Below are 242,126 nucleotides of genomic sequence, written 5' to 3'. Positions count from 1 at the left end.
CACGCTTTAACATGATTTTTACGCAACGTCCGCTTTGCTTATATGCGCATACGTGGTCGTGTTAGTCACATTTGGTGCGCTTAATCGTTTTGAACGCCAACCGGCTTGAGTTCGCGGGCACGCAAGGTTGCGTGCGATAACGTGATTACGAAATTTTTAAGATTCAGCGCAGTCCTTTTGATAAAATTTCAGTCTCGATCATGAAAACGCCTCAGGAGAGCAACTCTCTGCCTTTTGTGGTTACTTACTAGCCTTCTTTAGATAGACTAGCTTTGTTTGCCACATTTGTTCGTGTTCCTCGTTGGCGGTCGCCCGGTTGATTTGTGATACAGAGGCACCGATGAAAAGCGTGCGTGCTCTCCCGAAACCGTGTTACGCGGTGCGTTCGTCGTCGAGCGACCGCATCATAGGTAATTGAGACGTATGTGCTAATTCGCGTGAGCTTTAAAGTGTGCGAAGCTTAAGATGCGGCGGTGGAGCACTCGCAAAGAAAACGTGCGGTCGCCCGCCCGTTCCCTGGCTGGTTTAGTCGTCGTTCGTGCTTAGTCGTTTGCTCGTTCGTTCGCACGCTCGTTTAGTCGTTTGCTCGCTCGTTTAGTTCGCGCGCTCATATAGTCGTTCGCTTGCTCGTCTATGCCACTATTAGTTTCTACAGTCACTATGCCTAATTCAGACGCGCTTGCTGTAGGACTCTTAGGCTGGTGCGTTTATTTACGCAATGAGACAATAAATGGTGCACACAGACTTGTGACTGCAAAGGCAAATCTGTAATGCATCTATGTGAAAATAAGCTGTTGACTTGCAACTCGAATGCCGTTTCATATCATTTTAACCTATGGATAAAACATCGTTTCACTTGCCACAATTTCGGCCGCGTCATGGCGGGGGGATTCTTTGCGCGATCATGACTTCACTAATAAAGTCATGTCTCGCAAATGTTACTTCGAAGGGAGTACAACCGTCCTGAATGCATGCACCTCAGTGCAACTCGGTTCGCGACAAGTACGTCACTTAGTAAACGGACGAACCAACGCACGATGAAGTGTTATTCGTGATAAGTCATTAACCTGAAAAAATTACTGAAGGCCACAGTGGTCTTGTTTGAGATTGAGTCAAGCATTGTTATCGCGCTCCCGCTTCGCACACGAATGCTAAAAAACTCATTTTATTTTCTTGGCTACGCACAGTCCCGACTCGACGATCGGCCGCGGTATTTCTGTCGGCGTTGAGACACGAGAAACATAATAGCACCATCGCCCACCTCTGAGGCTTTGCGCGCGCTTAGATTGGCAAGCACGCACGTTGGCGGCATTGTAGCTTGTAATACACTTTCGAACCTCCAGAGCAGTGATCTCCGTCAGCCTTTGTACGTCATAGCTGATACGCGCCGCGAATTCACATGGTAAGGGCGGCGCGGATTCTTTAGTCTGAGGGCTTGCTGGAAGCCAAGAGGTTGTCATTCGATGGTAAACGTGTTATTTACAACCATTCGCAACAAGATCTTGCGACACGCCCTTGACAAATGTTGCGTACCTAACTGTAGGGCATGCGATACATTCGCAGTCGTCAACGCACAGCGTTAACACTCCTTCAGATACTTTTTTTAAGAAATAGTTATCAAAAAATGAAACAAAAGCTGCCGTTACCGAATTTGTATAAGCATCCCACTAGAAATTCTATGCTGTACACGAAGTTACGCGGAGCTGGAAAGCCAACGTGAACGCCTAAAGAGCACTGCCTTGCTATGCGTGCATTCACTCTGCGAAAGGTCGTCTGCTGCGCTCGAGCAACGTAGGCGGCGCCATGGTCGAGGAGGAAGCGTGAAAGAGAGGAGAAACGAGGAGGAGTGAACGCGGAGGAGGAGAGTGGCACTACTTTACGAAGTTTCAGGGGCTTTAACCCCGCCGCGACAGTCGCGCCATCTCTCGCACCGCGCCTGTACCACCCGACCGCCGCGGGCGCCAGGCCACGCGAACCGTGCGGGAAAAACAGCATATCAGGGGATGCGCTATGCGGGAAAAACATCAGGGAACGCGCGAGAGTCGCGCATCCCCACATCCCCCCAACCTTAAATCACTTCTTATTCCGGCGAAACATTTCACACAGTCTAACATCAACACGTGCTTCGCGAACAATGTGGTACATGCAACAGTGGCCGCGCCGGGGAAATGTCCACACGCTGTCCATAACATGCGAGCCGACTGTCCTTGGGTTACACCGCTGGCGTCCGCCGGTCACCGCAGCAGCTTTGCGACTCGACGGCACGATCCCAGGCCAGGACTCCGGAGACGACGCAGTAGTCGGTACGAGCAAGCGTCGCTCGCGCCGACGCGCCCAGCTGGCAAGAGCCGCCGTAGCTGTCGGTGACCGCTGGCTCCTTTGTCCGCCGCCGAGGGTCGTGAGCTGGATGCAGGAGGCCGCCGAAGTCGCTGCGCCGAACTGGCCACAGCATCACCATCGCCCGGGGTGGCTCGATCGTAGTCCGGGGCAGCAGCGCAGACGATGTGCAGGTGACGGCAAACCAGGGGTGACTCCAATCACGCTGCGTACACTCAAAACACTCGGCAAACACTAAAGTAGTGCAAGGGAGAGGAATTCTGCATGCGCATCGCCCACGTGGTACGATGTTCAACTCGGCTAGTAAAAGATCGGGCAGCTACTCAGATGCCAAGTTCACGTGAACGAAGCTCGCTTTCTTGAGTCGAACGAGTAATTTCAATTCGTGCGAGGCTAAATAGAATGAGGGGAGCAAATTGCAACGCCTCAACGCCACGGTCCACCAGGTTGTGTCCCTCCACGTGCGACAGGCAGCTTCGTAAAGCCTTAGGCCTAAAGCGTCGCTACTCTGACAACAACCGGCATCCAAAAACAACACCCAAAATGGGCGCAAAACAGGCAGCCGCGAGGAGACGTCAGCTCTGTGAGGTGGTCCTACTCCGCTCGGTGCACACAGCATCCGAGTTGACGGCGCCCACCGTCCCAGACTGTGTCGGAGCGCCCGGTGCCAGGCCGCAATACCAGTCAGCCCGTCGTGGCACCCGTGGCCCGCGGCCACCCGGCTCCCAGAGCCGCGACTTCATCCGAGTCAAAGAGATAGAAGAAGCTATTTACATAAGAAATTCGGACCACCCACGAGGCTTCCGTACTCACTCGCTTCAGGCTTGCCACTGCTCCGCGGGCGCTCAGCCTCGCTCTCCCAGGATGCAGACCACGTGGCTCTCGTACTGACGAATGTCATTAAAAAAAAAACACTTGCGAAAAGGCTTAGCATGTTGACAAGTCCAAACACACTACAGCCACCGTCGCCTCTCTCAAGAAAGCACGCCGCCGACGCTAGCGATCAAAATCCACGCTAGGCCTACGCTTCGGTTCAAACAAAGCTCTCGAACGAAGCAAAACTGTTTAACTCTATCGTCCGATGCCCCAAGAGGCCCCACGTTGGGCGCCAGGTGTGGGAGATACGGGGGTTCTCTTCCGTACTCTTGGGACAAAGGAACGACAGTACACAGTAGTGCAAACAGTCACAAGGGCATTTATTGCACCTTTCATAGATCCATGCCTGCTAGCCGAGTGGCTATCCACAAAACATGCCGATGGGCGCGCGACAAATCTAGAAGTCCGACTCACCGCGAGCGAGCGAATATGTTCGCCCCATGCTGGATCCCAACGCCTGGTCGTTCGCGTGTACAGTCACGCCAACGGTGTCCAAGGCGGCCACGCGAGACGGTCTCGCAGAAGCATGGTCCGCGCGGCACGTCCGTCGCGCTCGCTTCCCGAACCCAAGGAGACCCAGCGCCTTCCCTTTCGGCGCCCGAGTAACCCCGCCTAAAGCCCCTCAATCTCCCAAAGTAGCGCCATTTACTTCCCTCCTCCTCCGCTCGGCGCGGCCTCGACGGTGGCGCCGCCGGTAGTGGGCCTGCCGTAGCAGACGACGGCTAACACGCTACGGGAGGAAATCCGCAGAAAAGTTCGTTCGAGCCCTGCGGAGCAGTTTTTTCAATCGAGATCTTTCTTCGTCAGTCGGTAACTGGCCTTTAGAATTTCGTGTTGGAATTGCGGAAGAAATAGAGAAAAGGACCATTATTCAAGGCGTATTTAAGGCGTAAAGCGCGCGACGTTGAGAGTTCGTGTTGCTGAAACACGACGCAAGCATGCGGTGTACTCAAACACGCGCGTAATTAGTAAAGTTTCAGGTGTTGACAGCGTGAAAGTATGTGTACGTGGTTTCGTAGGTTCATTTATGTACCTGCAGGATACTTTTGTTCGGCCGGCACGTGAGAGATTGCTGACCGCTCACAGCCGGAATGGCTGTGTGCGGTCAGCAATGCCTGGCAACAGGGCCGTTTTTTTTTCATTGCGGGGTGCTTTGGTAATCGTGACGATATATTTTTTTTTTTACAAGTACTGCTCCAGGAGGGCACATGTAATGGCTAACGGAGGCCTCTGAAGAGCACGTGACATTACAATAATGCAGGCATCGCAGGGAGTGTTCGCATACAAAATTGGCTGTCCGCGATCTTATTCCCCCTTGGCATGCACAGGCTTCGGCGAGCCCCATCCAGCCCTGGTTCTAGCTTTGAAGTTCCCGTTGCCGCTTTGGTGCCCTGGAGGCGCCGTCAATAATGCGAAATAATGACAAGGTGTTACAACTAGTAAATAAAATTTATTGAAGAAATACAATCGCGCCAAGGCGCCAACTTCTAAAGCAGCGCTAGCGCGCCCGCGCGAGTATTATGAAACGCCAACGAGGAATTTACCGGCCCACGTACGACTCTACGATCAACGTGCACGTTAAACATCCCCAGGCGAGCTAGATAAGGTTATCCGGAGCCATCCACTACGACCTCCATCCTAGCTTTAGTCACTTCTTAACGTTAAAAACGTTAATCACCACAAACAAAATCAATGCATGCGGGCGTACATTCGAAGCTAAAAGGCTGCATCGTAAGTCATATTGAGCCTTGCAAAAGCGTCCAGAATGTGCCAACTTCTGGTGGAGCTCAAAACACACCCTGAATAAAGTCGCTTTTATGTCACAGGCCAGCTGCAGATGCGTGCATTTCACCGCAAGACGAAACTACATGAAACAAAGAGAGCACATTCGAAAAAAGAAAGAAGTCATAGAACGCGCTGAAAACCACGCAGAGCATGAACATACACTTTTTCGAAGCGGAAGGCGTGAACTAGGCTCGAAATAAGAGGTTGTGAGTAGCCGTGGCCCTTACTTCACTAAGCCGTGCGTTCTTTGCCACTTCCTCGAAGTCAGCCCGCCCGATCCTGCGAATCCACACTTCTTTTTGCGTTGCGCCGCCGGACGGTAAAGCAAAAAGCTTTTTGCCCTCGCTGTGTCTGTTGCGGCAACCGAAGGCGTGCAGCATGGCATCGCAATTAAGTTCTCGGTCCTAAACATTCTTTTACGCAAACGCACTCCGTCAGTCCGCCTGCCGTACTTTCGTTGCGCAGGCCCAACAATGGAGGTCGGTGCGCGCTGGAAAGAAAAAAATGTACAAAAGCGCGGCGCCTGCTCCGCGCTGGAAAGAAAAAATATACAAAAGCGCGGCGCCTGCTTCCACGTGACACAGATTGGCCAATGGGGGAGCGGAGGAGGCTGGGGCGACAGGAAGCGTGGAGGAGGAGGCGCCAGGGTGAGCGGGTTGGCGGAAAGATCTAAGAATGGCGCTACTTTTGAAAAATTGAGGGGTTTTAACCCCGCCGCGACAGTCGCGCCATCTCTCGCACCGCGCCTGTACCACCCGACCGCCGCGGGCGCCAGGCCACGCGAACCGTGCGGGAAAAACAGCATATCAGGGGATGCGCTATGCGGGAAAAACATCAGGGAACGCGCGAGAGTCGCGCATCCCCACATCTCGAAGGTGCGGTTTAATGCGGCTTTGCTTCTGCACGCTCTGCTAAAGTTGTCCGCTTGTTTATTTTTCAGAAATAGCTGAAATCTGCCATACCATACGTTGAACATAAATTTATCCACTTTGTCTAGTAGTAGTGTTTCCTAGACATCTGATGCCGCCTTCTCCCCCCATGTATGTGAGTTGCGAGCGAAGAGTGCCAAGGCTTATGTCGGTTCTTCACATCGTCTACCTCCTCTCCCACAACTCCCTACCGTTCTATATACAGTTAAAACTCGATCTAATGAAACCCAATTTCACGAAGGTCCCGATATAACGAAGAAATTTCCATTCTCCGGCAGGTACCCATAGGGTTCAATATTGTCATCAACCTGAATTAGTGAAACTAACTTGGCCACCAAACCCTATTTAACGAAGTTATTCCTGAAATAAATTAGTAAACAACGGTGTATACTTTCTAATTTTGACATAGACGAGTTTTTCTTCGAATATGAGCTCTAACGCGATCGCGTTAAGAAATCTAGGGACCTATACTCATTGCCCTAGCTTTATTTTGACGAGGCTGCACGCTGCAGACTTGAGCTTCGAAGACTTTCGTTGCGCCGATGCTGACGCTGATAAAGACACAACGGAGGCCTTAGATGACGAAGGTATCATTTAGTCAAAACATGTGGACGATGCAGAAGACCCCGAAGCTCCTGTCAGCTGATGGGCGCCGTCGATTTCTTGAGGCGGTTTGTTGGGACCCACAAGGGAACCGAGGATGCATTGCAAGTGCATGTGAGCTATGAGAAATGTGTACGCCCACTGCTGGTGAAGCTCATACAGGCGAAGATCGGAACTTTTTTTTCACTGCAAAATACTAAATTCGCAATTGTCTCCAAATCATGTGGCTGTGTTGTTTTGTTTGTTTCGGTTTCATGCACGCAATTCGGGCCGTCCCCTTGCGGACTTTTCACAAGCTCGGGCATGGGCTAGAGGCAAACACAATGCCGCAGTAGCTTTTGAGTGTCGCTATGTTACAATTTTAGATTTCGAAGGGCCGAACAATTCCTTTCTTCCTGATACTTCCTGATTTAATGAAATTATCCGAGCGTGGTACCACCATCACTTCATTAAATCGAGTTTTAACTACTTCCCCTCTGGACGGTTGCATGTTATTAGAAAGGCAAGCATTGCTGCAATGCTTTTGCCGAGGGGTAATGAATAATTAAAGCTGTCAAGAGGCTAATGTGGCAATGCCAAGGCAGCTCCAAAGGGCATTGTACACGTTCGACGCAGTGCAAAGGTGCACACGAGCTTCTGGCGTCGTCTTTTCTCTGCTGTGCTCCTGTCATGTACACAGACGCTTTGAACCACCCCGGACGCGGTGTGCCAGACAGCAGCAGCAGCAGTGGAAAAGTCGAATGAAGAGGAAAAGAAGGCTTCGTTTGAAAAATAAAGGGGGGAGGGGGGCTGCTTATGTCTGCTAGACAAGTAAGTCGCATTTTCGGAATGCGTTTCTTCCGCGCAGTGTGGTCGACGATTCGTTCAAATACCAGATTTGAGAAGTTCTTCGAGGACACGAAGCCCTGGTGGGGAGCAACAATGCCCCAAAGCGTTATGCACACGCTCGTCCCATCTTTATCTCTGGGTGGAATTTTTAGCTGATTCTCCCTCAGCAGTATTTTCGCATGAATGGATGCTATTTGTTCACCGGGCACTTCGTCAGTCCGACGCGACCGCAGGTGTCCAACAGTGGCCGTCCCGATGACTGGTGCACGCTGCCTGAATGGTCCGTGGCTGGCCGAGAGTGGTGCGTCCCCCGGGAGCTCCTCAGCGGGCGGGCTTATGCAAGCTTAACCGGTGGCTCGGGGCTGAATCGCAGCCCGCGATCAACTTCCTTTTATAGTCGCGCGCCGCGTCTGTCTGTTACTAGCGCCAAAGCAGGCATTCACATACCCATAGAGTTCCTTGTACAAGGTCCCTCCTTCTCCTTACAAACTGACTCCTCCCGTTCAGGTCTCGTCTTCCTATTGGCCAGGAGCAATCGTCTGTTCTGTGAGGTCGATTTTTCTTTCGCCCCGTCGACGCCGAGCGCGAGAACGAAGGGGGTAGGGCGACTCCTAGCGCGGGCGAAGTTACGCATCCTCCGTCGCCTCTGAGTCATCTTTTTCTACTTCTTTCTGGAAAGTTCAGCGGCCAGTCTGACCTACTTTTTCCGTCGAGCGTGCTCGAGGGTGCGCAGCCACTAAGCAGGAATGGGCCCTGGAGACAGGCCTTTGTGTCCAGCCGCGGGCTGCCAGAGCCAGCCAGAGCGTCTTCATTTTTCTCGGGTTGCTCCGCCCACCGCGCTACGCACTTCCGCCGGGCGTTCGTTTTGCTCGCGTGGGACGGTTCTGGCTACCCGCGGGCTGCCAGAACCTGCCAGGACGATTTTGGTTTGGCTGCTCTCTGGAAGTTCTCTGGCTAGCAGACGACTAAAAGAGGCGATGGGCGCTCTCCGCCATCTTTGTGGGGACTTCACGAATTTCAACGCGGGCGCTTGAGGACTTAAATTTACCTCGCTCTGCCAACTGTCTACGGTCATCTTCGGATTACATTACTTCCAGCGTTATCGTTTTTAGGTGCTTACGCTCCGTTCCGCATTGCGGAGCGGTGTATACGAGCAGTGGTGAATCGTTTTGAAGTTTTCGTGTGTGTATGTGCGTGTGTCCCCTGAAGGCTTCTTCGCGGCCACGGAGTAAGACATATAGGAGGTGAAACTCCCGTCAGCGCGAGCGAGCGCGGGCGACCAGATAAAGTCACAACTGTTGCATGCGCCGACGCTACCCTATGCAGTGGCGGCACCATGCGGCGCGTCGTAGAAGCCGCAGCGGAAAAAAAAAAAAAACAGCAGCGCCCGACAGGCGGCTCGGCGGCTCCGGCAGCTCCGGCGCTCACTCCGGCGGCGCCCGCTCAAAGCAGACGACAAGCAGACGACACGGGTGTTTGCTTCAGCGGGCACGCCGTAATCGAACTGCGTAGGTGCGCGCACTCAAGAAAACTGTTTTGTTGTGTGTCCATCAAAAAAAGCAACACGTGTGGCAAACTTCCGCTAATCTTCCTCTTATCGCCAAGCAGCTAGGGCAACTAGTTTTCGCGAGTCTTAAAAAAAATAAAAGGAACGGAAACACATGCACGGCGGCATCCTTCCTAAGCGCACCCCTGTGAGCACTAGAGCGAGAAACAAGCGGTCGCCCTTTGAGCGATTAGGAACGAGATAGCCATCAGTTTCGCAAGCGCAAAAAGCCGAAAACCGCCCGCCACGGAGCAAGATAGCCCTTTCTACAACCAGAAGCTACGTATCATCTTATAGCTGTCATGGAAAACGCTTTTTATTTTTTACTGTGCTCAAATGGCTGAAGCGTAGCAGCAGTTGCTCTTCGGGCTACAAGCGGTAAACAAGCGCGCGAGAGTGCCCTCAGTAGAAGTCAGGCGCGCGCGGCCGAACGGGAGCAACACGCTCGACCGGTTGCCCTGGCAACCGAAACGGCGGTAATTTCTTCCCATGCCGCCAGGTGCCGCCAGCATGAAAATATATCCGCGGGCTTGTGACCTTTTCTGGTCGCCGCAAACAGCGGAGTTTCCACTCCTATATTTCTTGCTCCGTGTTCGCGGCGGTGATCAGCGCGCTGCGCTTCCATGCGTGCATGTTATCTGCATCGTGTTCCACCCAAGTTACAGACGCTCATTCACACATTGCGGTACATTTTGGGTTCGTCTTTCTCTGGTGGCCTTCCTTTTCACATATCTGGCTTATGTATATATCTCCTTTTTCTGCACTTAGCGAAGGCCTTGCAACTAGCCCGTGTTCGCTCCGTCTCTCCGTCGTATGCTTAGGTGGTAGCTCGAAACCGATATGTGTTCGACTCCAGGCCGTTGATCTAAGAATGCACTGATTGCACTCGGTACATTAGACACACGTATGTACAGGCGCCGACAAAAGTGGTATACTCCACGCAGTCCACGCAGCGGGAGCCGGAGCAGCGGCACACTAGAGTCACTGTTTGTCGTAGCTCCGGCTCCCGCTGCGTGGACTGCGTGGAGTATACCACTTTTGTCGGCGCCTGTACATTGGCTTATTGCTCTCATGATCGCGACCAATGTGTGAAACGTTTCGCTGGTCACAGGCGGCGTGCATTTTCATGCGCCAGCCGCGTCCTCAGCTCCTTAGGGTCAAAATGAGAAGCGCAATCAGCCACAACAAACTTACTGAAATCGAAGCCCAAGCAGGTCGGCACGAAATTTTATGCGTATGAGACGTGCCCGATAACCTGCTTTTTCATGTCTTGTGATGACTCAACGCCAACTCATCAATGTTGCCGGTGGGCAACGTGATCGCTGCGAGCAGGGATCAATCACTTACGCGCGATTTCGCGTCTTGTCATCCGCCGCGTGGGAGGCCATCTCTTGCGCTGCGCAAGGTGAAGTTGCCTCAGTGCGCGTCCTGCGCCGAGTCGCGCGAAAGTGATCGTATCCCTGAATGCAACATTGCAATGCCAGCTTGAATGCAATGCATTTTCAAGCTGGCAACGCATAAATGGGCCGATTACGCTGAGCGCGCACCGGCCTCGCCGGGCGCTGCCGTGCTGGTAGCATGTTTACATTTGGCCAGCTGTCCCGGCGTTCGATTTTTCAAACTTCGGGCAGGTTCGGGTTGTCTTGGGATCCCAGCCCACGTGACTCCCTATCAGAACCGGAACTAGCTGGCTGCCATCTGGCTGCCAGCGGGCTGCCAGAACTCCGAAAATCGAAGAGGCCCAGTGAACATTCCATGCCCCACGGCACGCGGACAAAAGCACGTGTGACGTCTTCTTTCCTTTCCTGCCTAGACTCTGCCATCAGACTCATCATCATCTGCTATCGGACTCATCCTCCCCCGCCCAAATTACCATCACGGTAAAGAAAAGTCGAATGGGAGGCACTGTTGGGTACTGCAGCACATCCTTTTTATGAGAAGGACAACGGCGGAACTATTTGAGAGGTGGAGGGTGGCGTGGTGGTGTCGAGGGGCAAGGGAGATTTAGGTCCTCATCCCACATTACATGTTTTAGGTGTTTCCCCCCTGCCCCTCCTCTCCAGACAGCACTGGACAAACGGACTGACAGGAAACCACGAAAACTCTTCCAAGCAAACGCACCTCGCTTCGCAAGAAACAGGGCCCCGCCGGGGTGGCGGGGGATTCCTGTTTTTGCAGCTCGACAAGCTCTCCCCAAATGATCAGGCTAAACGCATGCTGTTACCTTAGGCAGGGGGCCCCGTCTGCTCGTTCTAGTTTTCTCGCTTCATACATGTCGCTCGAAGTTCTGTTGCCCATGGTTCCATATACCAAGCAGGTTAGAATAAATGGGCTCCCTTCTACTGCCCGAGGTGAGGGCCCTGGGCTGCAGCCCCCTTAGCCCCATCCTTAATCCAGCGCTGCTGAAATGTAGGGGTGGACCAACTTTAAATTTGGCAATGGGCGAAATAAAATTTGGCGGTGGACCAACCTAAATTTGGGGGTGGGCCATCTTGAAGTTCGGGAGTGGGCCAACATTAAATTTGGGATTGGCCCAACTTGAAATTTAGGGATGGATGGATGGAAAACTTTATTTGGTCCTGCAAGTAGTGATAATTAACCACTAAGCGGGCCGCTCCCACGTCGGGACCGGAAGGCCAAGCCTCGCGGCCACGTCGTGAGCCTGCTGGACAGCCCAGAATTGTTCATCCAGGTCCGGGCTGCGAAGTGCAGCCTCCCACCTGGACGCATCCTTGATCGCTGAGTCTTCAATTCTTTCGCAAGACCAGCGCATGTGTTCGAGCGTGGCTATAAGGCACCACAATCTTGGCAATAAGGCTCTGTATACGTCTCCGGATAAAACATGTTCAGTCTCTGTGGGCAAGGATAAGTACCAGTCTGTAGTAAGCGTAATGTAAGTGCCTGAGCCTTGTTTAGTTTAGGATGCGGCAAACCGTAAACCCTGCGATTAAGAAGGTAATACTTCGTGATTTCATTGTATGTGGAAGGGGAGTCTCTGTTCTCGGGGATTACCGCCACGCCGTGGCGCGGGGCAGAGCGGAGGGTAAGATCTCGCGCTGCCTCATGAGCGGACTCATTGAGATGCAGAGGTGCTCTCTCAATCATCCCAAGGTGAGCAGGGAACCAACATAAGTAGTGTTGAGAAATCTCACATGTCTGCATAATTTTGAAGGCAACCTTAGCCACCGAGCCCTTCTCAAAGGCCCTAACGGCCGACTTTGAATCGCTATATACAAAATGCCTGCGCCTGTCAACCAGGGCGAGCGCAATAGCCGCTTGCTCTGCGACCTCTGGCCTATCAGTCCGAACGGTAGCAGCATTAACGACACTGCCCTCATTGTCCATGACAACTATGGTAAACACCTTCCTCTCCTCGTTAAAGGAAGCATCGACGAAGCCAACCTTGTGATTCTCATCACGAATGAGTCTCAGCAGGTAAGCCCCCCTGGCCTTTCTTCTACCCACATTTCGCTCCGGATGCATGTTCCTGGGAACAGGCTTGACGTGATACCGATTACGGACCTTCAAGGGAATGCCGACATGAAGCTGCGAAATCATCTCCTGAGGAACACCTAACTCTCCCAGAATCTGCCGACCCGCGCTAGTCGTAGAGAGACGCACCATCTGCGTCCTCTCCTGAGCCTCGGCTATCTCATCCAAAGTATTATGAATTCCCAGCTGGAGAAGTCGGTCGGTGCTGGTGCACATTGGCACTCCCAACACTTTCTTCGTGATCTTCCTTATCTGCGTGTCAAGCTTCTCCTTCTCCGATGGTTTCCATTTGTGCATGGCCGCCACATAAAGTGACACAATACAAATGCGTGCATAAGTCTAATCAGACTATCCTCCTTGAGCCCCGTATGCCTGTTGGTCACCCTCTTCACTAGGCGTACCGCATTTTCTGTCTTGGCAATGATCTTCTGGATCGTCAGCATGTTGGCGCCGTTCGACTCAATCATCATCCCCAGAACCCTGATCTTATCTACCCTAGGTATGACATCGCCATTTCTTGTACGAAGCTGAATGCTCAGCTGGTCCACGGGGATCCATCCCCTTGGCTTGGGTCCCCTTCTAGTGGGACTGTACAGAAACAGCTCCGACTTGGAGGGGCAGCACCTTAACCCCGTCGGGTCCAAATAATTCTCAATTACATCTGCCTCCTGCAGAACACTTTCAACATAGCCCTCACTACCACCGGGACACCACATGGTCACGTCATCTGCATACATGGTGTGCTTAATCCCCTTAATCTCCAAGAGCTTCTTGGTCAATCCGACCATGGCCAGATTGAACAATGTGGGCGAGATGACGGCCCCCTGAGGAGTGCCCCTGTCTCCAAGATTTAATGTCTTTGACTCCAGCTCCGCAACCCTCAAGGTAGCCTTCCTGCCTGACAGGAAGGACCTGACATAGTCATGAAAGCGCGCGCCGAGGCCAAGATCCGAAATGGACTTAAGAATATAAGAGTGCCGAACGTTGTCAAAAGCCTTCTCCAGGTCCAGCCCTAGGATGGCCTTAACGCCCCTTCCATCTCCATCAATGACCTGATGATTGATGAGCTTCACTGCGTCTTGAGCCCGGCCCGAAAACCAATCGTAGTGTGGGGGTAGACCTGGTTCTCCTCAAGGCACCTTGTAAGCCGATTAAGCACCGCATGCTCGGCTACCTCGCCCATACATGAAGTGAGAGAAATAGGCCTTAAGTTATCAATGCTCGGGACTTTGCCAGTCTTTGGAATCAGCACCGTGAGAGCTGTCTTCCACTGCTCCAGAACCATCCTGTCTCTCCACATAGCGTTAACCTCCCCGGTAAGGTACTTGATTGACCTATCGTCCAGATTCTTCAAAAGCTTGTTCGAAATCCCGTCCGGTCCGGGAGCCGACTTGCTGTTAAGGTTATGCAAAACCGTGCGTATCTCTCCCACAGAAAAGTCCTCATCTAGGGAAAAGTTGTCCTCTCCCGTGTAGGCCTGCTCCGTCAGAAGAGCATCCGGGTCCGCAACAGGAAGGTATTTGTTGGCCAGCTTTTCAACCAGCTCTTCCTCCGAGGCAGACCCCACTGCTTCGTGTACAGCTCTAGCAAGGACGTGCCCCTGACTAACTCTCGTATTGGAGTCGCTCAGCAAATGCTTAAGCAAGCCCCGCGACCTCCCGTTGCGCACCTGCTCGTCCACCGAGTTGGATACCTCATCCCACTGTTGCCTAGACAAAAGCTTACAGTGCTCCTCAATCAGCTTATTCAGCTCGGAAATCTTTTTACGCAGCCTGCGATTAAGCCGCTGCCCCTTCCACCTAACCAGCATAGACCGCTTGGCTTCAATCAGATGGGCCAGCCTGCTATCAACACTATCCACCTCCAAATCCGTAGTGATCTCCTTCGTAGCCTCCTTTACATCCTCCCTCACCTGGGTGACCCAGTCCTCCAGGGACGGCCTGTACAGGCCTTCGAATTCCTTCCCCCTTTCTCCTCTCGGATCATCCGAAACTTATCCCAGTCTATAAACGTTAACGCCCTAGGGCGCCTACCCTCCACCTCAATAACGACTTGGTTAATATAATGCTCACTACCTAGGTCTTCGGCAAGATTGCACCAACTAGGCTTGGCCGCGTTCTTTACAAAGCGGAGGTCAGGGTTAGTATCCCTACACGTCGACGTCCCTATACGTGTCGGAAAGGCAGGGTCAGTGACCAGCGTAAGGTCAAACTCTGCAGCGTTCTGCCAAAGGTCTCTCCCTTTAACTGTGCCATGCTTGTAACCCCACACGTGATACGGAGCATTAAAATCCCTAGCCACGATCAGCGGATGGTCCCCGGCAAGCTTAGAAGCCTTCTGCAGAAGCAGCTTGAACCTCTGCACCCTGTCCCTCGGGACTATACACGTTCAGAATAAACACGTTTTTCTTGTTCACCCGGTTAGGAATCATCTCAATCATGACATATTCCAGGGAACTGAAAAGTATCTTAAGATCATGGACCACCTGCGTCCGTTTGCTATCCAACAGAATGCAGGTCCCCCGAGCTTTGGATCCGCCGAAGACGGTTCGGTAGCCCGTCAGAGAAACTTCTTCCGTCATTGTCTCCTGCAGTAGAATAGCCTGCGGCCTACCCTTACACGCGCGAATATACTGCTGTAGAGGCGCCCGTTTACGAGCATACCCCCGACAGTTCCATTGCCACACACAAAAAGCCTCATTTTGTCGCGTCATGTTGAAGCAGTTGCTGCGAGCCATCTTGCTGAACCTGAGACTTCCCTGTAGAGGAACCAGGCGACTGATATCCCGACCTAAGAAGGGGAGAAGCACTCAGACTGGATTTGTTTTCGAACACCTCTATTCTACATTGCAGCTCCTTGGACCTCCCATCGATCGAGCCGAGCGACTCTGTGAGACGCGTATTCAGCTGCGCCAGACCATCGTTACCTGCTTAACACTCCACAACACTCCACAGCATCTCCTTTACCTCAGATCTCAGCTTCCTCGACGCGGGCTCCGCCTCATGAGTCATCGCCTTTCTCTTTGAGGGGCGCGACCCACTAGCCTCACCTACATCAGCAAAATCCATGCTCTCTATGGGCTCAGGCATTGCCCTCTCGGCCGGTGCAGGGCCTGTCGCACCCTTAAGGGCCGAGATCTCCGCCCTAAGCAACCTCACCATTTCTCGCAACTCTGCGTTTTCCTGTTCTAGCCTCTTGAATCTCGCCTCATTCTTGCTATGCTCTGGCCTTACCAAACTAGGCATCTCCGTTCGAGCACTTGTGCGCTCCGCCCAGGTAGTACCACTGGCCGCTCCACTGGGGCCCTTGCCTTGTAGACCCTGCAACACACCACTCTTGCGCACACCCTGTCCCGCAGTTTCATTGGGGCCACGCGCAGTCTCAGTTCCCAACTGTCCGTCCAGTCCGAAGCGCACCTTAGACGTCGATCTGCTCCCAGACCGGCCACCGGAGCGGCTGCGAGATGCTCTACCTGGTCTCCTTGATCTTCATTTTGAACGTCGACGCCCACGATCTTGTCCTTTCCCAGTCTCCAGCGTCTTCCCCAACGTCGGGAACTGGCTTTCGTCGTACCTGAAGCCTCCCTTCTCTTCATCCTCCGCCTTGATATCCGCCATAGCCCGCTCAAAACGACGGCGCCGGACCACATATGGGGTACGGTACCGCTGCTGGCACTCCTTGGCAGCCCTGATATGCTCTCCCCCACACAGTTCACACTTGGGCGTACACCGGTGGGCCTCACCGGGATTGGTTGAACCGCAGCCCCTGCAAACCACTTCTTCCGGCGAGGGGCAGACGTCAGCGCGATGCCCCAGCTTTCCACAAGCATAACAAACATCAATCTGCTTGCGGTAAAGCGTGCACCTAACCAGCGCGTTACCATAACGAACGTAGTTGGGCACCTTGTATCCATCGAAGGCTATTATGACCGTACCCGACTCCTTGATGCGTTTTGCCGCCAGGGCCAGGGGATTACGCGGGTTAACAATCTTGCGACTTAGCGCTTCAGGTCCCTCGCTGAGAGGAACATTTCTTATGATTCCCTTGCACGTTTCATGCGGCGCCGCACGATATGCCGCAGCTTCATGCGTGTGCCCAGCAATGCATAAATCCTTGATCCTCACGTACTTCGCAGCATTTTCTTCTTCCGGCGTGCTAACCACCACAATATTCTGCTGATAATTGGGGCAGATCGTGTCCGCTTCTCGCTTTACCTCGTCTATGCAAGCAGCAGCCGTGATTGCATCAGCCACCGTGGCCGCACCAATTTTAGCAATATTCAGATCTCCCCTAATTCTGACGATAATCTTGATATCATTTTTCGGCAGCGGAGGCGTTTTACCGCGAAGGATGATACCCTTCTTGACGCTAACAGGCGAGTTTGGACTCACTTTGCCGTTCTTGGGTCACGGCCCGCCGTTAGGGCTAACAGCGTTGCCGCCGTATGATGGCCTTGGCTTGGTTGTAGAATTCCTCTGGGTGTTAATTTTCCAGCCAGCATCCTCCGAAACATCTTCCGGAGCAATATCTCCGCCTTCCACAGCGTATTCCATCATGACAAAAGCGTCAGGCGGCCGGTGAGCCGGCGCGGCCCACGAGGGTTCGGCTATAAGGGTTAACACCTCCGGCGGCGTAGTCTAGACGAGAAAGGCCGTAAAATCAAGTACAGTCCACTCACTGAAGAAAGTCCTATATCCCGGTGTAGCGTGTAACTTCGCGGATCCGTTTAGCACAGAATTAGGCACCAAAGAGAGAAAAATCCGGTCAGAACTGCCCATAAAGCGGGAGCCGACGCGGACACGTCTCACTACTTGTAGTGGGGCAATATTAAGAGCATCCTAAAAAATTTAAGGATGACCCAACCAAAATTTAGAGGTGGGCTAACTTGCATTTGGGGACGAGCCAAATAAAAATGGGGGATATGCTTGCGCATGCTTAGACAACTCCAGTGAAGTTTCTGCATAATTTTTATTCTTCCGGCTTGCTCATCAGCATTTTTGCTGCACAATTTGCACGTTGCATAAAAATTGGACTGCCCTCAGTATGCTGAATATTCTGCTGGGACCCCATAAACTCGCACGTCGTCTACTGTTATTCAGTCGGAAATGCAGCCCTACAGGTTCTGCTCTCCGGTTCGCACCTTTCGTGATTCTTAGGATCCGTTGCATGTGTTACGCAAAGGACGAGTCACTAAGACGAGCAACTATGTACAGGTTACATTTACAACAGTGGTTGCAGCGCTGACCGGTTAAATCCACAGCGCGAGCCCAGTTCGTTCTTCCTCCTGTTTACTCGAGTGATGTCGCCCACGCGCCTTCGTTCAAACAATAAAAAAATTGGAGGACGCTTAAGCTTCGCCTTCAAGAGTGGAACGCGATAGCGTTATCGCACCCCGTTCGCACCGCCCACTCATTCGCTCGGCATGCTCTTGAGTCACACAAAAACGAAACGTGCGCCTGAGCAAGCGGAACGAACCAATGAACTCGGTGTCTCGGAGGGAGAAACGATCTACGCGAGCCAAACGTCGTGATCGACACGGACAGCCGGGCCGCGACGCGCCATGAAGGCGGACGCGATCATCGGGCTGACGCCTCGATCGGATCGTCTTCTATCTCGCTTGGGAGCACCACGCAGACGCATGACTCCTCGCCAGCAGCACGGCACACATCGCAGGGGACGCTTTCCCACCAGACGCGCTACGGCGCAGCGATCACGTCAGAGGCGTACCGCATCGGACGCTGCACCTAGGAATCGCGCTGTGAGCGGAAAGAGGAGCCGCGTCGCCTAAACACGAGGGTTCGAATGACGCACGCTGGAAGTTGGAAGGGGAAAGAGCGAGAAAACTTATTAAACGCAAGGGTATTGGGGCATCCTCGCACCGGTCCCCGCACGGCCCCAATGCGCTCAAACGAGACGAAGGGGAGAAGCGGGCGAGTGGCGCGCCACGTGTCGGGGCATCGCCGTACATTGCAAGGAGGGGGTCTTCTGTGTTTGCCGCAAGATGGCTCTGTGTGTGCGCCAAGCGCAGAAGAAATGTAGCGGAAACGTACTTCGCTACTCGTTTAACTGCGACTTCTGTAATTTACATGCTCATAATTACCGATATATACCGCAGTATAACTTTCTATGGCACGTTTCTAAGGCAACACCGCATTCACTAGAGGCGCTTTTGTCCCGCTTTGAACCATCGAAATCATGGCTTCACCATCGAACTCATACTTCAGTTCCGAAGCGCCGTGCGACTAACAGATCGGAATCAAGCACGGACAACGAGACGACCAGTACCACAAGAAAAGCACGTCGCCGCAAAACATCGAAACACTCAGGAAAGTGCAGACGATCACGGTCCAGAAGGCCTGGTGGGGGTTCGGAGGGAGCCTCACCGTGGCCCTCTAGGACCGATCACATCGATCATTAGGTCCAAATAGTTGGTAGTCACCATGTCCCTGTCCCAGCAACTTCTATTCGCAACATTGAACGCACGAAGCCTTAGGTCTTTGCAGAAACAGGCGCAGCTTCGCCGGCTTTTGTCTAGGAAGCGCCTCGACTTCGTCGCCGTGCAGGAGACGAAGATTGAGAGTGATGGCGAGACAGAAAGGGCTTTGCGACCTTTTCTGTCTGAGTATAATGTTTGCGTTTCACACGCTCTTGGTTTATCCGCGGGCTGTTTCCTGTTTCTGAAAAAGAGCCTACTTTATTCAGCATTTAGTTACCGTGTCGACACTGAAGGTCGATATATATGTTGTGATTTTGTGTTGCAGGGTGTGTCATGGCGAATAGTCAACGTCTATGCATTTAATGACGCTAAAAAACGAACTCTTTTATTTGATACTGTGTTTAGTCTATTGGACTGTGAACGCTGCATTGTTTTAATGGGAGATTTCAATTGTGTATGTGATCCGAACGATCGAAGTGGCATTAACACTCAGCGGGACAGGAGTGGTGAAGTTTTGTCTAACATAATAGAATATGCAGGGCTCGTTGATATAGGTGTGTCGGGACAGGGAGCTCGCTCTTATACAAGAATTCAAGGTCATTGCTACGCCCGCCTTGATCGGATTTATGTTTCTTCATCACTCCTCTCTCGAGGACTATCCTGTATTACTATCCCAGCTTCATTCTCTGATCATTGTATGGGTATCGCAAACATTGGTGAAAAATCTGTAACTAATTTCCGACCACGGTGGGCAATCTGGAAGCTTAACTCTGAGCTCCTAAATGATCAGGAATTTATTAATCGCGTGCGCATGGCCCTAACCAATTCTCTTTCTACTGACTTTCCATTATTTGCTGCTTGGGAGCTCATTAAACAAGAGGTTCGTACAGTGGTTATACAAATTGGATCGGTGAAATCATTCTATAGAAAGAATGAGGAAAAAATGCTTCTTAAAGGGAAGCTGAAACGGTTTTCAATTTCCATGAATTGCTGGGATTGGGAAGAACAGACCTAATAATTTACGGTTCCGAAGTTTTTTTCTACGTTTTGTTAATATAAGGGGCGGAAATCGCTTTCTAAATCACCCCCGCGGACACGCCCCCATCGCTTCCCGGAGCGCCGGGTGAGGTGGTTGCCAGAGGAAAGAACCGGCGAGAGTGACGTCATACGCGGGGACCGAGCTGCCGGACCGGCGTCCTCTGGCATGTGCTGGCATGCCTGAGGCCTCTTTCCGTCCTGCGCTTTACTGAACGACGCTACGAGAGATCTGCCGCCGCCGCCGCTCACGTTTGTTTTCTTTTGCGATTTTCGTAAACGCTTCTTTCGTGAAGCTGCGTGAGTGCCTACAGCCAAGGGCGCCCAACATGCCCTCGTTCTGTGCAGCATTCGGCTGCGCGAACACAGGCAGGCGAGACGATGTGGTGTTTCACAGGCTCCCGAAGGAGAAGAAGCTTGTAGCGCAGTGGGTCCGTGCGGTGAGGAGAGATAAGTTCGTGCCGACGAAATCAACTGTGCTGTGCTCGGACCATTTCCGCGATAGCCGGATAGCCTTACCACAAATGCGGAAACGCGTTGTTGCTAGCGTTGCTATACTCCGTTTCATACATCAGGTGCAACGCTGTGGAGGCTTGAGATACTTCTTGCAGTGGCTGCGTTCGCACTTAGAAAAAGTTCAGTGTTTCTTGACCCGATTTTTGAGAAAGCTTTCCATATATAAGCTCAGTTCTGAATGAAAAAAAAAAAGAATTTACCCATAGAAACAATCTGTGTACTAATACGGCTGCTAACACGTTCTTTTAAATCAATTTTCTTTTCGGCATTTTTTAATTGCAGCCCGTCGCGGCAGCTTCACGTGCATGCTCGCGCGAGCAAACGCCGCTGGCACGCTGTGAAGCATAGACGGAAACGCGCGCAGTAATAAATTTTGGTGACCGGACTTCGTGCGTAGCTTCCACAGCGTTCCACCTGAGGTATGAAATGGAGTATAGGCTAGTGACATTCGACGTACGGTTGCAGTTATCGTGTTTACCAAACACGGCTGTGCTAAAACTGCCTAATATCTTTATGTCAACACTAGCATGGAGCACGCACACCGATTCTTGATCGAGCCACAATCGCAAAGTCGTCGTACCATAGTATGAATATTGCACATATAATACCTCTGGCCATCTCTGGATGTGTATGATAAGCAACTTCCATGACTGTACCTCGCAGCACTGCATGTGCGCGCTTTGAAACGTGGCACTTATGTTCGCCATCGTGTATCAACACTCAAAAAACCACGGGACTTTAGACAAGCAGCGGCAAGGTGCTTGACATCGCGGAATTGCACCCGTGTTTACAATCTAATGAGAAGCTAGTGCTTCGGCATTCTTCCAGCAGCAAGTTCTCAGTGACACTTTAGCGCATTTTTTCTCCTGTCATTGGAACGTGCAGCTACATGAAAAAAAAAAGACATACGTACCAGTTAAGATTTCCAACGTGCGAGAAGGTGCACAAATCGCTCTCGCTGTTGGCACACTCAACATCGTCGTTGCCGCCATCGTTTTCCGTATCGGCTGTTGGTTCGAACATGTACGGCGAAAATACAAGCTGTCGTAGACAGCGAGAACGTTCCATAATGCTTACAACTCAGCTATAAAGCCAGAACAGAACAGCGTGCTACGCTCTGAAGCGGCGTCGCAGACCGGCGACTGCCGCGAATGAGGTCACAGCGGCCCCGACCAATCACGGGCAACATGCGGTGTTCGCGCGATGCCCTGAGGCGCTGGTGCGCGTTTTCTTGAAAAAACAGCCGCTTGCGTTTGTTTCCGCCCTTTTTGAACCAGATATTCGTGTCCAGGGGACTCAAAACTGTAGAATGCCGCAGATAAATAATTTTTTTTCGAAAAGTGTTTCAGCTTCCCTTTAAGAGCCTATGTAGCCTTTATGAGATTGAATGCGAAATTCCAGACACTTACATTGTTGACATAGAAAACCTTAAATGTGAGTTACAAAAGTATGACGCACTGCGTTACAGAGGTGCGCGAATTCGATCTCGAAATAGGCGTGCTCTGCAGTCTGAGCAACCAACACGTCAAACTTTACTTGACGAGCGACGTCACGGTATTTCCAAAGTAATTCCGGAAATATACTTCGAAGGTAGTCTTCTAACAAATACTAATGACATAATTTCTCAGTTCGAAACTTTCTACACTATGTTGTTTAGTGCCCCTCCGGACGATTACGATGCAAAAGTTTTAGAGAGTTTTGTATCTCTTGTAAAACCGTTACAGGATGATGACTGTGCAGTCATCAGTGGTAGCCTTACGATCCAAGAAATTGAGCTAGCTATTGATCAGCTGCCTTTGTCGAAAACACCCGGCCCCGATGGCCTTTCAAGTGAATTTTACAAAGCTTTCAAATCAATTATCAGCCCCATATTATTGGATATTTTTATTACAAGTTTATAGGTTGACGCCCTTCCGCAGTCTTTTTGCAAAACCCACACAGTTTTAATTACCAAAAGTTCAGATAAAGAGAAACTGCGTTCTGTTGAAGGCTACCGACCAATCGCATTGTCAAACGTGGATTACAACATTTTTACGAAAGTTTTATCTAATAGATTGCAATTTGCGATGTCAATTCTATTTGGTTCCCATCAGACGTGCGGAATCAGGGGCCGATCAATTCAAACCAACATACATATCGCCCGTACACTTCTTCAGTACTGTTATGGTTCCACTGAGCAGCTTGCAATGCTCCAAGTAGACCTTGCTAAAGCTTTTGATCGTGTCAGTCACTCCTATTTATTTTCTCTTCTGGAGCATGTCAATGTTGGCTCCATTGTGCTTAAAGGCGTTAGGCTTTGCTACACCTGTTGTACTACTCGTTTAGTTATTAATTACCAACTCTCCGAACCCATTTCTATTTGCTCATCAGTAAAACAAGGATGCCCGATGTCCCCACTACTATTCGCCCTTTACCTGAAACCGCTATGCTTAAGCGTAATTCAGTCGAGTCACATCCATGGCTTCAATATACTGGGTAATGAAGTAAAAGTCTTAGCTTATGCAGACGATCTAGCGTTCTTCTGCACGGATAAGTCCAGTGTTGAAAAGGCGGTATCGAGAATAGAAGAATTTGGCAGCGTATCACGAACGCGAATGAACTCCTCAAAAAGTTTAGGTTTATGGTTTGGCTCATGGTGCTATACACCAGAACAGTTTGCAGGCGTTAAGTGGACTGATGTCCCGCCAAAGTATCTTGGCGTGCCGCTAGACGCATGTAAATTAAGCGCACACTATTGGAAAGAACGGGTTTCGGCCTTGCAAAGTTACGCCCAGACATTCGTTCCACAACGACTTTCTATTTTTAGGACAGCCGAAGCCTGCAATAAGTTCTTGGCAACAAAAATTTACTATGTATTGCAAGTTATTCATTGTGCTAGGCTATACATCCAACGCTTCCACCGTATCTTTGCAACCTTCGTACGGTCTTCAACTTTTGAGCCCATGAGGCGAGACAATATTTTTGGCCTGTTAGTGAAGGTGGGCTGGGCTTAGTACATCTTTATGTGCGGCAAATGGTGTCTCGTTTACTCTTTTTTCGCGATACTTCGCATCCTATAATTCGGTCATAGATGCAAGTCGCACTTGTTAATGCGTTACCTGATTTAGTTGTTTATTCAAATTTTTCTTCGCGCTTATGCTTGTGGGGGTTCATGCAAGAAGTTTACTTGGCGGTTCGTTTCCTGACAGTTCGGTTTTCCACTGAATACTTGTATTCTGTGTCGCGCAAAAGGTTGTACAAGGACTTGCTGTCCATGCTATTTCCGCCTCCACTTTACCGATCAATATACATTAAATGGCCAGGCCACGATGTACTAAAGCGAGTTCGCAAAATGTATTTATCCCCTTGCTGCAAAACATTGTTTTATAAAGTTCATAGTGAAACCATACCGGTTAAAACATGGCTACAAAAAAAGGGTATCTTTGTCTCTTCTGTTAACTGTCGCCTTTGTGATATACCAGAGACAATTGAACATTGTTTTATTAGCTGCACCGACGCCATCCTATTTTGGGATGTCCTCCAACGGACTTTAAAGACAGACTTTGAGATTAACGCTCATACTGTGCGATACCTGCTGCCAACCTCTGATAATAGTGCACCTTTCGATATGTTTTTTTGTCATGGGAATGCACAGTTTGCGGAAGACGCGAATGATGGACCGAAACGCCGAAACGGTGGTACCTACAAGGGTACATTTTATCCAAACGACCCTACACCTCAAACATGTTTAGGATGGAGTCGGTGTACAACCGGACTGGTACCCTATATTGGTGAGGTGCTTATCCTTACCACCCTTCTAAAGTGAAACGAACTTTTCTACTCACAGTATGAACGCTGCCTTGTCTGTGTGTGACTTTCATTGTGCCCTCCATTCTCTGACTATGCAGAACTAGTGAATGTCTGGTTGAATGCTACTATAATAAATACCATGAAAAAAGAAAAAAAAAAGAACTCATGGCTGAGTGATAGCGTCTCCGTCTCATACTTCGGATACCCTGGTTCGATTCCCATCCAGCCCATCTTGCAAGTTGTTTTTATTTGTGAATTGCCTTCTGCCATTTTTCGCTCACGGCCGACGCCGACGACACCGGCTCGTGTTTGCGACACGAGCTCCTTAACGCTGTCGCGTTAAAATAAATTGCCAGTGAAGTCTCGTGAGCGGCGTTTAGCAGAGCCAAAGCTGCACGGTATGGGAACGCAGGTGCTTGCGCAAGGTGAATATAATTTGTTTATTTCATTTCATGTACCTCACAGGCTCCAGAAGGAGTATTGCGTGAGGGGGGCGGTCCAGATAACAATTGTGGAGCAAGAACATAGTTTCTGTTACGTAAATATGAACAGAAGGAGAATCAAATAATAAACAAAGAACGCGAAATAATCAAAGATAAAAAGAAAGGAAGGTAAACGAACAGTAGTTAGCTTTTCAGTATACAGTAAAGCAAACAACCTTAGAACAAATGCTTACATAAATAAATAACAATGAAGTTAAAAGTAACAAAACTAAACAGATACTTGATTTTGGCCAAGTACTAGCCAAATATGCAGTGATTTTTTCTATGAAGGTTAATGGGTCGTTAATTTCAGTGATGTTATCAGGAAGACCATTCCACAGTGCAATCGCACGTGGCAAAGCTGAGCAGTTGAATGCATTGGTGTGACCGAAGGTGCATTAGAAACTGATATGATTATGCAGACGTCTAGATGTGCGGGAGGGACGAACGAGTGGTAAAGTAGATGGCCGTACATTATGCATGATTATGTGCAGAAGACAAAGTAATGCTATATTCCTGCGTGATTCCAAAGATGGAAGCGACAACGATAACTTGATGTTAGTTACACTCGAAAATGGGCTATAATCTCTGGCAATGAAACGTGCAGCACGGTTTTGGATCGACTCGAGAAGATGGATTAGATATGCCTGATGAGGTGACCATATAGAAACTGCGAATTCGAGCTGCGGCTGCACTCATGTTTGGTAGGCTATCTTTCTAGTGAGGGAAGGAGCGCTGCGAAGGTCACGTTTTAGATATCCGAAAGTGCGCGATGCTTTAGCCGTTATTTTATCAATGTGGTATGACTATGAAAGGCTAGGGGTTAGAATAATTCCAAGGTACTTGTATGAAGATGTGCGAGCGACGATACTATTGCCTAGTGAGTAACTGAAAATAGAATAGGACTTTTTGCGATTAAATGTCATTAGATTGCATTTGTTAGTATTTATTGTCATTTGCCAATCCAAACACCAGTTAGTGACACAATGAAGGTCCTGTTGAAGAGCAATATGATCAGCGGGGGAGCGGATTTTACGGTAGATAACGCAGTCATCTGCGAATAGTCGAAGACTGGATGTAATTTTAAATGGCAAGTCATTGATGAAAATCAGGAAGAGTAAGGGTCCAAGGACACTTCCCTGAGGTACGCCTGATGTTACGTTACTGAAAGGGGTAGAGTACTGGTCAATGACAGTGGACTGCTTTCGAAAAGACAAAAGGTTTCTTATCCAAGAAATTGTTAGTTCGTCAAGGTTTAAGCATGAGAGTTTAGAAATGAGGCGACAGTGAGCCACGCGATCAAATGCTTTAGAGAAGCCGATGAATATTGAGTCAGTCTGAGCATTGTCGTCCATATTTTGAAAAAGATCCGTAGTGAATTCAATTAGTTGCGTCTCACATGAAAGGCCTTTTCTGAATCCATGCTGATGTTCAAAAAGAGAAGTTATTACATTCTAAGTGATGAACGACATTAGTAAAATGATGTGTTCGAGTAACTTGCAGGGAATGCTAGTTAGTGATATGGGACGGTAATTACTCACATCGCTCTTGTCACCTGGCTTGAAAATGGGTATGATTTTGCCGACTTTCCAATCATTCGGCAGCTCCCCTGTTGACAGTGACCGCTGAAATACATAACTAAGGATTGTACTGCAAGGGACTACTGTATGCTTTTGGATTTTCGTGTTGATGCCATCAAATTCAGAACTAGTAGATAATTTGAGATTGTTAATCAAAGCAGCTATTCCAGCAGCTGTTACGGTAATAGGAGTCATATATTGGTAATCACAGTCTGCCATCTTTGGCATATTGGAATGGTCTTCCTTTGTGAACGTGGAAAGGAAATAGTTGGTAAATACAGATGCGCAGTGCTGTCGCGGTATGGGAAGACCAGTGCTATCCACCAATGCGGGAGTGTCAGTGCTCTTTGAAGGAGATATGGTTTTCCAGAATTTCTTAGGATTATTTTTTATCAGTGACTGAAGGTCATCGGAAAAGAATTTATGCTTTGCACGACGAAGGGAACTACAGTAGGCTTTTTCGCAGGCTTTATGTTTATTCCATGAATCTAACGTGTTGACACTTTCGGCTGCTCTGTATAAACGTTTCTTTTTATTCTTTAGCATATTCAAAGCTTTATTAAACCATGGTTCGCCATGAACCATGGTTTAACCGTGGTTCGTGAGCAACCACACCCTATCTCGTATTGTTGGTCAACGACGGACGCTGCGGGCAATTATGACGCTGCAGGCGTCAGTAGCAGACGACAAAACGCGGACGAAAACACTGTGATGTGTTCGCGTTCATCACTGTCTGAGGCGCCAGTAACTGGAAGAGTTTCTCATGCAGATTATTACAGCGCCAAGCATGGGCGGAAAGTTTAAAATTTTCCGTGGGGGGGGGGGGGGGGGGGGGGCGACCAGCTTTCCGAACCCGCCCCCTCCGTATATATATATATATATATATATATATATATTGTACTGAAGGCACTGGGCAGTGGGCATGGTGCAAGAGAAGAAGACGACGAGGAGTGCTTGCTTCCAGTTACGATATAGCGACGACCTGTTTAGGCCTAGCGCTACAACCTATAACTAGTGCTGCTAGGCGAACACCCCCGTTGCATTTGGTGGAGGTGCTGGGTATCTCTTCAACATCCTGGAACTCCGCAGTCGAACGCTACCACCAGCTGGTGCAATGGATGAACCGGGACCGTCCCAGGCTGCTGCTCCCGTGCCCCCCGCCATCGTCTGTTCTGGCGTCATCCGGCAGCGCGACCCGGCTATATTTAGCGGCACAGACTACCACGACGTGGAAGACTGGCTCGCCGAATATGACCGCGTAAGCTCCTATAACAAGTGGGACGACCGGGCCAAGCTCACAAATGTCATCTTTTACTTGACCGACGTGGCAAACCTATGGTTCCGCAATCATGAAGCCGATTTTACAACCTGGTCGGCTTTCACGACAACTTTGGCAGAGATCTTCGGCCGTCCCGCCGTTCGCCGGCTTCGCGCTGAGCAACGCTTGCGTGGTCGAGTTCAACGCCAGGAGGAGACCTTCACCAGTTACATTGAAGACGTGCTCTCGCTATGCAAGCGCGTCAACTCATCTATGGACGAAGCTGACAAGATCAAGCACGTCATGAAAGGCATCGATGACCATGCCTTCCAGATGCTCGTCGTGAAGAGTCCGCGGACGATTGCCGAGGTCGTACAGCTTTGTCAGCCGTACGACGAGCTGCTCAAGCAGCGTGCATCAACACGCGCTGCTCAGCAGGACACTGCGGATCTATCTCCGTTGGATTTCGGCCGCGACGCTGCCGACACCTCTGCTTTAATGTCGGAGATTAAGCAGTTCATCCGTCAGGAAGTCGCACGCCAACTCTCTCTTGCACCAGCACCATGCCCACTGCCTTCAGTACAATATATATATATATATATATATATATATATATATATATATATATATATATATATATATATATATATATATATATATATATATATATATATATATATATATATATATATATATATATATATATATTGTGCACTTGAGGAAATTTCGTGTGACCTTGAAGTATTGTTTACTGAAGTGACGGCCTTACATGAGAATTTACAGGACCTCATATCATAGTAGGAAACAGTTCAATATCATAGCCTGAGTTCTCTCCTACCACCAAGAATCTGGCGTCTCTCGGTGGTGCAATCTTCCTTCGTGTAATTGTCGTATACACTTCGCTTTCACTAATACTGTTCCGCCTTTCCGGCGAAACTGCAGCCTCTCTGTCTTTTTTTTTTTCTTTTTCTGCGAGTCCGAGTACAAACGCTCCTGCGCATGACTGCTGTTGATTCTGATGTTGAGTGAATGCGGCTTGGCCTCATTTCGCGATCGGTTACTGAGTGAATTATACAGGGTGCGCCAGCTATCATGCACCAACACTTAAATAAAGAACAGTTGCGTTACTCGAAGAAAAGCTAGCGCCTATTGTTTCCAGTACAGTGGAGTAGCCGCCAGTAATTCTTCGTCCCTGAAATTTAATTCGACAATTAAAATTAATTATCTAATTCGAGAAGTACTGTCCTAATTATCAAAGTCTCAATGAGGCATCTGTAGGCACTCCCAGGCACCCCCAAATGACATCTGTGTTTTCAGCGACGTAATAATTGCGTGCAATTTTTTCCCGATCGCTGGCAAACAAACATCACGAAATATGAAAAATACCCCGTGACTGCACTCCCACGCGCATCATAAAGCTTCGCCCTCCAATAAGCTGATTAAAAGCAACTGCATTGCCTATCGTAAACACGAAGAGACAGCGCATCACTTGTGGGGTCTTAAGGGTCTCACACGAGTACCCACCACCGCGGGTTCGAGCTTAGCGAGCCACAGGGCCGCGTCAGCCGTCAGCCTCTAGCGCCGCTGCGCGCGAGCTCAGGCCGCAAGGGGCTACCGAGCGACGCACGCAAACACACAGTGTTGCCCTAAGTTGACGGAAACCGTTTATTGTCTCCAACGGCACCCAACACTGCACGAACGCCCGGTCCCGGGCGGCGGGGCACCAAAGGGGTCCCGCACCAAGGGCGAAAAATACAGTTAGGGGCGCCTGTAGCACGTCGCTGCGAGAGCACAGGCTCAAGCTGGGACGCGCCGCTAGGAAAAGTCCCGGCGGCTATGCTACTTGCTCTCGCGATAACCGATGGGCCAACTCGCGAGAGCTCGGGCAATCTCCTTCGGCTTCGGCCTCCGATGAGTGCGGCTCGGCGTGGTACGACCTCACGCGAGCACTAGGCACGCGTTCTTCGGCTTAGCGTCGGGATAGGAACAACACGAGGTACGCGCTCCCCGCACGGGCAAAGGTCAGTCCTAGTCACAAAGGTGTCGGTGGACGAGAGGAAGCATGTACGTACCGGGCGCTGTCCCAAGGAGAAAGAGAGTCGCTACCGTCACGGCAGTAGCCACCAGGGGCCGCTCCGTGACGTCACTAGCTCCGCCCTCACCGCGAACCACCGCGAGTGGAGCGCCACCGCCGAAACTGGTTCGGAGCGAGGACGACGTGGCTTAAGGATTGCAGAACGTGGGTGAAATGCGCCCGCGCAATGGCGCGTCGAATTCCCCAAATCCCCACATCCTCCTCTCCTTAATTGCCCCCTACCAGTCTGGCGAAGAGGTTGGTAGGGGCTAATGCACCAAAGACAACTGAGCCTTTCATGCACTAGCTAAATGCTACCTCAGCCCAGCGAGCACTATACATACAAAAGAACAACATACAAGGATAACGGAAAAATAATAAAGGATAATACACTCTAATATACAAGAAAATGACGCCGCGAAAGTGGGAAGAAATATTAACAAGAGAGTCTGCTGCTAGCGCAGGACAATGTCCGGGGGTGCGAAGAGAACGCGGCGCGTATAGTTCTGTGGCTAGGGCGGTGGCCGAAGTCGCGGGAATTGCGAGCGTAGGCTTGATTGCAGGCCACGTAACACACGAACGGGCTCACCGTTGTTCCATCGGAGTTGCCGGCGAGACCGATGAGTGCCGCTTTCGTGGTGGTGGTGGTCCCGAACTCCAGGTGGACGGGGCAGGAGACTGCCAGGTCAGCTGGCCACGCCGCCGTATGCAGGATGGATGAGCAGCCACAGCGGCGGCTGCAGGGCTTTCGCACGGCGTCGGCGACTGCAGAGAGCCGAGCTCCTGGCGTGATGTCATAGGGTCCCGTCCACCATCGGTGTCCGCGGCGATCCGATGGAGTTGGTGCGGCTCCTTCAGCTTGTTTCAACGAGCAACGGCCCCCACGCACGCACGCACGAACACACACACGCACGCGCACACTCTCCTCGTGGTACCGCGCATCACTCCTCACCGTCCGCCATGCCGCCCGTCGTCCACAACGCGCCGCGCCGATCCAGGCGCGAAGCTTCCCTCTCTCCCGCACCAACGAGTCAAAGGGACCACTGTCACCCCCCGCGCTGCCCAACACGCCAATTACCGACCCCCCTTCTTGGCAAAAAAGAACGAAAAAAAAAAAAACGAAAATGAGAAGAAAAAAACACACGCAAGAAAACAAGAATGTTCAAGTTAAGTCTATGTACAAGTAACAAAAAATGAGCTATACAGCTGTACACTTAAAAAATTAAAACAATAATTACACTCAGCATGCGTACCCCAAAATAAAAATTCACATTGCTACTACACACTGCTAACAACTGTAGCAGAAAGCTGGGCTGGGGCCAGCTTCATTTCGTGCACTGGCCGCAAAGAAGCTAACCCACTGAGGCTAAGCAATATTACTGAGGGCCTTCGGTGGCGGAAAGAGTCCGCCGTGAGGCGCGATATCACACAGGTGACCGTTTCCTCAGGTTGTACCGGTGCGTGGTCCGAATGCGGTCCTTCGCGCCGGGTGTGCCCTGTTGCTTGCGCGTGGTGCCACTGGGCACCGGCGCGAGCTCGTCGGACCGCGACGCAAAGGCTTTCAGGTCGGCGATATGGGCACGGCTGAGTTTCCCGAACGGGAATCCTTCAGCAAGTACGCGAGCGGAGACCAAACTTTCTCTACTCGGTACGGACCAAGCCACTTAGGAGTGAGCGAGGCTGAGAACCCCTTGCTCGCGTCGCTAAGTGCGTGGTTGCGCTTCAGGACTAAATCACCTACCTTAAATGAAAGATGGCGATGCTTCCGGTCGTACTGAGCCTTCTGCTGGGCCCTGGCCGCAGTCAAACTCTGCCTTGCTCTACAGAGAGCCCGACAAAGCCTGTCCCGAAGTGCTGAAGCGTACGCAGAGCAGTCTGCCGGCGCCTCCTTATCCCCGAGCTGACATTGAATGACACTGGTCACCGAATTTGCCAGCTCCCTTCCAAAATTGAGGAAAGCGGGAGAGAAACCAGTCGAGCGATTCTCGGCGGTTTGGATTGCGAACGCGAGCTCACTCAAGTGGTCTGCCCAATCCTTTTGACTCACGGCAAAGGCCGCCAACATTGGTTTGAGGGTTCTATTGACCATCTCCGTCAAATTGGACTGGGGATGGTAGGGCGACGTGGTGTAGTGATTAATTCCCAGGGAACGGCACGTAGCACCTAAAACCCGAGCCGTGAAATAGGACGCGTTGTCCGTAATTAGTCTTTTCGGAAAGCCGAACCGACCAAAAATACTTCCTGTAGCCTCTCCAGCACCGCTCGCGCGGTCACTTTTCGAAGCGGAAACAACTCCACCCACTTCGAAAAATGATCGACGACTACCATCAGGTGTGTGAACCCCTGCTTACTCCTGGGGAAAGGCCCCATAAGATCGCAGGTGGCCACTTGCCACGGACGCTCACCGTCAATTGGTTTCATCAACCCGGGCGGCTTGCCACCCCTTGATTTCACCGTTTGACAAACATGGCAGGAACGGCAATAGCGAAAAATGTCACGCTTTATGCCAGGCCAGGTCACAGTTTGGCTTAGTTTCGCAAAAACTTTGGAGCCACTCAGATGACCGGCCAAGGGTTCGTCATGAGATCATCGCAACAGTGCGCTTCTCAGACTCTTGGGGATAATCACCTTAAATGGGTCCACAGCCTCGTCATCGGTAGGTATGTATTTCAGCAGGAGCCCGTCGTGATCCAGCAAATATGAATCCGCGGGGGACCCAGCGACACACGCTGGTTCCGCCCCCCTGCGCCCGCCGCACTACAAGCAGCGTATCGGCGCTCCGTCTCCCTGAGACCGTCGCTCACTCCGCGACAAAACGGATGAATTTGCTGGGCCTTCAGTAACTCTTGCCTGCTGAATGCGATTCCAATTCTTCCAAAGGGGAGTCTGGTCTCGTCCCCACTCAGGACTGCAGCCAACGGCGTTGTTGGTTCGCTTTCGAGAAGCTCCCCCGCTCGCTCGTTTTGCCTGGAGAGCGGAATGACAGGTTTGCCCGCTTGCGGACTCGCCTCTCTCTGAGCTCGTTTCGCCCCCGACGCTTGCTGGCGCACAGGCATCGGCAGTGGCTGTAACACCTGGAGGAATGCTCTTGGTGGACAATGGGGCACGAGATAGCGCGTCAGCTACCACGTTGGTGCTCCCCTTTCGATACTGCACTGAAAAGTCATAATGCTGTATCAGGAGAGCCCAGCGTGCCAGCCGGCCCGCAGGCTCACGGAGCTGCATCAGCCAACTGAGCGCACTGTGGTCCGTCTGCACTACGAATTTCGTCCCATCAAGGTAAACATCGAATTTACGTAGTGCAAACACGATAGCGGGGCACTCCTTCTCGGTCACGGAATAGTTTCTCTCTGCCGGAATCAAGGAGCGGCTGGCAAAGGCCAACGGTTGCAACACACCATCGTATTCCTGTAGGAGGACTGCTCCTAAACCCAGATCGCTCGCGTCAGTCTGGACAACGAACGGTCTGGTCAGGTCGGGGAGTCTGAGCTGCGCTGTCTCCGCAATGGCTCTAGACAGTTGGCAAAAGGCCTGCTGCTGCTCAGGTCCCCACTGCCACGCTGCCGACTTACCCAAGAGCTTGCTCAAGGGTGCCTGCACTCGGGCACAGGACGGAATGAATGACCGGTAAAAGTTGGCCATTCCCAAAAAGCGGCGGAGGCCACGTACGTCCTTGGGCGCGGGGAAATCGAGGATTGCCCGAAGTTTCTCCCGGTCCGGCTCAATGGAGCCTCCGCCCCGCGTAAACCCCAGTAACTGATCTCGGATTTGCGCTAGTTGGGCTTTCGCAAGATTCAAAGTCATCCCGGCGGCCCGCACCCTCTCGAGCACATCGGCAACATGGGCCAAGTGTTCTTCGAAGGTTCGTGAATAAATCACGATGTCGTCGAGGTAGCACATGCAGTATGACCACTTTGCTTCCCCGAGGACGCGGTCCATGAGTCTCTGAAAGGTCGCAGGACCATTGCATAGACCAAAGGGCATACGAGTAAACTCAAATAACCCTCTGCGGGACGTGAACGCGGTCTTGCACCGGTCACGCTGATCCATTCGGACCTGTAGGTAACCTTTGGAGGCATCCAGCGTAGTAAAGTACCTCGCACTGCCCAGGGTTCCTACGATGGAGGTAATCGTAGGGAGCGCATAGGCATCCTTACGAGTCACTCCGTTCAGACGGCGGTAGTCTACGCACAGGCAATGACTGCCATCTTTCTTAGGCACCAACACAATTGGAGACGCCCAGGCGCTGTACGAGCGGCGGATAATGTCGGCCGATAGCATCTCGGCCAGCAAGCCATCGATCACCTGCCTCTTGGCCAGGCTGACGGGCCGGGGGTTACACTTCAAAGGAAGCGCGTCTCCAGTCTCGATCGCGTGGCTCGCCAAATCGGTACAGCCAGGTTGATCGGTGAAAAGCTCTTCGTGCTGGCATAACAGTGCCGACAAGCGAGCCTTCTGTGTATCATCCAAATGAACCACAGAGGCGGCGAGAGGATGTGGTGCCCCTTCGTGCCGTGTCGCCCGATCCCTATGGGGACTTTGAGTCGACAAGCGCATAGCGCAGGGGCCTGCCCCCGAATTCTGCGCGCGACGCGGTTCGTGCCGTGCCTCTCGTTCCCAAAGGGGAGTCTTAGCAGGCGAGCGCACAGCTCGAGGGCTTGCCCCCGAACTCAGCGCGCGGCACGTTTCCGACGCCCCATCTGCACAGGCAAGATCGGACGCCGGCGGGCTGATGAACGGCTTTAGCAACGTAAACGGTCCGTCGCGATAGCCGCCATTCGCAATGTCCACAATGATTCCTGTTTTAAGGAGAAAGTGCCTTCCGAGAATCACAGGAACACTGAGCCCGGGGAGATGAACGAAACGCGTGCGTCTCATTCGCTCTCCCCACCTGACAGTCAGCCTTGCGGCGCCCGCCGAATGGGCCACGCCTTTCTCAAGATTGAATGTCGTGCGGCAATCCCGCAAGCGCACTGAGTGCTTCTGCAAGTGGGATAACACCTGTTCACCGAACAAAGAAGCGCTTGCGCCCGTGTCCAGCAGCGCAGGAAATTCGCGGCCGACAATGGTCACCGGAATAAAGGGCGCGTGCGCACCAGCAACACAACCTGCTCGGTACGCCGAGGGGACAAGCAAGGTTTCGGTCACTCGTGCCTTCACGAGCGACCCGCGCTCCCGTTTCCCGACCTCGCAGGAGGCCTGGGCACGGCGCAGTCCCTTGCTATGTGCCCTCGTTGTTGGCAGCGAAAAGAGCGCACTCCGCCGCGGTATACCTTTCCCGACGGAGCGGCCTCAGCTCCCTGCCGGGGTCGACTCGCTGCTTGACCAAAGGGCCTGTTGTCACGAGCGTCCGCCTCTGCGATGCGTTGGGTCGAAGTGCGTCCCTGCGCATGCATTTCGGGCGGTGGTGCAGCACAGGCAGCCCGCCTCCCGTACGTGTAGGGATCTGGAGCGCGCGCGCTAAGCTCCCAAGCACACCCGCTTGTAGCCGCAAAGGCAGCTTGGCCGGGTTGTTGCCGTTGGAGAAGGGGCACAGGCCCTCCCCACGCGCAGCGTGGCTCAAGGGCCTCGCTGGCGGGCGGCGGTGGGCGATAGGCTCGCGCGGCGAGAATGTCGCCTTGAATGCGCTTTGCCTCGGCGGCCAATTCTTCTAAATCTCCGAAGCGGCCGCCGCGCAGGTAGGCCGAAAAGGTCGGATGTGCCTGCCTGATCACCCGCTCGACGCGTTCCTCGTTCGAAGCTTTGGGCTCGGCGACTAAGAAAAGGTCTTGCATCGTGCGTACGTACTCCTGAAGCGACTCGTCAGGAGCTTGTGTACGTAGCTCAAGCTCTCGCCGCATCCTACTCTGGTAGTCAGCGGGTAGGAATTCGCGCAGGAATGCCACGCGGAACTCCTCGAGGGTTGTTGCACGGTATCCGGAAAGCCGTACCACCTAGCCGCCGTGTCAGTAAGTGCTACGGGAACGACGCGTTCTAGCACCTCCTGATCCTCCAGACAATGAGCCATGTGGTAGCGTACCGGGGAGTCACAATAATCCCTGGCACTGAGCAGGTCACCGTATCCGCTGTAAGTCGGGACTGCCAACCGTACAGCGAGGTGCGCGCATTTCGGGATAGCCGAAAGCGCATTAACTGCCCCCGAGAGTGACTGAATCATTTCGGCGGCGTTTTGCAACAGCGTCTGTGCGCCTGCTCCAAAGGGAACCGTTGGCGCGTTAAGGGCGTGATCGAGCAAGGGTGAACAGTCGTCCAGGTCGATTAGCGGCGCGGTTTCCACAGGGATACCGTCCGCGGCGCCGCCAGCCCCAGAGCAAAACAGGCTCCTAGCGGGGTGCGCCTGCAGTCGTTCACAGCCGCCACTTGAGGCAGCTATACGTGAATTGCTTAGGCCGCTTGAAACCAGCGTCGACAAAACAGGTACGCGCTCGAAGGTTGCGCCACTGGGCACTACCGAATGCACTCCAAAGGGAGACGGATGAGCGGAATTCGTGGCTGCAGCGTTGTAATCCCCACAGGGGGCCGTGGCAGGCCACTGGTTTTGGCTGCTCATTTGAGTAGCAGCCAGCGGATAAACGTCGGAGAGGGCTAAGGCCCCGTTTCCGTGTTGCGCCCCGTAAACTCCACAGGGAGCCGATCGAGAGCGCTGCGACATCGCACTGCCTTGTATTCCGAAGGGAGCCGTGGCTGACGAATGTGCTGGTGTGCACTGTTCGGGGAGGGCTCTGGCCCCGTTCCCAAACAACGCTACTGCTCCAATGGGAGCTGGTACGTAGCGCCTCGTGTTGTCGTCCCCACAGGGGGCTGCGACAGGTGAGGGTGCATAAGTTCACTGCTCAAGGGGAGCACTGGCCACGTTATCGAGCAACGCGGCGTCTGCTCGCGGCAACAAAGGGCAAAAGTCACCTAACAAATGACAAAGGTCACTAGGCCTAGCAGACATAACGCGGCGAGTATAATATGCTAAGGCGTACTAACTCGGCTAAGCACAGACAAAGGCTTAATGAGCCTTTGAATCCGTGTTGGGCGCCAGTGTGGGGTCTTCGGTCTCACAGGAGTACCGACCGCCGCGGGTTCGAGCTTAGCGAGCCACAGGGCCGCGTCAGCCGTCAGCCTCTAGCGCCGCTGCGCGCGAGCTCAGGCCACAAGGGGCTACCGAGCGACGCACGCAAACACACAGTGTTGCCCTAAGTTGACGGAAACCGTTTATTGTCTCCAACGGCACCCAACACTGCACGAACGCCCGGTCCCGGGCAGCGGGGAACCCAAGGGGTCCCGCACCAAGGGCGAAAAATACAGTTAGGGGCGCCTGTAGCACGTCGCTGCGAGAGCACAGGCTCAAGCTGGGACGCGCCGCTAGGAAAAGTCCCGGCGGCTGTGCTACTTGCTCTCGCGATAACCGATGGGCCAACTCGCGAGAGCTCGGGCAATCTCCTTCATCTTGGGCCTCCGATGAGTGCGGCTCGGCGTGGTACGACCTCACGCGAGCACTAGGCACCCGTTCTTCGGCTTAGCGTCGGGATCGGATCAACACGAGGTACGCGCTCCCCGCACGGGCAAAGGCGCCGTGCGTGAGCTCAGTCCTAGTCACAAAGGTGTCGGCGGGCGAGAGGAAGCATGCACGTACCGGGCGCTGTCCCAAGGAGAAAGAGAGTCGCTACCGTCACGGAAGTAGCCACCAGGGCTTAGGGGATTTGGGGCTAGTCAAGCTGCTACGAGCAGCTTTTTTCCCTACTTTACCCCCGCAAAGCTGTATTTAGTTTTTTGTGGAAATAAAGCATACAGGGGCCGCTCCGTGACGTCACTAGCTCCGCCCTCACCGCGAACCACCGCGAGTGGAGCGCCATCGCCGAAACTGGTTCGGAGCGAGGACGACGTGGCTTAAGGATTGCAGAACGTGGGTGAAATGCGCCCGCGCAATGGCGCGTCGAATTCCCCAAATCCCCACACACCTTGATAATGGTATGGAAGGAGCACCACCAGGAGGTTTCGTAGCTTCGCAGCTATTCCTTCCGCTCATTTCTACGTCACACTTATTAACCGTAAGCGCTATTCGCGACACGCATGGCGGCTGCACGGCCGACATTATCCGCCATGTTTACTCTCTGATTGGCTGTCGAGAGGTCACGTGCTTTCAAATTTGTGCCGGGAAGCGGAAGTTTTGCAAAATGCAATTTTGCGTTTTCATCAAGATGACGAAACGTGACGTCGAGCTGCAAATTTTATGGACGAATGCATTTTTTGGTCCTTGGCAGCTATATTGCGACGTTAGCACATCAAAAAGAATGTGAGCGGTAGCGTACAGAAGCCTATGCAATGCACCTGCAATTTCGCGAATATGTGGTGGCCACGGAGGAAGGAAACTAAGGAGAGGCCCTACCCCCTCCGCGCGCTAGGAGAAAAGTGTGGCGGAAATGACGTAGTAGGTCCTCATTTTTTTGCTGCTTCTTTATTTTTTTTTGTTGTATGGCCACGCCTTTTGGGCCACAATGGCGGCGTTGTTATGGTTTTGAGCGCTCATACGTGTTGCTCTGGTAGGTTTCGGGCCGTGGCAAAGGCGCTGAGTGGGCGGGTTTGCGTTAGTCACCGTGTCTTGTTGCGCTGTGTTACCTGCACCGTGCTCTGCCAGATGTTGCGCGAGCTCCGCGTGCGACACCACGCGCAGCGCGGCGTGGTTTCGCGAAAGATGTAAACAAGAGAGGAGGGTGGCCCAAAAGGCGGAGCATCGCCATGAGCAACGCCAAATTCCGGCTTCACTTTTGCTTCACAAAGAGTGACGTCAGGGCCTCTCCTTAGTTTCCTTCCTCCGTGGTGGTGGCGATCCAAGATATGCGCCATGCCAGCTTGCTGATTGGCTGAAGGAATATCCCGTGAGGAGCGTCACAGGAGGGGCTGTTTCGTAAACGTCATTTTGACGATGCGTGACGTTGCGTTGGGCCGCCATTGCTGATATTTTCCGCCATAATTTTTGGTGCGACGAGCCGCGCGAATTATGCTAATGAGCGGCCATATGCAATGGCAGCTGAGAGGAATGCGTATCGCCACATTTTCCCCGTCGTTTGTTCATAACGCGTGCTCATAGTATTTGCATCACTCTCGGATGGTGTTGGCATTAGTGTTTGGGGCCATGATTTTTTAAAAGAACGAGTTTATACGAAATAATATTGGTTGAACATACCAAACTTTCGGCAATGTTGTTCCACTTTTCACTGTTGTATTTGTATTGTAATCAAAATTAATGCCTTTTCGCACAATCAAAAGTTATGACAACGTCGTCTTTTTAATCTATAAAAAGAAATGTACACAAGGCGGCGCCTGGAAATTTCCTCCCGCGGTGCGAGTAACCAGCGAAGTGAACAAGAGATGGCGGCGCCGGCGCTTGCGTCGCACTAGTGGATATCTCTGGCGCCCGCAACGCTATCGGTGATATTCGACCGTTCCTCAGCCTGCCGAGTCAGGCTGAGTCACTTGCGTTTCACGAGATAGCCATAGAGAGATAGCAATAATGTGGCCTAGAACGTGCGCGCATCACCACTGGTAGGTGGCGTATGTTGTCTCAAGGAAGAAAACAAGGGTGTTGGCGCCAACATACGATGACTCGTTCCATTTCCCGGGGACACGCCTCCAAGCTATTGAAGCAGACGACGGCTTGTACGCAGCAGACGACGGAAGCGAGAAGCGTTTTCGACGGAATATTCATGTGCTTTGAGCTAGCTGCTTTGTTTTTACTGTGGCGGAAAACTATTTTGCTTTACCGAGAACCTTACGTTCAGCGCCTTCATTTCAGTTTCTTAGGCAAAATGCCAAGTTGGCGTGACGTTACGAAAACAAAATGGGGCCATCAGCGCCATTTTATTCGTGTCGCGTCTACGTCACACATCGAAGGAAATGGCGGAATGTTCAGAATAGCGCCCCGAACGGAGGAAGGAAACTAAGGAGAGGCCCTGACGTCACTCTTTGTGAAGCAAAAGTGAAGCCGGAATTTGGCGTTGCTCATGGCGATGCTCCGCCTTTTGGGCCACCCTCCTCTCTTGTTTACATCTTTCGCGAAACCACGCCGCGCTGCGCGTGGTGTCGCGCGCTCGCGCAACATCTGGCAGAACACGGTGCAGGTAACACAGCGCAACAAGACACGGTGACTAACGCAAACCCGCCCACTCAGCGCCTTTGCCACGGCCCGAAACCTACCAGAGCAACACGTGTGAGCGCTCAAAACCATAACAACGCCGCCATTGCGGCCCAAAAGGCATGGCCATACAACAAAAAATAAAAATAAAAAAGCAGCAAAAAAATGAGAACCTACTACGTCATTTCCGCCACATTTTTCTCCTAGCGCGCGGAGGGGGTAGGGCCTCTCCTTAGTTTCCTTCCTGCGTGGCGCCCCGTCTCAAGACCGACTGATCGCACTGATAACAAAAGCTCCTTGAAAACGCGGCCGAAGCGCCGCTCTGGCCACGCACGCGAAACGTGAAAAGCTATGTAATGGGCATAGCATGTTTCAAAATCCCGGCTTTGCTCGCACCGCATCGACAGAGTGCGCGCGCAGCTATATTTCGCGCCAGAAACTTGCTTCCGACCAAAGCCAAATTATACTGACTACTTTAGTTTTGATGAGAGTGTATACTGTTATGTTTGGGGTCCGGCATGAAATAGATTGTAGCTGGCCCATGCCGTCGTCCAACTTATCCACGCCGAGGAATGTGTTGAAGGGAAGGACTGCTTCTCATCGAGAACGAGGAATATGGGTTTATTTACAGTATTTACGTGAGTCACCGTAGCCGACCCGCCTTCGAGGGGGAGGGTTCACAGACACTTCCGCACAGGTTTCACTGACCACGCCGAGGTGAGTGGGTTCTCGCAGGCTTGCCCCGAGCCTCTTGGTCCCAGTGTTGACCCCGCAGACGATGGCCGCTGTGTCTGACTTCTAAGCCCTGGGAGACGACTGCAAGCTATCTTCTGTTCCACCGCTTCTAAAAGCCGTGACAGCGACGGCTAATCCACTAACAATACTTGGTCCGCCGAGCGCGTTTAGTCATAGCGGAGCCGAGGGGGTGTTGATGCGACACATCGTCGCCCCTACAGTACGATCGCCGTAGCAGGTGGGGAAGGGTTCCACGGTCGCTTCTCGGAAGCGTGCCACCTCCGCAGCTGCAGATGGCTGGGAACATTTTGTAGGTCGGTACCCTTGCAGGTCGTTCGTAATACGTGCTGCAAAAACAGGTTCATGGCATAAAATAAAAGCGAAATAAACAGACTGGGAAGCGACCCACGTGTTGAGAAAGGGCAAAACCGATACGTTCAAGAAAGTCAATAACCACTACTGAATGAGCCGAATTGGCCGTCCTGCTGCAAAAAAAAAAAAAAAAAAAACCATCAGATTTCAGTGTGCCCTTATTACCTGTGAATTCGTAAGCGCCGTTGGACACCAGCTGCTGCCTAGAGGACGTGTTCCAATACGTGTCCTTCTGCAGCTGCGCAGTACTGAATCCGCTTTATCACATATTCAGTGGCTTTCTTGAGGACCGACGCTCTAACTCTACGGCAGACATCCGTTATCCTTGTCTTGAGCTAATCTGACGTCCGCCTTGATCATGTAAGCACGATCTTTCACATAACCCCAAAGAAAGAAATCGAGTGGAGAGAGGTCAGGTGACCTAACCGGCCAATTTACAGGTCCATGCCTTCCAATCTATTGCGCATGAAAAGTCGCATCCAGCCAGTTTCGTGCTCGGCTGCTGCTGCGTGCTGGTGCTCCACCTTGCTGATACCACAGAAGTGGAAGATGTGACAGCGTACCACCACTCCATCAAGGATTTCGTCCATGTGACACTATCCAGCGAGTGTCTGATCGAAGAAGATGGGACAGATTATAGCACCGGCGTAAATTCCGCACCACATATTGAGCGACCACTGGTAGTGGTGTCGATTGCGCTATACCCAGTAATACCCAGTATGCATTGTAGTAGTCAGTTCAATAGTGTGCATTATGCAAGTTTACCTGGGCGTTTCTGTGAAAATTGACTTGATTTGTGCACGTGATGTTGCTCAAAAAGTCCGGTGACTCATCGGCTTTTGTGAGGACCCAATACGAGAAATCTAGACGATTATACAGGTTTACATTCAGGATTACAGGTTTTTCACTCCTTGTATTCTCAAAAACTAGGCATTCAGCCACAGGAATACTTCGAAAGGGACGCAACCAGACCCTCACGACATAAACATACTCATAGCATCAAGCCAATATTTGCCCGCACGAATTTCTTCAAACATTCATTTTTCCCTAAAACAATATCCGACTGGAATTCCTTGCCTCATGACTCACCTCTCCTCTCTTCAACTTCTTGAAAGCCTGTATATAAGTATGTATATGTATGGTTACAAATGATGATTACTTATTAACTGTCCATAGTGTACTTCTTTGTCTATGTACGTCTGTTTGGGGCACGTACTCTCCCAAATTGTATTTGCTTTGTAACCTTGTTTAGTTTTGTTATTATATTTTCTGGATGTAAATAGCAACACCATTTTTGCTGATTCTAAGGCATAGTGCTTACTAACAAATGAATGTACCCTCTCCTGCTTGGACCGATCCGGTCTGCAGTATTTTGTAAATAAATAAAAATGAACATCGTCCAAGCATTGGTGCTGGTTAAGGTGGTAAGGGTGAAAGGCCGTCGTTAAGAATCCTCCAAACTGATGACTTGGAAATTGACACCTGGGCGGCCACGTCCCGCACGCTAGCATGAGGGTTTGAGGCAGTAAATGCCAGAAGATCCGTGCGTAGGCTAGGACTCAAAGATGGAGTCCTGCGCCGCTGTTTCTTGAAGTCGCCAGGTTGTCTCAGGTTTTCATCATTTCTGATGATAGTCGACGCGTTTGGTCTACCGCAACACTTTCATGACTGATATATATTTGCGGCCTTCCTCTTGTTGTTATTTGCAGCTCCCAAGGCGAGACTCATTATTACTTTCTGCTAATTAGAGAAAGGCATGGCGACTGGGACGAAAGAAAACGCACCTTTAAACCTTTGAACTGACGTTGTCAATTCGCTTTAGTAGGGGTAGGTTTTGTGACAAAAAAGAAAACATCCGTGCACTTTATCTACGCTAAGACAACAGCTATCACAGCTTGTTTCCAACTAATACCAAACGTAACGCGTTACTTCGGCCGAGGCGTGGCAGATAAGGCACTAGCTCGATCACGATGTTTCACAGCGAAACTGCATGTGGCTAGCCGATTCGAGCGTCCGTCGCCTGTATGCCGAAAACTCCTCCGGCGCAACCCAATGCCAATGCACGAAAAAAAAAAAAACGAAAGAAAGAAAGGTGCGCGATGGGCTGCGCCAGTATTGACATCGTTGCTATCCGTCACAGCCAAGTGGGTGCGCAGTAGCTTCTCTCGTGCTACCAAATGGGTTGGCCACGCGTCATACGGACTCCTGAAGAGCAGGCAGCTTTCGATCAACAACGCCGCGAGCAGAACCGTGAACGAGCTCGTCTATGCCAACCCGATGCTTCAGCCTGGACACAAGGACATGACTCGTGCAGCCGAGCGATAGCAGCAACTGCGTACCGACGATCGGCAGCTATACCAAGCCGTCATTTCATGAAGCGTCAGGATTAACCCAGTGATAAACACTGGGGCCGCACGTTTCAGCTTCGCTGGTTAACCATCTGTATGGAGTGCGTGGGCGGATATTTTTTTCTTTATTTCCTTCATTTCGTTCTGGCTAACTCAGAAGGAGCCAGTTCGAGGGCGCTGCTTTATGATGCGGGTGGGAGCGCAATCACGTGGTATTCGTCATATTTCGCACGGTTTATTTATCATTCGGAAAAAAATTGTACGCAATTAGTACGTCGCTGAATATACCGCAGTTAGATGTCCGTTGGCTGTGCCTCAACATGCCTCATTGACACTTTGATAATTATATTAGTACGTCTCGAGTTAGATAATTAATTACAGTTACCTACTTAAATCTCAGTAACGAAAATAATACTGGCAGCTACTCCACTGTACTGGAAACAATATGCACTATGTTTTTTACATGTAACACATTGCTTTTTTCTTAATCTTGGTGCATGATAGTTAATTGGAGCACCGTGCATACATTTATGACCTCTGCATGCAAATGACGATGTTTCTATCCCTAATAAATGTTGTAAATTATTAGAAGTGTTTTAATGAGTCGTTAGCTGTGCTTACTGGAAAGAGAAACAATACTAAGACACATATAATTCAAGTGCACTTCATACACCGTTGATAAAAGACTCTGCCTAAGGGGCCACTAAAGTCTACAGGTTTCTTTTTTCAGGGTCAAAAAAGAACGCAAAGCATATTAAAGCGAGGTGAACATACAGCAACATATTAATTCTATAGGCATAAGCTATCCTTACCTTTACAAATGTTTGTTAATTAGCTACCTATTTCTCCTTAAAAATATCATAAACTTTGCCCTGTGTATATTTTTAAATATATTGTGTATGTGCATTGTGTTTACAGTGGAAATTTAGAACAATGTTGAAGTGAGGAAATACGGATGAGGCAGCCGCCACTGGTACTTCTAATGCGCTTGTTCTCCTATCGTCAGAATTTGCTGAAAAAAAGCGAAGTATGAATTAAAATCCGTGCACGTCCCTGCCAACAATGATGCAGTAAGCTATTAGGTACAATAAAATTTTAAGAGACAAGGTCGAGGCAAGTCAAAGGAAACCTCAAATGATGTGGGTGACAAAACTCTCGCAATGACACGTTAGGTTTGTGGGGGGTGCGGCGGTATGCTTCGGCATCGCCGGGGGGGGGGGGGGGGCTTCCCAGTAACGAACGGCATGCGCGTTATCAGCATGACATAGCATTCCCAACAGGAAAGTAGCGGGCGCGGCGTTTTCAAGAAAGGAAACGCAAGCAAGGCAGGTGACGATTATCGTTGTGGGACAAATATACACCCCAAACGGTGCAACCGTTTTAAGAGTGAAGAGTGTAAGAAAAGTTTACACTTTCTGAGTCGTATCTTGCCACACAACAATAAACGCAATCTGTCTTATCCGTATTTCCTTTCTTTAACGCTGTGAGCCCGGTACTTCCCAGTAACGAACGGCATGCGCGTTATCAGCATGACATAGCATTACAAACAGGAAAGTAGTGGGCGCGGCGTTTACAAGAGAGGAAACGCAAGCAAGGCAGATGACGATTATTGTTGTGTGGCAGATATACACCTCATTATATATTGTAACGATGTTAGTAAAACAAGGATATTTATTAAAGGCGAACTTGTGCCCACAAGTAAAAGTAACTGCGGTCGTGAAGAAATCCGCGGCAGTCGCGTTCTCAGACTGGGCTCGAACCGTCTTCCTCTTCTCCTCGCGTGACACCTCGTGCGCGTGGCGCATGCGAGCCGGGTCCAACTGGCTGCCCGTGCCACGAAGATCGCTGCCTGTTGTAACTGAACAACACCACTGTACGGCGTCCACAGTGCCGAATGCAAAGGGCGCGCAACTTGAATGTCACCAAGTTTGTCGTGGCATTATCCCCCTCCTTACCGCATCGGCCCGATGCGTGAGAGGAAGTAGGGGTTCCTGTGGGATCTCACTTTTTTTTTTGTTCATGACCTCTCCTGGTAGGGTTTCATGCGGACAACATGGACAACTTCCGTGGAGTTGCGCCGTCTTGGGCTCTCGTGTCCAGCGGATTTCACGTCGTAAGTGACGTCGCTTATGCGACGAAGTATTTCGTAAGGGCCGAAGTATCGGCACAGAAGCTTTTCAGACAGTCCACGGCGTCGCACTGGGGTCCATACCCACGCCTTGCCACCGGGCTGGTAATGAGCTTCACTACGGCGCTGGTTGTACCGGCTGGAGTCGATGCGTTGTTGGCGGCGTATTCGGTACCTTGCCATATGTCGTGCCTCCTCGGCTCGTTGCAAGAAATCATCTAGGTCAGATGAGTTATGGTTTTCTTCATCTAACGGCAACATAGCATCCAAAGTTGTGGTCACTGCTCGGCCGAATACAAGTTCAAACGGGGTGACTCGTGTTGTTTCCTGAACGGCCGTATTATATGCGAAGGTGATGTATGGCAAAATTTCGTCCCACAGCCTATGTTGAACGTCGACATACATCGAAAGCATGTCGGTCAGTGTTCTGTTGAGGCGTTCAGTTAAACCGTTTGTCTGAGGGTGGTACGCTGTAGTTTTCCGATGATCAGTATGTGTCATTTGCAACAAGCATTTCATTAAGTCCGCAGTAAAGGCCGTTCCACGATCGGTAATAACAACTGTGGGAACGCCATGCCTGAGCACGATATTATGGACAAAGAATTTTGCAACTTCGACAGCCGTTGCATTGTACAGGGAATCAGTTTCTGCGTAACGGGTCAGATAGTCTGTGGCCACAACTATCCACTTTTTGCCTAAAGATGACGTTGGGAAGGGTCCAAGGAGGTCCATACCGACTTGTTGGAATGGGGCTTTTGGTGGCTCTATTGGCTGGAGGAGGCCGGCCGGTTTTACGGATGGAGTCTTGCGCCTTTGACACTCGCGACAAGTCTTGACGTAGTGCTGCACTGATGCTAATAACTTGGGCCAGTAGTATTTCAGACGAATCCTGGCGACTGTACGGCTCACGCCCATGTGTCCAGACATCGGCTCATCGTGACATGCATGCAAAATTTCTTCTCGCATAGATGTGGGTACGACAAGTAAAAACTTTGTCTCGCTGTTCTCGAAGTTTCTCTTGTAGAGTACACTTCCTCGCAGACAGAACGAGGATAGCCCCCTAGAGAAAATACGCGGGAGTTGAACGTCGAGTCCCTCCAGGCGCTGTATAAGTGGAAGCAATTCCGGGTCATCTCGTTGTTGTTGAGCAATTTGTGACGCGTCAACAATACCAAGGAACGGGAAATCCTCTTCTTCTGACACAGTTGTCTCGACGGGTGCGCGTGACAAGCAGTCGGCATCGCTGTGTTTCCTCCCGGATCGGTATACGACAGTAATGTCATACTCTTGAAGCCTAAGGCTCCATCTTGCTAGTCGTCCGGATGAATCCTTGAGATTCGCCAGCCAGCAAAGCGAATGGTGATCGCTGACTGCTCTGAATGGTCTACCATAGAGGTACGGCCGAAATTTACATATTGCCCAAATGACTGCAAGGCACTCTTTCTCGGTTGCGGAGTAGTTTGCCTCTGCTTTCGAGAGCTTGCGGCTGGCATAAGCAATTACTTTCTCCTGGCCGTTATTCCACTGCACCAGTATGGCACCGAGGCCGACGTTACTCGCATCGGTATGAACTTCAGTGTCGGCTGTCTCATCAAAATGGGCAAGGATTGGAGAAGCTTGCAGGCGTTTCCTTAACTCGTCAAAGGCGTCTTGTTGTTCGCTTTTCCACATGAAAGGTTGATCTTTTGTCAGTATTGTAAGGGGCTCAGCAATGTTTGAAAAGTTTTCCACAAATCTTCTGTAGTATGCGCATAAACCCAAGAAACGTCGCACTGACTTTTTGTCTGTGGGTGTCGGGAACCTCGCAACAGCTGCTGTCTTTTCGGGATCTGGCCGAACGCCTTCAGCACTGATGACGTGTCCGAGAAACCGAAGTTCATCGAAGCCGAATTGACATTCTTCCGGCTTAATTGTCAAGTCTGCTGCGCGGATAGCTCCTAGTACTAGTCGCAGGCGCTCTAGATGTTGGTCAAATGTGGTGGAAAATACGACCACATCATCCAAATACACTAAGCATGACTGCCACTTCAATCCTGCAAGCAGAGAGTCCATCATTTGCTGGAACGTTGCGGGCGCGGAACAGAGGCCGAATGGAAGTGCTTTAAATTCGTAGAGGCCATCAGGGGTTACGAATGCTGTCTTTTCACGGTCCCGTTCATCCACCTCTATTTGCCAATATCCACTCTTGAGATCCAGGGAGGAGAAAAACTTTGCACATCGGAGCCGATCTAACGTATCGTCGATACGCGGAAGGGGGTACACATCCCGCTTGGTTACGCTGTTCAGTTTACGGTAGTCGACGCAGAATCGAAGTGTGTTATCTTTTTTCTGAACGAGCACTACCGGAGACGCCCATGGGCTGCGGGAAGGCTGAATAACGTCATCTTAAAGCATCTCCTCTACTTGCTTCTTGATGATCTCCCTTTCTTTTGGTGAAACTCGATACGGGTGTTGGCATACCGGTCTTGCGGCGTCCTCTGTTATGATTCTGTGCTTCGCAACAGACGTGCGCCGTACCTTCGAGGACGTAGAGAAGCAGTCAGAAAAATCCTTTATCAGGGCATATATCTGTTTCTTTTGGGCTTCCGGGAGTCTCGGGTTGACGGTAATTGATCTGTCGACACTGCAGGTTCCTGGCAGGGCAGTTGACGTAGTTAGGCTGCATAATTCGGTCGCTTCACAGAACTCGTGGAAATAGGCAATAGCTGTTCCTTGTGCGATGTGTTGGAATTCATTACCGAAATTTGTAAGTGCGACATTTGCACGGCCATCGCTTAACTGAACAAGGCCCCGAGCCACGCAAATACCTTTGTTGAAAAGGAGCTCTATGTTTCCATCCGCTATGCCTTCGCGGTCGGAAAATCTTTCGTTCTCCACAAGAACCATTATACTGCAGCGTGGCGGCACAGTTACGTCATCGTCAACGACGCGCAGTGCAGCGAGACGTCGCTCCTCCGATTCTTCCACAGGTATAGCTTGTTTTGTCGAGAAAGATACACTGGACCTACGTAGGTTAATTATGGCGCCGTTAGCTTGTAGAAAATCCATTCCCAATATAAGTTCCCGTGAACATTCTGGCAGTACAATAAAGTCAGAAACGTAAGTGAAGCCTTTTATCGTAAGTCTTGCGGTGCATCGGCCAAGGGGCGTAATAAGATGACCGCCTGCCGTGCGTATCTGCGGACCAGTCCACTTCGTCACAACTTTTTTAAGGTGCTTCGCCATCTTGAAGCTGACTACCGAATAATCAGCGCCGGTGTCGACTAAGGCTTTCAGCTCGCATCCGTCTATTATCAACACAAATCTGACGTAATCGTTTCGTTCCTGCACCTGTAGACTGGAATTGTCTCGTCACCGCACTGGAATCGCGTTGGAGGATCTTCGTAACTCTGGTTATCAGCGGCCTCACCTCCACAGGTCACTTGCTTCCGTTTTCCTGGTGTGGGCTTGGTGAACGACGCCTAGGCAATCTTGGAGACGCGCGTGGGCTAGGCGATCGGTAGCGCATGGGCGACGGTGATCGTGGTCGACGTTGACGAGGAGTAACGGGGCTTTGGCGCGTCGACAAGTATTCTTCGATCTACGCTGGCCGTTCACCGTTTCGGGGGCATGGTGCGCTTAAGGGAAAACCCCTTAACCCAACTTGACGGTACGGGCAGAACCTATACAGGTGACCCGCTTCTCCGCAGTGGAAACGCAGAGGCCTGCGCTCGTGGTCACGCCAGACGTCACTTTTCCGGGGCCTTTGTTCCACAAAACGAGGTGCACAGCGTGCTAAAGGCTGATAGGCAGCCGGTGGTTCCAGTAGACGAGGTTCACTGCGTACTGTAGGCGGGTAGGGAACGGTCGTCGCAACTGCTCCACTACTGTGTACCGCGGGTTGCCTGAGTATGTCGGCGTACGTTGGGATGCGCCGCGTCGGCTGTGGCTCACGCTCTGGATCCCGTATGACGTTCCTGAGTTCGTCCCGGACAACACCGATGATAGATAGTGCAGCTGGAGCCTGAGGTATCTGCAACTTGTTGAGCTCTTCCCTGATCACTGACCGGACAAGCTCCCGCAGGGCTTCCAGGTCGTTTGCCAGGCCTCCAGGGAGGACATGGACAGGTGCGCAGCTTGCCTCACGGTTGTATTGCCGAGCCCGCTGTTCCAGCGTCTTTTCGATGGTCGTTGCTTCACATCTGAACTCGGCGACCGTGCGCGGTGGGTTGCGGACGAGAACTGCGAAGAGTTCCTGCTTTACTCCACGCATGAGATGGCGCAGCTTCTTATCTTCACTCATGGTGGGATCAGCACGCTTGAACAGGCGGGACATGTCCTCGATGTACATCGCCACATTCTCGTTTGTGAGCTGGTTCCTGGTTTGAAGTGCGATTTCAGCCTTTTCTTTACGATCCGTGCTGGTGTACGTCGCTAGCAGTTGTCGTCGAAATTCCTCCCAAGAGGTCAAAGAGGGTTCGTGGTTTTCATACCACGTTTTTGCGAAGTCTTCCAAAGCGAAATATACGTTACGGAGCTTCTGTCTCTCACTCCATTCATTAAAGCTCGCCACTCTCTCGAACAGTTCCAACCAATCTTCCACGTCTTCGAACGAGTCACCATGGAATGTTGGCGGCTTGCGAGGTTGGCTTACGACTAGCTGTGCCGGTGTTACCTGGGTAGTCATTGTGGCGTGGTCCGTTGTGGGAGTTTCTCTTGGCAAGAAGAGAAGAGGGCCGAATTCGGGCGAGTCACCTCGAAGACGGCGGCTGGTCCGCTGGTGTACAGGTGTCAGTTCCACGGGATGGACTCGCGGGTTGTCGGGGCTACGCTGACTTTCGTTCGTGGGGCTTCGACTCATACCCCGCACCTCCACCAGAAATGTAACGATGTTAGTAAAACAAGGATATTTATTAAAGGCGAACTTGTGCCCACAAGTAAAAGTAACTGCGGTCGTGAAGAAATCCGCGGCAGTCGCGTTCTCAGACTGGGCTCGAACCGTCTTCCTCTTCTCCTCGCGTGACACCTCGTGCGCGTGGCGCATGCGAGCCGGGTCCAACTGGCTGCCCGTGCCACGAAGATCGCTGCCTGTTGTAACTGAACAACACCACTGTACGGCGTGCACAGTGCCCAATGCAAAGGGCGCGCAACTTGAATGTCACCAAGTTTGTCGTGGCAATATATATATATATATATATATATATATATATATATACCATATTTTTGCGCATAACATATGTCATGGTCTAAACACATTGATTACATATGCAGTAAAGCACTAACAAAATTAGGTTACTTGAGGCGAACGCTAACCCGATCTCCTAAAGACACAAAGTTACTAATGTATAAATATCTAATCCGCCCTGTTCTTGATTATGCATCTGTAGTTTGGAGCCCGCATAAGCAGTTAGAGAATAATAAGCTAGAAGCAATACAGAAAAAAGCCGTGCGATTTATATGTCATCGTTACGATCGCGACTTTTCGCCCTCTTCAACACTTTCTTCCATGAACCTAAACACGCTCTCTTCCCGTCGCCGTGTCGAATCATTAAAATTATTGCATTGCATTGTCAATTCTTTGGTTAGGCTCTCAAATGATAATTACATTAACTTCGCGCCAGGATCATCAACGAGAAGACATCATGACCTAAACTTGATATCCTACTACGCACGTACTAACATGTTCAAATTCAGCTTTTCCCCCAGCTCAATCGAAGACTGGAATTCATTACCTGGGTCCATTCGCTCATGCTCATCCCGAATTTTTGCAACCGCCATCCGAGATGCATAATCGTGCTCACCCATGCCCGGTAGCATTTGTATAACTTCCTGTGTATTTTCCTTTCATCAATGCTCTTTTGTAAAAGTGTTCACTTGTGTATACCGCTGTATACTCCTATGCATTTTCTGTACCTTTTCTCAACCCACTCCTGCTATAGCGCAAATTGCGCTGCAGTATGCATAAATAAAATGAATAAATAAAATAAATAAAAAAGGATGTAAACTTTTTTAGAGTGTATGTCTTGGCTACGACTGCACTCTAAAAACGGTTGTACACTTTGGGGTGTATATTTGCCCCTCAACAATAATAGTCATCTGTCTTGCTCGCATTTCCCTCCTTTAACGCGGCGAACGCGGTACTTCCAAGTCACGAACGGCATGCGCGTTTTCAGCATGACGGAGCATTCTCGGCAGAAAAGTAGTGAGTGCAGCGTTTTCAAGAAAGGAAACGCAAGCAAGACAGATGATTATTGTTTTGTGACAGATATACACCCCAAAGGGTGCAACTGTTTTTACAGTGTATACGCCTTGCGGCAAAAATCCGACCAGATTATTGGCGCATGCGCAGTAGTTTTGAACCTTTTGCAATATATCACCTCTAGCCGTTTAGCACATCACGTTCAAGCATTGCGCTAATCACAGACTCGAATGAAGTAGAAAAGAGAGAGTAAGCGCAAAAGGGAGGAGGACGGCTGTACGAGTTGGAGTCGGGCATGTAAAAAGTGGTAGCTGGCCCATGCCGTCGTCCGACTCAACCATGCTAACGACGTGGTTGAAGGGAGGAACATTTTCTCATTGAGAACTAGGACTACGGAATTTATTTACAATATTTACATGAAGGCTGGAGAACATTACATTTAATCAGTCTAGCAACACTGAAACGAAGCGCACCGATGAGCCGAAAACGGTTGCTTAAAACCCCCTCTTTCCTCCCTGCCATCCAACCTTCGTCCAATCAAGCGTTCGAAGTCGTCGAAGGACCCGCCTTTGAAGGCAAGGGCTCACACACCCACTTCCGGCCTTTTGTTTCACTGACCACACCGAGCAGAGAGGGGCCTCGTAGACAGGGTTTGCCACGCTTGACTCAAGCTGGCGCGTTTTGATTACTGAGATGACCCCGCAGTTAGCAGCTGTGTCTGTCAGACTACTGACGATTACTGGGGGCCGTGACAAAGCGCCTGAAAACACCCTTTTCCACGAGTCCCCTTCCTCCAATTAGATCGTGAAGGCGACACCGAATTAACAATACTCGGTCCGCCAAACGTGGCTAGCCTTGCTGGCGCCGTGGAGCAGTCCGAAGAAGGCGTATTGTTGGCTTCACGAAGCGATTCGTAGCAGCGGGCTGGGAGATATTCGGAGGTCAGTACCCCCGCAGGCCGATCGTAACACCGCTTAACGAACAACGAGCGTCGCTACATTGTGAACTTGTTTCCTCTAGGGATCTTACCACAGCAGGCTCGTTGGCGTCACTCCGCGTAACTGCACTCGCGCTCTCGCGCGTTCGTCGTCGTCGTCTTCCATAGCTGGTTTCGATGCCGCTCATCATGCCAGCGTTCCCATATACTCTCACGCTCGTACACTGCTCGCGCGTTCCTCGCCGTCTTCAACAGCTGCTTCCGATGCCGCTCACCATGCCAGCGTTCTGATACTACCGCTTGCGCTCGTGCATCTGCACGCGCCTTCGTCGTCTTCTTCCACAGCTGGCTCCGATGCCGCTCACCATGCCAGCGTTCCAATACTGTCCCTCGCGTTCGTGCACTGCTCGCGCCTTCGTCGTGCTCTTCTACAGCTGGCTCCGATGCGGCTCATCATGCCAGCGTTCCCATACTGCCCCTCGCGTTCGTGCACTGCTCGCGCCTTCGTCGTCGTCCGCTTACACAGCTGGCTCCGATGGCACTCACCATGCCAGCGTTCCCATACTGCCCCTCGCGTTCGTGCACTGCTCGCGTCTTCGTCGTCGTCCACCTCCACAGCTGGCTCCGATGCCGCTCACCATGCCAGCGTTCCCATATTGCCCCTCGCGTTCGTGCACTGCTAGCGTCTTCGTTGTGCTCTTCCACAGCTGGCTCCGATTCCGGTCACCATGCCAGCGTTCCCATACTGCCCCTCGCGTTCGTGCACTGCTCGCGTCTTCGTCGTGCTCTTCCACAGCTGGCTCCGATGCCGCTCATCATGCCAGCGTTCCCATACTGCCCATCGCGTTCGTGCACTGCTCGCGCATTCGTCGTCGTCCACTTCCACGGCTGGCTCCGATGCCGCTCATCATGCCAGCGTTCCCATACTGCCCCTCGCGCTCGTGCACTGCTCGCGCCTTCGTCGTCGTCCACTTCCAGAGCTTGCTCCGATCTCACTCACCGTGCCAGCGTTCCCATACTGCCCCTCGCCTTCGTGCATTGCTCACGCCTTCGTCGTCGATCGTCCACTTCCACAACTGGCCCCGATGCGGCTCACCATGCCAGTTCCCATGCTGCCCCTCGCGTTCGTGCACTGCTCGCGGCTTCGTCGTCGTCCACTTCCACATGGCTCCGATGCGGCTCACCATGCCAGCGTTCCCATGCTGCCCCTCGCGTTCGTGTAATGCTCGCACCTTCGTCGTCGTCCATTTCTACAGCTGGCTCCAATGCCGCTCAGCATGCCAGCGTTACCATACTGCCCCTCGCGCTCGTGCACTACTCGCGCTTTCGTCGTCGTCCACTTCCACCGCTGGCTCCGATGCCGCTCACCATGACAGCGTTCCCATACTGCCCCTCGCATTCGTGCACTGCTCGCGCCTTCGTCGTCGTCCGCTTCCACGCGTGCGTCTAAATGTCTTACAAAAATCCCTCGCGTGACCTGATCCTAAGTGCCTAGGGAAAGGTTCGTTTAGGGATTTTTGTGAAGGCGCGATAGTGGCGCCGAGCGACGCCGTGGCGTGTTCGTCCTCGGCGTGATCGTTTTCTGGACAACGCGTTGTTCAACTCACGTGATTGTGCTTGCGTTGCTTGTGTGTTGGTTGTAGGTTCTGTGTTACTTGGCGGAAAGCCGTGAGTAGTGGTGGTGCGGCAGTGCCGCTTTGGCCTTGGTGAGCAGTACAGTACAGAATCTGCGTTGTGTGACCCGTGCTTCCTTGATGACGCGGCTGTGGTGACAATTGAAATGCCGAAGTGGCCTATCGCCTCGGCAGCGAAGTTCCGTGAACCGCGATGTGGCGTCGCCGTGTCCGACTTTGCTTAACGGACATCGAGGGATGTGCTGCTCGCTACAAGTCACGTAAATGCGACTGCGTCGACCGCCCACTGTTCAGTGCGGAATGTGTGTTTGGTGTGCTGTGCTTGAAACGGGTGGTGCAGTCGTGCAGCGGGGGTGGTGGAAGAGCAGAGTGGCTTAGGTGCTCCATTAGCGTGTTCACAGACATGTGCTCCCGTTTTGGTCTCATTAGCGGCTGTCGCGGGATTGTGGTGTGCCCCTTGCCTAGTATGAAGCTTACAATGCTAACACACAGCATGTTCACGTTTTTCCATGCTATATGTCATTTGCATGACGACCGAGTGTAAAACGAGGCATATGTCTGTGTTCTTTGCGTTTGTCTGTAGTAAATTACTTTCTTCCGTGTGGTAGACTGATGCATGGTGCGCGTTTATTTCTGTACTGTTGTAAAAACCATTTGTTCATTCACTCGATACAAATGTACTGCTTCTTCGCCGCAGTACATTTTAGTTACGCGGTTAAGCATACTAAAAGTGGGAGGGGGCCGCTATAGCCCAGCATAGTATGTCTACTTAGGCGACCTGAGAGCCGGCAGGTGCGCGAGTGTATAATTAAAGAGCTCTTATTATGTCCAGTATGTCCAGTGACAGTGGCCCCTTTCCACTTTTAGTATGCTTCACCGCAGTACATTGCTTGGGCTTCACCGCGAAACATTGTCGTATTGCGAGAAAGATAATCTTAAAAAAGCCCAATTATGCATGGTTTCTTTTGTGGCTTTTTACAACGCAATACAGGGGTGGAAATAAGCATCGTGCAGTAAAGCATACTAAAAGTGGAAAGGGCACATAGGTTTACACTGTGCTCATTATATTCAATTGTGATGTAATTTGCAAGTGCATCTGTTCTCGTGGTAAGCTTCATTGACAATTCTTCGTACATTACAAATTCATATTGCAAGAAAGCTTACTAAAGCACATTCACCATTATGGAACGCATTATTCACCTTCAATGCAGGAGCACAATGCGGATTCATGCCCATGCTTATGGCACATACTCTTTGAGAATTGATTCGTTGTTCATAAGTGCACTGGTACTTTACTCTAAACTGGAGGGTTGAAGTTGATATGAAAGCACAATTTTTATTAAGGGGACAAGGTGTTGCCAAGACAGTTGCAGCACAGCATCTTTGTTTTTTATTCCGGGCACTTTTTCTACTAGAAGCTTCCATTAAAGTGTTTCGTGCCTCTTTGAGCCAGCACATGGTGTGTATAAAAATCAGACACTGATTAAGCTTGGGAATATCACCTATGCTCTCTGCACTAAGCTGTGCACAGGAGAAGCTCATGCCTATGTATAGTAAAAAAGCATATAGCACGACCACACAAAATAAAAAAGGGGTGGGCTGCAGCAATACTAAGTATTAAATGGTGCTTTATCCTTTCCCTTGAGTTTTCTGTTTTTGTGCTTTTCATTATGGATCCTCCACAGTAACCACGCGAGTGCCGAACTTGAGCTTGTTGCTTTTGAGGTCTCATGGTTGTTACTAACAGAACAATGCAATAAACGAACAAGGTCTCGGAGGCATTCAGTCACCTTGCTTGTCTCATGGTGTCGCTCCATGAGCTCCGTGAGCCTCTAGACCATCTAGAAAGAGAGCTTTGTTGCAATCGCTTCTGAACTATATTGCCACCATACCAACTGTGCTCTCAATGACAACTTTTGTACAGTAGAATGCTTGCATCCAGCAAAGTCTCAGAAGGAAGCATTCAGGATGTGCCATGTGGGCCTTTCGAAGCTGGCAGCATTGCTGAAGGGGCTTTGCCTGTCTGCCCGCTTTATGGATGCACAAGGATGATTTCCTCTCTTAGGAGGATTGTTTCAGAGGTGTTACATGGCAACAGTGTTGGGTGTTTAGTAGCAGAGAAGCCTGTCTTTGCCCACTGTCAATAATCTGTTGCTTCTCCATTGCCCCTGTGAAGTGCCTACTTTTTGGACACAATGTGCTCTCTATGCACGCATGCATTTTAGCTTGTAGATACGTCTATTACCCCTTGCCTCAAGCTGGTACTTGCTGATGTCACCCAAGAAGGCAGTGGGGAGTATGGCGATGCACACTTACAAAACACTGCTGATACCAGTGAAACCAGATTAATGGAGCTGCTGTTTTTGTTTTTTGCCCACTCCATCCTCGTCAGTTACAATGAGCAGTTCTTTGTCCGAACAGAAGGCATAAGTAGTTGGTCGTGCATAGCCTGCGGACTGACTTGACGTGTTATGACAGAGACATGCCTGAGAACCTTAACACAGTGTATGAAATGAAATGAAAGTTTGAAATGAAAGTTTATTTTCCATCTTGTAAGGTACATATTGTACATATATATGTAAGGTACATATTGTACATATTGTACACATATATAGGTACATATATGTAAGGTACATATGGCGGAAGAAAAGCTGTCCATTGGACAGCTTGACAAGTCCACCATCCCTCATTTGGGCAGAGGCAGCACCACATTCTTTCATTCATTCAAAATATACACATGTATACCGTACATACATAACATTGCACATCGTATACATTACTCAAAAAGTCACGAAGATCATCAATGAAAAAATACACATAGAATGGTCATACAAGTATTACAAAGCAATCACATACATTAGCCGGAGCTCATTGAGAGACGAAGGGAAAAGATTGAGATTGAAACGAACCGAATTGCAATACTTTAGGAGTGTGGGTAATGTATACCTCAGACACTGTTTCCCATAGTTTGACCGTGGTGTCGGTACTGCCCAGTCTTCGAAGTGTCTTGTGATATAATTTGGTGCTCTAGTATGCAATTGGTTGTGTTAAATGTGTTTTCTATGTTCTCTAGCGCCGCAATACCTCCCCCCCCCCCCCCCGTATGCCCCCGTTTGTCCCTCTTAATCATTGCCTCGTATTCCACAAAGCAACAGAACAGAAACGAGGTCTTGTTCTATTATTCCATGCAAGATTATTCAGGCGACTCGCCTGCGTTGAGCACTCTAATTTTTTCAAAGTAAAAGCACCGGCCTTCTCGAGGCACACAATGAAGTGCACCAAGAAAGGACCGGCATGATGTTCAGTCCGAACCGTCGCATCGGGTAGATGCACTACTCGTCTGGAACTGAGATCCAACTACGAGCTTTTTAACCGCAGCAGCTGTAGTATACGCTATTGGAGCTGGAATTACCGCGGCTGCTGGCAGCAGACTTGCCCTCCAATTGATCCTCATTAAAGGATTTAGAGTGTACTCATTTCAATTACGGGGACTCAAAAGAGTCCCGTATTGTTATTTTTCGTCACTACTTCCCTGTGCCGGGAGTGGGTAATTTGTGCGCCTGCTGCCTTCCTTGAATGTGGTAGCCGTTTCTCAGGCTCCCTCTCCGGAATCGAACAGTTATTCTCCGTTACCCGTAACAACCATGGTAAGCAAGTAACCCATCATCGAAAGTTGATAAGGCAGACACTTGAAAGAAACGTTGCCGGCTCGTGGCCATGCGATCAGCACAAAGTTATCCAGAGTCACCACACAATACGGGCCGAAACCCGATCGATCTTGGTGTAATAATATCACCCGTCGCCCAAAGGGCTTCAGGCTCACTGCATGTATTAGCTCTAGAATTGCCACAGTTATCCAAGTAGGAAGAAACGATCTAAGGAACCATAACTGATTTAATGAACCATTCGCGGTTTCGCCTTATTTCGGCATGTACTTAGACATGCATGGCTTAATCTTTGAGACAAACATATGATTACTGGCAGGATTAACCAGGTAATGTAAAATATATGTAATATATGTAAATATATGTAAAAACCTTCTGGTGTGTTGATGACTTTCTTCTCTTGTTTCACACTTTGCCCGATGAGCCAGCAACAGGGTCAGCCAGATGTTCAACAAGCTTCCCACTAGTTTTCCCAGCCTCTCCTTTACCAGGGTGCTGCTCATAGATATCTGTTTTCTTGACTTTGCGCTGCACTTCAACCATGGCCACACCTGCTGAACCTATAGTATGCGATCAAAAAAGTGCTGTACATCATGTTGCTCCAAAGTCATGACATGTGCTACAAGGCCTTGAGGAACACCCTCATTTATTTATGTCCTCACCGTACTGTAAGAAGCTTTGCATGATAAGTGCAATGATTAACATCTGCTGGTTTTTCAGTGTTATTCGTGTCCAGCTTGCTGAAAGCTATCCTGAGTGTTTCAAAAGCAAAAGACCGCTGCTGGACAAGAAATGCATAAAACAAGGGTCGCTATAACTACATATGTCATACAAAATGAAGAAGGCCACTGAGTGTGCAGGCGGTTTACTTCATATCCAACAAGCTTGGTTCTTCCTTTGCAAGTGGGTCAGCTCAACTTGCCCCGAAGACACTGCCTGTGACAAACTACATGATAGCTGCTGTGTCCCCTGCAAAGCTGAAGACGTGTACAAGATCCTGACACCCCGCAGCAGCTTCTACACTGGGCAAACAGGTCACTATAAATATGACTGCCTTTACTAACATGCTAATAACATGAAAACGGGCAGAAATTTGGCTATTCATTGGCCCCAACTGCAGGTGCAAGCTACCCTTCCATCAGGTGTGTGTTGTTCACAAGAACTGGAGCTATACAAATCCAGATAAGAACAATGATGTTTGAAAGCAGTGTTTTCAGAGTTGAACAATATTCTGCACAAGCAGTGCTACCTGCAGCGCTGGTGCGTTATAGCTACAATTCATGGCTGCGCCACCATGCAAAGGCACTGTTCGTGAATTATTAACTTCTATTTATTACGTTTATGGCGTCCATATAATGCAAGTACATATCCACATTGTGTGCAATATGGTTAAATGATGTCAACTATGATAGCCATACCTAATCTGAAACGCAACAAAAGAGCAAAAATAGGCAACAAATTGCAATTTAAGAAGACAAAGACAACCAGTGCACAGGATAAGTGACAATCTTCCTTTTATTGAAAAAAAATGTAATTTGCAAGTATGCCACCAGCAGTGGGCAGCAAGCTTTCAAGCTTGGGTGACAGAGGTAAAACTTAGCAAAATGCTACACTCGTACTGAAATGTAAAATGGCCTTGGACACAGAAAAAAAGACATTATAGTGTACAGAATGAAAGGGCAAGACTCCATCCAAGAACACTATGGCACCACATACTTGACATGGTGTAAAAGATGTTTACATGCCCTCCCCATAAACTAATTGAAACAAAAGCAAAAACAAGGAAAACATTCCTGAAAGTGCAATGTGCAGTCTGAAACCAAGAAAAAACAACCCAAGAAAGATTTCGCTAAGTCTTTCAATGATTAAAATTGTCAATCTGTCTCGTCACTTCTTTATGAACCTGCACAACATAACAGGAAAGAAAGCTCAATAGCAGGGCCGCAAAAAGTCACCAAATAAATATACCTTGCTTACCAAGGATACCTCTGGTTTAGTTTTGGTCTGACTTTGCACAGTAATTGTGTATAAGCTTTTCTTGTTTAGAATGGTTTACAGATAAGGAAAAGTGACCATAAGAGCACCAGGTGTATGCATAGTCTACGTACGACAAGCCACTGCTTTCTTACCTTTTTTCTCTACTACTATCCTCGAGTAGTTAAGTGCCTTAATAGCACTGCTAACACCCTTCTGCAAAACACAAAATTAGGCAAATTGTGGCAAAAGAAAATTGCAGTTTCACTCATAATGCGAAACAATGATGCAGTAGCTGGTGAAATATGCACAGGAAGCTTGCTTCATGCAGTGTTTGTTGAAGTGAACACTTGTCAATGCAAGTCAGTAAGCTCCTTTAAAGAAATAAAATAAGTACGAGTCATATTTATTTGTGGGAGTTGTGCCTCCCAGTGTTGAAGTGGAAAGACTCGACTTTTCTTTCTCTTCTTTCATATCCGGACTTGGCCACTGGTTTCCACCAAAACAACCCTTTAGCTTCTTACTGCTGAATTCGTTTCGGTTTTCTCAAATCTATATTTGGCCTACCCATTGCTAGGTCTCGCGCTGTGCTTGAGGAAAACACGACACAACAGCCCCATACAGTAAATCTGAGAAGCCAAGCACTAGAAGAAGATTAATGAAGCTGATGCACCCAATCACTGTCATTACATGTAATAAGAAAATTTAACATAGGACTGCCTTCACAAGTGGGAAAGTGATGAGTAAGAACATGAAGGCGGGGACGCCAGCTCTATATACAGTATGCAGACATTGAGCAGGTGTTAGCTAATCATGGCACCTGTTGGCTTGATTGCGCTCTCCAGGATCAGTATTTACCACGGCTGTACTTTCAGCAGAGTGGCTGAAATATAGAATTGCGGACTGCCAATCTTTTTATCGTATGTTTGAATCCTCGCAGCACAATGAGAACTTTATTTGCAATATTCTAGCAAGAAATTTGAGAATTCCAGTGACAACACCAGTAGTCATTAGAACAACCAGGGGAGTTAGCCCATAGCAGCTATTGCTGTAAAAAAAGAAGACTGGCATATGCACAAGAATTGAGATGGGCACACTACATGCCTTTGTTCTGGTAGTGGTCCACTACTTTGATGCTACAGTTAATCATCTCGAATGAGTTCAAGGAGCAAGAATTTAGCACAGAAAAAATATTACGCTTAACAGCTGTATCTAGTTGTCATTTTGCCTATGCAGCTTTAGATAACCCCGTGCACACTTACCTAAAGCACGAGTGGCATCTTGAAAAAAAAAAAAAAAAAAAAACAGAGCTTTTGATATTGCTTTAGAGAAAATGCATCTGTTTCGGCCTAACCGTATATATACATACTGCACATACCTGCATTCGGTATACCTTATCGCCAACTGTTAAGTCACCTTCTTAGCTCATTAGCGAATCACTATTGCAACCAAGTGTGCTAGTCCGGGTTTTACCTGCATTTACACCTGTGCAGCTGGTAAGAGTCTTTGGCTGTTCACTGTAACTTCATATTTCAAACACTTGGTTGCATAAGAGGCTTTGGCAATACTGGTCACCCTAAGGCCTGGGCAGGCTTCACGAAAGGCCACCAGTACCTCCTCGTTGCAGACTGTGCTCAGCATCCTTCTTGGTTCTACTGTGACTAAAAACCCATATATCTTTCCTCCGAAGCGGCTGGTATTGGCGATGCTTTGATGGAGAAAGAGGCTATTGTCACACATTTCAACCTTAGGCCAGAAACCAATCTGGTACAGGTGGAAATAGTCTTGTGTTTCCCAGATGGTGGTTCAGCCTCACGAGGCACATTCCTTCAGTCAATTTGCACACTGTCAATGTGAGTGAGAGTGATCAAAGGTTCACTATGGTGTCAGGTTTCTCGCCTGGTTTCGGTAGTGGCATCATGACCAAGTCTTTCCACTCTGTGGGGTATCCCAATATTCCAGATTTCATTGATTCCAAGCAATAGTGCTTGCTTCCTCGTTTCGTCAAGATTCCTCAACATCTGCAAAATGACTCCATCTTTGCCACGTGCGCTTTAAGTGTCGACATGCTCGAGAGCAACAACAGGTTCTGCCATTGTAATGCTTTCCATTCCTTCCTTGGCACGTGGTCATTGAGGTGCATACAACTCAGGTGACGGTCAGTCACTGTGAGGTGGTCGGGGAATGCATCTGCAACTTATTCCTCAAGTTTCTCATTTGTGCACTGAAGATCGAGCAGCGTGTTTTCAATAGTATTACAGTATTCGGCTCATACTGTTATAGCCGAGAGTGTGTCACAACTTACCTATACCTATACGTTCAAATAACGCGCAGTGGTCCATCCACTGGTCTCTGGCAAGTTTCTTAGCATGACATCTTGCCCGCTTAGTCTTGTGCAGAAGATTGATCAGGGTTTGTTGCGTGCAGCCACAATTTAAGTATGCAGTATGCAGCTTGGCTTGCTTACCCCAAAGTTGCAGGAGATGCTTGTCAGGGCTGGATGTTTCCCCAGTAAGTTCTAGTTCGCATGCAGCTCTTTGCAGTGTGTAAAGGATGCGTGTTGCTAGCGATTCTTCAACACCTTCACGTTCTGCAGACTCAAGTGCATAACGGAAATGGTCTCAGCCTGAAACCCTGATTTTGTTAATGTGGCACATTTTCACCCCTACATCAAGTATTATATTGGATAATTCTCGCTGCCGCTTGGGACAGAGTCGCACTGACACTCTGGATGAAGGCCCCAGTTGCCCATGTTAGGTATGTGTACTGCCACTCTGGTTTTAATGGCGGGTGTGGCAGTTGGGATAGTTGGTGTCATTTGTTAATTTGAGGTCTGTGGTGTCTGCTTCGTCAAGGTGGCATCCTCTTGGCCGTACGTCTTTGCATCCCCAATGTGGGCGATGTGCATTCAGCTCACCTCGACTGAGTATTCCGTGCTCGGAAACGCGAATTTGAAGATGTAAAAGCCAAGTAAAGTCGCCTCGGCTACGGCGCCTGGTTTTGGGACAGAGGTAGACCAATGCCAAAACGGCTTCCTTTCACTGCCTTAGCCTGCAGCACACCACCACAACTTTCTGATGAGACATATATTTATTCAAGCTGTTCTTTCCTTGCCCTAATTCAATAATAGCCAATTTTAGGAGCTGCAAATCAAGCTGACTTCAGAAGACTGCCGATTGTTTAGCTACTTCTAGTAGCTTATTGCTTGGTTAATTTTCTAGTTGGGCATGACATGCTTCGTGCATAAAAAATGAACTGTTTAAAGAATTCTTGGAAGAATATTAGGACAGGCAACTCTACCTGAGTGATCACTGCTTTTCTCGCAAGATGTGTCAATGAGCTAGGCAGATGCTGTCACGACAGCGCAGTGTTTAGGTTGTATGAGTATGGAAGAAACAAAATTGGAATAGTATAGTTCAAAGCCCTATTTTTACAGCCTCTCGTTATACTGCAACATTAGGGAGCTTTATATTAGTGGATGCAAGCAGCATGCGTAAACAAGAACCCTGTTTGGGTATTTCTGGGACCTATGTGGTTTGCGTAACCAAGCAGCACACGAGTCGCTTGCATCATCTTATCCAATACTATTATTTTCATTGTAAAGCAGCCAATATCGCAGTAAGTCTGATCAACCTGCATTAATATGCTAGAAATTTTTAAGCACTTAGGGTGTGTCGGTTGAGTGTTTAAAGCACTTTACCACACCCTTGGCCACTACTAGACTTGTGCTTTCCAGTATTACTTGCTAATCAACTCTTGAGGTGTTTACATTGTTTTTCTGTGCCGTAAGGTTAGTTTGACAGTCCTAATAAAATTGTTGAAGTGAAGGTCTGGGCTGTTGTATTGGCCATGTCATTCTAAAACTGTTAGGTGTGACACTGTCAAAGCATTTGGTAACTTTAATAAGCTTCACCTCACTACATATATGTATTGCGGTGGGACCATTCAGCACGTGAAAATAAAAATACCGGCAAATAGAGAGTTCAGGAGCACCTGAGAGTATAGTAAAGCGGACGGGGAAGCATCTTCAGGGTAACGGGGACATCAAAGCTGGAACTAGGGCTACCATACATCCTGTCACAGCAATACACTTTGCTTTATCGCATTACACAAATCTGTTGCGGTGAAGTTACTGCAGACGCATATACACATTTATTCGTCCCATCATTGAACAGAACATTGCGTCCCATTGCTAAATCTATATGAGCGCGAAAAACGGGCAGAGATGCACCTGAACATCACAGGGCACAGTATCAAGCTCCACCTCACTGTGTTTATCGCGCCCTTAGTACCAATAATATTAAACATCTACTCTGCATTTTAGTTCGTGTAATTTTGGCCGACCATGTGATGTCACTAAAGCTCCGGTTTGTTCACAGCACTACGCGATAATTGTCGTAAAGGCAACGATAAAAGTAAATCACGTGAAGTCACGGATAGCGCACTTGCGCTCAACACGATTGAAAACATGCGCTGCCCCATTTCAAGGACGCGTGAACAGTTGTGAGCAAACACCACCTTAAACGTTATATTACTTACGTAACTTAAGTCGTGGCGAAGAACACGTACAATACCTACGCCTACGACAGCCGTCAAGTAAAGGTGCATGTGCGATGTGATGACGCTGCTGAAAAGGGCGAACACGGCGACGCAGCTGCACAGTGCCGGTTCGCAAATTGCATTGCCGAGGCGCTACGCCACTTGAATATTTCGATCGTCAGCACCACTGAGTTGCACAAACGTGAGCCTCTAACTATAGACTTAAATCCGAATCTCGTCTTATCCTAACCTAAACTAAGACTGGACTTCTCGGCCGCAGTAGTGCACTGAGATCAAAAGCCGATATGCCACACCACTACTACTGCACGACTTTTCGCCAAGAAATACTGAACCGCTGAACCCACTGCGGAGAGCGATTGGCATCGGCCGGAGATTCAACGCGCCACGGCATCACTTGGCGCCACCATTGCGCCTTCTCAAAAGTCCTTAAATGATCCTGTCCCTTGTCCTAGGCACCTAGGATCAGGTCACGTGAGGGATTTTTGTACTACATGTAGACGCACGCCACTTCTACAGCTGGCTCCGATGCCACTCACCATGCCAGCGTTCCCATACTGCCCCTCAAGTTCGTGCACTGCTCGCTTCTTCGTCGTCTTCTTCCACAGCTGCCTCCGATGCCACTCATCATGCTAGCGTTGCCAAACTGCCTCTCCCTCTGCGAAGGCGCTGGTGGCACTAGCCTACTGCCAGAGAGTGCGGTGATTTCGGTCTCAAATTTTTTGCCTCAGTACATGTCGGAATGAAAACAAGTATAAAGCTGCGCTTAAATTTCGCATCAGGGAGTGTCGTAATCGTCGGTCGTTTTTTTTATTTCGCCTTCCTTGAAATGCAGCCGCCGCGGCTGGCATTTGATCCCGTGTCCTCGTGCTCAGCAGCGAAACGCCATAGCCGTTAAGACACCACGACGGGTCTTGACGTCAGTCAAAAGCTACATTGATGGATCGCGATATTTTACTTGCTAGTAGCAGTCTTACCTTGTGTGGAAGTTTAATGAGCCAGAAAGAGCAGAAAAAATAAATAAATAGAAATACTACCGTCATTGGCTACGTGTTTTGCGCAAAATTCAAGATGTGAGAATTTGACGTTAATTTTCTTCCTTAACAGTCAACATTTTTTCAGTAAGAAGTGTAAACAATTTTCAGTCTTTACTGATTTAGTGATTTTGTTTGGCGTATCTCAAATTGTTTGCTTGCAGACTGAGCTAGCAGATCGATGTCATCTGTTTGAGCCTGATGACAGAACCACTTGTCATACTTATCAGAGACGAGGACAACGTGAATGGCTTTCACAAGTTGTAATGTTTCTTTGTATGCAATGAGAAGTATGCACAAAATGGTGGGTAGTTATGCAGTGACATGATGATGAATATGATGATGATGATGGCAGTTGGTGGTGGTGGGCGCTTCCGAACGATGTGGGTACGGCTTGGGCAGCTTCACTTGAGGTTGTACTTTTTGGTGCTTCTGCTGTACTGCACAATGGATATGACGATCCAGATGAGGGTGATGAGAAAGCTGTAGGCTCCCAACAGGAAATACAGACCATCGTAGGTGCCTATCCGGTCTCGGAAGTAGCCTGCACAGAAAGTAACCAAATACACTCCTTTCTCTTGCACAGATCATTTTTACGTTTCATATCAGTTTTCACATTAGTGTGCGCTTGCTGCAAGCAGTTGTAAAATTCCCCAACATCGCTTTCTTAGTTACATCTGCAGTTCATGTCATTAAATGCATAGTTAAAATACCCGTCGAAAGTTGATGTTCCTAACAATTTCTTTTTTGGGTCTCTTTATTTCCACATGCAGCAGTTTGCCAGACTAAATAGTCATTGTGTTGTTGTGACGCGTATAGCTTTTGCAGGCTCCATACTGCAACAGCACCACTTACAAGAGCGACGAGCAAACATGACCTTCGCTATAGTAACATTTCACCAACATACGTGACCTTATAGTAAAGGTTAGCAGCACATCAAGGAATTGGATAGCGTTATGGATAAATAATTCAAATGTAAAACAGATCACTCGAAAACGCTTTAAAACGTACAGAATGTTATTCACTGCAGATTACTGAGTAAAATATATAAAATGCTTGAAAAGTCATCAGCATATCTAAGCATAAGCACGCGCTCATCAGTTAATTTTGATAAAAGCTTGTTGTCTTTGCTTAAAGGATGGTATAGAGTACTTGTGCGGTAAGTTTGTACAGATGCAGACTACTACTTTTTCTGGTCATAAATATCAAGGAGCGTATACGATACGTACTTTTCTAGCAGCTCTATAAAGAATCCAAAAATTACGCCACATAGAGCCTGGAAGGACGCCTCAACGGATTCCTGAATAAGACCTCTGACTGCTGCCATAACTTCATTTTGTAGAACCGAGTAGTAGATGATCAGGAGAGGACGGTCATTTAGACACTCATTGCAGCAGACAAATTCAGGCTGGTACTTGCAAACAAATATGCAGCCTTAGAACAGAGACATGATGACATAGACCAAATGAATGAAACCGTAACTAGGTTGGCTTCAGAGGCAGCAATTGAAGTGGGAGGCAAGGCACCAAACCAATAAGTAGGCAAGCTCTCCCAAGTAACAAAGGACCTAATAAAGAAACGACAAAAAATGAACGTTTCCAACTCAAGAGATAAGATAGAATTCGCGGAACTGTCAAAGCTGATCAACAAGGCGAAAATAAATTATATTCGACACTACAACGTAAGAAAGACTGAAGAAGCCGTCAAAAATGGACGCAGCCTGAAATTAGTGAGAAAGAAACTTGGCATAGGACAAACCAAGATTTAAAAACATTAATTATGGAGTTTTACGTGCCAAAACCACTTTCTGATTATGAGGCACGCCGTAGTGGAGGACTCCGGAAATTTCGACCACCTGGGGTTCTTTAACGTTCACCTAAATCTAAGTGCACGGGTGTTTTCGCATTTCGCCCCCATCGAAATACGGCCGCCGTGGCCGGGATGTGATCCCGCGGCCTCGTGCTCAGCAGCCTAACACCATAGCCACTGAGCAACCACGGCGGGTCAAACCAAGATGTATGCACTGAAAGATAAGCAGGCTAATATTATCAGCAATCTCGAAGATATGGTAAAGGAAGCGGAAGAATTCTATACTGACCTGTACAATACCCAGAAGAGTCAGGATCCCCTACAAAAATGACTTTAGACTGTCTATAGAAAGTCTATAGACTTTTTATAGACGACCTTGCTTTTCTATAGATTTGGACTTTTGTTGATACAAAGTCTATAGACTGTCTATAGACGGAAGTCGATAAAGTTTCTATTTCTTTTTTGTCTATTCGCAGTCTATAGACAGTCTATAGAAAAAAAGTCGATATGGTCGTTTCTTTTTTGTCTACTTTCCCACAATAGACACCTATAGACGACAGTCGATACAGTCTCTATTTATTTTTGTCTATTGTTTGTCTGTAGACTTTCTATAGACGAAAGTGGATAAGATTTCTATTTCTTTTTGTCTATTTGCATTCTATAGACGGTCTATAGAAAAAAGTCGATAAGGTGTTTGTTTCTTTTTGTCTACTTCCCTCTATAGACTACCTACAGACGAAAGTCGATACTGCCTCTATTTATTTTTCTCTATTATTTGTCTATAGATTTTGTATAGACAAAAGTCGATAATATTTTTATTTCTTTTTGTCTATGCGCAGTCTATAGACAGTCTATAGAAAAAAGTTGATACGGTGTTTGTTTCCTTTTTGTGTACTTCCTCTCTATACACTACATATAAACGAAAGTCTATACAGCCTCTATTTATTTTTCTCTATTATTTGTCTATAGACTTTCTATAGACAAAAGTTGATAAAATTTCTATTAATTTTGTCTATTCGCAGTCCATAGACGGTCTATAGAAAAAAGTCGATAAAGTGTTTGTTTCTTTTTTGTCTACTGCCCCTCTATAGACTACCTATAGACAAAAGTCGATACAGTCTCTATTTATTGTTGTGCATTCTTCGTCTTTAGACTGTCTATAGACGAGAGTCGATACGGTGTATATTTCTTCTTGTCTATTCCCGCTCTACGTAGTTCTTCAAACACCCCCCCCCCACACACACGCGCACACACACACACACACACACACTGCTGCGCGACCGGCCGCTCGAGTCACATTGCGTGCAATCGCGGGCTTCTTCACGCTCGGAAAAACACTTCTATGGAGCACGTGTAGAACAGAAAACTGCATTGTGAGTTTCTAATGTTGCTCTACAATTTTATCATTGAGAATATACATCTAATAAACATAATTGAGAAATCAATTAATACTAATCATCTAATCAGGGGAATGCAAAAAAAATAAGCTGAGTATCGCCAAGCGATGGAAAACAACATTACCCTGGTTCTCTCCAGCTACGTAGCATTTGCATATGTTAAAGTCTGGCTCAAATTGAGTGAAACATCCCGTATACTTCTTTGCAATTCGAATTATTCTCCACGGTTTCCTATATCACCGCCGATGAAGGCCATAGGGTGGGACGTCACCGAAGGTCCTGTTAACTTGTGCGAACAGCCCGTATACCGATTGTGGTAAGGCGTGAGATGAAGTAGAAAACAGCCGATACTGTAAAATTCTTATTGCTTCAGGTTTATATGCCGTTTATCGATTGACAATAGACAAAAATCGTTAATCTGGGCCCAACCCGTGTACGCTGTAACCAAGCGCAGGTACCGGTGGATAATACGGAGCTGCGTTTGATATAAGCCACTGAAGTTGTATACTGCTGAGATTGCTGTAGAGCCTATTTGTAGACTTTAGTATACACATAGTGTATACCTCCGCATTTGTGGACCACATGATATGATCTACGTAGTCGCTCTCGGTAATCCCAAGACATTCTTCACAGTTGTCACAGCATCACTTTTGCGGCAGTAGAATAAGGAAAGCAAAACGCCGATCCACTTATGATAATAGATGTTATGAACGCCAACTTCAGCTACGAGTGGATTCCAAAGAGGTATCAAGCTAACAGCGCAGAGAGTCGTAATGTTTGTAGCTGACAACGCGGACTTAGTGAGTGTGCGATGAACCGATGTCGAGCATGTGGTGTGCGCGTTGTGTGTCGTCCAATTCTCAGATACTTTTCACATTGTCTTCATATCTCGGCTGCATCACTAACATCGGGCGGTTTTTGTTGACTGATATCCTGCCCTATAAACTCATCAAAATTTCTCATTCACTTAAGATATGTGCCAAATTCTCTGTGCCCTCCCAGTATTTCGCCGGCGCTATTCCTGCGCAGCCACGCATATGAGTACCTCAATGCTGTACTGATTGCTTTGACCTATTATCGGAACGGAAAATTAGCACTAACATACATGCGGGCATCACATTTGGTGGTACGCTGGAAGATATGCTACAAATACGCTGTATTACTCATCGTCGCTGGCGATAATGCGTCTGAAGCGTCTGAAGGGCCCTGTAACGGTTTTTACAAACAGCACATTCATCCATCCACACGATAGCCCACAGCGTTTGTAATAAAACCTGCCAGCGCATTTCCTTCGTCCATGAAAAAAGATGAAAAATGGAAAAGAAAAGCAACCCGTTCAGGCGCGGCGCATGGCGCGCAGAGAGAGAGAGAGAGAGAGAGAGAGAGAGAACGAGAAAAAAGAAAAAAAGAAACAGGCGCTCACACTCCTCGGAGCGCGCACGCCCGGCGCGCGGAGCTCTTACGCATGCGCGGCGGTGCGCCGTCTGTCCGCGTCAACGTCAATTTGAATTCTCAACGAGTGCGCCAGTGCGCCAGGCACGTAAACGCTTGTAGCGGTATGCGGTGTCTGCCTGAATGTTGGTGTGTGTGTATGCGTGTCTTCTTTGTGGCACATCAACTACACTGAACGGTAAGCTTTAGCAAAGATGTTGTGCGTCAATAGCTCATGATTATGTGAGCGCATTTCGTAGCGCGAACCGGCTGCATGTAGCGCAGGCGACTCGGGTATAGTGTCGGTTTGTCGTTGACATGATTTGATAACGCACTCTTGTTCTCGCTTCTACTATACGGAATGTTTTACGGCGAGCGATCGCTCGGGCTTATTGATTTTAGCGTTATAGTTTAGGTGCGTAAAAAAGGAAGTACACCATGTTTTAACTTGTTAATGAGCTGCCACTAAGCGGATTGTGTGTGTTGGGCAGCCAGTGTGGTAGATCTCATATCGTGGCGTTCGATCCGGCCGCGATTAATGCTGCGCCGCATGTGTAGTGAAATTCTTGTGACACGCTTTACGTACATATCTCGAAATTGTGTTAGCATGAAGAATTTTCCAACAGACACGTATAGTTGAATAACTGCTAGCGTACTCGGATGAAAGGCCGTGTTTGCGGGGCATGCATCAGCAGTGTGTGCGGTGCCATTTTCGTATAGTTTAAAAGCAGCAGTATTTTTAAGGTTCCTGGCAACCAATCTAAATAATTTTGGGAAGTTACCTCAAGCAAAACACGAGACTTGAAGAAATATCTAGATTCATCCAATCTATTTATATGCAGCCACAAACGCTTTTTGTGGTTGCAGCGGTGGCGTAGAGGTAGAGCATCCACCTCGCGTGCATGAGGACCTGGTTTCGAAACCCGGTGCCGCGCAATTTTCCACCGCACTAAAAGAAAATTCGCGTGTTGATAAAATTACATAAACAGGCCTGGAGTGCGGCCTGATCCCGGTAACCAGAACCGGTAACGCACTCCCTCACCAGAGCAGGATTGGCCCAGTACTTGGCCACAACCTCCTATATGAATACAACAATCAAACCCCGGCCCCTCAGTCCCCAGCAGCTGCGAAGCAATTGACCACGGCGGCGGTCAAACCTGTGACGTAGCAGAGGGTGCTAAAAATCCCTGGATCCGGACAGGCCGCCGTTGGAATCTGAACCTGGCAACGTTTAACACTAGAACGTTATCTAGTGAGGCGAGTCTAGCAGTCCTATTGGAGAAATTAGAGGGCAGTAAATGGGATATAATAGGGCTCAGTGAAGATAGGAGGACAAATGAAGCATATACAGTGCTCAAAAGCGGGCACGTCCTGTGCTACCGTGGCTTAGCGGAGAGACGAGAACTAGGAGTCGGATTCCTGATTAATAAGAATATAGCTTGTAACATACAAGAATTCTATAGCATTAACGAGAGGGTGGCAGGTCTTGTTCTGGTGAAACTTAATAAGAGCTACAAATTGAAGGTCGTAAAGTTCTACGCCTCTACATCTAGTCATGATGACCAGGAAGTCGAACGATTCTATGAAGACGTAGAATCAGTGATGGGTAAAGTCAAAACAAAATACACTATACTGATGGGCGACTTCAATGCCAAGGTAGGCAAGAAGCAGGCTGGAGATAAGTCAGTGGTGGAATATGGCATAGGCACTAGGAATAGCAGGGGAGATTTATTAGTAGACTCTGCAGAACGGAATAATAGGCGGATAATGAATACTTTCTTCCGCAAGCGGGATAGCCGAAAGTGGACGTGGAGGAGCCCGAATGACGAGACTAGAAATGATGCCAGGGCTAACCCTGGCATCATACAAGATGTGGACGTGCTCGGCAAGGTGCGCTGCAGTGACTATAGGATGGTAAGAACTCGAATTAGCCTAGACTTGAGGAGGGAACGGAAGAAACTGGTACATAAGAAGCCGATCAATGAATTAGCGGTAAGAGGGAAAATAGAGGAATTCCGGATCAAGCTAGAGAACAGGTATTCGGCTTTAACTCAGGAAGAGGACCTTAGTGTTGAAACAATGAACGCCAATCTTACGGGCATCATTAAGGAGTGTGCAATAGAATTCGGTGGTAACTCCGTTAGACAGGATACCAGTAAGTTATCGCAGGAGACGAAAGATCTCATCAAGAAACGCCAATGTATGAAAGCCTCTAGCCCTACAGCTAGGATAGAACTGGCAGAACTTTCCAAGTTAATGAAAAAGCGTAAGACAGCTGACAAAAGGAGGTATAAAATGGATAGAATTGAACATGCTCTCAGGAACGGAGGAAGCCTAAAAGCAGTGAAGAAGAAACTAGGAATAGGCAAGAATCAGATGTATGCGTTAAGAGACAAAGCCGGCAATATCATTACTAATATGGATGAGATAGTTCAAGTGGCTGAGAAGTTCTATAGAGATTTATTCAGTACCAGTGGCACCCATGACGTAACGCCTGAAATCTCACAAGTAACGCCTGAAGAAGTAAAGAAAGCCTTGGGAGCTATGCAAATGAGGAAGGCCGCTGGGGAGGATCAGGTAACAGCAGATTTGTTGAAGGATGGCGGGCAGATTGTTCTAGAAAAACTGGCCACCCTGTATACGCAATGCCTCATGGCCTCGAGCGTACCGGAATCTTGGAGGAACGCTAACATAGCCCTAATCCATAAGAAAGGGGACGCCAAAAACTTGAAAAATTATAGACCGATCAGCTTACTGTCCGTTGCCTACAAAGTATTTACTAAGGTAATCGCAAATAGAATCAGGAACACCTTAGACTTCTGTCAACGAAAGGACCAGGCAGGATTCCGTAAAGGCTACTCAACAATGGGCCATATACACGCTATCAATCAGGTGATAGGAAAATGTGCGGAATATAACCAACCGTTATATATAGCTTTCATTGATTACGAGAAAGCGTTTGATTCAGTCGAAACCTCAGCAGTCATGGACGCATTACGCAATCAGGGTGTAGACGAGCCGTACGCAAAAATACTGAAAGATGTCTATAGCGGCTCCACAGCCACCGTAGTCCTCCATAAAGAAAGCAACAAAATTCCAATAAAGAAAGGAGTCAGGCAGGGAGATACGATCTCTCCAATGCTATTCACAACGTGTTTACAGGAGGTATTAAAAGACCTGGGTTGGGAACAATTGGGGATAAGAGTTAATGGAGAATACCTTAGTAACTTGAGATTCGCTTATGATATTGCCTTGCTTAGTAACTCAGGGGACCAATTGCAATGCATGCTCACTGACCTGGAAAGGCAAAGCAGAAGGATGGGTCTAAAAGTTAACCTGCAGAAAACTAAAGTAATGTTTAACAGTCTCGGAAGAGAACAGCAGATTACGATAGGTAGCGAAGCACTAGAAGTGGTATAAGGGAATACAGGTAGTGACCGCGGATCCGGATCACGAGACTGAAATAATCAGAAGAATAAGAATGGGCTGGGGTGCGTTTGGCAGGCATTCTCGGATCATGAACAGCAGGTTGCCATTATCCCTCAAGAGAAAAGTGTATAACAACTGTGTATTACCTGTACTCGCGTACGGGGCAGAAACCTGGAGGCTTACGAAAAAGGTTCCACTTAAATTTAGAACGACGCAACGAGCTATGGAAAAAAGAATAATGGGTGTAACATTAAGGGATAAGAAAAGAGCAGATTGAGTGAGGGAACAAACGCGAGTTAATGACATCTCAGTTGAAATCAAGAAAAAGAAATGGGCATGGGCAGGATATGTAATGAGGAGGGAAGATAACCGATGGTCTTTAAGGGTTACGGACTGGATTCCAAGGGAAGGAAAGCGTAGCAGGGGGCGGCAGAAAGTATGGTGGGCGGATGAGACTAAGAAGTTTGCAGGGACGACATGGCCACAATTAGTACATGACCGGGGTAGTTGGAGAAGTATGGGAGAGGCCTTTGCCCTGCAGTGGGTGTAACCAGGCTGATGATGATGATGATGATGATAACAAACGCTTTTGGAGCATGAAACCTGCGATAAGCTCAGTCACTCGCAGCTTCGCAACTTAGCCGAAAAAATTAGAGAACAATAAATTAGTCGCTTCGGGAAGCATCTTTACACGTTTCGAACTGAAGGCGTTGCGTTTGACGGTAGTTGGAAAACTAGTTTTTTGTCTCTATTATAAACAGTTTAGCAGTAGAAGTTATCTTTCGGGCTATATGAAAAGCGTTAAGCGCCTTTCGATGCTTCGGCGTTATGTAGTTTACGTGCTGTTAATCACTAGGCAGCTGCTGGCGCAGATTCGCATTGTGCCAGTCGTGCATGGTATGAAGCCCTTGTCGTGCGTAATAAGTTTTCCGGTTTTCATTACTGTTGCATCTAGTGCCGTCGTCTTGGACAGACTGTATACTATATGCGCTGTAGAAAAGAAAAAAAGCGCCAGATTATTCATTTGGTGGTCTTTTCATAGTAGATAACGCACAGATTATCGAAATAACTTCGTCGACATTGCATTTGTTCTTCAAGGCCTTGAAGGCCTTGAAGAAGACAAGTCCACTTGTCGAAACGTTGTCTCCTGCTTTCACCTTGTTCACGTTTTACTCATTGCTTATCATACTGTAATATAACGAACCATAATACTGGTACTGATTCATATTGCCATTTAGTCTTTAGTCAGAGGTAAACAAAGTTAACTAGAGGCATAAGTGATCAGAGCAAATGATATAGAAAACTAGTATTGAACCGTAAAGATAACTCATTGAATAGTTTTCAATTACGAACTTGCCCAAGTCCTTCTCAGCTTTATTAAACAAGGGATTCAAGTCAGTTGAATCTAATACTGCATGTCAGGTGACTGACATGTTATTCGTTTCATCTAAATATTATGGACTGGCAGTACTCGGCATGCATTAAACCACAATATTTTTTTTATTGCACTTAAGCTGCGGGCGTCATAGATTGCCAGAAAATTTTCATGAAAACAGCCAGGGAAGGCTTGGAAAATGATCGGGAAATATTAAAATGGCCTCATAGGTATGCTGTCTTGTTATATGTCATACAAAGTTTTCAGATAATCTCTCTGTTAAATATAATTTTAAAACGTTTTACCTCATAAAAAAATGAGGGAAATTGGTTCCATTTATTGAAAAAAAAAAGAAAGTAAAGCATACTGACAAGGCATTTCTTACTCAATTAGTTTTTTTGCGTTAACTAAAATTCCTGAACCTCGAAACCCTACAAAAAAATTTCATCTTTGAAAGCACCTTAAATAATTTACTGTGATACAATTAATTCGAAATATACTATCAGTTCTGTTTCCTAGGAGGTGCATATCTGTCGTGCCATGACACAAAGTGCTCGTGTGGCATTTCGGGTGCTCATGTGGTATACCTAACTTGGAAACCTGTTAGCATGCCCAAGAGGCCTCATTACCTGTAAGAAACTAAGTGACCATATCAACACAATCAATCCATCTGGCTTCTGTTGAAGTTATGGCTAATGACCCATTCATTTAAGAGTATGAGAAAGACATTTAAATGTGTATTAAGCAATATAAATTACAATCTTTGGCATGATACTGTGAATACTCTAGTCACGTCTTCTGCGCACATACCTCTGTACGGGCATACTTAACTACCAGCCAAAAAAATATACAGACAGTCCAACTGGGTAACGTTTCAGCAATAAATATAGAGATCATTTGGAATAAGTACATTAATGCATCATATATGAACTTGTCATAAAAGGGAACATACTGTTGCTGGCACGAGCAGCAGTTGTGACTGTTTGTTTACCATACCATAAAATAAAACATTGTATAAAGGTACTGATTTGTATTGACAAGCAGCCCTTAGTCATAGTTATACCGCATTAAGTATTGACTTAGATGGTGTGAGCAAATATACTAAGCTGCTTAATGAACATACAAAGAATACACACTTGTTATTTTTGCCTCGTATTGCTGCATCTACTTATTTGCAGCATACACCTGCAGCACCTTTGGGACTAATGACACCAAGGTCAAGGCCAGCCTGGCGACCATGCTTGCCAAGGGGAAGTAGTGTAAATATTTAGTCTGTTTCCATAATAGCATAAGACCTGCATTTTAAGGAATTCATCTATTATATCGTGCAATAATAACAGTTAATTCATTGCCGGTCCATTTGTTTTATTTTTTGCACTGCATGATTCAGCACTAAATTCTTTCTGTTTATGCAACTTATATGAAAGCACAGCTGGTTCAGGAGCATTATTAATCTACTAACGTTAATGCATAAGTGCAGATGAAAAGCAACAGGTGCACAAGCATAAATACATTCAAAATTTTTTGTTACTACATGTAAACAAAAATGTAAACTAACTTGTAGATAGCCGATAGCTATGAAGTTATGGCCTTTACACTCTTTGTAGACTTGTCTATAAAATGTCTGTGTCTATAGACTGTCTATAGATTAATGAAAATTCATTTTTGTTGACAAATGCCTGCAGAATGTCATAGAAAAAAGTGTATCGGATTATAAAGTTCTGTTTTTATAGATTGAAGTTTATAGAATGTCTAGACTATCTATAGACATTTGTCTATAGACATTCCATAGACTTCAGTCTACAAAAGTAGAACTGTACATATAGTTCTACTTTTTTAGACTGAAGTGTATAAAATGTCTGTAGATAAATGTCTATAGATAGTCTATAGACATTCTATAGACTTCAGTCTACACAAATAGAACTGTATAACCCTATACAGTTTTGTCGATAAACATTCTGCGGACATTTGTCTAGAAACGTGAATTTTCATTAATCTATAGACAGTCTATAGAAAGTCTATAGACTCAGACTTTTTATCGACTAGTCTATAAAAAGTGTATGGCCAAAAGTCTATAGACTGTCTATAGGCTGGTCTGTAGGAATAGTCTATAGATAGTCTATAGACATTTGTCTATAGACATTCTATAGACTTCAGTCTACAAAAGTTCTAACTAGAAGCCTATACACTTGTCTATAGACATGCTGCAGACAATTGTCTACAAACGAATTTTCATTAATCTATAGCCAGTATATAGACAGTCTATAGACTCAACTTTTTATAGACTAGTCTAAAGAAATGTCTATAGACAGTCCACAGACTTCGTAGACAAATGTCTATAGACTGTCTATATACTTTCTATAAAAAATTTGTAAGGGTACCTCCATTAGAAACAGTTATGGACAGGGTACATAAATTCCTCCTATAAGTAGCGATGAGGTCAGAAAGGCCCTGAAAGACATGAAATGAGGAAGAACGGCAGGAGAAGATGGAATAACAGTCGATTGAATCACAGATGGAGGAGACATAATGCTTGTAAAACTGTCGGCTCTTTATACGAAGTGTTTATCGACTGCAAGGGTACCAGAAAATCGGAAGAATGCAAACATTATACTAATCCACAAAAAAGGGAGACGTTAATGAATATAAAAATTATAGGCCCATTAGCTTACTCGCAGTATTATATAAAATATTTGCCAAAATAATCTCCAATTGAATAAGGGCAACACTGGACTTTAGTAAACCAAGGCAACAGGCTGGCTTCAGGAAGGGATACTCTACAATGGATCACATCCATGTCATTAATCAGGTTATCAAAAATCCGCAGAGTACAATAAGCCTCTCTATATGGCTTTCATAGATTACGAAAAGGCATTTGATTCAGTAGAGATACCAGCAGTCATAGAGGCGTTATGTAATCAAGGAGTACAGAACGCTTACATAAATACTTTGGAAAATATCTACAGAGATTTTACAGCTACCTTATTTCTACACAAGAAAAGCAGGAAGATATCTATAAAGCAAAAGGTCAGACAGGGAGACAATCTCTCCAATGCTGTTCACTGCATGCTTAGAAGTATTCAAGCTATTAAACTGGGAACGCTTAGGAGTAAGGATCGACGGCGAAAATCTCAGCAACATTCGGTTTGCCGATGACATTGTTCAATTCAGCAACAATGCAGAGACGAGTTACAACAAATGATTGAGGACCTTAACAGAGAAAGTGTAAGAGTGGGGTTGAAGATCAATATGCAGAAGACAAAGCTAATGATGAATAGCCGGGCAAGGGACAATGTGTTCAAGATCGCCAGTCAGCCCCTAGAGTCTGTGAAGGAGTACGTTTACCTAGGTCAATTAATCACAGGGAACCCTGATCATGAGAAGGAAATTCATAGAATAATAAAAATTGGTTGGATCCCATACGGCAGACATTGTCAGCTCCTGATAGGAAGTATACCATTATCATTGAAAAGGAAGGTGTACAATCAGTGCATTTTACCAGTGCTGACATATGGGGCAGAGACTTGGAGGCTGACAAAGAAGTTTGAGAACAAGAACCGCGCATAGAGCGATGAAACGAAGATTGCTAGGAATAACATTCAGACAGAAAGAGAACGGGTTGGATCAGAGAGCAAACGGCTATAGACGATATTCTAATTGACATTAAGAGAAAAAATGGAGCTGGGCAGGTCATGTAATGCGCCGGTGAGGTAACCGTTGGACCATTAGTGTTACAGAATGGGTACCAAGAGAAGGGAAATGAAGGCGAGGCCGGCAGAAGACTATAGGCGGAGTGATGACATGAGGAAATTGGCGGGCACTAGTTGGAATCGGTTGGCGCAGGACAGGGAAGGAGAAGCTTGATGTGGGCGAGTTGGTTCAGCATACTTGAAGAAAAGAAACGAGCGCTACAAAGACGCGCACTAAACGAACATGTACGATGGACAGACGCTAACAGCGCTTGTCCGTCGTACGAGAGGGGAAAGATAATTGTTATCATCTTTGCCTCCGCCCCATTTTCAGACTAAACGCCGCACGCAACAGCCGCGTCACATCAGGGAGGAGCTTTGCGCCGATCATAGCTCTCTTGCATGCGTAATATTGCGAACGACAATTAAAATTTGGAATCGGATATCTTGGAGCACAGGCATGCTAGAAGAATTCTTCCAAGTGAAACTGCGTAGGAACACAGCTGCCTCTAACTTTTGAATACAAACATACACACTTACTGCAGTCAATAAAAAGTTAAATATTCAATTTTAGTTAATTGTGCCTGACAGCGATAATTATAATCTCACTATGTGTCCCCCCTGGCCACATAACTTATTCGCACATGTGGTCATCGCGTGCCTCCCAGTGCCTAATTTTATGAAAACCATAAATCTTAATTTTGAACACCCGGTATAGCTAAAAAAGAAGTGAGGGCGGTTGGAATATTACGAAAACTATGCAACCGTTGATCAGGAATGCGAAGAGACTTGCTTTTGATTATTTATAAAACGTATATACACCCCATTTTTGAATTTGGATGTGTGCTATATTTTGGTGTGTCATGTCTGGCATCCAGGGACTGGGCGGCGTAGACGTAACATCGAAAGAACGTTTATCTGCGTTTATTCCTGCTACTTGGCAGGCAGGTTACATACTGATCGCGGTGGGCCCGTGCAAGCGTTCATTCAAAGCCAACGCGGGTTATCACATCAGCGATAGCCGAAGAGTGCGCATGCGCATACAGTACGCGCTAACGACACGTGCATGTGGTTTCGAGCATACAACATGGTGCACAGCTTATAAATTTCGGCCTCTTGTCCTGTTCGAACGGGAGGCTCTTTGGCTCTGCTGTGGATTACCAAAATGTGCTGCTAACAACGCGCTGCACCAGAAGTGCGGTTACCATTTCACTTGTGAAGATTTCGTTTGCTAACTGTTCAGACATTCTTAAATATGCACGAAGCACCAATCAGAAGATTAGAAAGCGTTTTTTTTCCCAGCCGGCGTTATTTTTTTGGAGTTCATTGGCCGAGTTTCCATATACCACACGTAGTCTTGGTACAGAACCTGGTTGAACCTTTGAATGTACGTATGAGTGAGATACCAATTATTGGCGGTGCGCGAAAATCACTAGAAGTAATTTTTAATGATATCTATCCGCGTAATGCTAAATATCTTTCCTGCAGTACTTTAAATGGGTTGTTACGGGATCACTTACCGGGTCTAGCGATAGATACTACCATTGCTACAGATGCATCAGAATGTGAACAAAAGTCGGGCATTGACATTTTCTTCCCTGCTCTGGATTGGTCTTTCTGCCTTAGAATTTCATTTCATGTGAGTATACTTATTTGAATTCCTGGCGCTAATATTATATCTGAGAAAACTAAGTCCATCACTTTCATCAGTAGCCATAATAATGGATTTGTTAGCTTTATGTTCATCACTCATTGCCAATAGTGAATCACATCTTGCATACATCCCATTCTCTTGTGCCACGCTTAATTAAAGTTCACAAGACTTGTTTGGATACCCGGACAGAAGGGATGAATGAAATGGCAAATTGCCTGGCACGAGCGGGCCTCAGTGGCACCATTCTCTCGATGCTTCCTGTATCATATAATACATTACTCTACTGCTAGATTCAGGTCATATGCTATCATGCTTGACCTTTTAAAGCGAGCCAACCAATTCTGTGGAGTATTTACATCACTGTTCCCTTGACGCAGACATTTCTTTCAAACTCAAAAACTGAGGTTCGCTCGATTACGGTGTGGAAAAGCTGTCCCTAAAATTTTATCAACATGGGGCTGGTCTGGCTCTTTCCCCGCTGTGTCCATTCTGTGGTGATGATGGGACACTTGACAATTTGTTTCTAATGTTGTAGACAATTTACTTATGCAAGGGAAAGCATTGTAGAAAGAACATTTAGCAAAACTGGAGTAAATTTTGCGATTCCTAAAGTTTTCTGTGGAAGCCTCCTGTCTTGGGCAATGTCACAAGGATGCTTGCTCAGTCTTGAAGAGATTATAATTCTTTCAAAAAGATTCTTTCCTAGTAAAATTTGTAATTATTAGTTAATTTTTATTCTTTGAATCCTTTCCCAGCGATCTCAGTTGTTTTCTCGGAATTACTGATCACCTTATAATTTCACCAGCATCTTGGCCAATCCCTCACAATGGGAATGAGCCAGCGATAGAGGGCAAACAAGCAAACAAGCAAAACACGTCAGTGGTTGGAATCGGTGGCAGACGGCCCGAAGGTGCACGTTCGCAGGACCAGCCGCGTGGAGGCTTCCCCGACGACCTTCCCTACAACGACGTCCCTCGACGTCAAGGGCAAGGCAGCTGAGGCGCGGAGGAGCGTGCTGGAAAGGCGCATCGAGACTCTGGTGCGCAAGGCCTTCGCTCGGCCGCGATGGCCTGGCGACTCCCTGCAGCATCCATTGTCGATGGCAGCGCAAAGGCCAAGTAGTTCCTGATCATCTTCGGCCTGCTGGTGACACAACGCGGCAGCTCGAGTTTTACTAGTCTGGCGACCAAGTCACCGAACCGCTTTCGGACCTCTCACACAACTACTGTCATCAACTAGGATTCGGTGACTATTTTACAACTCTTGTTGTGTGGTTAGAGTTGCATGAACAGTTGATCCTATAGAACTGGGTTGGACTGAGTGACTGTTAATTATTATAACGCACCGTGCTATCTGTACAGGGCGAAAAGACTGCGCGAAGATAGTGGCTGGACGAAGAAGTGATGGCCAAACACGTCTTTCCCTAGTATTTTTTCTAAGCTTTTAGAGCGTAGTTCTTAACACGGGAACAGCTGTTCCTCTGTTGAGCGCCGGCGTGCGTCGGCGGCGTTATACCTCGTGATCGAGCGAACGAGCGCAGGCGAAAGATGAAAGCGAACGCTGTGCGCAGCTGTAGATGAAAGTAAAGCGCGCGAGCAGGAAAGTGGAGGAGAAGGCTACAGGGAAAGCATGAGGCCGGAAGTGGAGGAGGCGCGGAGGGGAAACGGCCTGCGCATGCGCTGATCTGCCGGCGGCAATGGCATCCGCCGCCGCGTGGGCGATCGGCAGGGTGGCGGGTGGTGGGAAGGGCCAGGTTCGTCCGTGGCTTCAGCTGCTGAGGCCAGTCCACGGTACCAGCGTGTGTGACGTGTGTCACTGCTTCTGCAAGGGCGATGGCGAGTGGCTGCGAGTAACGTATAGTGTAAGTAAGGCTCGACGTGACGCTCCCTTGGGTGTTGTCGCTGCTGACACATTGGTCGCGCGATTTCCCCACGACAAAGGGCCGCTCTCGTCGTTGGTGGAACGAAAGCGCGAGAAGAAAAGCCTAGTGCCACGCAAGACGGGCTGTGCGGCGATGATGACTACGATATGGCGCCAGAGTAGCGCTTCTCACAGCGTTCTCTTCCTATATAACCATGTAGCTATATAATTATAATACAAAATATTGACAGCTGAAATGAAAACACGTACAGAGCTGCGCTCAAATTTCGCATTAGGGAGTATCGTAATCGTCGTTGAATTTTTTCATCCACTTTCTCCAAACCACCCAATGCTTGGCCGATCGCCCGGGGTGGGTATGTGCCATTTGTGCGGAAGAACAACAACAAATACAACAACAACATAATCCTAGGTAGCACTCCACGCAGGCACGCGCCGTTCGGAATCACGGTGCTCGGTCGCTGGCTCTACGAGGTTCTTCGACGGATAACCGCCGTGCGGCACTGCAAACTGTTTCACTGGAGAGGCCCCTTCCTGGTGTCTCGGTGTACCCTCTCGGGGGACGGCTGGATATCGGGCGGTGATACCGGCCAGGCAAACACTGCCTGGTCGACTTCTCTTGCACCTAATGATTACCCAATTGAATTTCTCTTGCGCAGCGGACTGACCAACGTTCCTGTGGCCTTGGTACCGTCCAATGGAGAGTCAATTCTAATGAAAAACTCCTCATTCATTAAGTAAGAACTTCACAGGGCGATACCTCACTACCAACCGATCACCAAAGTGCGACAGTTTGGGCGCGGTGGCATTATCAGCTGTTCGTCAGATCAGGCCTGTATCACTGACCTTCCCGAATGTACAGCGTTTGCCTCACAATCGGTGAGCTCCTTCATTCCTGCTCACTTACTTAGCCAGTGTTAAAGGACTAGTTCGTAGTGTCTACTCGAGCCTTTCCCTTTCAGAGATTTTAGAAATGTTTTCTTTGACAGGAGTCGTATCCGTATTTCTTTGCTCTCGCTTACCTGAGAACAAGAAGATCCCCACAGAATCAGTAATTGTTACTTTCGCCTGAACAACTCGTTCGGCAGAGATCAAAGCGCGGCCACTCATTTACCAGGTGGAATGGCTATATCCTCGCCCACTTCAATGCATTAAATGTTGGCGCTATGGGCATAGCATTAAGGGATGCCGATCTATTGCTTGCTCTCGTAAATGTGGAGAAAACCCCGAATTAAAAGATTGTTCATCACAGGAAAAGTGATGTTGTCACTGCCATGGTTCCCACTCAGCTGACCATACTAAGTGCTCTGCGAAAGTGCAGGGATTACAAATTTTAGAAATAACTGAGCAAGAGAGATGCTCAAGACGGGAAGCCGGTTCTGTCATTGCAAAGCGATCTTGCGGGTATGCCTGTGAGCAAGTCGGCTCGCTCATGTGGTAGACGCATCGCTTTCTGATGTCATAGCTTCGACAGTATAGATGGCAATGAAGAAGGCAATGGAGAATCCATTAGTGAGCCTATCGGAGTCATTGGCACAAATGATTACCACACAAATGACTAAACTCCAGGTGGTTGCGGGCCCAAGCATAGCCTCTAAACTTCCGATGCCTTCAAATGCGAATGATGCAGAAACATCGAATCCAGGCCCTTCTAAAATCCGGTCTAACCAGACCTCCCCTGTGTATCACGCAGAACAGGAATCAGATTGGAGCTCAGACTGCGGCTCGCAAGCATGGAGGTTGACAGCGTTGCCCTTAACGGGACTGACAACCAATTTTCACGGTACCCATTCTTCTTAGTGCAATGGAAAGCTTGTCGATCAGAGTGTTTAGTCATGAAGTCCCAACGCGGAAAACGCCGTGGAACATTTTTTATCAAGAGTTTCTATCTGCAGTGAGGATATAGTCGTTCGCTAAAAGCATGCTGAAAACGGTGATAGGTGAGCGCGATGGCGATTATACGCCGGCATTAGTGGAAGGCAGACGACAAGTGTAGCCGTGCTGTAACAAAGAGTAATTTTGTTTATCAAGTCGATGTGCCTGCGATTCATGTTTTCCAAGTTGTTAAATGATTTGTGCTATAATACCTACGTGTTTTCGTGGATTCCTGTCCAACTGCTTTGGTATTTAACCAGTCAAAACGAAACCAATCGGATCGAAAACGAAACGACGCCTTTACACGTGATACGCAGTTAAGCGTATTGCCGCAGCCATGCGTGCATTTTTTATTACCGAAGCATAGAATAATGCACGAGTGCCTAATAATATACAAACTGCCATTTTAAGCTATAATTATGATGTACTTAATAACAGTCAATTTACGTACAGTAATCGCATAGAATACATCCGAAGTACCAAGATTTCACCGCCAAGTCTCGCCACTTACTGGTTCTTGAGACTTTCTTTGCCAATTTAAAATTATACTTCCCCACTGAAACTGTGAACAGCGTGCTGGATTCTGTCACTATGAATAATGGTCATTTCATTTCCATCAACGTCTCGCAACACATTCAGACCAGTAGTCAGTCCCTTTAAACGCCGCGAATCTCCTGCAGCGCAGGGATCTACAATGACACATAACATGAAGCCTAAAAATCTCTAGAAAGAGACTATTTCTAAAAAAAAGAATATATTTTTTGAAGGATAGCAGTCTAGACAAGGCAGTTTCTGCTGCCGGTCTTAGCGCAACATAAGTAAGCTAAGAATATTACTGTGGAACTGCCGTGCCATTTATTCCACTGCTATTGACTTATATTACCTTTGTAGCCAACACTCACCTGATATCATTGCACTGCAAGAAACCTGGTTATCAGCAGAAAACCCATTCATCTATAAAATTGCCGTACGTTTCGTTTAGACCGTCCCTCTCGTGGTGGCGGCTTAGTTGTCTTTATATCTTCAAAAATCGCGCACCGGGCTAAAATGGCTTACCAGCTTACGACTTCAGAAAGTGAAATTATAGTTATAGACATTTCTATTCCAGGCCGCATCCCACTCACATTAGTTAATGTTTAATTCCCCGGAGGCATTCTGAATACTAATGTTCTAGATACAGTAATTACGTCCAGCGGAAAAGAAATCATCTTTGCCGGAGACTTTAACTCCAGTCATACATCGTGGGGCTTCAAGACCGATTCGAGTTCTAAACGTTTGTGGGATTGGGCTGCTAACAATAATTTATCATGCATTAACGCAAGAACACCGACATTTATTTGTAGTCAGTCACTTTCCACTATATATCTCACTTTCGCTAGTTCTAATTTGTCTATCTCCACATGGTCTGTTATAAACTCGGGCACAAGCAGTGACCATCTTCCTGTGCTTCTGGAGCTTGTATGCCCATTGACTCAAGTTACTACGCATTCAAATACGTTTGTTAATTTCAGCACATTCAAAAATGTCTTACACATGGCTTTATTGAATCAGCAATGAGATAATGAAGAAGAAAAAGCCATAAATTTATTTTCTGTTTTAAGAGATTCCGGAAAAATATATCAATTCGCCGTGCACTCTACAAAAAGCGGGTCTTCTAACACTTGGTGGAACGCAGAGTGCTCAAGCGATTACAAGATAAGAAAAGCAGCGTAGCAAAAACTGCTTCATAACCGGTGTCCTAACATTTGAAGAGACTATAAGTTTGCGGCAGCAACATTTAAAAGAACAGCTGCAAATGCGAAATACAACTTTGATTGTAAGCACTTCAGCTTTCTTTCAAGGGCCACCAACAGAAAAGCACCCTTTCGATTTCTGAGAAATAAAAAGGCTTTTCCGGCACAAATAAACGTCGACTCTGTGGTTCCAACGCCCTGCGAATTGGCCAAATTACTGGAAGGTATTGCTAGAGGTCTAGAATGTCGCTTTAAGTCGATGTTTCCCTATCACACTATGCATGGTGAAGACCTCGAAGAAGTTACAGTTTCGGAGCTGAGAAATGTACTAAGCCAGCTGCCTAATTCAGCGCCCCCCAGGCCCAGATGACATTACTACGGCAATAATAAAAACTTCATTTAAGATATCACACGCATTGCTTACCATGGTAAACCATTCTATTAAAAATTCGTGGATTCCTCCAAAATGGAGACCGGCAATAGTAATCCCAATATTAAAAAAAGCAAGGTGCCGGTTATGTATTAGATAACAGTAGGCCACTATCTCCTACATCTTACCTAGCAAAACTCATCGAAAGAATCTTACACGACCACATAGATAATTGGCTGATAGAGAATGTGGCTTTGAGCCCATGCCAAATTGGCTTCAGACGTGGGTGCTCAATTTGGTGTGCCCATGTCGACCTAGAAAGTTGTATTCATCTAGCTCGATGTCAGAAAAAATACGCAACCTTAGTCACTTTGAATATCACTAAGGCTTATGACAGTGTAGAACATGTAGACCTAATAAACGCGCTTCAGAATGCAGGTCTGCCAAATTATTTTGTCGCATGGGTTTATGAATTTTTAAACGGCAGGGAATTTCACTGCTCTCTACGCGAATTGCCTTCATTAACGTATCAACACTCAAGAGTTGTACCACAAGGATCAGTCCTGTCGCCATCACTGCTTAATGCTTTACTGAGTACTGTACCTTTGCAACAGGATGTGCATGTGTACGTATACGCCGATCACGCATCATATTTTGCTGCATCGGTAGGTTTACATGCTTGTACCAAACTCATACGAACCACCTAGAATTGTGGCTTGATGGCATTAACCTCTCTATTAATGTTCGAATTTTTCCTCAAGGCTTTCCTGTGCAAATTCCGATACTTTATCGATAAGGAAGTATCCCACAGGTGAATTCACATAATATTTGGGTGTAATGTACAACGAAATGCTTAATTGGAGCCCGCATATAGAGCATATTAGTTCAAAGGGAGCACGCGCATTAGGAATGCTGCGCAGACTTAGCAGAAATCGACCAGGGTTGCGTCGGCATGTTTTCATTATGATCTATTGCATGTGTGTTCGCCCGATAATAGAGTTCGGCTGCGTTTTGTTTTCTGGCGGACCTGCATACAAAATTCGACTTCTGGTTCTATTAGAACGAGAGACAAAAAGAAGGAAAGAAAAAGAAAACCACCCAATTACTATTTAAAGGCAAAATCATCAGCAAATAAAAAACGGAAGCAAGCTCAAAGCATGCACAAAAACTTATGATTTCGACGCCGCCACGGAGCCTCGAAGAGCACGTCCATTCGCCACGAACTTGCGCACACTGTTCGCACACTGTCCTGTTTCTCGACGCGCCAGGAAGACGCGCAGCGAACGCCACCTGGCGGGGCTTAGCTCCGTAGCGAGCGGCGCATGAAGCGCACCTTTCGCGCCTAAAGTCCGTTGATAATTTGAAAGTAGCGACACTCTTTGAACTCTGCCGCCGCCGCGCGACCTCCTCGCCTCCTCCTCGCCCCTTGCGCGTTCCCCCGCGGCAACCAGTTTTGCCCCCGTTTTTCTGCACGACGATTGGTCTCCCTGCCGTTGCCCGTGGAAACGCGCGGATCTTGAGTTTTGCTTGTGTTTTTCTTTTTCGTTCGCGCCATTTTCCTCCTGAGCACGGCTGGCTCGGCGCTTTAGCTCGGCGTAGCGAACGTTGTACGCTGTGTTGCCTGCTCTATGTGCTAGCGCTATGCCGGGCTGTTGCGCATATAACTGCAGCAAGAAGCCTGAAGATGGTTATGCCGTTTTTATGATACCACAAGGAAAGCGTGACGGCTTGCGCAGGAAGCAGTGGCTGCATGACATTGGCCGAAAGAACTTTGTTCCGACAAAGAACAGCGTTGTTTGCGAGCTGAGGCGTCTTATAGCTCGTAGCAAAGCATCCCGTAATGCTGCACTTTCGTTTTCATTCTTCGGGCCTGCTCGCCAGCGTTTTTGTTGCGGTTGTTCTCAGTATGCTTAATATTCTGGGTGGCTCCATCACTTCGCACGTCGCTAACTGTTGTTATTCAGTCGGAAGTGCAGCATTATAGATTCTGCTTTGCGCCCTGAAAAAATTAGTGGCAAGTATACCCGTGGTATTGCAGGTGATGAGCGTTAGCTAGTCCACATTGAGCTTTTTTAAAGTTTTAAGGCGAAAGCCCTTAGATCTCTGTTTCAAGGCCGAGGTGTAAACTGGAAATATCACGTGACTCAAAGAAGGCCAGAGGTGACCCAAAGCATGTCCACCCCTGTATAAGAGAATGATTACCCAAGTTAATTGATGAATCATTAGTGATTGACATAAGGTGGATTAGGGAGGATTAAGGTTGATTAGAGTGTATTAAGGAAGATTAAGGTGGATTAAGGTGCATTAAAAAGGATTGAGATGCATGAATAAAGATTTAGGTGGGTGGAGGAGGATTAAGGTGGATTATGGTGGATTAAGGTGAAGGGTTGGTGAAATCGTATTAAGACCGATCAGGGTGGATTAGGGTGCATGAAGAATGACTAGGGAGGATTAAGGTGGATAAAGGGAGATTAAGGTCGACTAATGTGGATTATGGTGAATTAGGGTTGATAAAGGAGGATTAAGACCGATTAGGATGGATTAGGGACCATGTAGCTGGATTAGGTTTGGTAGAGGTGGATTAGGGTGTATTAAGGTAGATTGGGACTATTAAGCAGGACTAAGTTGGATTAAGGTGCATGAGTAAGGATTAAGGTGGATGAAGGCGGACTATGATGGATTAAGGTTGATAAAGGAGGATTAAGACCGTATAGGGTAGGCTAAGGTTCATTAGGGGCGATGTAGGTTGATTAGGCTGGATTAAGGTGGATGAAGGAGCATTAAGGTGGATTAGGGTGGACTAAGGTGAATTAGGGTTCAATGAGTATAAAGACTGATTAGTCTACCATAATACTCCTAATGCACATTAATCCACCGAATCCACATTCATCGACCTGAAGCCTCCTTCATTCACTTTAATGCACCATAATCCACGAAAGTCCTCCTTAATGCACCCAAATCCACTATAATCGTCCTTAATTCACCTTAATCCACCCGAATCCACATTCATCTACCTTAGTCCACCCTAATCCTCCTTCATTCACTTTAATTCACCCTAGCCCACCATAATCCTCCTTATTGCACCTTAATCCTTCTTAATTCACCCTTATCCTTCTTCATGCACTTTAATCCACCCTTCCACCCTAATCCACTATAATCGTCCTTAATGCACCTTCATCCACCCTAATCCACCTTCATCGACCTTAATCCAACCTAGTCCTCCTTTATGAACCTTCATTCACACTATTGCACCTTCATCGACTTTAATCCACCTTAATCCTCCTTAACACACCCGAATTCATCTTAATCCAATCACTAATCAATCATTACATTGCTAATCATTCATCATCTCTTATACGTGGCTGCACATGCTTTGGTTCGCTTCCCGCCTTCCTTCGGTCACGTGATATTTTATGTAGCACACAAAGGGGCCTTGAAACAGAGGTCTAAGGCTTTCGCTTAATAAGCCACACACAAAGAGATGTGTCACAAGCAATACTAGATCAGACGCACGAAGTAAAGCATCTGATCATGTGGCAGAAAAATTGTCTGGAGTATAGAACTCGCCTCGAAGCTCCCTTTATATCGGTATACCCCGTTCATACGGCTTTAAGAAAAAACCAACCTCCTCATAAACGTTGCCTCCAGCCTTATCGATGCTGTTATTAACATTTCTCAAAATTTTCAACCCCACTGGGGCGCGCAACTGACCCAAAATAACACGCCTCCATAGAATCCTGTGGCCCGTCCGCGGGAGCCCAGGAGGAAAAGCGCGCCGTGCGCAGCCGGCGGGCGAGGAGAATCGAGGAGGAAAGCGCTGTGAGGAGGAGAGTGTCGTTACTTTCAAATTACCAAAGGGGCTTTATTCGCGCCCTCTCCGGTGCTGACGTCAGAGCATGTAACGAGCGCGCGCGCGGCTGTTGCGAGCAAGCAAGCGAGCGAGCAGGTAAGCGCCGGGAGAGGAGGAGCGACGTCACATGCGTTCTGCTAGGCAGGTGTTCAGTCAATGCCAGACAACTGCTTTCCATTAAACAGCCGGTTAAATATCGTGCCACCTTCTTGTGCTTGACGTCATCAATAACGTCATTACTTCCGCTTCCTACTTCTGGGTTTCCAGGAATTTCGCCGAAGTCGTGCTCACGTGGCGGGTCTCTAAAGTATACGATTTTGTGCTTTGGTGCGCGGTAATCAGTGATTTCTAATCAACTCTGATTATTCCAGACACTTTAGTAACTCAACTTGTGACTGAACTTATTCTCTGATACCATACATATAATGAAACCCATAAATTTTGCACTGTACCGTTTTTCTTCTATTTTCTTCTGATTTATATTGAATTTCATCCCCTGTCGTCTCAGGAGGCGAACCGGAATCGCTGCGCAAGGAACAGGAGTGTGCACTCGATGCTTGTGCCGCTTGAATTGAAGTAGCGACCACGACACTAGCGCGCCGAGTCCCCCCGCCGAGATTTTGCCTCCACAGGTCTGGTCTCGCTGTATCGCATTTGTGCCCTTTATGCAACGAATTTCTGCAGCAGCTCTTTCTCACATGCCGCATTATTCAACAGAAAAGATATTCACAAGAACCCTTCCAAAAGCTTGGCTTGAATTTGACTCTTCCTGTAATTCTTTCCTTTGGGGCCATAGAGTTTTGGGGCTACCATACTAGGTTACAGCCACAGGAACGTTTGTGAAGCCCTCTGCAACTTTCTGCGCGAGACAAAAAGAATGACATGATATAGTTCTTCTTAATACTTATTATGCTTTCATAATATTTTATCTAATACTTAGATAATTGATCATTCATATCTGTAACAGTAGACACTTCAAATCCCATTTGTAAGATACCTATTTCATTTCACCCTAACTTATTTGACAAAAAAATGATAACAGTTTTTTCACCGCCCGATTCATGGCCGATCCCCCAGCGTGGGTTGCGCCATTTCATTAGGGAGCAAGAACAAGGGTGGCATTGAAAGAACTCGGGGTACGAGGAAGGAATAGGAGATTGGATCTAGAACGCCGGAGAGAAGTGCTGGTCTCGGTGCTCGAGGACGAGGCTGTTTGGTTCCGGATCCAAGCAAACGGACCTCTTCCCACCATAAAGAGAGATCCAGGAATCTCTTCGCCGCTCTTGATTGGCCGGCGGTAGTTGCGGCTCTGGTTTCCTCGAGTTTGCCTGGGGACAACCAGCACCCGTATTTCGGATACGTCGATCCAGGATCCTGCAGTCACGTTGCTGAAGCCGTTCAAGCTGCCGAGACCAGAGCCGACCGAGCGCCCACGGACAGCGACTTGGGGCTCCAGACAAGAACAGTGCGCGTGCATCCGCCGAGGGGCGAGGCCGGGCACCGTATAGCTGCGGAGGTGCGGCCGCCTGCCATCGCCGGCACAATACTGAGCTAAGAGAACTTGTGTAGAACTTTGTAGAGGGTTAATTACTTTAATGTTTACTTTCTCCTTATCGAGCTTTTTTTGAAATGTCGCCCTTTGTGCCGTTCTTCGCTTCATTTGTTTATTTTATTTTTACAACACTTGTATTGTCCTCGCAAAAGGCTTCGCTGTTCTCGCTCAGTGACCAAAACCATAAATCAGGAACTTGACACGTCATGGCTGTAGTGTTGCTTTGTACTGGCGTATGTAATTGGTAAGACTTTGCGGGTTTATGTCAACAATACAGTTCAGTTGTCAGTCCAGCAATCGTCCTGTGTACTTCTTGGTCCTTGCATATGGGTTTCTTCAGCTGGTTTTCATCTTAGTGGACCATGTACCACCTCGCCTAGCACTTAGACTTGTTCTCTTGTGAACATCGCAAAGCGGGCTGGGACCAGCCTAACGCGGAAATCGATTGTCAATAACTAAGATAATGGCCACCCACTCAATATATCAGTGCAGGTTAGAAGCTCTGCATCTACCGCACGGAGTAAGACAGACGTGACTTGGCTATTTTGCAATGCATTTGACGCTGCCAGCTACTGTTCCAGCGATGAGCAGCGCCCAGCATTTTTAGAGAACCGCTGCTCGCCTCTATTTTTCTGGATACTTGCTCACCCCGATTTCTTTCTCTGCTGTTGCTGTCAACGCTGCTCTAAACGAACGGTGCCCGTCGGATTGTGCTGACACCGCCAAACCAGGTAGCGATCGCAATGTAATCGCTTGAAACACGCGTCACAGAAGTGCTCAGCTCGTTATCTGCAGCTGGGAAAATGCGCAATGGGCCCTTTGAGCTGAAGCGTTCCAGAGTTGACAGCAGCGCCAGAACACGCAGCCTAACGACGGGAGGGGGGGGGGGGGGGGGGGCATGAAGCAAAATGACACGTCCGTCACACCTTCGTTCGCTTATCACAAGAGTTTACGAGATAAGAAATGTCTAAGTGCGCATGCTCCGCATGACTGGATATAAACCCTTTTTGTGGCGGTCCCGTGGGCGCCGCTATGTTTGATCACGCGCCCATTGGTTGTCCTAACTGCTTCCGTTGCCTCTGTGTTTACAACGGACGTGCATGACGCCCCGGTGCGGCGAAGTAAACTTCTGTTTCGGTGGATACTGTGGACGGTGACTAGATGACGGACACACAGCTTTGGAGGATATGTAAGCACTTTCTGGTCTCATTACGGCTTGTCCAAACGGTTCGTGCAGCGCGTACGTTCTTGTACTAAAAGCGGCGCTACAAATGTAGCCCAAGATGTCCAAACTTTCCGCTTATGAATTAAATCAGGATCAGCGTGCTTTGCTCTTCGTTCTTTATTTGAAAACTCTGTGAAGCAGCGGACTGTCATGTTTCTGATTCAATAAAGTTCCTCGGTGCGGTCATTATCGAATTGTTTATATTCTGCCTAACCGCTCGTAGGTGTGCTAAGTTGCGATATATTTGTTCTTGCTGCGCACAAGACTTGGAACGCAGATGTTGAGTACTTTGTAGAAACTTGTAGGAAGGACGTATTATCGCTAGTCGCTCACTTATTATGTGGACTGTCACGAAATGTTCAGCTTCGAACATTCGTGTGCTGTCAGTGTAGTCGTCGCCACCCATGCTTCGGCGCGTTGATACAAGTGTGTGCCCATTCAGTTATTCTTGATACGTTGGCGATGGAGTGGGCTTAAACTTGTGTGTGGGTTGGTGTATATGCGTGCGGATAAGGTACGAGAAACTTGCTATGGCCAGGAAGCGGTGCTACTCCCTTTGTGTAACGAGCGGTACTCCCTCTTGCCGACGTGCCAAGATTGATGCAACTTATTTGAAGGTTAGCGACACAACGCTGGCGGGTGAGGGGAAAGCCGTGCATGAAGGCAACACAGGCAGTGCTTATGCAGCAGCGGTCCGCGAACTTGGTCACGCAGATTCATTTCTTAATGTACCAGTCACTATTTTTACAGCCAACTACAGCATACGTCTTCCCATCGTTAAAAGAGGGAAGCGTGAAGGCAGTTTCACTACACGTCAGCCGTCTACGTCACAAAGAGATTGAACCAAAAGCCACGGCTCGTGGTCCCGCGTGCGTAATGAGGTGAATCGAACGAATAATTTGACGACAATTGTTTTGACCTACATTAGCATTTTCAAACGTAGAAACACGGAACAAGACGTTTATGACAATTCCTTTCGGCTTTTCTATATTCAAGGGGTCCTACGTAGCTTTAGCCAACTTTAAAAATATGCAAATGCGACGTTACTGGACAGAACAAAGGTAGTGTTGCTTGCCGTCTCTTAGAGATACTCAGATTATATTTTTCATTCCGTCTAATTACATAATTAGTCTTAATTAATTATTCAGCTTTTCAAATATTTTACGAGGGCGGATCAGAAAGTCTTTGCCTCTACTTTTTTTAGCCAAATTACGCCTGTAAATGCGAAGTGTCTGTTCCCATAGGTGGACCTTTCGTGGAGCGGCCCGGCCTTATCTGCCGGTAGCTCCGCGGCACGGCGGTGCTGTCAATTGTCGAAGGTGGCGGTTGTGCTTCACACGTCCAGTGTGATTCGTTTTCTATGGAGCAAGGGACGAACGCCCATCGAAATCCACAGGGGAGTGCCGCCCACGTATCAGGAGAGGTGTCTCACTTTGAGAAGTGTGAGGGGCGGCGGTGTGAGTTCGCAAAAGGCCGTGGAGACTTGCATGACAACGAGTGTTTAGGGAGTCCGCGTGCGCCACTGACTGACATTTCCCGCGTGGATGCAATAGTGAAAGCGGATCGGTGTGTGCACCTAAAGGACATTTCCCGGGAGCTTGGCATTCCGTATGGGTGTTTACGACATCTTTCACAGGTCCTTAGGGTAACGGAAGGTTTCCTGTTGGTGGGTGCCTAAGCAGTTCGATGATATGATGAGAAAGGCAAGGGAATGAGTGCTTCACTGAATCATCTGCAACGGTATGTCGAGGAGAATTAAAGTTTCCTAGACCGCATCGATACTAGCGATGAAACGTGGATACTGCATATCACTCCGGAATCGAAGCAGCAGAGCATGGTGTGGCACATCCGGGTTCGCCTGTGAAAAAAAAAAATTCAGTTTAGTGCCATCTGTTGGGAAAATGATGTTAACGGTCTTCTCGAATCGCCGAGGACCCCTCCTGTTGGCTTTCATGCCACAAGGCGCAACCACCAATGTCGACAGTTATTGTTCCACACTGTCACGTCTGCTGGCTGCCATCATGCGAAAACACCGAGGGATTCTCGATGTGGACCGCGCGGTTATCTTCCACGACAATTCGAGGCCACATGTGGCAATCAGAACCACCGATGAGCTCTGGTCATTTCACTGGAAGAGCCTGGACCACCCAAAACACAGTCCAGGCCTCGCCTTTAGTGATTTTCAAGTTTTCGGTCCGCTGAAGAAGTTCCTGGCAGGACACTGATTCACGTGCAACGATGAAGCTAAGACAGCGGTCCGATAGCGGTCCCACAGCCAGCCGGGCGAATTCTCCCACAGCGGCATCTCAAATTTAGTGCTGAGCTGGGACAAATGTCTCAACCGGTGTGGAGACTATGTGGAAAACTAGTGTAATGTACGTAGAATAGTACGTATATTTGTAATTAACTGTGTGTACATTATTTTGGCTAATAAAACATAAGGGCAAAGGCCTTCTGATTAGCCCTTGTAATTAAATGAGAAGTGTCAATGAGAAAATTGTAGAGGAACATGAAAAACTCCCGATACAGCTTTCTGGTGCTCAATACGTGCTACATAAAAGTGTTTTTCCGAGCGTAAAAGAAGCCCGCGAGTGCACGCAAGATTGCCGCGCGACTGGCCGCTCGAGGCACGCTGCGCGTATTTGCGAGCTTCTTTCACTCTGGCAAAAACACTTTTATGTAGCACGTATTGAGCAACAGAAAGCTGTATCGGGAGTTTTTCATGTTCCTCTACAATTTTCTCCTTAACACTTTTGATCTAATTACAAACTAGTCAGCATCGACGAGAGCGGCCTTTCGTCGCGGGGAAATCGTGCGACCAGTGTCAGCGGCGACAACACCCAAGGGAGCATCGCATCGAGCCTTACTCGTAGACGCTCGCCACCGCCCTTGCAAGAGCAGCGATAGACGTCACACAGGCGGGTACTGCGTACTGACCTCGGCAGCCGACGCCACGGACAAGCGTGGCCCTCCCCACCACCCGCCACATGGCCGATGTCCACTTAACACCAGTAAGGACCTTCAGACAATTGTTGCCTTTGATGAGCGAGTAACGCAAAGGAGTGAAGCCCAGCTTCAATGAACGATGCCAGTATCCCGAACTATCGTCAGCCCGCGGCAGTCAGTGCGTCACGGGAGCGTGGGACGGTTAAGGCGTCATCAGCCTATTTCATCTCTAAATACCACTGTCTTGTGCGAGCCGACTACATATATGCGCCTTCAAATTTCCTAATCTGATTAATCTCATCGCACCGTCTAAACCTCCGCCACCTTTTGACTGTTTGCGCCTGTTCCTTTACTCGAACAGACCAATAGCGCCAGTTATCTGCTCAACTCCACTTTTCCATCTTAATCTATCTCTCCTCAGTCTTTTAATCTTAATGGGCGTCTGCGATCGCATAGACAAGCTTTACTGGGACAACGCTTTTCAGACAAAGTAAAAATGTGCAGCACACATAAAAAGAAGCAAGCGGACATCGTTTTCACGTTCGCCTCTCCGTAACTTTGCGCCTCTGTGCACTTTGTGCAGAGAGTGCTGCAGGTGCGGGCCACGGAGGACCGTTCCAAGGGTGTTCAGTTGTTTGGCCAAAGGCTCTGTTTTCGGAGGAAGACTTGGTCCACCCGATAAAGGAGGAGGCAGACACACGGGGAGGGACCGCGTCCTGGCAGAGATACAGAATTTTGTAGCGAATTCGTGGTCTCGTGGTAGACCGCTTGCTTCAGCTGCGCGGGCCTTAATTTCTACATCGTGCAGCTGCCAGCTGTTTTCGACCGGCAAATTGGGCGCACGTTTCTACGCGGCTAGCTCGGCGTCGACTTCCGAGTTCGGGGTTGACCATTTTCTGGAAGGACTGTTCGTCTTCAATCCCCCGCCGAACCTTGCGAACACATAGGTTTGGAGCGGAGGACAGCTGCCACTACTAGTGCTACAATTTCAAAAAAACGGCATCCTATTTTTTTTTTCTTCTTACAGTCGCATGAGTTATCGGGTAAGAGTATCAGGTTGAAGTAGAGGTCATGACTATCTGTTATGGATACAAGCAAGATGTTTGGCTAACCTGAATGCCCGAGCACCAAACCGACCTGTGTGTGTATATAAGGGCACGTTTGTGGCAGCTTATGCGCACGTGTCGCACACAGCTAAAATGGACGTCGTACGAGAACAAGTCGACAGAAAGCAGCGCCTTATAGACCGTCGGGAAACTGTAGGGAAGGACTGCCGTTATTTTCCTACACGGTCCATGTCATGCTGAACATCCCGGCTTTTGTCACATCACCAAAACTAAGCAGTATTGGTCTGGGTCACTCCATTGGAGGGACACCACCTGGCAGCTCCGATGGCTCCTCTTCTACTGCATTTTCGACCCCGGTCAATACGGTTTGGCGTTGCGTATAGTGTGTGCCTGTTCACATGGGATGATGTACCGCAGTAGTTACTCGTGCCCCGACTGACATTTTTTTTCTCTCTATCTGGCAAGACAGCACCTGGTAACAGTGAAGCGTGTCTTAACAATGCCCGGGAGCGACACACAGCGATCGACTTACCGATGAAGAAAGGCCGGATAAGGGAAATGATGCCCAGAACCATGCGGTACATGGCGAACGTGGTCGGCATGACCCGCACGCCCAGGTAGTCTGCCAACAGCACCGTGTTGAAGATCCCTCCGCTGCCGACGGCCACGCCTAGCGCCACGGTGACGGCGAAAGTGAGCTCGTAGGCGCGGCACACGGGCAGCGCGAAGAAGGCGGCGCTCCAAACGGCGTACGTGAGCACCATCATGTGGTCCTTGCGCAGCAGCTTGCGGTCGGTGAGCACGCCGCTGAACAGGCGGCCAACCAGGTCGCCCGTCGAGAAGCTAGTCAGCAGCAGCGCGGCGCGGTTCCTGGTCACGCCGCGGCTGATGGCGAAGTCCACGATGGTCACCGGAAACACCACGAACGAGAAGGAGAAGGTGATGCCCGTGAACACTATGACGTAGAAGATGGGCCTCCGCAGGAACGAGAATACGGCCAGCTGACTGCGGAACCAGCGCTCGAGCTTCTCCTCGACATTGCTGCTGCCCGCAGAGCGCTCCACGGGCAGCTTTATCTTCTCGGGCGTGCACTCATTGTCGACGGCGACGAGCCGCAACTTCTTGTGGCGGTCGATACGGCGCATGCGGCTGAACGGCGACTCGAGCAGCATGGAAGCCGGGACGGCGTTCAGCGAAATAGCGCCCAGAAAGAGTAGCGTGGTGCGCAGCCCGTACGTGTTGATGATGCTGAACAGCATCGGGGGGAAGAAGAAGGAGCTGAGCGTGCCGCCGGCGAAGTAGATGCCGTTGCCCGACGCCCGGTGTTGCTTGAAGTACTGGTTGATCACGATCGTGTTGCAGAAGTACATCATGCCTTGCCCAATGCCTGCGCAAAACAGTTGCACCACACGGCTGCAGTACTACTGATGTTACACGTACCAGAAACATGTAACGTCAAGCGCTCGATAGAATACTTACACAGGTACAAAAAAAAAAGGCGAAGCATCGATTGCGCTAGCAAATTAGTGGACAGATATACGAAGTAAAGATAGTAGTTTTATCGGCCGTATAAATTGGTAATAGGCATACTAACCAAATTAACAGGCAAACGTGAGCAGATCTCACTCGATGACCGCGGAAACTCGCCGTCAAAACGCTGGAGTGAATAAGCGCGGCAGCAGCAGCGAGCGAATTGACCTTCGTGCTGCGTCTCGCATCAACGCGAATTAAGCCGCGGAAACATAGTTCGCGGCGGACTCTGTCGCCGTCAGAGATGGCTTTCAAGACACAGCGGCCGCCCGGGTCGCCCGGAGTAGAAGACGCCTACCCACCCACCCCCGGAGCCTTGCGCGCGACGGAAGACGGCGCGCTTTCTCTCCACTTTCCTCCCTTGCATGCGCGAGATTGTGCCACAGCATACGGCGCTCGGTGACGATTTTATCGTCCTTGAACTTTATACGGAACCTCACGGCAACGACAGAAATGCGCCTTGGGTGTCGCTGCGACAAGCTGATTATAGATAACAGGAGCTACGTATATGATCCCTCCAACAATAGGGTCATCCCATCTAAAACACAGCTACCTCACAATGCTTCCGGAAACACGTGTGGGTCCGGAAGCATTTCCCACTTCTTTACACCCACATTGGAAGCATTCTTCCGAAAGGTGATTCACTTTAATACATTGTAGAAACAACTGAATCTAAAATAATTGCGCTAACTGAAACATGGCAAAACTAGTCCGTTGATGATTCTGAAGTGTTCTGCATTTTTTCCGGATTTTGATATTTTTCGGCGAGACTGAGACGGTAGGCGTGGCGGTGGTGTCATGCTGGCGGCCCACCGGAGTCTTAGCTGCTCATTAATCGACATAGCTACGCCAATGGAAGCCTTATTTCTTATTTGCAAAACTTCATATCCACTGTCATACTTGGCGTAGGCTCTCGCCCTCCTGACGCTGAACCTTCCTTCGTTGTTTCGCTACTCGAATTGCTCTTTTCTGTAACGTCCACACATCGTGACGCTTCCATCATTTTATACGGCGATTCTAACTTATAGATATTAACTTAGACTTCAACTTATTATACAACGCGGCAGCGAAAACATTTCAGCGCTTTGCATCGGAAGCTAAGCAACTATTCCTCTCTACGACATTACCTACCATGTTGCGGAATAATCCAAAGCAATTCTGCAAAACAATAAAACCAGGCCACCATAAATCTGTCTCATTATGCGACCATCACAATAACCCTCTTCCTGAAACAGACGTCTCTGATGTACTCAATGACACTTTTTCTTCTGTATTTACCCTCGAACTCAGTGATGAACTGCCCGATTTTCCAGAATTCCAGAGTTTCCAGAATTTATTTACCCTACTATGCCCGGCACTCTATTCAGCCCTTATAGTATCAGCAAACTAACTGGCAATCTTAAGTTGTCATCTTTTGCAGGCATCGATGGCATTAACTCTAAGGTATTAAAGAATACCAAACATCATACAAGCGTCATCCTGTCTCATATTTTTCAACAGTGCTTGCCATTAGAAGTGGTGCCACAAGACTGGAAGGTGGGTAAGATTATCTCAGTTCCAAAGAAACGTACTACTTCATCACTAACAGCTATCTACCCATTTCATTAACGAGTGTGCCCTCAAGATTAATGGAACACGTCATTTATTCCCACATAACCAAGCTTCTAACCTCGGTTGGCTTCTTTCACCCGCAACAGCATGGATTTCAAAAAGGTTTATCCTGTGAGACCCAACTTGTATAATTTATTCATGACATCATTTCAAGCATCGATCACAATATTCCCATAGATGCCCTGTTCGTGGACTTCGAGAACGCCTTTGACAAGGTGCCACACAAACGGCTATTCCTTAAGCTCTCACCTAAATATTAACCCCTCTGTTTTGGACTGGTTGTGGTACTTCCTCACAAACAGAAAACAGTTTGTCTGTACTAATGGGCCTACTTCCTCGTTAGCACCTGTTATATACGGAGTTCCTCAAGACGCCGTCCTCGGACCATTACTTTTTCTTATTTTCATCAATGACCTACCGACTAACATCTCCTCCTGTGTTCGCCTTTTCTCAGACGATTGTGTCATCTACCGTCCTATCCATAGTTCCCATGATAACATTTCCCTTCAAAATGATTTACAAATGGTTGAAAACCTGTGTAAAACTTGGTTAATGTCTCTAAATCTCAAGAAAACTTCGCAGATCTCCTTCCACCACCGAGCTTCCTACGAAGCATATAAGTACGCCGTTTTTGGCTCCGAATTATCTTCAGCCTCATCGTATAAGTACCTGGGCATCCCAGTATCTGATGATCTCAGCTGGTTGCATCATATAGCAAGTATAACAAACGAAGCTAACCGCGTCCTTGGCTATGTCCGGCATAACCTTAAGCTCACCCCTTCTCACGTAAAAGTGCTAACGTACCAAACATTTGTTCGTCCCAAGCTGGAATACGCATGCGCAGTTTAGGACCCGCATCAGATCAGCCTACAAAAAGCTCCCGAGTCCATCCAAAACCACGCTATTAGATTTGTTTTCTCAGATTATTCTTACTATTCTAGCGTTACTGAACTAAAACATGGAGTTAATCTTCGCAGTCTTGAGTCATGCAGACAAATAGCGTGCCTGTCCCTCTACCATGACTTTTGCCACTCGTCTCTTGTTCGCTCGATTATCGTACCTGCTCACCGCCTTTCGCTCCACAGCAGTAATTCTAAAGCTGTATATCCACCACCTGCGCGCACTACTGCGCATCTCAACTCATTTTTCATTCGAACAGCGAACGACTGCAATCATCTGCCCACCGACGCTGCGCGCTGCTCCAATCCTAGCCACTTCATTCATCGAAGACCTGGCACAAATGTAATACCCACCCCTCATGTAAAACCCCACACCAGGGGCATCTGAGAAATAAATAAATAAATAAATAAATAAATAAATAAATAAATAAATAAATAAATAAGTAAAATTGCTATCGCGATAAAAGAATTAAATTATGGGGTTTTACGTGCCAAAACCACGCGTTGATTATGAGGCACGCCGTAGGGGGGTTTCGAAATTATTTGGACCATCTGAGTTCTTTAACGTTCACCTAAATTAAGTACACTGGTGTCTTCGCATTTCGCTCCCATCGAAATGCGGCCGCCATGGCCGAGATTCGATCCCGCGACCTCGTGCTTAGGGAGCAGTGATTTTACATGCAGCGATATGTAGCCGTAACCGAACGAGCGACCAAGTCGCGAAAAGCTACTCATAAATGATAGGACTTACGAAGAGCGTTTGAACTTGTCTCGTATATCCACAAGCACCTGCTGTAATAGATCTAACTACGACCGTTATGGGATTTGCTCAAGGCGTGATGCGATGAGGTTATCGTTCCGTGAGAGCCACAGTTGGACTAAGTTCAGCCGGCTAAAGACAACTCGCTCAGATGATAATCGTACTTCACAAAAATGGCGTCAAGCGAAAAGAATACGCAGGAAGGCTCACAATTTTAGTCGTCTTTAATTTGGCGCCGTTTTAACGTTCCGCACGATGCAACGATCACTCGGCTCGACGCTTCTGCAGCTCGCAGCACTTGCTGTGCACTGCACTAACAATCGCTGGAAATGATAGGCGCCTAGTGAGACGTTCTCGTAAAAACAGCAAGCACTGTAAAGGCGTCACAGGTGCGGCGTATATGTGTGCGAATCGAGCGACGAAAAACGAATTATTTAGGCTCTGATATGTTTCGCACCCTGGAAGACGCGCAGGTGTATTTCTGAGCCATTCGGTATGGACGGGTGCTCGATGAATTCACTGTAGGTGCTTGTGGTATACCGTGCGCTTGAAAGGGCAATTGTTTGTAACGCCAAAGTCCTATGCGCGGCGAAGCTCTCCTTGCGATGGCAGCGTCACTGCCGCCGTTCGTTTAGTTACACTCTGCGCGTTTCCAGCCCTTTGCTGGGCATTCACAACCAGTGGGCACCACTCGGCGTCTCGGGTGCGGCTGCTGTGCGCGTTACACCCCACTGCCCTACGATTTCTTAACGCACGTTTTCTACAGTTAATGCGAAATAATTTAAAAGGGCACGCTCCTATTTCTGCCGGTAATTCGGCATTCTGTAAAAAGAAAGGACAATATAGTGGCAATTGGACATGTCATATTTTTTTTTGTAAGCTTTCTCGAAAGTGTGCCTCTAGACACCGCCAAGTGAGGCCACACTTAGCAGGTAAAATGCTATACATTAAAGTAACGTAAAGTAAACAATATCCTGCACAGGCAAACAATGCTTATAGTCCAGAGTAGTGCTTTTAACATGATCACATAAAGAACTTGTCATATGACGCTGCTGGCGCCATTACCTCTCGCGCCACATCTGCAAAGCTGACACCACGGACGCGGTTCCATGAGCTACTTCCTTGCTTCAGTCCCCGTCTTCATCGGCCCATTCAGCTGCTCCCGGCGCGGACGTTGAGCGCATTCGGCTACGACGAAAACAAAGGCTCGAATGGCGACAGCCGCCGATCAGCTCGCGCTGCACCCGCAGTGGTCCGCGCATAGCCCCTGCCCCCGCCGAGTGGCGCCACCGTTTTACAAACACACGTTGTCCTGTCCGTTCCTTTTACTTGTGCTCGCGTCCGTACTTGCTGGAGCCTCCTATACGTTCACCATGAACCATCTGGTCCAGCAAACCCCACCACTAAACTGCTTTACATGTTCCCTGTAAAGCCCCGTGCAGAGTTTTTCACGCGTCAGGCCGGTGTCAGATCGCCCAATAACCACACGTAGTGGTTAAATAAAAGGGATGATAAAATTGGTAGAGTGGGCACCGGAGAGCCGGCCCTCAACTTCGCTGTGGCGCCTGCTGACGGATGAAAAACTCATCATGTGGTCATGTCTTCAGCATTGCAGCACTAGCAAATGGGAAAGACAGAAAAAAGGAAGAGCATACGGCAGTGCTGTAGAACGAATCCTATCGCAGCTTTCCAACACAATCATTGCAGGGGGAGACTATCCTTCATATCTAGATATATTTGGAAGGACCTGTTATTTAGCAATATATTGGCAGGAATTAAGTTTTTGCTACATTTAGAAAGGTACATGGACCGTCAAAGGTGGAAAGTGTTACTTGCACGACTTTCGCCATTTGCTTTCTTTATTTAGTATTTACATAGAAACGTAGCGTTTCATGTCCTTACAACGGCAGGCTTACGGCATTGCTATTGTTATACAATACCGAAGTTTTGGATTCTTGGACCTACATGTGATTGCAGAGCGTTTCAAGCGAGCAAAACTGATGGCGTTCTACACAAAGCTTCACTGTTGTTGTTGTTGTTGTCCTGAGTGGCTGTGGCACATACCCCAAGTGGGGGATTGGCCATGAATCGGGTGGTTAAATTACATGTATACGGAAACAAGGAAGTTAAGATTTTGAACGTTGGCGCTTAAAAAGTAAACGTTTTGTCTGTGGAGAAAAAAAAAATTGTCAGAAGAAAACCATGTAGAAAAAGAAAAATCTAATCCTCGCGTAATACTGTGCACGAGAATGTTATCTTCTGTTTTGTCTTTTATACTGCACGAAGCTGTTATTTTCTAAATGCCGCCTCTGCAACTATGTAATTAATAGCAAAACAAGAAATGCGACAAATCACTCAACCGGTTATCACAGAAATAGCGCTCTTGCGCAGATCCGGTTATTAGGGACACGACCTACAGCTTGCTCATTTATGCACCGTTTAGTAGCCACAATCAGCGTCGAGTATTTTGAAGCTGGTGTTCTGCGCTGGCATACTATGCCAATAATACAAATCGCACAACTGTGTTCTCTGTTTTCTCGCTAAATACTGGCCAAATGACCGAACTGTATTAATAACATCGTGAGGTGTTGTACTTGCACGCTGGGTGTGTGTCATTTGAGTGACAGGCGAATAATCGGAAGCTAAGCTACCATTTACCGATGCGATAACTCGTAATTTTTATAATGACATATGTATGTTTCTTACCTTTTACGAGAATTATAGCACAAGGTTCTCATCACATCTTCGAAACTATTGTGTGAACAGGCACACTCGGGTATCATTTCTTCGCTTCCCATTTAACTGAAGTTCAGAAGAGAACTCTTGGTTTTCCAAAAAGGTGCCATTATGAAATACGGGAAATCAACCTAGGTATCCTGTTGAAATAATTGTTCGCCCGCAGAATCCCGCATTTCGCTCCACCGATCTGACACGAAGTACGGCGAGTCACTGCGGCTCTGAACTCGCGGTTCTCCTCCGCGCCAACCTTTTCCTCGTCCTGCCATTTCCAAAGGGCTTCTATGCGGGCGCGGGTTTCTGAAAAAACGACTTTCTTATGAGGGCAGCTGAACAATGCCGTAGACAAGAGAAAGCTGAGGAGAAAACTTTCGTCATATTCCAAGTAATCTTTAAAGCTGCACAAGTGGACTGGCGTACAGAGGTGACTGGCCTCCGGTCTGCAAGAGCTTTCAAATCTGCTCCGGATCTTCCCGAGCGACATTCGAATGTGCACGTCACGCGCAAAACTAGAGCGAGAGAGGCAGGCACGTGCTTACGCGCAAGCGAACACAGAGGAGAGCATGTACAAAGAAGAAGAAGTGTGACAAACCTATGATGGTTCCCAGAACGACTGTAATTACCTGGACCCGAAAGACCAGGAAGCAGAGCATGCAGGCGCCGGACACCGTGAGCGATCCGATGATGGACAGCTCTCGCGTGTCCACCACCTTGTACACCACGCTGCACACGATGACTGCGAAGAGCAGAACGGCAGCATGTCACTCGGAGCCGTGTGGCAGAACTTGGCCTACACCGAATGCGTTGGTGTCAACCAGACGTTAACAGTACGTCAACGCTTTCACTGCGCTTTCTATCTTAGCTTGACATCACGCGGAAGCAACAAACGCGTGTGAACCACGCGACAACATCTCTTGCAACGTTGTTCTAAGCTACAGAACCGTGTGCTATCGACAGCAGCGGTGCAAGCAATATTTCTAGTACACTCTATGTTACAAGTACGTCACAACGGCATCTGTGATGCATGTGGGGCGTGAAGACACGCTCACATTGGTGACACCAAGAGCAGCGCAGAGAGTGAACGCAGGGAAGGCATTTCGTTTGCGGAGGCTAGACGGGGGCAAGGGCAGATAGTGTCTATGTTGGCCACGGTGCAAGAATACATATGTGCTTCTTACGCCGTGATGTTGGCGGTGACGCTAGCCTTCTGAAATCATGGGTTCGCAGCACTTGAAATATTTCAATCTCGGCTATTTATGAACAAATTTGAAAAAAAAAAAATTTGCGGTAGAGCGCTCCTTATAGAGGGCACGTAACAACTTCCAGCGTGTAACCAAAGTTTCCTATGAGGCCTGGTGAGGGGCTCTTTAAGGCATCGTATAGTCAACACAGGACGTGCATTTTATGTCGCGTTTGGTGATGTCAGCTTTAGGAAGCAAACACGAAACAACTCGGTAGGAAATGTCCAGATATAAAGTCCATGTTTTTTCCAGGAAAGCTGAGCAGATTTTTGCGATATGCGACGACAGTTTGCATGGTGAGGCGAAACAAACAAACAAACAAACAAACAAACAAACAAACAAACAAACAAACAAACAAACAAACAAACAAACAAACAAACAAACAAAGCTTTGTGTACTTAGATTTAGATTCGCGTTAATCGAAATTGAGCGATCCACGACGGCGTCAGTTGTAACCCCTTGTGCAGTTTCGGGATGTTAAATTCCACAATTTAATTTTAATCACATGTTCGCATGACGAGTACAAAACTTCATGTAGGGAACGTACACCATCTCCTCGCCGTCGTTTACAGTGCATCAGAATAGGTCTAAACGTCACATATATAGTCGCAATAAACATATGCAAACTTATTATTCGTGTCACAAGTACCGTGACGCCGCAATCTAATAGGTACCATGACGTGACTTTCACAACAATTTCTTTTTCGCCAATACCACTTTAGAATTCGCTACCATCTTGACGTAATAGTTCTGCGGAAACCCGCAAGGTGGAGAGCACTAATTAATAAAGGGAAAATGAGACATCCACCCAAACGTGGTTAAGTGCTACAAAGGAAACCCATACGGGTTCTCGAAAGAAAGGCTTCGCAGTTGAAGAAAAATTCGGACCAGGACGAATTTTTCTTCAAATGCGAAGCCTTTCTTTCGAGGAACCCGTCTGTGTTTCCTTTGTAGCACTTAGCTACGTTTGAGTGGATGTCTCATTTTCCCTTCATTAATTACTGCTCTCCACCTTACGGGTTTCCGCAGAACTATTACGTCAAACACTTGCCGCTGCTTCTGAGTTGTTGATAAATTCGACTTCGCCTGCCATCTGCTAGCCGCCTGGTTAGCTCAGATGGTAGAGCGGCTGCCCCGGAAAGGCGGTGGTGATGGACTCGAGTCCCGGACCAGCACGAATTCTTCTTCAACTGCAAAGCTATTCTTTCGAGGAACCCGTGTGGGTTTCCTTTGTAGCACTTAGCTACGTTTGGGTAGATGTTTCATTTTCCTTTTATTCATCATAAAGTACTACCCACCCCTGGATCTTTCCGGTGCAAGTTATGCAAACTGATTTTCGCTGTTTGCAGTTTGAACCATGTTGTTTTTTTAGCATTGCTTGTTTATATTTAGGTTTCGTTGCATTCTACAGATCTTGCATCGCGTGCATCAGGTAGATCTTTCCTAAATCTTAGAATAAGACGGTAGGTCATGCGTGGACGAAAAGAAACGGTCCACTTCTGAGGCAGACGTTTTATTATGAAACCTTCCAGAAGGCGGAAGACGCGCACCTGATATGTACAGCTGAAGAGGGTGAGGGTTATGCACAGTGTTCAGTACATTGACCAATTTCGGAGATTCGAATAACGTTTTGCTATCGTCCGATTACGCGAAAAAAAAGCTAATTCTTTAATAGTAGTTTTAAGGCTTGGCTGTTTTTCGAAAGTTAGAGTCTACGTTTGTAAACACTAGATGTATTTGTTTGAACAAATTGTGCGTTGTTCTTTATGCAGAGTCGTTTTCCGGGCTTTAAAGAAGATATATGCAAAATACATGCAGAATATAAGAGCGCCACATCGTGCTTATTCGTCTGCTGTGAAGCGCTCTGTTGGCCGGACATCCATCGTTCTGAAGTTGCCCCGTGCAGCGAGTGGTGCATGAAAGGAGATTAGACGACGACTGTTATTCGCTTCTTTTTTGCCGAGAATTTCCTTCGTCGAAAGCCGGCTGCGCTTCATTCGAGGCGCTCGCACGTGTACGGTGTTGTTTACGGCCTCGAAACGCGTTGTACTTGCCTTGGTGACTTCTCTTGTATTCAACCGGATACATTTGTCGATTGCTCATGAAACGAATCTCTGGTGGTTTCACACTACCACTCAGGTCGTTATGAAGCTTCGGCGAGCTTGTATCCCCCTCCCCTCTCCCATATCATCTGGCTCTCCGGTAATAAATTTAAGGATGCTCCTTTTTACCAAGTGCATCCCCACAAATGATAATAATTGATTAGTAGCATTCTCGATCAACCGTATCGGGGTACCCTGGATTTTCACCAAGATTGGATTTACCGCGTGTCGCTTGGCTCGAAAAATAATATTGGTAATAAATTCTCCATATTATTTTTCCTGCCGTTGGATTAAGTTGTGATCATCGGTCATCTGCCTTGCAAGACATCGCGTGGCCCTGGAGTGTAGCGTGAAAACAGTCCGCTTGGTTCAAGAAATTCAGGAGAGAACGATAGGCCGGATAGAGGCCTATCGCACACACATTCACACAGTCAGACGCTAACTTGAAACTGCTTATTAATGACAGTCTATACAGGCAAACAAGTACCAAGCATAGATGGCCTAAAGCAAATAATAAGAAAGAAGGAAGAAAAGACGAAAAAAAGAAAGACCGATAAACCGACAATACTGACTGTCCATTCCAGAGAGCGTGTGCCAATCTTTCTTCGCCCCTTTCCTATGTCACTTCCGGCGTGCCACAAGGTAGCGCTCTTGGGCCGCTACTATTCTTAATATACATTAACGATCTTCCTAATAGCTTAGCATCCCGAGTGCGAATATTCACATACGACTGCATTATTTACCGCCCTACAACCGGCCCCGATGACCACCTCATTCTTCAAAACGACCTTCAGCTTATTTTCGATTGGTGTAACACTTGGTTAATGACTCTTAATTAATCTAAATGCAAAGTAATGTCCTTCACTCGTAAACACTCAATCTCCGATTTCCAATATAACGTAAATAATAAGGCAATTTCTACAGCTACTTTCTACAAATACTTAGGCATTAATCTCGCACCAAGCCTTTCCTGGACCCATCACGTTACTACTATATGTGCTAATGCTTCAATATCACTGGGATACTTACGCCGAAACCTAGGAACCTACGTAATTCGCCCTCTAGCATCCGCAAGCTAGCTTATAAGAAGTTTGTTCGCCCCCAGCTCGAATTTGCCTCTCCAATCTGGTCACCGCATCATAACAACCTAATCAGCTTATTAGAATCAGTTCAAAATAGGGCCGCCAGGTTTATCTCACGTAACTACACCTACTATTCCAGCACCTCACAAATAAAACTTGATATTTCACTTCAGCCACTAAGTACTCGACGTGATTTTGCGCTCATACCATTATTTCACAAGTACGTTCATGCGGTTAGGAAATATTCTTTACGGCTTCAAGTCGCACCTTGCACATCTCGCAGATTATATAATCGTCTCAGCTTCACGCACATCTTCGGGAACACTCATGTATTCAATTGGTCGGCGCTTCCTCGTGTCATTCGATTGTGGAACGGTCTTCCTGATTTCAACGTCTCCGAATCTAATCCCGATAAATTCAGCCAGCTCATCAGTTCATATTCCAGCACCTAACTTCAATAAAGTGCATGATTTTTTTCTGTTTTCTAGTTATGTGCTTTCTCGTTTATGAGCTCATTATTTCGCTTATTATTCTTGTATTTTTTTAGCATTGTTTAGTATTGTAGTACAAAATTTTAATACATAAACTTGAATCTTACGGCATCACTGGCCCAGCACTTCAGCTTATTTCTAGCTACCTAAGTAATCGTACTCAAGTTGTTCAGATTGACGGCAAACTCTCATCTGCTAAGAACATATATCGAGGCGTTCCTCAGGGCTCGATCCTTGGCCCGCTGCTGTTTCTGCTATTTATCAACGACTTACCTAATGTTCTAACCACTACGGACTGTATACTATATGCAGACGACACGACTGTTTTTACTTGTGCTAACAATGTCGACGAGCTACAGCAAAATGTTAACGTTGATCTGCATAACATAACTTCATGGTGTCAAAAGAACATGTTGTGCATCAATCCGCTAAAAAACGGTTTTTATGGTTTTTCACTCCTTCCCGACACTAATTTCGAACTCTATATCGGTGCGTCTTGAAAACAACTTAATACCAATATCTGTTAGCACTAAGTTTCTTGGCGTAGTTTTAGACAGGCATCTGAAATTCAGTCTTCATGCGCAGTCACTTGTCCGTAAGATATCGTTTGGAATACGCGCCATAATCAAAACCCGCTCGTATTTTCAGCCACACATTATCCATTCCCTTTATCATGCACACATTCACAGCCATTTATCTTATTGCATATCAGCCTGGGGAAACACATACCCCGCTCACCTCAGCCAACTTCAACGCATGCAGAATCAGGCGATTCGCCTCATGACTTTCGGCCATTTCCTATCCAATGCAACGCCACTTTATTGCAGTTTAAACATTCATCCTCTTCATCAGCTCTTTCAGTTAAAGTTAACAATCGTGATCTATAAGTTATTTCGTAATATTGCACACATAGATGGCTTTGTTATTGAAACATTTGTAAATACTAACACTACTAGGTTCTCTGAACTCGATAATCGTCTTTTGCCTAAAGTGCGCACAAACTATGGTAAGTTCACTACCACATTTGCTGGAATAAAACTATGGAATTCTATTCCACATACCATTAAATCATCCCCCACAGAGCACATATTCAAGAATCAGGTTAAGAAATACTTTATGCAGCAACTCTCTTCATCCTAACCACTGACTTTTGTGATTGTAATCATAATTGACTTAGCTATTATACTACATGTTATATTACTCATATATTTATTGTACTGTACACTTGCATTGCTTGTTCACTACGGAAGTCTGCTTCGCAATTTTTTGTCTTACTAAACAGTTTTGAATTCTTTTTTCGCGCTGTTTCTTATTTAGTCTGTAATGCCACCCTAACCAATGCTTGATCTGTATTGTCTTTTTTTTTATTATTATTATGTATGGGAGTCCCCCTGACAGTTTGTAACTTTGGGACTCCCTGTGTAGTGCTCATTTTGCATACAAGTTTTGTAAATCTGACATCGTTGATGAATAAACTTGAACTTGAACTTGAATTTGTACTGGAGTGGTTACATTTTTTCTTAGATTGTTAATCGGAAGAACTGTATCGTTTGTCTTTCTTCTAATGTGTACATTAGAAGAAAGCCTTCTATAAGATGTGTATACATTTTTCCACTGTCTATTAATAATGTATGTCTATTATGTTTTGTTGTGTGCTCTATATACTCTTTCAATCCTTCTGTAACGGCCCCCTTACCCAATGCCTCATACGATGCCTGTAAGGACAGTTTAAATAAATAAATAAATAAATAAATAAATAAATAAATAAATAAATAAATAAATAAATAAATAAAGCACAGTTGCCTGGGCTTAGTGAAGCTGCCTTAAATCAACTTTTTGTTCAGGTATCCTTTCCATAAATTTGTATTATTTTTTGCAGAAACAGCGGTGATTTCAGTATTTGATCTTGAGTGTGACGTCTGGATGCTCACTAGTAAAGCTGGCCATCGTGTCCATGAGGCTGAAGGACCACGCGGCCTCCTGACGGCTCACGTTGAACACATCCAAGATGGCGACGAACAGGATGCCACTAGAGCGGTTCACCAACGTGAGCCAGAAAAAGTTCCAGGCACACGCCACGCCCACTACCCAGCTGCGGAAGGTGTCCTGGTAAGGATTCGAGGGCGGCTGGCCGCCGCTCTGGGGCTGCTGCTGCTGGCCGGCCGCCGAGCTGGGACCTTTCTTCTCCAGGAGCCCGGTCGTCATGGCTGCCGGGGGGGCACCCTGCGTGTGCCAATCTGCAAAACAGGTGTCGCATAATTAACGGCCGCCGGAATATTCCTTCCAGGTTCGCGGCTAGGAACTACGCTGCAACGACGAATGGCCGCGTTGCTTCGAATTCCTTTGAGGCCAACATCATTACTTGCTATTGCTAAGTATGTGCCGAATTTCATGTGTGTATCAGTGCCCCTTCAAGAGTGCTAAACGCGCCGTCGCGTTACGCGCGAACACATGTGTCTAGAGGCGCAACGTGCAGAATGAAGGCGCTTATTCACGTGAGACTTCTTGTGCTAAAATTGTTCGCAAGTTCAAATGCCAGACAACAGTGATCTAGGATATATGGAAGCTTTCATTGCCCATGACCCCCCCTGGTTAGGCTCGGGTAAACGTATTTTTTTTATTTACCAGATTTTCAATGATTTAGCCATTTGATATGCGCCACTATGTGTGTGCCCGGTCTTTGCTAATCTTCCAAAATGGATTTGCGCCACTGTGACAAAAAGGGGGTAGAAGCATTAAATTTACATGTATGGCCAACGTAACAAAAGGGATACAGAAGTTGAGACATCTGCGGTCCACAAACGTAACCATTCCATCAGATTGCGCGTTAACTTTCTCGCCTTATAGACATCCAGAGAGAATATGGGCGTATAGGGAGGACGTCACGATTACATCACGTTACGTCATCGTGACGCACATTGTAACTTCAATAAAAAAAATTTTCCAGCGGTAAGATCCGAACCACGGCCCCCAGGCGCAATAACCGTATACCTTAGCCACTGGGTCATTTGGCTCCTTCCTTTTTATGTTTGGTATTAATTGTATCAAGTGCAACGCTGTATGCGACAACTTGTAAGTAATCGCCAACACATCACACTCCGACGACTACAAAAGGACCCAGAAAGATTGATATGCATATCTAGCAGCACAGAAAAATGCGAGCGTTTTTTCATCTAAAAGAGCATTAGTTGGCTTCCGTGATTGGCGATGCGGTGGCAGTCTCGTAGACTGCGCAGCAGCATGCGACAGACATGGTAAGAATGTTAGGGGAGCCCTGAAACCTTCTTGGCCGAACAGCATTCGTATGGCAGGAACAACTGTTCCCCACTTCTACTATGGAGCGCTCACGGCAGCACACACACACAAAAAAAACTATGGGGTCACCAAAGCAATTCTTGTGGTCTGTAAATGCGAGAGCATTCCTTGTCGCTATCTCCCTGAGTTACGTCGCTGAGTTTAGTGCTGCTGCGCTGAACGTGCCTCCTGGACGAAGTCTCCCACGACTAGCAGGTGCGGCAGCGTAGAGCCGAAGGCAGATTACGAACGCTGCCGCTTGAGGCAGATGCGGCGCCACGAGTCCCGTTTCAACGAAGTGCACAGCGCGCGTCTCTCCGTCTGCACCGAAGCAGGCCCCCGAGCTGGACGGGTCGTATAGTCCTGGCTTCGCATACATGGCGACGCCGGCAGCAACGTTGTCGGGTCGCTGAGCGGCGCACGCGAACGAGTATCCCGTGCTCTCTCTCTCCTGTCATCCGATCTCATCCATGTCTCCGTCAGGCAAATTAGGTCGCCTCTGTTGATGTTCACATCGCGCGGCACGTCGTTCATGTGTTTCGATAGAGAAGGCAAGTTGAGGCATGCGACGAGGCATGCTGCCCGATTTGCCACGCGCTATGTCGCGGCTCGAGGTGGCGCTTGGTCCAGCATTCCACCAAGCCCATTAACGAGTACGCCCGACAGTAGGAATGAAGGAACAAGAATTTATTTTACATTATTTACACTGGCTCCAGATACGGAAGCCCACTCCATGTAAAGCATATTAAACGTCTGAGTTCGCATCAGGACACGTCAGCCAACACTCTGCACCTCAAGTCTTCACTTTTAATCCCGTTGTCTTCCCTAGATGTCTGGAACAGCGTATCGGATGACTGTATCGCGGCCAATCACAATCGTCGAATCGGTCGCAATATTCCGCCCATGATACCGCATCGTTCCGCCGATGTTGCCCCTTAGCCCCGCATATGGCCTAAGCGCGTAGCAATCTAGGAATCTGAGGTCGCAGCCGTTCCCAGGCAGCATTCGACGTTGGCCCTTTTCATAAATTAGTTCAGGTTGTCAGGTTCAGGTACAGGGGTCTTTTGTTGACCCATCGACAGTCGGACTCAACGCTGCGCCGGCTTCTGGATAGGCGCTGATGAAAGGGGAGGTTGCCTCGTGGTAAACGTCTAAGGAACGCTCATCGCCGCGTTGAGCAGCTTGCACTGCGTCGTGCGCCATACAATGAATTGCCCGCCAGGCAGAACCCAGCCGCGTGCACTGCCGCGAAGATATTCATCATTGTCGCAGCATAGTTGCTAGCGCGAACAAAGCTGACGGAAAGAAACGTTTTGACAGGACAGAGCGCTAGGCTTCGACTGACAAAATTTTATTCGGATAACATGCAAAGAGACCACCAACCGTTCCGTCTGTCACTTCCGTCATTGTGGCACTTCCGTCTATGCGCAGACGCATAGACGGAAGTGCCACAAATGAGATAACCAAAAGCGCAACGAAGCGGGTAAGCGCCCACAACATGCCGTTACAAATCATTGATGACAATGTTCTTCTCAAGGTAAAGTCAACCACAAAAATTTAAGGACCACGGGATCGCACAAAACGTTCAATTTCTGGGCAGCCTGTAAGAGTAGTGAGCAAAACCGAATATCACAATGGTGTTCACATGTACCGGTAGCGGCTGTAAATGCGAATACTAGGCTGCGTCGTGAGGCCGCGCAGATATTCAGATTTTTCTCATATCTCGTGTTCCGTAAAATTATTTGTTTGACTGCACAACACTTCTTTATTGGTGAGTGCCAGAGATGGTACGCTTACGCATTCATGCTTTAATGAAATAAATTAAATTATGGGTTTTTACGTGCTAAAACCACGATTTGATTATCGAGGCACGCCATAGTGGGGGACTCCGAAATAATTTGCACCTCCAGGGGTTCTTTAATGTGCACCTATACCAAAGTACGTGGGTGTTTTATCATTCCGCCCTCATCGAAATACGGCCTCCGTGGCCAGGATTCGATCCGGCGACCTCATGATTAGCAGCACAACACTATAGCTACTAAATGCTTTAATGAAGCGTTTAAAAGATGCTGTGCAACTAAATGCGATGTGTATGATTGTGTTTAACCCGTTTTACGTCTCAAAATGGCAAAGGGCATTCCTTAGGTGCCTGCCACGAGGCACCCCCTCTCCATCAGTGCGCGTCCACACGTCGACGAAGCCCTGTCGCCGACCGCTGACGGGTCGACAAAGGAGCTCCACTCAAGGCGATAATGACCGACGGATTCTTTAGACGCGGTAACCACCGTGAAGGGTCGCTGCAAGCTGACCGCCACTAATTGATGAAAGGGGCCAAGGTCTAGGACTACCGTGGGAACTGCGTCGACTTGAGTTTCCCAGATTGCCGCGTGGTTACCGGTGCTGACATATGGGCAAAGACCTGGAGGCTGACAAAGAAGCTTGAGAACAAGTTAAGGACCGCGCAAAGAGCTATGGAATGAACATTGCTAGGCATGACGTTAAGAGACAGAAAGAGGGCGGTTTGGATCAGGGAGAACACGGGTATAGCCGATATACTAATCGACATTAAGAGAAAAAAATGGAGCTGGGCAGGTCATGTAATGCGCAGGTTAGATAAGCGTTGGACCATTAGGGTTACAGAATGGGTACCAAGAGAAGGGAAGCGCAGTCGAGGACGGCAAAAGACTAGATGGGGCGATGAAATTAGGAAATTCGCGGGCGCTATAGTTGGAATCGGTTGGCGCAGGACAGGGGTAATTGGAGATCACAGGGAGATGCCTTCGTCTTGCAGTGGACATGAAATGGGATGATGATGATGATGATGATGATGATGATGATGATGATGATGACGATGATGTATCGTAGGCGGGGGCGATTGTGCAACATGGAGGCGAAGTACGGTGCAACGTCGGGAGCGGGATTTTGCGAGTGGTTCGACGATTCTGATTGGCCGAGATTGCGCGACTCACAGTGTGATGCATGAAGACGCCTCATTGAAAATTTCCTACTGTCGAAAGGTACCTACCTCTTCAATAAGAAGGAGCCTACCTTCTACAGCACCAGGCACAATACGTTTTCTGTAATAGACTCATTCACTCCCACCGCATTTCTAATGGTGAGTGATCAAAAATCCGTATGAAATTCATCACTATCCGATCGTTTTAAATACGGCAGAACAATTGGGACATAATCCTTACCCGTCTCGGTGGAAGCTAGAGGGTGCATACTGGGAATGATATCGGGAATTTACATACGTATGGCATCGGGGTATACGTTGTGGCGCTCAAGATACCATTCTAGGCGGGTGAGAATCATTCTTTCCATGACCTTCCCAACACAGCTGGATAGCGCAATGGGTCGGTAGGACGCTAGGTCAAGTGGTGACTTTCCAGGCTTCAGGAGTGGTATCAAGCGGCTGGACTTCCACCGCTCAGGAACGACGCCATCATTCCATGACTGGTTATAACATTCCAGCAGTCTGCTTCGGCCATCTTCACCTAGGTGGCATAAAGCAGCGTAGGTGATGCCGTCTGGTCCTGGCGACGATGAGCGCCTGCATGAGGCCAGAGCAGCGTCCAATTCCTCAAGTGAGAAGGACACATTCAATTCTGGGAAGCGTGTCGCAGGAACCTCACCCAGAATTTCACTATTGATGGTGACCACACTGCCCGCAATCTTCACACAGAAATCTTCGGCTATATCGACCTGTGAGCGGCCTTGATGGAGGGCTAGGGCTGAGAATGGGTGTCGTTGCTGTGGAGACGAGCCAAGGCCGTGCACCGTCCTCCATTTAGAAGAGGCCGTTCCTCTATTGACAACGTCATCGACCTAGTCTCGTCTGTACAGCAGGAAAAACACCACAAGCGTATATCGGTTGCACTATTCATCGACGTGAAAAGCGCCTATGATAATGTAACGCATGAAGCCATCCTTGATGCCCTGGAAAATAATGAAATAGGTGGACGCATGTTTCGGTGGATTCGGATCTATCTATTCAAAAGATCCTTCTTTGTGCACAGTGCAGATGGCCGAACTGCTGACCATTACACTTACCGTGGCGTCCCTCAGGGTGGGGTTCTTAGCCCCACTTTGTTCAACCTTGTAATCCTTGGCCTTGCCGACGTTCTACCACATACAGTAAACCTTTCCATATATGCTGACGACATATGCATATGGGCCTCGGCAGTTACACGTCTCCAGGTGCGTGCACGGCTCCAAAAAGCAGTGACCCTAACATCATCGTACCTGCGTGCGCAAGGCCTCAGCATTTCGACCGAGAAGTGCGCCTTAGTCGCCTTTACCCACAAGCCCATGACCTGGTACCCCATTTCTATTGACCACCAACCAAATTCCTACGCAAAAACTCACCGATTCCTAGGCGTTATTATAAACAGAGACCTTTCATGGAGCCCCCACATCACATATTTGAAGAGGCTTACTTCTATCTCCCATATACTAAGGTTTCTTGCCGGTAAAACGTGGGGCACATCCGTGGCATCTATGCTTCAACTATACAGGACGCTCTTCCTAGGATACTTGCGATACAGCACACCAGTGCTGTCCAATGCTAACAAAACTAACATCCATGTCCTACAGAGCATTCAAGGCCAAGCCCTTCGAACATGTCTGGGGCTACCTCGAAATGCTTCAACCGTGGCAACAATTGCCACCGCGAGAGACCACCCAATAAGGACCTATATAGATATCGACGCACTCCGGGTGCATGCTCGCCATATATCCAGAGTCCCTGACCACCATATCGCTCGCTTGCCTGAGAAAAGACCCAGGGCAGCGTTCTCCAGATCAATTGCGGCTAACCGGCACTCTTTGTCTTTGAGGCACTCACCCGCAACAAGAACGCCATCCCCTATGCGGTGCTTGAAGAAGCCTCCTGTGTACCTTGCTGTTCCAGGAATAGTGAAGAAAGCTAGCCTGACCACCGCGGCTCTCAAGCAGATCACATTGGAACTTCTGCATTGTTCATACGCTAACCGAATTCATGTTTACACGGATGGTTCCGTTTCGGAAAATTATACGGGCGCCGTTGTTCTACCATCTCAATCGGTCATCATCAAGTTTAAGACATCACACGTAACGACATCTACAGGCTCTGAACTGGCCGCTCTTCGCGCTGCCGTCGAATACATTGAAAAAGAACCGCCCAACAAATGGGCAATATTTTGTGACTCGAAAGCAGCCCTCCAGAGCTTGCGAAGTTTACGACGTGGAAATTATGAACAGCTGGTGTCACAAATCAACGAAACCTGCCATTGCGCTTCTGAACGAGGACATGATATCATATTTCAGTGGCTGCCGGGACATTGTGGCATCGTTGGTAATCACCTCGCCGATGACGCTGCCCGACGTGCCCAGGCTGGCTCACCGACACTCCTTATACCTTTATCCAGAGTCGACGCTGCAAGAGAGCTTCGCAGTCTCGCTCGTACAATCACGTTAGGTTGCTGGCATACACCACAGAACTCTAAGTGTCGTTTATACAGCCTCGACCCATCACTGAAACTTACATTACCAGCGAACCTTCCACGACGTGACGCAACACTGCTGTGTCGGCTGTGGGTAGGAGTAGCATTCACCAACTCCTACAGCTATCGTATTGGAATGGCGGATTCACCAATGTGCGCTAAGTGCAAGTGTGAAGAGACCATCAGTCACCTTCTGTGCCACTGTTCTCGCTTCGATAATCAACGCGAGACTCTCCAGTGTGCCTTAAATAGACTGGATGACAGGCCATTTACGGAAGCGAAGATCTTGGGAGCCTGGCCTCACAGTTCATTGGCCCAGAAAGCAGTTCGAGCGTTTTTTCGCTACCTGAGGGCAACAGACTTGAGTGCCCGACTATAGACATCCTACACCTAAGTTATCTCTCTCCCTCTTTCACTCCCCATTCCCCTCCCCACGTGTAGGGTAGCAAACTGGACTCAGTCTGGTGAACCTCCCTGCCTTTCCGTCTTTCCTTCTCTCTCTCTCTCTCTACATACGTATCTCGAAATTCTCTTAATAACCTAAGTATGGATAATGCGGTGTTATTTGTTATGCTGTAATAATTGATGTAGCGATAAACTGTATACAGCAAACGCACGGCTCCGCAATCACGAAACGAATCCCTTAGTGGAATGACGCGTGTAACATGCGCGGTAAAATCAAAATAAAGCTTGGGGTCCTTTGCGTCGTTCACCAACGACAGAAAACCTGACAAATTTTAGACAAATGAAATCAAAACGGCCGCGCACGCGACGTCAAGCACGCAGGGAAAGTTGGGAACCAATTCTTACACGGATGAGGTCAAGGTAACTCACTCACTCACTCAAACACTCACAGAGAGAAATATTGTCCCCGAATTTATAACGAGCGTGCTCCGCTACATCCTGCGCTGTTCCTCGGAAGAGATTCACTTTTTAAAACGTACAGTGATGGCATTCCTCAGCGAAGTTGACACATTGCAAATTATATTTACACAGGGCCACTGAGTACTATCACATGCTTGCCGCGCTCTCCTTTACATGGAAGGAAGGGATTGCTATCACCTCATAAATGTCCCTGGTCTCACTGTACGTTCTTCGGCAGGTGTGTGACTATCGCTGAGACCAAGCGATAACCTCCAGCCTTGCATAAATAGGCAGCAATTTAGACTATGTCACGATCAATCGCAGGCACTTTTCTCATCTTGTTTATCTCCCGCCACTGTCAACTTTTAAAGTTGGACGGTTTTGTAACCAGAAAGAACGTGAGAGAAACGTAGACAGCGAATTGGATGCAGAGAATGGAAACAGACAAGACCATGGAGATTGAGAAGAAAGAAATTAGAAGAGAAAATCTGTGCGATAACATAAAGGGCAGTGTCTTGCTATTTGAGGCTCGAGCTTGTTGCCTAAGGACGAAAACAAACCGGAGTAAATATACGCAACAGAATGAGGCATGTGTATGCTTCAGCAAAAATGCGGAGACCACTCAGCACATCCAAGTGGAATGCCAAGGGTTTTCCCCCAGCAAGACCCGAAGGTGACGGACACTTCCAGAAGCGCTTGGATTTAAAGTGGACGAAAGCATCAACCGGTCGGCAGTCGAGATAAACAAGAGAAGCTTAGAGTGTTGGTGGAGAAACAGCAGGGAAGAAATTGATACGACCGGATCCTTTCCAGGCATAGGTAGCGATACAAGGTAGGTAGAGAAGTTCTGAGAAAAAAAAACAGATTATGCAGATCTATACAAAAATGATAGATTGAAAAAAAAAAAGAAACATGTATAGCACACCTGATTAAATTAAAACCTTATTTGTCACTGCTCCCTTTCAAAGGGCGGGCCAACAAATCGTCGTCATCATCGACAGGGCACTCAACTGCGCCCACTCCTCATCGTAAACGAATATGTGGTGGCAGTGCTAATCGCATTAGCGCTGACATATGCGATGGGTTCCACCGGATGTTTTATTAAACGCTCGAGTTCTTGCAGTTTCTTTCTCTGCCTTGATTCAATGTGCGCGAAGTTCTGAACGAAGCCTCGCACTGCGCGCACGCATTCGACGAAGCGCCGCTCACGAGCAGCACGTCCTGCGAGCGCCGCAATATTTGGCGCCCCAATCGGTGTAATGACTCGGGTGTGCACCTCGCGCGGCCATTACGCACTTGTCGGGCAGTCAGAGGAGCCTCATCCAACGCCCATTCCGACTAACGGACGCAACGGTGCGCGCCTCTCCAGGGTCACGTCTCTACAAGTAACGGTGAAACGGAGAGGGGAAAACGCCGCGTCCTTGCGAGCAGTCGTCCTCATTCCTTTTTCTCTCAGCTTTATTCCTTCTCGTTTCGCGGCAGCGAGCGCGATAACAGCTCGCGCAACGTTGGCGGCAGAGGCGCGTGCAGTAAAGCAGGCAAACGAGAAAAGCGTCGAGGGCGGTCTTCGCGTGTCCATTGGCCTTTTCCTGGTGGGCATCTGGCCAGAAGAGAGAAAAAAAAAAGCGACAGGCGTGAAATGACGCGCCGTCGGCGTCCTTCGCGTACGTCGGAAGCCGAAAAAAGGCTACTTTGCCGCGGAAGCCTTATCCGAGGCTCGGGAACAAACTTAAGTTTATCTGCAGCAGTTCGCCGCCCACTGATTGGCCGGTAGAAACGAATCGAGCGGGAGCTCCGCTCCATCGCCTCGCGCCAAGGACGCCGCCGTTGTAGCCGCTGTGTTACCGAATGCGTCAACGCATCGCAGAGCCGACGCTGCCAGGCTAAATCCTAGAAATCGCAGTTTCCACTTCGTCTCGCATGCTGCCATACGACAGACAACCAACGTATTGCATGCACGCAATGATTTCCGCAGAAGGCACACTGCCCCAAAAGTTGGATAAGCATGCCACGGAGTGACTATACACTGTAAACGAAAATAAACCCACCTGGGAGTTTTTAAGAGGTGATGTACCCTAAAACCTCCCCTCCTCAAATATTTACTCCGATGTACGGGAGCAAAACAGCGCCATTCCCTCGTTTCACTCCGCTGGCTAGCTGCGGGAGTATTAAGGCGACATGACGCGATTTTACTCCGCTTAAAAATCTTGTCCTCCCGCGAAACTCCGACAGGGAGTTTTAAAAAACTCCCCTCCGCCGATACAGATTGGTCACGTGGCGCTTCCCATGAGGCTGTGCGCCTCGCCAGCGACCGGGCGCGTTCGGCGGAGCGGGCAGTGCTCATGGCTGACGGTTTGTTTACGTCCGTGAAGTGTCGTTCCGTGACAGTGTTTCGTCAATTTGTTTCCCGTATTTCTTTCAAGAAAGTGTTTTAGGCATGCCTGAAGCTCATTGTATCTCAGCTTCAAGTACATTAGCTGTGATCACTTTGCTGACAACGATGATTGCAAGAGCCACGTTTTCAAGTGCGGAAAAAGGCTTAGGTATACCTCGAAGCGGCTCACTGGCTCGTGATGTCGGCTCACGTTCCGGCTGTGTTTTGGTGCTGCGTCACCCAGTCTTGTGTTCTTCAGTACCTGAAATGTGACTTCTATGTCCTTTTGAGTACATGCCAACGTCCAGTGTAGTGTTTGAAAGGAATGCGTAGCAATGTCAACAGCAGCCACTGTTCGAGCGACGACATCCGTGCTAGTCGCGCATGAATGGCGTAACCCAAGTTCGTTGCGGTGCATGCTGTGTTGCCAGTGAGAAAGACCGGAGTGCAAGCAACGGTTTTTATGTATCTGTGAACGGATATCCTCGCCCGAAGAAAAACGGTAGGACATAAGTATGCGTACTGAAAATAAAGCGTCTTATTGAGCGATGTGAATCGAATTGTTATCGCGCATATACGTTTTGGTCACGTCGTTGCTTCCGATATTGCCTTAACATTACGCTCTATCCGAGACACTGATTTAGACGCATGCCTGCTGGCTCCGAGTATAGGGATTCACTCGACAGATCAGCGATGTAGCTCCTTTTCGCAACCGAGACAGATTGCTTGGACGAAGAGCAAGTAGTCTGGTGTATAAAATGTATGACTGCGCATTTTTCGGTGTTACGTCGGCTGCTGCGGGTCATGCTCACACGTAATAATTTCTTGCTACGCTACCACTATATCGCAAAAATTTAATTTTGCTATGCAGCACGTGCACTTACATTTTTCTTGGTTACTGTAACTAACGCACTACTTTTTGGCCGCGAACGCCGGCAGGGTGCGAAGTCGCTTCAGCACTCACAGAATGGCATGATACTTTTGAAAAATTACGCCATTAACTTTCTTTCTCTCACTATTTTGAATTAACAATATTGTGTTGATTACGGTATTCTGTTAATTTCAGAGAGGCAGATCTCGTATGAACGAGCATGTGAGTCGTAATTCTGAAAACAGCACAGCTGCTCCCTAGGCGGTTTCGAGGCACACAGTATCGTGGCTATATATACTGGCACCGTTGCTTCTTGAGTATCGCGTGTACGTGGGATGTCTTTCAAATTTCTGCATTGGGCGTTTCTGAAATGTTTATGTGTGTCATGATATATGTGCTTTCATTGACTTGTTTCGTCGAATTTGACGCGGTCTCGTGTGCATATTACGAAATTTGACCAGCAGCCTCTGCATGTAAAGATGTTCGCGCAAACTCACGCGTTGCCTCTTTTTATACTCCCGTAAAAAATAAAGAAAAGATAGAAAAAAAACCTCCCATAATTCCACGCAAAAATTCCGCTCGTACGGAGTAAAAATTCTACTCCGATCATATGGAGCATAATAAACTCCGAACCGGGGGGTCGCTAGAGGACAAGCAGTATACTCCCACCTCGGAGTTATTTCCGTTTACAGTGTACGTTCATTAGTCATATCATACGAAGCACAAGTAATTTCTCCTATGTTGTCCTTGGTGTCAGTGTTGGCTTATGATATGACTAATAAATAACTGGCCCCTCGGTTAACCCATTTCCTTCTCGTTTATACGTTCATTAGGTATGCTGTGGTATGGTGCTCACATCTATCGTGCTGAGTTGCCTGCTGTAATGCACGACGAATGTTATGAAACATTATTAAAGCCTTAAGGGTTCGTTAAGAAACCTGGGGACGTATTGTGCGACGATCACTTTCGGTGATAGTATCGACGTCAGGCACCCTGATTGGCCGGTTGAGCAAAATCGGATGAGCTGATTGGCTTGTTGAGCCCTACGTCGCGTGAAGGCGATAGTATCGCCGAAGTGATCGTCTCAGAATACGTCCCCTGGTACCGGTTTTTAGCGACTCGCTTGCAGGGTAAATCTGCCTTGAACGAAACGTATCTTCCCCATCAGGGCAAACAATAACGGCAAGAAAAGACGTGCTTCTAGGCTGGAGGCATTCGAGACGGGCGTGAATACCCAACTTCGGCAGCTGAAAGCAGCACAGGGTGATTAGCATCGCCTGTTGTCGCTTTCGGAGATGCATGCCTGCACCGGGCGATATCCCCGCAAAGTACGACGCTGCATGCGGCTTGGCCGCAGTATTCCTCGCGTTTCTCCCGACAAGAGGTCAGGGACTCGCGGGGCCAATACTCGGCGGCGCCGATCGCTCGCGGAGAAACTTGAAGGGATAATCTGGCAGCACCAAGAAAGCATCGAACTTTCAACCGCATCGCGTTTTAAAAGAAAAATATAACGGTCCCACGCACTGTGGGAATCGGTTTAAGTAAAGCGTTCCTTGGTGTTGCCGAGGTACGCTGTCCTTGCTAAGGGACCATCTGCAAGTAAAGAGCACTGAACGAAGCTGGACACGTTTTCACTGGAAAAGGCCTCGCGCAATGCGAACTTGCGGCATTCGAGCACTGCAGACTCGTCCGACAGAAGCGCCGCAATCTACTACACGGGCTGCACACTGAACAGAACTCGTACCACGGCACGAACCGTTTCTCAAACCGTACGTACCTAATTGTATGCATGCAGCCGTAAACGGTGCATGCAGACTTTAATGCAAGTACGTGTTGTACCTCGAAACTCTAGGTGCGAAGCCCCAGGTACAGTACTCAGCGTTCGAAACACGATAATAGGACCGCATGACGGCTGGCACTTTCAAAGCGGTAGCTTAAAGGCTACCGTTGCGCAGTGAACACGGCGTCAGCGGCGATGAGCGTGAGTTGACCGGAAACGTCTCCGCCAAACACAGCGCGCGCTGCGCTTTCAGACATTAGGTGCAACGCTGTGGAAGCTACGCAGGAAGTTCGGCGACGAAAATGTACCACTCTGCGCGTTCCGTCCATGCCTCGCTGCACGCCAAAGGCGCGAGCGTGCACGTGAGGCTGCCGGGGCGGGCTGCCAATGAAAAACCCGAAAAGAAACGCAATTAAAAACAAATTGATCTAGAACAACGCATTAGATAACCGTATACCACAGTTTGCTTATTTCGAAGTATTAAAACGTTTTTCATTCAATGCTGAGAGTCTTTATAGAACAGTTCCGCACAATCGCGATCAAGAACATCAAACTATTTCTCAGTGGGCACGTAGCCACTGCAAAAAATATTTCTAGCCTCCACAGCGTTGCACCTGATGTCTGAAACGGAGACCCGCGGCAGCGCCGGCTGTGCGGGGGAAAGAAAAAAGAGCCAGAAAGCTCGCCTTCGCGCATAGCGTTCGGCGCAAGCTTCTCCCGTTAAACATTGGCGGCGTAAGCTGCAGTTGCCGGAAAGTGTGAGAAGCAGTCAGGGGCCCTGCAATGGTATTACGTCATACTCTTAAAGGGCGAAGCGTCTCCCAAGTTTTGAAGCGAAAAGCTTCACTACGCTAGTCAACACCGCGCTTCGCGCGAACCGGCGTATGTCGGAATTGGCTCCGTGAGTGTGTTCGGAGTCGGCGCAGGTGGCCACTGCCGCGCGCTATGCGTCGTCGTTTGACGTTCGCCGCAAGCGGGTGTTTATCGCGGAGGCCGACTATATAACCGCTTGCCAGAGAATAGGCGTCAACATGGAAGGAGAAGAGAGTGATACTACCGATACAGAGAGCTGTGTTTATGGCTGTACAGAAATCGCAAGACAATTAATTGATTGATTGAGTAACTTTTATTTTACAGTCCTGCAGAACGCGTATTAGCACGTCGCGGGCCGCTCCCACGTCGGGACCGACAGGCCTAGCCTGCCAGCCGCATCGTGGGCCTGCTGGACAGCCCAACGTTGCTCAGCCAGGAGTGGGTTGCGGAGGGCCGCCTCCCACCTGGCTGAGCTGAGGTCAGGGCTTGCTATAGAGATACATCCCCAGAGCATGTGCGAAAGTGTTGATCTATCCCCGCAAGCAGGGCACGCGTCATCAGTGTAAATCTCCGGATATATCGCATGTAACGTGAACAGGTTGGGATAGGTTTCTGTCTGCAACAGTCTGAATGTCAGTGCCTGAGGCCTAGTGAGCTTGGGGTGAGGAGGAGGGTATTGTCGCCGCGAGAGATAGAAGTGTTTAAGAAGTTCATTATAAGTGGCAGGCACGTCCCTACCATGCGTAACTCTCTCTTCGGCCGTTACAGCGCCAGCGCGGTCAGTCAGTGCGCGCGCGGCAGCGTGGGCCGTCTCATTGAGGTTCGTGGGGACACCCGCCATGTGCCCAACGTGGGCTGGGAACCAAGTAAGCAAGTGATACTTGATTCTATCCGGACCTGCCTTACGAAGCAGCCCAAAAGCCTGTTCTGAGATCACTCCACACTGAAATGCCCTAATGGCCAACCGTGAGTCACTGTAGATGACGTCGCTGCTGTCATCAAGCATCGCCAAGGCAATGGCTACCTGCTCGGCTATCGCCGGATCTCCGGTTCGTACAGATGCACAGTTCGTGAGTCGCTGTTTGGAATCCACCACTACTGCAGAAAAGGTGCACCCCTTCCGATATGCGGCCGCGTCAACAAAGCAGGCTCTACGCCCCTCTGTCTGGATCTGTTTGAGTATGGTTGAAGCTCTTGCTTTCCTTCTACCCTTGTTATATTCAGGGTGTACATTTCTTGGTATCGGCGATACGGAGATCAAATCTCGTATGTCCCGTGGTAGACAATGTGCCAAACAATGATGAATAAAGAAGTTTAATAATCCTGCATAACTTATGGTGTATATCATTGATAAGCAATTTGCATAACTACACAAGGCACATGTATAGCATAACCATAAGCTAACCAAAGTATATCCATAAGTGAGACCGTAAGCATAACCATAGGCTAAATCATAAAGCATAACCATAAGCTAAACCGTAAGCATATCCATAACTTAAACAATAAGCATATCCATAAGTTAAACCGTAAGCATATCCATAGGCTAAATCATAAAACATCATCATCATCATCAGCCTGGTTACGCCCGGTCATGTACTACCCCGGTCATGTACTAATTGTGGCCATGTTGTCCATAACCATAAGCTAAACCATAAGCATCACCAAACCTTTTCGCTTCGAGATATCCAGGCATAACCTTAGCTAAGCCCCAGCCAATTTTTTTTTACCACTGGTGAGCGCTGGCTGATCGCTGGAGGTCCAAATGCGCTCTCCATGCATCGCGAACGCTATCGCCCTCATCCTGTACTGCAATTCTCTGCCGCTGGGAACACCGGTGTTCCCAGCACCCACCGGTGGCGCAAGAAGTGCTGGTCGCGATGCGCTTCGAGTATAGCGTTTGAATCGCTGAGTGCGTCTAGTTCGGTCATTATGACGTTACGTTGGAGTGCAACGAGGTTGCAATTGCAGATGAAGTGTGAAGTAACCTCTCGTGCATTGCACGCAGAGTGTATAGTGGCGATCCTACACGCTTAATTTTACACAGTAACTACTGACTGCACATTTCTTCATCGGTAGTTTTCATCTCGAATGAGATTCATCGGTAGAATGTTTTCGAAAACTAGCCTGAAAAAGAAAAAAGGAATTGAGGAGCCATTCCACTCTGTGAAGGCGGATAACCAGCGAAGCTGCAGCACATCACATAGGGTTAGACAACGGTACATGTATTTATTTTCATCATTTCCTAATGGTAGTGACGATAGCTTTGTTATTACTGCGATATACACTGATTGGTTCGGTTACAGCCTTAGGCAAAATCTTGGCCAAAGATAAATCTATACTCGACCGTTGTTGAGTAGTCGAGTGACTTAGATTGGTGTGGAACTTCAAACCAAGTTCTTCTAGCCCAAACTGAGTGAACTATTTCTTGTCCGGTTTCTTGTCCGTCAGCTCCGCAGTGAATGTTTTTGGTTACTGCACTAATTTATTTGACGCAGACTGAGGGCTGCCTGGTGGCGGTGTCTGGTCAAGGACTATACTGGTAAGGAGCGTGAATAAATGATTGGAGAAATTGCATAGCCTTCTTTTACAGCGAAGTTGTTAAGGGCTAATTCCCCCAGGATTTTGTCCGTGTGTAGAGACAAAACTCCCCATACGTTGGCCGATCCTGAAGATAGTGCAATGCCGAGCCGACCCGCGGCGGAGGTGCAGTTCGCCACTAAGGGGCCAACATACAAAGCTTCGCTGGTCATCCTAATTCGGAGAGTGGAAGGGCACTGATTTTTTTCTTCTTGTGTCTGAAAAGTATTTTGGTGGTGGAATTGTGTTTATGTTCATCCATACGGCAGTTATATAAAAGCCCGTGTGCTATCCAATCGGTCATTGCAAGTTACTCCATAGGAACAGAATGAACGGGAAACAACGTAAGGAATTAGCAGTCTTGGCATTTTAGCAAAGATAAACACAAGAATCGAAGGGGCATGGCGACTGCGTAACTGAAAGGGCGGACGACCACGGAGAACAAAGCTGCTGCCACAGCGAAGCGCGTTGTTCTCTTCCACGCATGTGCAATAATTGGAAAGTGAAATCTCAATGAACGCAATTAAATGCTGAGTGATCCGCCTGTTTAGGTCATAACGGTGAAAGCTTGTCCCACCTATAACACCGGGGAAGTAATAATTGACGGCGGTCCCATCGCTGAACTGCGTAATGCGAGGGGAGAGATACCGCCATGGAGGGCTCCTGAATAGTTTTTATCATCTGCAGTGTTTTGTGGTGCATTAAGTTCTTTATAATATTCACATTACGCCACGATCGCCATGAGACCGTCTCGAATTCGTTCTCAGCAGCGTATACCTCTGAACTACCACGGCGGCTGTGTGCGCCGCGTTGTCGGATTCCCCGAGCTCAGAAGAGCCATCGTTCGGGATGCCATCAGAGCGTGCGTCTTGTTGCGTTCTTTTTGTCAGAAGGGAGGCCGCATCAACTAGTACTGCCTCGGTGGTGTTGCGCTACATCTCTACGAAAATGCACTTGTTCTGTCAGCCGGCTTCCTCCATTTGCGAGAAGGAGGAGGGAGGAGAGGGGCTACACACTTATGAGATGGATACATTTATTTATGCCGCTGTGACTGCTATACTCGGCTATTCACGCGTACGTGGAGCAAGGGTACGAGGAAAGGAAGCACTCTCGGCATTGCGCGCTATATAGGCTCGGTTAATCTTGTTATAGTGTATACGCGAATGTTTGCCTCGGCGCCTTCGACAACGTGCAAGCGCCAACGTTGGACGTACGAGTCCATATAACGAGTCTTTTATGTGAAGGGCGAGGTTACTGGAGTGCGCTCGTAGGCGCAGGCCAGATATTTCTGATTCAGTTTTGCAAGAAACCACACGAGGCGCGGTGCGCGTATAACACAATCCCTGAAATTGACGCTCACTATAGAGAACGCACTCGGCGAACACTGCGCTCATCCACGGCGCCAGATAGGAAGTGAAACTGACGTCGGAGTCATATCCTCTAAAAAACTTTTTATTTGAATTGCCGTCAGTTTGGGCTCCGATGTGTTCTGGTCTGTTGTACAACGTTGCTGTAAATAAATAAATAAATAAATAAATAAATAAATAAAATCCGAGTACACCTAAGCACTTCTTATGAGCTGCAAATGCGAAAGCATTAATGCCCAATTGAACGCCGCTGAGCGGTCCTTCGAGTTACTCCTCGCGGGCAAGCCAGCGCGCTGAGGCGCTCGGACAACGCATCCTATAGACCGTTTCATCGGGCGAGGAGGATAGGGCGCCTTTCCTCCTCTCTGGCTTGGGCGATCCGGCGCGGCGCTGCTTGAAAGTATTGCTGTCGCGTGCTGCGAAACGATTTCGAGATGTTTTAGATCTTACTTTGTGAAATTTACGCCACGTTCGTTCATGTAAGGTGGTCAGGGAAGCCTTTCGGTGCGTCGGTAGCTACTGTAGGCAGAAATATGTCTTGGGGGCGCAAAAATGTGACACGCATTATCAGTCTTTGTGCGTGTATGTGTTGTTTACTATATTGCTTATATCGATTTTGATTCATCAAAGAAAACCGGCGTCTCTGTATTACCAGCATTAAATGATAAATCAGCTCACTGTCTGATCGATTGGCGTAGGGAGTAAAACAAAACATAAGAGCGCATGCTCGTGCACGGCCAACCTAAGGCAACCACGAAACATCTGAGCGGCAGGCGCTATCAAATATTTGTGATACACTGGCATCGTTCTCACGCATTTCAAGTCTAGTATGCTTGAAATTACCATATGTCTACGCTAGCCTTGCTGCATGAGGCCCATGGCGCTGCTCAACACAGCGATCCCTGCGGTTGGTGAGCCAGCACGATACATATATAAGCTGTGTGCTTCGGCATTGCCTTTTTGGCCTGTATACAGCCATAATATATGAGAGGGTTCGCATAAAAAGAATGCGATGGCTATTTTTGAGCGCGAAATTTCCATAATACTTGTGAGTGCGTCGTAGAGAACTGAACGAACACAACCGAAAAAAAATTCGGTTATCATCCTCTTTCTCTAAAAAGCAAGAGAAAACGGGCTAACACCGCACAATGTTTATAAATATATAACCGCTGATGCCGTATGCTTGGACCATGCGCTATATAGAACAAATATATCTGTAATCCAGCACCTGCTACTGCTTAGGACGCTCGTGAAGTTCGTAAACGGTCGCTTTGCTGGGCTAGCTTAATTCAGACTGTAAGGTATGCTGCTATTACTAGCCAAAACTATTTTATTCATGGGTGGAATCCTCATCCATCCAACCAAGTAATCACGCAATGTAACCTGCAGCGAACCGTTTTAACGCTTGTCAAAGTATAACAGCACAGCTCCTATCGTAGCAGAACGGTACCCACGCTGTTACGATCATCGCGTATGTTTCATGGCTCCCAAACCGCAGCTTAGAAATAGAGGATAATACTACAATAAGGTCACATTAGTGATTGGAACATTCAGAAATACACAAATGATCTCCGAGGCTGATTGTAGGCTCAAATATGCGCGCACACATCGCGCTGCGTGTTCCGTCCACCTCAACGCCAGCAGAAATTCCGGCAATGACACCTTAAACCACTTCAGCACGTATCACAGAACCGTTTACCACGTAGAAGACGCACGTCATACTAAACAGACCGCACGACCGCGAAAACAAACGCCAGAACCTACCGCCGAGCGTATACCTGCCATGCAAAAGACCGCTTTCACCCAAGCCAGTATGGCGCTGCTCATAGGCGGCGCCACTGCGTTCACAATATGGCGGCGCCTACGAAAAAACGGTCTATAAGTCGGATACAACTTTAGAAAAAAGGGGAGGCCCCGCTGGCCCCGCCCAGACGACCGAAGCGCGACAGCCGATTGCCTCCGCGACTAAAATAATCCCGCTCAAAAGATCGTGCTTCTGAAACGCGCAATTCTCAGTATAAACAAAGAATTTTGTATTTTGATGACTGGTTTAGTAGAGCTCTCATGTGCTAAATACAGCACATGCCGGATCGCGACAAAAAAAATAACCCCGTGCCTTCCACAACGCTTCCTGTCGTCTGCTCTTTCGCTTCATTGCAAGTGCCAAAAGTAGAAAGTGCAGCTCTACATGGCTTTTGCGCGTGTTTACATGTACACGGCACATTTACTACTCTTTTTCCGAGCTTAAAATGAATCAGTTGCCATTGGACAAGTACTCATATAAAACAATGCATTTATCGCAACCATTACAAACCTGGGGCGTGAATACTCGAGGCAGGAAAGGTACAAAAATGCTTCATTCATCGTATTAAATAAACAATTAGGTGCTTAATAGCATAAAATTTATATTTTTTATTTTTGTGTTTCACTTTTTTTTTTTTGCGTGCCTGAAATTTCGCCAGTTCGCGCAAGGCATTCCGTGCGAGTTTTCCGACATGGAGCCCAACGAGGTGACACCGGAATGCGATTCTTTGTTGCCGAACGAGCCTTGTGTCGCTTCGATGTCCACACCACCAAGGAACCTCGACAAGAACAAGAGTGGCCACATCCTGAATAGCGATTCACGCAATATGATCCTCCACTGATACACGTATTGGCGTAACAGGGAGCCTGAACACAGCGTCAAGGCCACGACCAAGTTTGTCGCCGAGATGCTCGGTGTCACCGAAAACACAGTGTTCAAGGTGAGGAGGGAGGACAAAGCATCGCATATTTCGGGTGGCAAACTGTCGACGCCCTCGCGAAAGCGCCCACGAAATGCGGAGAAAAGAAGACGCAGCACGAAGTATGACAGCTTCACGTTGTGCGCGCTGTTAAGAACGGCCAGCTGCAGTGCAAGTTTGCCAGCCAGTTACGCCAGTGGTGGTAACCTCATCTTGGAATGCCGCCGCCAACCTCTAGCCTCGTCGCCGTTGCGAGTGAAGGAGTTCGACGAAGCAGGCTTTGTGCTGAAACCGCCAACCTCTAGCCTCGTCGCCGTTGCGGGCTCCAGAGTTCTACGAAGCCCCTCTGACGTCGGCTCCGGACCTTTACACCAGTGTGTGTGTGCGGCACGTGTATGTAAGCCCTCATCCTCCTCCAAGTCGACAGCCCTCATCCTCCTCCAAAAGGGCTGGTCTATGGTGACGTCGAACGGTGACGTCGAACGATGACTGGACGAACGTTTCCGTCCGCTTGGAATCAAGGGGGGACCAAGTGCTCATAAGCAGCGTTTGCCGGCTGCTAGTGTATGCTCGTCGTAGTGAGCTGAGTGCTCGTTGTCGTGCTCGAGATGTACTCGTGAGCTGAGTGCTCGTTGTCGTGCTCGAAATGTACTCGTGAGCTGAGTGCTCGTCAGCTGTTTGCACTACGTTAGTCTTGCGGGCTCCATATGGGAGTCACGCTAGACTGTCGATATATGTCTTGTCTAAGATGTAACTAATGTAAATCAATCCTGTTCACCGAGTTCCTCTCTACGACCTTCAACTCCTTCAAATGGTGGCAACGGCGAGATCGTCCGACGACTCCTACATCTGGTTGACAGCGGTGGGATCGTCCGACAACTCTTGCAGCGCTGAGGTCATGTGTGCACGATTTCTTTCGCCGCAACGAGATACCGATGGTCGAGAAGATAACTAACGAGTTCTCGAAGCGTATGGATCTCTCATCACTGAAGTGGTGTACTGTGCGTCGTCTGCTTGTCGAGATCGGATTCAAGCACGAGAAGAGGAGCCGCAATTCGCTGCTTATCAACCGGGACGACATAGCTGAATGGCGGAATCGCTACCTTCGTGACGTGGAACGCTACCGGGCGGAAGGCCGAAAGATCTTTTTCCTGGACGAGACATGGGTGACGGCGGGACACACTCGGTCGATCGTGTGGACAGACACCGTGGTGCAGAAGCGCGGACGCCTATATGCTCGAGCAAATGGCCTGTCGACAGGTTTGAAACAACCTTCTGGGAAAGGCCAGCGCCTGATTGTGACGCACATCGGCAGCGAGGATGGCTTCGTCGACGGGTGCTTAGATATATTCCGAGGCCAAAAAACGGGCGACTACCACGAAGAAATGGACGGCAATCGCTTCGAGGGATGGTTTAATAACGTTCTGCAGAAGTTGCCTGCTGGTAGCTTCATTGTCGTCTCCTCCAGCTGCGCCATGGCAACTGGAGTAGACGTTTCGTGTTGGTAGTTTCGGGTAGACCGAGGGCTGTCTTGTAAGCCCTCCGGATTAGGATGTCTATAGTCGGATACAACTTTAGAAGAAAGGGGAGGCCCCGCTGGCCCCGCCCAGACGACCGAAGCGCGACAGCCGATTGCCTCCGCGACTAAAATAATCCCGCTCAAAAAATCGTGCTTCTGAAACGCGCAATTCTCGGTATAAACAAAGACTTTTGTATTTTGATGACTGGTTTAGTAGAGCTCTGATGTGCTACAGCACATGCCGGATAGCGGCAGAAAAATAACCCCGTGCCTTCCACAACGCTTCCTGTCGTCTGCTCTTTCGCTTCATTGCAAGTGACAAAAGTAGAAAGAGCAGCTCTGCATGGCTCCTGCGTTTGTTTACATGCACACGGCACATTTACTACTCTTTTTCCTAGCTTAAAATGAATAAGTTGCTATTGGACAATGTTGAATATGGGTCGCAAGCCCCAAGGGTAGCGTTGGCCTGGCGGCCTGGGGCACAACTGGAAGCATCTGAAGGTTTTGGCAAAGCACGAGTCGACTGCTAACAGAACAACTTGTTTATTCTAGCATCACAAAAGAGCGGCCGGTCAGGTCGACCGAAGTGGAGAGACGGGAGAGCACGTTACTCGACAGAAGAAATCGGAGCCCCTCTCTTGGCGTCCGGGGGCAGCTGCTCTTATACTCTCGGAGTTGAGGGCAAGAAGGAACGCCTCGATAGAGGCGCACGTGACGGCGCCGCTCGGGCACGTTGGGACGAGTAGGTGACGCATCCGCCGGGCCGGCGCCGGTCAGACCTCGCTTGACAGTTGGGGGAGCTCCTCTCCCCGGCTGCCGCGCTTTGACAAGCGTGGGCACCAACATGCACACACACACACAAGCACACACGAAGACACGTGGCATCGAAACATGCCTGGACGCGCTTGGCGGGGAGGCGTTGCGGCAGCGCTGAACGGGCCAAAATGTCCGCCGCTTTGAACGAAGCCCCGGCGTCCGTTGCATCCGCGCCGGCTATACCGCGCGTCGTAGGCGAAACGTAACAGACCGCCCCGCCGGGAGAAGGAGATCCCGATGGTCAGGGGACTGCATCCGCTGTCCGGAGGGATGTCGCTCGATGATGCTCATAACCGAAGTCGGTCGTCCTTCGGCGTTTCTTGAGCGCAGCGCACAGAGAAGGCCTCGTTCTCACGTTCAGGTTCACACAGGACACTGCAAAGTGACTTCGGGAGAGTTGCCATTTTTGTTTCTCGTTCCCAGCAAGCGTTAGAACTACGCCGAAACTCAACCGCTCAGTCAGCAAGCACGGCACAACCCTCACTAAGTCATGCCAGGCTCTTTCCCCTTTTATACTACTGCCTAGTTCCTTACAGTAGTTTAGCAGCACTCAGAACGCGTCCACAAACTGGAAAATTGCACTAGAAAGCACGTCATCACTTTGAAACACTAAATAAAAGCAATATGTTAAAAATCCTGCCTCAGGAAGAAAGACATCAGTAACAAATAACTTTGAGGCTGATTCCTACCTTAGTGGCCTCGACTCAAGCCATCGGCGTTACCGTTGAGACTCCCCTTTTTGTAACGCACCTCAAAGGAATATTGTTGCAAAGCGAGGCTCCAGCGCAGGAGGCGGCCATTTGTGGAAGAGATGGTCTGCAGCCATTGGAGAGGGCAGTGATCCGTCTCGAAGCATGCGAAGCGGAGACCGCAGCGAGCGACCGTACACCAGCTCAGCTGGCGAAAACCCCGTAGCCGCATGCGGCGCGGTCCTTAATGCAAACATCACCCCAGGCAGACACAGCTCCCAGTCAGTTTGTTGTTCAAAACACAATGCTCTCAACACGCGCTTCATTACGGAGTGGAGCTTCTCAACGGAATTCGATTGTGGGTGGTACACTGAGCTGTGTAACAGCTTTACCCCGCACCTTTCGAGAAAGGCTGTCGTCAAAGCGCTAGTAAACACTGTGCCCTGATCTGACTGGATTTCCGCAGGAAAACCAACTCGCGTAAATATGGACAGTAGTGCATTGACTATCTCAACTGAGCTGAGTTCTTTAACCGGCACTGCTTCAGGGAACTTTGTCGCTGGGCAGATCACAGTCAAAATGTGTCTGTACCCCGTGGTTGTTACCGGCAGAGGTCCCACTGTATCAATAACGAGCCGTCTAAAAGGCTCTGTAATGATAGGTACCAACTTCAACGGCGCCCTCGATTTGTCCCCTGGTTTGCCCACCCGCTGACAGGTGTCACATGTCCTCACAAAGTGATCTGCGTCCCGAAAACACCCTGGCCAATAGTACTCTTGCAAGAGACGGTCCTTAGTTTTCTTAACTCCTAGGTGTCCGGACCACGAACCCCCATGCGACAAGCGCGACAGATCCTGACGGTAGCACTGAGGCACGATCAGCTGATCGAACTCCACTCCCCTGCGGTCTAGACACTTCCGGTCCAGGACCCCACCTCTTTCCACAAAAGGAGCATTTTTCTTGGCGATACTTTCCTTGACATTGCAGCGTATGTGTTCTAGGCTGCCATCCTTTCTTTGCTCGGCTATCAAAGCCGACCGGCTGACTTTTAGCAACCTATTGAGTCCGTCTGACGTAGGCGCGATGAGCAAATCTGCAGATAGCTCTTCTAACTTTCCCGTGTCGGGCATTTCCTCTCCAGTATCTGGTGCCTTCAACGCTACAGGCTTAATTTTGTTCAGTTCAGACGTGCTCAGAATATCAGCTTGCTGCGCCTCTGACCCTTTCTCATTGTTCGACAACGTCGGCCCCGCAACTACCGCCTTTGCAGCGAGCTACCGAACCTTCGATCTGGTTAAGGCCCGAACGCTAGCCTCACCAAACAAAAGCCCCTTCTCGCGCAGGAGGTGATCGGACCTGTTCGAAAATAGGTACGGGTACTGGGGGGGCAGCATAGATGACACTGCGGCCTCCGTCTCAAGCGCTCCGAAAGGTCCTTCAATAAGCACTTTTGCTACGGGCAGACACACGCTATGAGCTTCCACGGCTTGCTTGATCCATGCGCACTCGCCCGTGAACATATCGGGTTCTATGTAAGAGGGGTGAACTACATCCATCGTAGCTGCGGAATCGCGAAGCACTCGGCACTCTTTCCCGTTCACGAGGAGGTCTCGCATGTAAGGCTCGAGAAGCTTCATGTTCTCGTCAGTGCTGCATAATGACAAAAACACGACTTTTGTTTTTGTTTCCGGACACTGCGCCGAAAAGTGACCCGGCTTCTGGCACGTATAACACACGCGCGCTTGCCTCGTCTCGAACCGCTTTCTGCGTTCGGCTTCGGCTGCCGCCGTCTCCTTAGGTTCGGTCGGACTGCTTTCACTCGCATCCGCACTACGTGTGTTCCCCCTTGCTCTCATGGGTGTGAACTTCGGCCTCTCAAACTTGGAGCCAAATTCACCCTTTTGACCGTCTTTAGCTCCGCGAGCCCGACGCGTCACAAACTCCTCGGCTAGCTCAGCGGCTTTAGCCACCGTACTAACGTCTGGCCTATCCAAGACCCAGTACCGCACGTTCTCAGGTAACCGACTATAAAACTGTTCCAGCCCGAAACACTGCAGAACTTTCTCGTGGTCACCAAACGCTTTCTCTTCTTTGAGCCACTCCTGCATGTTTGACATTAGCCTGTAGGCAAACTCTGTATATGACTCACTTCTGCCTTTCTCATTTTCCCGAAACTTCCGACGGAACGCCTCCGCTGACAGCCTGTACTTTTTTTAGCAGACTCGATTTCACTTTGTCGAAATCCTCTGCCTCCTCTCTCTTCAAGCGAGCGACTACGTCGGCCGCCTCGCCGGGTAACAAAGTGAGCAAGCGCTGTGGCCACGTTTCCCGAGAGAACCCCTGCTTCTCGCACGTTCGCTCAAAGTTAACCAGGAACAAACCAATGTCCTCTCCAAGCTTAAACGGCCGCATCAGGTCAGTCATATTGAACAATACTCGTTCTCCTGCACCGTGTGCCTGACTTCCATTACGAGCGCGTTCCATCTCTATCTCGAGACGCTTCATTTCCAAAGCGTGTTGACGGTCGCGCTCTTTTTCTTTCTCTTGTTGCTCTCGCTCTTTCTGTTCTTTACGTTCGCGCTCATCTTTCCCTGTCTGTTCTTTTCGTTCGCGCTCGTCTTTCTCTTTTTGCTCTTTAAGTTCGCGCTCCTGTCTTTTTGCCGTCTCCCTCTCCTCAATGGTCTCAAGGCATTCCGACAGCTCGTCATCTTCAGCTTCTAACTCAAGAATAGCCCTTAGCAGTTCTGGTTTTCTGAGTTTGTCCGAGACATCCAGACCCAACTCTCTTGCAAGCTCCAGCAATTTCGGTTTGCGCAACGACTTCAAATCCATGGCTGCTCTGAATGCTGCTTTCTCTACTGCCTACTATTGTATTGCCGCAAACTAACCCGGCAGCAACGACAACCACAATTACCAGCTCGGTTTCTGACACTAACAAAAGCCTGGCAAAACTCAGAAGAAGAAAGTCCCGCACTCACCAAACCTCGCAGCCAAGAATTCAGCGCAGTCGTTCCGCTGCAGGCAACCAGTCATCACACAGGGCTCGTTGCACTGCTCCCGGATGGTCGTTGTGCTGCTCAGCATACAGTCAACCGCATATCTTCGCTGCTGGCCTCCGTTGTCGCGATCTCACCGCTGGCACCAGTTGTTGCAATCGGGTCGCAAGCCCCAAGGGTAGCGTTGGCCTGGCGGCCTGGGGCACAACTGGAAGCATCCGAAGGTCTTGGCAAAGCATGAGTCGACTGCTAACAGAACAACTTGTTTATTCTAGCATCACAAAAGAGCGGCCGGTCAGGTCGACCGAAGTGGAGAGACGGGTGAGCACGTTACTCGACAGAAGAAATCGGAGCCTCTCTCTTGGCGTCCGGGGGCAGCTGCTCTTATACTCTCGGAGTTGAGGGCAAGAAGGAACGCCTCGATAGAGGCGCACGTGACGGCGCCGCTCGGGCACGTTGGGACGAGTAGGTGACGCATCCGCCGGGCCGGCGCCGGTCAGACCTCCTCGCTTCACAGTTGGGGGAGCTCCTCTCCCCGGCTGCCGCGCTTTGACAAGCGTGGGCACCAACATGCACACACACACACACGCACACACGAAGACACGTGGCATCGAAACATGCCTGGACGCGCTTGGCGGGGAGGCGTTGCGGCAGCGCTGAACGGGCCAAAATGTCCGCCGCGTTGAACGAAGCCCCGGCGTCCGTTGCATCCGCGCCGGCTATACCGCGCGTCGTAGGCGAAACGTAACAACAAGTACTTATATAAAACAATGCATTTATCGCAACCATTACAAACCTGGGGCGTGAATACTCGAGGCAGGAAAGGTACAAAAATCCTTCATTCATCGTATTAAATAAACACTCATGGTGTTAAATAGCATAAAATTTATATTTTTTGGTTTAGCGTTTCACAAATTTTCTCCTTTCTTCTTTTTTTGTTTGTGAGCCTGAAATCTCGCCAGTTCGCGCAAGGCATTCCGTGCGAGTTTTCCGACATGGAGCCCAACGAGGTGACACCGGAATGCGATTCTTTGTTGCCGAACGAGCCTTGTGTAGCCTCGATGTCCACACCACCAAGGATCCTCGACAAGAACAAGAGTGGCCACATCCTGAACAGCGATTCACGCAATATGATCCTCCACTGCTACAGATATTGGCGTAACAGGGAGCCTGAACAGAGCGTGGAGGCCACGACCAAGTTTTTCGCCGAGATGCTCGGTGTCAGCGAAAGCACAGTGGTCAAGGTGAGGAGGGAGGACAAAGCATCGCATATTTCGGGTGGCAAACTGTCGACACCCTCGCGAAAGCGCCCACGAAATGCGGAGAATAGAAGACGCAGCACGAAGTATGACAGCTTCACGTTGAGCGCTCTGAGGTCATGTGTGCACGATTTCTTTCGCCGCAACGAGATACCGACGGTCGAGGAGATAACTAACGAGTTCTCGAAGCGTATGTATCTCTCATCACTGAAGTGGTGTACTGTGCGTCGTCTGCTTGTCGAGATCGGATTCAAGCACAAGAAGAGGAGCCGCAATTCGCTGCTTATCGACCGGGATGACATAACTGAATGGCGGAATCGCTACCTTCGTGACGTGGAGCGCTACCGGGCGGAAGGCCGAAAGGTCTTTTTCCTGGACGAGACATGGGTGACGGCGGGACACACTCGGTCGATCGTGTGGACAGACACCGTGGTGCAGAAGCGCGGGCGCCTATATGCGCGAGCAAATGGCCTGTCGACGGGTTTGAAACAACCTTCAGGGAAAGGCCAGCGCCTGATTGTGACGCACATCGGCAGCGAGGATGGCTTCGTCGACGGGTGCTTAGACATATTCCGAGGCCAAAAAACGGGCGACTACCACGAAGAAATGGACGGCAATCGCTTCGAGGGATGGTTTAATAACGTTCTGCAGAAGTTGCCTGCTGGTAGCGTAGAAATTACCGACGACAGCTTGGAAGAAGGAAAAAATACAGGAGTGGCTCAAAAGCAAAAACATCACCTACAGCGAAAGGATGGTTAAAAAGCAGCTGCTTGAGTTGGTAGCATCTGTAAAGCCACGCTTGACAGTGAAGATGACAGTGAAGAAAGCGACTCCGACTGCGAGCTGTCCGGCATTGACCCACTCAATGAAGCATAACAGCTTCTTATTAACGAAAGAACAGCCCTTATTAGGGCTACCCAAATTTCGCCGGTGGGTTCGCAGCAGCCAAGCATTTTCCCGTGATCTCTCAAATAATTTAGCAGTTCATTTGGTGACACATTCCTTTTAATGGAAGCTCAATTCTGAAAAAGCAACGTCCTGCACAGATCGTGCTTAATGTAAGTATTGGCATGGAAACGTGCTGAAATGCTGGAAAATCTGAAAGTAAATACAATTATTAACTCTGAATAAATATGTGGGGCCCGAAATGCTCGTTCGGGCAGCCATTATCCAGCTTCACACGAAAAAGCCGTAGCCAACGTGAAATTGACAGCCACTCTTAGCAGCCTGCACGCGAAAGCACATTCATGTGTTTGCATTGCTTATTTTGGTTATCTGGCCCAGGCAAGTAATGCAAAGACAACAATTATCAAGCATCATTAGCTTAGTGAGGCCCAAAATACTCATTCGGGTAGCCATTCATAGCAGTACACTCTAAGAAAAGTTTACACCCTTTGGAGTGCCCCTTCTGCCACACAACAATAATCGTCATCTGCCTTGATGCGTTTGCTTTCTTGAAAACGCCGCGGCCGCTACTTTCCTGTCAGGAATGCTATCATGCTGATAACGCGCATGCCGTTCGTTACTGGAAAGTACCGGGCTCGCAGCGTTAAAGAAAGGAAACGCATCAAAGCAGATGACGATTATTGTTGTGTGGCAGAAGGGGCACTCCAAAGGGTGTAAACTTTTCTTAGAGTGTAGTCGAGGGCGCGCTTGAAAGGCACCATTAGCAATCTGCACGTCAAAGCGCAGTCATGCCGTCGCCACTGTAGGTGAAACGGCAGCAATCAACACGAAAATGACAGCCGCTGTTGGCAGCTTGCATGAAAAAGCACGTTCATGTGGTGGCATTGTTTAACCTGGTTATCTGACCCAGGCAAGTAATGCGAATAAGACAACAATTATCAAGCATCATTCGCTTAGTGAGGCCCAAAATACTCATTCGGGTAGCCATTCACAGAAGCACTCGAGGGCAAGCTTGAAAGGCACCATTAGCAGTCTGCATCAAAGCGCAGTCATGCCGTCGCCACTGTTGGTGAAACGGCAGCAATCAACACGAAAATGACAGCCGCTGTTGGCAGCTTGCATGAAAAAGCACGTTCATGTGGTGGCATTGTTTAACCTGGTTATCTGAACCTGGTTATCTGACCCAGGCAAGTAATGCGAATAAGACAACAATTATCAAGCATCATTCGCTTAGTGAGGCCCAAAATACTCATTCGGGTAGCCATTCACAGAAGCACTCGAGGGCAAGCTTGAAAGGCACCATTAGCAGTCTGCATCAAAGCGCAGTCATGCTGTCGCCACTGTTGGTGAAACGGCAGCAATCAACACGAAAATGACAGCCGCTGTTGGCAGCTTGCATGAAAAAGCACGTTCATGTGGTGGCATTGTTTAACCTGCTTATCTGACCCAGGCAAGTAATGCGAATAAGACAACAATTATCAAGCATCATTCGCTTAGTGAGGCCCAAAATACTCATTCGGGTAGCCATTCACAGAAGCACTCGAGGGCAAGCTTGAAAGGCACCATTAGCAGTCTGCATCAAAGCGCAGTCATGCCGTCGCCACTGTTGGTGAAACGGCAGCAATCAACGCGAAAATGACAGCCACTGTTGGCAGCTTGCATGCAAAAACACATTCATGTGGTGGCATTGCTTATTTTGGTTACCTGGCCCAGGCAAGTTTTGCGAATAAGAACAATTATCAAACATCATTAGCTTAGTTAGGCCCAAAATACTTATTCGGGTAACCATTAATAGCAGTAGTCGAGGGCACGCTTGAAAGGCACCGTTCGCAGTCTGCACATCAAATCACAGTCATGCCACAGCCATTGTTGTATTTGTTTATCTGACCGGGCAAGTAACACCAATGTAAGCACAATTATTCACCCTGAATAGCTCTGCTAGCATTGTTTGTACTAAAAAATGCTGAGTGAAGTTGAATGTGTTTTATTGAGGCAATTATTTAATTCACATGCCATCGGCATAGTGATGGACAGCCAGGTTCAGACAATGACATTTGTGAAGTAATAAATGCTGAAAGTTGCAAAAGCTCTGAGTGCACTGCTTCGCTGGGCTCCATTCACAGAAAAATGTATTTGCAACAACGAAAGCGTCAGACATGAAATGACTCCCCACTGCACAATGTTATTCGTGTTGAAAACTTTTACCATCATATGTGATGGGCAGCGAAACATCTGTTTACTAAGACTGAATGCATGAAAAATGCAACAGCATAGAAAGATGTTGCTTCGCAATATGCAGCCTTTCATGTGCACTTCTGGCGAGCTGCCACATGTACTGATGCATAAACATGAACAGAGGTAAGAGGCAAAGTTGCTGTGCAACCCACATGACGCTTTTAAGAAAATGTATCTCTAAACCTTTCTGTTTTCATAGGCGATCAAAATTTGTTTTGAGCAAGTTGGTGAATCTCATTGAAGCAACAACACAAGAAGCAAGGACATAAAACACAGCGAGTAGGCAGATTGAGAAGACGAGGTAGACCAGTGAGAAAGGTTTTAATGCGATGGAAGAGGCCAGCCCTGCAGTGTACAGGAGTTAGTGCTTTGAATGAGATTCGTTAATGAAAATGCGTAAAGACTTTGCTGAAAGAAAACTAGCAAAAACAAATGCTAACATAAAGAAAAGGACAGAAATAAGAGTATGCGCAAACATGCATGGAATCAGGCACACAAACGCGAAAACCAAGAAAAACTCAAATATAAAGAAATGTGGGAAATAAAAAAAAATTGACAAACGCAAGAAAACATACACACATTTACAAACAGACCTGAGTAGAGGTATTATAGGAGCGGGTAGACAAGCTGCTGTGCCTACCTTCTCGTATGTTTTTCTTTTTTTACCGTTCTTTTAACACTCTCTTGGGAATTTTTAATTGCAACATATAACAAGAATTGAAAAGCAGCGCGAAGCTATTCCAAAAGGACTTCTTCTTGGGCAAGTTGGTGCTTAGATTTCCTAGGTATACTTTGTGGCGCAAAATACATTTCTGGAAAATAAATTTCTCCCTTTCTTCTGTCCCTTTTCCAGAAATGTATTTTGCGCCACAAAGTATACCTAGAAAGCGCGAAGCTATGTTGTGGGAAACCATATCGAGCGCTGGCAACACAACTTATGCGTGACTGTGCCACAGCACGCATTCTACAGCTTGTGCGCGCGGTGAGCACTGGTGGAAAGCAATCAATCGACGGTGCCACACAACGCACGAGCACCGCCGTTAGACGCTCGGCCATCTTACTGCTGAAAACGATCGTTCACGCTAAGTTGACGGCGACAAATCTTTGCGTTGGAGGCTTCTTTTGCAAATATTTTCTGTTGAGACACTCGTAGGTTTGTTTCACGCGCGCACGCTTTTCTCATTTCTCCTGAGAATGGTTTTGCTTCATCTCTTCACCCCGTCCGACGAGAAACGCAGCGACACAGTACACGAACACACCCGCCGCTGACAGTAGGCACCAGACTTTGGCAAACTTTTCTCGTCGTAACTTCACTCGGGAACGAAATAAAACAGACATGGAACAAACAGGCAGGATGTGTGTTTGCAGCGGTCGTCGTGGGTTCCTGTTTTCAGGCAAAGCGTAGTGCAGCGTCAGCGGTGCTCGCTGCAATGTTTCTTCGCCGGATCACGGCTTGGAATAAACGCACGCGGCACAAATGGCGCATCGTAAGCCCGCAGTAATATTTCCGGCATGATAGACAATCACAAACAGTTTGGGAATTCACTGTGACGAGGCGTTGACGCGCACAGCTGACGCGACTTCGCCCAGTTCGAAGCCCGGGCGGCCATCTTCTCCGACGGCGGGGTCACCGGCCGTCTGGCGCATGACGTCGGTCCAGAGTGCGCGCCCATTGGTGGATGTTCGTGTGCATCCGCCTCGGAGGGGTAAACGCCCCCTTTTTTTCTAAAGTTGTAGATTTAGATAAGAAGTTAGAAAGTTATAGATAGGCCGGTGCATTTCGATCCTCGACGCCGCGCTACCTTGCCCGATTGCCATAAAATCTAATGGAGACACTCCCCAATAAGCTGTGGGGATTTTGACGTCACCGCTTTCGTCACGCCGGGCTTGGCAATGGAAATTTCGGTCCAAGTAGCACGATGTCATAAAGCAGAGTGCACAGGCATGCTAACTAGCTGGCGCTGGTTTAGCCCAGCGGGCAAGACACTCGACTCACGAGCATGGCGTCATAGGTTCGAAACAGTCTACTGCCAAAGTTTTTCCTTTCGAGTTTATTCAGTCAGTTTTAATACATTCATTTCTTTATGGTGATTGCCGAGGCGTAATTAGAATGCAGGCGAGCGTTTGCGCTCACAAGGAACGCGCGATAATCCAGGCTTCATAGAGTGAGGGATTGACGTGCCACGCAACACACCCCTAGGCGGCGTTGCGTGTCGTCGCGGCCATAGAGTTTCTCACTACATTACCTAGAGGGAAATCTGGCGCTGCTGCGCTGTGGTATGCATGGGAATGCCGGTATATTGTGACTTCGGATTGGCATCGTTCTCGGAGAGACAGGACACCTTGAAGACGCGCTTGGCAAGCACCATTCCGTCTGTCACAATGATTCATTTTCTACTAAAACAGCACGTGAAAAGCTTTTTTGGCTTTATTATTACGCAAGAACATGTTTTGTTTAACCATGAGTACTTGTTATTGTGTGTACGAATACATGTTACGTAAAAAGTATCAGCGGGCCGCTAAAGTTGGAGGACAGACGACAAGGTTCGCGCTGGCTTTGAAACAGTTTGTAGTCTGTTCTTACTTTTCTTCGCTTGGTCATGCATCGTGGGTGAGTAAAGATGTAATATGCGTGAATGGAAACATTTTATGAAGATTTTACTTTGACAACGCGTTATTTGTGTAGCCATATCCACGTTTTAGACGATGCCTCTTAGAACACCAGCCAACACGAGCCTCGCAGACACATATACCGTCATTCCCATGACGGCACGGTGCCCCTTTAGGAAACTCCCATAGACAGTGGCGCCAGATTTCCCTCTAGGTGTTATAGTGAGAAACTCTATGGTCGCGGCGATGTCCACGCGCGCCCTCTTTACTCGTGCAACACCCGCCGCGCCAGAGCCGCACTAGAGGTAAAACTAGGAAAAAACCTAAAAGGTAGCGACATGCTTTTATCTTGACGCCGCCACCGCGGCTGCGAGGAGCATGCGACGAGGCAGGAGAGAACGTCTGCGTCTCCCAATTGGTTGAGCGCCGTCACGTGGTATTTTTCGCACCCTTTTCTCTATTTCTTCTGCTTTCCCGCGCTACAGTGGCTGTACCCGCACCTAGGTGCACTCGCAGGGTTGCAAGATTGGGCTATTAATAGCCAAACTGAGCTACCTTTTATAAGGGTTGGCGTCGAAAATTCCGAGTTAGCTACATGGCTATATTGGGGCAATTTCTGTCTTAAGGACTTCCGAGTCCCGAGGACACGTCAACACTGATAAAATTCGGGAACACCGGTTTATGAAAACTCACCCAAAGCTAATTATTGCTACAAATATATGTAGGCAATCTCGAAGGCTGTGCTTTTAGGTAGTGCCGGCGCTGGGAGGATGGCGTAAAGTCATGGCTGCCATGTTTATATACGTCATGCGATCGCTAAGCTCTCATCTTTTGTTTTTGTTTTAGTTTCGGCGCCGCGTGTTGCCGGTTCACGCGTGGTTCAATAAGAAAAACGATGGGGTTGACACTGTCGAGTACGTGTTCCGTGCCGGCTGCTATACAGCAAACTATTTGTGGACTTATACGACAGGGCTCAAGTATTCGCACGCATATCGTGGCGAGTCATTTTCGCCCGTGGTCCTTTAATGTTTATCAAGGGTACCTCAACACTCTTCCAGCCCATTTACTGTCTTCCATATTCCTCAGTCGTTCTTCATAATCAATTTTACTGTGAGCTTCCCTCACTTCACAACTTGTCCAGTCCATATCACCCTGCACAGCTTCATTTGTTGTCTTCCCGTGAGCGCCCAGTGTGAGGCGTCCCACTGACCTTTGGTTGCCATCGAGTCCTGATCGTACCCCTGATTTCAAGCAAATAACCGCATTTCCAAAGGTAAGTCCTGGAACCATTACAGCTTTTCACATACCCCGGAGCACCTAGTATACCTATTGTATCCCCATATCGCTCTGTGCTTCATTATGGTTGCATTTCTCTTCCCCTTTACTTCCATATTCCTCAGTCTGTTGTTACAAAAAAAAAAAAAAAAAAAAAAACAGTCTGCTGTTATTGTTTTTTCCTGTGTTTCCATATATCTATCGCCCTCGTTTATCCATATACCAAGATATTTATATTCTTTTACCCGAGGTATTTCATGGCCCTGTATTACCACTGTCTGTTCACTGTTTTCATTGAATATTATAAAACCTGATTTTCTAATGCTAAATTCCAAACCTAAATTCTCGCCTTCCTGTTACAGACAGATATAAGCCAGACGTTGCAAATCCCTTTGCTTGTTGACTAGCAACACAATGTCGTCCGCATAAAATAAACCTGGAAGCTGCTGCTCTACTGCTGCACCAGTCTGTTTGTATGAGATTAAACCTGATGTTACTTCCTTCCAGTGCCCTCTTCATCCTCACCATGTACATCATAAGCAGCAGTGGGGATAAAGGGCACCCCTGCCTCAGTCCCTTGTTGATATCAACCTTCTCCTCTCTCCTCATCTTTTCGCATTCAACGCAAACGGTATTTTCTAGGTAAGTCCCTCTCAAAAGCTGTAGACAATCGTCGCCTAAGCCTTCCCCTCCCAGAATATCCCTCAATATGTTGCGGTCTACGTTGTCATACGTTCCTGTAAAGTCTAAAAAGGCCACATATAACTGTCTGCTTTGTAATCTTGATATTTCAATACACTGAGTAAGAAGAAATAAGTTATCATCCAAACGCCTACCTATTCTGAAGCCATTCTGATGATTGTACCCTCTGGGTGGCGTCGCATTGCAGCAACTCACTGAACTAAGACGCACCATTGGGAGCGAGCGATTGCACTGGCATTGAAAAAAATAGAGGAGGTGTTGGTCTAGTAAACAAATTGCATTTAATTACGGGCGACCTAAGTGTACAGTGTTAATCGTTTTGGCGAAAATAAGCGCTCTTCGACGAGCTTGGGCTGGATGCATGGCAAGCGCGATGGCCGCAGCGTCCGCCGAGCTAGGCCTATCGCTGGATTTCCGCGGAGCTGTAAGTGGACAACGCGCCAATACGTAGCGTTTTGTCACTCGCAGAGCCAGAACTTTAACGCGACACCGTTAAGGGCCCCGTGCCGCACAATATTCGGCGTCGGCATCCCGCGTCGGCCGTCGGACGTCGTGTATGCGAAAAGAATTCCGAACGAAGCATACCCAAACCCCTCAATAAAAAATAAAAGTAGCGCTATCCTTTGAAGATTGCCACCCTCTTCCTCCCCTGCGCTTTCCCTCGACGCTCGGCCCTCCCAATGGCCGAACGCCGTCACGCGCTTTCTTGCTTGTTTTTGCTTCCACCGCCATCGCGGTGCCAACATTGCGAGCGGCGTAGGCAGGCACCACGTTTCACCCCTCCTTTGATCTTTAGTAGCGTAGTTACGTGTTCGCGATGCGGCGTTGCTGTGCCTCCGGGTGCAGCACAACGGACGGCAGGCGACCGTTCCGTATTCCATCTGCCAAGCGGGACGCGGCACGCAGCAAGGTCTGGCTTCAAAAAATCAGCCGGGCTGATTTCAACGCAATGGTCCCGGCTCTGTGGGGTAAGCGAGCGATTCTTAGCTCATTACCTATCTCATATGCTGCCACTTGTTGTATGCGGCTTCGTTAGTTCGCTCTCTTAAGTGCCGCATGTTCGTGCTGCATTTATTTGCAACTTTCGTGCCCGACTTCAGTCTGGTCATGCTCAAACGCACGTGCTTTTTGTCGACTCAGTGATACATTCCATGGCGTTGTCTTTGTTTGGCTTTGTTGTGCCTGAATGTGTGCGAACAGCAGCTTTTGAGTGTAACGCCCTACGTTACGAAGCGGGGACGGTATGTAGGCAAACAGGTGCGCTGATGATGCTCCGATAATTATAAAGCCTGTTTCACGTGCAAGCGACGGCGCGTCGGTGGTCGCGGCGGTTGAGCGGCGCGCAGACGCAGCTTCGTTTTGGCGCGATGCGTGCCGCTGTGATGCACAGTGTTGCTTGCGGAAAGCGCCCGTAAACCGTGAGTTTCAGCGGTCTTCAAGAGGTGCGCCTTGCTCCACTTTTCCATGTTTTGGCGCGCTTGAGCTGCTGGTTTGATCGGTGCATTAATTTGGTGCTCCACTTTCGTGCTTGTAAACCTTGCAAAAAAAAATAAAAACACTGTGTATCGAACGGTGAATACAACTTCTTTATTCACATTTATGTCTCTTAAACTGTTTACAGGCGACCGCTTAAAAGTCTTGCAAAGTACACGCACAAAGAATTAGCCACATGGAAGCAAATGTATGGGTTCGTTCGTATTTCCGCAATCTGGGCTTAAACCACGTGCACGTCTGCTAACAGCTCTTGTTTTCGAATACCGCAGGGCATTCGGGTGCCATCTTGGCCACCCGGATGCAAGAGGCCCATCGACGGCTTTCAAAGAAGCTCGCGTCCCTTTTCGCCCCCAGCATTCGAATAGAAAGGCGGCGGCCCTTGTTGAGCTCGGGGTGCTTCACCTTTTAACTGAAGAAACATGACCAACCAAGCTACGAACACGCTAGCTCGGAGTTGTAAAGAAGAAAAAGAAAATGCACCTACATGCGCTGCGAACAAAATGTACGTACTGCAGTTTCATCGCGTCTGTCCGTACCCATATGTGGTCACTATTGGCCTCGAGCTCCACCACTGAAAAAGCTGGCGCCACCGTCGGCGTGACGTGCTATTAGGGATCACATGGACATAGCGGCCGCGTCGGCTGCTTCGGGAGCGCCGTAGCGAGCTGAAAACGAGAGTTTAAATTGCCTCGTACGCTGCGGTCCTCATTTAGTGGCGAGATTTTCCCGCTTCGAATGTCTCCTTTACAACGCTTGAAAGCACTACAATAGGTAGTGGCTGCCTTTTGAAGGCGCACAACATGGTAGGCTACTGCTCGGTGCTGCAGTGCCGGACGTACGCAACGGAGCCCGGTGTCAGCCTTATTCACACGTAGCCGCAGGACAACAAGCTGCGTGAAGCTTGGCTCGCGAAACATAAAACTGGCAAACAGTCATCGGCTACAAAGCACAGACGCGAGGAAGATTTCTGCTACGGCGCCGGGCCTGCAATGTTCGGAAAACGCGCACTGAGACGCTCGCCCGAGTCCGCTGTCCGACTAATGTCACGACGGTTTGTTCTATGAACTTGTCGATGCTATAGATACTGGCAAGTTCACTGGAATGAAAAGGGAGCGGTAAGAAGCACATCAAAAGAAAGCATGGCATATGGTCATGTTTGTGTTATCAATTAATGCACTGGATTACAAGAAAGAAGCAGCGGGAAATCGCACGCTGAGAACACCGATAAACATACAGTGCGACGCAACTCGAGAAATAATATTGAAACGTCCAGGAATTTAGAAGAAAAAAAAAAAGATTGAATCGTCGCGACGGCACATCACAGTCCCCGTAGGCATCGACGTCTCTACAATGAAATTATTTTTGAACAGCTCTGATAGCGCCCACGCAACGATGGCTGCTTGTATACTGTCAAATGCTCATATTCTGCGGCCTAAAGCTCATGGCACGGTGCGAAAACGCGCACGCGGCGAAAGCGAAACAGTGCGCGGACAAGCATGCATACGCGCACAAGGTCGCTGCGAATCTGTGCGATCGCTGCATTGAGGCTTCAATCTATTACGCTCCATTTTGTTATACAAACACTATAAGAACATATTTCGCATAGTTTGCTCTCAGCGTTTACCTACCTTTCACGCAAGAAGCCGGTTCGGGAGACACCATCGCGGTGACCGCGCGCAGTGGCGTTCACTGTACGTATTCGGCTCCGTTAAAGAGATGGCGTCTGTAAACGATTCTGTGCTTTCAGTTTGCCCAAGATTATTATTTAGACAGTAAGAAACTTCTCTCGTTTTGGAAGTACTTACAGAAATGTCCGGGAGAGCTCGCGCGTGGTGTTTTCAGTGAGCGCTGACAGCAAAACCTATGAGGAGCGCGCCGTGTGATCCCTCATACTACGCCAGCGAGGCGCTTCCGATAGATGGCGACTCCGTAACTCCTCGCCGCCAATAGGAGGAAAAAAGAGGCAAGAAAACAGCACGTGGGGACCATTTGTTTCCAAAGAATGGAACTCGAGAACGACAGATGGAAACAAACGGCAATTCTGAGGCACCCAACGGACATGGTCAATTCGACTGACGCCGACATTTACTTTATGGAAATATGCATCACTTGCGACGACGAGTACATTTGGCTTCAGTCCATAATTTCTTCCAAAAGAACACTCCTCTTTGTTGCGAAAATCCTTCATTTTAGCATCCCAAACAAGTGGACACTATACAATTCGAGTGATGAAGAGCTTGTTGAAAAGAGCTCGAGACATTGCAAACTGGCAGCGGGCGTCGTCTGCTACAAATGTCGTCTGCTAGAACCGTCTGCTCGAGCGGGCGAGTTCCCAGGTTCCCCCGTCCCGCGCTTCGGCCACGCCTCTGACCCGTGATCTTGACTACACTGCTCAAGCCACGGAGGAAGGAAACTAAGGAGAGGCCCTGACGTCACTCTTTGTGAAGAAGCCGGAAGTTGGCGTTGCTCATGGCGTTGCTCCGCTTATCGGGCCAGCTCTCCTCTCTTGTTTACATTTCTCGCGAAACCACGCCGCGCGGCGCGCAAGCGTGCTGCTCGGACCCGCGCGCTCCGCAGCAATACTAAGCAATCGTTGCCACGTTAGCACGATTCCGCGAAACAGGGCAACATTTTCCGCGGATATTCCTTCGTCCGTAGCCATTGCCGTGGCGCGGTACATTGCGTACAGCGTTGCATGCGCGTTCATTTCACGAACTTTAGTTCCTCCTGTCCCACCTGGCCACAGCAGCATCCGGTAGAGCACGGTCCAGATAACACAGCGCAACAAAACACGGAGACCAACGCAAACCTGCCCGCACTGCGCCTTTGCCACGGTACGAAACCTACGGAGCAACACGTGTGAGCCCACAGAACCATAACAAAGCCGCCATTGTGTCCCGAAAGGCGTGGCCGCTACAGCAAAGAAATAAAAAAAACATCAAGAAAGAGGAGAACCTACTACGTCATTTCCTCCACACTTTTCTCCTAGCGCGCGGAGGGGTAGGGCCTCTCCTCAGTTTCCTTCCTCCATGGCTCAAGCCGTTCCGCCATTGGTTGCCGCTCTCGCCACTCGCGAATTTTCAAAATGTTGCGATCTAAAGCCCCTTAAACTTAGTAAAGTAGTGACACTCTCCTCATCCGCCTTCCCTCCTCCTCGTCTCTCCCCTCTTTCGCGCTCCCTCCTCGACAGTGGCGCCGCCTACACTGCTCGAGCGTAGCAACGGCGCCAAACATGAGCTCCTCGCCACTCCGTTGACGCTTCTCGAGCAAAAATGGCCGCTGATGCACGGCGCGAGGGCCCACGTGATGCTATTAGGCCTATAGCGAGGCGTCGGCCTCGGCCAAAGCGCGCGAGGAGGAGGCGGCATTCTTCAAAGCGTGGCACTACTTTACGAAGTTTAAGGAATTTTATTGCGATCATGATCGCAGCTCGCACGGCTTGAAAAACTCGTTTTGGGAAAGGAGGCCTGCTCAAGCGACGGGGGCCGCGCCGTTTCTAGCCCAAGATCGTTTGCATGTGAAACAGGCTTAAGAGGAAGCTTTAGCTCGGGTGCTCCTATCTAAATACATGTAAAAGGAGAATTCGTTTTTCTCTGCAACCACTGCACCAAATTTGACGGGGTGTGCGGCATATAAAAGAAAAGATTAAAATCTAGTGACTGTTGGTATCGAATTTTCGATTTAGGTCGTCAAATTTTTATAAAAATTTGGCAGAAATCGCAAATTTTCAGAAAACGAAACTATCAAGTTTACAACTCCGTAACTCAGCAAGAAAAAATGATATCGCAATTCTGTGAATTGTACTTGATAGCACATCTAAAGCGAAAAAAATTGATATGTTACACATGAACCTCAAAAAATGGAGTAATGTGTAATTACAACTTTTGCAGAACCTTTGTAAACAACGTAACAAATTCACGCAAGATGTAAACTGACATATCAAATTTGTCCGCTTTGAATGGTCTAATGGAGGCCGTTTACAGAATCGCGAACTCTCTTCTTGATGCAGAGCTATTAGCTTGTAAACTTCGTGCTTCTATTTTTTTCAAACGTCTGAATTTTTGAAAATCCTTTTAACAAAATCCAAGCCCTAAATCAAAATTCCGCTTCCAACAGTCACTAGAGTTTAGCTTTCTCTCTCAAATGCAACAAATTTCATTAAAATCGGTCCAGGGGTTATCTCAGAAAAACGTTTTTGCGTTTTTTCATGTATTTGAATAGGCCGCGTCGGAGTTGGGCCCGAGCTAAAGCTTCCTTTGCATTTGAAAGAAAGTTAAATTCTAGTGACTGTTGTAAGCGGAATTTCGATTTAGGTTTTGAATTTTCTTAAAACGATTTTCAAATATTCGACCGTATGAAAAAAATGGAAGCATGAAGTTTACAAATTCATAGCTCTGCATCAAGAGCTGATATCGAGGTTATGTAAACGGCATCCATTAGAACATTCAAAGCGGACAAATTCAATATGTCATTTTACATCTTACGTGAATTTGTTACGTTGGTTACAAGGGTTTTGCAAACGTTGTCTTTCCCTATTATTAAACTTCTTTATATTCAAGTGTAACATATCAATTTTGTCCGCTTTAGATGTACTATTAGATACAATTCACAGAATTGTATTATCATTTTTTGTTGTTGAGTTACAGAGTTGTAAACGTGATAGTTTCGTATTCTGAAAATTTTTGATTTTTTGCCAATTTTTAATAAAGAATTGACGACCTAACTCAAAAGTTCGAAACCAACAGTCGCTAGATTTTAAGTTTTTCTTTTAAATGCAAGAAACGTCGCCAAATTTGGTGCAGTGGTTGCCGAGAAAAACGAATTCTTCTTTTACATGTATTTAGATAGGGGCACCCCAGCTAAGCCTTCCTCTTAAGCCGTTATCGCTCTTCGGTGCCTTATACATCCGCGTCGAACGCGATCGCACCTTGAAAGCGATCTGCGATGCCAACAAACAGTGCCGACTACTGATATAGCTTCGCGCTTTGTGTTCTCGCCGCTTACTCAACGTTGAAGAGAGGCGCGCGGAGAACGTCTTCGGAGAGCGTGCCAGTTCAGCACCGCGTAGGGGGAGCCAACGCGGGCGCAGGAGAGAGCAGATGGCGCAACCTTCATTTTATTTAGGGGCATTACGTATACCCAACCACGCAGGCCTTGCGTGTGGCGCAAGGAAGTTCCGGAACTAATTGGATTTATCAAGGTAAAATACGTAGAAATATCGTAAAGTACGACTTGCACAAAACCTACAGACATGATAGCGTCGGAATGTAATGTGAATATACTAGAAAACGTAATTCTGTTACGCGAAAACTAAAAAAAAAAAATATTGGAGGACGCTTAAGCTTTGCCTTTAAGAGTGGAACGGGACAGCATTCAGAGATCCCTGGCTGCTTGTCTCGCTTTCCGGCAACTGAAGCGTATGTACCCCAAGGAGGTTTAAAAAGAAATAATTCTGGAGTGGAGATGGTGCCCTGAAATTGAAGCCGGCCACCGCCATATCACTTTGGGTCGCTTTGGGTTCCACCGCATATTCCCTGCGTAACCAAGAGATCTCACCGAGAGGAAGCTTCACTTCTATATCGAATAAGGACGTGATCTGCTAGTACACCGGCCTAGTTATTTAAGACGGGGCGAATCATTTCTCCGAACTGTACGGCATGTAACGAGACAGCAGGCATTGAGCACTTTTTGTGGTCCTGCCAGAAATTCCAAGATGAAAGGGACGCTCTCCTGAAGAATCTGCATAAAGGACCTTCCGCATCCGTGCCTGCATGACCTTATTATTCGAGGGATCAGTTATAGCCCGCAAAGAAACTTCACGCCTCCTTATCGAATTCTTAAGAGAGACTGGTTTGATGGACATATGGTGAAACCCTTCAGCGGTATTGTAAGAGACGCTCGGGCGGAGCAATCACCGGCCTTGATCGCCAGGCTAAACCCGCCTGTTGCTGCAATTCACCACCACCACCACCACCACCACCACCACCACCACCACCACCACCACCACCACCATGGGAATCGATTAACGTTAGGATGTGGCGGAGTAGGGGTAGCGTTTTCTTTTCGCTTTCAGTGGTTTTGAAACGGCCAATTTTGCCATGCAGATGATTCATGATGTGTTTGTCTGCGTCACTCGTTTTAGGATCAAAATTGAACGCCTTGACAACTTGTTATGGGAGATCGCGATATGACGACTAAGCCAATCGCAATATTCTAGCTCTAAACAACAAGCTTTTATTTTTCATTCACTACAAAATTTATTATCACAGAGCAAGAGCAGCTGCAGTGCCACTATTCTCCGCCTAGTTCAACACGCTTTTAACGATGAAGTACGGGAACGCGCTGGCTTCACCTCTGCTGGTAAGAATCTGTGGGAGTTACCGCTCCAGAATTTTTTGTAAAACATCCTTGATGTAACCCTAATGTTTACCGCGAAACGCTGGGCCCGAACGCTATGCACGAAGGTGGGCTTTGTGGTAGAAATACGGCCTCTTGCGTGGGCCGCGATGTGGCGGGGGCGAGCGCCAGCTGGACGTATTGCAAGGAACCGGGCGCGTCGTTCCGTGGCCCCCGAGACACCCACCAGTCGGCGTGCGCAAATGGCGGACGCCGCGGCCGGTCTGTGAATTGTAGAAGTGCTGGAAAAGGGGTTTCTTTGAGTTTTCGCGTTACAGAATTGTTTTCGCGTATAGACAAATTACAATCCGAGAGCTATCATGTCTGTAGGTTGTGTGTATGTCGTAGTTTACAATTTTTCCACGTATGTTAGCTTGAGAAATTCAATTACTTCAGTAAATTTCTTGCGTCACATGGATTGCTTGGGTATGGGTGGTTCGAGAATATTTTTGCCGTAATGTCGCCCGACGCCGATGCGGGACGCCGATGCAGGATTTTATGCGACACGGGCTCCTTAACGCTGTCGCGTTCACACACGAGCCCATTTTTCAGCGTTTCTACCATTCACAGAGTGACCGTGACCTCACAGATTTGCGCGCGAAAGTCTCAAAGGCCATAAGGCGGCGCGCCCGGTTCCTCGCAACGCCTCTAGATGGCACTCGCCTCCGCCGCATCGCGGCCAGCGCTAGAGGCCGCGGTTCTATCAGAAAGCTCGCCTTCGTGCATAGCGCCTGCAGCCAGCGTTTCCCGGTAAACATTACGGTTACACAAGCTCCAGTAGCCGGAAAGCTTGAAAAGCAGCAGGCTTTGAATGCTATTGGCGTTCCACTCTTGAAGGGGAAGCTTGAGCCTCCACCAAATTTTATTGGTACTACTCGCGTAAAGCGAAGCAGCGTTGTGGAAAGTTGTTTCTAGTGTACTTTATTTATATATTTATGCTTTTTTCTCCACGAGCACCATTTTCTGCCGTCTCTCAGAAAAACGATAGTTCACTGACCTCCAGCGGAGCCCGACCCCCCTACCCGTCGTCCAGGCCGCTTCTACGAAAAGAGGAACATACAATGACACGTCAACCGGCTGACACACGGCGCAGCCTCACATTCCTCCACCGATGTTGAATAGCACGCCTTTCTTTTGAATTCCTCCGAAGTTCCCTCGCCCAACCGCCTTACCCTCGCTCCCCTTTACAAGAACCTTACTAATATATACTGTGAGGAGGAGAGCATATGTCGCCTTGAAAAAGGCAAGTCCACTTGTCGAAACGCTGGCTGCTGCTCTCACCTTGATCTCGTTTTGCTCATCGTCTTGAATTTCCACCTCCCGCATTCCCCGTGTTTTCCCCAGTGATGTTCATATGTTAGATAAAACTATTATAAACGAGATATATCATGAATTTATCGAGAATTTTTCGTGCACTTATAAAGTGCACCTTTAAGGATAGTGATCGTTAATGTGTCATTCTAAAAAAAAACCTGGAAGCCATGCGTTACGCACGGAGACATGGAAGTTGCAAAGATTGACAATACTTTGAATCATTATTTCTTTTTTTTTCACATGTGATCTGAAGCAGGGCTACGTAGTGCATTTCAAAAGTTGATTAACAGTTAAAAATGCGCAACTTCAATAAGCCCCGTCATCGTACTTCGAAGAGCTCTTTGCAAGCCTTATGGCAGTGGCGTAGCAACTATTTCTCGAACGGGGGGGGAGGGGGGCAGAACGCAAAAGATCTGACCTCTCTGTACCCCTCTCCCGATATACGGATATATATATATATATATATATATATATATATATATATATATATATATATATATATATATATATATATATATATATATATATATATATATATATATTGCCACTCACTTTCGGAGGAAAAGCCGGAGAAGACGTCGACGAGTGGCTCACGAACTACCGAAGGGTGAGCCGGTCTAACGGTTGGAACTCGACCGCACAGTTGTCCAATGCTGTGTTTTCCCTCACCAACACAGCGCTCGTCTGGTATGAGAATCGCGAAGACACGCTCACTTCATGGGAGCTTTTCGTCCAGGAGCTCAGAGCGTGTTTTGGAGACTCTAGCGCAAAAAAGAAACGCACTGAACAGACGCTTTCGCAAACAGCTCAGATTCCCGGCGAGACCTGTACGACTTATATCGATGAAGTGCTGAAACTGTGTAAAATAGTCAACTCTCAAATGTCTGAAGATACAAAGTTGGACATTTGTTGAAAGGAATAGCCGAAGACGCCTACAATTTTTTGATCGGCAAGGAAAGCTTGGATTCCGTGTCTGACATCATTCGCCACTGCATGACCTTTGAGACGCTGAAGATGCGACGGATAATACCGAAGTTTGGTCGCCTGGCTAATGTCACAACGGTGGCAAGTGTAGACCCGAGCTCGTGTGTTGACCTTCCATCTACAATATGGCAGATTGTTCGCGAAGAGTTGCTCCATCGGGAAGAGATGTACCGTTGCACACCCGGCATCACTGGTGCGTACTTACCACACGAGATGAGAAACACGGCCGTTTCGACCGCATGGCAACCCACGGTTCACTCAGCGACCGTCGAGTATAGGTCTACCCCACAAACGAGAGGGACCATAAGCTATCAAGATCATGACTACGACCAACGCCCTCGCCGCACGCACGCCTCTCGGCGGCTGGTGCCTAGCCATGATGAATGTGACCCACCTGCTGGCTATGCAGTCGACAGCAACATGCGTGACTACGTGGAAGAACATCGAAATTTGCGGCATCTGCCGGTGTGTTTCCAATGCGGTGTCGCAGGCCACATAGCGAGGTTTTGCAATCGTCGCCCAACAACGTGGAATGGTCGATCGGGGTCTTCAACAAGGACCACACCTCCTATGAGGACAACTCAACAGCCGTACACTACCTCTTGGTCAGCTGGCGTCCCTCCCGGCAACGATTACTGGCAGAGAAGCTTTCGGAGCCGCTCGCCGGCATCTAACAGGAGTTTGACGCCACCGCCAACTTCTCGTGCACCGCGCTTACGTCAATCTACATCGCCAGTGCGCCGTTCCGCCTCGCCTTCACAACCGGAAAACTAGCTAGCGCGGCCGATGGGGGTGAGGTCGCTCGACACGTGCTATCGACAGAAATGCCCCCTGCAGTTGCTATGATTAAGAACAAAGTGCATGTGCTTGTTGATGGTGTCCCTACAATGGCTTTAGTGGATACCGGAGCAACTGTATCCGTAATGAGTCTCGGTTTTAAATGTCGGTTAGGGCGCAAAGGTGTATTTCCGTGGGACCAGGCTGCAACGTTTTGTGGAGTGAGCGGCGAGTCGTTGCGCCCTGTTTGTGTGTGCACTGCTGAAGTATCCTTGGCTGGTGGAGTTTTCGCGACGGTGTTTGTAGTTATTCCCCGATCTACGCACGAAGTGATTTTGGGCATCGACTTTTTGCGGCAGTGTGGTGCGACCGTTGATTGTCGCAAGGGGGAAGTTTGCGTCGATGGCCATGTTTCGTCCGGGCTCTTAGAGGAGACATGCAGTCAAGGTGAACTTTGTGTGTCTGCAGATACTGTTGTGCCTGCGTCCACCTCTGTGTGCGTGCCGGTTGCATGTCGCGGTGAAGTTCCAGACAGTTTCGATGCCTCCGTAGAGCCAATGCATCTAAATTGTGTGAAGAACGTTTTTGTCCCTCATTGTGTGGTATCCATCGGCAACGGGCGTGCTGGCTTGTGGATGGCCAACTGCTCGGCAGAACCCGCCCTGCTTCCAGACGGCTTGAAACTCGCCTACTTTACAGAATACACGTCTTCGTCCATAGCCGTACTATGGCTGCGCAGGTCAGTAATCAGTATTGTCTTTTCACAAAAAAATCAAGTAACTACTGTCTCCTACAGCTACCGAGCCCACAGTCCTGCCTTTCGATTGTTGTTGAATGTTATGATGTAGTACGTACCTTGTTGCTGTTGGCTGGTGATATCGAGTCAAACCCAGGTCCCGACACTGTACTCGCAGAACTAAAGAAGCTGTCTACTGGTCAGTCACAACTACTCGCCGAGGTTCAAGGCCTTAGAAACCAACTAACAACTACTGAACAGGCTATATCTGACCTCAGTAACAGATTATCCAACCTAGAAACTCGCTATCAAGACCTGGTAACACTACGCACCGACATGGATGCGATCTGCACTAACACCACCCAAACAGCCAAAGATATCAGAGGAATAGAAGCCCGCCTGGATGACGCCGAAAATCGCTCGCGACGAAACAATTTAATTTTCTATAATATCACAGATAACAATGCATCGGAAAACTACGCCCAATCTGAAGAAACTGTCCTGCGCCTCTGCCGTGATCACTTAGGTCTAACCATTGACCCAAAAGAAATTGAACGGGCTCACCGTCTTGGACGCCATTCTTCTGGGCGCTCTCGCCCAATAATAGTCAAACTGACATTTTTTAAAACCAAACAGCTAATTCTTTCAAATGGCCGTAAGTTAAAAGGGACTGATTACAGCGTCGGGGAGGATTTTTCACGCCCTGTCCGAGATGCGCGAAAGCATCTAGTTAGATTTGCCAAAACTAAAAACACAAAATTTTCCTTGCGCTACAAAACATTATTCATCGGTCCTAAACAGTACGCATTCGACGAATCATCGCAGACAGTAAAAGAAATCTCATAGCATACGGTTCATCGTCGTGTAACTAAACTTCCTGGTAGCAGCCCTCGTGGTAAACTTCCAAATCTTTCTTTTTCTATTATTTTCACAAACATACGCAGTTTCCTCCCCAAACGTGAACACATCTGTAATCTTGTTTCATCATCTTCCAGCAACATACTTGTACTAACTGAAACGTGGCTAACAGATGACGTCACTGATACGGAAGTTCTTGCCAATCTACCTAATTTTAAAGTTTTCCGCAAGGACCGCAAGGGCTCCAGAGGAGGAGGTGTTCTCATTGCCACTAACCAACAATTGCCTTGTTCTGTTATTAATATCCAATCAGAACTTGAAATACTATGGGTAATCTGCCGTTCCGCACCTCAAACCGTCATACTAGGTGTCTGCTACAGACCCCCCTACAGCTATCCACAATTTTCTTATTACCTAAATGATAGCCTAAATCAACTTACTACTACACATCCCAACGCGCGCATTCTTCTTTTTGGCGATTTTAACTTCCCGTCTATTGACTGGCAGAACTTCACACCAACAAGCAATGAAGAAATAACTAACTTCCTTGACGTCTGTCTAAATTTTAATCTCACCCAATTAGTAAAAGAACCTACAGGCGTCGTACGTGATTCGTCAAACATCTTGGACCTTATACTAACTAATCACCCTGAAAGTTTAGCGAATCTTACTTATCTCCGCGAAGTTAGCGACCACAAAATTATACATGCTACTTTCACCTTCGTTGCGGAATCGCGCCAAACGTTCCACAAAACAATTCGCCTTTACGACAAAGGCAATTACAATGAAATGAACAACCAATTGCTTGCTTTTTTTCCAGAATTCGAAAGAGATTTTTACGACCGATCAATTGAGGACAACTGGCTTACTTTTAAAACCAAGCTTGCCGAACTAACATCCAAATTCATTCCCACCATTACATTTCGTGCCAATCATAATAAACCATGGTTCACAAAGTCCTTAAAAACACTCGAGAACAAGAAAAAACGACTTTTCCGTGCAGCAAAACTAAACCCAAGCGAATGCGCATGGAATAAACACTACGAGGCCGAGTCAACGTATTTGCGGTCCATTTCTAATGCCAAACATGCATTTTTCATACTGACCTGCCGAAGATCCTAAGCAATAATCCCAGAAAGTTCTGGCAAGTTCTAAACCCTGATTATGCGCCTATCATCACACTTACCGACACGCATGGCGAGGAAGTGAGCGACGTTGAGTGTGCAAATATATTTAACACTGCATTTTCATCCGTCTTCACAACCGAAACTGATATGCCAACATTTGTCCCAACTTCCCAACCAAGATCGCTCATGCCACCAGTCACATTCGCTGCACACGGCATCACCGGTATCATTGAAAATATTAAGATGTCATCTTCTGCAGGTACTGACGAAATCACCAGCAAACTCTTAAAAAACATTCGTCATGCTTCTTCAGTGTACTTATCATTACTGTTCACACAATCACTCTCCACAGGTAGCATACCCAGCGATTGGAAGGTGGGGAAGGTCGTTCCGGTCTTCAAATCAGGTAACAAAGAATCGCCCCTTAATTATCGCCCCATCTCTTTAACAAGTGTGCCATGCAAAATCATGGAACATGTAATCTATTCTTGCATAATGAACTTTCTCGACTCTATTAATTTCTTTCATCCTTCTCAACACAGCTTCCGTAAAAACCTATCTTGTGAAACGCAATTAGCTATTTTTGTCCATGACCTGCACATGGCCCTTGATTCTAACCTTCAAACTGACTCAATCTTCCTAGATTTCGCGAAAGCCTTCGACAAGGTTCCCCACGAGCGCTTGCTACTAAAACTTTCTTGGTTAAATTTGCATCATAACATACTGCAGTGGATAAAAGAATTTCTGGCAAACCGTACCCAATTTGTTCACGTTAATAATCAAACCTCTAGGTCTCTTGCAGTAACATCAGGCGTCCCGCAAGGATCAGTCCTTGGTCCCCTTCTATTTTTAATATATTTTAACGACCTACCAACACAGGTCTCCTGTAACATTCGCATCTTTGCCGATGACTGTGTTATCTATCGCACAATCAGTAACCCCTCTGATCAGCTAACTCTTCAAAGAGATTTAACTTGCGTCCAGGACTGGTGTAACCAATGGCTCATGGAACTAAACCCCGATAAATGCAAACTCATGTCATTTCATCGAAAATGTAATCCTCTCCTGTTCCCTTATACAATTTCGCACGTCACGATAGCATTAACACAGTCTTACAAATACCTAGGCGTAACGTTGTCTAACGATCTAACCTGGAACGCGCATGTCACTAGAGTGATATCATCTGCTAACAGAAGCCTTGGTTTCCTAAAACGTCATCTACGTCTAGCGCCACCAAACCTAAGATTGCTTGCATACAAGTCACTCGTACGCTCTAAGCTGGAATATGCCTCTGCCATCTGGAGCCCTAACCAAAAATATCTAACAAACTGTCTAGAATCAGTGCAGAATCGTGCCACAAGATTCATCCATTCATGCTATTCATATAATGTCAGTATATCATCGTTAAAAGCAGAATCCGGCTTAACAAGCCTGACTTGTCGGCGTCGTATCGCTACTATGTACTTATTTCACAGGTTTTTTTACAGCTCACTTCATCATCCACCCTACATCAGTCCTCCTGCACGCATTTCACTCCGCATTGGTCATCCCTTTCAAGTCGCCCGTCCACGTACGCACACTACCACTTTTGCCACATCATTCTTCCCACGTTCAGCCTCGGACTGGAACGGCCTTCCACACGACATCGCCGCAATCACCTGCCCATCGACGTTTTTGAACTGTATAATTAACATATTTACCAGCGAGCAAACTTGTACCTAAACATCTTTCCCTTGTGTATATAATTTATTTTAATAGCTACCCACCCCTTATATAATACCCCCAATCCTGGGGGCCTTTAAGGTAATAAAGTGAAGTGAACAGCTGACCCGTCGTGTGAACCTGCTGACCTTCGCCACGTCTCAGATAAAAAGCTCCTCTCGATGATAAACAAGTCGCTCAGCACAAGGCAACGCCATACCTTGGGGGATATGCTTTCTAAGCATCTGTCAGTGTTTGACTTTGCGCGGCCGGACAAAGCGTTCTCGATTCCCGAGTCACGAACGCGCCATACTATGGATACGGGATCTGCGCGCCCGATCAGGCAAAAGCCTTATCGCGTGTCGCCTAACGAGCGCTAGATAATCGGGGAACAAGTGAATGACATGATGAAAAATGGGATAATACAAGAGTCCTCGAGTCCTTGGGCAGCTCCGGTCATACTCGTCAGAAAGAAAGACGGTAGCTGGAGATTTTGCGTCGATTATCGAAGATTAAACGCCGTGACTAAGAAGGATGTCTACCCGCTGCCCCGGATTGATGATGCAATTGATTGCCTTCATTCGGCCTCTTATTTTTCTTCAGTGAACCGGCGCTCAGGATATTGGCAAATCCCGATACACCCGGCAGAAAAGGAGAAAACAGCCTTCATAACCCCGGATGGATTATTCGAATTCAATGTGATGCCATTTGGGTTGTGCAACGCTCCAGCAACCTTTGAAAGGTTCATGGACACCATTCTGCGTGGGTTAAAATGGAACATCTGTATGTGCTATCTTGACGACGTTGTTATATTCGGGCGCACATTCAATGAGCACAATACGCGCCTGGATATTGTTCTCGACTGCATCAAAAACGCTGGCCTGGTTCTGAACTCCAAGAAATGTAACTTTGGTGACCGTCAAACCCTTGTGCTGGGTCATCTTGTTGACAAAGACGGTATCCGGCCTGATCCCCTCAAGACGGCAGCTGTTGAGGCATTCAGTGCACCGCAGTCAGTGAAGCAACTTCGTAGTTTTCTGGGTCATTGCTCTTAATTTCGCCGATTCATTCCTGGTTTTGCTGACGTCGCGTATCCTCTGACAAATCTGCTACATAACGACGCACGGGCACGGTTTGAGTGGACACCCGAGTGCGAGTCTGCATTTCGTCAGCTGAAGTTCCTGCTGACCTCCCGGCCTGTCCTTCGCCACTTTAATACTACTGCGCCGACAAATCCACACAGATGCTAGTGGCGTCGGTCTGGGTGCCGTCTTGGTCCAACGTTATGACGACCGTCAGCACGTGATTGCTTATGCAAGCCGCTCATTAGGCAAACCTGAACGAAATTACCCGGTGACTGAGCAAGAATGCCTCGCTGTAATATTTGCAGTTCAGAGATTTCGCTCGTACTTGTACGGACGCCCATTCCTAGTCGTCACAGACCACCATTCCCTGTGCTGGCTCGTGAACCTTCGCGACCCTTGTGGTCGCCTTGCGCACTGGGCTTTGAGGTTGCAGGAATATAACTTCACTGTTTCCTACAAGAGTGGCCGAAAACATGCTGACGCAGACTGCCTTTCCCGTATGCAGCTTACCACGACGGACTGCGACGCAGACGATTTTGATCATCTCGTCGCTTCTGTGACATCCGCTTTTCCAGATATCGATGTGTTCAAAGCAGAACAACGGACACACCAAATTGGAGCCACTCTTCACTTCTGCCCATTCAAGTGCAACAAGCAGCTACTGTCTACGTGACGGGCTCCTGTACAAAAGGAACTACTCAAGCACAGGGAAAAGGGGTTTATTTAGGCGTGCGAGAGCAGTAACGGCAGGCTACGAACAACAGGAATGGCCGCTGCACAGTCTTCGTTTTTCTCTTCCCTTTTCTTCTTGATCCCCGCGTCCCTTTTACGCGCTTGGATGTAAATATATATATATATATATATATATATATATATATATATATATATATATATATATATATATATATATATATATACATATATATATATATATGCTACCTGAAGGCATTAATGTTGCCGGATTCGACACCCTTGTTATGTAATAATAAACAAGAAAGGGGGTTAACTGAGCGTCCCGATTTATAATAACAATATCATAAGAAGCTGACAGTGACACCAAGGACAACATAGGGGAAATTACTTGTAAGGGTTAGTTTAGTACTAAAACATAAATACCAGTAAAGGGGATGGGGAAACGGCACCGCGGTAGCTGGGTTGGTGGAGCATCGCACGCGTAATGCTAAAACGTGGAATCGTTCCCCCCACATGCGGCAAGTTGTTTCTTCATACACTTTCATGTCCATTAATTTATCATTTCTTTAATTCAATTAGTAAGTACAAGTAATTTCTCCTATGTTGTCCTTGGCGTCATTGTTTATCGGTTTCTTACGATATTATAAGTAAGAATCGGGCCCCTCGTTAACTCCTTTTCCTTCCGGTCATTACATAACGAGGGTCTATAATCCGACAACATTGGTGCTTTCAGGTAGCGTTTGTGGGTTTTAGACCAGTTGCCTTCATCCAAAAAGATCACGTACTTGTGACACCTGCGGCAGAAAGGATGTTCCACATCCTCCGTCAAGGTTTGTGAATGGTGGTGCTGGCTAATACTTCCAGGGTTAGTTCTAGAAGCAAAACATAAATACCCAAGAAAAAGGATGAGGAAACGGCGTTGCGGTAGCTCAATTGGTAGAACATCGCACATGTAATGCGAACACGTCGGATCGTTCCCCCCTGCTGAAAGTTTCTTCATCCACTTTCATTGCCATAAATTTATAATTTCTTTAATTCAATTAGTAATTACAAGTAATTTCTCCTATGTTGTCCTTGGTGGCATTGTTAGCTGGCTTCTGATTTCATATATCTATATATATATCTATATCTATCTATCTATCTATCTATCTATCTATCTATCTATCTATCTATCTATCTATCTATCTATCTATCTATCTATCTATCTATCTATCTATCTATCTATCTATCTACCTATCTATCTATCTATCTATCTATCTATATATATATATATATATATGTATATATATAAATATACAGTGAACTCTCACTTGAGTGAACTTCAAGGGACTGAAAGAAATAGTTCACTTAACTGAAAGTTCACTAAACTGAATATTCACTAGACCAACATAAGACATGGCATACAGAGTCAAAAGTTTGAAGTGCAATTCATGGATCAAAAGACATGGCGTCCATAGTGTTAGAAATGTGTGAAATGGAATTTGTACATATCAACAAGTACAAGGTTCATACCAGTTATAATGCTGCCTTTCTCACTTAGAAAAAAAAATCTGTAATCTTCTGCACTTGTACTTTTAAAGCACAGGAAGTAACAAAACTGTCCAAAGAGTCAATGTTTTTGTACATTTCTGGCACAGCTTGCTGTTGAGAAACAAAGTCTCTCAACTTTCCAATGTACCCTACAACCTCAGCTAGAGTTATAGGGCTTGAAACTGGCTCGGCGATGTTACTTTGTTCATGGCCTCCGAGATTACATGCTTGCGCGTTCTGTGTTGGCAATCTCGGAGGCCATGCCTCGTTGCCGTTGGTTTTCCGTGCCGCCGCTTTGCCCCAGGGGTGCTGTAGCGCCAGCGACGTTACATTGCCGATGGTAAAAATAACGTAAAAATAAGCCTTGGCCCTCTGAGCGAGTTCGTTATACTGAAATATTGACTGTTCCGAAATTCGTTTAAGTGAAACATTTTTTTGCATAGAATCTATAAGAAAACTGCCGGGGATCTTTAAAAAGTTCGTTGTTCTGAAATATTCGATAAACCGACGTTCGTACAACTGAGAGTTTACTGTATATATATATATATATATATATATATATATATATGGAATTACTAATACTGTAAGTGAAAGAGCCTGGAAATGTTTCTGTCAGTTATATGCATATTTAACAGAGATAGACCTATTTATCAATCCCACATGGTGAACCATGCGGGCCTGAAAAATTATTTGAACATTCGGTTATTTCTCGCAATTATATACAATACCTCGAAATGACACAGAGACAAAAGGCAACGAGTGCCCCACAGTGGTCGCGGATCCCGCCCAGTAACAGCAGTACAGCGCACATAAAAAATGCACATTTCCTACAAAACAATTTTAATAATTAATGAAAAAAATTATGCTTGATGCTTAAGTTTACAGCATAAACGAATCGCTAGTTTAGGTAGTATTATTGTCATGGTTATACGCAACGAAGTACAAACAACATATATTGCACTATTGACACACACACACACAAAAAAAAAAAAAAAGAAGTCAGCAGATGCATGCTACCTTGGAGATCTACAACCTAATTTCCAGCGAAGCTGTTTCTTTCGAACAGTTGCAACAAAAGTTTCCGTTTCTCATAATTATATCGCATAGTTTAGTACGCTGCCCGTGTATGTATGAAGGTTCCGTATGAAAACTTGCCCGCATGTAATGCTTTGGAACACTTCTTGTGGAGAATTTTTTAAAAGGCAGTTATTCACCAACATACATGTTACTTCGCCATTGCATTTACCATGATGTCGTCCCTCCCTGCTGACCCCCTCCCCCCGCTCCACTCGATTTCCGATAGATTTGATATCGGTTGAGTTCACAATTATCTCAGGGCAACGGGATAAATTCCTTGTTCGCAAAACATATTCCTAAAGTACCGGATCGCTTGCATGCGTAATTTACTGCAAATTTCATAATTAGTCCCCTGTCTATGAAGTTTATCTACATAGTACCCATAACGCGCCCTTTATATTCGCCAAATAGAAACAAAATGTTTTGTTTAGTTCACCGAGGACATCGCTGAAACCAAATCGGAACTTGTTATGAAGCCTGAAAATGGGAAAAGAAAATCGACGGCTCGGTAATTATTTGCAACGCTTCTAATTGGTCCAGGAACGAAACATTTTGTCGAACATTGCCCAATTAAGATGACCTCCCTCCCCTTTCCACGAAATATAAACATGTTGTAATCTACAGCGATGTCGGGAAACTGAGAAGCATAACTGATAGCGGCCATGTCACACGCTCTAACACTTCAATAAGAATTTTTTAAAAGGTTGCATTTGATGCAGCCGTATTTAACCTCGCGCACAACGTTTTCATAGTGCACGACCAATTTTCCCTATATTTGGTCTTGGTGGCTTTTAATGTTCTCCCAGGGCAGCGGTCTAAATTCTGCCTCTCTCGTTAGACACGCTCATAACACTCTAGAATGCTTGCATGAGTAATTTATTGCGAGAGCCCCAATTCCCCATATATTTCAAAGTTTACCTCCAGATCACCCATTATTTTGTCCTTACAGTCAGCAAACATAACGAAGCTGCCCCCTTTAGTTCAGTGAGGAGACCAGACGAACCTAAAGTATCACGTGTGGAAAAAAATAAAAATAAAAATACGAGGATTCAGTAATTATTCGTAACGCCTCTAAACAAGTGAGAAACGTTAAAACTGCGCTACACATTGCGCTTAATATGCTGGCTATTCCTTCAAAGTATAAGATATCTGAAACGCAGAGTTATCTTGGGACATTGGGAAACCTAGTTAATAGTAGCAGCGTGACAATTGCTTACAATTTTTTTAAAGGCTGTATTTGATAAGCCCACATTTACAATCGCACCTAAACTTGACGTATTCTTCCCATTATGTTCACAAAAATTTCACCTCAGTTGTAATTGTGTCAACGCAGCCGTCTAAGTTTTACACTGCTTGTAAAACCGAATAATACCGCTGTGGACCACTTGCATGCGTATTCTACTGGAAAATGCACATTCAACTCATCCATTTGGAACACTGCCTACACATTGGCCATACAATGCCCTGATTACCCCCAGACAGAAACGGATGCATTGTTTAGCTCACCGAGGACAACGGAGAAAGAAACTACGAATCTCGTATGATGCACGGAAACACTTGGAAAAACGGGGATTTAGTAATTAACTGCAACACTTGCTTTAAAGCAGGAGAATGAGTTCCGCAACGCATCGTGTTCAAAATTCTCGCTGTTTTCACGGAACTTGAACCGTCTTTCGTGCTGTTCTAGGAGTCTGGGAAACATTTCGATTAACGGCAGTATGACACTCTGGAACGCTTCAATGAGTAACGTTCTACAAAGGCTGCAATGAACCTACACGGAATAAACGTATATCGTTCGTCACTCAGAACATTGCTTCGTACTTGGAATAAATATAAACACCGTGGATCGCATATTTTACCGAGCATACCTGGGGGAAAACAACTAAATGCCGTCTATAACGCATAAAAGGTGGGAGAAAGCGACTGTTCCGGAACTGTGTTCACAGCACATAAACAATCTACACAGCGCCAAAAAGTGGCCGTGATTTTTCAAAATATCTATTGTTTTTGCTCCTGCCAGCAAACAAGTAATAGTTTATCTCTTATTTAGAAACAGCCTGAATATGAAATCGCCAATGTCAGAAGTGACACATGCCTTTATGGGTATTGAAATGGCTCGCACGTTCAACCAAGGTCATTGTCACGAGCATATCTTCGGTAAATCGTGATTACACAATGAAATTCCACAGTTATACCTGTAAGAGGTTTGATTAGATTTTTGATCGTGATAATATACTGAGACTGCAACACTATGTAGGCTATGTCTGCGCATAGATTAAATAGTTCCAGCATTTCATAATCGGCCGATTTCATGCCGTACGGCACACCAGTCGTTGGGCGCCGCTGATTATAATACTTTATCTGGACGTCCCCCTCGCCCGCAGGTCAATGGTAGCAAGCTGATTGTGTTGTCGAATACGGATATAGCGGTCCCAGAAAGCTAGGCATAATGCAAGTTGCGCAAGCTGGCAGTTCGTTAAAGCGGGAACTGCACAGCGCCAGACGTTATCCACAACGCGAGCGTATTCGGCGGATCCTGCGCGTCGTCCGCTACAGGGCGTCCCGAGAAGCAGTAAAGCATTACCTACGTGCTCGCTCTATTAAGAAGGTCAATGTAGCTTCAATTGTAGGTTTGCTGGACTTTCCAGCGTGCAGCCGAAAGTGCGCGCTTTCAGAAATGGGGGGGGGGGGGGCAAATGACATACTTTGCCACCCCACTTTTGACATTGAGGCCGAAAGTTGCAATGTCATTGCAATGTCAGTGCGAGGGAGAGAGAGCGAGAGAAAGTAATAGATGAACGGCAGTGTGAATGGTTACTCTGCATTGTGGAAACTTGTGAAGTTTTTGATGTGTTTGTGGCCTCACGTGAAAGAAGGGCTCTGGACAACGATAATTTCCTTACCATAAGCTCCTAATGTCTCATGACCTCGAGCGTACCATGCGCAATGCCTTATGATCTCGAGCGTACCAGAATCTTGAAAGAACGCTAACATAATCCTAATCCATAACAAAGGGGACGCCAAGGACTTAAAAAATTATAGACCGATCAGCTTACTGTCAGTTGCCTACAAAGTATTTACTAAGGTAATTGCAAATAGCATCAGGAACACCTTAGACTTATGTCAACCAAAGGACCAAGCAGGATTCCGTAAAGGCTACTCAACAATACACCATATTCACACTATCAATCAGATGATAGAGAAATTTGCGGAATATAAACAACCGTTATATATAGCTTTCATTGATTTCGAGAAAGCGTTTGATTCAGTCGAAACATCAGCAGTCATGGAGGCATTACGGAATCAGGGTGTAGACGAGCCGTATGTAAAAATACTGAAAGGTATATTTATAGCGCCTCCATAAAGAAAGCAACAAAATCCCAATAAAGAAAGGAGTCAGGCAGCGAGATACGATCTCTCCAATGCTGTTCACAGCGTGTTTACAGGAGGTATTCAGAGACCTGGATTGGGAAGAATTGGGGATAAGAGGTAGTGGAGAATACCTTAGTAACTTGCGATTCGCTGATGATATTGCCTTGCTTAGTAACTCAGGGGACCAATTGCAACGCATGCTCACTGATCTGGAGAGGCAAAGCCGAAGGGCGGGTCTAAAAATTAACCTGCAGAAAACTAAAGTAGTGTTTAACAGTCTCGGTAGAGAAGAGCAGTTTACAATAGGTAGTAAGGCACTGGAAGTGGTAAGGGAATACTACTTAGGGCAGGTAGTGACCGCGGATCTGGATCATGAAGCTGAAATAATCAGAAGAATAAGAATGGGCTGGGGTGCGTTTGGCAGGAATTCTCAGATCATGAACAGCAGGTTGCCATTATCCCTCAAGAGAAAAGTGTATAACAGCTGTGTCTTACCAGTACTCACGTACGGGCCAGAAAGCTGGAGGCTTACGAAAAGGGTTCTACTTAAATTGAGGACGACGCAATGAGCTATGGAAAGAAGAATAATAGGTGTAACGTTAAGGGATAAGAAAAGAGCAGATTGGGTGAGGGAACAAACGCGAGTTAATGACATCTTAGTTGAAATCAAGAAAAAGTAATGGGCATGGGCAGGACATGTAATGAGGAGGGAAGATAACCGATGGTCATTAAGGGTTACGGACTGGATTCCAAGGGAAGGGCGGCGTAGCAGGGGGCGGCAGAAAGTTAGGTGGGCGGATGAGATTAAGAAGTTTGCAGGGACGACATGGCCACAATTAGTACATGACCGGGGTAGTTGTAGAAGTATGGGAGAGGCCTTTGCCCTGCAGTGGGCGTAACCAGGCTGCTGCTGATGATGATGATGAAGCTCCTAATGCACGTGCCTCCATATGCACCTTCTCTACTTTTTGACACCGTTAATCTGTTGTGTGAGGGTGTAATTTTTGTTACCTCAATGAAAACTACTAAGGTGTCTGTTGTCTGCAAAGGCGGCGAAGTAAGGCGCATCAAATTCTCCTCCGATATCTCTTCTCTATGTTTTTGTAATGTTATCAAAAAACTTTTCTTGTGTGATATTTCAACGGCCCCGTGTCGCAAAAAATCCGATGTCGGTGTCGTTGTCAGCGTCGGCGGAGTTGTCCGCGAGCGAAAATTTCCGCATACATTTAGAGATAAGTATATGCCATGCATCGCTATACGACATGCGGTTATGCGGGTTATATTGCCACAATATTCCATCTATCACTAAAGTTGCTCGCACCTTGCCTTACATTCCTGACATATTCCTCGGAATTTCGCGAATGACAGCCCACAAACAAATGTAATGAAGCCAAACACCGGCAGCGCATGCCTTTTAAGTTAGATCTTCTCAGGCTTAATATTAAAAGTGCGAAACGGTAACAGAGACCTGAAAATGACGAAATTTTTTTGGCGTGGCTGTGCACTACCCCTGGGATCGGCCCACGCAAGAGGCCGCGTTTCTACCAGAAAGCTCGCCTTGGCGGCGAACGCTTTGCGTTTCCATGTACACATTACGATCACATAAGCTGCGGCTGCCGATAATCGTGAGGGGCAGTCAGAGATCTCTGAGTCTATCGCGTTCCACTTAAGCGTCCTCCTATTTTTTCGCCATAATTATTGATTCCACCACTTTGGCTTCGTAAAACCTAAATAATCGATAAAACCTAAATCGATAAAACCTAAAGCAATTTTGATGGGAGCTGAATACAAGAACTGTGTATTGGACGCACGTTGGAGAACCCCGGACGCTCAAAATTAATCAGGAGTGCGCCTCATGATCAGTTAGTGGTTTTGGCGTAAAACACGAAGTTAATAATGTTTAATAAAATATATGTCAATGGAGTAGGCTTTGCGCACGCTGAAAAAATTACGCTTTACGGAAGTTTAAAGACATGGGTTTACACTTGGGATATTTATTGATTTTTCAATGCTTTAGGCAGCGCTGGCCATCAGATTCTTGCCTCTAAGGTCTTGTGCATAAATTGTGGAAGATATTCAAAATGAATAAAATTCTGCCTGACTGCTAAAAGTCCGTACGTCCGCATAAATAACCTGAGCTCATAAATTGTGCCCCTCAGGTGAGCTGTACCTCAGGGGTGCATGCTCGCTTCACTTTGATAAATGGATGATACATAAAAGAAAAGCTGTCCGTCTCGGTCGGTGTCGCTTCGAGCGGCGATGTCTCCTCCGCGAGCATTTAAGTACTTCCAGAAAGGCGGTCCCTGAAGATTATTTCATAAATTCCGTCCGTAATTTCTGCGATGCCGCCCCTCTAACAGCTGACATCAACTAGAGGCTGCTACCATGCCTCGAATATCACACCCTTTCCACTAATGCTTTCAAATAGTTTTTTTTTTTCGCCGAACGATTGAACACTGGAATTCGTTGCCTGGTGAAATTCGCGAATTAAGTCGCTTCAGTTTCAGGCGTCATAGGCAATGCTTATGAAGTGTTTCTTTCTTTTCTCTGTAGGCTTGCGAATATTTACACTTTTTCCCGCATTATGCCCTGTCCGATTACTGTGTTAGTGCGCACTCGTGATACTGCACTGTGTTTTCTCGTCAGCATGTGTGATTATAACTTCTGCTACAGCCCTTTGGGCTGCAGCATGAACAAACAAACAAACAAACAAACAAACAAACAAACAAACAAACAAACAAACAAACAAACAAACAAACAAACAAACAAACAAACAAACATTGTGTAGTTCCAGCAATTTAAGAAAAAGAAACACGCAATTTGTTCTGTTCATGTGAAATAACTGTTGAGGCGGAAATGCGCTACAAATCGCAATGTGCAGGTGGCCAATTAAAAATATTCGCTGTTTAACTTATTAATTATTCACTTTAAGGCACACGTTCCAGTTTGGAATTTATAGTCACGCAGAAGTGAAGTCATGCCTGCTCAGCCGAAATCTTGCACCGCTTATAGGCCGTTTTAACAGGAGGCTAGGGCTCAGCTCCGATGACGCCTATTCAAACACACGTAAAACGCAGAAACATTTTTCTGAGATAACCACTGGGCCGATTTTCATCAAGCTTGTTCCATTTGAGAGAGAATATTAAATTCTAGGGCCTGTCGGAAGCGTAATTTTCATTTAGGTCGGGAAGCTTTTTGAAAAGAACTTTAAAAAATCGCTAAGTTTGAAAAAGAATAGAAGCGCAAAGTGAATGAATTCGTATCTCTGCGCCAAGAACAGATATCACAGTTCTGCAAACTGCACCCGTTAGAGCATTCAAAGCGGACAAATTTGATTTATCAATTTACATTTTAGGTCAATCTGTTACATTGTTTGTAACGGTTTTGCAAAAGTCCTACTCACATATTAATGGTTTACTTGAGAGCCATATATAATGCAACAGTTTTGTCCGCTTTGGATGTACTATTGATACAATTGACAGAATTGTCGCACCACGTTTCATTGCTGAGTTGCAGAGTCGTAAACTTTATAGTTTCGTTTTCTGAAAATTTGCGATTTTCTGCAATATTTATTCAAATACGCTTCCAACAGTCACTATATTTCAACTGCTTTAAAATGCAACGAACCTCATCAAATTAGGTGCAGTGGTTGCCGAGAAAAACGAGTTCCCTCTTCAGATGTATTTAGATGGGAGCCGCCGCGCTAAAGCGTTCTCTTAAACTGTGCTGCGAAATACATTGGCGTTCCAGTCAACAGTTTACCAAAAGCGTGCGTCAAGCAGTTTGGAGTGCTTTTAAGTGTAACGTCAGGGAACGTTCTAGCACATTTTGGGGACGGACGTCTCGAGAATGGCGCAAGCTTTAGTGCGGTACAACTCGGATCCAGTTTCGCGATGGCAACACGGGCTCTAAATTAAATAATTAAACTATTAATTAGTTTAATTGGCCACCTGGACATTGCGATTTGTCGCACAAGTAGCGTCCGCTTCTTCAAGTAATCCAGGTGAACAGATCGAGCTATCTATCACGCGCTATCGAAAAAAAAAAGAGATCTCTCCTAAAAAAAAAGAAATGCGAGGGTATAGAGGTATCGACGCCAGTGCTCAGTATGTTATGTACGCAGATGACTGCACGTCGCGTAGTTGAGGACGTCGAAACAGATATTCTAGCACAAAAGTGTAATGAAATTTTCTTGGGGCTCTCAGCACAGACTGAAGTGCACATTATTAAAGTTTGCCACTTGAAAACAAGAATATTTCTTTGTACAAAAACAAACGCGCGCACGTGCACACACACACACACACACACACACACACACACACACACACACACACAAAACAATAACACCGCCTAATTCTAGACCTAATAGGATTTTGTTTTGTTTAAATGAGGACACAAAGGTTGTGGAGAAACACTGGCTGCCATGCACATCAGATCGCAGCAGGGTCCCGAGTGCGTAGCCGAGTGATTCCTCGCACGGAGGCTGTTCTACACAGCGCATCACTTCTGTCGCAGTTATACTACTGAACCTTTGTCGGGGCTTGAAAATAAAAACTAACATAAGGATTTTTATTGTATTGGGAAAAGAACGCTGTCTTCCGTATAGGCACTATTGAGTTCACTCTTACAAGGAATATTTTATATATGTATGGCACATATGTCCTTTCAATTATTTTTCTTTGGCTTACCTTAAAAATCGCTTTGCTTAACCGGCTGCTTCTGAACACCGCAGTAACATTAAACGCACACAATCGGAAGTCCAGAAATCCACTTTTTCTTCACATGACAATAAAATAAATCCAGAAAATATAAGGGATCGCCCTCTGCCAACAATTGCAAACTGGAGTCCCTTGCAGTAGCACTTAATATACCGGAAATGCCTTAAAGGCACGTAGGATTTTAAAATGAAACAAGACAAGCTATTGTCACTGTTATGCCTATATCATTGTCTTGTTTTTTTCAATTTATGGCAATGTTTAAGTAATAAAAATGAATTTTATAATTACCCATGAAAACATCGAAGTAAAGTTGTCTCCTCCCTGCGTGGAGGCTCCCTGCGTGGAGGGAGCACAACCGACTCTGCAGGCATTTTCACTAAACTTGTTCTCTCTCACTGATGCACCATTGCGTTCATTGCAAATCAGTAAAATAATGGCGCTGTGCTGTTAAAGGGCTGTGAACGAACATGCTGGCAATCTGTATTGATGAGTGCCTTATGTAAGTAGGCTTTGTTAACCTTACTTATTGAGCTACGCCCGCTGTCGCATGCACGTATTTGCTTCCATGCAGTGAACTCTGGCCCACCATCAATTTGATATGACAACTCTTTGCACAGGAGTGCTTTCAGTACATTTAGTGATGAATAAAACGATCCAAAATAAAAAAAAAATGAACTGTTTATAACTTTTGGTGTGAGATGATGTTAAGCAATTTTTTCTCTGAATTCGCCCAGCTCCGCTCACAACCGAGCATCGCGCAGTGTTTGGACTGTTCCTCCTCCTTTCACAACCGTACTTTCACTCTCTTCTTCTTTTCTTCATAGCCTCAGCCCGCTTGAAAAAGAAAACGCCTGCTGTTCCGGCCGTATTCTTCTTCTTTCCTTTGTGCACACATAAACGGCCGCGTTGTGCTCTGGCCCAAGCGCGCACGGTCAGCCAGCCGTTCTCTCCTGTTCCCGTTTCCCGTGTGCGGCACTCTTTGCGGCCTGTTGCAACTGAGGAAGACAAGCGTCGAGTCTTTTTACGTAGCGCATTTTCTTTTCCGCGTTATCTTCGTCATGCTTGCTTCCTGTTCGTTGTGACACAAAGACCGCAACAACATTAGCATCTGTACACATATCGGACGCTGGGCGGCGGCATGCCAGTGGAAGCACGATAGTCGACGATGCTCGGCTTTGCGCCTCTTGACGAATAGCATTCCGCGTTCACATACGCCGTTGTTGCTGCCGTGTCGTGAGAATTGCGCAAGTATGTGGGTACCAGACTCACTACCAAAGGGAACGGAACCCAATAGAAGGCGTCCATTGCGACCACGCGTATTGTTCAGCAGCGTGCATTAAAAGTCACGTTAGAAGGTTCGCGTGCTATAGCTGCGTTGCGAATGGAAATTTTTGCAGCCTGGTTTCGATTGAGCGACACCGTTTAGTTTGCACTTCAAATTTCTACCTTTATTCATTTTGTGGAAGAAAGGTTCATTATTTATGGGAGAAACTTCCCTTCTTTCAATTTCACATCGAAAACTCACCTCTAGTACGCCAGTGTGACCTCACGAATTTCCGACTATTTTCTCATATTTGGTGGCACAAGTAAAGATTTGGAAACTTGCTGTATTTGGGCACTTGGGTCCTTTACAGTGCACTGTAGTCCTTCTTGAACAATAAGCAATGCAACAGTGGACGCTGACACAATACATGATGCCGCGATTAGATGCTACGGGAACTTATCTTTTGCCTCCTTTTCTAGCTTAATTAGCAAGCTTCCCTTCAGGGTAATAGCAGCCGTTTTGATTTTACAGAAGCGCTATTTGCTAGTAGAGATCGCCTTAAAATTCGCTAATGAGCGAGTGAGTCGACGTGCTTGCAAACAGTTTTCTTATATTAGCTTGGTAGTAGTTATCATTTGAATATTGTGTAATTACCCATGATTTCTTTTTGGTTCTGTGCCTGCTCTCTTGTTCCCGGTGCTAGGGCGCGGTTTGTAAATCTGCTGGTCGCCGCGCCGACGAGTCGGGAAAAGCTGGCTATATCCATTCACGAGCGTAAGCGCTAGCGTGGACGCAACGAGAACGAAGAGGGAACTGCGCTATTTGATTCATCTAAACCAAATGGAGCGGCGGAAACCGAGTGGTTTCGCCTTATCTTTCGCAGGAAAATGAAAGGCCTTTTGTTTTCCTTCGGCGGAATAAGGAACACGAGCCTTCCGGCGATTCGCTTGACGGTAATCACGGTGCGCGTAGAGCGAGACTGACCTGTGGAAGCAGCGGAGCTCTGGGAGGGCGACCGACTTGAACGGCGCAGTGCAGCCTCCGCCGCCGACTGGCGCGCCAGTTGTGCGCGGGCTTCCCGAGACGTCGTCCTGGCGAGACGCAGACCGGCCAGAGTGCTTACGTCAGAAGGGTGGTCTCCCGTCAATCGGGTGGGGTACCGCTCCGGCGGGCGACGCTTGGCACTGTGGCCGGCAACGCGGCTCGGAGGAGCGCCGGCGAAGCCCGTTTCTGGTCGCTCCTCTCGCCGCGCCGAACCGGACGGCGGAGGAGGGCAGGAAAGCGAGAGCCCCGTGTCACTCACCTCCTCGGCGCTCTCTCTGCATTTATCGCCGAGAGAAAGCACGGTGTCGTTTGAGTGGTCTGCATGTTTCCGAGGCGCGTTTCAAGGTGCCTGTTGGCACTGCCAAATGAGATTAGATAGCCGCCTCACTGTTTCACTGCATGGCTGATCCAGCTCGGCTGCACCGGCCAACCGAGAAGCGCGGCTCTCCTTCGTCCGGCGACGGTGCGCTGCGGGCATTGTTGCTAGCCGCAGCTGTCGTCCGCAGGATTGAAGCGCCAACACCGCCACTGCTCGTGCACGTGTCCTGCTCTGCGCTCGAGCAACGCGCTGGCGAACCCATGCCACGGCCTAGGTTGACACGCATGTCACGTGCGCGGACCACCGCCTCACACAAGCGCGCTAAGCGACCAGACTCGGCCGCGCAAATTGCCGCGAGAGTGCGATCGCAGCGCCGTCGGCATTGTACGTGCTCGTCAAAAGAACGAGATCTTGCGCTGTGTTGCCCTACTGATCAATTACGATATTTTAAGAAACTGCAAACAATTCCTAGGCATTCATTGTGACTCGGTACATACGGCTCGGCCTATGGCAGAAGGTGCAGAGACGACTTCCCTCGACTGACGGCTCGAACTTGTTCCACCAGTTCACCCTCCCGTCCCCCATGATTTAACTAACATTTTACTCCACAGCTACAGTTATAAACTTCGCATCTGTGACTGTAAACGCGGCCTTGGGCGAGGCCTTGGGGCCTGTCATGCCGTGGTTGTGCAAGAGTTTCGCCATATGCTGCGGCTCGGTTCCGGCACACAAGACGCTCAGCGAAGCCACGTGAATGTCATATACTAGGCGTTTCTTATTATGCGGAGCACTTCGTTTTAAAAGAAGCTGTCACATCTAGGCCCGCCAGTTCTTGCCCATAGGCTAGGCGGACGTTAGCAACAAGAAAAATTTCGACGATCATTTCTCTAATCATCTAAGCTGTTCTAATTGAATTTCCTAATTACTCAGTTTAGGGCGCATATTGTAATTGCGAAATTGAAGCTGAGGGGTAGTGACGTCATGCCTGCTTAGCAGAAATGCTGAGAGTAGCGCCACTTTCGAGATATCCGTTGCCAATACCTGCTTAAGTATGCTTTGACGTTTCAGTTAAGATCGTCCCGAACTGTTAAAGGTACGCTTTTGGGAGGCTTAACTAGAAAGCCAATGTTCTCACTAGCACATTGTAAGGTCGCATATATCGAATAATAATAATAATAATAATAATAATAATAATAATAATAATAATAATAATAATAATAATAATAATAATAATAATAATAATAATAATAATAATAATAATAGCAGCTTTGGCATGTATACCCAATGCACTTACACGGCGGCATTGCGATGAACACTACAGAAGAAGAAGAGCAGGATGCACTGGGGCCAAAGCGGAGCTGTTTTCGTGCAAACTCTATTCGACCCATTACACGTTCATCTTTGTGAAATAGACTTATTAAGCAGCTCTGCTCCGATAGCTAAGATATAGTTCGATTATATTTTTCCGAATAATGTTAAGCATCTGCCTTATCAATTCCTAAAGGGTATTTTAGAAGATCGCCTTGTACAACTAAAAATAAGAACTGTGATTGCAACTGACGCTTCCATCTGTGAAGAGAAGGCAGGTATGGGCATGGTATCACCATCTCTTAATTTGTCTTTTTCAATCCGACTACTTTACTGCACGTCTATATTCTAGGCTGAATTATTGGCAATTGTTTTAGATTTACGTGAATTGCCTTTATCTTCGTCAGCAGCCGTAATTTTAACAGACTGCCTGTTCGTTTTTTCTGCCCTAACCACTTATAACTTACCAAACGCATTAGAAGCGTTCAATTCTTTCGTCCCAAGACAATTACGCCTCATTCGTTTGGTGTGGTTGCCGGTACACAAAGGACTAATCCTAAATGAATCTGCTAATGAACTCACAGTAGCATTACTTAGTGGTCCGCTAATCCCTATTTTACTATTGTCGGCGCTTGTAACGGCGGCGCGATTTTAGGAAATTCACCATAAAGAATGACTTCCATAGATTTTCATTGTCCATTTCTGAATATTGGCGTCTGAAATTTTCTTGGGACAGTATATGGCTCACCACTAGAAAGGCTGAAGTGTCGCTTACGAGACGTTGTTGTCGAGACCCTCACTAAGCTTTTACCTTCACAGGTCTGGTCTGGCGTTATCACCATTGTGTCGTTTCTGCAATGAGAGTGCATCTTTAGAACAAATATTTTCAGCATGTCGGGGGCCGTTATAAGGTTCTGACAAAAAGATTGTTGGAAGAACCATTGCGTCAACTTCATTTGACGTTGGCTCTCCTGGTGTTCATTTCCTTTGGTGTTACCGAACTGGTAACAAAACAACTTTTGTGATTCCCTCTGCAATTTGCCGAGACGAAAAGAATTCAATGCTAACATTTTCCGTTTCATTTTTCTTTTGTAACTGAAGTTTTGTATTGAATAATGTGTAGATACAATAGACAACAAGTTTTAATAATATACAATAGAGTTTACACGAGGTACTTCAGCGAACACTTCTAGAATTAAAAAAAAAAAAAAAAACATTGCCTGTGGCAGATAGCATAATTACAGTCCATGAACTGGTATTCTCGAAGAGGCGGACATTACTTGCACAAAAAAGTGAAACGCATAATCGACTAATTAACGGAAACTCACTAATTACGTTTTTAAGTAATTACCTTGTGGCACATATTGCAATTTACAAATTCTAGCCGGGGAGTTCGGAAGGCGGATCCACTTGGAACGAATTGTCAGGATGATAGCTATTTCGAGATATTGATTCCCAAACTTTGCGGAGAACTACATTGCCGTTGCAGTTAATTTTGTGCTTCAATGTATAAGGCGACGTTGGATAAAAAAATAAGTGAAAGACAGTCCATTTTTTCCGCATGTTTGACGACGCATATCTCCCTGTCGTCCACACAATTCTTTTCAATGCCTTGCAGTCTCACCCTCTAGAATTCGTAAATTGCAATATGTGCCGCACGGTAAATAGTTAAAACTTAATTAGTGGGTGTATATTAATTAGCCGATTATTAATTTCATTTTTTTAAGTGATGCCCGCCTCTTCTAGTAGGCCAGCTCACGGACTATAATTGTGCTATCTGCCACAAGCATTCATTAAATAATTTGAAAGTTCGCTGAAGCACCCTGTATCTATATCACATAAACTTTAATTCCCAAAGGTTCAAATTACCAGCGATTATTGAAATCATATTCCTTAAAATTAGTATTGTTGTCTTTATGTGACACATGCATCGACCGATTCATGGCCGATCCCCCAGAGTGGGTTGCGCCAGGTCATTAAGGCGTAACAGCAATAAAAAACACGCATAAACTCCTCCGGGAATTGTCTAAGTATGCCTAAGCATTATGCCACTTGCTCATCTCCACGTGGCCCGGTGTCATTATCAGTGTTATGAAACTTGGTTCGACCAGCATAAACCCTTATCAACACTCATCGGTCGTTATAAACCTGATACATGATTCGACCCTTATTGGCCCTTATCAGCCTGCATGTCCAGCGAAGCTGTTGCAAAACCACCGCTACATATGTTGAGGAGGTTATGCAATGCTTTTATTGATGGTTCGGATGCATTTCTTGAGCTAGTTCTTCATTGAAACCTATTCGGTTCTGTGTGTTTTATGGGTGCTTTCAATAAATGTATGCACTGTTCGCTTCACTTTGCTGAGCGCTTGTAATCTTTGCCTTAAGTTGGTGTGAGCCATTGCATTTTTTGCTTGCTTAAGGGGTTATGAGACGTTGTTCAGGGCGGTATGAGCCATCGCATTCGTCTTACCTGACGGACGGACAAATTTCTGGTTGGGTAGGCATGGAAATGCTTACGCGTTCAACAGCTGAAGGAAAAGGAGCAGCTTTGTCAGCACTGTAGGACAGAAGAAGCTTAAAACAGCGCGTGCCACCATCACTAAAAAAATAAAAAAAAGGACCCAGAAAGAACCATCTCACGATGGAAGTCAACGCTAATGCGACTGGGATTGAATCAGTGTACTGACACAACGTGACAACAGCTGAGAAACGCGTCGTCTATGAGGCGTGTATGCAGCCTGGCTCTGGACAAGTTGTGCCATCTGGCGGCACCGCCACGAAGTGTGTGTGTGTGACTGCGTATTCAGAGAAGATTGTCTGAACGTATATGATGCGGGTTCGGTACCGCCCAACACTGGATAAATTTTAAAGGTTTGCGAACAGCACATGCCCAGTGACCTAAGTTGGCGTCGGAAAGGCTCACCGAACTCGCCACATACCCGGTCGCGCACTGTTGCCAGTTTCCAATTGCCAAGTTGGCATCAAAGAGGTTCATAAACAGCGGCACACACCCAGGGCCACAACCAAGGGAAACCAATTTGCCCTACGGTTTTTTTCGAATCCTCTTCCACCAGCACCGTATCTTTAGGCAATACTCACTAGCATAAACCATCCACTTGCAGTGACCAAAGTTAGCGGGAAAACGCTTACAGGCATCGAAAGACAGACAGATAGCCCCAGGAAAGTGCGTGGAAGTACCCTAAGAATGCTAGTTGCATTAAAAGGGAAACACGGGGAAGGCAGGAGATGGAAATTCAAGACGATGCGCAAAACGAGAACAAGGTGAATGCGTTGAAAAAGACAAGTCCACTTGTCGAAATGTTGGCTCCTGCTTTCACCTCGTTCTCGTTTTGCTCAGTCGCATTAAAAAAAAAAAGATATATATAATCAGCAGTGCGTGTTGATCGGATTTTGGTCCGTTTCATAGTTTCTAAGGCCATCATCATCATCCTAGAGGAGGCGAACCGGTGACGTCGCTGCCTGAGCGGGATCCCAGTGGTCAGTGCTTGTCGTCCCTGTCCCGTCGCTGTGCATCGTCGACTCCTACATCTTTCCAACGACAGCCGTACGCGTCTTCTGGTACGCGGGGACAACCTCTCCACCGACACGTCACCACTCAGCCGGGCTACGCTAACCTATATGGACATAGAAGCGCTGCGGGCCACTAATAGTTAATGCAGTGGATTCGAACACTGAGAACATTCAGCTGGCGATTCTTAAAAGCTATATAGCACGGGCCAAACGTAAAGCCCAGTTAAGAAATTAAATTATGGGGTTTTACGAGACAAAACCATTTTCTGATTATGAGGCACGCCGTATAGTGGAGGACTCCGGAAATTTCGACCACCTGGGGTTTTTTAACGTGCACCTAAATCTAAGTACACGGGTGGTTTCGCATATCGCGCCCATCGAAATGCGGCCGCCGCGGCCGGGATTCGATCCCGCGACCTCGTGCTCAGCAGCCTAACATCATAGCCACTGAGCAACCACGGCGGTTGTTAAGCCCAGTCTAAACAGATTAGAGATTACCTGGCAGAATATTAGTGATTTCAGCGTTCTTATTGTTGTGGCTTGGTGTAGTTGTGCTTTCAATTTATCAAACGCGTGCTTTCTTCTTTTTGCTGTTCTCTTCTTTTCTTTCTTTGATTTTTTTTGTTGCACTGTTAGCCATGTCTACGTCTCTATCTTGTGTGCTGGCAAGCATGACAGCGATGATGAGGAGCAGTGGTAATTGAAGAACTACTCGATTTACATGCAACAGTCCGCACGTTGTGGTATTACACAGCGTCTTCGCAGCAGTTGCGCATTTTGCATTGTAACAGGTGACGCGAGCCAAAGCACGCTGCTTCTGCGCGACAGCGCTGCCAATGAAAGCAGGGTGACAGCGCTCGAGAAGGGGCGCTCTGTTGACCTCGCTATCGGAGTGGCCTGCGCGTCATCGCGGATAAGAAAGTGGAGCGCGTCTGCCGGCACACTCACACATGCGCGCTATGTAGCGGACACACGGCGACTGCACGCGCTTTGCGCGGCTGCGGATCTGTGCCGCTTCTCAAAACCGCGTTGTCGACAAAACATTTGTTGTAAGAAATTTAGGACGCAGGGGGGGGGGGGGGGGGGGGGGGGCATTCCTCACGGAAATCCGCATGATGGAGGGCGTTTATAACTTTTTTTTTTTCAGAGATACAGCTTGGTTCCTAGATGAAGGGACTCCGCGGAGAACTGGAAGAATTCACCCGGTCCTGGAATCAGAAGCGGGGCAGAGTGAACGAATTGTTTGCAAGATAACGACGTTGGCGCGGTGTATTTCATTTATACACCGAGACTTCAGTTCACGTGTGTTTGGTGAATACGTTATTGCAAGATTTCAACTGTCGTTCATGCCGCTGAGCCTTCGCCTTCCCTTTCAGCACCCCAAGCCAAGCGTTTTTCCATCGTCCGCAATGCTTCTGGTCAGTTCAGTAGGTAGAGAGGTTTTCCTGGTGTGGTGGAAGCTCCAGGTTTTTGAGCCAGAGCGAACTCTTGCTCAACTACAACCTTTGTATCTCGACGCACCGACCATGTCTTCCTTGGCTTTATAGCTTCTGGGTAGCATAACTTGTAGTTGCTGACCGTGCCAAAATAAAAGGTTGACGCTCCCGCATGAGAAAACGGCGACGTTGCTATTTATACTCCAAGACACATGGTAGTGAGCGCGAGTTTAATCCTGTGGAATGCGCTCTGCAATTGTCTCCTGAATTCGACGTGGTGACAGCAAAAGCCAGGTCGTCGCGATTTTTTCCCCTTTGCGACGATCAACGCGTTGTCCAGGTCTATGCAGGGTCGTGCAGGCGGAAAGCAATCACGTTCGGGTGGCGCTCGCCACATGCATACTCGGGACACGAACGTTTTTCCATAGGGACGGGAATGCGGTCGCCGCGACCGGGGATCAAATCCGAGCTGGAATGCATTATGTAACCGCGCAAACGACAACAGACGAAGAAGTAAACACACAGGACAAGCGCGGAGCCCGTTGTCGTTTGCGCGGTTACATAATGCATTCCAATATCGACCACCAACTAGCCCGCCTCTCCCTGTTAAAGATCAAATCCGAGACCGTGCTCAGTACGCCATGGCCGCAGAGTCATTCCAAGGAGCGGAAAGCGGCGATTCTTACTAAAAGAGGCGAAGAGGAGCTGTACATACCACAGTCTTCAGGCAGGGCGTTTCGACTTTAATGACTCTAAAGTGGGTGTACATCGTCCACAAGGAGCCGCCGATGGAGATGACTGCCACATAATGTCTCCATTTCGCTGCGACGCTTGTCGACTCGAGTGAACAGGTTATGACAATTTTGGACTCGGTGTGAGTGCAAGATAATCAAACGCGACAAAAGCCTGCCTCTTAAAAGTTTTAGAGTGCGTTGGTTCTGTCCAAGCTGCTTATACTGGAGTCGCGTATTCGTAATAGTGAACCAAAGTGTGCGACCCCCTTTCTCAGTGGTCCCAGCCGGGCCGGATGGCTCCACGAGGCTTGCTGAAAGAAGAGCCGACGGTGTTGACACAGCTGCAGTTTGGCTGTCGAAGATCAGAGACGTTCCCGCCAGTACTTCCTAAGGGTCCAGCTCTGGAGTGTGGTGGCCTTGCTCTGGTGTCTGCACGTCTGTTTGTCGCGAATAACCTTCTCGATCAACGCGTGTATATTCAACCATTGTGCGTGTTTTCAGATTTCAGGATCTACATGCGAGACAGCGCCGTAGTTTGCTGATGGGAATGCGCCAAATTTGACGAGCACCGGACTCTACTCCTGCGTCCACTTTAGGCTGCCGTCTGTTGTAGCCTTTGCCAAACTGAAAGAGTGCTAGGCCACGGCGGGAAGTATATCATCATAGAAGAATTACGCCCTCTTTAGAGTTCCAGACAGTGCCGCATGGGAGGTTTGCAGTTATTGACTATAATTTGTGCAGCTTCACTTAATTTACTGCGTAGAGGTCACGATTCAACTTGCAAGGTTGTTTGTTCATAAAAGCATCCGCTGTGTGAAAAGATATTACGGGAGTTCTGATTTCGCCGCTGGCCACAATGCATCCTAGACACTGCAGTGTTCACTACTGGCTTGTGTTGGAGCTTTCGAACGCAGGCATTTTCTTGAGCGCGCACTCCATTCCCTCTCCAGATTCCCCGCCTTCTTTGCTCCTTCTGTGTCACTGTTGACGTATATAGTGTTCACATATTAATGACACCTACGAATAATTAAAGTGCGAATAGACAGAGACAGACAGCGGGCGGAGAGATGGACAACGCGAAATTGTATTTTCACGGATGCTTAACTGTCCACGTTTGCCCCCTGATGCCGGGTGTGCAGTTGGTTAACATGCACACATAACCTCATTAAGACCATGAGCATGTCGATGTCTCTCAACACCGCTCTACCCGCGTGCTGGCGATATAGATAACTTCGACCACCTCGGAAGGTCATTATTACCACATGCCACCAGTATGGCGACGTGCTCTAGCTGCTTGACAGGCTGTAGTGCAGTTTTTGTCGTTGCAAATGATAACACCACCTTTTTGTTGTTCTTGCTATCTTAGTTTATGTATACTCCTACTTTCGCCAGAAGTGAAGTGTACTGCCCGGAATCTAAAAGTGGCGCAATTAAACCAGCCTACCTACGACTACTTACCCCAAGTATAGTCCTGGGTCGGCGCTCCGCCGAGCTGGTCCAGGCCAATCCTACTTCCAGGTCGCGACGTCGCTGTTGCCGTTTCGCGTGTGCGCAAAGCGGGCACGGGTTCTTGCACTGTAGACCAACCTGCGCCCATTCAAGCAGCGCAAGAACCGCGCCTCTTCGCAATAGTTCGATTCGTACACCACACCGCGGCTGGTCTTCACTCGCTCTTGCTCCCGACAACTTGAACAAGCTTGTTGCGTTGGGAACGCTTTCATTGCACGTTATTGCAAGGCTATTTGTAATCAACACTGTGCACTTGTATTGAAGCGCCTGCAAAAGTGATTTGCATTTGGTAAGCGGGATCGTGTACGCAGCTAATGTAATTTCATTCGCGAGTTCATCACATGCACGAATGGCAGCACATATATACGATTCCGAGTGTGATGGTGAACGTGCTCTGCAACACCGTTCACCGTCATCGTCTCGCTGTTTTTTGAAACCGCAGCTATGGGGACCCAATAAAAATAAAGTGAGCAGAGCTGACAGGAGAGGGTTCTAGCTTATTATCAAGGGTGTCGGTTCGATTATGCTTGCTTAACGGCAGATAGAATTTACACCATGTTCTGTGTTTGTATGCATCGGGGCCTATCGGCTAGCTTGTACCAACATGGATTGGCCATCGTGTCTTTCTGCCTTGTGCGAACATAGATTGCAGGGCATCGTGATCCGAACAACGGACGATGATCGTTGCGGTGCGGTGTTACGCTGCGGAGCCACGCAAGACTTATCTTGCGTTCCCTTGTGGGCGCGAGTCCTTGAGGTGTTTTGTTCGCATCCGAGCAAGAATTCCCTCGATACGCGACTTGCTTTGTGTGTCACTAGCTCGAGTGCACAGTAGCCTGGTTTCCTGACACGGACAATCTGTCTTGGCGCACAAGTTCCTTGGGAGCCTCAGGTCTGCTTGGCAGCAGGCGTCGTGGGCCATCGCAAGAAGGCTGGTCATTCTTTACGCTGATGGTGGCAGACGCTCAGAAGGGCAGACGTCGAAGGGCAGAGCGTGGTGCCGTCCACTCCCGATCTCTAACATAATAATTGTGCACAAGATAACGCAATGACAGGCGCACTTGGCCTTCCCGTGGCAACGCCCATCTGTTTGTTTCGTGCGTATAGTAGAGATCCGAGCGCGCCTCTTATCGGCATGCATTTCTCTTTTCCTTGCCACTCGTAATGTAAGCAGTCAGTACAGGTATCCTGTAACTGAATAAAGTTGGTTCCCGTATGTTATACAGAAGCGATGAAAACAGGCCTCAGTTCCAGCAGGCGGGAAGGGGCTCCTCCATTCAAACGCGAAGTTGGTAGCTAGGGCGCCGCGTACGCGTCAGTTTGGCCATTCATATGAGGATTAGTAGGAGAAGAATATGTATACGGCCTAATTTCATTGTCGAAAGGTGCGTTCGGCGACTGTCCGTTTAATCCGTTCACAATATTTACGCGATTAATTTCTCCAGCGCTGTCGCCTGCGGCATAGGTGCGCTGCAGGTGAGGACGCCCCTGAGCGCGTGTCGCGCTCAGCAGCCGCCAATGAGAGGGGGCGAATGTCAACGCGGGTCTTTGGCGCGACACTCACCGGCGTGCCCCGAATGAGTTATCGAAGCGTTCCGCGACCTGCTCTCTTATCAGGCGAACGGCTCGTGTTGGCACCGCTTGACCATGAACTAAACGAGAGGGAAGCTGAGAGCCACTTTTCACTCGCGGTGTTTATCGAAAGAAAAAAAAAATTATAAAGAAAGGTGTTGAGAGGACTGCAGGATTGGGCCTACAAAAAGAAAGAATGCTGTTTCCCCACCTTGCAAAAGCGCCGATCTGTCTGCCGCGCGCGCACGCGCGTTCGGGCGTGTTTTGTTTTGCTAGCCTAGAACACTGTGCCGGACAAAGCTACAGAAGATGTAGCGAACTTTACGACGCGATGATGAACAAGAAGGTACTTTTCGAGGAGTGTTTCGAAATTATTTATTAGCCTCTTGTGTTTTGTCTTTTGTGCTATGGCGCATACTCTATTGAGTATCGGCGGTTTCCTCATGCTACGAAAAACGCAACTCTCTGTGCAAGCGCTTCTCTAAATTGGGATGTTAATTTCTTTTCCAAGTTTTACCGAGCCGAGGCCTCGCAAGAGTACGCGCGATTTCTCGGAAATGTGGCAACACATCCTGCATGGTTGACAGCGCTGTGAGGCAATCTCCGGTGGGCGCAATTATTGCTTGCTCCGCGGGAAGCGGTGGCAGGCAATACGGAAATTACCGGTGCACCCGGCCTCATTTCCATGTCGCTCGACAGCGCAGCATTCTGCGGGGAAGGAATCCGACGACGTGCGCGCTAGTCAGTCATTGACGTAACCGCACCAATGGTTAGGCAGCGCAGTGGCACCGAACGGCGAGACTACGTCCAGCGTTTCGTTTGCACCGGCCTATACGGTACAGCTGCGCGTATGCAGCTTAGTTCGTACACCTAAAGCAGAAACTGGTTGGTTGATTGTCACGGACTTGCATCTCGAAGCAACTCACTGCAGCCACGAGAGCAGTGAAGGGCTCCGGCTTATGCTCTCGTTGTTTAGCGTCGTCAGTGAGCGCGTCTGTGCCTTTTGCACGATAAGCGAGCGACAGCCGAGTCGCCTCGTCCGCACAGCGTTTGGCGCCACTTGGAATGCGACTCCCGGCCGTGCCCGGAAATTGACGCAGCGACTTCGGCGGGAGGCGGCGTCAGATGCTGTCGAGTGGAACGCTCTCGGCCAGTACACTGCAGTTATTTACATTTTTAATGAAGTGATTGTAATTGTAATCGGTTGCATTTTTCTATAACGTGTACGTTTGTTGTATAGACATAGACCCATGTTTTGTTATTTCTGTATGTGACATGCTGATTTCTTGAGTTTCTGAGCTTGATAAAAGCCATGTTAAAGAAAGTTGCCAGTTACTTGACATGTGGTTATTTTTATCGCAGTTTAACGATGTAAAAGGATCGACATTTGGGCGAGTTGGTACTGGTTGAACATCTTGAAGGGGCAGCGCAAAAAAACGACGACAGAAGGCAGGAACACACAGGACAGCGCTGAACTCACAACTAACTTTATTCGAGGGCATACATACACTTAAGTACACAACCCATAGAAGGCCTCAATAACATAGAAGGCCTCAATAATCTCCCTCGTAGTCTGATTACTTTCCACGCACAAAAATCACACTACGAGGGAGATTATTGAGGCCTTCTATATCAGAAAGAAAGGGTCGCGCTGTGTAAGCATGCCATCGATAAATTTGCATGATAGTGAATTTGAATTTTTAAGCAGCTTCATAGCGTAGCATTAGATTAAATGGTTTTGCGTGTGTGTGCTTTTTTTTTTTTTGCCTGCGCACTGATAATGACGCCATGGATGGGAGAGCACGTGGCTATGGGTTGTGTACTTAAGTGTATGTATGCCTTCGAATAAAGTTAGTTGTGAGTTCAGCGCTGTCCTGTGTGTTCCTGCCTTCTGTCGTCGTTTTTTTGCGCTGCCCCTTCAAGATGTTTAACGATGTAACTCTAAGCAATTTAAGCTGGCCTATGGTACTGGTGGACGATGATGAGTCAGTTAAAAATCACAATTTTAAAGGCCACAATGACAAGGTCGTCTTCTTTATTTGTACAGTTAATGACGACCACTATCTTCCGTCAAGCTAGCGACATCGTACAAGAGAGGCGCAGGAACTTAATGTTATGGCGCGCTGCCTCTACAAACTGCCGTGTCACGTGTTTTCCACACAAGAACATTTAGATTTTTAGACGACGCTTTGTCTTTGGTTAAAGTGTGGGAAGCGTGTGGCTCTCCCTCGGCGGGGGTCCGGGTTGACGGCAGGGTCCAAAGCGATGCGTGCCCTTCCGGCCACCCCTCGAGCGTCGCCGGAGAGGCGAGGACATTATTGCCCAACCCTCGGTCCACTGGCAAGAGTGTAAAGATAAAGAAGGTGTTCCACGGCTGTCTTCCCGATGCGGTATCGCCGCATCAACGCATATGCGAAATCGGACGCCACGGAAGGTCCCCGCACGGTGAAGCGCGCCGACTCCCTTGCGCCCGTTCAAAACGAGCGCCGTCTCCAGCCAGTCTGAGCTGTTCGTGGAGCTTTCCTTGCGGCGTGGCCCAAACTAGCTCTGTTGTCGAGCTTTACCGAAAGGACGTGCGAAAGAAACAAAGGTGTCTGTGCGTGCGCCACGAGGAATAGTTCGTCGAGAAGTCCGCCTTCCGGCAAAGAGCTCCACACGACGCTGCTTGTGCTTAAAACACAAGACGAACGTTTTACGACTGCAGTATAGACAGCCGACGTAGACATACTTTTCCAGATTTATTCCATCGTTTGTCGGGTGTCCGCGATACAATACTGGCAACTCCAGAATCAGCTAGTTGAGCTGGCAACACTGTACACACGAGCAACATGGCTACGACATCCATGTTCTAAGCGGCTCTTATGCGTGGGGCTTTGATCACGTTTCTTTGATCACGTTGGCATGGAATCGAGGTGTTTCGTGGAAGCCGAAAGCGCCCTCGCTGCCGATCTCCTTACTTTGATCGGTCTCAAGGATTTCAGCGACGAAATCGCGGAAATAGTTGCGCTGTGCGTGCCAACGTCCTGCCTGCCCGTCGGACCGAATACGATTTTTTTTTAAGACAAAGAGCCTTTTAAGTTAAAAAAAAAGGAAGTGTTTGTGCGCAGCGGGCCTCCGAAAGGGGCAAGCACTTGTTCGCGGAGTTGCTTCACAGTTTCAGCTACGATACTTTACTGTTTTCGACCTTCATAGGCAACCGCGACTCGTGTTGTAGTATATCACATAGGGTTGCTCACAATATATAAACATTTACGTTTGTCGTCTTTCAGAAGCTAAATACGGATAGCCTGCACTGATAGAACGAGGCTAAAAACTGTAAAGGTACCTGGTCAGTGTGTCTTGGGATAAAAACAAGTGAGAGTTCCGTTTGTGAGTCGAGGTGAACCTTTCTCTTTTTAGTTAGCTGATACTTATGATAAGGTCGTCTGCGTCCGGTGACTGGCGCATGTTCATGCTCGCAGTACGCAGTCTTCGAGGTAGGACCCGGGCTTGGGAACACCGCATAAATCTGCCGTCCGTAGGAATTCTCAAACCTCGGTGAAACGTGAGAATTGAATAAAAATCAATCGGACCAATTTGAGTTTCTTCCAACAGGTTTCCAAAATTTAGCGATGATTTTATTTGAGTAAAGTCAGTTGCATTGGTGTAAATGCATGACCTGGAAACGGATTGAACTAGTTGTAATGGAATTTAACTGTGTGCACAGTGTCGGAAAGCTAACTAAGGCGCTGTGCGCAGGTCGAACGCTCCAAAGCTGGAACGAGCGCTGTTTGCTGTTGCTTCTAAATTTCTTGCTAGCAAGTAAACTGACAACTCAACGCGTTGAATGAGAAAACAGCATATTCTGCTTGCCCCGCTAAACTAAAGCATGCTATGAAAACGATATGTGGCTTCGCGGCGTAACATGTGTCATGATCAACTTCAGACATTCAGACGCAGTTATCATTCCTGCTGCGGTGCCTGCAGACAAAAGTACACGAGCGAGAATATTCCTGATGTTTAAAGCATTAGTAATTAACACTAATGCTGGGGCAGAAAACTATAAAGGAACAAAATCTAAACGAAGCTTAAGCGTGCATTACTATAATTTATTAAATCGCCTGTCTGAACAACGTACACTCCGCGATTTGAAGCGCCAGCAAGACATTTAATATAAACAAAAAGAAAGCGATGGTCTACTCGCCGGGAATGAAGAAGTCGACCCGAGTGAAGTGCTTGGATACCGGTACAGTGTCAGTCACCTTTTCCCAATGCGGAAGTTTCTTATCCAAGTCGCTTTCGATGCCCGTCGTCTGCTTCTTTTTAGAAACGATCAAACCATACACTGCTGTCTTTCCACCGCGATGCCATGGATAATGGTACAGAATAAAAGTATTTCGACATCGGTCTTTTTTCATTTTCGGGCATGCTTTCAGGGCATTCATGGCACTCCGTGATAGGACACCCTTTTTCGCTTCAAACCTGAATCTAGATCAGCTTTTTCTCGGTGAGGCCACCAGGTAGCGAGTATTTACTTGGAGTCGCGAATAGATAGAGAGGGAAGAAAAAATCAAGAGGTTGAACAGATGAAATCTCCAGTTATCCATACTGGAAAATAAGATAAGACGCATAGACGGTGCGATCAACAGCCCAACCCAGACACGCGCATGTCGTGAGGTGGCGTTATGATAGACCTTTCAAGTTTGCGAAACACTCAGGCGTGCTTTCTGATGACGAGATGATTTGCCTCATCCCCCCAAAGGCGGTTATGATTAGCCTGGGCTTCAACCTTTAAAGTGGGGGAAACATTCAAGCGGCTGCTCCCATGTCGAGATAATTACCCTCTATCCCGAAAAAGCGTCACCTCTCTACGCCCTGAGCAGACACAAAGTTGAGGACCCAAAGGAGAAGACACGAAGGGGAAGAGCTCGTCGGCTTCATAACCTGACTAAGGCACTGACACTTCCCCAAGTTCCCCCTCCGGCGGGGTTGTGCCAAGTTGGGCTGCTGAAAGGTGTGAAGAATCGTAGCCTTGCAGCCTCTCTCCTCCAAGAGAGACTTGGGGACCACCTTCACATCTTCGTCGATGGATCCGCGATACCGGAGACGGGCTCATCCACAGCAGCCTGCGTTGCACCGGACTTACAAAAGAGCAAGCTGTGCCGTCTCCCGGGACATGCAAGCTCTACCGCAGCAGAGCTAGCAGGACTCCACCTTGCTGTGGACCTACTGGCAGAGGAGCTACCAACGACTCCGGCAGCTATCTTCTGCGACTCCAAGGCGGCGCTGCTTTGCCTGCAGAGCCCGACAAGGCTAGCCTTTGGGTTGCACTGCTCTCCTAGAGACTGGCGGCCCTTCAGGATGCAGGATGCTCACTATCCCTGCACTGGCTACCGGCGCACGTAGGGATCCCGGGCAATGAAGAGGCAGACATTCTCGCAAAGAGCGCCCACCACTCAAGCGTCCCCCTCAGCCCTGCTGTAACGGCCGCGGATTTCACAAGACACAGGCTGCGCCGGCACATCATCGCCTGCCCTTTCGGATAAACGGGTATGCCTGGGACGGCCTCCACGGCACTAAATTCAGGAAAGAAGAGAACAGGTGCCCCTTTCACAACGAGAAAGCTGGAGGTGGGACAAAAGGCGTACAAACCGATGATTCAGGGCAGAATAACATCGCAGTGAAAGACGAAAGAAAAATAGAAAATGCGTTTGAGGCTAGAAAGCCGGTCGTCTGTTTCCGTTGTAAGAGCCTTGGCACCTTGCGATCGGCTGCCGGAAACCTAGAATTTTTTTTTTCATGAATGGCGACGACGACAACTTGCAGCTCTTAGAACCGTACATTCGCGACCTAGTAGTGAATGAACTTCCATGTGCGTGGATCCACCATGTAGTCGAGGAGAATAGTGTTTGCTTCTATAGCCAGCGTGAAGATTGAGGGGCCGTTTGGACTGTTGCTGACTGAAGCCGCAGTATCGCAAGATCTGGCGAAGCATTATCCCTACTTATTATCAAATCGCTCGGAAATGCTGGTAAATAAATAATGCCCGAGTTTTGGCGACCGTACGATCCAAACTCTCCCGCGTTCCAAGGCGCTCGTCTCCCGATGCGCGCCCGTGGTTTTACGCCCTCTCTGCAGAACCTTCCGCTTTGTTCTCACAAACCGGACGAAGCGGGGACCTCGGGCACAAATGAAATGCAGCAGAGTCCAAGACGGGTCATCGCCATCGTAAGCGTTACGTCAGCGGACGGCGCGTGTTTGCCGGTGGCCCAAGGCGAATCGTAATACGGCAGGGGCTACTGCGATGCCGGCCCGCGATATCGACGCTCGCCGCTGTCGATGTATGCTCTCCGCGACGACGGCGGCCATTTGACAATGGCCACGAAGGCCCGTTGTTCTTGACCGCATTCGGCTCTCCTTCGTCTCGCTCCTCCGACCGACGATCCGGGCGTTTTCCTTGCGTGAAAAAACGCAGAAAGAACCAGGGGACAACGCGTGACGTCAGGCGTGACCGCTCTCAACGCAGAAAAAAACGCTCGAGGTCTGTCCGGTGGTGCAGTGCTTTTACGGCGGCTGTACGCACGCTTCCTACTTGATTGGTCTACGCGCAGTGATTAGAGCGCGCTTAATGCCCCCGGGCCGCGTTATATCCGGCAATAACTCGCACCCTTGAATGCAACATGACGTCACCTGCAGCTTTCGGGCCTGGAGGTCACATACGCAGTTGTTCTCTAAAAGGATGCATCCCTCTCTCTCTATTTATTGCGTTTTTATAGAATGGATATTTACGGGTGGACCTGGTAAGGTGAACAAAGTTTCTGTAGACGTAAAGGACCCATACTATTCGCTCCCTGCTGCATCGGTTTGTGAGGCTGTCACGGAAGCCATTGAGCCGTTTGGGCCTGCTCGCTTCCAGTACTATTGTGGCACCAGCATCGAAAACTTCGTGGACATTCTGACGTTCTACTTGAGTTCTACATTTCTTGAATTCCACGCTATTTGCGCATTCAGAAAGATGGTGTCATGCTCGGCGCCGGCTTTCAGCAATCCTGCTGTAGGCTGGAAGGGGCAGACAACTTCTGGAAGTCTTGCGACACACGAGCGTCGTTAGAATCTTCCGTTTCTTGGACGATTTCTTTGTGATTTTTTAACAAAATAAACTACAATGACGAGGAGATAGATCATCCCTTTGTGACTTGATCGCGTCGGTTATTATGACTGACCGCGTCCTCACGAGAGAGCAGGCACGTACCCAGGATTTTTTTTTCGGGGGGGGGGGGGGGCAACCCAAGGTAACTTCTATGCAAATGAGGGGGGGGGGGTACTTTACTAGCACAAATGTGGATAACGTCCACCATTCGCCATAGAAAAGCGTAAAACCATAAAAGATAAATGAAAAAAATTGGAGGACGCTTAAGCTTCGCTTTCAAGAGTGGAACGCGACAGCGTTCCCGTCGACCCGCCAAGGGGTGTAAGACAATGCGCTACGGCGCAGCGATCACTTACGAGGCGCCCCGCATCGGACTTTGCACCCACCAATCACGCCGTGAGCGCCGAGCAACGCAGCGTTCGGCGCGGCAACGAAACGTGCGCCTGAGCAAGCGGAATGAACCAAAGAACTCGGTGTCTCTGAGGGAGAAACGATCTACGTGAGCCAAACGATGGGCCTGACGCCTCGATGGGATCGTCCTCTATCTCGCTTGCGAGCAAGCACCACGCAGACGCATGATTCCTCCGAAGCAGCTCGGCACACATCGCAGGGGACGCTTTTTCACCAGATGCGCACGGCGCAGCGATCACGTCAGAGGCATCCCGCATCGGGCGCTGCACATAGGGATCGCGCTGTGAGCGGAAAGAGGAGCCGCGTCGCCTAAACACGAGGGTTCGAGTGATGCACGCTGGAAGTTGGAAGGGGAGAGAGCAAGAAAACTTATTAAACGCAAGGGTAGTGGCGCATCCTTGTACCGGTCCCCGCACGGCCCGAAGGGGAGAAGCGGGCGAGTGGCGCGCCACGCGTCGGGGCAGCGCCGCACATTGTGAGGAGGTGTCTTCTGTGTTTGCCGCAAGATTGCTCTACGTGTGCGCAGAGCGCAGCAGAAGCAATGTAGCGGAAACGTACTTTGCTACTCGCGTAACTGCGACTTCTGTAAGTTACATGCTCATAATTACCGATATACACCGCAGTATAACTTTCTACGGCACGTTTCTAAGGTAACATCGCATTCACTAGAGGCGCTTTTGTACAGCTTTGAAGCATCGAACTCGTGGCTGAGTGGTAGCGTCTCCGTTTCACACTCCGGAGACCCTGGTTCGATTCCCACCCAGCCCATCTTGCAGGTTGTTTTTTATTTATGAAGTGCCTCCCGGTATTTATCGCTCACGGCCAACGACGCCGACACCGACGACACCGGCTTTTCTGCGACACGAGCTCCTTAACGCTTTCGCGTTAATAAGGTGTATTTTACAGGTACGCCCTGGGCGATACACCTCTCCTTTACTTGGCAAACAAGGAACTACGTCAAATAGACTTGGGCAGGAGAGAAGCGCAGGAAGAACACTGCCAGGAACAAGTAAAGAAGCCAAAGTGTAAAATGAAGGTTACTTTAGTAGAATACAACTTAGAAAAGCAGCAGTTGGCAACCAAGGCACACAAAACGCGCGTAGTTGCGTTACTTCGCCAGCCGATCACAGAAGCAAACAAATTCGTCGTCATGCGGCATTTTCTAAAAGGCGTCGTTCTTGAAACCTCCAGAGCGTCCGCTGTCCTTGAAGAGTCTTTTCATTGGCGGAAGCAATGAGGTGTGCAACAGACATGGACAAAATGTATGGAGTCTGAGCATTTCACTCTTCAAACGGCTGCGGTGCCGTTCATTTCACTGCTGAACCCGTTTTACTCATGAAACTTCACTGCCAATAAACTTGACAATAAATAGTTGCAGCAAAGCAAGGATGTTATTTCAGTTCAATAAAGAATTTGGCTTTGGCCATTTGACTATAATAGGCGAGGGAACAGGTATAAAATTACGCACTAATTTTATTTTTGTGGTTACCGCCTTATTTGGGTAAGAGGAACAGTTTGAAGTACGAATTATTTGCAACCTCGCAGAGGGACAGTGGCTGGAGGGTATGAGGGCGTGCGCGGGACTTCACTGCAGACTTAATTTGTATCCGACTGTAGTAGCGTTTTTTTTAATTAGCTGTGGAATAATTACAGAGAAATATATATTTGCGGAACAATCACAGTTCCTTTGGATCCCTCGTTTATGCTCTACCAAGGTAAGTGCCACAACCGACTCTTATTATTTGGGAAATTACGTAACGATGCTTGGCTGCCAGACCCGTATAACCGCGTAGGACGCATGGCACTGCGGTTCTAGACGTACTACGCCTACTGCGGAAGGTTAGAAAAACACCCACATAAGCACAGCAGAGAAGTGGCTAAGTTAGGCGCTCGAATGATTACTGTAGAAGCGTAATTCAGAACACACGGAACTATTCTCCATTTCCTTTTTCTGTTCCACTTCCTTTTTAAATAAAAAGATGTTGAACCATAAATATTTTCATAAACAACGGTTTTATTTGTTAATTTTCCTGTTTGGCTGCTGCTTTGGCTCTCTCTCCCTCATTTCTCAACTTCTTGCGACTCTTGTTTCCAATTGGCAATATTGCACGAAAAGAGCTCTACAATTCGGGAAAAACCAGCCGAGTTAACGGGTGACAGTTATATTGCCTATGAGTTTAAGGGTTATTGCAGGGTTTGATGATGGAAGCTCTCTCGTATTATTTTATTTTCCACCTTATCTAACTCATATCGCGGGTATATGGTTAGGAGGATCTGCCAGCGTCGCGGCGAACCGTCACTCGAGGAAATAATGAAGCAAAAGGAAAAGTTAAACGCAATTGGCGTTTTCTCTGGCCGAAACTCGTACCACCTGCATACAGACCAGCTGACCACGAACCGAATCCCTTTCCTAGTCCCTGGATAAGTCTAAACACGGAAGATTGAACTAATGTCGCAACAGCGATGCGCGTGACCGTCGAAAAGACGGTGACAACTGAATGCATCTCAAGTTAATCTCGTGGGCACCGAATCGCTTAGAAAACTGTCCTTCACACCACAGGAGATGCCGTTGACTACCGCCATCCAAAAGTAGTGAAAAAGACAGCAAACTGTTGACCGCTGAATAGCTGTCAAGTTTCAACATTGATTTGGCGGCACTTTAGGAATGTGTGTGAGAAGTGGTAGCGCAAGCGGGAGGGGGGGGGGGGCGGCCCCCCCCCCCCCCCCTTGGGTACGTACGTGCCTGCGAGAGAGCTCCCCGAAAATCACGAAATAAGGTTTCTCGATGCGACATTTCATTTGGCTAGTGATCCCGTATGCTGGGCTCGTGCCCCCCCCCAATTCTCAGAAGAGTCTTCTGCCTTCTTTTCTGCACACTCAAAGATAGTCGAGAGGGGAGTGGCAACGGCTGTTCTTCGGAACGCATTACAAAGCTCATATGTTCTTCAATCTGGGAACAATTTCAAAGCGCAAGTTTGCCTGATAGGATCAGCGGGCTATCCGCAATTTTCGCTGCGCAACATTGCAGAGAATTAAGCTTGTCCAAGAAATGCAAATTAGAAGAGCTCTACAACCAATGACAAGCAGAAGACTCTCTTTATGCCGTATATTCCTGAGATTTCACATCACACGAAGAAAATTGCTGTAAGGGCGGGAGTGCGGGTTGTTTTCTCGGCGCCGAGCAAACTAGCACTTTTGTGCTGGCTGATCAACCGAGACGATGAGACGACCGAAAAGTGTAAGAAGCACGTGAAGAAATTCGTGGATTGCCGAAGCAATGTCGTGTACAACGTTCCTCTGTCATGTGGTGGCTCGCAAATCGGACAGACAAGATCGTTGTGTTATTGACCGCCTCAGAGAGCATTCATGCTCGCGGTTGCAAACCAGATTTTGCGTGTAGCACTACATCGAAGACATACAAGATTCGCCTCACGCGCAATAAATTTGACGTCCGCGCAATACACTGAATGGACAATTGCGTCAGCATCCCATCAATCGATCTGACAGATAAGGAGCTTGACTTTCTTGGGTAAGTGATAGAGACTCATTCCTCGACTAACCACGTATGTATTCGCGTCAGTATATATGCTCTGTGTATTTTCAAGTAAACCATATGTTGATAGTTTGCGCTCGTGTTCGTTTCCTTCCTTGTCCCGTCCTCGCGCAGTTCATCCAAAAGTTAAAATGACGGAAGCCCAACCAGGCAGGTTTCTGTCAAACCCTTGATTTCATCGGAACACCGCGATACGGAGCACGGAGACGATACGAGTGGCGAGGGGCGTTTCACTGACGTACAGTGCCGCCATGGAGAATGTTCTGCAGTCTTGAGCCTGGCTCTTTTTAACGAGTGGTGCCGCCTGAGTTTCGCACAGTCGCTTGACAAACAAGTGCATGTCCTATATTCAACATCGAGCATCTAGACTGGCTTTCTTGGACGACCAACGCGGTAGCCCGGTCGCCATGGCGTGGCGCCGCTGAGCTCGAGGTAGCGGGTTCGATCGCGGCCGTGGCGGCCGCATTTCGATGGGTGCGAAATGCAAGAACCCTCGTGTACTTAGATTTAGCTGCACGCTTAAATAAGTTCTGGTGGTTAAATTGTACCGTAGTCCGCCTCTACGGCACACTTAAATCAGATCGTGGTTATGGCGCGTAAGATGTTATACTTTAATAATTGTGGCTTTATTAAAACAATAGCGGCGAAAGAAAAAAAATTGCAAATGCACGCTTCCACTGTCGCAGCACACCTCTCGTCTTGTGAAGTCACCGTGGGCTACATCAGCTTTGCTTCACAGGCGCCACCTACTGTAAAACAAGTGGTCGCCATGTAATGAACACTGGGCCTCTTCGATTTTCGGAGTTCTGGCAGCCCGCTGGCAGCCAGATGGCAGCCAGCTAGTTCCGGTTCTGATAGGAAGTCACGTGGGTTGTGGTCCCAAGACAACCCGAACCTGCCCGAAGTTTGCGAAATCGAACGCCGGTACAGCTGGCCAAATGTAAACATATGCTACCAGCATGGCAGCGCCTGGCGAGGCCGGTGCGCGCTCGGCCCATTTATGCGTTGCCAGCTTGAAAATGCATAGTTGCATTCAGGGATACGATCACTTTCGCGCGATTTCGCGCGACTCGGCGCAGGACGCGCACTGAGGCAACTTCACCTTGCGCAGCGCAACAGATGGCCTCCCACGCGGCGGATGACAAGACGCTAAATCGCGCGTAAGTGATTGTATACTCGAAAGCGATATCTCGAGGATCCCTGCTCGCAGCGATCACGTTGCCCACCGGCAACATTGATGAGTTGGCGTTGAGTCATCACAAGACATGAAAAAGCAGGTCATCGGGCACGTCTCATACGCACAAAATTTCGTGCCGACCTGCTTGGGCTTCGATTTCAGTAAGTTTGTTGTGGCTGATTGTGCTTCTCATTTTGACCCTAAGGATCGAGCTGAGGACGCGGATGGCGCATGAAAATGCACGCCGCCTGTGACCAGCGAAACGTTTCACAGATTGGTCGCGATCATGAGAGCAATAAGCCAATGTACAGGCGCCGACAAAAGTGGTATACTCCACGCAGTCCACGCAGCGGGAGCCGGAGCTAGGGCAAACGCCATCTACAGGCAGCATCTGGGATCATGTCTGCCGATAATAAAGGGCACCCATTGGCTGTCTCGATCCCAGATGCCGCCTGTAGATGGCGTCGCGATGCAGTGTGCCGCTGCTCCGGCTCCCGCTGCGTGGACTGCGATGAGTATACCATTTTTGTCGGCGCCTGTACATACGTGTGTCTAATGTACCGAGTGCAATCAGTGCATTCTTAGATCAACGGCCTGCAGTCGAACACATATCGGTTTCGAGCTACCACCTAAGCATACGACGGAGAGACGGAGCGAACACGGGCTAGTTGCAAGGCCTTCGCTAAGTGCAGAAAAAGGAGATATATACATACGCCAGCTATGTGAAAAGGAAGGCCACCAGAGAAAGACGAGCCCAAAATGTACCGCAATGTGTGAATGAGCGTCTGCAACTTGCGTGGAACACGATGCAGATAACATGCACGCATGAAAGCGCAGCGCGCCAATCACCGCCGCGAAGAAGCCTTCAGGGGACACACCCACATACACACACGAAAACTTCAAACGATTGACCACTGGTCGTATCACACCGCTTCGCAATGCGGAACGGAGCGTAAGCACCTAAAAACGATAACGCTGGAAGTAATGAAATCCGAAGATGACCGTGGACAGTTGGCAGAGCGAGGTAAATTGAAATCCTCAAGCACCCGCGTTGCAATCCGTGAAGTCCCCACAAAGATGGCGGCGAACGCCCATCGCCTCATTTAGTCGTCAGCTAGCCAGAAAACTTCCAGAGCGCAGCCAGACCAAAATCGTCCTGGCAGGTTCTGGCAGCCCGCGGGTAGCCAGAACCGTCCAGCGCGAGCAAAACGAACGCCCGGCGGAAGTGCTGTGGGCGGAGCAACCCGAGAAAAACGAAGACGCTCTGGCTGGCTCTGCAGCCCGCGGGTAGCCAGAAGTGGAAAATTGAAGAAGCCCATTTTGCAATCACTGCGCGCGGTAATGCCATATTACCGCACTCGAGAAACGTCGAATGGTTTCAGGACTTTCTTGCAGTTCATAACGCACTCACACTGGTTAACAAGCGAACCTGGTGGCTGCTCCTCGTCTCCGGTAAAAACAAGGCCCTCTAAGACCTGACGCCACTTTCCAATGCTCGTGTTTCAGTTCTGGAAATGGGCATAAAAAGAAAGGGCAGTCGGGTGTTCGTGCAAGAATGGTTGTTCGGCGGTCAATGCGGATGGATGGATGGATGGATGCATGTTATGAGCGTCCCCTTTGGAACGGGGCGCTGGGTTGCGCCACCAAGCTCTTGCTATTATACTGCCTAATGCCCTACCTCGGGTTAAAAAAAAAAAAGAACACGATGAACTCCCACAACCAAATTTTCTGATCCCCTATTGCGAACTGTGCTTTTGTACGTCTCCGTTTTTTGTCGTTTCCCTACTTCTCTTTCACCAAACCTCCAATCGCCTCTTACTAAGCCCTACTGCGGACATGTTTACTTTTCGACTGCTCTCGCTGAACCCAAGGGCTTCAAGGAGGCCAGTGGCGCCTAAATCGACCGCTGGGTAGACGTCTTCACATTCTAATAAAACATGTCCTATAGTTTCCCTAGCTTTACCGCAGCAAGCACATGCTTCTTCTTCCTTCTTATATCTCGCTTTATAGGTGCGTGTTCTAAGGCATCCCGATCTCGCTTCGAAAAGTAATGAGCTTCCCTTTGAGTTATCATAAATTGTTTCTTTCCTGATTTCGTTTTTTCCTCTTAAGTAGTTACTCACTGCAGGTTTCTTTTCCATTGCTGCCAACCATGAGATTATTTCAGCCTCTCTGACTTTCCGCTTGACGTTCTTTGTTGCTGTGTTGCCCACCCTACAGGCCGCATACTTGCTGGTAAGCTTCCTAGTTCTCTTCATCCACTATGAATCAATGTATTTTTTGTAAGGATACCTCAACACTCGTCCAGCCCATTTACTTTTTTCCATATTCCTCAATCGTTCTTCATACTCAATTTTACTGCGAGCTTCCCTCACTTCAAAACTAGTCTAGCCCATATCACCCTGCACAGCTTCATTTGTAATCTTCCCGTGAGCGGCCATTGCGAGGCGACCCACTGACCTTTGGTTCCCATCGAGTCCTGATTGTACCCCTAATTTAAAGCAAACAACCGCATTTCCAAAAGTGAGTACTGGAACCATTACACCTTTCCACATACCTCGGAGCACCTCCTACCTATTGTATCCCCATAGCGCTCTGTGCTTCATTATGGGTTCATTATGGCTGCAGTTTTCTTCCCCTTCACTGTTATTGTTTTTTCCTGTGTTTCCATATATTTATTGCCTTCGTTTATCCATATACCAGGGTATTTATATTCTGTTCCCCGAGGTATTTCCTGGCCCTGTATTGCCACTGTCTGTTGACTGTTTTTATTGAATACCATAACACCTGATTTTCTAACACTAAATTTCGAACCTAAATTGTTGCCTTCTTGTCCACAGGTATTAGCCAGACGTTGCAAATTACTTTGCTTGTTAGCTAGGAACACAATGTCATCCGCATAAAATAAACCTGGAAGCTGCTGCTCTACTACTGTACCCGCCTGTTTGTAGGAGAGATTAAAGCCGATATTACTTACTTCTAGCGCCCTCTCCATCCTCACCATGTGCATCATAAATAGCAGTGGGGATAAAGGGCACCCCTGCTTCAGTCCCTTGTTGATATGAACTTTCTCCTCGCTCCTCATCCCTTCCCATTCAACGCAAACGGGATTTTCTAGGTAAATCTCTCTCAAAAGCTGTAGACAATCGTCACCTAATCCTTCCCCTTCCAGAATATCCCACAAAATGTTGCGGTCTACGTTGTCATAGGCTCCTGTAATGTCTAAAATGGCCCCATATAGTGGTCTGCTATCTACTTCTGATATTTCAATACATTGAGTAAGAACCAATAAGGTATAATCTAAACGCCTACCTATTCTGAGGCCATTCTGAAGTTCTCCCAAAATGCCGTTATTCTCTGCCCATGCTTGAAGCTTTAATTTGATTTCCTGCATTGCTATCCTGTATATGTAATGGTCAACGGTCTATACGAGGCAGCGCGCGCACGTGGCCTTTTCGCCAAGACCATGTGCTAAGCACGCGCCCGCTGCTTATGGCGAACGAGAAGGTTAACTGCGCCCTGGTGGACAGAAAGCGAGGAGGAATCAGCAGACGTGCACCAGTGTAATTACGTTCACTTCAAGTCACCGCTTCGTGGTGACCGTCGCTCGGGCCAGCTCGGACGAAGTGGACTTCTGCGAAGCGTCTTGAGTTTGTCGTCTGTTGTCCGCTAATAGAAGTAAGACGTTGCCACTGGTGCCGCAAATCATTTTAAGACCTCGTGCAAGCATGCAGACGTTCTAGGAGCGTGCAAAAAAAAAAAAAAAATAGAAAGAGGTGCAGAGAACAATAATACGTTGGCAAAGGGAGAAGTGAAAGGTGTGATTTCTCATTTCGGTTGGCGATTTTTGAACCTTTCATAGCTTCCCTGAACGTGCCCTTGCGCCATCAAACCCCATACATCATCATCATCATCCCTGAACGTGGCACGCGAAATACGTTTATTATTTTGAAATTTTTACCGCTTCGAAGACGCGCGAGCTATCCCGAGACAAGTTATCATTGCCTGAAATCGTCTCGCCCCTGTTATAATCTTGGCTTCATATGTATGTACGGTGGCGTTTTTTTACGTGGACCTGATATAAACTGCTTTGTTTTTTCATATGAGCACAGCTGCCAGGGCAGCCTTGTCTCTCGCTTCTTATTATGTGATAACATCGATTGGTTTGGGATTTATTCTCAGTTTTGTGGGCTTTCATTCCCCCCAGGACCTGCAGTCCATTTCTGCCGCCGCCGTCGTATGATCACCCGAAAGCAAGCATGCACCCCGCAGCACAGGTCGCTAACACTCACTCTCTCCCACTCATCTACATTTTTTTTTCATTTAGGACTCCCTCTGGCCGGCTCACGCTCGCCGTCACTCGCGTTCTTACTCGCGTCCGCCCGGCTTCACCGCTCGCTCAGAGCGCCGAACTGAAACTTTTCTCGTTCCAATTGTCGTTCCGGTTCAGCGAAAACGTTTAAGCTCCGATTCAACCCCGGATCGAAGACATAATGGATAAATAGGCTTTAATTGGTTCATGCATAATTCGTACAGAAGCTCGATAGTGCTTAGAGCTGAAAAAAAAAAAAAAGTTGTGGCAGATCCACTCTCACGATGACTGCCGACGGTAATGCGTTAGCATTGAATCAATATAGCGACTCAAAGTATTACTACAGTCGAAACGAGACTGAGGCGTGCACTGCATGAGGCGTGCACTGCAGCGGGACTCCTCTTTCGCGCTTCGACGATGACGATCATTTATTGGCACTCCCTTTTGAAACGAGGCGGTGACAAATATTCACCTAGCCTGCTTGATTTAATCAGGTATGCTATACATGTTTTTTTTTTATCTATCATTTTTGTATACATCTCCCTTAATCATTTTCTTTTCTCTCCAAGATCTACCTAGTACCGCTAGCTACGACGGTAAGAGATCCGGCTCGTCCCTCCTTTTTTTCTTTGTCACCCTCGCAGCCGTGGCCTAGTTGTGCGCCCGCTTCGGCTGTGGGAGGTTGTGGGTTCGATTCCCACCGCTGCCGGACATCCACTGGTTCTCAAACAGGCGCAAGTGCACCCCGGCCTGGCGTTCGGCTTTCTTCAGGGGCGACGCGCTCGGGAAAAGGCGTCTGCGCCTCAAGTTCCCGCCGAGACCATCGTGAGCACACACACAAAAAAAGAAGTGATGCTTGTGCCTTTCACAACGCCTCGACATATAGTGAGGTTTCTTCATAAAGTTTCTTTGTTTATTCCTGTTTTACTATGGTAAAAAAAAATATACAAGTGTGAATCTCAGTTTTCTGCGACGGTTTGAAAGGGATTCCCAACCAAGCTCATCTTTTATTGCCGCGCAACCCCTTCGACACCACCCCAAGACAACCCTGCATTTGCTCGAGAGCGGTATCGAGGGTAACACTGGCGGGGATCCCACAGGACACAGCCATACTCCGTAATTAAGCGTCACACATTGAAGTTGTGTACAGTATTGTTACAGAGGGATGAAAAAAGAGAGAGGAAGAAGATCGCGGGACGCTGGCTGCTGCGTGTTGTTGTTGGTCAGCCATTTTAACTACTCTGACTCATTCAGTATATACATATTGTAAATACACTCTTTCTGTACTCCCGACATACTCGTAATATATTGGTGTGAGGTGCGGGCTACCACGGCTGTAAGCGGAGCTCCGCAGTGGACGTCGCATCACCGTCCGCACCATGAATGACGGTGAGCACGCGGGATCAACGTCGTTGCCGCCTCCTACGTCACCGTCGCCAGCTACGTCGCTGTCACCTTCGGTTGTCGTTGTGCAACCCAAAGATCCTGGAACCTTCTGCGGGACCGATGGCGCCGACGTTGAAGAGTGGGTGGCCATGTACGAACGCGTGAGTGGAATCAACAGATGGGACCCTGTGCTTATGCTAGCCAACCTTTTCTTCTACCTAAGAGGCACGGCAAAGGTGTGGTACGAAAACCACGAAGAGGACCTAACCAGCTGGGACCAATGCAAAGAGGTTGACAGAGTTGTTTGGCAAACCAGCCCGCCGTAATATTGCCGCAAAGCAGGAACTGGCCTCCCATGCCCAATCCCCCACGGAGTCCTATGTCTCGTACATCCAGGACGTGCTGGCACTTTGTCGTAAAGCCGATCACGACATGACAGAAGCTGAGAAAGTCGGGCATGTGCTTAAAGGGCCCCTCACCAGGCCCCATAGCAAATTTTGGATATTCGCTGCAAGTTGTTACGTGTCCTCTAGGGAGCGTTCTGCAGCAAAATTTTTTGAAGTCGGCTCATCAATAGCCTAGATAGAAATATTTAAGTGCCGCGAACCCTTGATTTCAGCAGGCGGGCTCCACTGCATAGCGAGACTCCTCTGCACTCACGTCTAGCGTTCGCAAGCGAAATTCCTTCCCTGCGTTCTCCCATAACCATGTCCCATACCGGACCTCGAGGTGCATGCGTCACAGGCCCCGCCTTCATTTCTTCTTTTTTGCTCCTCGCTTTCTTTATTTCGGCGCTTCGCATTTCCGCCGACGGTGTCGCGCGCGCGCTCTTGTCTCGTTCGCGCAGCGCACAATTTTGCGCGCTGTGCACAAGGAAACATGACTAGCGGTATAATTCAGTGCTACACGAATACTGAGGCAGAACAAGCGGATCACAGGGCGTGATCACACGCTGGAACACGGTAGAAAATGGCATAGTTTCGGTACCTGCGCACGTGACCGCACGACCGTGGGAACAAGCAGACAAAGCAGTACCCGTCTCTCTTGCTTCGGTGCGAAGTAAAACAAAAAAAAACGCGCAGACATTCCGTTTGTGTGTTTTATTATTTCTCTAAACTTCAATTCGTAAATGCAAGCAACAGATCGCACAGATAACAGATGGTGCTTGAATAATTCTCCAAGTCATGTGTCACCACGAGTGACGTCACACTGCGGACACGATTACGTAGGCGCAGGGGCACGATTACATCACCGTCCGGCTTGGAGCGTGGTGACCGCGAGTGAGGAGGAAAACGGCGTCCGGATTGAAATTTCAGTCTTTCCGCGGCGCGTAGTGATGTAGGACTTTGCAGATGTTCAAAAGCTGCTCTACAGTTGATGCCATCATTAAAGGGTGCCGACAATTCGAGCAGGACAGAAGCCGACGCGTCTTGCAACCATTCTCTAGACTTCCCAATACTGCCGCAACGTCGACGTGCGAAAATCACTTCGCACAGCAGCATGCGTCGCCATCAGAGGACGTGGTGTGAATCGTTCGACGTGAACTGGCTGCGATGGCGCCCGCAGCTTTCTGTTCACGAAGCCCTGATGCTACCACTTTTTCAGTTCCTGTCGTACAAGCCATCGTTCGCCAGGAACTTGAAAACATTGGTTTACATTGTGTCTGTGCTGTCGCCAATCCCAGAGCTATAACGAATGCCCTTCTACTATTTTCGCTCCACCCCGGCGCTTCCCTCCGCGTTATCGCAACCCGACTGAGTGGAGAACTGCGGACGACCAGCCCATATGTTTCACCTCTCGCCGCATTGGTCATGTCGCCCAATACTGTCGCAACTCGTGGTCCTCAACACCTCACACACCGACCAATCTGAGCCGTTTTAACGGAAATATCCTCAATGTTTCGCCCACCGCCGAGTCTAACAGCGCCGACAACTCTGCTAGGAACACGTGGTACAGTCGCTCACCATCGCCGCGCGGACACCAGTCTCGTTCACCGCAAACGCGTCACCCATGAAGTCCTACGTCAAGTTAACGACGTAAATTACGAGATTTCGCCACTACAGATTTCACCACTACAGTCCGACGCCTGTTGACGTCGTGCACGTTTCGCGGCTGAAGCCATACTTCGCTCGCAATTCTTCGCCTACCATGCGCCGAGACGGGGATTCGCCACCGGGGGCCCTGTTACGGAAGGACGAAAAAAGAAAGGAAGAAGACCGCAGGACGCTGGCTGCTGCGTGTTGTTGGCCGTCAGCCATCTTTACTACTCAGACTCATTTTGTATATATATTGTAAGTACATTCTTTCTATACTTCCAACATCCCCGTAAAAATATGTTTGTCGTGATTGCAGGTTTCATGAAGGAAAAAGGAGGGGTTCTCATTGGCAGTCTTTTCTTTTTTCCTTTTCAACATTGAGTTTCGGTAAACTTCAGCCCCCCACTGAAGCCTGCAAAGCCATATCACCGCACAAGGCGCTAATTTCGATAATTCCGCCCGATAAAACACGGTCAGCACACACCGCAACCGGAGCAGCATCATGTACGAAGGGACGATGCCGCACCTGTTCATTCTAAAAATGTTCAGCACCAATTTGGGATAGCAGGCAGAGAAACCTTGGGTGTAAAAATCCCTTTGTTGAAGCACCCCTCAAAAGCAATAAGTCGTTTCCATCGCGCCTACTTGAGTTTATTAACAATGTTACCAGAAGCGACCGCCCAGCTAAAGACGCTTCTAACGGGAATCTGTTTGACGGCTATCATCATCATCATCATCATCATCATCATCATCATCATCATCATCATCATCATCATCATCATCATCACAATCATCATCATACCATCATCATCATCATCACCCCCACCACCATCATCATCAGCCTCTTTATCTCCATTGCAGGACGAAGGCCTCTCCCAGTGATCTCCAATTACCCCTGTCCTGCGCCAACCGATTCCAACTAGCATCCGCAAATTTCTTAATTTCTTCGGACCACCTAGTCTTCTGCCGTCCTCTACTGCGATTCCCTTCTCTTGGTACCAATTCTGTCACCCTAATGGACCAACGGTTATCTAATCTGCGCATTACATGACCTGCCCAGCGCCATATTTTTCTCTTAATCTCTATTAGAATATCGTCTATACCCGTTTGCTATCTGGTCCAAACCGCTCTCTTTCTGTCTCTTAAAGTTATGCCTAGCATTCTTCATTCCATCGCTCTCTGAGCGATCCTTAACTTGTTCTCAAGCATCTTGGTCAGTCCCCAAGTCTCTGCCACGTATGTCAGCACTGGTAAAATGCGCTGATTGTACACCTTCCTTTTCAATGATAGTGATAAGCTTCCAGTCAGGCGCCGACAATGTCAGCCATGTGCGATTCAACCCATTTTTAGTCTTCTGTGAATTTCCTTCTCATGGTGAGGATTCCCTGTGAGTTATTGACCTAGGTAAACGTACTCTTTCACAGACTCTAGAGACTGGCTGGCGATCCTGAACTCTTGTTCCTTTGCGCGGCTATTCATCATTATATTTGTCTTCCGCATATTAATCTTCAACCCAACTCTTACACTCTCTCTGTTAAGGTCCCCAATCATTTGTTTTAACTCGTCTGCATTGTTGCTGAATAGAACAATGTCGTCGGCAATCCGAAGGTTGTTGAGATATTCGCCGTCGATCCTTACTCGTAAGCCTTCCCAGTTTAATAGCTTGAATACTTCTTCCAAGCACGCAGTGAATAACATTGGAGAGATTGTGTGTCCCTCTCTGACCACTTCCTTTAAAGGCATCTTCCTGCTTTTCTTGTGTAGAATTAAGGCAGCTGTAGAACCTCTGTAGATATTTTCCAAGGTATTTACGTAGCGGTCTGTACTCCTTGATTACGCAATGCCTCTATGACTGCTGGTATCTCTACTGAATCAAATGATTTTTCGTAATCTATGAAAGCTATATAAGAGGCTTATTGTACTCTGCGGATTTCTCGATAACCTGGTTGATGACATGGATGTGACCCATTGTAGAGTATCCTTTCCTGAAGCCAGCCTGCTCCCTTGATTGTCTAAAGTTCACTGTTGCCCTTATTCTATTGGAGATTATTTTGGTAAATATTTTATATAATACTGGGAGTAAGCTAATGGGCCTATAATTTTTCAGTTCTTTAACGTCGCCCTTTTTGTGGATTAGTATAATGTTTGCATTCTTCCAGTTTTGTGGAACCCTTACAGTCGATAGACACTTCGTATAGAGAGCCGCCAGTTTCCCTACCATTATGTCTCCTCTATTTTTGATTAAATATACTGTTATTCCATCCTCTCCTGCCGCTTTCCCCCGTTTCATGCCATGCAATGCCCTTCTGACCTCATCTCTATGTGTAGGAGGAGTTTCTGTATACTATTCATTATTGTTTCGAATAGAGTACTCCTGAGCCCTTTGGGTACTGTACAGGTCAGTATAGAATTCTTCTGCTGCTTTTTATTATACCTTCGAGATTGATGATGATATTACCCTGCTTATCTTTCAGTGCATACATCTTGGTCTGTCCTATGTCAAGTTTCCTTCTCACTGATTTCAGGCTGCGTTAATCTTTTACGGCTTCTTCAGTCTTCCTCACGTTATAAATTCGAATATCACTTATTTTCCCTTTGTTTATGAGTTTTGACAGTTCCGCGAATTCTATCTTATCTCTTGAGTTGGAAACGTTCATTTTTTGTCGTTTCTTTATTAGGTCCTTTGTTACTTGGGAGAGCGTGCCTACCTATTGCTTTGGTGCCTTACCTCCCACTTCAACTGCTGCCTCTGAAGCCAGCCTCGTTACGGTTTCATTCATTACCTCTATGTCATCATCATCATCTCTATGTTTTAAGGCTGCATATTTGTGTGCAAGTACCAGCCTAAATTTGTCTGCTTTTACCCTTACTGCCTCTAAGTTGACCTGTTTTTTCTTGACAAATTTTACTATTTCTCTGTTCAAATTGAGGTGAATCCTAGCCCTCACTAACCTATGATCACTGCACTTTACCCTACCTATCACTTCTACATCCTGCACTATGTTGGGATCGGCAGAAAGTATGATATCAATTTCATTTCTTGTTTCACTATTAGGGCTTTTCCAGGTGCACTTTCTGTTGGTCCGCTTCCTGAAAAAGGTGTTCATTATTCTCAGCTTATTCCTTTCTGCGAATTCTACCACCATCTCTCCTCTAGCGTTTCTAGAATCGACACCGTAGTTGCCAATTTCCTGTTCACCCGCCTGCTATTTCCCCACTTTTGCACTGAAGTTACCCATTACTACTGTATACCAAGTTTGCACTTTTCCCATCGCTAATTCAACATCTTCATAAAGCTGATCTACTTCCTCATCGTCGTAATTGGATGTTGGGGGCTAGGCTTGTACTACTTTTAATCTGTACCTCTTATTAAGTTTGATTACGACGACTGCTTCCCTCTCGTTAATGCTGTAGAATTCGTCAATGTTGCCCGCTATGTCCTTATGGATTAGGAATCCTACCCCGTATTGCTTCTTATCAGAGAGACCTCTGTAGCCATGTCGTATAGACCTTTATAGGACATGGCCGTTGTTTAGCAATGTGTAAGCCTCACCAGTTCTTCTAATCTCACTAAGGCCAATAATATCCCAAACAATGTATGTTAATTCTTCAAAGACTCCTGCTAAGCTAGCCTTACTCGAAACGCTTCGGGTGTTAAACGTTGCAAGGGCCAGTTTCCATTGGCGGCCTGTCCGGATTGAGAGATTCTTAGCACCCTCTGCTGCGTTACAGGTCTGACCGCCGGCTTGGTCAGGTGCTCCGCAGCTGCTGGGGACTGAGGGCCATTGGGTAATAAGTGAGCCATGTGGGAGGGGGTGGCCGGAAACTGCACCAGGGAGGCCAATTCCTGTTCTGGTGACGGAGTGTCTTGTTCAAACGTAGTGGGTCTTCCTAATTTGGTTGTACCTGGATTGGTATAGCCCCACTCGCTCTCGGCACCTTTCGCCGGTGTCAGGCGTCATTCCAAGCCTGCAGATGTAGTGCACTAGAGCATGTACAAAAAAAAAGGGGGGGGGGGAGGGGTTTGAACTTCCGACTACCGCAACCGAGCAATGGGCATAGCTCAGTAAGATAACCGGCGGGCAGCAAGGCTACCTTTTCGCCGATAAGTATGGCCCAGAGGGCCCTACATGCCTAAGAGATCCGCTAATTTGTCCGCCCTTTGCGGATTACACGGCCTATGTCGGCCCTTTGAGATTACACGATATAGTGTCAATTCTCGGTGGCCCTAACCTCTTGTTTCCCGAATCTCACGCATGCACGAGGGATTCACGAGTTTATTATTGACGCCTTTGCCTTCCGATCCGAGACGTTTAGGTATTGTAATGCTTCCACTTCTAAAATCACGGGAAGCTCATGTGCGTTTACTTATGAAGGAGCATATTTGAGCCACAGGTGCGGCCAATGTATGGATGAAAAGCTCCAGAGAAGGGTGGTTTATATGAAACGAAAACTTTTTCTTTCTTTTCGGTTTGGCTGCGGAATTAAAAAAATCGTTACATTCCTGTTCAGTTCCAGTTCACGCAAAAATAAAGTTTTTTTTCTTCTTCCGGTTCAGTTCCAGTACGATTCCCTGGTGAAATGAGCGTTAGTGAGTACGACTGCGCGTACTCATGCGTAAGTATGCCTACCTATGTCCAGCAGTTGTGTAGACATCCTTGGGCCTGGAACGCAGACAGCTGTAAGACCCAGGAGCCCTAATCAGTAAGTCGTCATCGCGTCGCTGCTTGCAAGGGTGCTTTATACAGATCCCGTGAAGGAAGCACGACTCAGCCTCTGAGGGATACTCTGCAATGTGCAGGTTCGATCAGCGAAAGCACGGATCAACGCCTCAATACTCCGGTAAGCGTCGCTTGGCTTCTTGCGCGTCATTGGCGACAAAAAGGTTGCTCCGTTCAATGTGGTTTCATGCAAGTCGCTCTACGACAAGCGCACTTCAGAGCAACCCTTCACCTGAGAGCGGATGCGCAAGCACATACGCGCACCACTTTTTCGTTGTGGTCAAAGTGATCCCCGTATCCCCGAACCACGTGGAACGTTCGTTGCTGTTGTTTGACGACAGATTCTCGTGGGTTAGAGTGACCGCTAAGCTGAATCACGGCTCTAAAGTGTCGCCTCGGAGTGTGCGCCTCGGAGCAACTGGAGGAGAACGCGGATGCCTCGAGAAAGTTGAGGAAGCTGGCTGATACGGAACTTAAGGCGATTTGCTTTCGGGGCGCTGACCGATCCCCGAGCCACTTTGAAACAAACTCCGACGCCCTCACTGCTTCTCGAATTCGAGTTACTGTACATGGCTCACATGCAGTAACTCTGTCTCGAGTCACCTAACACTGCCCCCTCCCGTGAAAGCCCGCCGCCATCGAGGTTTGCAGTGCACCGAGTCGCGCCGGAGGGCATTTCTCCACGTCACGTGCGCTAATTCAGCCTACACTGCAGACTCTAAATATTCGCTTTGCAATTCACGGCCTCGGGGAATAGATTGCACTGAGATGCGTAGCTGTTTCGATTTCATGTTCGCGCGCCTGTACTGTGCCACGGTCACTTATTCGTTACTTTAGATTTTCAAATCCAGGGCGTAATTCTAGTTGTCCAAGTATAAACTTGTGCCGATCCAACGCGCATTTTGCAATCTATGTTAATCGACGCTTTCGTGAAGCGGTTAATGAAGCGCTGTAAATGCGCCCATTTCATCCCCGCGTCGAGTAGCGCGCGCACATATGCTCTCGCGCTCCCGTGCTACGCAGTGTGGCAACTCATACATTGCCTTGCGTTTCTTTGTTTTTTTTTCTTAAATATTTTCAATGTAGCGCCCCCTTCTTGGCCACTCCCCCGTTGTGGGTGTGTGTCATATAGTGTGGAAATCGTCATCATCATGAACACGTGACGGCCACCTCAAAGAGCTAGATGGCGTTGACACGATACAAGAATACTTGCGACTGCGGCGCAATGGTCAGAGAAGCTGGCTTAGAAAAGTTTGAAGGGTTTACTCTATTAAAGGAATCGCGCTCTTGGTGACGTATATCTATTGCAATGAGCATATTTAGGTATCGTTTGTTTTATCACTGAATAATTCCGTAGAAAACAAGTACAGCAGCCTGAATATGATAGTGTGTAGTGCCCTCCTGTGCGCGAGCTATTCATCAAGACGGCAGAAGCGGCATGCCAGCCACGGGGAGGAAAACGAAGGAGGGTTCTTCGCCTTAGAATCCCTGCACTTGCGACAAATATTGGTCGCGCCCAGTTTTGACTTACCGCTCCAGAGTGCTGTCCTTGTTCCTTTGGATCGGGCATTTGCCTAATTCACGACCAAGGAGAGAAAGCTAGGTGCCAGACCCTTGTTCCGTCACTCAAAAGAAGCATCGGCACTGGGTGGTCACACACAGTCTCACTTCATGCCCCGAGAGACGCTATGGAGACACTGCACCGTTTGGTTTGATTTATTTATTAAAGGGAAGCTGACAGCTTTTCCAGAAAAAATGAGTGAAGAGCAGTACATCGTGGTTTTCAACCCTCTGAATTCGAATATCGCATCGAATTTGAGGGAAAGAAAGCGCAAACATATTTTATTTCGACGAAAAGTGCTGCAGCAGGCACGCCCAGCTCGCGCGCCTCGTTTTCGCCTGTGATTGGTCGGGCGCCTCGTGACGTCAACAATGGTGTTTGTCTGGACCGACTGCTGCCGCTACACACGAAGCACGGTGCAAGGTAGTTTGGTGCTGTTTTGCTGAGACGGTCATGGAAAATTTCGAGAGCTTGCGTTTCTCTGACGAGTTCGGCGTTAAGTCCAAACTCCACGAGATCGATTTTGCGCGCGACGGTGACGGGCGACGGCTTCGAGCGACAAAACAGGCCGTCGCTTGAACAAATCGCTCGGTGTTGTCGCTCAATCGCTCGTTTCTAGAAATCTAGAACTCGTCGCTTGTCGCCCGGAAGTGCTATGAGCGACTAGCCAATTGTGCAAAGCCGAAACTGGATGTACATAACTCAAATACTGCTGTTTGTCGCACGGAACGAGCAAACTATTGAATTTTACACGTGCAAGAATAAGAACCTAGTGCAAGATCTTCAGGAATATTTTATGCTTCTTTTTCAGTAAAATACATCAACTTAAATTGATAAAGCATGCTTCACGCTAGTTTCGGCGCGTATATTGCTGCCCTCATACCAGGAAGTCGTCGCTCAGAGCCGTCCCTCGCGTGGAGTTCGGCTTGCAGGCGACGAGTGGATGCGACAGCCATCGCCTCGCTTGTCGCGTGCAAGATCACTTGTAAGGGGTTCATACTTTACTCCCTACATGTACGAGCCGATTGCGAAGAGCCGGCTTCTCGAAGAAGCAAAATATGCTGGTGCAAGCACTGCTTTCCACGCGAACGAAGGCGAAGTGTTAGCATCTCCTTGGGTTGGAAATGTTCTTTGGCGAGTATGTTTTTTGCTAAGCTGCATTAAGCGTTCCAGTGAGTACCTTTCCGGGCAAACAACTGTAGTGTTATGTTCCTGCATGCCTCCTCGTAGAACGTAAGCGGTGATGCGATCTACAGCATTTGTGCGCTGCCCCAAAGGTGTCGGCAATCTACACAGACGGTTTAAACGCGGGAAAAGTTTACCGGCTGTTGTAGCACGTGTAGTATAGAACCTTCATCAGCGCGCCATCCGCACGCTACTCGTAACCGGCGAATTCCGTCGGCTACGTGAGATGGTCGGTTTCTCTGTGTGGGAGAGAAGGGGGAGCGCAGCGTCCTGGCGTGAGCAGGCTTCGCCCCCCCCCCTCCCGACACATGCAAACTTTACGCTTGCGCTGCGTTATGGTAGCTGCATGCAGGCTGTTTCACAACACACGTGCGAATAGAAAATTCGCGGCCCTTGGCGATGAAACCTTCGTCAAGGGTGGGAGATAAACATGCACCTTCCGTTCAGCGTGCTAACACGAAGGAAAACCCAAAGCACGCATTATTGATAAACTCCGGTAGTAATCGTCATGGAAGTGGTTAGAGCACAACATTGTTGTTCTTGAGCGCTTGAAGTTGTTTTGCTTCACAGCAGCTTCCCACTTAGCTGAAAGCTTCTTGTCTTGCAGGAACTAATGGAACATCGTCGTGGCCGCTGGTGTTCGTGCAAGCGTAGGCTGCACAGAACGCCGGCATGATCGGCCTACAAGTTCAATTGATGCTGTGCAGGTCAACTATCACTCTATATACACATGAACAAAGGAATGTAGGGTCGAGCGGAGCAGATTAGGACGGCACGCACGCAGAAATAAGCCCGGTCAGGCATGGTCGCGGAGACTGCGAAGGAACGGAATACCAGTGCTGACGTCACTACGCCGCGGTTTCCGGTCTCCGCTCGCATCGTCAGCGTCAGCAGCAGCGATGCGAGCGCAATTTTAACCGACAATTGCGTCGCTCCTAAGTGAAAAATCCACTCCAAAATTTTACCTGCATGGTTTATAAGGTTCCCGCATCCGTATATGAGCGTCTTATTGAATTCTACAGACTCTTCAGCTTCCCTTTAAGGGGAAGCTTTAGCTCGGTTGCTCCTATCGAAATACATGTAAAAGGAGAATTCGTTTTTTTTAGCAACCACTGCGCCAAATGTGGCGATGTTTGCTGCATTTAAAATAAAAACTTAAAATCTAGTGACTGTTGCTTTCGAATTTTTTAGTTAGGCCTCCAATATTTTATTAAAAGTTGGCAAACATCGAAAACGTTCAGAAAACGAAACTATCAAGTTTACTACTCTGTAACTCTGCAATGAAAAATGATATCACAATTCTCGGGATTGCATCTTCTAATAATACGTCTAAAATGGACAAAATTAGTATGTTACACATGAATCTAAATAAAATTATGTGGTTTTACGCGCCAGAACCAATTTTTGATTATGAAGCACGGCGTACTGGGGGACTACGGAAATTTCGACCACCTGGAGTTCTTTAACGTGCACATAAATCTAAGTACACGGGTGTTTTCGCTTTTCGACACATGAATCTCAAAAATATTTAGCAATATGAATATACAGCTTTTGCAGAACTCTTGTACACAACGTAACAAATTCACGTAAGATATAAAATGACATATCGAATTTGTCCGCTTTGAATGATCTAATGGATGCCGTTTACGGAACTGCGAACGTACTTTCTGTTCTTGATGCAGAGCTATCAATTTGTAAACTTCGTGCTTCTATTTTTTCAAGCTGGCGAATTTTTTGAAAATCTGTTTAAGAAAACTCAGGCCCTAAATCGAAATTCCGCTTCCAACAGGCACTAGAATTTAACTTTCTCTCTCAAATGCAACAGATTTCTGTAATATCGGTCCCGGGCTTATCTCAGAAATACGTTTTTTTGTGTTTTACATGTATTTGACTAGGCCGCGTCTGAGTTGGGCTCGAGCTAAAGCTTCCTCTTAATGGGATGTAGGACGTTTGTGGCGTCGACGAGTACTGTTGTGTCCAAATGTGCTCCGCGAGTTGTCCTACTTCTTGGTGGAAAATTGTGTGTGAGGCGGATTTCCACGATCACCACGAATCTGTGAAATGCATGGATTGAAACTACCCACGGAACTTCTTGTTTTACAAGCTCAAACGCGCCTTCGTTTCGCGCGAGCTGGCTAAGACCAAAGCCGCCGCGTAGGTGACCGCTGGAACACCACAATGTGCGGCGAACGCGCAATCGATGGCTTTCGCAAATCAAGCCCCCCCCCCCCCCCCCCTCCCCTCCGACCCAACCGCGCGTCCCGGAGCCTCGCGGATGACAGACACGCTACGCCAGGACCATGATAACATGCATTTTCGAGACTCCGCTGCTCACAATCTCGCGGCAGTGATCAGACCCAGTGATCAGAAAGCCGGGACAGAGAGCCAAAGCCAACGGTTGGGGACTGGCAGACGTTCCTCACGCTTCGGCAGAAAAAATCTCTTGTGAAAGAGAACACCAAATCACCGGAATATTCGGGGACATTGAAGCACCAACAAGCTTCCGCATGATCAAGCAACCGGAAAAAACCTAAATACAAACCAGCCTACAAGCGATTACCTCCCCCCCCCCCCCCCTTCTCCCTGCCGAAAGATGACTTCGAGGCAGTGGTGCGAGCGTATCAGGGGCTACCGGTCGAGAACCTGACTAGTCCACTGGTGGTGGACGCGGTGATTGCTGCTTGCAGCAGGAAAATATCAGGGGAGCAATTTTTGATCAGAATCAAGTCAGGCTCCAACATCTTTATTGTGTCCACGCCTCAAAGACAGTGGAGGACTGCGTTAGAAGTATTAAAATGCTAAACATCAACGGCCGGCCTCACTCGGTTAACGCCTACGTAGCGACACGTGACGGGACAACCAAGGGTGTCATTCACGGCTTGGACCCGCACACGACAACTGAAGAGCTAAAAGCGAATCTACGCATACCCACGCAAGGGCTCGAAATTCTCCAAGCACACATGTTCCGTAACGCTAAAACGGCCGTCATCACCTTTTTTTTTTTTTTGAAGGATTACGTCGTGGTAGGTCTACTACGACGACGGAGAACTTGCTTAATACCCATACAAGATCACCAATCAGGTGTGCAAAGTGTGCCACCAAATAGGTCACCGATCGGACGTCTGTCCCCAGCCAGACACTTCAGTATGTCATACATGTGGACGGCAGGACCCTGTAGCTGGACGCGGTTGCGCTCCCAAGTGTGCACCTTGTGGCGAGGGTCACATGACAGGAGGCAGAAGTTGTGAGAAACTCCTCAAACCCCAAAGCAAAAGAACTCCGTGGGCTGGCGTTCACAGGACTACCCGGAAGGACACCTCAACGAAGCCACCTCAACGACTAAGTTGGTTCAGTTCCGACGATGGAGAATTCGCATCGGATCCCTCGACAGAGCTATCAAGGACTCGCCATCGATGCAGATCCAGATCCAGGACACGAAAGAATCTCCAATGCCCAAAACCCACCTCATTCCCAATCCCTCAAGCCGCCTAAATGGGCACGAGTCATTTCTCCTACTGCTCCTGTAACAGAAAATCCCGAATATGTATAAAAAAAGCATTAACGAAAACAAGCTTCTCCGTGAGAGCTTGGCAGAAATCAAACGAGAGTTGGCCTCCCTCAAAGGTAGCCGCTGCACCAAACCGAACAAAACAGCACCTACTAAAGCAGCAGGCATGCCTGCCAAGGTTATAACGACGCCGAATTCCTTGAAGCACACGCTCCAACAAGTAGTGCATCAACTACAAACTTTCAGCACCAGACGTACGCAGAATTACAAAGTCTAAAAGCTTACGCTGAGGAATCCGTGGCCAGTGTAAGGAGCGCAGTTCGTAAGGGAGCCAGCACCATCCCGGGGAGCCAGCACCAGCCGCCGTCCGAAACCCATACGGATCTCGGACAGCGAAAGCACTATACAAGGCCAGCAGAAGGCGAGCACAGAACGAATATCTCGAAATGTGGCAATGGAACTACCGGACCTTCCACAAACGGGCGGCTGCTCTACAGCAATACATTAACACGGCGTCAGTCAAACCTGATGTCATTTGTTTATAAGGGATTGGTGACAAGCCGGTCAAATTTACTGGCTACTGCACGGTATCCTGCCCAGACTATGCTAAGGTCAAAACGATGGTGCTCAAGAACATATCAAACAGCATAGACCTTTCCATGTCTTACATTCACAAATAATGTCGACGAGGTATTGGAGACCAACCTAGACGTGAAGTTAGGCATTGGCGATTACATCCTCAGCATGTCGGTAGGCTCCCACAAAATTCGGCGACCCTGTGGGCATGTGGTAATCATAAACTGCGTAAATTATTGCAATGACCCCATGCCGGAGATATTACCTGAGAACGTTGAAGACTGGGCAACGCACATACGAGACACTCATAATGCAACATGTAAGCGGCTAGTGCTCACAACGGAAACGCTGGTAGTTGACAGCCATCTGCTAAATGCAAAAGGGAGCTAACCAATCGCTGGGAAAAACAGTGACTTGATCGCAAACTGCGCCACAGAATTGCCGAAACATCCAAGCGGGCAAACGCTTACGCACAGCAGTTAGAGGCAGCGAGTTGGGCGAGTTTGGCGCGCTTTTGCGACTCACTTCGCGAAAGGTTACACACCTCCAAGACATGAGCAATACTTCGGAGCATAATGGAACGAGGAAAAATCAAAACGGCCGCGAACCATACCCTTCAAAAGCTTTCTGGGGAATTTCCAGGAACAGATCAGGCCGTCCTCACTAAGCTCAAAGAGAAGTACGTAAGGGCGGTAACCACTACCCCATGCATCCTAACATATCAAGGACAATAAAACGTAGTATTCGACGCCCCGATAACTAAGGCAGAACTCCTTGCGGCAGCGCAAGCTGCGGAGGGAAATACTGCTCCAGGACCGGATCAGCTCACGAATGCTGTGATCCGGAACCTGAGCGACGCACACCTAGAACAGCTTACTCGTTATCTTAATGAACAGGTATGGGAGGGGGGCGTGGTTCCACAACAGGGGAAAGAGGCCAAAATGGTGCTTATTCCGAAAGCAGGAAAACCTCATGTTTTACAAAATTTCAGACCGGTATCACTAACCTTCTGTATTGGCAAATTATTTGAGAAGGTGATTCACACACGTCTCAAGTATTGCATTGAAGACTGCAACCTGTTTCCCACAGACATATTCGGCTTTCACCAGCATATGTTAGCTCAGGATGTTTTCCTACCACTTCGGGAAAAACTCTTTTGCAACATCACGGTTGGTGCAAAGCACCTCGTCCTAGCTCTTGATTTGAAAAGCGCATTCGACGCTATGTCACATGAACTGATTTTATCTGAGCGAAATGGCATCGGTGGTGGACAAAGAATCTATGACTCTTTCCTGATCTCTCACATCGCGACAATAGACATCGGCACTACGCGCTCAGTTCTTTTTCTCATGCCCAATACAAGCACACCACAAGGCGCGATACTCTCCCCCCTTCTTTTCAACATCGGCATGAAACGCTTAGCCAAAAACTCGGCGTCATACCCGGGCTAGGGTACGCGTGTATGCAGACGATATTACCCTATGGACCATTGCAGCGGCTCTTTAGGACAAAAAGAACAAATCCTGCAAGAAGCAGCGACCGCTGTTGAATCCTTTGCTCGCGGCAACGGAATGAGCTGCGCTCCCAATAAATCAGAATTTATGAGGATCCGAGGTCGAGGCAGTCAAACTCACAAGCCGGTCAACCTCTTTCTAGGAGACAGCCACATAAGAGAGGTCCAGAAAATGTGACTACTTGGAATGTGGTCACAAAACAACAAACGAGTGGACCCCACCATTACCCTTAGAACTATGGTGCGACAGATCCCCCGTATGATTCGTTGAGTAACCTATCGGCGAAAAGGTTTCAAGGAAACTGAGACAATTCGGCTCGTAGAGAACTAAAGGCCCTAGATGCGTTGATCAGAACCTACTACAAAGCGGCTGTAGGCCTACCACAGGAAAATTCCACTGAACGCCTGATGGTCCGATACACAACAACTACGAAAAGCTACGTGCAGTGGTGCTCATGTCTCAACAGGAGAGGCTTTTCTTAACTTCTTCTTGCAGAAAGCTACTCCGCCGCGTAGGTTACCCCACTCGTCCACAGGAGAAGAGCTGGCATCTCCACCTGAAGTCATTCGGGAAAGGATCATAGTAGGCTAATCCCCCAAAACATGAGACTATCGAGGTCGTAGAAGTGCACAAGCTCGCACGTGAATGCAGCAATGCGGTAGAAGTCCGGTCTACACATATGTCGCTCGATGCGTTACCTACAGGTACGCCCTCGCAGTAATACAGGAGCGGCCGCAGATCAAGGGTTTGTGACATGCGCCACAGCTCGAGTTATACCGCAGAAGCTTCAGTCATCGCGCTAGCTATTAAAACTAAGGACGCTCTGGGAAAATCGTCAATAATTCTTACAGATTCCCAAGTCGCATGTAGGCTCTTCCTCACCGGGAGGTTACCACAAAGCACCACTCACCTGTTGGGATCCAAACTAACGCAGAACTACATCATCATCTGGTGCTCGGGTCACGCAAGACGAGGGAAATGAAAGAGTGGACGGCGCAGCTTTTGTCAACCGAGCGGCCGACCACTCTGACGAAAACTCCTTACCACGAGACATCCTTGAGCACCAACGGCGCGAGCAACGAAAGTACAATCCCCCACACCCTGATCTATCCGGGCGCGTCTCTTACGACTGGCGCCGAATACAGACGCACACATATCCAAACCTTTATTTGAAACATGCCATTCACAGCACACTTTACAGCGTTCGTTTTCCGTTGTGCGGAGGCCGACCAACTCTCGTCCACATTAGGTGGGATTGCCAGAAGAGGTCATCCAAAATTAATACAATTCAAATAGCCGGCAAACTTTCCAGAAGGGAGCAGCGGGAGGGTTGGCTCGCCAGCGAGGATTGGGAGATGCAACAAGCGCTTCTCGACCAGGCACGGCGGATCGCTCAAGCCAGTGGAGCACTGGATTGGGAGCCTCACCCACCCGCTCTTTACACCTGTTTCTCTTTATTAATAGGCGCTTCGATATATAGTTGTATTAATGGCGTGCACTTCTTGGGCGGGATCGGCCAAGATTCGGATGACATTAGAAAAGATGTTTAGTTATTATTACAAAGGATGTCCCGAAAGTAAGTTTCGTCATTTTTTTTAGAGAGAAGATGGTACATCAGGTGAAACAAACAATCACCATAATAATCCACGCCCGTTGCTGGTTCAACGACGGGAGGAGCGTCAGCGGAGGAGGAATGACGCATGCGTAGAGCACAGAAGAAGAGAGAGTAGCAGCAGACCGGCGGTGCCCGAGGTTATTCGAATACAAATCACGATGACACACAGGCGTGTACTGACAACGTGGTCGCCAATGGAAGTGCGTGCTGTTATCCGGTTTGAATGGGCACGTGGGACTAGTGTGTCCGTCATCCATGAACGCCTACCAGATCGTGCATAGTGAAGAGATCACGTCTGAGGCCTTGCATCGCAGAGCACCGAGTTTTACCAGCGTGGTTTCTTCAAACTGACTGCACGCTACGACAAATGTCTCAATGTCGGTGGCGACTATAGGTGAAAAAGTAGTATAGTTCGTCATGCCGTGGTGTACTTTCTTTTGACAATAAATGACGAAACTTACTTTGGGAACGTCCCTGAAGGGGGGGGGGGCGCAACAAAAATTATGAAAATTGTCAAAATAATGAAAATAATGTACTATACCAAGCATTTATCAAGATAATCACCTTGAAACAACGGCTGAGCAACCTGTGACAGATTCCAAAGATAGGATACTATTGAAAGTATGTCCGAAGTGGAAAAGAAAAAAAAATTACTCCGAGTTGTCTATACAATAGATCTAAAATGTTTTCGCCTTAAATGAAAAAGAGACACAATTTAAGAAGTCGATAGTTTCCGCGGAATGGGCGGAGGGCGCCAAAACAGTCGTACCCGTGTTTCGTCGTCTTCCTATTTTTACTGCTGTGGTCTTGCGCATGAAAAATCGATTTTTTGACGATTACAATTTTTCACAAGATGCGATTGGACGTGAGAATCACGAAGTACTAGCACCACTTCCTTTAGGCGGCATACAAGGATGTTATATTTTTGGCACGCGCTCTTATGCATTGCCAACAGACGCTGGTCGAATGTGCTGTCACAGATCTGAACAGTGTACACTCCTTGAAGTGTCTGCGCTCTGCATAGAGCTAGCGCATTTAGTGTATCGGTGGGATTAAGATACGCTTATAGTGCTGCTTAATTGTAAGTATAAGAAGCAGGCAATAAATAGAAGAAAGATCGGTGCGAGCTGTAGGACCAGCAACGCATTCTGCATCCTGGCAGTGCGGACACGCGCAAGAATACGCCGAGCCCACGCGCATGCTCGAATACAAGCGAGGCGAAGTTTTCGTGCAGTGGTTAATTCCGGTGCGACCGTGTGTCCAACCGTATTTTTCTGCTATGCCACGTGTATCCTCATCCAATGGTTATGTACAGCGCATCCCTCAACTTCGGTGCGATGCACTGCTACTGCTCACGCACTGCACCTTTGACGGGCGATGCCCAAATGCAAACGCCAGTTTATGCGGATGCGCACTGTCAGAGGCCGCGATATCGCGAGGTCAAAAGCAACGTTTGTCGAGAGAACAATGGTGAGACTTGTGCGCAGCGAAAAGTGCCACGCACTACGTAACTGCATTTAAGGCTTCTGTGCCTCTGTTCTGTCACCCATTCTGGTGGATTGGCCAAGGATGGGCACGAACCCAGTGGCCCAAGAATGGCGTGTACTTAATGTAAGAAATATAATAAATTAAAAGAACACGTACAATATCATCCTCTATTCAATTAAGACGTCTGTCTACTTTAGAGGTGCACTCGCCGCGATAGCCCAGCGGCCGTTGCGTCGTGTTCCTAAGATCGAGGTCGCGGGTTAGAAACCAGCCGCGGCGGCCGAATTTCAATGGGGGCTGAGGGCAGAAAACGTTCGAGTATCTATATTTAGTTGCATATTAAAGTACTCAACCTGGTCAAAACTATTCCGGAGTCCCCCACTACCAAGTACCTCATGAGATCGTGGTTATGGCACATAATACCCCAGAAGAAGAATATAAGCCTTAATGAAAAGAATAGAATGGTCCGGCAGTCTTGGTTGTGGTGGCCTCAGGTGAATTAATTTCTTTTTCGCTTTAGAAATGGTATGACACATCATATGTACAACTTTTATGTGGTGATTTATTGTTTTAATACACAGAGCAAGGTTTCATTCCGCAGTACATTCCATAATTCGTGCAAAGAAGATTCTTGACTCGGAACGGAGGGTCAGTTGTGAAAATTGTCTGCAATTATTGCTAAATGAATTATGAAATGTTCAGCTCAGGTTAGATACATTGAATTTACAAGAAACACGTTCACATGATCTGTTAAAGTTATAGGACTGTCACGCCTGCACATTTGAAAAGTTTTTTAGCATTAGCAGTACGGACTGGAGCGTGAAACGCGGATTTTACATTTTTGCTGGCATTTTCGAGAGCTTGGCATGCAGGCTTCTGCACTTGGCGTTACAGCCATGCGAGAGATCCCGTACTTCGTGTTTACACTCTGTGTTCTCTGCATTCACTGCCATCTCCTTCGCTCAGTGCCCTCACTTGGAGACGCAAGAACAGGGAGGGAGGGTTGGTCTTCTCTTCATCTGTGTGCTTCTTTATTGAGCGCTAATTCCTCTCAACAGTTAGGCAAGACTAACAGGTAGTCCTCCTTGAGGTTACTGCGATGTTTAAGAACGTGGACGTGTCACTGGTGGCTCGAAGTAGCTGTCCCTGTATCTTTTCTTAAATTCTGACTGCCTGCAGATTTATGCGGATGGTTCCACCAGTTCCAACTCCATATACGGGAGCCGCGGTTGTCCCACCGAACGCCATCTCTATACAGCTTAAGCTGTCCCACATTACAAAGCAGAACTTGCGGCTGTTCAAGGTGCTGTCATTTACGTGTTCCAGATATAGCCACCTAATCGTTGGACCATTTTCCGCTATTCGAAGACGGTCCTACAACCTGCGCCGTTTGGCCTACGTCATGGCTCCCACAAACAGCTAGTGCGCGTAATAACGCACGCACACCACCAAGCGCTCGAAAAGGGAAGCGAAATTCTATTTCAATGACTGCCGAGCCGCTGCGCAATTGTTAGTAACAACAGCACAGATGAAACTACACGCTCGGCTCATCGATATCTTCGAGAGCGGATGCTCCGCGGCAACTTCAATCACTTGCTCACCACGTCACACTTCTACAAGGAATTCACAGGGTTTCCCTAACCCTGCTTGCATTAACTCAGCTTGCGACTTGGCCTGCTAACCGGACTCTCTCATTGCGAAGTAACTTTATTATGTCGCATGTGGTTGGGCGTCACATTGACGAATGCTTATTCAGTGGGCAACGCAACAGCGAAATGGGCAACATGCTCAGGAGCACTTTTTTCTACGGTTGCGGCTCTCCTGGCAAAGTTCGAGCTTTTGTTGGGCTGTCGCTCTGCAACTGCGTCGTGGAATCACGATATAGGACGGCTTCACATCCCGTTATCGGATCCTGGTGACATGTGCCACGTCAACAAGATATCGAGCCCTGGCATCACAGCGTACACACGGGATCAGCCATGAATGACGTCGACTCACGTGACCCTGCAGGAGGACTTAAATGTGAAGTCCTCACCGTGCTACTCCAGTGGGCAACGCAACAGCGAAATGGGCAACATGCTCAGGAACACTTTTTTCTACGTATTCCAGGTCAGTATATATTTGCCGACGGCCTGCTATCGTAGCGATAATAGGTTTTTACTGCTGCTGCCTTGCCCACTGTGTCTTGAATGCCTTCTTGCTCGACTTCAAAATATTGTGGTAAATCTTCTGCTTTGTGGCGACGTTGAGGCCAACCCTTGCCCTACCGAGAGGGAAATATTGATGGAACTTCTTGCCGGTCAAAATTCATTGAAAACAGCTATACAACATGTACAGGCGTCTCAGAAAGAGATTGGCAAGCAAGTCAGTTCATTAACTGATCGTGTTGATGGTCTAGAGCGCCAACTGAGGAACCTAAGTGTAGTTACTAAGCGGGTCCAGGATATGGAGACTGCGATGTCTACGGTTAGAACAGATCTAGCCTCCATTGTTGAAAAACTAGATGACCTATAATATCGTAATCGAAGAAACAAGTTAGTCATTTACGGTCTTGACCAACCAAGCAAAGAATCTTCTCAGGATCTTGAAGAGAGAGTAAAAGATTTATTTCACAGCAAACTTGGTATCTCTGTGGCGAATATAGAAAAATGCCATAAGATTGGAAACAGAAATGCTGGCCATACACGACCGGTCATGTTTGGGTTTCTCGATTATCGAGAAAAAACGTCAATTTTGAAGGCTGCATACAAATTGAAGGGTACAGCTGTTTCAATATCGCAAGATTTCTTACGCAGAGTTCGAGAAATTAGAAAGAAACTTTGGAACAGTTCTACTCTAGAAAGAAATAATGGCTCGAAAGTCAAAATTGTACACAATAAACTGAGCATAGACGGCGTAATCTTTGGCTGGGACGAAAAGAAAGGTACACGTGTCCAACAAAAGAAAAATCAAAATTGACGTTTTGTACAAAAGCCTCAGGAGCCTAATATACTTAACGTGAACTGCCGGAGTGTGGTTAACAAAGTCGCAGAACTTGAGGGAATATTGGTGACCCATAACCCTGAAATAATTATTCTCACGGAAACATGGTTAAATGTTTTTATCAAAGATAACGAATTTGTTCCTCATGGGTACAATGTGCACAGGAAAGATCGAGGGAGCAAAGGTGGGGGTGGGGCTTTGCTGTTCAAGGAGCGCTTTAATGTTTTGAGCATGCCAGATATACCGAACATTGAGGGCATATTCTGTAAAGCTTATCATGGAGCAATTAGATATGTATTGGGAGCACTTTACCGACCACCTAATTCCTCTTCTGATTTCATGGCTTATTTGCAAAGTTACCTGATTGCTCATGTGAAGCCTGGTGATCGATTAATTCTAGGCGGAGACTTCAATATGCCAAACGTGGATTGGTCAACCTTCACACTAAACGTTTCTAATGACAGGCTACAAGAAGGCTTGTTTGATATGATTTTTTCTTTTGATCTATGGCAAGTAGTTGACAGTTTCACTAGAATACAAGGTAACTGCTGCTCCATCCTTGATCTGTTTTTCTAAAGTGGATCTATTACGGGGCAAGCAAAATGCGAAGTACTGCCTGGAATTTACGATCACCCTGCTGTGTTGTTGACCCTTTCGGGCGTCTCTGTGAAGAAATCTGTTGATGTCACTTCCGTGCTCAACTTCTCGCGCGCAGATGATGTCGCCATACTGGATATGCTTTCGTTTAGTTTTGACTCATTCCAAGGCAGCAGCGCAGACATTCATACACTGTGGAATCAATTTAAAGATCTTTTAAATGATTGCATCAACCGCTTTGTCCCTTGCATGCTAAAGAAAAGGAAAGGCAAGTCTCCTTGGATTTCACGAGACACATTGCAATCAAGAAGACGATTAAAGCGCCTCAAGACAAAAAGAGGTACCGCAAGAGACTTGGGCGCTTTGCTTACTAAAATTTCCGAACTCTCCTCCGAGCTAAAACTGAAAGTTTCTTCAGATAAGCAACGCTACTTTGGGGAGAAACTTCCTAAATTTATTTCAACACCTCCTGAAAAGTTCTGGAGGCTAGTTTCTCCCAGTAAGCAAATTAATGATGCTTTCGTCGTAAATGGTGTTTTGAGTAATGATAGTGGAGTAATAGCAGATGCATTTAACTTACATTTTAGATCTGTGTTTACGCAAGATAATAGTTCATACTTTCATGCTTCATACCCCCCTATGTCTGACGTTACTATTAATGAGAATGGAATACTTAACATGCTCCTTAACCTTGATATTAAGAAATCACCCGGTCCTGATGGTTTGCCAAATGAATTCTTAAAGCGTTATGCGCCATGGGTCTCTAAATATCTGAGTGTGCTCTTTTCTAAATCACTAAATGAAGGCGAGATTCCAATCGACTGGAGAACGGCAGCAATGAAACCTATCTTCAATAATGGTAATAAGCAGCACGTCTTGAACTATCGTCCTATTTCTTTGATTTCAACATCATGCAAACTTCTGGAGCATATAATACATAAACACCTTACTGAGTTCCTTTCAAAGAATAAAATATTATCATGCCATCAGCATGGCTTCAGAAAGGGTTTCTCTACATGCACACAATTAGTAACTACTCTACACGATTTCGCTAAGGCAATAAATTCAGGTAAGCAGGTCGATGAAATCTTCATGAACTTTGCGAAAGCCTTTGACAAGGCTTCCCAAAAAAAGCTACTCCACAAACTTGATGTTACTCTGGGTAACGCCAAAATTGCTACTTGGCTTTCTGCATAGCTTTCAAACTGATATCAATATGTTTCATTCAAGAACCATTCCTCTCGGAGGCTTCCCGTTGAGTCTGGTGTTCCACAGGGTTCGGTGCTCGCACCACTGTTGTTTCTAGTTTTTATTAATGATATCGTTAATGACATTCCCGTGAAAATTAGATTATATGCGGATGATTGTGTAATGTATTCAGAAATAGACAGCGTCAGTGACCAACTACGACTAAATGAAGCCTTTGAAAAAGTTGTAAAATGGTGTAGTGACTGGCAAATGGCTATCAATTTTGACAAAACTGTATTTTTGAAAATTTCGCGCAAACTTAGAAACCTGCACTTCCAGCACTCGGCATGTAATGTCTTGCTATCTGAGGTTGAGCACATAAAATATCTTGGTATTTGGATTTCTAAAGATCTTAGATGAAACAAATACATCAACACTGTATGCAATTCCGCCAATCAAAGGCTTTTCTTTCTCAGGAGGGCCTTGAGACTGACAACACCCGATGTTCGCCTTCTTGCATTTAACGCAATTGTGCTGCCGCTTTTAGATTACGGATCTATAATATGGTATCCTTTCACTAAAAAAGATATTAATAAAGTAGAAGGTATTCAAAAGCGGGCGGTTCTTATGTATATAACAGCTTTGGGCGCACGTCGATGATAGCCTTGCTAAGTAGAGCCAATCTGCCAACTCTAAACCAAAGGAATCGTGTTCTCAGATTAAAATTTTTGTTTCAGCTCATTAAGGGATACTACAGCGTAGATATTTCTCAGATTATTTCCTTTTCAACAGGTTATGCTACAAGGCAACGGCATGCACCAACAATTACCCCCTTCACTAGCCGCAAAAATTGCTTTAAGTACTCATTTTTTCCTAGGGTCGTAACTGAATGGAATCAGCTGTCCAACGATGTGGTGCTGCAGCCATCCCTGAATTTGTTTATGTCCCATATTGTGTAATTTTCTTATTTTTTGCTCTGTTACATTTGCACTTGCTGTAGATGCTTTGATTCAGTTGTATTCGAAGCGTATCTTTTATTTCATGATATCAGTATTGTCTCTTTCTTAGTGCATGTGATTTTTCTTTTGTTTGCCCTCCTAATCGTGCCATAATAATGTATCCCCATCCTACAAAATCCCGTAACGGGATTGCAGTATTTGTAAATAAATAAAAAAAATTCCTCATCGGAATGATTAACCGCGTCACATGCAATTTTCGCGGATGTCACGAGACAGCACACAGCACATTTTGTACCAATGCCCATCCATCAGTGCACAACAATGCGCTCTGCGAACTAGCCCCCACTGCTTGGGTGATAAACCGCTGTCGAAATAAAAAATTAATGATCCGGGGCCGTGGCCTACAAGCACTCGCGCATGCACAAGTTCACAAAAGCCCTGTTGCCATTTTTAAAGGCGCCACTGGGCTGTGCTAAGGTCTATGATTTTCAGAGAACATTTCCCTGCGTGTGTGCTGACTCTGACTCCATCTTTATTATGTTTCCTACCTTTAATTTTTACTTTCATTTTTCCCTTTCCCAAGTGTAAGGTAGCAAACTATGCGCGGCCTTGGTTAACCTCTCTGCCTTTCCATTTTCTTCATCTCTCTATTCCTAGGCGTCTGCAGAGTGTTGCAAACATCGCCACCATCATTGTCTGCCTAATTTTTTATGTCCGCCGCAGTACGAAGTCCTCTCCGTGCGATCTCCAGTTAGCCCCGTCCTGCACCAACCGATCCTAACTAGTGCCCGCGAGTCCCCTAATTTCATCATGCCACCTAATTTTCTGCCATCCTCAATATGCGCTTCCCTTCTCTTGGTACCCATTCTGTAGCGCTAATGGTCCAACAGTTATCCACCCTACGCATTACATGGCCTGCCTAGTTCCGTCTTTTTCTCTTAATGTCAACTAGAATATCGGCTATCCCCGTTTGCGATCTGCTCCATACCGCTCTCTTCCTGTCTCTTAATCGTTCCATCGCTCTTTGCGCGGTCGTTAACCTGTTCTCAAGCTTCTTTGCCAATCTTCAAGTTTCTGCTCCATATGTTAGCACCGGCAGAATGTAATGATTGTCGACTTTTCTTTTTAACGACAGTGTTAAGCTGCCAGTCAGAATCTGTCAGTGCCTTTTGCATGCGTTCCAACCCATTTTTATTCCTTTTCATGATCGCGGTCCCCTGTAAGTCACCTAGATAAACGTACTGTTACACATACTTTAGAGGCTTACTGGCGATCATGAATTCTTGCTCCCTTGGCAAGCATTTGAATGAACATCAACTGTACATTCTCCATGTTAAAGCCGAACACGACGCCGTGGTCCAAGTACTCCTGGCTGCTGCCTAAAGGACGAAAAGACAGAAGAGCAACTCCCACCTTATTCCCTTCCCTTGGCCCCATGCTGGGAACATAATGAGGTTGTTCTCTCTATCTCCATATTAAGTCGAAAGCCTTCTATGGCCCGTGAAGCGGAAAATCCGGCGTGCGTACGGCGTTTACATCCGATGTCAAGAAAACCCACGTGACCAAGTGATTACGTCGCGTTCCCGGCGCTGCACCTGCTGCGGCTCGCACGGCGTCGGACGGGCGCCATGGCTGCACTCCCAAAATCGGATTGAGGTGGGTTAAGATTAGTACAAATTAGAGCAAGGTGGATTAAGATCTAGCTTTAATGTAAAGTGATAACTTAGACAAGTTCTAAAGATTGTTAATCTTCAATCCTATTCTTACAATCTTTCAGTTAAAGTGCTTAAACATTTGTTGCAATTCATCCCCGGTGTTGCTGAACAGGACAATGTGACCTGCAAACCGAAAGTTGTCGACATATTCGCAGTTGATCCTCACTCCTAAGCCTTCCCAGTCTAATAGCTTGAGTACTTCTAGGCATGCTCTGCGTAGGCATTGAATAGATTGCATCTCCTTGCCAGATCCCTTTCTGAATAGGCAACTTTCTGCTTTTCTTGATGAGAACAAATGTAGTGGTGGGATATTTGTGGATATTTGACAAAATATTCAGGTATGCCTCCGGTACTCCTTGATTATGTAATGCATCTATGACTGTTGGTATCTCTAATGAATCAAATGGGTTTTCATAATCTATAAAAGCCATTTAGAGAGGTTGATTGTACTCTGCAGATTTCTCAATTACCTGATTGATGACATGGATGTGATCCATTGTAGAACATCTCTTCCTGAAGCCAGCCTGTTCTCTCGCTTGATTGAAGTCAAGTGTTGCACTAATTCTATTAGAAATTATCTTGGTGAATATTTTATACAATACTGAAAGCAAGCTAATGGGCCTATAATTCTTCAATTATTTTACGTCTCCTTTCCTCTGGATTAGTATGATGTTGTGATTCTTTCTGCTCTCTGGTACACTTGAAGTTGTGAGGCATATCCCCTCCATCTTTGAATAAATTGACTGTTACTCCATTTTGTCCTGCCGCTTTTCCCCGGAACATGTCTGCAAAGCCCTTCCAAATTCCTCGCTAGTTATAGAAAGTGCCAGTTGTAAGTATAGTATGACCCCTAATGTCAGCCGTGGGGCGAAAGAGCGAGGAGCGCTGGCTGGTGACGTCTCGGTCGTGCCAGGAGACGAAGACGACTCTGCACTGACGCGCGGGGCTCTTTTCCGAGCGCGTACGCTTAGCACATTTAACAGGCAAATGTTCCCGGAAAGTTTCCAGCATGTTCGCATAATATGCTGACCCTGTTTAAAGAGCCTTAAACGATATATTTCCTCACGGTGCCTTTTCATCTCTCTTCCCGTTTATCGCCCGCCACTCTTTACAGCGCGGAATGCACGTTGTCGCGTTTGGAATGCTTGCGGTGTGACGGCTGTGCGTGGCGTTGCACGTGACACCTCCCGGTCTTTATTGCGAAGGCCAAAACATGGTTACACTATCAGCCGAAAGCGTCAGTGCTCCTCTCTTGAGAGCGCGCTGTCCCTGCCGCTGTTTCCAGTGAAGTAGGACCAAACCAATGCACCTTTCTCAGTTCTGGTTCGTTTGGTTGGCGACTGGGAGCTTGGTCGTGAAGACAGCATGGAATAATTGCGAATGCAGCCAGTCCAAGCAAAATTTTTATGTAGCCCATTCGGGTATACTGGTTTTTTTCTGGTTGAAACCAGTAATTCAAAACTATGCATCCTTTACTGGCCCAAACACGTCGTATTAAATAATTGACCACCTCATTTTTTTTTATTCAAATGCAGAAATATGGGGCATTCATTGTTGTGTGTCTGAGGGTGTTCTCTGTCTCAGTGGGGATTTTCGTTCAATTCTTGTGCAACTTCACACTGTGCGTTTTTTTTTTAACGCTGAGAGAATTATTTTGAATATCACCTGTCGAATATAGCAGACGCGATATTAGCTGGGTTACTCAAAGAGGTGAGCATTACTTGCACAAGAAATCAAACTTCATATTCGACTAAAAAATTGCGCTAATCAACTTTCTAAGTAATTACTTTAGTCCTAGTACAATATACGACTTTGAAGTCACTGATTTCACATAGCACATCCACTTGTAACGAACTTTGAAACTAGCATTACTTTTGAGGTAAGTGCTGTGAAACCTGCGGTAATAATTCCCTCGTGTTTCACTTACTTTTTTAACAAAATGCCTTTGTATATATTGAGGCTCAAACATAGTTGTATCATCACTGCATTTCGTCGCACACTTTAGGAATGGCTGCGGCGAAACCGGTGTCGTCTTCAGAATTTGTTCCAAGTGATTATGACTGGCAAACTCGCCGGCTACATTCCGTAAATTTCAGTATGTGCCGTGAAGTAATTAGTTGCATATAATTTGTGAAATTTTGGCGATTAGTCAATATGCATTTCAATTTCACGCGCACATAATGTCCACTCTTCAGAATAAGCTCAAGAAGTAGAATTACCCGCCGTGGTGGCGTAGAGGCAAAACGTTGCGCTACTCTGAGCCAACACGTTGCAGCATATCTCGTGAGCGGTGTAGTGCATAAACACCAAAACTGCACGAATATAAACATTTCATGAGCTTGCGCACAGCATAGGATGAAAGTAAACGCAATTGCACGCATCGTTGTTGGGTGCATAGGACTTAGTGTACACCAGCTGACTGAAGCATCGCTATCCACGGATTCCACTCTATCCACGTGCGTTAAACTTACAGGATTTTTTCTTTTTCCTTTTACGAAAAGTGATTCACGCTGCGGCGCGGCTTATCGCTGAATGACGCGCGCATTACCACTGTGTACACGTGTCGTGTGCAGGTGCTTGACGCCGACATTAGACGTGTTTCTGACCTCTCCCGAAACCTCTCCTTCGCTTCCGGTATTTTTGCCTCCGGCGAGGCATGTATGAGAACAGCGGCAAGGCCGCCGGCGCGCGCCCAATGTCGCATGCGGCCTGCACACGTGACTGGCAGTCGCCGCCACTCGTCGCGCGAAGGTCGAGAGCAGCTGACGATGGGTGTCTTCGTGAGACGAGATACGGTGCGTCGCGCCGTGCGCTAAACGACAGCCGCACATGAATGACGTTACGTCAGCGCAATCGGTTTGAATGTCGCTGGGCGCTGTATATGTTGCTCCTCTAATCCGGAGTTACCGAAAGGGTTGCGATATCTCTCCAAAACTGCCAATATTTCCTATGTTTGTTCTGGGGCTGTATGACGGAGGGGATGTTTCGAAACGAACAAGAGGCATTCGTGTCTTGTCGAAGCCGTGGCGTGCCGAGCGGAGGGTAAGGAGTGTTGCTGAGAGCCAGCGAGCACCGGTGTGTGGAAAGGCAGTGGAAACCAGCCCAGCACATAGGAACGCTCGGAATGAGCGGGCATTTCAAAACGCCGAGATACGAGATGTCACCTTCTATAAACGGGCACCTACATGCATGCGATATGTAAGAGACGGTTTGAATACCGCGATCGCTTATATACTATTCATTGTAACCTGAAAAAATGCAAACGCGCCTTGAGAACACTTTTGACTATATTGTGCTATATAAGTCGGATCGCAATACTGCACTTTAACATATGGAGAAAGTTAAGCAGATCCAACACAGATGGTCGAATGCGTGTGAAGCGATGCTTGAGTCAAGCGGTGAGCACTAAACCCTATGCAACTGACGGTGATGCTTGCGATTGTGTTTACTTTCATCCAATGTAACGTGGCATCTTATGCAATAACAATGTTTATCCGCCACAAAGATCACAGCTTTGCGACGATGCAATTTGGATGTCTACGTGCTATCCCACTCAAATGCTATGTCGAAAAGCAAACTCGATATCAGGCCGACTCACAGATTGAGATGTCTATGCAGCGACGTCACGAGGACAAAGGCGATGTCAGATCGCTTGTCGAGGGAAAGGAAGAATGGCGGCGACAGGTGCGCACACGAAGCACGACGCGCACGAATGCAGCTGCATTAAAAGGCTTACGTGCCTCTTGTACCGTCACGGAGGATTGGCCGAGGACGGGCACATATCCAGTGGCAGATACAGAATGGCTAAACCAAAGGAGATGAAGTAAATCTGAACGAATGCGCTAGTCCTTTAGGAGGTCGGTGTGCTGGACATACTTATGGGCCGAAATTACATGCTTAGGCATTATGGGAAGCCTAAAGGGGCTTTAGGCAAAGAGTAGTGTTCCTGTATATGCTGCCCCAGGGAGCAAAGTTGCGCATAACTTTCCCGGCGCGGCTCGCACCGCTATTCGCCGAGCGCTATCATGTGGTGCAAAATGACGTCAAATGTTCAACTGCGCCGCTGCGAAGCCAACTTTACGGGCACGGCGCCGACTCGTTTCCGTCAGTGCCATCGAAATTGCAATCAGCGGACCGTCGAGCGTGCGTGGCACCGATCGGCTCCGGGTTGCAGGTAGGCTATTCGACGATATTAAGTTAATGACATTGGTGAAGTGGTACAAACACATCATTTTGACACTTGTATTCCAGTATGACGGGGCGCAGCGCACCAAACGGCACAAACCGCACGGTAGGTGGCAAAGCTTTTTACCCGATGCCGTGCTGACGGACGAGACCGGCCGGCTCCTAAAGGGACCAGGATATGCGAGGTGCGTTCGCCTTGTTTACAGAGATGGGTTCGGCTTGTTTACATTAAAGCAGCATTTATCTCCAGTAACACTCCTGTACACGCTGAAATGCGTACGCCTGGCATCAGAGGTTGTTGCTCACTTGTGCAATATTTTCGTGTATATGTGCAGCGCGACACAGACGCGGGACAAAGAATGGACGACACGTCTGTGTCGCGCTGCACATATACGCCAAGAATGTTAACTTACCAACTCGCCCAATTCGCTGTGTAGCTTGTACGAATGTTGACTATGCGGCTCTTGAACAGTGTGTTCAAAACAGAGTAAATACTAGCAGGTATAATTGCCTGCTGCACCCTGGCTTTTCTCTACTCGTCTTTTTTTTAATTTTTTGTCGGCGTTGTGACTTCTCATTTAAGGTCGATCGATGTACTGGTGTTCATTGTTTTGTAGTAAGCGAAAACATCGTGCGCTCCCGCTGATGAGACAGCTGTGATAGCTTCAGCATATACTGCCCGCATTATGTTTCTTGTTCGATCAGCCTTAGTCGACGTGAGGAAGGGAAATTATTTTTGTACGTTTAATAGATTGCTGTGTTGTAGTAAATTAACCTGAGTAGTAGAGATGAGCAAAAATGTGTTGTCATACTAGTGCGCAATGGTTGATTATGATTAGTGCAACAAAAATAACCTGTTCTTGCTCTTAATAACTTGTGGACTTTCCAGTGGCTTTGAATTCCACCCCCCAAGGCTCCAAGAACCAGCACTCATCCCCTGCTGCCAGCAGCCATTGGTCATCCATTCCCTTGTACGAAATAAATTCGATCTACAAGCGCGCGCATCTTGAATCTTTTTCCACTTGTAGATTTGCGGCTACGAAGCAGCAGTTAAGTTTGCGGTATGAATCGTAAAAATAAGCTCTGCATGAAATATGTAGGTATACAAACTAAAAATTTCGGGGGGGTTGGCACCCCTCCCGCTACGCCAATCGTTCGAGCGAAGCCTGCATCAAAGAGTGCCATCTTGCTCAGCGCTGGCGTTGCCGCATGTAGCTCGCGACCAGCAGACAAAGAAGCAGACGGGACCCCACGAGGCTCCTGCGCGCGCGATCAGTTGCTTCGTTGCAGAGCTGGAACACAACGGCAGACCTATTGCGCAACTCTGCTCCCTGCATATACAGGAACCCTCGCAAAGAGTGAAGCGAAGAGTTGGCGGCAGTAAAGCTTTAGGCGGCAGCGCCACCAACGGACGCGCCGCATGCGTTCGCCCGCGTGAGCACGTGTTCGATGTGCCACGCCTGCGATGCACGAACGTCGACGAACACTCTTATCTGCGAGCGCCTCTTTGCATTTACACGACAGTGAAGAGTGTTGGTTTCGCGCTGCCGTCGGTATCCACGATCCCATAAACAATTAATGTCAGTGCGTATATATGCGCGAATGAACTAGTGCGCAGCTGTCGCAACAGGCAGTACTGCCGCTCCTATCAACGTTTACACCACGAGCATACGTTTGTAAATGTACATCAGAAATACTATTTCACTTTAGTGTATGAAAAACGCCGGCTGGTTACAAATGTGCACATGCAAGAGGTTCTGCGAATTATTTGAGTGTATTCGTCCCCTACATTAACCCGTTGGTTTGGCTTTCAGAGTCGCTTTTGTTTTCTCGTAAAGTGCATCGGGCAAGCATCTCGTGATAACACTTTCAGTTGTTAGAGACGAGATAAAAACTGCGGCAGCCACAAACGTAAGCGGCGCACGTGGTGGTAAACAAGGCGAAAATCAAGCGAACATTCGGTTAAGGCGAGAAGGCGGAAGCGCCGGAGGAAAATAAGAAACGCGCTGATGGGATGCAAATGAAACTTAGTGCAACGGGCAAGCTGTTCTCCCGCGGGAAGCGCACGCATGTCTAACGTGGCGGCTTTTTTGATAACTTGTCAGATTTTTTCCTTCTGCATATCTTAATTCATACGCCCTAAAGGCGTTTTGTGAGCAACTTCATGTGCAGTTTTTTTAATACTTTGAGGCCGTGACATGGGGAACCTCCTCACTCAGCGTAATTGATAAGTGTTAGTGAGTGATGAAGCCCCTTAACTAAAAACTTAATGACAAAAAATCAACAAGGAAATAATGCATACGTGGCCTCAGGGCCTAGGCATTCCTGGGATAAAAGAAATAATAATAATAAAACGTAAGGTACTGTGAGTGGCACGAACTGTCAGTTCGTATGGTATACAATAAATTTCGAAAATAGGGCCTGAATATAATATAAAATTAACGACGCCCTCTAGTTGTCCCTACGTGGATGAATGTGAAAGCACTGCAACCTCCGCGTGATGTCTATGATTTATCAGTTGTTAAAAGTAATTAGTTCTTGGGAGACCTAGTTCTTGGTTCGACATCCACCCAAGGTCGAGGGTTCAAGTGCCTTAATTAACTGTGCCTCAGTTAACTTGGCCTCTACTAACACCAAAGCTCGTGGGTTCCACTTCCACCAAAGGTCGAGGGTTCGTAGGCATTTTGGACCATCGTGCGGTCATACCAACGCCGACAACGCCGAATTTTCCGCCTCAGTATCCATATAATGCTTTCGCATTAGTAACTATTTTACACACATAATTTTGAAACGCGATGAAGGACTCACAAGTCTTTTTTTTTTTTTTGTAATCCCGGATCCCGGGAACACACATTACAACCACGTGCACATAATTTTATAGGTAATAATAATATATGGTGTTTTACGTGCCAAAACCACTTTCTGATTATGAGGCACGCCGTAGTGGAGGACTCCGGAAATTTAGACCACCCGGGGATCTTTAACGTGCACCTAAATCTAAGTACACGGGTGTTTTCGCATTTCGCCCCCATCGAAATGCGGCCGCCGTGGCCGGGATTCGATCCCGCGACCTCGTGCTCAGCAAATTTTATAGGTAAACGGCAACGATATATATATATATGTATATATATATATATATATATATATATATATATATATATATATATATATATATATATATATATATATATATATATATATATATATATCGCCGCCCGCGTCCGCCTGCTGCCTGCGCCCCAACCCCCACCTTCGACTTGCGCGAGGTCGTAAAGCAAGAGTTGACAGCAATGACTACACCCACGACGCATCTTGCTCCGGTAGCGCGCCACACACCTACCTACGCGGATGTTGCTTCGCTACCCACCTCCGTGCCTGGGACCATTTGGCTTCGATGGGAACCAGAGCACTGGCTGCGCCATCCTACCCTCAGTGGCGTCCACCTCGTCCGGTTTGTTTTTACTGTGGTATACGCGGCCGTATATTTCGCTTCTGCCGCCGTCGCCAGCAGGATGAAAGACGATGCTATGCAGAGCACGAGAGAGACCGCACTCGCCGACCAGACGCCTACTATCCCGGACCGTACTCGTTACCTCAGCAGCGTTCTCCGTCTTCTCCAGCTGCTCCCAATCTGCCTCATAGTTCCCGTTCGGCCAGACGTCATTTTCCTTCGCCTTACCGGCGCTCTACATCACCGCTTCGCCCCACTTCCCATCTTGTCGACCAGCACTCGGAAAACTAACTGTTGCACTTTTTGGAGGGGAAACTGCTTCTTCATCATCATCATCATCAGCCTGGTTACGCCCACTGCAGGGCAAAGGCCTCTCCCATATTTCTCCAACTGCCCCGGTCATGTACTAATTGTGGCCATGTTGACCCTCCAAACTTCCTAATCTCATCTGCCCACCTAACTTTCTGTCGCCCCCTGCTACGCTTCCATTCCCTCGGAATCCAGTCCGTAACCCTTAATGACCATCGGTTATCTTCCCTCCTCATTACATGTCCTGCCCATGCCCATTTCTTTTTCTTGATTTCAACTAAGATGTCATTAACGCGCGTTTGTTCCCTCACCCAATCTGCTCTTTTCTTATCCCTTAATGTTACACCTATCATTCTTCTTTCCATAGCTCGTTGCGTCGTCCTCAATTTAAGTAGAACCCTTTTCGGAAGCCTCCAGGTTTCTGCCCCGTACGTGAGTACTGGTAAGACACAGCTGTTATAAACTTTTCTCTTGAGGGATAATGGCAACCTGCTGTTCATGATCTCAGAATGCCTGCCAAATGCACCCCAGCCCATTCTTATTCTTCTGATTACTTCACTCTCATGATCCGGATCAGCAGTCACTACCTGTCCTAAGTAGATGTATTCCCTTACCACTTCCAGTGCCTCGCTACCTATCGCAAACTGCTGTTCCCTTCCGAGACTGTTAAACATTACTTTAGTTTTCTGCAGATTAATTTTTAGTCCCACCCTTCTGCTCTGCCTCTCCAGGTCAGTGAGCATGCATTGCAGTTGGTCCCCTGAGTTACTAAGCAAGGCAATATCATCAGCGAAGCGCAAGTTACTAAGGTATTCACCATTTACTCTTATCCCCAATTCTTCCCAATCCAGGTCTCTGAATACCTCCTGTAAACACGCTGTGAATAGCATTGGAGAGATCGTATCTCCCTGCCTGACGCCTTTCTTTATAGGGATTTTGTTGCTTTCTTTATGGAGGACTACAGTGGCTGTGGAGCCGCTATAGATATCTTTCAGTATTTTTACGTACGGCTCGTCTACACCCTGATTCCGCAACGCCTCCATGACTGCTGAGGTTTCGACTGAATCAAACGCTTTCTCATAATCAATGAAAGCTATATATAATGGTTGCTTATATTCCGCACATTTCTCTATCACCTGATTGATAGTGTGAATATGATCTATTGTTGAGTAGCCTTTACGGAATCCTGCCTGGTCCTTTGGTTGATGGAAGTCTAAGGTGTTCCTGATTCTATTTGCGATTACCTTAGTAAATACTTTGTAGGCAACGGACAGTAAGCTGATCGGTCTATAATTTTTCAAGTCTTTGGCGTCCCCTTTCTTATGGATTAGGATTATGTTAGCGTTCTTGCAAGATTCCGGTACGCTCGAGGTCATGAGGCATTGTGTATACAGGGTTGCCATTTTTTCTAGAACAATCTGCCCACCGTCCTTCAACAAATCTGCTGTTACCTGATCCTCCCCAGCTGCCTTCCCCCTTTGCATAGCTCCCAAGGCTTTCCTTACTTCTTCCGGCGTTACTTGAGGGATTTCGAATTCCTCTAGACTATTCTCTCTTCCATTATCATCGTGGGTTCCACTCGTACTGTATAAATCTCTATAAAACTCCTCAGCCACTTGAACTATCTCATCCATATTAGTAATGATATTGCCGGCTTTGTCTCTTAATGCATACATCTGATTCTTGCCAATTCCTAGTTTCTTCTTCTCTGCTTTTAGGCTTCCTCCGTTCCTAACTGCTTCTTATCGGTCTTCAAAAATTCCTCCTGTTCGCCCAACCAACATGCTTTCTGTAACTGTCGAAGGTGTTCCCGCGTCAGCTCTCATCGATACCGGTGCCGCCGTTTCTGTTCTTCGTAGTGATCTGTGTTCCCGGCTCCGGAAAGTAAAAACGCCTTATCTTGGACCCATTTTGCGTGGTGCTAATAATGCATTCATTCACCCCGACGGACAGTCTATTGCTCCTGTTCTCATCGACGGCATACGCCACCACATTGAATTTATCATCCTTCCAACGTATATCCATGAACTTATACTGGGTTGGGACTTCCTACATTCTGCTTTAGCCGTCATTTCATGTAGAGAGGAAGTTGTCCATATCACGGATACAGCGCTTGCACCTGCTACGGACTCTTCACTTTCATGCGTGAACTTGGCCATCGCTGCAGACTACGCCCTGCGTCCTGGTCACGAAGACGTTGCAGCCGTAACATCCAGTCAGATCGGCGACGGAGACGCCCTAGTCGCCCCTTCTTCCCGCTGTACTTCTCGCGGAATTCTCATTGCCACCTGTCTCGTCCGGTTTTCACGTGGCCGCGCCCTTCTGTCTGCTTGCAACACGAGCCCAGATCCTGTGATGCTGCCCAAAGGGATGACTGTGGCAACCTTAGCCGACACTCAACCTATCTCAATAGTCACGCTTTGCCCTTCTTCATCGCCAGCACCAACCTGAGGTTCGGATGATTCTTTCCCTCCTCCAGCCGTTCTTGGTTCTGACCTAACAGCTGCGCAGTCCGAAGCCTTAATGGTGGTCTTGGCAAAGCACAAAGCCTGTTTCGATAGCTCTTCCCCTGTGTTGAGCCAAACTCCTGCGGCTACACACCGCATCGAAACCGATGGTTCCGCTATAATACGACGACGCCTCTATCGCGTATCGCCGTCCGAACGAAAGGTCATTGAACAACAGGTTACTGACATGCTTGCCCGGAAGATAATACGACCTTCATCTAGCCCATGGGCTTCTCCCTTGGTCCTGGTAAAGAAAAAAGATGGCTCCGTTCGCTTTTGCGTCGATTATCGAGCGCTCAATAAGATCACACGCAAGGACATATATCCAATACCTCGAATTGACGACGCTTTGGACACACTACAAGGAGCGAAGTATTCCTCCAGCTTTGATCTTCGATCAGGATATTGGCAAATTCCGATGAACGAAACTGACTAAGAATAGACCGCATTCGCTACACCAGACGGTCTTTATGAATTTAACGTGATGCCTTTTGGCCTTTGCAACGCTCCTGCCACATTTGAGCGCATGATAGACAACGTACTTCGTGGTCTAAAATGGAAGACCTGCCTCTGTTATCTGGACGATATTGTCAACTTTTCGTCTGACCTGAGCCAACATCTTCATCGATTAGACGAAATTCTCAAGTGCCTTGCAAATGCTGGTCTCCAGATCAATACAAAAAAATGCAAATTTGCAAGCAAGACTATAAAAGTATTGGGTCACGTCGTCTCAAAAGAAGGCATCCAGCCAGACCCCGAAAAGATTAGTGGTGTTGTCCAGTTTCCTCGCCCCCAGCAACAGAAAGATCTACGTAGTTTCCTCGGCTTGGCGTCATATCATACTTCACTGCAATAGCATCTCCTCTACACACGCTGCTGGTTACCGGTGCCTCTTCCGCATGGACTAATGACTGCGAGTCGGCTTTTCATGCTCTTAAGGAACATCTTGCTTCCGAACCAGTGCTTCGCCACTTCGATGATCGAGCCCCCACCATACTCCATACTGACGCAAGCGCACAAGGTATTGGCGCAGTACTTCTGCAATGTAACGCAGCCTCTAAAGACCAAGTTATAGCATATGCCTGCCGAACACTTTCTCCAGCTGAGCGGAACTACACCATTACAGAGCAAGAGTGCCATGGCTATCGTTTGGTTGATTCAGAAATTTCGCCCATACCTTTACGGCCGCCACTTCACCATCGTCACCGACCATCATGCTCTGTGTTGGCTGTCATCAATGAAAAACATGTTAGGACGCTTAGGACGCTGGATACTCCGCTTGCAGGAATATGACTTTACTATAACGTACAAGTCTGGAAAAAGTCATCATGATGCAGACGCAT

General features: G+C 47.8%; 2 protein-coding genes across 2 annotated transcripts; one reads left to right on the top strand and one right to left on the bottom strand.

Moving 5' to 3' along the window:
• Positions 1 to 59,174: 59,174 nt before the first annotated feature.
• LOC126520925 (monocarboxylate transporter 12-B-like) lies at positions 59,175 to 176,543 on the bottom strand. Its single transcript, XM_050169754.3, has 5 exons — positions 176,247 to 176,543; positions 110,915 to 111,220; positions 104,660 to 104,803; positions 97,064 to 97,918; positions 59,175 to 65,795 (listed from the first exon to the last, which is right to left on the bottom strand). Exons 2-5 carry the CDS (start codon positions 111,186 to 111,188, stop codon positions 65,656 to 65,658), a joined length of 1,413 nt encoding a protein of 470 aa, XP_050025711.1. The 5' UTR covers positions 111,189 to 111,220; positions 176,247 to 176,543; the 3' UTR covers positions 59,175 to 65,655.
• Positions 157,829 to 159,276, top strand: LOC126520775 (uncharacterized). The gene has a single exon (XM_050169554.3). The coding sequence runs from the start codon at positions 157,829 to 157,831 to the stop codon at positions 158,681 to 158,683; it is 855 nt and encodes a 284-aa protein (XP_050025511.1). The 3' UTR covers positions 158,684 to 159,276.
• Positions 176,544 to 242,126: the final 65,583 nt, after the last annotated feature.

This window comes from Dermacentor andersoni, chromosome 3 (genome assembly GCF_023375885.2).
Source record: "Dermacentor andersoni chromosome 3, qqDerAnde1_hic_scaffold, whole genome shotgun sequence".
In the NCBI taxonomy this organism is placed as follows: domain Eukaryota; kingdom Metazoa; phylum Arthropoda; class Arachnida; order Ixodida; family Ixodidae; genus Dermacentor; species Dermacentor andersoni.
The sequence above is the reverse complement of the archived record's forward strand: the minus strand, read 5'-3'. Positions and strand labels throughout refer to the sequence as shown.

Coding starts and splice junctions, on each gene's coding strand:
- LOC126520925 (XM_050169754.3), bottom strand. CDS start 111,188: ATGACGACCGGGCTCCTGGAGAAGAAAGGTCCCAGCTCGGCGGCCGGC. Junction 97,919..104,659: donor CGTTCTGGGAACCATCATAG/GTTTGTCACACT, acceptor TGTTTTGCGCAG/GCATTGGGCAAGGCATGATG. Junction 65,796..97,063: donor TATCCGGCCTTTCTTCATCG/GTAAGTCGATCG, acceptor CTTTCTGTGCAG/GCTACTTCCGAGACCGGATA.
- LOC126520775 (XM_050169554.3), top strand. CDS start 157,829: ATGGCTGCGCAGGTCAGTAATCAGTATTGTCTTTTCACAAAAAAATCA.